Here is a 280,264-nt window from a genome sequence, read left to right as displayed (position 1 = left end):
TTATAGGGGGGACTTCCCCTAATAGTTAATAACCTATGATTTAGTTAATTTTCCATACATCTTTGAATGACTGTGTTGATTCCTGGATATGCCTAGGTTTCCCCCAGAAACTCTGAATTGTTAGTGCTGTCCTAGTACAAGCCACTGGAATCACCCAGACTGAAGAAAATATTCAGTCAAATAAATAATAATAAAAGCACTGGGTTTGGTCATGGTATCAGATGCTTGACTGTCCCCTAAAAAATTACTTCACACAGGCCTCTGGGTTGTACGCGTGGGAAAACCTGCTTCCAGAACTAACAGCACTGAGGCCAAGGGCATGGCATCTGTCCTAGGATTTTGGCAGTGTCCAGCAGATATTGTTAACAGATTAGTGTGTTCCTGCTGGCTTATTCCTCAGATCAGAATCTGAGCCTTTTTCCACTAAAGGTGACAGTGTCTGTGCTTGTTTGGCGAGCTATGCCAATGGCACATTAAAATCTTTTCTCTATTATCTCCCTACATTTATTCAATTACCAATAGATAATTTGTCTCCTGGTGACCTTTCTCCTAAAGACCATTTTCACTTTATTGCACTTTATTCTTTTTCTTTTTTTTTTTTAACTTTGGGCTATGGGAGTAAGGGTGGAATAGCATCAGACCATTCATTTCTCTGCTTATCTACTAGCAAGAAAGAATAAAATAGGGATGAAAAATTATATTCCTGTTCTTTCATACATACATTCTCTTTGCATAACACCACTCCTACTACAGTAGCACTTTGAAGAATTCATCATTTTGAATTGTGGGAATATACTATGAGCAAAATAAAAGAAACCAGTAGTACAAACCAAAATTGATGACTTTTAAAAAAGAATGTTTTAAATGGCTTCTCCAAGAAGGGCTAAGCATTTATTTTCATTTACAGGTAGCAAGCACTTTGAGTTCTAATTATTCACCATTATTATAAAGGCTTTCTAAAATAAGACATAATAGTTTAAAATAGCAGTTTAAGGAGCTGCTTGATACATTGAAATGAAAAGTGAGAGTATGAAAAATACATTTCATTACTTCCAGCTGCCTCAGTGTCTTGGGGCACTATATTTACAGGGAGAAATATTAAAAATAAAGTAACCTGCAGAGCAATTTTATGGTGGACTTTTTCCCTTGGTGAGTATAGTCATTTGACAAGAACTTTTTCCATGTATTTGCATGCTGTAATGCTCTACATTTGAAAATCATTTAGTGAGGGAAATGAAGAATTACAAGAAAGAGCTGAGTCCCAGCAGACCTTAGAGAATCAGAGTGCAGAAGAGGAAGCAATTATTTACTTGCAATAAGTGAGGAATGCAATCTGCAATGTTAAGATTGGATTCCTGCATTCATGGGCAACCAATATAACATCTCTGATATGACATTGCCACAATTACAGCTCTGCCTTATTTGAACCATAATGAAGTTGCAGACTGAGTAGCTTAAAAGGTAGAAGAACCTGTGATACCCCTGGACCTCTGGCAACAGACCAAACCAAAAATTGCTATTTCTGCATTGTTGGGTCATTGCAATTGTTTTCTCAGCTGCATGGCATTACTTATGGCCTTGAAAGCCAAAGATTCAACTTTCACACAGAATTGTTGGTTTTTTTCCTGCACAAAACAATGCTGCAACTCTTGTTGCCTTTTTCACAGTAGTCATCATAGCAGTTCTTAGGAGGCGGGAGATCTCCTTGTCATATTCCCTGGAATTACAGTGCCATTGAATTACGGACTTTTTCCAAGTGCATTTGTAACAGCGAGTCCCATAGATGGGAGATCTTTTCATACTGCTGTAATGTTGTGGTTCTTCTAGGTCTTCTGCTCTGTAAACCAACCCAGTTCCTAAGGACACCAGGTCTTTGTGAGCAGCAAAAACAGACCACAAGCAAGTCAGCTCGACTTTTATTTTGAGCTTTATAAATTTGATGAGGAGATATTTTTGTTCACTGTAAACTCTTTGACCAAAGCCCCAAGAAATAAATATTTACATTTTTTCTGATATTATTGTGTTTTCCTGTTGTATTCTTGGCTCCCTGTCAGGTGCTATTCAGACAGACATGAAAAAAGGTTGGGTCCACCGGTTCTCCTAGATTTATTTTGTACAGTTCTACTCCTGCTTAAAGACACTATGAAGCAAATGCTCTTTCACTAACTATTCATTAAACATATATCTCCATCTGAGACAAAATTGTCCTGCTGGAGGAAATGGCATGCTTATAGAATTAAAGCAATTTCTGATATGTCTCCTCCTCTCTCTCAAAATCAATGTCAGAAAATAAGCCAAAACAAGGAAACACTGGAAGGAAAATAATTGATAGAAATTGTGTTTCTGGCAACTTGGAGTGAATGAGAATGAAAAATTATTTTTGCTGCTAGAGGAGGTCACTTTGGGCTTACAGTTTAGATCTTTTTGAAAGGCCAAAACCTCACAAAATTAGAAGAAAGCCTCGGAGTGTGATCAAGGTTCCAGTTACCTGGAACCTGGAACCATGAAAATACAGCACAACAAAAACATTTAACAGAACAGATGCAAGAACAACAGTATTTACTTGAAAATGAACTAGCAGAAATCAACTACATGGCAATCAGAGAAATATGAATAGCGCATTTTCAAGCTTAATTGATTACTAAAAGCTAAAACTTGGCACCAGACTTGAGCACAGGAGGCAGAAAAAAACAATTCCATCATTTTACTGCATAATTTTCCGCCCTATAAATTCCATAACATTTTGTATCTGAGCCACACAAATAGTGTGGATAATGTACTTTTAGCATCTTTGATAAAGAGAAAGAAAACATAGGTATTAACAGTGTTCAATTATTTTTTTTCACTGCTGGTATTGACTAACAATGTCATAATTTAAATAAATTCTATTTTTATTATGAGGAATCATGTTTTGCTCAAGACAATGCTGCTTCAATGCTCTTTCTTCTTCAACTGCTGTTCCAGTCACTTATTAATGATTTCCAGTTCTTCAACTCTATGTATATATTAATGTCACTAAAGCAACCATTTAACAGCTTCTTAGAAATGTCATTACAAAATCATTTTAGAAATAAGTAAAGCAACTGCTATAAGATAAAAATAGTGAACTTGTGCCCTAACTTCTAATTTTCTATTTGTAGATATTTAAAGGCAATCTAGGGAAAATTTAGGAAGATGAGCCTTTGATTTTACTCAATTGTTAAAGCAAACAAGGCTGCAGTAATTCCCCAGGATTTGTATTTCAGTTTAACTTAAACAAGTGAAGTTTTCTGTTCTTAGTTATTATTTAGGAGTCTGACACATCTCTGAAAAATCTCTTTCTCATCTCCATGGACAAATATTACTTGGCAATTATTTTTACCAATCCTTTCTGTAACTATTTTTTTGGTGGTGAAAATCCCAGTGAATTATGGCAGTGTGAGTCTAATATGTCTCCTCCTCTCTCTCAAAATCAATGGCAGAAAAGAAGCCAAAACAATAAGGAAACACTGGAAGGAAAATAATTGATAGAAATGCTGTTTCTGGCAACTTGGAGTGAATGAGAATGAAAAATTATTTTTGCTGCTAGAGGAGGTCACTTTGGGCTTACAGTAAAATGCTGAAAAGCATTTTACTTCTAGCACTATCAAAACTGTCTATCTTTGGTTAAATTTAATTTTATTTTTCCCTGGAGAATTGCTGTGTCTCTCCCCTGAAAGGCTATGAAGCTTATGTCTCAGAAGCATGCATAAAGACCTTTCAGACATGATAGATCTACAGAAGTAAGAGTTAGTAAAATAATGATCCATGTATTCTGGGTCACCTTACAGATTGAGATGTACTCCCAAGAACCTGAGCCCATCCTATATTAAATAAAATATAATTTCTTTTTAATTTATAGACAATTGTCCAGACAGAAATTATAACAGATTTGTATGCAGCTGAAACTGAGCAAAATATCTGTTATTTTATTATTTACCCTTATGCATTTATCATAACAATTTGGTGTCCTTTCTGCTTTGTAACAGATACCTCAACCTTCTGATCACCCTTGCTATGTGAATGGCTTCCTTCCGCCTTTTCCGTTATTTCCCAAGAGGACCTGCTCGAAAGGAACAATGCAGATAAGCACGGTGTAAATTGTTCAGGCTCCTTCTGTCTGAGATACCTTTCCAACAATAAGTTCAGTATCATCACTTCCTGACAGCCCACCCTTGCAGGCTCACATGCAGAAGAGAAGCACCTACATGCACACTCAGGCTACAAAAGCCCATGGTTAGGGCTGTGACTCTGCCTGATCATCATCTGGAGAACTCTGACCTGAGAAAACCCCACTACCTCCACTCAGACAAAACAGTGTCCAAGAGCTGGAAAGGTTCTGCAGAAGTCCTAGACCAAGAATTACGATACCTAGCTGGCTCCAGGCTGATCTCACTGACAAGTGTGAGCATGGGCCAGCTGGCCCAAGGATTATCATTCTCGCTCAAATGCATTAGAAAAGCACAACCACAGAATGTTGCAAATTACACTGAAAATTAATTACAGTAATCCAGGGCAATGCTTATCCATTTGTGGTCTCTTTGACAATCATAGATTGTAGATATCTATCTGGATACTTACTTAAACTATATGATCATCCCTCTGTTCTCACTGTTATTAAATCAGATCAAGCATCAGATATTTTTTTTAAAGCTACATGACGAAGCAAGTGTTTTGAATGGAAGCTATAAACTTGTGATAGTGAGAAATTATATAACTGAATGGGAACAATGTCAATTTGCAGTTTGGAATTGGATTGAAAAACTGTGCAGAATATGTATTTATATCTTTTATAAAACAAATTTATTTTTATTAGATAGCAATAGGTACTAGAAGAAAACATTTGGAATATTTACAAAACACAGAGAAAATTCCTAGCAGTTTGATTATTCCCTTTTCTTGAATGGAGAAAAGAGAGGCAAAAATATATACTTGCCATACCTTTTCTAGAAACTGAACCAAGTGAAATACTTGTACCTTCTTGAAAATTGAGACTGCTTACTCCTTAGCAGATTGCAAGCTACTATCATGGATAAAAGGCATGATGCACTTGAACATCCAGATAACAGGTGGCATGGCAAGACTTCAGGAAGACGAATATCCAGGAGGCATCTAGCAAAAAAATTGAGAGCAGAGTGTGTAATTTTATTTGGTTATACAGCCAGTGCATTCAATTTGAGGGCTGGGTAAATAACAAAACAACTATGCCCTATCAAAATTAAATGCTTTAATTCTCTCTACCTTACATAACTTTTACATTTCCATAATTCTTTTTGTGTCTGTGTAATTTTTCAATTCATTTTCATGTGAAAAAAGGAAAATCAGACCTTTTTTTTCTGTTCAGTTGGATGTGGTAATACTTAGTTTATACTCTGCCTTAATGACACTTATTCTGTCACAAAGTTAAACAGAAAATTTAGCTAAAATCATTATTTGAATTTTATTCTTAGAGAATTTCAATGGGGAAAAGCTTCCTGGAAATTACTTCACAATGTCACCCATCTTCTCACATACAACATGCAATGGGTTTAGTTATGAAAACTACTGCAGCAAGATTTTATCTTGGTCCCATTAAAGGCACTGTTTTTCTACCAATTCCAAAGAAATTGCTCCAAAAATGGTGTGACAAGTAAATAGTACTACTTCATTGTACTGGGTTATGGTGGCTGGCAGCCTGGGTTGTGCTCTGATACAGTGGCACTGAGTCTTTCATACAGTGCAAGCAGAGCTAATCCTGAAAGCCACATGAGATGTGACTGTGAGGACCGAACAGCCTGTGCACTTGGCATTGCTTCTAACCTATTTTTTCACACTTTATTTCTCACTGAGAAAACAAACAAGCAAGCAAACAAGAATTTTCAGTCCATAACATAATAAAAAGCTTGTACAAGCTCAAGCAGCAAGATAAGGTGATTATTTTGCCCTTCAGTTCAAGTGTCAGCTTGTTTTCAGCTGCTGTCAAACACTTTGTCAGACCAGATGTCTGTCATATCTGTTACATGGCAAAATGTTTCACTACATAGAAAACAAGATGCATGATTTTCTCACACTTATCTTTGAAATCTCCAACGACGTTTTCATTATAGTTGTGTTTGCTTACAGCCACTGCAGTTCACTTTTAAGTTCCTCTTGAAATCCTTCTTATAATCTTTTTTTCTCATGCTCCTGTGAGCACGTGTTAAAGTTGTCTTCAAGGGTAACAAAACCTTAGGCCACAATTATTTTTTTATGCTCACTTTCTTTCCTTTTTGCTAAATAAACTTACTCCAAAGTTCTTTATTCTGATTTACACCAATATTAATATTATACAACAACATTATTATTATTATTACACTAATTATATATTATACACTCATGCTACAAAGAAGACATGTTCTTATTATTCACTTTTTGTTTATTTCTTTACTTCCCAGGATACCTAACTCTAGGAACTTGATTAAATAAAACAGTGAATGCAAGTGTTCCTGTTGCCTCAACAGGAACAGCATTTGCTTTGCAAAGGACTCCTTTACTCCAGAAATAGTTTTTTTTCCAGATTCTCCTTTCCTTCTCTAATTTTTTCCCTGCTTCCTCATGGTCACATGAAGCATAATATAATGTCTTTTGCAGTCCATTATTTTGAAGGTAGTTTTGGACCAAGCTACTCCTACTTTCAACTCTGACCTTTACAGTGGCACTGTAAATATACCTCTGAAAATGATTAAAATTTTGTTTAGGCAACTATGCAGTATTTTTCCTGTAGTGATTGTCAGCTATAGAATTTTGTACAAGTCTGTTCTAATAAAATATACAGTTTATATTGGATTTTAAAGTATTTCTAGAAATGCAACTGTATTTTTCAAGCTACAGACTCAATACTTTCTATTAACCCATGGAAAGTAATGGCATCAAGCTGAGACAATTCCATGCTAGGCTGGAGTGTACATGGCTGAGTGAGCAGAGTCCTGCCCTCAGCTAGTTTGCAGTGAATGAAGGGAAAAGGAGTGTTTTATGCCTTCTCTTCCATCAGTGGAATTTAATGGGAAATGTATGCCTCAGCCAGGGGCCAAGCAGGCAGCCAAACATCATATTGGCCATAGCCAAGATGAGCCCTTCATTTGGCTACAGAGATAAAATTCTGCAGCACATTGGAACAGCTGTGCCACAGCTTTTTGTGGATTGCTCAACACAATAGCAAAGGTTCTTGTGTTAGAAAACTGAGACAAACCAAACAAATGCAAAAACTATTAATACCATTGCCATTCTTTATCAGTTGTCACTTTGACAGTGAAGGCAGCCATCACTTGAAACACTTTTTACAGACTGGGTTGGTTGGTTGGTTGGGGCATTTTTCCTTATGGTACAGTTTAAAGGACATCTGATGGACATATCCATTACTTTTATAGGAAAATATACATACTTGTGAAATGTGATGACTGCAGAGAGGTTTTCTTTGAGGTAAGATTAATGCAGTGCAGACGGTCAGAATAAGTTCCATCAAAACAGTAGAGACCTTTGGCCAGCTCTTCAACTCTATAGGTAAATCTCATCCTAGATGCAGAGTCCAGTTACTTCATTAATTTGGGTACTGATTCAGTTTCCAGAGCCCCAGAGGCACGTTTAAACACTAGTGAATTCAAAAAAGAACAGTCATTATCAAAACTCCTGCTACAGTATTTCTCCTAGGCCAAAGAACAAGCCAAATAATTTCATTAAATCTACTGCTACAGGTTTTCCCTGACATATTCCTACAATAAGAGCCTTCTGGGGTTTTTCAGTTAATTTGAAAACAATGGAAAGAATACTTAAAAAGAATGAAATAAATTTTTGCATTTAAGTAATCAATTATTAAAATTAATAAGTTATCCATTGTATGTTTTTATGGCTAAGTTCTTAACTGATCTGCAGTTTAAATAAGCCAACTCAGAATGGTAGGGTTTATTCCAAGCATGGCACCTAAACTGAACAGAAGTAGGACTTTTGCTGTAAGCTCAGCCTTTCAGAAAGAATTGCTTTCATGGGGATTCTATTTCCTCTGTTGACCTTATATGGGTCTACAGGGCCTTTTTGTTTGGATGAAGTGTGTTTGAATTCCTCATTTTGAAATACCCACAGAAAGGTTAGCTAAACAGCTTTAAACTCTGACAGCAAGAAGGTACAAACAAGTCAAACGAATGCTAAATGGCATAAACAGAAGATGATGATTGGGTCATGACAGTGACCTTACTACATCGCATTTTCTGAAAGAGAAATTAATATATAATATAATATAATAAATATAATAAAATAAATATAATATAATAAATATAATATAATATAATAAATATTATCTAATATATAATATAATATATAATATAAATATTATTACGTAATATCTATATCATATAATCTAAATATATAAGGAATATAATTTAATCAGTATATATTTTAATGATCTATTAGTTGCAGCAATAGTAATTGCATGCAAAAAAGTTGCTGTTATATTGAAAGCAATTTCATTAAAATGTAATGTGTTTTATTTTTATTGGCAGGCAAATATGAAACATTAAGAATGGAGCTATTTTAATTTGAAGTAGAGAAGGCTTCTTATTTCACCTTACTTTAAATAATCAGTCTTGTTTGTTACTAAGGTAAGAAACAAGTCTGTACAGACTTAAATAAATTTTCACTAAAGAAAATTAAAAGAGTCATATGAAAATTACTTATGTGAACTGTAGTTCTTATATGATGTTGTACTTGCAAAATGGCTCATCATAATTTTCAAGAGTAAAAACTGAATTTTTATGAAATGTTTTTGTTCCTACAGAAAAAAAAAAAGGAAGAAAAATATTTTTCTCAGATATCTAACAAATATCTACTGGTTACCATAAATATGAAGAAAATTATACACAAAATTATACACAAAGCATAATATGCATTATCTATCTTCCTTCTAAAGCACAGGAAAGTCTGGGTCACGTGTAAAGCTGATGCACCATTTGACCAACATAGTTAATATCTTGGCCCTAAATATAACTAAATATTTCATATTCTAGGAATAACTTAGAGTTAACTAAATGTCAGTATAATTTGAAATTAAGTCAGCTGTATGTGGCACTAGTAGTATCTTATGCAGTTCCATTCCTTAAGTATAACATTAAAAACATACATAGCAGCACTATTATGTTTAGTGATATTGCATTCATGAAATCTTTGATGGTCACTGTATTATAAAAAAGGAGAATATTTTAAGACATGTTATGTTTGTCAAATTAAAGTTTCAGCTTCTTTTTAGAAACAAAAGAAATTAGAGAGAAAACGTGAAAATTTGATTAAATTATGCATCCAAGAAAATAATTCTTTATTTTAGTTTTAATTATCTTTTAAAAAAGAAAACTGTATGCATTTATTGCTATAAAATTAATAACACTTTATATATCTACCTTTTCAGAGCAGTAAGGACAAATTTAAATTTCATTTTCATTTGTTCTCAACTTTGAATACAGTATATTATACAGTAAAAATGAGTGTTTTCAGTAACACTACTTTTCAGAATCAACAGTAAATTTTACAAGAAGACTTAATAGAGTTATAGGAAAAAATTTTCCTGCTCCACAGACCAGTATTTTATAGAACAGAAAAAGACTTAATTTCTGTGGGTCCATGAAGGACAAAAGCTACCCTATAGTCCTGTGCTGAGCAGTATATCAATAACTACATAGTCATTAAAAGAAGGAGAAATTAATCTTGGAAGCAAGCAAGGTGCTCAGTACTCACTGCTCAAATTTCACATTATTACATATGTAGACTTTTTAGGTGCCTGTCAGCCACAGTCCAGTTTCTCAGACTAAATCACATTCCCATGATTCCTGTATGCCTTGAAATGAGGTCCCTGAGGAAGGGATTTATAGCAGGATATAAGCAATTAGGAAATTAGAGGTATAATGGTTTACCCTAGAGCCTTATGAGGGGATGTGAGGGAGGCATTTCTCCTCATATCTAACATCCTGTATCTGAAAGCTGAAGACCTCAGTTATTTTTAAAAACCAAAAAACAACCTGAGGCACTTTCAGTTCTTCTTTTCAAAACACAGCAAGGACATTTCACATTAACAGCTGAGCCTGGGATGTAAATGTCATTGAGATGTATAAAACTTGTACATAATTCTTACTCCAGCTTAAGTTCCTTTTTCACAGATGTGTCCCCACACATCGACTCAAAGGTCTGGTTTTGGTCTTTTAATGCAAAAGAAGTATTGTAAATGATAATGCAAACACAAAATTTCGTGGATCCTGCGATGATTTAATCAGGACATCATCATTAAGTTAGGCAGCTCAGTCAAGAATGGAGATCTTTCTCAGCTTTCCAAGACAAAGATCTGTTGGGAGGAGGAGAGAGAATTTCAAGATGGAAATCATGAATCCTGTTAGACAGGTAAGTATTGCATAAGTCCCTCAACAGCTCAATCACCAAATGTTATTCTCTTTCTCTTTAGGCCATTAAATTTCTCACTAATTAGAATTTGTAATGAAGGAGTCCAAGAGGGGATTTGTCCAGAGCTGAATATTTAATGAAAAAATCAACATAGAATCAGATAATTGATCTTAATGCTTACCCCTGCACTGATGATTTAGTTTTGAAAGACAAATCCAAATTTCTTCTAACATTGAACTTTTTTGTGCAGCTTTAGTGTTTCTTTCTTATATAGCAGCTGTAAATCTCTCACACTGAACACAAAAGAGCTGTGCATTGCAAAGAGATACTGAAACAAAGAAGCCATTGAAGACAAGGCAAAACGGAATGAACTTAGAAAAAAAATGCAAGTACTGAAAGGCTTTATTTGTAGTTTCTCAAGTTCCTATGACATCTCTCTATTTTAATCATACAATTTACATGGTGATTGAGTTATTTGATTGATTTTAGTGACTACCTTTGTCAAAGCTTTGGTGAAAGGCTCAGTTCTTTCCAGGGAACTTCTTTATGCATACTAAAATTTTGTGATTGAGAAATGGGATTTTTTAGAGGTAGTGTTAAGGTTTTATGGGCATTTTGGCCATGTTTTAAGGTGTAGGTAAAACATCTCTACAATCCTTCATCTGCCTACCCCTAAATTACAGTCACAGTGATTTGAAACAGTATTTCTGCACCTCACTGAATGTGCATAAAAACTAGTAGTGGCAGTATTATTTTTAACAGTAAAATTTCAAAATTGAGTCAGACTGGAAGAGCCAAATGTTTATCCAGCTCAGTTAGCAAAAGCTGTGAAGCTGCCATATTATGGTTTCAAAAGACAACTAATTATGGTTAAGTAAAGCAACTCTAAATAGAGTTTCATTGTTACCCAGCCTAAAATAAGACTGGCTCAGTTATCCCTGTCTGTGCCATGTGTACATTGTCACATCAAATTGTAGAGCTGTCTGTTTCTCTAAACAAGCCTGACTTACACTGCAAACTAAGCTACATGCATAGAAGTTTTGGGTTCAGTCTTGATCATTGGATGCCTAATCAGGAAGCTCTGACATTACACTTGTGGAAGGTTTCAGAAACCATTGAAAGAATTAGTGCATCCAGTTCTGAGGTCCTCAATTTCAAAAGGACACTGGTAAGTTTAACTTGATTCAGAAGAGCATTCTGTTGTCTGCTGACTGATATGTCCCATAAATGCTAATTAAGTTTCATTTATTTAATTTACCATAAAATATTTAGGTGATAAGTTGGACACAGTGAGCCAGTGTATACAAGGGAAGATAGCTGATAGAAGTTCATTGTACTTAAATAAAGACACAGATAGTATAAAGGTATAAAACAGAAGGAAGCTAAACTTGGCCAATCTACTTTAGAAATAAAATGCAGACAGTTAGACAATCACAGCAAGGTCAGGTGTCAGTGAAACAACACACTATCCATCAGTATCAGGTGTTCAGTCAAGTCTAATTTCTACCAGGAGACATAGACCCTTTAATACCATGGGCTTGATGTTCTCAGCACGTATAAATGTTGCAAGGCAGACCAGGGAAAGGGATGGAGAGAAGCTTGACAAGACATCCAGCCCTGCAGGCAGACCTAATGGGGAGACAGAAGCCTATTTCCCCATGACATGTTTTTAAAGGTTGTAACAATGAAGATTTTGGAAAGAAAGCAGCTTCCCAGGAGCCTTTCTTGAGCAGTAGAGCCATACAGTGCCTTCAATGAAGGAAAAAGTGTAAATTTTAAACAACAAATTGTATATGTTTAATATAAATGTGTGAGGAAGACAGTGTATGATAAGTATCTTATTAGGTGTGTAATACCAACTGGTAGTTCATGGACAAGTTATGGACAAGACATCCCATTTAAAGGCTGCTGCCTTCTCCAGTCATCATTTCAGCTTTTTTGAAGTTATCAGTGTATTGTAAGCATGGTTTTAGAGCCCTGTTCTCCTTTCTGTTCCTTTGCCTTTGATAACCTCTGTGAACTGCCATCAGAACATTGCTAATCCTGATACATTGGGAAGCAGTACAAAGGAGAGAGAGAGAGAGAGAGAGAGAGAAAGGAAGGAAGGAAGAGAAAAAGCAAGGGACTTGCCTCCCCTTCCCTCTGTCACTCTTCTTTCCACATGTTCAGGCACAGAGTTAAATACCATTTGCGAAAGCAGATGTCCTCTTTAATGAGACAGCTGAATAAGGCTTTGGAAAATTTGCAAACATTGATAACTGGCTGGTTTTGAATGGCAAAAGAGCCTCACCATTGTCGTTGAGTTATTAGTGGATGTACGAGCATTTTGTATTTATTCCAAACCAAATACAGACTTAATTCTTTCATTCTATCAAACTTGCAGACACCTGTTGGAAATTAGTAATATATGCATGTACTGCACTTGGTTTTAGAGAGTGTAATGTTCTATTTAAAGGTGTCATCAGTACAGTTCTTTAAAAAAAAATTAAATTGAACAATAAATTTATTGCGTTTTGGTTTTGGTACTACTTTCTCCTAATTCCTACAGCAGTTCCTGAGTGGTACTGCTTTTGCAGTCTTTACAGATGTGAAGGTAGCAGTTTTGTTTTTAAAAGATTATTAACCACTTAATGAAGTGTAACTTTAAAAAGAATATCCAGTACTGTGGAACACAACATTCTGACTGTGAAGAAAGTGGGAAATAATTTGTGATACCTGTATGCAGTAGACTGACTACTGCAGTGGGAATAGCCTCAGCTGTGCAGCCTGTTACACACAGCACAATTACTTAGGATCCGTTTGGCATGAGCGTGGGCAGTGTTGTGAAAATGAGCTGTAGAAATGCAGTTCATAAACCACAGAGAAACTAGAACCCCTGACAGCTGCACTATTCAAAAGATTGGTTTTGGTGGTTTTTTTTTTTAAGAAACCCACAACTACATTGCTTGGCTTCAACACACACTGCACTTGAGATTCCTGTGTACTAATGAGAATCTCTAATCAGGAAGTATATTTTCAATTAGGTACTTGTAGTTCCAGCTGTACTAGGTACTTACAATCACTACAGAAACCATTATCTTCATAGCAGAAATACACATATCTCTGGAACAACCCCTGTAGGTATTATGAAGTTTATACTCCTAAGGGACTAATGATTTAAAAAATATGAGCCATTCTTTCAGATGAGGCGGAGTACCTACTCTATGGGAGTAGCAGTACCACTGTATTTGGGTATAGGAAATAAGCACAGCATCTAAATTATACCTATGTTTTGAGAACATGCCTATGATAATATCAGACAGGAGTCCTAAACTGGTTTTGATATGTGCCTTAAGTCCCACAAAAATTCTTGAGTCTTTTTTTGTATCATCATTTACTGCAGCCACACACAAAATGGAGCAGATCCACTGAGACTCTGGGATTCCTAATCCTGTTAAAAGCAGAGGGAAACTTCATGTCAGAAACTTAATCTCTGTCTAATCTCTTGTGTAGGAAGTGATCTCTATTCCAACAGCATGCAAAATGAGCAAAACAATGAAAACTTTCACTTACTCTTGATGAATACTTGGAAGAATTTTTTTTTTTATTTCATTGCCTGTAGTGCAGCTGGTGAGGGGAGCTGGCCCTCAGGCTCAATTCATTTATCACTGCCCCTTACTCTAGCTAGTATCTTGTTTATCTGATACTGAATAATGCTCACACACAATTGTGTACACAGTGACATGGGAGATATGCCATGAGGACTGACCTGTCTCTTGAAGGAAAACTGACCTGATTCAGAAGCAGCCTTGTCTGAACGTCATTTATGGAGATGCTAGCTACAATGGCTGTGTTGCCATTACTTCCAGGAGGTCAGATTTAAGATTGTATTTTGATCAGCAAGTGAGCAATAATTACTCTCTGTGGGACTGAGAAAGCAAAACAATCCTCATCCAGGTGCTTAACTCCTATTAGGAAAGTGTGGCATACCCTGGCATGACTCTCTGTACGCGTCACTGAAGCATGCATGACATTTACACTGTCAATAGCTAAAAGGAGAGAAGTTAGTCAGTCCCTAAAGTCCCATTTCCACTGATTATTAAGAACTCCCAAAGAGATTTCTTAAAAGCTGGGTCAGTTCTCCAGAGGGGGTCATTCTATGGAGCTCTCAAATTCTTTATTTTTATTATACTGAAAAAGTCCTGCCAATTATGTGCAGCAAAACACTCATTCAATTAACAATCTGTGTCATCTGAAAGTATTTAGAGATAACTTCAGCCTTTCTGTACCATGGCATATTTTTCACCTAAACTGCAACCTTGTTCTTTTACACTCATGTAATTTATTTACAGCATGAAACAAGATACCCATTAGCAGTCACATTTGATTTTTAAATTCAATTTTTAAGACAATTTAGGATGTAATTCATGAATAAGAGCTAAATTAAGAGCCAGGGACTCTAATTTTGTCTTTCACTATGAAGTTTTCTGTGACTCCTGACTCAGTAACAGTCAGCTTCCAGCTGTCCTATTTACAAATAATCTCTCTATTGACAAAACAGTCTGTCACTAGCTATTTAATGCATTGTGATGATGATCTATATGGTTTTAGAAAACATTGCTGCTGTGTGCCCCTCTGGGAAAGTGACTGTTGTGGACTATAGTTCAGTCCTTATTACACAGAGTGCCTTGTCCCATTAATATAGTGCTGTTGCATGAATAAAAAAATATCATCCAGTCCTTACAAAGAAGTAGACCTCCTGTGGTTGTATCCTGAAAAGTAGAAGTTTCCCCATTAAGAAATCTTCAGATTAGCTTTACCATAATTTTTTCCATAACATTTCAGTACATAGTTTAAGGTTTTTTCACTCATACAACTAGGGAGCAGATTTTCACTGGGCAGAAGATTGACTCTCTTCTTCAACTGCAGTACTGAACAAAGCCAGAAAACTTTTTTTTCCCCAGTCTCTGAAATTTTCAAACATCTATTTTGTATGACATCTTAGAATAATGTCTTCTTTCTGTGCTATAACATTACATTATTGAATGATGGTAATTATTTATCTGCCACAATAATTTTTCTCCTGTGGTACTACTGCTTCACTGGCTTGTTTTCCTGTGGGTGAGTAACTAATCCAAGCATTTAATTTGGCAAATCTTCCTGAATTTCATATTGTTCCAAGGTGTAGGCCAAGATCTTCACAACAAACTTCCTGACCGCTAAAATAGTTGTGGACTCTAATTTAAGCAGTGCAGTTTATCAGTATTCTGGATAGAATCTGAGCCTCTATGTACCCCTGGAGCATTGCCCTTGAGGTATCATACTGCTTTGTCAAGGTGCTCTTGATAAGTACAGAGTAGTGATTTTATGCTTGTGCTCTTCTACTGTCGTGGAGGGAAGTATCACAGAATTGTTGGAAGGACAGTTCACACTGCTATGCCTCATTATTATAATCCCAGATCCCCAGAGACTGTTCTGTCAAAGGGAAATGTCCAATTTCAATAATTCTCTTTTGTTGATCAAATTATTGTCCTTTCTAATTTTTGTCTGCTCTGAGCTGTTTTGCTAAGACTAATTTCCAGAAATTTATCTCTATAAAAATAATAGCTACCTATTAAGGCAAAATATAATCCATGCCAATCTGAGCAAAGTCTCTACATAATACTCATGTTTTTCTGCTGACATACCAGAGGCATGCTGTCACCTAGTGAAATTGAGTGTATTTCACTGACAGGAGTCTTAATATGTGCAGAGCTGGAGGTGATGAACAGTCACCTTGTCCAAGCCCATTTAGGCTATGCAATATTGACAGCTGCTATGGAGCTTGTCCTGTTGTACTCCTAGGGAGCTATTTTTGACTGCTGTGAATATTGGGTATGAATTGGAATGTCACAAGATACATCAAAGCCTAAATTTATCCTCCATTTTTCTGAAAATCTCAGACTAAATGTTGGCATAGGTCTTACCCTCTGTCAGTGAGAAAATTTAAGAATTCCATTACTGTAGAAATAAATTAGAATAATACAACTACAAATATCTTTGTTACTCTAATGTTACACATTGGTCAGAGGTTAATAATGCTGTTTCTCTCTTCTAAATTGCTTTACTTGAACACAAGCCCTGTCATATCAGAGTCTGGTAGTGAAGAAAATTGTAAGATTATTAGCAAGATTGTAAAATAGACATTGGTGAAGAAGGAAATAACCAGTAGCTTGCATAACAAAAGTGGAGCTTTGGGGTAGGTTGTGAAACCCAGTAAACTTGATAGACCACTTATGTAAAACAACAACAACAACAAAATTTTAAAAAGTCATTTCTAATTACAACAACAGATCCAGACCTTGAAACCCCCATCCCTTCCAACTCAAACAACTCTATGATTCTAAACTCCATTGTTTAAAATTGTTTGTTTAAGGCATGACACAGCAATATGCTGGATTCTAAAATGTATCTAACCTGCTGATGTTTTTCATATTACAGCTCTGTCCCAAGGCCATTAAAAGAAAGTTTCCCATTTCTTTTTATATCTATCATGAATATATATTTTTGCAGTTTAAATCTCTTTGGTTCATTGTGCCAAAAATGTTAGTAAAGCATATCCTCTATGCAATATTACATACATAAACAGGTAGAATTTTAGTATTGATTCAGTTCTGTACCACTCTGTTAGGTCACTGCCACGGTACCAAATTAGATTTTTCTGTTGCATTGGTCATACTCACTACCTTTTACTGCTTGTGCTCTAACAAGGGCATTTATAGAATAATAGAATGGTTTGTGTTGGAAGTTCCTCCTAACATCTAATCTAAACCTACCCTCTGTTGGTTTAAATCTACCCTCTGTCTTTGGTCCTATCATATGTTGCACCAGATTTTGCAGCTGTCAGCAGAAGTTGTACATTTAGATCTAGGGTCAGCTAGGAGCTTGTGATCCCATGGTGTGGCACAGGTCAGACCATGAAAACTGGAGTTCAGCACTTTGTATTACATTGAAATCATACAAGTCATAACAGAATTTCAAATCAGCACCTTGCTCATTACCATACCTGTACAACTGAGGGTGTACCATGTGTTGCCATGAGCCCTGTTAAGAGTGGCACACTTTGAATTAAGGAGCTCATTTCAGGGTTCCTGCTCTGAATGTATGTTCTTGGAAGAAGCTGATGGCAAACAGGATGGGAGCACAGTTCCCACCCTTCAGGAATTCACCAGAACCCAGGAGAGTCGAAAGTACATTTCTATTTTTACAATACATGCTCTTTAAGAAATTCTGAGAGTGAACTCAGTGGGGTACACTCCTTGCTGCACTCTGCTGCATTTGCTGTGCTAAGTCTCAGTGACACATTTTGTTCCCTACAGAAGTGAACCAGCATCTTTAGTCCTGGTGCAGTAATTTTGTCTGGTAGCTGAGAAAACTCCTTAATCAGTTCAGGACAGCTGAAACAGAAATGCACATATGACACAGCACATGGACACACACACAGGAGATCCCTAGCAGTCTGCTGTTCAAGCTCTCAAACATTTCTCCTGGTTTTCTCCCAAATCCCTTAGAAGGGGACTAGCAGCTTTAGGGTCAGGATCATGCACTAGATATTTTGCAGGCAGGATCAGGAGGAAAACTTTCTATGATGAAATGGCTCTAGTTTTTTCTTTGAATGTACACTAAATTTCATGAAGTTTTGGAGCTTTTGGGGAAAACTAACCAGAATTTGCAAATCAAGTAGATGTCATCTTCCAGCAGCTGGAACTTCTGAAGGGTCCATCTCATCAAACACGAGTACACAGTGCATGCTCAGACATGAGCTATATTAAGACTGCAAGAGCATTACAAAGCTCTTAGGTATTTGACACAGCTTTTAATGTGCAGGGGGATGAGCAGCACTTGTCTCTATTCAGCAAGGCCTCAGTGTGTCAGCTGGCCTAGTTACATTGTCTTTAGGGGAATTTGACTTACAGTGCTGCCTTTGTCTGTTCTGTTCATTAAAAACAACATAGAAAGCTCTCAGGGCATAACAGCCTGTGATGCAAATATGAAACATCAGATTTGTGTGGCCCAAATGCTCTGGGAGATCTCTGAGACTCTCTGAGACTTTCATTTTAGGAGCCAAAATTTTAAACAGATTCCTTTCTCACGGATTTACACCACACTACATTCCATATCAGTAATACAAGCAGTTGGCACACGACCTGCAAATGTACAGCACCAACTCCCTTTTAATACACCACACACCTGTACCACTTTTAAACTATTTCCATTTCAAAAGTAGTGACCATTATGCATAGTGTTCCCTATTTGAACATGGTAACCATGGTAAACATTTTCTCCAGCTCTAATATTAAAGCTATTTTTAAATGAGCTAAGTCTGTAAAGTCAGATATTACTATGAATTTGTTTGCTGTGGTTTAAATACATCTGAACTGAGATGAATATACAGCAAAGCATATCCCAGGTAAATGGTTCCTTGACTTGGGGTCTGAGAGTAAAATGTCTGTCAATCTTCATTTTCAGGACTAGAGGCTTTCTGAATCGGGGTCTTCTTAAAATTTGTTCATTGAAGATGCAAATTCTGCCACGAATTTCATATTTGTTTTGTTGTGTAGCAAATTTAAGTGTATAAATATGACTGTCATGTCTGTACCAAAAAACCCCAAACAAAACCAAAAGAAAGCAAAAAAAAAAACCACCAAACAAAAAGACTCCAGACCAAAAAAAAAAAATAAAATTCTATTACAATTTTATGAATCTACAATCTTTGTCCTAATTCTAGTGAAATGTTGAAAACTACTATTTGGTATTGATTAGGTACAGGTAAGTACGTATGTGCATAATTAATTTTTCATTTATTGAGACTAACATGATCCTTAATGGATTGTTACAACCCTACATGTCTGGCCAGGCTGTTCATTTTACTTCTGCTCACTAGGTTCTAACATGAATTCTTATTTCCTTCCACGGCCACCAGTTGATCTATAGAATTGATATATGTCCTTTAATTTGAAACTGGAATTGCAGATGTCTACAAATGGCTTTGTCATTCCCCTTGCTCTCTTAAGGAGATGTACTGCATAAAATGGCAACTGAGACCTACCAAGTGACCTACCTTTGTAGTCCTTTCCATCAGACTTTTGAGTGTTTTGTTCATTTTCATTCATAAAAGGTCAAGGGGTCTAAACCTGTCAAAATTGTTTTCTCTTACTTGACAAATTCATAGCTGAAGCATTTTGCTAAAGGGTACAAGTTTTTCGTGTACATTGAAAACTTTCAGCTCTAATTTGAAGTCAGTAAATCATGAGAAAATATCAAGGATGTAAATGATAGCAAGGTCATTACTCATTTTCCATATGAAGCAATTAAGAAATATGACAATCAAGAGGGCAAACAGTCTGTATGAAGATGTAAACTTGGTTGGCTGTAGAATAAAATTAAAGACTTCAGTACCTTCACTGCTGAACTATTCCTAGACATGCATATCATACTTTTCATGCTGAAAAGTATTTTTTTACCTGGCAGTGCTTTCTGTTAGAGACTGGAACACTCCTTGTGGATATTGACATTTTACACATTTGGTAGATAAGATTACCAAGTTTAGGTGTCCCTGAACATGCTACATCAGGTAACTTGTAAGGTCTCTGGGGAGACATGGCAGCCCAGGGATCGCTCTGCAACATCAAAACTGGGGGGAAAAATGTGGGGTTTTTCCCCCAAAATGTGGATTTTGTAATTTCTGGGTCTGTGCAACTTCATAAAACAAATTTATGGACCAAGAAGACTCTTGAACAACTGTGGGAGACAACGTGAGGCTGAATTAGTAACCCTTTGGTACCTTTTTTTTTACCCAGAGAAGTTTAATTTCACTCTGTTTTGGGAAAATTGTTAAAACACATTCTTCATCCCACAACACATAAATTTATGAGTGAAGAAAAAAAGTTACACCAGTGTCAAGGTTTTAAAGGAGGAAACCTGATTAAAATAAAGGTATCTTATTAATTTAAAAGCTGGGGAAAGCCAATAGATGCACAAATCTGTTTATAATCATATTATGTGATTCTTGTGTCAATTGCAGGAAAAAATAAACAGACAAGGGATTTGAGTTTCAAGTGGGTTCAGTGATGGTTTCTAATTATCCTTTGCTATGGATCTCTGCTGCTTTTACAGGTTTCTTTCTTATGTCTGAAGGTACCATCTCTTTACAAAGAAGCTTGATGCCTGCTAAGATCCAGTGCATTAAAAAAATATGCTGCTGATTTCTCCATTTGAGTTTGAATCTACATCACTGAGTAGTCTCAAGTCATTGTTAATTGTAATGATTCACAGCTCTGCTGTAAAGACTGCACAAAGTTAAAGAGCAAGTATTTAGCAAGGAAGCATACAGACTCCACACCAAGGAGAAAATACCAATGCAAAAGCATTAAATGTACAAAAATCACAACTATGAAAATAACCTGTGGTTGTCTACAAAGAGGAAATGACAAAGTGTTTATGAGCAATGAAAAGATCCTAAAGGTTTCTTCATTTTAAAGTGGAACTAGAGAAGTGCAGACAGAAATTCAAAGTTAATTCAGTACCTGATTAAAATGTTGGTAAGGGATGGGCAGGAAAGCAACACCCAATTCAACCATAAAACCGAACTAATTTTTCTCTAAGAATAGCTGTAAAGGCATCTGGCAACATTGGAGCAAGAGTTCAAGATCTACAAACATTCAGGCAAAGAACAGGAAAAGGTGCCCACGTGTCAGTCACCTGGCATGTAAAATCAGAGCATACCTTCAAAACACACTGCTATGGCAGTGCATTGTGTGCATGATACTAAACACTTTTGAATGCATTTCTTACTGAGAAACAGCACATCATGTTATCTGAACTGCTTAAGGCAAGTCAGACTTCATATTTGTATTTCAAACTAGACTCTCTACTTGACATTTTTGTGTTTGAGCTGTTTAGAATTTGGAATGCATTACAGAATACTGAGATAAAAAGCTTAAGGTTTGCTGTCAAAATTAATTGCTTCTGTGTATCTGCTTCTGCTTGACTCTTAAACGAACTAAAAATAATTTGGCTATCCAGCTTAAATGAAAAGATGTAAGATTATCTATCCAATAACATGTGACTACATCTTCATTTTGAAAAACATGTAAAAGTCACATTTATTTTTGGCCCAGGTTACCCTGCTGTTTTAACAGGCAAAATAATAGTTTCATGTATGAAACAAGGTAGGAGTTTCACACTTTAGTTGTAAAACCACTCTTCTGATTTGCCTGAGAGTTTAAATAATGCTATTTTAAGCATTTAAAGTCCTAATGCAATGGTGGTATGTACAGTGAGAAGTACTTTTCAGTTTGTTAAAAAAGGTTTTCTGCAACATTGCTTAAAGTGTTTGTAATATCTCATCCATGCATTTAACTGGCCTTTTTTGGTGGCTTTTCATTGTGGTTTTGCTTGTTTTTGTTTGGTGATGTTTTTATAAATAAACACAAATTAAAGAATTGCCAAACTGATGCAGGCAACTCTACCTAGATTGTAGAATATGATTTTTCCTTGTCAGTCAACAAGGTATTTTGAAAACTTCTAACCATTTTAGCATTTAAACAAAGTAAACAACTCTTTCAGTAGGGACATTATGCAAAAGATCATCAAAAGTGAAGTTGCTTTGTGGTGAGAGCTACACAGACAGTAGAGTCTGTTACCAAATAGGTTTAAATTCCTACCAATTACCTTGATTCTACACTTATACAAATACTCACAGGTGTGAGATCAACATAAGCATAAATCATTTGAAGAACTGAAAGCTAGCATTTGCAAAATTGTTATGTAGATCTTATTTTGTGGAGTTTTTAAAATGGAAGATATGAGATGTCACTTTTTCTTATTGTGCTAAAAGATCAGTGATGTACATGGAAGTACAAAGTCTCAAGAAAGAGTTTTTTAAATTTGTCTAAAAGTGCTTCAGACATTTGTTGAATAAATAAAAGAAGATTATACTAGTTTAGGGCCATCAAGACCTATGTTGTCTAGACAACAAGCTTAAATTGAAAGACAAAAATTGGGAAATAATTAAGCTCCAAATCTGCAAACACATTTTCGCATGCCTAATATTACTAATGGACCAGTCCACTGGTTCATTTGCCTACACAAAATTAAATACATGATTGTTTTAAGGAATTGATCATAGGTCTGCAATATTAGATAGTTGTTTTGATTCATAGATTTAATTTATAATGTAATACTTCACTATGCATCATTTTCCGCTGACAAACTAGAGATCTCCAGTGCCAAAAACTGATCTTTCTTAATTTCATTTATTGGCTAAAAAATAATATTCTTTCAGACCAATTAAAAATTTGACAACTAATTCTCCAGCAAAATATGTGAGTTTCAAATTTCATAAATAGAGAGGCACAGCAGTCTTTTAATATGTACTTTTGGAAAGGTATTGAAAAACATTGAACATATTAAAGGTGTGACCTTCTATGATGTCTTCATATGATTTACCCAGAGAGGATTTCAATCAGTCTTTAATAATATTTTCCATAATGTTAACTGCGTCAAGATGTCAGGTCAGGACTAGGCATTGCTCCTGATTCCAGAAAGTACTGTGCCACTAAAGTGCACAGTAATTTAATTGATGACAGAACTGATATGGCTGTCGTACAAAATGATAAACACTAGTAAATGTTCTACCAACCATATTCCCCTAGACAGCACTCTCTGCAGCAAATAATTTTGCCATTAATTAATTCAAAGACATTTCAGAAGCTGATTGAAAAAGCAGCTTTTAAACATCTTTAAATTTCAATTAATCTTTCTGTATCTTCGCTTATTTTTATTTTATTGTGTTCTCTCACACAATTTTCACATTCATGTCTTTAATTCCTCTCTCAGGTTTCCCACTATTCACTGGTTTTATTGGCTCTTTTTTCCACCCAGTGTTTTCTTTCCTTACGTTCTATGTTTCATAACATCCCTGTTTTAGATTTATTTGGAATGTGGCAATGACTGTGCACATTATTCACTTCTAAACTCCTCCCCTCACACCATCCCAATCTTTCTCCAGAGCCCAGAAAACAGCAGCTCTGTCTCCCCTTAAAAAAAAGTAGTGTTAAAAACACAATCTTCTTCAAGAGCTCTGCCTACCACAGCTAACCTGTCATCCTCTTTGGGACCAGTTTTGGGTATCCGCCTCTGTGATTTAACTCTAAGACAATAAAACCCTGAGGCATCTCTACTGACACCAGTTCAGTGCTGTAATATCCCAAAACAGACTCCTGAACTAGAAATTTAGGGGTTTTCCCCAAAGGGCTTCTTGCTTCTCCTAGAACCTGTATGTCGTCATGTAGGAATGATGAACTTTATGCTCCTGGCTAGGGGGGAAGCGATGCACTTCCATTGGGATGCTGAGTTCAGTGAACAGGACAACTCTGCACAGCAGGCAGGATCCAAGATGCAATACCTAATGAGAGGCAATGTTTGTGTCGCCCTCGGGCACGCCCTTGAGGCCAAAAGCCATCCAGTGCTTGTGACCAAATTGGAGAAACCTCCAGGTCCACAAAGTGCATCTTAGCTCACATGATGAGGTACTCTTGCCCTGGATATTGTAAATTCTTCTGTACTTCACATAAGCCCTCTTACTTGGTACATAAGGTCCTTCAGTTCCTACCCCATGAAGCTTCTCCCATTACTCACCTTGGACACTTCACTAAAAGGTTTTCACCGCAGTCCTGTGGTAATAACTGCAACACTGCTGACAGAAGCATTGCAGGTTGAGCCTGGCAAGGTAAAAAAGTGCCACCACCTGCAACCAAGAGACAAGGAGTCACATCAGTTATATTTCTGCCAATGGCACAGTCTGTCCTATACCAGTTAATAACTGTCTTTGTCTGTCATTCTCCTCTTTACCTATACTCTCCTTTTCTGGATGCTTACTTGGCTGTTTTCAAGAGTGATACAGTACAACTGCGTGTGCTTAGATCTGAGTACCATAGAAAGAGTGAAGTTGTGGGAAGTCTTAGCTGGGACGCCAAACCATGCAACCTCCTGAGTATTAATTCAGGAGCTGCAGCTGCACTCAGTCTCTTGCTCTAGCCTGAGTTATCAGAGGTGTGCTGTGCCTGGCAATACATTTTTTCCTTACCTTCCTAGCTTGTCATTCTGGCCTGACCTCAGGTGTTTCTTCACTACAGACTTGCCCCTTCATCACTGGGCTGTTAGCTGAATCTGATTATTGAACCCTTTCTGTCCTCTTTTCTTGGTGTACTGTGAGAGAGGCTTCAGCCTGAGGGTAAGGGCCCTGCTTTTCCAGCCTGGCTGTCACTATTGGCTCCTGGCTTGCACTTCCTAATAGAGCAGCCTGCTCTGTTTCCTGACAAAACCCTTTTTCCCACTCTTTGGTGCACTGAGACAGGCATTATTTTGTCTGTACAGGCAGTGACATCTTTAAATCTGTCCCACTATTCATATGCTCCATCCATCCTTTGAAGCATGAGCACCCAAGTACAAGGCAGGAGGTAGATGTATAAAGCCATCAATCATCCTGCCTGCTGTACCTGGAAGGCCTCAGGCAGGTATTCCCAATCCCACACATATTCAGGTGTCAGATTCTCATAGCTATCCAATATCTGTAATCCGGGTACTTGGCTGTGTGCAGGAATGGTTTTTTGTCTCACACTGAAGTTCAGACCAGAGACTCAGTCCTCTTGCAGGTGCTTTGCAATGTTGAGGACAGTGGCTGGGTCACTTCAATCGAAGCATGAACTACTCCAAGGACAGAATTTATTGTTATGCTTGCTACAGGATGGCATTTTGGGCTCCTTAACAACAAGCCAATCCCGCTGTATCTTCAGCATCATGATTTATTGAAGTCTCTGGCCACCTGGGAGTGGCTGACTCTCTGAGGTCATCAGGAACAGTTTCACCAGGAGCAGATGTAAGAAATTATCACATGCAATAACTAGTTTTGCTTTGACCAGTACTGTTAGAGGAAATAGACCCAGGATCCACAAAGAAAAAAATAAATGTGGCATCAGAGATTGAGCAATAATGTTGCCAGGTGAATTATTTCAGCACATATTATTAAAGAAATTACTGTTTCAAACTTTCCTTTAATTTTTAGGTTTATGACATTGAAATTTGGAAATACATGGAAATTAGTCAGTTTTAAGAAGTCCTAAAAAACCATTTTCCATCTTTCATTTGTGCAGACTGTTTCTGGCATATTCTTACTCTAGTTTCTAATATATTCTTCAGTATTTTAAATTGAACTGAAGGCGAAGTAAAAAAGAAACCTATTATTCACTTAGCTACTACCATTAGCATAAGAGCTATTATATCTCACTACTTCCAATGGATATATAAAATACAGTTCCTGATACGACTGAAACCTTTGATCCTTTGACAGAGAATGGAGCTATTATTTACATAAATGTAACAGTTCAGAAAGCAGAATAAAATTGATTTTCTTGCAATGCACATCAGAATTATCAAGGCGTTTTCAAAAGAAAAAAAACAAGAACAGAAATTCAAAGAAAGAAAAACCTTCTCACACAATATTTCCAACTATGCACTAGCAGGTGCATGTATAGATAGATATACACATACATTTCAGAATTGCCTCACTGCATTCATATAGGAAAGGCAAAAACTGCTGCTGGAAACAAGGAAAGAAAAATAATTTCACACTGAGCCGTTTTTTGCAATTCAGTTTACATGAACAAGTGTGAGGCAAAATATATTAACTTGGCATTCATTTATTCCCTCCATCTTTATGTTTCATCTTTATTATGTTATCATAATAAACTGAAAGAGAAATAAGCTCCTTTTTAAACTAGTGATTACAAGAGCTTGCCAGTGAATGTGATATTGCATGAGTTGTGGCAATCTGTGTCCTAGCGCTTTATGCACTTGCCAATGGGGCACGACAGCCTCAGAAAGGGCTGCAAGAAAAGCAGGGTATCATGCTAAGAAAATAAATTACCATTTGTAAATGGAGACACAACCACAAGGGCCAGCAACCTAGGGATTGCTAAATTATGAACCTGTGCCTGAAAATTCAAACACTAAAATGCAGCTGCCAGGTATAATGTACAGGAACATTTCACTCACTCTCAATCTTCTATTGCAAAGCACGTCTCCTTATGTCAAGCATGCATGTACATAGCTTGCCTGATTAAAGATGTATTTAATTACCTTCTGAAATTGTATCAAGGAGAAATATAAAATTACAGAGAAACACTTGAAGAGCTGTAGAATTTCAGAAACTAACCATTTAACAAAGAAAAGCATTGATTTGTAAGTGTGCCATTTATAACTTCAAATACATTTTAAAGGTTGTCTGTTCTTGAAGTAATAACTCTGGGGTTTTTTTAGGCAACAGCTGTATTACTCCTGTTGTCAGGTATAACAAACTTGCTTTTGGCATAAACAAATTAGCTTTATTTTGTTTTACTTTGTATTTGGTTAAAAATAGAGACAGTACTTGACAATTGCTTGAGTCAATACTGACAAGTGTAAAAAAAGATTTATTTGTCTTTCTGAAGTGATGAATACTTCACATGTAGGTATAAGATGAAACTGAGTGCTTTTCGGCTATAGTAAAGCATCTGGAGTTGAAAGGGTTGTGCAGTTATATAGCCAGTATTAATTAATTAATGTTTTTTATTGTGGGATCCAATGTTGCATTTCAGCTAGGGACATCTTACAGTCACTCTTATATTCTAAAGGCAAAAGTTACTTACTGAATTGAAATGATAAATTCTGTATTATATGTATTTCCCTCACAATCTGAAGTGCAAACCCAGCCATGCTTTGTCTTCTATTGACACACTGTAAAAATTCTCTGTTTTGCCTTCCACTCCCCAGACTTCCCTAGTTAATTTCACATGTCAAGAAAGAAATAACAGAAAAGAGCACTGACTTTTAATTGTAATACTTCAAAATTATAAGCCCTAAGCTTTGAAGGTCCTTAAAAATTCTGAAAAATGCTAAAGACTAAAGATATTTCTGGAGAAATGTATGTCTTCACCATGTAAATTCATTCAAGCAGAAAAAATTAGCACCATCAGGGAACCTGGGGTTTTAAATGTACACCAAGAGGTAAAATGAATTGTCTTAATTACTTACAACTGTAACATAGTTGACATGCTAGGTCAGAGAAAAGGTCAGTCTAATGAAAGATGCTGTTTTCAGCAGTGGTCATAACAGATGTTTAAAAACACCAGGGTAAGAAACTGCAAGCTTTCATGAATCTTCCCTATGACACCTTTCCAGGTGCCCTGGCTATTACTGGTGCACTGTGCTGAGGAGTATGTTAAATATAAATCTACTCTCCAGATTAGAATCCAAGGTATAAACTTACTGCTCTTCTTGGAGAAGTGGCATTCCTTGCTTTGGGAAAAAAGGATGCCTCCTTCTACTCTTAGTCCACCAAGGCTCTGGGGTATTTTTTACTGATATTATATATTAGTATTTTGGTGGTAATAAGGAGCTTCATTACTCATGGTCTGAACAGATGCAAGTTTTCTTTGGTATACCAAGAGAAGACCAAAAGCCTACTGAGAAGGAGGGCACATTTGCACAAGATCAATGCCAAAATATCTGCATTTGCATGACTCCCTGATGTCTTGGACTGTGAACAGTGACTGTGGCTTGGCTGTAAAATGCCAAGATGCACTTTTCTGTTTGATTTAAAGAGAAATTCTGAATTTCCTATCTCTGTGGAAATCTTTGAAGGCACGTTGGAGGATGGGGCCTGGGGCTGTTGAGAGGAGAGAATTTTCTTACTGAAATACAAGGGCATAAAGCCAAAGACCTCTGGGATGTATCAGCAAAGTTCAATCATTTGATCAGGTGATTAGCACCAGAAAAAAGATGGCATTGTGTTTTAAACTGTTTGTTTACAGAGGAAAATTTTCACTAATGCTCTTCCTAGACAACAAAAATAGACAGCTTGCCCAAGGAAAACTAGAAATCTGTGGCAAAATCTGAAAAGTAGTTAAGATTTTTATGTCAAGTTTCTGCGTTTAATAGCAAACAGTCCTCTATGTCTTATTCAATGTAATTGAAGTATTCTTTAAGAACTGACCAACTGAAATCCTCTAAAATATTAAAAATATTATTTTGTTTACAGTTAATGAAATGCCCTTCATACTGAATTATTCAATCATCATCAAGAAATTGGTTAAAATGTAGTTTCATCTAGCCATGAAATTTCAGATTATATGGAAAGTGACAATATTTTCACTCCTCTATACTTTCCTTTTCCAAACTACCAAACATGCAGCACCATGGGAGAAGCACCATGGGAGAAGCAGAGAGCCCTTATGTAGGAGGTGCAAATAGCCAAAAGATATTGGTTTGGTGATGAGCACTTACTTTGGAGTGGAGGACAGCAAAGAACACAGGTTGTGAATTCTTAACCTTTTGTGATGCAGCTTTGTCTGGGGGAGCAAAGCAGCAGCTCCTTGCTTGGGGCAGAGCCAGACTTGAGTCCAAAGCCAGCAAAGTCCATCTGTCATATCTGCAACAGATTGGCCAAGTTTGTAGCACAGATTTAGACCATGGGCTACATCTGTGAAGAAACACAGAATTACAGTAATTTTCACTGGTTTAAAATTGCAACTTTCTTAAATAGAGGCACACCATTATTTTTTTCAGTGTGGGAAAAATAAATACAGATGTAATCACTGGAAAAGCTGCAAAAGTGGAATTATACTGGAATATTATTCCCACCTTTAGCTTCTTGGCTATATAATCATTTTGATTTTTACTCAATTTCTGCCCTAGTAAATCTCACCATTTATTCATTTGTAATGACAAATTTTAAAAGAGGAATAGTGACACTACTAGTCCCTCTCTTAGGACCAGTTTCAGAATAAACAGTAGAACTCTGTGGAGAAGAGCAATGTGGTTGAAATTTTATAAAAGAGCAATTGATAAGTCAGCTCACAGCACTAAATGCTTCACTGAGGAGCCAAGGGAGTTTGCCTATTTCTCTTCCATTTCAGTTTCTAGAGGAAAGGTTACTCTTGCCTCCCTAAATCAGGAGCTTTAGGAAAACCTCATAGCAGTCTTGAAGTCATACCTCCACCCTAGAAAGCAGCAGCTTCAAGTCAGACTGGCATTAGCTGAAGTACCCTAAAAAGCCAATTTTTTCTAATTTTAGGTAACCCCTCACTCAGTCTAAAGCCCAATGCACTGAGTGATACTGACAACAGGATTTCAGAATTAATCACCTTGTGTTCCAACATCTCTGTATGACAAAGTGCCTCTTTGAATCTACTCTAAGTCCTAAGCTATGTTGGAATGATGAACATCTTCAATGATCAGCTATGAAATTATTAAGGATGGTTTATCTGAATATAATTTTAAGCAAATTCTGAGAAGATAGCTTTAAATATTCAATTTTCTTTTTCCACTGCAACACATGTACATTAATTTATGTTATTTTTAATTCTATAAAATTATTCTCTTATACCATATATTGATAATATAATTGATTCAGTAAAATTCTATATCATTACTTGTTTATTCACAAATGTGAAAAGGATTACTTCATTTTTATTAAAGTCATTGTGAATTTGTGATATCCACTATTTGTGAATATTATTACTTTTCCTCATATTTTTCCTGGCATTTTCCTTTCATTTCTTAATTTTTCACATAATTGGTGCTTCTCTTTATTCAGAAAGCTATTTCCACAACTGAACCCACCATACACATGCAGTCCAAATCTCATATTTTATGTGTTTATTCCAGCAAATACTCCACAAAGCACTATGACTTGTCTTACATATTTTAATTTCTTCTGTTATTTTAAGAAATATGCTTCAACAATATTGTTATTAAGATTTTTCTTAGCCTATTCTTATAACACCTGAAATATCATACAAATATGTTTCCATCTCACATCCGTATAATTTTCAGCCTCCAGTTCCCCATTTCTATCTGTTCATGGCAATTAATTTCCTACATCTGATTTACTGTCAATCATTTCTGCTTAACTCCTTCATTCTAGATGGCATTCCTGGGCACCTGTAACACTCTTCTTTCTTATGATTACTAATGAAGTCTAGACTTCTCTAAAGGAGAAGATGATAAAATGGGAGAAATTATATTCAAGCTCTGTTAGCAGCTGCAGAAAGGTACTACAACCAGTGGACTGAAAGAATAACCACATTTTTTTCTCTGCATTTATCAGCCTTATTTCTCTCCAGATTGTTTCTTTTTTTGCATCTGTTCTACCCCATGGGATCACCTGCTCGTCTCTCCTTCCTTATGAGTCTATATTCTATTTCTGTACTTACTTGCCACATCCTTCAGTATTGTAAGGTTATTTTGCTACTCTATTTGTCACTAGCAGACTTTTTCAGAGAATCATAGGATGGTTTGGGTTGGACAGGCTCTAAATATCATCTAGTTTAAGGATACCCAGTTTCAGCATGTTGTACATCCCAGCATCTTATGACTTTCCTGTGCCCTTTCATTTCTGTTGATGCCTCAGTACTAGCCACTGTTTTCCATTTTTTATACCTAGCCCCTCTCCAAAAGAATTTATGAAAATCCTCTTTGTTAACAGGCTTTTTGGGCTGAAGGCCATGGCTGAAACTCTCAGCTTTGGTCAACAAAAGGAACATTAACCATCCATCAGCTGTGAGCAGAGATTTCTCTCAGCAATGAGTCCACTGTCAAAAAATGCAGACTCTACAAAACCTAACCAAGCTCTGCCATCATAGACACTGTCACTTTATTCACTTTGGAAAAAAATAAGCTCTATCCACATCCAGGAGAGGATTCAAATACGCTATTTTTTAAAACGTGAGGTGTTGGGGTTTTTCCCCTCAAGGCAGGATTTTCCCTTTATTTAAGCTGTTGACTATCATACCCCACTAAGTCTATGATCAAAGCTAGGAATTCTGTTTACTGTCACATGAACCACACAGAGCTTGACAGAGACTTTGTCGAAATCTGACAGGCTCTGCAATGGAAAGCATTACACACTGTGAACAGAGAAATCTACCATAGCACTAGGGAACAAGAGAAATAAAAAAACATACAAGGCTTCAACTGAATTGTATAAACCAGGCCACTCTTACCATTAGACTGTTTCAGCTTTGATTTCAGCATGATTGTTGTTTGTGGAATGCAGCTGGGGGATGCACCTCACCTTCAGCTCACCTGTGGTGACTTCCATCTGTAAGTGTGCTCCAGCTGACATTGCAAAATGAAATCACTAAACCTTATATTCAAATTATAAGATTAAAGTTTCAAATTTTATCTACCTTTCTATCTACCTGTATGTAGCTCTATATCTATAAAGGCAAAAAACTTAACTACTTAATAAAATTTTAATATGCATCTTTCTTAATAGCACATGCCATTATAAACTTTACTGAAAATGCAGAAGAAGCAAAATGAAGACAATTCTTTTATTGCTCTTAACACACTGTTATGCAAGACATTATTTGGTCGATAAATCTCCAATCTGTTGAAATTAATATTGTTCTGAAAACTTATGTAGCCCCTAGTCTTTGAATTCAGCTGAAGTATTGAACAATGCTCTACAAGAAACAATGATGATTGGGGGGGAAAAGGGAAGAAAGGAAAAAACCCACATTATTTTTTTTCCTCATTGTACTCCATGCATTTTATTAATAATTTCAGCAGAAACAGGATTATATTGGAGGGAAAACGTTTTGTCCTTGTTTTCAGGTACAAAAGGCGTCACAAATCTGAAGAGTTATTGCACTAACATTTTATCTGACATTATGCAGTGCCATTTATATCTTATCTTATGCCAGAAGCCATTCCAAACAGTTCCAAGGGTGCTTTCCCAGGGCAGCCCTATTAGCCCATACAAGCACAGCTGTACCAACCCTCGTGGTTCTACATTTTCATGTGGAGTGACAGAGTGCTTTGTAAGCTTGCTGTCTCAGGTGCACTGAGTTGAGGTCCTTTTCTCCAGGGAAAATGCATAAAACAATGAACATGTTCTGAGGGCAAAGTCCTCTCAGGATTTTGGAGACAGCTAGAGGAAAAAGAAGCAGCTGCACCACAGCAATCACAAAGCATTTCTCAGAGTGTGTGATTACAGCTTTCCAAATGTGTCAGAGAAATAGTCAAGGTCATCAATAGAAATGCAAGGAAGAAGTACAATGGCAAAGGAAAAATGTGCTTGGTGTCATCAAAGGGATTTAGGTGAAGCTCATGGGAGAGCACAATGGAGAAGATACAGGAAGCTGGGCTGACAAAGAGAAAGATGTGCTCACCAATAAACTAGAAGGATAAAAGGACTGGAGTTCTACTGAGGAATAGGCATAAGACCATAGTGTTAAAATTAAAGCTAACAGAAAATGGATAAACCTCTGATAGAGAAAGGAAATCCTAAAGACCTCCATCTATTCAAATGTCACACTGGGGAGAGTGGAGGCAACAGGAGTGATGCTTCTCTATCACATGCAGACTCCAGAATAAAACCAGAGGTATCTTCATAGAGGACAAAACTAAATTTATTGATGAAAAGCTAGTACTGTGTTAAGACAGAATATTATAACTAAGAGGCCTCAATTATTAGTGATTTAATTATAACTACATGTAGAAAATATAAGATAATCTGCCTCTAATAATCTGCCACAGGTGAGCAGCAGAAGCATGGAAAGCAGACAACAATAGCAGCTACTACTACAAATTTTCATAGGTTTTGGCTTTCTTAAAAGCAGTAACAAAATTCTAACTTCTTTAATGTTGGATTTCCTAAATGAGAATATTTATCAGATTTTCAGTACAAGGCCAGCCTGCTCAGATAACATCTAATTACAATCTTGAAATCTCTCATCAGAGATGAGAGCTATAAAGTAAATGAGGAAAAAAAAAACCCACCCCAAAAAATATCATCCCGGACTTTCACTAGACACAGACTTTTTCATGTTTTAACTCTGATTTATATGAATAGCAAGAGAACAATCAATGTTAGGATATGAATCTTGTAGAACTAATTGTTAACAGTAATGTTAAAGATTTTATCACAAGATTATGAGCAACAATAAATGGCTTTTGTTGCTTGTTATATATTAATATGCAGCTGAACTATTTAAGAATTTCATATGGTCATTACAACTACACTCCATTTCCATGAACACTCTCACAGGTATTTAAACTGAAAAAAGACAGCACAAAGAATATAACAGATTAATATTTCTTAGTTTATGAGAATGTTATTACTCAATCTTAAGAATTATCTTCTTGAAATATTTAGTATATCTTGCAAATCAGCATAATACAAACTATCCTCCAAAATCTGTCTCTGCAAAAAGCACTTTCATTTCAGTTCAGGTTTACTCTAAGTGGTACAGATTTGAAAAGATGCTGAGTATGAAGACAGAGAATGTCACTCCTTTTCTTGAAAGAGTCCTATCACCAGTTAAGATTGCAAGCAAATATTACAAGTTTTACATCCTTTCACAAATGCCTTCCCCAATATCCACCCAGCTGTTAAAGCTTTTTCCTGAGGATTTGTGCCTTTTGATATTTCAATCACACTTCAAGAACTGAAACTCTTATATCTCCCATACTAAAATTCTTGCATCTTTAGAGGCATCTATGTAACAGACTGGATTTGTACAGAGAGAGAATTAGCAGCTGGATTTTTTTCTGGTGAGACAAGTGCATTTAGAGGTTGAGATCAGAGATTTGATTCACAGCTAGCTGATTTAGCTAGGTTTCCAGTCCAGAAATAAGAAAGATAGATATTGGCTGCCTACCAGCTTAAAAATCCATGAATGGACGGTCATTGGGGTGGGCCATAAATACAGGTGGCTGTCCTTTCAGCAATTTGGAAGAATATTTGTGCTGATGTGAAGGAGGCAGAAAGTCACTTTGCTCCATTCTGCAGTGAGTCAGTGTGACTTCCAGTCACTTCTAGGCCTGCCTGGCACCATCTAGCTATTTACATAAATAAAGAGACAAAACATACATACGTAAGCCCTTAAATACATACATGCATTTTCTGATATTCATTCAACTGGTTGGCTTTGTTAAGTTGGTATTCTAAATGTTAATGAAGTACAAGCCTTCCAACACACAAAACACATTTTGTATAAGACCCAGAGATGACAGCATGATTTAGTGGCCATCACTGTGCCTTTCTTTAACTACAAATAATATTGACTGTCTTTAGTTTAATCTTGCAGTCACATATAATTCTGTTAATGCTGAGAGTCAGATGACCATATTACTCCTGAAAAAATAAATGTACACTCACCCTAATAAGATTTATTCTTTGGCTTGTTCTGGCATAATCAGTGTGGTGGTTTTACTGCCTCAGAAAAGCTCTGTGTTGCAAATTCTGTGCAGATGACCACTGCCAGTGGCATTCAGCCTGTTCTCACAGCCTGTTTGGAGTAAATGTCCTGGAATGCATCGGGTATAGTGTCTACTGGCACTGCCTCTCTCTCTTTTCACACCCAACAACAAGACAGGGGTCACAGTGGGACAGTAGTGATGCCTTAAATTACTTAAATTCAAAGTATATGTGATTCAAGATAAGCCTTCTATTTTACTGCATAAGACAGGGGAATTAAAGCACAATCTTTAATTATTCAAATTACAGTTATTTGATTAAAATTACAATTGCTCCATAAGTGTACCAATAAGAATGGAAGTGAACATAATGGAAAGTAGCTTGAACAAAAAACCCCTGCACATATGAAGAGACAATAAAAAATGGTTACAATTAAAATCAAATTAAAACATAATTGAATTTCAGGAAGTCTTAATATGACTTATTACAAGAACTTTGTTTGACATTGGAACATGTTTTCATTCAACAGTCAGCATCCATAAAGAACATAGCTATTTACGTTCATATGAGTTAAAGAAAAGAATCACACTGCTATTTTTAAAATTAGTTAAACTAAGTAGAAAGTTTTATTTTGTGTTTTTTCCTTCAGAAGTGGCAGGGCAAAAAACTGGCAGAGGCTTCATGATTTTCAGAGGTGTGTTTAGCTCCAGGGGATGTCTTTGTAAAATATCAACCACTGTGAATGTGATAAACCCCAGATAAGGATTTACATTAAGAAAGGGCAGGAACAGAGAACATGCATATAGATAAAAACAAGCTATAATGTACCTGTGCTAAAAGATCTTTTAATTCACAATTAATTTCTTTTATTCCTTACCATCAGAAAAAATGCATACTTATTTGAAGAGCAGCATAATTTCTTTTAAAGGTCATACAATATTTTTTCAAACACAAATGATTGGAAATCTAGAGTTTTGCTATTTAAAGGAACTATTGCTTTCTCCCTTTCCCACAAAATTTTTCATCATCACCTGGGTATAACTTCAAGATTACATTTGTACCTTCTTGTTTTGCAGGAGAAAATATGTCAGGAAGAAGACATGCTGTGTCCTTTCTCTTCATATGTAAATTTGCTGTAATTCCATAATTTACCGACATTACATCTGGTTAACAACAAAAACTACCTTCCCACAGAACATCTGACCAGAGAGAGGTACACTAGGGAGTGGAGGAAAAAAAAAAAAAGAAAAAAAAAGAAAAAAGAAACAAATAAAGAAAGAAAAAAAAGCACGCAAAAACCTCCCTGCCAGAAAAGATGAAGAAATTGTATTTCTGCTATGTGTAATTCAAAGTATGCCAACATGCACGATCCATTTAGAAGACAGTATTCTGGATGCTAAACATCCTTACATATGATATTAAAATGTAAAATATATACAGAATTGATGTTTAAATAAGTGAGTTAATTCAAGGTGAAAATACCTTATTGAAAACTAAGATGCACATATAAAGAAGCCTAATTTGGCAAACAGATTAATTAAGAACACCTGCTATAAAGAATAGTTTTTTCAGGTTTTGTTAAAACACGACCACTGTGGTGGAGTTGGGAAGAAAAATAAAACTGGACAGAAAGATGGAAATTTGAGAAGCTCAACCACCAGTAAACTGTGAGGAAAGATGTACAAGAATATTCTAAACCAAGGCAATGAAATACTGGTTTCTTTACTGTGAAGGTTTATTATGGGTGGCATTGTAACATTGTTATGGTGATAACTATCACTACTGACAGATGAACTCCTAAACTCAGAGCAATTGGTGATTTTATTCTGCGGCACTTGGCAAAACAAAACCACAAGTATTACATAATAAATGCAAATCCTTTTCTTCTCAAGTGCCAAAATAGCAATGATTACATAATGAAGAAAGTACAAGGATGTGTCACAGTAAATCTTAGAGCTTGTATAGTCTGTAAGGTAATAAAATAAAATATTTTAAGGAAACAAACAGATTTTGTGATAAAAGTAACTGTCCCATGTGAACTATCTGAAATGTGAAATCTGATCTGACACAACATTTTGAGCCAAGAATGTGTTAGCTCTTGGGTGAAAATGTGTTATTTTTCCTTTTCCAAGTTAAAAAGTTAAACCTTCATCTAAAGATTACCTAGAATCATAAGAATACAAAAAGTCATAGGCGTAATGCATCTGTTCACAAGCATGATTCTGTTGTTCTCTAAAGACAATAAATACAGTTACTCGTGCTTACTAGCATTTCCAGAATCATTAATTCTGCACCATTTGGGGGTATCTTCCACTTCCTGTCTTCTTAAATGATTTTAAAGGTGATTTAATTTGGATCTTGGTTACTCATATTCAAAACTGAGTCTCAAAATTTTCAGGCATTACCCTCCCCATGGTAATGCAGTTTTTTCCTACTTCACATTTTTCCCATATTGAGACACTGGTCTCAAGCGCTGAGGAGCAAGGTACCTAGCTTATGTCCAAAAGAAGCCTCAGAGGAATGCTGCCTGCCTGTCTTTTCTCCATCTTTTATAGCTCTCACACAGCATGGGGAAGACAGACATTTAGTTCTGTTTTCTGGATAGTGAAGTTCAAACTGAAATACTTTTTTACAGCAGGATACTGAAGTTCAAATACCACTCAGACTATGTTCCAGTTAACTCAGTACTTTTAGGTCTCTCCTAATACATAGTGAAAACAAAACCCTTCATTTCCTAATGTAGTAAGGCATCAATAGAAAGATTTTCAGTTGGATTTCATAGTTAATATCAGTTCACAATAAATAATACATGACTGTCTTTTAAATAGATTCTTATCCCCTTGTGCCATGCTTCAAGTTTGACTCACATAACAGAAAACCCCTTAGAATATCCTCAGTGCAACTGGTGCAAATAAGCAACTCTTTAATGAGGAGATTTTACTAGTTATTTCTGCTAGTCAGCAGGTTTATTTCAAGCACAGTTTGATTGCATGAAGAATAAAAGTGGTTCTGACCGTGGATAAAGATTTTTAATTCATGTCTATAGCTTAATTTTGGTATCCTCACTAGCACTAAGCTATTCTTCATCCTGCTAATAGTGTCACTGAAGATGACAGTGACAATTTACCTTTACTTGTGAACATGAAGATATGAACATTCATATCTTCATGTTCACAAGTAAAGGTAAAACTGACTCAACAGAAAAGTTCATAAAGAGAGAATGATCTATTTACTCCATACCCTGAAAAATATATGAACCTGTTCAAAAATAGCTGTTACTAATTGAAAGGGGAAAGTAGATTGTATTTTATAATACCAACTGTCCTGTTGTTTTTTAACTCTGAAATACTAATTTTACAATTATGCAAGATAAAACAAGTTCCAGTCTTTCATTATGTATTGACAGAAACTACAAAAATGTTATAGGAGGTACAATAGTCTATCAAAGTTGATTCCCAAAAGCTTTAGAAAAACCCTAAGGCTATGGAGACGAATTGCAGATATAGATGAGAAAATACAACCCAGATTACTTCTGAGATCTATTTTTTTAAGCCCCAGGAAAAGACACATTATTCTATAAGCAATTTTTCAAACTAATTTCCAATGAATAAAAAAGTGAAACTAAATGAAATTGCCTGTATTTTTTCACATTAGAAAAACCTCACCAAACTTAGAAAGGACATAAAATCTCACCAAACTTAGAAAGGACATAAAATGTCAGCAGTAGAATCAAACTATCTGAATATCATGAAGATAATTTGATGTTAGGATATGATTCAGCGTACTTAGCTAACTATAAGGTATTGCTCAATTAGTACATCTTCATAATGCATATTGTATTGAAGATTTTAGTTTTTAATGAAGTTGCTTTAAATAAAATATTAATTCCTCAGGGAATCATATTTTTATATTACAATTTAGTTTTAAATTAAAATCAAATAATTACCAAATAAAATAATGTCTTGATAAAAATTCTTGAAATGTAAGTTCTTTTATACAATTATTCATATATTTATGTGTTTCTATTTCTAGACTTTAAAATATAATTTCAGCCCCACAAATTAAATATGCAAAAGCAGTATTTAATCACTAAGTCAACCAGTCAACATTTTTCCAGCATTCAGAGAGATTATATTATTTTTTTCACATTTTTTTGTTTTCTCATAATATTCTTCCCAGATGTCAGTCAGTTCCTAAATATATTCATAGCATTTTGTCTTATTTGATCTGTCAATGATTCCTCCCTTATTGTGAAATGAAAAAAGAATTTTTTCACTCTTTGAATTTCATCATATTTCATTGGACAGTACACCAGATACTTTCAAGACTGTGAAATAATTATTGTTCAGGTTTAGCTCCTAGATACACAGGAAGTGAATCCTTTGTCACTGCATTTTATCAGCCTCAAGACAGTGCCTCTTTCAGACTTTCTCACAAACCATCAGCTTTAGACATCTGAAAGATTTATGGGTCCATACCTGAGAAAATTTTCTTCCTCTACCCCAAGGTGTGCAGGGTCTTCAGTCAAGATTCAACTCTTGTCCAAATAATCGCAGTGTTGTTTACCAGTACTTTATGGCTTTGAGTACAGAAAGCTGTGTTTTTTCCTTGTTCCAGTAGGGTTGGGAGAAGTTTCTGCTCCAAACAACCCTTGAAAAAGCTCTGTTATGAAATAAATCATGCTGCCTCATATGTTCTCCACAGAGAATGACAATTATTCACAAATTGGATCTCTGGCTGTGTTTTACAAGACTTTCAGTCGTGTTCACAACCTCTTAATTATGCCCTTGGAGATATTGTCTTCAGTTCTCCTCTCCTTATCAAACTCAAATTTTTCACATGATGTGTCACTCTTATCCCCTCAAATGTTGATTTTTATAACTAATTTTTTTCCCATTTCCTCATCTGATGTTTTTGTGTACAGCTGTTGTGAAAACCATGCCTCTTTGCAGCAGCTATTACTGGGGAGGAGAGTGTTTGTCTTGCATTGGCTTTCTTAGCAGAACCTGAAAGCTTGTCTAGGGTGCTGGGACAGTCATCTGCAGTTCACAGCTTTTTCCACGACATGAATCCACACTGGACTATCAGGACGTGCTAATCGCAGCTACTCTGGTCAGCCAGTTGAGAGTTCGTAACAAGCAACTGAGAGAGCAGCAGCTTCTTGAACCACCTCTGACTGCTGGACCCTTTGAAGCCATTTTTCAGCAGTCAGCTCAGCTGTTCAGTTTTACATTGGCCCTACAATATACCAAAAACTTTGCATGGCCAGACACAAATTTTAGTGGAGTGCAGGAAGCACATGTCTGGTCACAGCACAAATTTCTGATCCCCAACAACCACATGTTATTTTGCGAGGCTTAAATTCAACCTAAATCTGCCTAAACTTCATTTTCTATTACCATTATGCGATCACTTACTAACTTACTTAATTTTTTGTCTAACATTTTAATTCAACTATAGGTTTGCTTTTGATTAATGTAATTAACTAGAAAAGATTACCAAAAAAAAGTACAGGCTTCCTATTTATCTCTCTCACTTGGGCCAGTTAAATAAAAGTTGTCACACAACAGCAACAGTGTCATTCTGATCAGTAAGGCTCAGCCTCAGTTGGTGTCTTGTGAGACCAACGCCCTGGACTCATTCAGAAAATCCAGAGATAAAGCACTTGGCTGTGGTGAACAAACTTGTGTTTGGGTTCAACTCCTTCAATAGGCAGAGGAATGAATGGTAAAGCAGCTCTCAAAATGATGCTATTACTCTTTTCTACAGTAATTATTTCTGTGCATTAAAAAAACCCTAAGGAACTATTGCAAAGTAGATCTTCCCTTTGTTTCTTTTCATTAGGTTTGCTTTGGAATAAAAACTTGTTTTCTTGTGTCTCATTTTGGACAGGCTCTGAACTAGAAACATTTCCTTATCATGCAAGCAATTCACTCTATGTCTGTACATTCGTCTGCAGTGCAAAAAGGTTATGACTTCTAGCTCAAAGAAAGCCACTGAAACAACATTTCAGTTGTAGTGAATGAAGATTGTTTCATTAAAATTAAATCTTTGGCACAGGTGAATGAGGCAAAATATAATTGACAGAGGACGTTCAGAAATGCATTATAGTTTATCTACGCACAACTAAACCAAAGATTCTTTTTGCAATTTTAACACAAGTTGAACCCAAACACAAGAAAAGTTTTATCCTTTTCTTTTAACCAAACGTAGAGGAAGGATATAATATTGGTTTTCATAATGAAATCAATGCAAATCTGGTTAGAGGGGAAATTAATAAAATTAAGCAGTAATGGGAGAGGTGAAGTAATGGACATTTCCCTTTAGCTTTATATGAACATTTATTTCAAAACCAGATTAGTTACATTGACACATGTATCCACTGACAGATAAATTCTGGACATAATACATAAATTGCATTATCAGGTTGGACATCGCCTTCCTAAACCTAATCACAAGAAGTTAGACTACTTATTTTCTTATGTTGCTGGGTCTATAACTGCACTGGGATCATCTTTTTCCAGTGAACCACTATTGAAGCTTACATATTTTATAGCAACAAGGACAGCCAGATAATCTCCCCTGTGTGTGTTCGCATGTATCTATTGATGGGAGAAACTATTCCATACCTGCTGTAATTTTTCAGAAATGTACTGCATTGTTGCTAGCATCTGTTTTTTATGCAAGTAAATATTGAAATTTTCTATGCTACTCTCTCCAGTTTGTTTGTCAGTGTATTCTTACTCTGAATGGCCTCTTCTAATGAATCTTGTAAATGTTCTTGGCAGCTAACTGGAAAATGTTAATCAAGGGTTTCACTTAACAAGGAGCTGCAAATTATCCAACTTGTTAAGTTTTCCGATAGCCATCTTTCGAATTTAATTATTGACACTATTTTTCACCCACCACTCAAGGACAATGATTTGACTATTTTATAAATTGCATTATCAAGGATTTTGCATCACTTTAATAAATAATAATTCTGCTAAATTCTTACAGAACATCACTCTTGTGAGCTATTAACAAGATCTAAATGGTTATCATTTCAATACATCTGATAAGTATCATAAGTCTTAATACAGAAAAATTATGTGAAGAGCGAAAACCCCCATGGGCCTTGCTGCAGCCATGGTTATGTTGGTAATATATACAGAAACAAAAAGTGTCTTACTACACTTCTAGCTGTTTAAGCAAGTACTGCCTGTATGACAGGTAATAATTATTTTGTAAAATCATCACAGCAGGAAAGTACAGATCTCCCACAGGCTAGAGGCAGATGCCGGAATTCTGGGGCAAGATGGGAGTTAAGGCACTCCCATATCTTCACTGAATTTCTTCAACTAGCTTACCCCTTTGGTATGCTGTTTTCAGTATTATTTTGATGTCATTTGGTGTTACTGTAGTTAGTGAGCTGTCTAGCTTGGATATTGCTAAATCATCTGGGGCGTGGTTCAAGCACAGTGTCGCCAACGTTGTGACACCTGATTCCAGTTCCCTGATTAGTCTGAAAAATGACTAAGCATTAATCTTTTGTTGATTGTTGAGTGTGTACGCTCTGATTATTCAGAGCTTCTCTTCCTAAAAAAGAGACATAATATCCTTGGAAATTCCCGTGACACCAAAGAAGTTAACCAGAAACTGAAAAACCTGAAGGCTCTACTTCTGACATAGGACAGGTCAGTAATTTATGGAAAATGTGGGGTTTAGTGAAGCAGAATTTACATTTTATTGGAGGCAAACTACTATTGAGCAGTCTCTCTTATAATTTTTTTCATTTGTATCTCAATGTAGCTGCAATGAACTTAATTTAGTTTTCTTTCTTCTTATTGTCTAGGAATATAATTATCCCTCAGAGAAAAGCTTTCAACCAAACCACATAAAAGCACTTCTGCTGCAACACTGGTGTCTATGAACCATTGTTTGAGCATGTTAATGTGCTGCTGTAGCAACAGATAAGGATAGAACTGTGTGGTCAGAGAGGCCAGCGTTGTTTATAAAGGCTCTTTGGGGACTAAGAAACAATCTATTCACTAATATAAATCATGAGCTGTTAAAGTGAAAAATAAAATCTCCTTTGCAGGAATGAAGAAATCACCAGACATCAATGGAATTACATTTGGGGAACTTATGTATTATTCAGTAGACAATAGAAAATGTAGTAATTGATTTTGGAAAGGATAAGATTTGTCCAGATAAAACTTTCAAAGCCAGCTAGAGTCTTTTTCACCCCATTAGTTTCCCCAGCAGCTAAGTCATGGCCAGAAAAAACCCACTAAATTGAAGATAAGTAAAAAAATAAACAGACCCTGACTAGGGATTGAGACATTCATAACAGTGCTGGTGCAGTGTTTTAAATGTTTTTCTACCAAAAACCAAACTTCCTTTCTATTTTTAAGTATTCTGTTTAATCACAATTACCACAGACATTTCAGACAAAGCCAATTTGACTTGACTTTCTTGGATGTTCAGAAGATACTTTTCCCCACAGAGAGTATCTGTAGATTATTTGTTTTTCTTTAGAAAGGGAAGATTTCCAAAAGAAATCTCAGTGTTTCTTTAATTAAAAAAATCTTCTATAATAAAAATAAAATCTTCTCTCTAAAAGGGAGTAGTTTTCTGCAGGGTTTAATTGGACAATATTAGATATTAACACTCACTTTTCTAGGCAAGTCTATTAAATTTAGTATTTTTCTGTCATATTAAAGAGAATACAAGACTGAAATCCACTGTTAAATAAAGTATAGAAAAGTAAATAAAAACCCCCAAAATATAGTAAAGAAAAATCTAAGAGAAATTGACATCTACCTCTCTTTTTACATATAAGTATTGTAGACTATTGTACTTGAGCTATGGCAAAGTGATTTCTTAATCCATTACTAGATACTAGAAAAGCAGTTATTTTCTCCTATGATTTCTCTTTTTATTACCAAATATTTGTTTTTCATTCCAAATATATTTAGTGGACAAGAAACTATGCAGGCATAGAGATAACTACACGTAACTGAAACATGCGTTTCTGTCAACAGGGAAATAGAGACACTGAAGTAAGGATGTACAAAGATGTAAAGGATTTACAAAGATGTAAAATAGCCTAAATCACAGAATCATCAAGATTCAAATAGACTTTCAAGATCACCTAAGTCAGCCTTCAGCCTAGGACCACCATAATCAACCCTAAACCATATCCCCAAGTACCACATCCAGATGCTTCTTGAATGCTTTCAGAGACAGTGACTCCTTTACCTCCCTGGGCAATTTATTCCAGTGCCTAACCATGCTTTCAGCGACAAAAAAATTCCAAATATCTATTTTCAACTTCCGCTGGTGCAACTTAATGTCATTTCCTCTCATCCTTTCACAGGAGACTTGGCAGAAGAGACTGAAGCCCACCTCTATACAGCCTCCTTTCAGGAAAGAAGCAACATAGAGGCTGTAGAGAAGTAGAATTGCAGAGAGCAACAAGGTTTCCCGAGCCCCCTTTCCTCCAGATTAGGCAACCAAAGTTCCCTCAGTCACTCCTCACAGGACAAGTTTTTCTAGACCCTTCACTACCTTTCTTGTCCTTGTCTGGACATGCTCCAGCACCTCAATGACTGTCCTGTAGTCAAGGGTCCAGAACAGAACATAGGATTCAAGGTGGGATCTCACCAGTGCCGAGTACAGGGACAGTCTGGTCCTGCTGGCCACACTAATTCTGCATGTAGGCCACATAGACACTGGCCTGCTTGGTCACCTGAGCACACTGCTGGCTCTTATCCAGCTGGTTGCACACCAGCACCCTGAGTCCCCATTCCTTGCCCTTGCCAAAGCTGATGTGGATTCTACCTTTGCTGCCATCTTCCAGCCCTCAAGTGTCCTTCCAGATTTCTGCCAGTATTCTGGCTTCTCAGAATGAAGTTTTGAAAATGAAGAATTGAGATTTTTTTTTTCCTTGTATTTTGTGACAAAAAGATACAGATATTTATGACATTTAATTTTTCTCTAACTTTGTGAGAGTGGCTTTTGTGAAGTTTCTGTGAGATTTATCTTGAAACTTTGGCTTGAAGGCCAATTCTCTTACCCCGTTTGAAACTACATAACCAATGCATAGATAAAGGTTTTGTGAATGAAATGGATAGTCTTAAAGGGAGGATTAGATATGAACAGAGTGTTATGCATTTGACTAAGGACTATTTAACATTTGTTGGTCCAACTACTTCTTGTGTTACAGAACAGGTCAGTTTCCCAATGCGTCATTGCCTTTTTGACCTTTCTCATGTACTGTAAAACAGTTTTGACACAAGAAACTGTTTAATTCTAGATGATTTTATGCAATATATTCATAATAATCAGTACATAAATTTTTATAACTTTTCACTGTTCTCATTACATGCCTTTTCTATTTTATGCAGGGGCGGACAGAAAATATTGATCATGAAACTGGAAAGTCAAACGACAAGGTTCTAGAAAAATCTGAGGGAAAGTTTTTTGGGTTTTTTTTTGCTGCTAACATTTTAAAAACTGTTGTTTCCTGCTTGGTGTGTGTTACTGTATGTTCTCTGTACTTGAATCAAGATATAATGGCGATTTCACCAGTAACAATAAGTATCCCATTGGAATTGGGACTGTGTTATGTAACTAGCTCCATCTTACAAAGGAAGGGAATATACCCAACTTATAATTCCAGAAACACTTGGATAAATTTAGTTATTTAAATAATGTAGAAATATTGCAATCTGCCATATAAATAATTTTCAAAAGAATTGCACTTGTGAACAATCAATGAGTTTGTCCATGAAATGCAGAAATAGCTGCAGAGCATTGCATACTGTGAAGTAAGTAGTGCTGTCTTTTGAACACCATATATAATAAAAAAAGATTTAGCCTCAGGCTGGTACTGCACAATCATTATAGCTCTTACATTATACACATACTTTAATTATGCTAATATGGTTATTCTGTCCATTGAACCCATATATTAAATTCAGATTATTAAAGTCATTAGCACCATAAAAAACCCCAGATAAAACTATGGGTTGACTATGAAGAAGCATAAAACATAATGTTTACTTTCCCAAATGTTGACCTGCTAAGTGTTTTTGATGTATAAAAACAGTCTAAGTATTATATATGCTTTTAAAAATTTCAAGTTCTTAAAGATTTGTGAAAGAAGACGAAATCATTTTCCCGTTAATTTTCAAACCTTAACTTTGGATGTGAATGTGCTAAATTACAGCCTCTTGCAGGTCTCTTCCTTCTTACTCTCTCAGTTGTCACTTTATCTCTCATTATGCTTCAAATGTACTAGTTTTGCCATAGAGGCAAATCTTTTCAGCAGGGAAGAAAAATGAACAGAGAAACAAGACCACACTGAACATGAATACATAGCAGAAATCAATCAATCCCAACCCACTGTCTTGGAAACACTACTTTTTGTTTCTGTTTTCACCAGCTTTTCTTAACTTCTTCAGAAGTACACTAATTACAGTAGTGGATTTTTTTTTTTATATTGGGCATGGAAAGTTGTGATTTTATGTTAGATTTTTGAACTGCAGGGCAATATGGAGTTACAAGAAAATTATACCTTTTGTTTCATAGCATTTAGAGGACAGAACTGGTAAGAAAGTCAAAGACAAAAGAAAAGAGAGAAAACAAGCCAACAGTAATTGCTCCTGACAACCATAGGGAGGCTGCTGTTAATAGATGTGATTTTTCAGCCCATCTCTAATTGTCATTCAGACTGAATGAATGATCACTTTTTTCTCTTTCAAACTAAATAAATATATATCCTCAATAATTGGCATTCATTATAAATGTTACATTGCCATACAACATTTATGTTTTATGGCTTTATTTTAGAGATTGTCTAAGAAACAGAAGACTGTGTCAATGGACAATCATCTAGACAAGTAATACAAATTTGAAGCATTTTGTCACTCCCATTGAGAGAGAGTTCTCATGCCTCTGCCTCCTGTTTATAGTGTTACCAGATATCAGTAGTGTTCCAGCCTATCCTCTCAAGCATGATTGTTCTTTTTAAGGCAGCATCTTATGGCATTTTTCAAATTTTTGTTATTATGGCTCTTGACGTGTCTAGTGAACTGTTCTGCGAATCCTCACTATTTTCTTGCATTGAAGTCAGCCTTTGGCATATCACTGATATAAAGATATTCAAAGGAACAGTATGCGAGTAAGGACAAGGTTAAGGATACTAATAAATGCTCATGATTAATCTGCTTTTCTACTCTGTTTCTCTCAAAATCATTTTTCTTAGCAAAGCGATGAATGAAGCCAGTGAAATGGCATTCCCTGAGATCTCTGTCTGCCTCCTTAAACCAACACCCTCTCTGGCCTTTTATTGTCTATTTCACTGACCTTAAAATAGCCTTGGAATATCAGATGGCCCTTGCAAAGATGAGCCATATGGACCTTATTCTCCCTGGCTGCTTTGGTGGTGGAGCTACAACACTGACTGCACTTCTCCAGCAGTCACCCCTCAAGAAGCAGAGACCAGCCTCTCTGCAGTGAGGGTGCAAGTCTCCAGTTCATCAAGTTTTGGTAGTGACCCTTGAAAACTCTTACAGGAGATAAAAGACTGAGATTGTATAAATATTTATACCATTGTCTTAAAAAACCCTCTCAGCAACAGATATATAATACTTTTAAGACAAAATATTTTCAACAAAACCATAGAGGTTACACCTACCCTGAAATTTGTAATATGAGATGCATATCCTGTATCCTTATGTAAATTGACCTCTTGGTCTTAACAACATTTACAGGAGAAGTATGACAGTTTCCAGCTTGAACCTATCAGATCCTCAGTTGATTTAAATTATGAAGCTCCATCCAGATCAAGACAGGGCTGTCATATAAATTTGCAGCTAGTGAAGATCTGGAAGGGCAAAACAACTCAGCAGAATGCAAGTACCAAAGACAACAAAAGATCTGGATCACACTGGGATGTGACAACATCAGTCAAGGTTATTTGCAAGTTCACCAATTTCAAAAAACTTTGTAGTATGCAGAAAAACAAGAATAAAGAGCCTGGCTACCCTCATGCCTTGTAAGTTGTGTATGTGTAGGCTGGTCCAGGTATGCAAGCCAGCTCTCTCAGCATTTCCCTGTGAAAGTGACAAAAGAATTCACTTTAGTCTCTCTTCTTTCAGTCAATAGGCATTATAGTACTGCTGTCTCCTCTGCTTTTCTGCTCTGGAATGCTGATTTGGTAGAGTTCATGTTAGAGGACAGAACTGGTAAGTTACACAGCACAACAAAAAGTTACATTTATTCTGATACTGTCTCCTTTTGTCCCCCATCATTTACAGTCTTTCAGAGATTTTCATAGATAATACTGTGCTCATTCAACTTAGGCATTTTTCTCAAGAGAATACTTTTTATCATCTATGTAATTAGAATTTAAACAAACTAAGGTCAAAAAATCTGACAAAGACCACAGAGAGAAAAATAGAAACAATTCTATGCAGTTTCAAGCAAACCAAAATAAAATATTTTGTATCAGTTATGAGGTTTGTTTTATCTGTTAAGTTTTTAGAACTGAAGTAAAAATTCAATGAAGAAAAACCTCAAATTAAGAAAATTAAGACATTTTGAGTCTGCTAGATGTTTTTTGGCTTCATCAAAATTGTTCAGCTATACATTGTAAATGATAAAATGTTCCAGTGAACCTGAATCTTTCAAATTATTTCATGGCAATTTTTTTTCCAACAGAAGGCAAGAGAAAGATTATGCCCTAGTCTAAAATCAACTTCTATTTATTCTTAGCTTTCTAGACACTCAAGATACAGACCATATCATTCTTTCCACATACACCAGATGTGAAAAACTGCATGTGGAAAATGAACCAAAAAAACTTCTCAGGTTTTCTATGTAGTTGTGTAATTTCACTCTTCAAACATGTTTTTGTGAGGCTCATTTGAGCAGTGTAGTGTTAGAAGTAAAGCAGTGATGGATCAGAAGGTACAGAAAAAGGAAGGAGGCCAAGCTTGGGTGAGAGCCGGCAGTCACATGTTCAGACAGAGCTCCATAAAATTTTAATGCTTCATATCGTGTGCAAGACACTAATTTGCACACATATTTTTATATGATCATTTATATAGAATATTTTAAAATGTTCAAGTTGGAAAAGACCTCTAAGATCATTGAGTCCAACCATTAACCTAACACTGCCAAATGCACCACTAAACCACAGCTCTAAGTACCACATGCACTTATCTTTTAAATACCACTACAGATGTGAGCCTAACCCACTCCTCAAGGCTATTTTTAAACTGTCCTTACTGATATTTATAGCTGATTCTTCCACTTACTTGTGCAAAGTGACACTGTGTTTCAATGAAATACTCCTCTGTACTAAGTGGTAGGAACAAATGATTTCTCAGACACTTGATCACTGTGTGCATGCAGGTATTTGAATGTGTTCAAATTTACATTAAACTTTTCATTTATCACTGCTGAATAGGAAAAGTGGTTAGCAGCTTAGGTATGGTAAAGACAGCCGTTTAGAAGGTTATTGAAATGAAATATAGCATACTAAAATATTTGAACCCTTTCAGTTATTTACCTATGTGCAAGGCTCCTTTAGGATCAATAATGTTTGAGAAAGCTGCCTTCTGTTCCAGATACTGTTTGAATATAAGTGGATGCTCACCTCAATTTTGTTTATAACCAGCAGATGACAACTGCAGAAGAGATAAATATTTTACAATCTAGACTTTTGGTTGTTTGGGGATGGGAGGCCAGGGGTGGGGATGTTTGCATATGTGAAACCTGTGTTTACCTTCCTACTGCAAACAAGGTGCAAGTAAGCTGCTTTGATAAATGCACATCTTCATTACAAACATCAAATGACCCTTCTGTCTATGTCAGTGACAATAAGCAGGCTTTTGCAACAAGCCTGTGAGAATGAAAGCAACTTAAAGATGCCCTTGTAAAGAAAAAGATAAACTTTTAATGGGGGAGGGCCATAAAAGTTCCATTTTAGTGTGTAATCAACAACTTCAAATTCATTACTGACTTTTCTCAAGATTAGAAAGGTGGAACAATATCGTAAATTTAAGACTGAAAACAGCTTTCACAGAAGCATTGCAGTTTATTCTATTGATAGCAATCCCAATTCATCTTCTCTGAATTTTAATGCAGCTCAGGTTCTGGAAAGAGGATGTGTAGCAGTAATATAATTTTATTAATCAGCCTGTGTTTGGGTTGATAAGCTTATAATTTGCCTGTGAGCAATCAGAGCTACATGTAGGGCCATTCAATTTTTCAACTAAATCAGGCTACGTGACGAAAGCAGTTGTTTCAAAAGGCAAACTGACAGGGAGAGGATGAGAACAAATGAAACTTCCATCATGGTTTTTCAGTTTCGTAGAACCCCCCCACCCCCTTCCTCAGGCTACAGAAGGTCAGCAGGAACCCACAGCCTTACTTCTTGCTTGTTTATGACTCTCTCTCTGCTCTAACCCCCTAGCTGCCACTGCTGCTCAATCAGATTGCAACCCCTCAGAAAGCTGAAAGCAATCCAAACAAGTACTTTCCTTTTCTATTACATAATCTTCTCAGAAATAAAAAGCTTACTTATATTTTACTGGCCTGAACCCCATGGACCAAACCCCCACCATGGATCCCAGATCATGCATAGATCAAGTTCTAATTTCTAGTGTCAAATCAAAGGCAATTCCGTTCTTTTATATCCTTTAAAGTTCTGATATTTCCTGACTTTTACTCCCCATGCAGCTCAGCTCTCGGCATAAATGAAAATTCCACTTTAAAGAGCATAGAATTGGCAGACTGGCATGTAGATGAAGTTACAGATCTCAAGGACACTTTCAAGTTGCAAGAGGTGAATGAACACCCAGTAGATTATGAGTCAGAAAATGTCAGAATAATCATATGAGGATACTCCTATGGCTTACTTGACCTTTTTTTCTTTTTTTTTAGGAAGAAACCTTCAACTTTCCTTGCAGTTGTTTTCTTCCCCTTATTCAGAAATTAAAAACATGTTCTTAAAGCCAAGAAAGCAATAGTAATCTGCTCATGCTGTTAATATTTTATACCTTGATAGTGGAACGAGTGCCAAAAAAAGATTGAATTTTCAAATGACAATATATGTACTTCAAGATATTTATAATTAACTCTTGTGGAGCTCTTTAAAAGTAGAGACCAAAGTAAAATAAAAGTTTTATCTAGGGAGGGATAGACAGGGAATAACTATTCTTCTCTGAAATACTTTTTTCTCTGACTGATTAATGCACAATAGCAAAACAAACAGATATCTTCAGAAAATTTTGTCTCAGGGATACTGAGCTGAAGCATATTGACTCAAACTATTTCTGAGATAAATATGTTGTTCTTCTCTTTTTGGCAAAAAGGTGGACTAACAACAGCCTTTAGTTCTGGTGAGGCTGTTGTGAGCTGATTGCTCAGGTTCCTTGCTTCCCTGCTAGCCCCACAGCCAGTCTGAAAATGCCTGCAGAGTGCAGATATTCATTTGTCATCAGCTACCTCAAAATCAGGCAAATTCACTCCACATGCATCCTTCAGCAGGGGCTTCTTTGAGTGTTTCTTCTGCAATCCTAGAGCTGGCTGACTAGCAAAGTCTCCTCCTGCCTGGTCCTTCACCTGTAAGCTTAAGTGAGGTTCTACTAGTTTAGAAAGCATTGATCAGTTTAGTTTTCATCCTACGGGAGAAAATATTCTCCTATGGGAAACTCCAGAATATGACTGCAATTTGACTACTGAGGGAGAAAATGAGGCATCTTTAAAGACTGAAATTATCCTATAGGGCGAATAAAAAAGATTCAGTAAAAAGACCATTTTACTATCAAAAAATTATTCCAGATATGTGAATTTGAGTACTTCCTGTATATTAGTGAGGAATATTATAAACACTTGCTCTCACTTCCTAGGATAAACTTCATGAATGTTATATAATATCTGTGATTAACATATGTATGAAAATACTATGTAAACAGAAAAAAAAATATGTTTTGCCATGGCCTATAGAAATAAGCAGCCCTTTTGCCTAAAAAAAACCCCAAATTATTTACTCACAGAAAATCCTGCAATCCTTATCCAAGTGCCGAGTAACTCCATGAAGATGTTGCCTAAAGGCCCCTGTGAAAGCCACCTCAGCCACAAGGGGATCAGGACACAGATGCCTTCTACCCAGGCTCCAGTCCACAGCCCCAAGGTCCACTTCCTTCAGCATGACTGAATTGCCCAAATTCCCTGGCCATATTTTGCCACAGCTTTTGAGTACATCCTCTGTCATCACAAAAGTTGACATGGAATGGCAAAGGTTCATGTCCTTGGGATTAGATTACTGCACCCATGGGCTGCAGTCAACATCCCATTCCTGCCGACTTCCCAGCAGTTTCCCTAGATACCTAACACAAAGTGCATGTAGAACATGACTATATACACTTCAGGAAAGCCTTCTTATCACTCAGATGTCCAATCTTGACAGAGAAATAGCTTCTGCCTTCAAGGAGGCTGTGTAGAACAGGTAGATCCTCTTTAGGATTCCTGGCAGGGAGCCATGATATGAGACAATGAAGCATGTCACTTCCCATGTCCGCTCCCAGTAAGATGCTGGCCTGACATTGCTAATAAGGAATAGTTACCAAACATCCTGATCTACCCAAGAACCCACCAGGATGACAGTCAGCAATAGCCCTTTTCCAATACAGATCTTCCTTACTGACAGCCCTCTATGTGGTACCTACCAGCTTTGTCCTCTTTGGGTGTCTTCATTAATCCCATGGTGTGCCTGATCTAACAGAGAAGCAGAAAAAATGCCACTGAATCACTAATTTTACAACAGAACTTTGTTTTCTTCTGTTTAAAATCAGTAACAAAATGTGTATTAATATTTGTGAAAAAAGAATTATGTCTTAAAATATTACCCTGGGGTTCATGAGAAGCAAAATAAAAATAGGAGCCACAATTACAGTATTTTTCCAGCCTATTAACATCCAACTCCAACCCTTTTTTTTTGTTTTTGCAATTCTACATTATCTTTTCTAGATATACTCTTCAGTCTTCCCTTTACAAGACAGATGTCACAATTTTAAATGAAAATATTAGAATTTTAGAGTGAAAAATATTTTTTAACAATAACATCAAAATTGCTTCCTGTTCTACTTTCTTGTGAGCTGTAGACTGTATTTATCATTAACAAACATTTTGCGGAAAGACTGGATTAATCTCTTGATTTTTATTTTTTTTTTTCTTTCTTGGTCTTCTTAAATGTCAATTAATTATCATTCATCAACTCTTATTAGGAATAACTAATTCAATTTGTATTAATTATTCTTCTCAAATATGTATTTTCAAAAATCTGTAATTACAAGTGAAAACTTTGAAATATTAAGATAAAGACTTACAAATAATAGGCTTTACATATGACTTTTCCTGAAGTGTTTGTCTTTTTTGTTCTTTAATATGTGACTGTAAATTTTAACAGTAGAAGATAATAACCTTTCAGAGAACAGACAGACCTCACCACCGCACTGGATCAAACATTAAACTTGTGTGGTTAAAAATATAGGAACTGATGTTTTCTCATTGATATTCACTTTGCTTATTTTTTCTGTGTCTCGCTAGAGGGCTTTAAAATAAAAACTTAAACAAATAGTCTGCCTGCGGTGGAAAAAAGGGGAAAAACAAATGGACAAATCAGGCAAAGAAGGATGCTCTTTCCTCTCCCTTGGCCAGAAAGCAGGCTGTTTTCTCTCACCAGCAGGTCAGGAGAAAGACTGTTGTATAACACAGGAAGTCATCAAACAGCCAGGGGTACCCAGCACTGACTCCAAGTCCACTGCCTGCGTCTGCACCATCAGAAGTGGAAGGAAGACGTGTCATCACACAGCCAGTGGTGGTCAGGGCCAGACAGGGGTAGATGCACACAAGACGTGTAAATAAATGGTGCTTTCTGCAAAGGCACACGTGACAAATTAAAGCTGAGGATTTACTGCTGGGCTTCTTCTCTTTGAAAGGATCAATAAAAAAAGGAATCTTGATTACATTCTATCAACATGAAGGAAGTGAAGTAACAAAATGTAAGAAGGCTTTCACAAGGAAGTGCATGGAGCTTTTTAACTATATTGCTTATATTTAGCCTTAGATAATTTCCTTAAATACATACAATTAAATGCTGCTCTTCCCCACCTGTCTACTCATTTGCTTTTTGGATGCAATGCAAATAAGAGGAATTTTGAAACAGTTTCACAGGAACAAAGCAAGAGGCTTTATATTTTATAATCACAATGGTCCCCCAGCTCCAAAATGACAGCATGGGAGAAAGAATAAAAGTGTCTACCAAGCGTGTAAGAACCATGTTCTTAGCTAGCAACTTAGTGATTATCAGGAGGACTGAGATTAAACAGCAAGGAGAAAGCATGGTACATGGTACTGTAAAGGGAATTCAAAGGGAAGGAATGACAAGATCAGAGGAAGGAGTCATAAATTCTTTTGACATCTTCAAAGCAAGCAGAGTTGAGAGGAAGAGATGTATGTAAAAAGTTTTTATTTTACTGCACTGTATTAATTTTCACAGCCTTTTCCAGTTATGCCCTACTTATTTTCTGTCTGTAAATGCATTACCAGCCTGAAAATCCTAGTTACTGTGGGAATTGCAGAAATCTCGATTACTACAGAAACTTGTTAAAATTACTTTTCTACACACACATCTATGATACCGAGACACTTTAGTCCCCAGGCTGAGCAAAAGCCTGAGGTTGGAAATAGTGCAGATCACAGTGTTTGCAGGACTTAGACCATTTGCATGCACATCTATTATTGTGTTTATAATGAACATCAATTCACTTTCATATATTTTTCTTTCTCCAATATAGTAAGTGTGATATTCAAGATATGAGGTCAGTCAGCAAAAAAGAAGATAGGTGCTTTTTTTTCCCACTCTCTTGAAGGAGGAAGGAGGGTTTGGGAAAAATAATGACCATGCTTCCATTCCCTGCTTCTGGCTTCTGTTCAGATTGTTACTTACATTCTAAACAAGAGATGCCAAATGGAGGTTTTCCTGGCAAGTACAAGAAGAGAGATGTATTCTACATTATTTAAATGCTGTTGAATAAAGAATGCATGATCTATGCTGAAGTAGATAGAATGATACAGGTCAGACTCCCTCATGTGGCTGTCCATGACTGTACAGAAAATCTTTCTTCCCTAATGACTCAGACCTGTCTGTGCTGCTGTCCAGTTTTCTGGCAGAAATACCCCAGGGGACAGAACTGAGAGAAGAGATATTTAACTCTACGTTTTCATATCAAATGTCTGTATATTTGTCTGTAAGTGCAGGAATGAAACCCAACAGCTTCCTGATGGTAAAATAGATAAAGAAGAATTAAAGGGAGAAAACCAGAGATTAGTCATGCATTTGTTTCCAAAATTAGTTATAGATACATCTATATAGAGTGTATAGAAATATATAGGTGTGTGTACATATATGCCTATATTAAATATGTACAATCATCTGGGCAGTTGTTTAGAACAAGATTCAATAAATGTTAGGATTTTAGAAGAGGACTCCAGTATAAATTTCCCAGAGGAAATTTGAATACTAGTAATAAATCTAGTGGAATAGGCTGCATTACTCTTATGTTTCTTAAACAATGTACAAGAAAAATACATGAGCATTCATGATTAAAACATCTTGTGCAGTGAGTACAGAATAAGAAAGTAAATGTAATTCTTCATATTTTGTTTACCTACAGATGGTGGCTAATTTTGTTCAAATGTCAGTGGTGCTTCAAACTGTGTTTGGCAGTGGGTAAATATTTGACTCAGCCTGACACTAACAGCCTGAGTCCTAAGGACTAGGAGAGCATGCTCACCCCTGTTTGATGAGATATAGAGTGCTCTGATTTTGGTCTTTGCTCCAATGGCAGAAATGCACAAGTTGGCATGCATTCATGTGTAAGTCATGCCACCCGACAAACACAATTGCAGAGCAAGAGGTGTGCATTGTTTTTACTCTAAAGTTCAAAATCTTTTATATCTGAAGACTTAATAGCTTTTTTTTTTTTTTTGCACTGACTATGTACCATGATAAGACTACAATTACTTCCATCTCTTTTGTATTGAGAAAAACAAAAGTACTTTTATTGCCATTCCTGACTTCAGTGCTGAATCAATTACACTGTACAGAATCATGGAGTCATTTATGTTGGAAAAGACCTCTAAAATCATGAAGTCAGTTGATAAATGCCACTGCCAAGTCCACCACTAAGCCATGGCTCTAAGTGACTTATTTACACATTATAAAAATCTCCAGGGATAGTGACTCCACAGCTTTCCTGGGCAGCCTGTTCCAATGCTTCTTTTTTTTGGTGAAGAAAATTTCCAAATATCCAATTTAAATCTTCCCTGGCCCAACTTGAGGCCATGTCCCCTTATGCTATCATTTGCTACTTGGGAGAAGAAACTGCTCCTGCCCTGGGTACAGCCTCCTTTCAGGCAGTTGGAGAGAGCCAAGCCATAAGGTCTCCTTTGAGATTCCTTTCCTCCAGACTGAACAATCCCGGCTCTCAGCTGCTCCTTATAAAACCTGTGCTCCAGAGCCTTCACCAGCCCTGTTGCCCTTCTCTGAACATGCCTCAGCACCCCAATGTCCTTCTTTGAATGAGAGGCCCCAAACCGTATTTCTTATCTGTGCAATTCAAAGCCAAACTAAAAAAAAAAGTGGTAGAGTTACAGCATATCGGTTTTGCTTTCTTGTAGATAATATCATCTATATGACTGAGTCCAAACTGAGGACAAGAAACAAATCATTTTGTCAGACTTTATGTGCAATGATTATTTAATTTGCCTTAATTTTTTTTTCTAGTTAATATGTCCATAAATAGGAACTAAATTTACTTTTCTGTTCTTGCAATCAGTGGTTTTAGACTTGTTTTTCTACTGGAGGCAAAAAGGACTGTGTGTTAAGAAACACAGCTACCTCTGGCTTATTTTAAGAGGTTAAGATGGTTAATTTTATCAATTAATGTGTACCAATCAATTAAGCTGTGTTACTGCTTTTTTCACATTACACAAGTATAACAAATATTTGAACTTCCAAGGCTTTGGCAGTACTGGTCAAACAAATTAAGTACACCATAAACTTCCAAAAATTAAATGTTGACTTCTTTATCAGTAACAGAATGTGCAACATTTAAGAACCAAAGAAAGTATTAAAAAGGGCAATGTACTCTGGATAGTAAAGAGCCTTCAAATTATAAAATTATAATTAGTGTATATATATATAAACTTTGCACTGACTTTACAAACATGACATAATGGATCAAATGATAGCAGAATGCGATGATGGATGAATGGGTTAAATATGACAAGGCTACCATATGTCTTTAATTCATTTTGTTAACAGCTTGTCATGATGTTACTTAGCAAATGGCAATTTTAAAAAAATATGGTACATAATTGCCAAAATATTTCTTTTATTGGATTTTCTAGTGAGCATTTAGAATTGCAGTCTTAGCATCACTTTATGAAGAGGAAGAAATAGGTTTGAAAAGAAGAGTATACTGCACAGCTAAATGAGACACTTCGATAAAAACAGAGAAATAAGTTTTGATAGTAACTATACAAGTGAAATGTGCACATGACATCCCCTCCCTATCTTTCTTTTAATAGCTGCAGCAGCATGGCTTTTTCAGGTACACTAAGCATATGGGTTTCTCTCTCCCAGATGTTTACAAGAATACAAGCCCATTTTCTTTTATGTTTAGAATAGGAACACACTGAAAACAGTTTGAAAATCATGTTTAACTCACTCTTCTAATAATATAAAAGATATGTGATTTGTCAGACTTCATGAATGGTAACTTACTCTGTATGGAAGAGCAAGACAATCCATTTTCAGATGCTTCTAATTTCTCTTCAGTCTCCAAATTTCTTCTGAGAGACAAAGCAGGGACTGCTAAAAATTGCTACAGAATGATCTGGAAAGAGATCAGACATTATGCTAAGGACTTCTTACCACCTCTTACAACTGCTGAACTGCAGAAGCCATAGGAAATCCTGATGGAAAAGCAGCAAAAGAAATATAAAATATTTCACTGTTTTGAACAAACATCACCAGTAGTCAGGCCAGATAATCAGATTGGTCATTTCCAAGAATGTTACAGGACAGTTTTTCAGATGTCCTTTCTCTCATCCCTTTCCTGCAAAGTGCATTTTCCCTGGCCATGTCAAAGCTAGGGACTGTCAGTGAGAAGCACTGCTGGGCAGCTGCCCAGTGCTGAGAGCCAGACCTATGGCTCGGGCTTGGGAACCTGGCAATTATCTCAAAGTGAATTTTATGTACAATTAGGAACGTTAAATCATGGAACACTTTTCACATAAGCCTTTTCCTTGGAATACTGGGATACCTCTCAGATCAACAGAAAGCAGATGACTACAGCACCCCTTTTAGGATCAGAAGGGTGTCTACATGTTGCTCACAACAAACACTTTCAGTGGCCTTTGTGAAGGTTTGGTCACAATTTTTCTAACATTCAGAGGATACCCACATGAAGAACCAACACATAGTTTCACTTGTACAAAACTATATTTCAGGAGAAATACATGTGTGATCAAATATGCAGGTGAGGGGAAGGAATAATTTTTTGAGAGGAAAATCTTTAGTTGTAATTCACTTGAAAACTTTTACATAATTTAAAAAATGCCACATCAAAATAAACACACTGTGATTAGTTTATGCCCCAAGTTATAGTACAGCAGGGAATATATTTTCCCCTACTGTAACTTGTGCTTTGGAGGAAAACTGCTTCTTTTACTTTCTTGATCTTCCTGTTCCTCTCTCTATCTCCCCATGTACAAATCCTGTAAGTGTTGGTGTCTTAATGCAAGGGTTTAGTCTGCACAAAAATCCCTTTTTTGGCTCCCTCCGGTTACATTTCTCAGCATGTTCCATGCAGGATGCAGAGCACACTGGAGACTGAGGGCCAATTACATCTGCTCCCTCTCCTCTCACTTCTCAGGTGGTTTGTCAGCACATGCTTGTCCCATTTCCCCTAAATGGGAATTTAGGGGAAATTTCCTCCACTCTCTATATAGCTACACCCTTTGTGTACATTTCCTGTAACACACAACATTGCGCACCTTTTCATACTTCTATCTGATAATTGTATCTAATGAAAAGGTGAGGAGGGTTGCAAATTACAGGAAATTTATTGAAAGCTCATGACTATTCAAAATAATCCCCTCCAAAAAGCACAACACCCCACTCCCAGCGTCTTGACACTGAGAACAAAACCAATTTCTCAACATAATATCTGCTGCTCTTTCTGTGCTCTGTCCATCTATAATTTATCAGCAGCATGAGACCCTCAAGCCATATAAATCTCTCATAAATTCTCCAGCAAGAGGAGAATCTGAGATATAGATTTGATTCTGGTGAGACTTGTCACCATTCATTTTTCCTTTTATGAATACTTTGGGAAAGCATTGTGGACTTTACTCTTTTTTTGTTGTTTTTCTATTTTGGTCTGACTAGAAATAAATGAGCTCCAGGTAACGGTCTCACTGGGCATAATGCCCAAAATTCTAGGTATAGATCAGTAAAAATATTCTTGCTTTTTAGGACTTCAAAACAGTTTCATCGTCAAGAAAATCTAGAGAATCTCTTGGGTTTGAGGAGTACAATGCCAAAACAAGCTGCAGAAAAGTTTTGTCAAGTGCAGATTTATACCTGAAAATGCCTGAATTTCCTCATATAAAGTATACAGCTCCACTAGATACAGATTAGCTCAATTTCAGATACTCGATGATAACAAGGAAAAGCATAAATACATAAACTATACAGAGAGAGGGAGAGAGAACCCAAATGAGTCTTTTACAGAAATAGCATCATAACTGCCTCAATTATCATATAAAGACAGAAAGCAGAACTCAAGAAATAGAAGCTGTCATGAAACATTTATCTCTGAATAACTAAAGAATCTAGAAGAGAAAAGTGAAATTAGAAGGAAAAAGTGAAACTGAATGCATTACAATAATTGATTTATGCAAAATGTTGATTAATGTTTTTTAAGACTTTATGGTAAGAATGTTCCACGAGAATTCAGAGCTGTCACTCCGTGCAAATAAGCCAGTAAAGGATAACAGACTTGAAGAGAACAGCCTTCATCAATTAAAAGGTAAAATTATTAATTTTAAACTTTGTGGCTAGTTTTGATGAATAATAAATAACTCAATACATCCTGCAGTGGCTGTGGATTATTACATCCACCTTATTTACTTTTCAATAGTTTCACCAGTAACAACATATTTATTTAGTCATTAGTGAGAGCAGACATTTTGAATGAGAAGTATTTTTCTGCATGTGTTTCTTCATTGCTTTCTTCACTGCTTCTGGAGATTTGTTTGTAGCTAGGTGCCCAGATGCAGATAAAATTTGGCATTATTTTATATTTTTTGACATCACAGTAGTTAATTATTGCAACATAACAAATAAATTCTCATGAAAAGTCACAGAAAAAGCTCTCTTCTCCTCTTATAAATACATTTAATTTGTTCTAATGTAATCGTATTTACTAATGTGAATTGACCTCTGATAAATATGCCACATTCTTTTTAAACATTTGTGCAGAAATTTACATCAAGGTCCCACGAAATGCACTCATATTCCTACTATATCTACAATATTACCTGAATTATGGAAACATGGTACAGTTTGGAGTGTTTTCCTAACATCCTCCTCACGTAACACACATCAATTAAGACACCACTTTTTTCTATGGCAAACATAACACATTGCATTTTTTCCTTTCAGTCATTCTTCAGAATGTCAGTGTGTTTTTATTTAGAAAGGTATTTCCCCAATGTAACAGCACAAAATATTGAGTGTGTATCAGCCACTAGAGCATGTAATTTGTGGGGCCTATAAGATTCCTTATTATCCCAAACAGCAAAGACTAGAGAGAGGGTTTATTCACTAAGGTCAACAGAAATCTTAATTTATTCTATGTGAGAATTACAGACATCAGTATTTTCATAAAATCACGGAATGGTTTGCATTGGAAGGGACCACAAGGATTATCTCCTTCCAACTCCCCCGCTATGGGCAGGGACAGCTTCCACTAGACCAGATTGCTCAAGCCCCATCCAACTTGGCCTCGAACACTTCCAGGGATGGGGCATCCATCACTTCTCAGGGCAACGCATTCCAGTGCCTCACCACCCTCACAGGAAAGGTTTTATTCCTAATATCTAATTTAAACTAAGCCTCCTTCATCTTAAGGCTGTCCCCCTCTTATCCTATCAGTCCATGCCCTGGTGAAAAGTCCCTCTCCAGCTCTTTCAGCCTCCTTTAGGTAATAGAAGGCTGCTGTAAGGTCTCCTAGAGCCTTCTCTTCTCCAGACTGAACAACTCCAAGTCTCAACCTTCAACTCAGGTGCTGCAGCCCTTGGATAATCCTTATGATTTTGATATAATGAAGTTTCAATCAGTTCTAATATTGTTCAGTTTCTTCACAGTAGTGAGTTAAATTCGAATGAATGATATCAGCCTCTTAAAGAGATCACTGCTTTTGAGCAACAAGATTAATATGTTCCAAGACTTCAGATCCATTTGATTTAAATATTTTTATTTACATTGTGTGCCTAGCTAACATGAAATAGGAAAACACTTCCTCTAATGATAAACAATGTATTTAAAGTATACAGAATGAGTGACATTAGTCAACTAAATTGACAATGAAGAACCATCAGAAGAAACTTTATAAAACTTTAACACTGGTTCTGGCCTGAAAAACCCTTTAAAACCAGAACTACTCTTGATTAGGAAGATTTGTACATAGATGAGGCTGAAGAGAATTGTCCTTTAGTCTAAAATAAAAAATACTTGCATAATTTGGACAATTCTGTTAATTTTTTTCTCAGTTGTAAAATGAGAACAACAGTATTTGAATATTGTAGAGAGTTCTCACTGAGCTTGAAGTACTTGAATACAATGCTGTGTGTGTTGTAAGCAAGCCTGTCTGCACCTCAAAGACCAGCTCCATATGAGACATAACTTGAGCACGGTCTAATGATCCTGTTCATGGGCAGGATGGAGCAAGAATTTACTCTGAGCTAGGTCATCTGGATTTTTGGTTCATTTGATAAAATTTTATCAGTAATATATATTTCCTAACTGTGAATCTCTTGACAGATTGTAAAACTACTTTGAAGTAAGGGGAAAGACAAAAGTTATTTGACTCTTAACTAAGCTTTATAATATCCCCATGAGATATTTATTACTGAGGAATTGAAAGTGTGCTGCTCATCTTCATGTTAACTGGTACTGTAGATGCTCTGAACCTTGAAAGTAAGATCATGTCTTTTGATGCCTGAAGTTGCTATGATGATTTTGGCCATAGCGTCTCTCTGAGACACACACAGAGTTACTAGCAGAAACAAAAACCCACACACACCAAAAAAAAACTCCACATACTCCAGGTTCACCCTTACCTTTGTGTTTTAATATGAAAATTTACCTTTTCTTTATTCACCAGCTTTGCATTTAAGCATTCTTTTAACATATCCACTGAAAATACATGCTGAGCTGTAGAGTGAGAACATTACATCTCAAGAGCTCTGGAATGTTAGAAACTGAGTTGTCCTAGCACTTCTTAATGGCTTTAGAACGTTGCTCTGCACTTTCCTGTCCCTGCTGGAAACTGCCAGATTCTGTTCCTGGGAGCAAGGTGGAAGCCAAAGCAGTGTCTGCCAGCTGGTTCACAAAGATGCTGCAGTGTCAGCACATTACAGAGCCAAAAGGCCAGATGGTGAGAGACCTGACCATAACTGGAGTAGATTCCTATTCTCATTGCTGCAACCACCCACAGCTGTAGCTGGGGCAAGCCAGCTCATTTCTGTCCATCTTTCCAAGTGCAACTGATCAATCCTTTACTACTACTCGGAAGTAAAAAGGAATGAAGAACTAATAAACTTTATGAAGTAAAATCTGTGTTTTGCCTTAGCACTGCGGGATCCAGCATGTATTGATCCCACTCAAACAATATTTCAGTTTGTTGTTTACAACACTATTCTTTTTTATATTCTCTATTTCCTTTCCAAAGCAGCTGTTTGCAGCCCACTTCTAATGAGCTTGGTATCCACCTGTTTCTCATTGAAGCTGATAATAAAACTTTGCTCTGGATGAGAGGGTAGGGAAAGAGGCAATTACAGCCTTTTCCTATGTGAAATTCAGTTTTATCCCCCATACAGTGTTCTGCATACTCACCATAACAACAGATACAAATTGCATCTACAGCCAGCTCCACCAACAGGACTGCATGAGCTGTGATAATAGCAAAAAATGGAGACAACTAACAGTATAAACATGGAAAAACTGTCTTTTCCTCACTATGCCTTTCTCCTCTGCTGAAAATGATCTGCAAGAAATGTTTTCACTTTAAAACACCTTACATTTTTTCTTCTGACACACTTAAGCCTCTGGAACTGCATAAGTGTTATTATGATAGCCTATTCTCTGAGAAGTCCACAGCAGCCTTGAGGATTGCATCAACCCACTGCTACAAGATCAGAAGGCAGCTCCCTTGCACTGAGCTCAGACAACTTCCTTCACAGGCAACATGTCTCATACTGCCTTTTGTAAATTTGTTCAACTCCCCCTTAAAAACAAATAACCTTTTTGACTTTTACGTCACTTCTTTGGAGCTGCAACCTCACCCTCTGATGCTAAGAAACCTTCTGCAGTTTTCAGCTCTCACATAATTATGCTTATTTACTTTGATGCAGTCTTTGTTCCTGAGCTTACATAGCTGTTTGCCTTCATGATGTTTATGCATTTGCAGCAGTTACAGAAGCAATGACACCTCCCTTATACTTCTGCAAACTCAGTTTTCTATTGCTTTAAATTTCACCCTGTAGGAGAGGCTGATTATTTTGTTTTCTTTTATCTTAAGAAATGAATGGTACAGGGTAATTATTCATTCTATAATTAATAGATGCTGTAGTCCCTGATCTTGAGTGGAGATACTTCACATGTGGTATGTCTTAGGGTCATATTTAATTTTTCTTAGCCTACATCAAATTGTTGTTTCACAGATGCATTGGGAAAGTCAGGCTTTTTTTCTTAGTGTTGAGGTAATTAATAAATTTAAATAAATTGTGTTTATTTTTTTACCTCTTAAATATATTGTCATACTTTATCTTATATTCTGTGAAATTCTATCCCATCAACATTCTTTTACACATAATTCTCCTAAGGTGTTTTCTGGTACCTCTGTATATATAATATAGGAATATAATTTCAGCAGTATAATGCACCCAAAAATAGAAAAAAAAAACCTGAAAAGTGAAGGCTTAAAAAATCCCAAAAGTGGGAGTTAAAACTGATGCCTTTCTTCAAACAACTGCACTATTAGCACAACCTGTAGCTGGTTCCATACCTGCATATCTAACACTCATCCCTTCTTCTTCCATCTAAATTAAGATATTTTAAAATATCAAGTACTGTACTCTTAAAAAAGCCACAGATCACTTTCTCATTGAAAAATCAAAAACTGCCAGATGGTTCTATTATAATCTTTATTTGATACACAGTCAGTGCAACATTTTAAGGCATTTCCAATTTACTGCTTGTGAGATTGACAAAGTAATCAGAAGTCGATTACTTTATTCTTAATATTTCAGTCTATCCATTAGGTTTCACTGCATGGGATGGACTTCAATACACATGAGAAACTGGTTAAAAAAATTATCTCATGCTTTGGCAAAACAGCATAGAAATTTTTTTATTTATACTTCTTAATTCTTTTCGGTCACCCATTACCCACTAAACTGTCACACACGGTTGTTTTTTTTCCCCAGAGATCTCTTAATTACAAAATTACAGCAAAAAGGTTAAAAGACATTCCAGATCTTTGCTGCTTGTTTTTTGTGCTTAGGATGTGAAATTTCTCCATCTAATATTACATACTGTAGTTTTTATCCAGCACACACAGGTGTCCCATTATGTTTAGCATAAATTAAATCAGATTTGCTCAAGAGAGATGCAAAAGAGCTAACATTAAAGGGCTGTTTTATATTCAGAGAAGAATGAAGTCATTTAAATAAACAATGTTTGCTCCTAGAACTATAATAGAAACATTTATATTTACTAGTTTCTGGATGAAGTGAAATATAGTTTCCAATGCCTCAAACACAGAAATCAATTTCAAAAGGCAGAAATAACAACCCCTTCAAGTTAAAGAGAGTCAAAGATCTTAAAACAAAAGGATTTTTACATGCAGATACAAGAGATCTGTGAGGAGCATAAGGTCAAAATAAAGGTTAGAAATATGTTTCTGGAAAAAAGAAGCTGCAAACTCTTTGTAGGCTCTGTGGCACACTAAGCCTTCCCAGAGTCCCTCTCCTACTCTCTGCCAAGCCAGCAGCAATGCAATTTTGAAATTTAATATTTCTATTTAAATATAATGGGGGAAAAAAAGGTCCAATTCTTTTCTGAACTTTCAGAGTAGAGGGCGTAGCTTTAGTTCACAAATCCACTGATCTGAGACATATCACTTCTGCATGACAATAAGTGTGATCTTGGTTAATCTAATTGTTGGAAACACAGCATTCCAAAGAATTCCAATACATCACATAAAGAAAACTTATAACCATAGAAAAACCTAACCCACTTATATGCCCTTATGTTCCTGTCCCTGTAGAATACTGCATCAAAAATCCCCAAAACAAAAATTCTGAGAAGCATTATTGTTATAAGTAGAGGCCTGGACTGTAGCATTTTTATGGTTTTTTTTCTAATAAAACCCCCAGCCCTCCTTGCTCCATACCATTTTTGTCATTAAGGAACAATTACATAAAGTCATGAGTGATAATTTAAATGATGGACATTTATGAAAGGATTTCTCCTTTCTTAGATCAATAGATAGGAATATAATCCCATTATTAAAAACTAGAAACAAAACCAAAAAAACCTTTACCACAAAACTGGAGTACATCTGATTTTGAAATACACGTACCTTGAAATGTAGTCTTTCTGAAGATAATCTGAAAAACAACTAAAATAAAGTTCTTGATTACATATCAGAAAATTAATTTAATTTTTGGCTGTTTCGGCCAATATTTTTAACATATATTATTAACCATAAGAATATATTAATCAGAAATCCTGACATCCATGGTAGTATAGATTTATTTTCTTCAAGGAAATGCCTGCAAAAACATTACAAAGAAGGCTATCAAAACTAAAACCTGCTGGGTGACTGCTTTGGGTTTATGTATTAGCTACAGACAAGGTTTAAATCAAAAAATAGCAGTGTAAAGACAGATTTTTTTTTCATGTTCACAATGCACACAGGCATAAAGTTCTTCTGGCATAAGAACAGGTTCTAACTAATGTTCAAACTCTAATTAACCCCCAGGCTACCCAGCTCACTAGCACTAGGTAAAACCTAAGAATTACAACACTGATGTCATGGAAAAAATTATGCTATCAGAAATTCAAGTATATTGGAGATTTTCCTACAGAGTTAAATGACTATTAAGTGTTTAAATAATGCTATTATTTTAAAAGTTGCCATAGATGAAAGAAATTATAAGAAAATAATAACCTTAAATGAGTGAATCAACAATAATTGGTTTTGTGTTTAAGGATGTATGCTTTGACAGAAATGTCAAGGCATAAATCAAAGTGCTGAATCTCTCACACAGTCAGCAGAATTTTAGGAATAAGTTCATCAAGCTCCAAAAATTAACTTCTATCACAGAAAGACTGCAGAGCTTTGAAGGTGGTGCAGTAAGCTGGTTGGATGGGTATCATGGCAACTCCTTTAGTGTCTGAAAAATCTGTTGTTGCAGAACAACCCGAGCCTGTATACAGGGTGCTAAGATACTAAACTAAAATAGCAACAGTCTTTTGTCTAGCATGCACCTGTAAACATGGATTGAAATTGCTTCAGGAGAAAGTTAGAAATACCTTCCTCAGCAAAGCAGCCCAGAGCCCTAGAAACACCAAACTCCAGGAATGTGAACTTCTTGGGCAATCATGACATTTCTTTGTCCACAGTCAGATCCACCGAACACAAAATATTGAATATCCCTTAATAACCCTTTGACACTTCTATCAAGTGTGTCTGTTCTGGTGGCACTTCTTTGCTGTTTTCACAGCTTAGCTCTCCTTACAGGGTGACAGAGCTGTTTTGGTTTCTGCTCCCTCAAGGTCAGCAGCATCTTTTCCCTCCACAATTCAAAATCTCCTTGAGGTAGAAAGCAAAATATACTAAAACAGTTTCCTTTCCCCCTAATCTTTCTTTAGTTGTACCTTTCCAGAGATGTTTAAAACTAAGTGCATTTGAATCCTTAAATTAAAAAACAAACAACAACAAAACCACTAAATCACAAAAAAAAAACTTAACTAAAAAAAATGTCTCAGGAATTTTATCTATAGAAATTTCATACAGTGAAGTACTAGTCATCCATCCATTAAATTATCTTAAATAAATTGTCTTTCTCAATAGAGAAGGTGGGAAAATTGGCATGAATCCCTGCCAATAGCCCCATAAAACCTTTTCTTGTCTTCCACTCCATGGTGAAACAAAATATTTCTGGTTAAGAGAAGATCACTGCAGTGACTTTTTTCTTTGAAGCTTCACTAACAAGAATACTGGTGAAATGAGGCTGTATATAGCTTCAAACTATCTGAATTTAAAATCCTACTCTTTAAAATAAAAAAAATTTCTTGAGTGATTTAGAGCTGCCATTTTTCCCTCTTTACCATCTCCAGCAGAACTAAGCAAGAACAGAATTTGTGTTTTGCACAGGGATACAATCATGCTTTTTAAAATTGAGAAATGTACCTAGAAGATGAAAAACACATAAGAAATATTGCAATATTTTAAAGATAGAAGGACCAGCTAAAGCTACATAACAGGGAAAACCAAAAGCAAAACCAAAAAAAGTGAAACAGAGCCAAGCACATTGTCCCTCCTGAACTGAAAAGGCCATAAACCACAAGAAAAAAAACAAGACCTGAGGCGACCTGATGCAGAATGTAAAAAAAAGTCAGGGTTCTTGGAACAGGAAAATAACTTAAAGGCAGTTATCTCACACTGATTTTGTGTTTTTCCGTATCTTAGTGTTTCTTCAAAGTGAAACTGATTTGTAAGCATTTAGCAGAATTTATGAGACTTGCTTATATTTTAGAAACTTTGCTTCCAACTTATATGCATAGGGAATGAAGCGGAAGGGGAAGGAGAGGCAAGGAAATCAGCTGAACCTTTCCAGGCAATTAGTTATGCATCAGATACGTTGTTTGCTGCAGCTGCACAACTGCACTTCTTTCTTTTTTCTTTTTTTTTCTTTTTCTTTTTTTTTTTATGATTTGGGATTCAAATCAGCTCATAAATATTGAAATTATAAGCTTAAGGAAATGGCACTATTTGATGCATGACCTATTTCTAAGAATTATTCTAACAGAGAAATCATGGCTGAAGTGTCACCATTTCAGTGTGCTATTCTATTGACACTTTGCTGCCCCTTTCAGTAAAGGGCCTGTGTACAGATTATGGGGCTACTGTGCACTTTTGTCTAGATCTTACTGCTATACGGTTCCTGGAAGTTCATTTGGTGGGATTTTCATTTCATTTTCATTGTTAGCTGTTGTAGTGCTAAAGGACCTAGCACCAGTCTGCTTCACAGACCACTTCTACAGAATCTACAGCACTTGTTTCTATACTGTTTAAAAGTATTTTAGGATTTCTACCATCCTTGTTAGCTCTAGCTATGTAACTCAGTCTTCCTCCTGCAGTTCACTTTTCTTTTTACTTCTACACTTCTTGAACACAGGTTTTCTGCACAGCATAATTGATATTCTGCTTTCTGAGAGCAGGCTGTCCCCAGGCTGCAGTGACTATAGCTTTAGAAGGAAACCAAAATATTTCAGCAGTTTTCATCCAAAGCATAGCAAGGGAGTGGGAGTTGTACAGAGGTAAGACACAGATTCCCTCTAGACCTTGACTGTAAGTTGTGGTGCTTTGAGTCCTCATGTGTATGACTGCAGCAATAACAATCATCAAAATGACTCTTCTATATCCTGACAACTTCTGAAATTATTTTTTTTTAATTTTGGGCGGGAAGAAATCTCATACAATGATTTCAATACAATCAAAACAAAAATTCATTTTTTCTCTTAAAAAAAGCTGGAATGCAGGATTGAGTAGTCTTCTTTATGACAGTGCAATCTAAAAGTCAAATCTCTTCTCCATCTTACACCCCCAGGATTGCTTTCCATTATACAGAGGAAAAAAAAATGGATTTGGATTTCCATCTCTTTTACAAAAGCCATTTTTCATGCTATGAAATCTTGCATACACTTATTATTCTCTACCAAAACCTGCACTAATCATTAATATCCATAGTAACCATAAATAATCATTAAAACCAAAATTCAGATAGACACATTCTAAGCTGTTTGGTTGGGTTTTTTTGTAACATGCAAGCATTCCACATGCTTTTGCTGAGCCCCTTGCCAATTAGATTCACAGTTTTATGGTATTCATAGGTAATTCCCTATTGTTTGATGAGAACAATTTACTTTTTTTTAAGCTACCAAGTTATCACACAGCTGATGTTAAAGTCATAATTTCCTGTTACAAGGTCCTTCCCTAACACTTCTATAAGCTTCTGGCATTCAAGGCCATGGTCCCCTATGCACTACATTGGAGTGTGGGTCAGACTACAACTGAAAGGTACAACTGATCTCTACATTTCCATCACCTGCATTTAAAAATCCTTAATTTCTTATGTCTCCTATTTCAGATCCCTTCTGCCTCCTGACTGAGCATACTCTTTTTTTCATTTTTTTTTTTCCAGAGCATATAAGAAGAACTGTTGAGGTTTCCTTCTAAGGGATGAAGCTTCTAAGCTATCAATGTTTTAAAACTCTCACCACTCTTGAGCATCCAGTTCTCAGGCACATCCATTCTTCTCATTGATCTTTGAGTATCTTTTGCCCTGTGCTGTCACCTGCCTCAAAGAATCCTGCTTAGAGAGATGTGTCACAAATTGTAACATAGGTGAATAGCAGAATCTGTTTAAGTATGCCATTATTTCCCCAACATATCTTTGCTCTACAAGGACTTACTTTTCTCACTATGTTAAAAGTTTGACTGTTTCAACTACCTCCTTTGATCACACTTGCTCTTTAACAAGTGTTTTATTTTCTTACTCTTGATAGATGCTATCAGCATTGCATGGCAGCAGATGTGAAGGGCTTGTTAAAATACATCCTTTACCATATTTTGGAAAAAAATTGTTTTTAATATATTACAACTCATAGCAAATATGACAGTTACAAAAATTGTAACTTATCTAAAAGCAATTCAGTACATTTTTTTCTGTCCCAACAGTATTGAATATTAACATCCTGTTAATCAACTTACTTTAATTAGTTAGAAATCTGTCTCTGTAACTCAGCTGTCATATATGATCATAAAAGTCAGTTGCATTAAGATATATCATCACGTGGTAACTTGTTCCCTGCAGTACTTTGTTGGAAGTTTATTTGGAATCTAATAATTACAGGAAAACCGACTACTGAAATTCTGAGTAGAACAGGTAACCAACCAAGCCCTGCTTACTGTGTTCAAATCACTTCCAGCAGCAGGCTGTTTTCCTCAATCTAGCATCTAAATCTAAATTAGGCGTAGCCCAGACTGACTCAGTACTCATAAGGCTCAGACCTGGTAGCATTAGGAGATGGTCCCATTACAATCCAACAAGGAACGAATACAGCTTACACTGGTATCAGCTATGTTGGAAGCATTGGAGACTTCAGCAGTTTCAGTTTTGCCTGTGCTGTTTTTTTCTCTAATAACATCTGATACATTTCTAAAAACCACATTATGTAAGCACAGAGGGGAGAATTTGCAAAGACAAGGAAGAAAAAGGAGCATGTCTAAGAATGATCTTCACACTGCAGGGCGGTATTTTTAGATTTTGGAAGTTTGAACATTTCAGAAATCAATGTTTAGTTAGTCAGGCATGCATAAAAGTTAAGAACTAAAATAAACCATCTGGCCATAGGAATTAGACAAAGGAATAAAAACAATTAAATGAACACACAATTTTGTAATCAAACATAGCTATAGTACTGAATCTTTCAGCTCAGAATAAATTCCTAGTTACTGACTACTGCATTTACTACTAAATGCATTCCTGTTACTAGAAGATTTCCTAGAGATGTAAAGGATAAGATACTTTAAACCAAGACATTTTATATTTGCTATGGGCAAAAACAGAGGAGAATTCTGAAGAAAGCTGGGTTGAGAATGACCTAGCTGCACTATTAAGGTTGAGATCTCGGAATCAGAAGATGGGAACACAGATTGAGACAGAACAGCTGCATAGGCAATATTCTTGTAATTAACAAAAGGAAGTAGGCAGAAGAACCAAAAATATGACCAGTGTAACTAATACCCTTCATTTAGAAACACAAGAAAGGATACATATTTAAAAACATGGATTTAGAATGTCTTAGGCTGAGGGCCTAAATACGAGACCAGATCAAACCAGTCTTACCACTTAGAAAACATCACTTAGTTTCAGTAAGACTTTGTTTGTCTTCCCTTAAGATTCACAGCTTTTTACATGTGCTAAACATTGACTTCCTATTGCAATGAATGAAGCTCAAATATATTCTATTTGTAATTTTAGTCTAGCAACTGACATGATCATTTCACCAAGGAACGGTTCTGAGACTAAAAGTTTACACTAAAGAGTACATTAAAAAAAATACATTAAAAAGTGTTCTTGTCTGAAGTGTTTTTGTGTGGTACAGCCTACAGCTTTGAAAATAAAGACTGTAGAGCTGGACCAGTGGACCATGTGGAATACTTCACACAAATGAGCAAGTGGATATACATCTGTCTGAAAGACAGGGAGAAAAGCACCAAAGTTAACAGAACTTTTCTCCTTACAAGTCACTCAGACTGGAACCATGCAAGCTAGTTTATTCAGAGATTGAAGACCATATAGGTTGCAGAACTTTTTTCTTTTCTTTCAACAGCCTCTTTTCCTGTATCCACAAAAAAACCCCACTTTAATCTAAACTTAACGAAGCTACCGTGATAAAGAAAGATTTTAGGCAACTTCACAGACTTAAGAGGACAGCGGAAGCAATGATAATGGTTACAGAAAAACAAAGATGGGTATTTACCATGCATTCATCCTCAAGTAAAAGGATAAAATAATAAAATGGCTTCTTCTACAGTCATCTGGTACCTGAGATATACTTAATGCTCAAGGAAGAGAAGCATGTTCTAAGATTTAAAAAAATATGAAATAGTTAGGCAATTGTTTTCATATGTATGCTGGAAAGCATTAGGACTTTACAAAAGGTTACTGTATATGTGTGTGCATATATATATATATATATATATATATATATATATATATATATAATTTTACTTTTAATATCTGTGTGCTTTCAGGCTTGCATGTCTGCTTCATAAACTTTTGAAAATGGCTCATAACAGCAATAATACCAAAAAGATTTATCATTACTGCAGCTCCTCCCTGCTTTGGGAGAATGTCTACTACCCTCAGTCTTGCCTCAGGCCACTAAATAATAACCAAAAAATTACCAGAAAATTCACTGCAAGCTGTTGCTTCATTATTAAAGCAAGATATTGTTAAAAACAAGCAAACAAACTAACAAAAAAGGTGGAATTTTCATAAATTACTTGCATAAAAATAACAGACAAAAATTTATTTCTTTTCAATGCAAATGTTGTACTTGTAGCTCAATTCATATGCTACAAAGACAAAATAACTTAAAACATAAGGGACAATATTAAAACAAAGTTTGAAGCTTGGGAAAAGAAATATCAGTTGGAAAAAGCTTTCTAAATAACCAGGGATCCCATTATGGATGAAATAAACAGCGGGCAGCCTGCTAATGGACATCCATGGTTTCTAGGTCTTAGAAAAGTACCATCTTGCAGAGTCCCTTTCCAGTTTTTCCCTTCAGCTGCCCTTTAATTCACTGTGTCACAAATTCCCACTGTGTATTTCACAAAGAGATGGTGTTTGGACTCCGCTCTCCCCTGATACCTAAGCAAGGTCATCTGAGACAGCTGGAAACATGCAGGTCTGCACTACTGATCTGTCTGACTCCCATGCAGATTTCCTGGCTGTCTTGAGCATCCTGAATGACCCCAAGTTTTAGGGGTTTAGGACTCCAAACTGTGCCAAGGGTGTCCAGTTCCTCAGTGAGGCAAGAGGCCCCCAGAGCAAATCAGACATCTGGGCAGCTGAATAGCAGGCTGGTCTGTACTGACACCAGGTGATGAAAGACGAGATGTTGTGAGATGGCTGTTCCCAGCACTGTCAGTGTTGGGACGTTCTCCTGACACATTCCCATGTGTCAGGAGCACTTCTGAAATGGCTGTTTGACCATTCCAAGCACAACACAAGTGTGTCCATGTTTCTAAATTTATTATAACCACTTCTAATCAAATATTCTTAATCACAGAAAATATACAAAGATCAGTTGAAAAACAGTCTAAGAGGCGAGCATATGAGCACTTTGATACAAAGAGAAACCTGCTGTAGATAATAATCTCAAGTGCAACTTTGCAAATTAGGTAAACCATTGAAGTCTAAGCTGTAAATTATACACTGTCTCTGAGTAAATGGAAGCCAGGTAAAGATAAGAAAGTTGGCTGCCCAAAATTAACACAGGAACATTTTGTTATAAAGGTTGCAGAAAAGAAAATTAAAGACATGAAATATGAGATTTTTCCATAGCATTTCATGATGGCCTAGCTCCCTGCTCTCCTGAATTCTGCATGAGTTTTTCTGCTTCCTTGGTGTAAACAGTGTGCTCAGAGCTATTAATTTTTTAGGGGTCACAGAGTTGTTTCAAACTAAATGTAATGTGAGTTAAAATACTAATGATTTGTAATTGTATTACTGCATTAGAATTGTTCAGTAACAAAATAAACAATTTTGTGACCTCCTTCTCATTAAGTTCTTAGCTTGAAACACAAAGAATTTAGTACTGTCAGCATAATAATCTCAGCATCATTAAGGATAACTGCACTAAATGATTCACAGCAGAATTATAGGGCCTAAACATCTACTGATATCATACACTGCTACTTTCTTCATGTCCACGTGTATTTATAAACCTACCATAAGGAAGAAAAAATTAATTTACTAGAATATTCACAATATACATACAAAGATAGCATTGGTTTCCTACTCATACTTAATTTGATGAAAATGCTTCTGAAAATATGGTAGCTAAGGAATGCTACCCTTGCATAAAAATTTCCCAGAAATAGTTTATTAGACAAATTACCATATTCATCTGAGATGTTTTCCCAAGAATACCCAACCATGTAAGAAATTGTTCTAATGTGTTCTGTAGTTTATGAATGAGCTCTCTCTATATAGCATCACACTTCACAATTAAAGCTATTACTGTAAAATGCAGGAAATTGCATTCATGGTTAATTGCATAATTCATTAACTCAGGCAAAGTGTGAGCTTGGTAAATATGTAAAACTTTTCAATCAACTCAAGTAGAATGAAAGAGGAAAACACATTATTGCTGAAGCTTTATATAGCAAATAAATGTTGAGTTGAATGCATTTGGTTTTACATACTCATTTAGTATTAAAAAGGAATAATTCATGAGCACAAAAAAACAAGTGGGAACTACCTTAATATTTTGGGGTTTTTTTCTTGTGGTTGAGACAGAAAGATTCAAAGATTTCAACTAGTTATTCAATCTAATGTGATTTTCTTGACTTACAAATCATCTAACTGAAAATGGTGATAGCACTGTGCACTTATTTACATTTTTATTACCTTGGATAGGACCAAAGGGTGAAATAAGAAGAGATACTATCTTTGAGGTATAAATATCTTTGAAAGTCCAGAATTCAATATTAAATGAAATTTAGAAGTCTGAGCCCCTAAATTGTTCTTCTGTAACAACCCTGGTTTCTGTTCCATTTAAAGACATCTTATACACAAACACAGAAAAAGAAATATTTATTAAAAAGGGAGTTAATATATTGCCAAAATTAATTTTTATCTTTTTTGTCATGACCTATTTTAACAATCTCTTCATGTTCTTTCCCACCTTGGTCATTCCAGCATTATGGCATATGCTTTTGACTATTAATATAGGGCTTACTGGTACTATTTGACCATGCTTACAATTTTTATAATACATGCTGTTCTCCCATCTATTCTTCTAGAAGGAAACTGAATAACATTACTATAATTTAGAGAAAGATTTTGAATCCAAGCAAAAGGAACATTTTCAGAGTATCTTCATATTTTCTTCCCATTTTTGTCTTCCTTGCTCATTCACTTTTGGATTTACCAGGAATGCACTAGTAGCCAATCTTGCTCTTTTGATATATATCTTCATCTAGTCATATAACATGCTGATGGATATCAATGCCTTAAGAGTAGTGTGCTAACCTCTTTGAAACAGATTCTTGCTTCAGATGAAGATTGAAACACTCTAGCAATAACGTAGGAACCAAAGAACTTGCCTCTTGGTTTTATATCTAGATCAATACTTGATTCCTAGAAGGGTTGCTGAAGCCTATTGCCTTAAATATTGAACTACAGACTGAGGTAATTAAACATGGAGTGAAGAGCTTTCTTTGAGAATGAATCCCATCATCTCTGCAGCAAATAATGATCTAGAAAATAAAGGACACTAAAGCTAAATGTAGAGTTTCTGGTAATCTATAACTCAGATCTGTTGAGCAACTTTGTTATTTGGAACAATGTTTTGAAAACATTATCACTAATGAGCACAGCTGTGTTTTGCAGCAGATTGTTCTCTGTCAATGCATTACACATAAAAACCTCCTACATGGAGTCACTGTTAGAGTACAGATTTTACAGCTAAAAAGAATTTTCTTTCTCTTCATCCAGCAAGACTAAGGAATTCACACAGAAAAACACTGACAGCTATAAATTAATATGCCATAGTTAATAGTTACTTGCAGTACTTCTACATATTATCTGTACATGTATATTTATTTGCACTGTGCTTGATATTTAAAAAGGAATTCAAGCTCTGCAAAAGAACATAGGAGATTCCAGGCAATTGTTAGGCAATTGTTGGGCAATTGTTTGGCAATTGCTGGGCCACACCATAAAAGTGAATTACAAGTCATGTTATCTGTGACATGGCACAGATAAGAGCTGCCACATAAGGAACACAGTAGTGGTTTTTACTGCTAATAGTTGCAAGAATGTGTTCTATTGATGGTGCAATATTCTGTAGCAGATGTGAAATCTTCAGTATCAACAAATTAGTTGAAGACTTTCTTATCTAACGATATCCCAGTCTAACAAAATAAAATTCTGATTGATATCAGTATTGCACAGCAACCAGCAGAATAGTTGATTTTACAAAATGTCCTAATCAACTGTCAGCTTTTCAATTACATTGTAACCTTAGCACAATCTCTCTCAGGTGAAATCTGAGCATTTGATAAAAATAGTAGCAGAATATCTGGTACAATAAAAAAAAATGCAAAATACTAGAAGAATTACTTTTGCTATACAAGGAGTTCATGCACTGGATATAATTCACCAGGGAAAAACTGTCTGCACATCTTTGGAACAGGAACGCTGAGGGGGCTTTGTGTATTCTCTCAGGGAGACATGAAACAAAGGAATGATCCAGACGGTAATTGAAACCTGAACTCTGCTTCACTAACTTTGAAATGCATATTACTTTTCATGCCCCTATATTTGTTAAAGACTAAAGTCACTCAAACTCCACCTAAAATATGAAATGACACCACTTGCAACTTTAACTTTTCCCGTCCATCAAAAAAAAAAAAATCTGTCATAAAAGGTATTTTCTTTAAAAAGTAAAATGTATTTTTCAACAATCATACCTCGATTGTTGCAAAAAAAAAAAACCACACTAATGCTTTTCAGCATCCATTAATAAAATGACATGCATCTAAAAATTCGGAAAAATGGATATAAAAACATTTAATAGTCCAAGTAAAGAGTCATATAAAATGGATTATCTCAAATATCTACAGAGTGGTTCAATATATTGCAGAAACTGGGGTTCTCCTTCTTTTCATTCAGTCTGAACCCAAGGTTCTGTCATGGAATATCCTTGCTCTGCTTGGAATTTGCTTACCTGGACTTCCAGTGTTAAGATTTGCAGTGATTTTTCTAGCTGACATTTGAGCACTGAAGGTCATCCCATGGTCTTTTCTTGCTGCAGTCAGAGCAGCTACTTTCCATATGAAGCTGTACTCAGCTTGGGTTACAACAAGTTTGCTGTTTTTTCATGCATCCTTATAATTTATTTAATGGCCACCTGACCAGTACCACAGAAAACGTAAATGAAAATTGTCCTAATGTAAAGATTTTTCAGTCTAAAATTGTTAGTGCAGTCCCAATAGAGAATTATTCTCTAAATAATGCAACAGCCTGAGAGAGACTACCAACTGTTTGATGAGCCTTAGGTATTCTACAGAAAATGTTGTTAATTGTAGGCCATCTAATCAGAAGTTAAGAGTTAACACTGGTCTTTCTTCTTGAAGGTGTTCTTCCAGAGAGAAAGGATTACCAATCTTGGGCTTCACTCGTAACAATACAGACCATATTCAGGCGCAGGAGAAACAAGGTATTGGAAATTCCATTTAAGGCATAAGGAAAAGGTGAGATGTTGAGAAGTGAGAGAGGAAACAGTAGTGGCTATGATGAAGACAACTGACAAAAAACAGAGAAAAACTGACAGAGAAATAGCCAGTAAAGTGAAAAATAATTTATTGAATACATGTGCTTAGAGAGAAAGAGCTCACTGTACACTAAATGGAAGACTAAATTAAATCAAAAGCTTGATGTGACTTCAGATCGAAGTATGCACAATAATTGTTGTATTAAACACATAGTCTAAAACGCAATCTATGAGTTTACATTGATTTTAATATTCCAAAATGTTATCAAGCTTAATAATTCCTTAAAAACATTCTTTATTTTAGCATTCTCTCTGATTCATATGGCATAGCACTGCATATATCCCTAACCTCCCTCACATAAAGCCAGCAATGTAAATAAGCTGAATACAATCCACAGATGGATGAACATCTGAAGCTAATGTACTTGAAAGAGATCAACAGTTTGGAAAGCAGACCTGTGTCATTTACTGGGTCATCAAATGGTAACCTTTCCAATGAAATGCAAATAAGTTGCTATTTCAAATGCATTTTATCCAACTGAAGCAAGGACTAAAGTTCACTGTGTTAATTGCTCAAATTCTGAAAACATTTATGAAGTCAAAGTTCATCATGTAAATGACAAGGCCTGCAATTTTTCCTTAACAGGACATAATGACTTTACTTCTGGAGGTTCCTTCACAAATAAAAACCTCATCCTAGATACTAAGTGTGGTATTTTATGTCCTATGAATATACAATTAATTCCTTCAAAAATTAATTTTTCAGTGGAACTTGGTGTTATCCTCTACTTAGCCTCTTTATATTGAATGATTAGCACACAGATTTTAAAACTGTATTTATTAACCATATTTGTTTTTAATAACTTAGTGTGGTGATAATTTATTATCCTCTAATTCTTACCCATTTTTTAAGCTGGAAATTAAATAATAACATTTTTTGTACATTACCTATTAGACAACAGAAGATTCTTTAAAGGTTAACCATCTCATTGTTAAAAGAGGGTAAAAACAAAAAATGTGGACAATAAACTCCATGCAGAAGTAAACTTGAACAGCCTGTATTTTCAAATTAAGAGATTACATGCAAAAACATATATAAAATATAAAAGAGACACCCTACTTACACACACTTTCAAAATACTTAGAATGTTTAAAAAGTTCTGGACCACATATCTGGTAGATATTTCTACCTGACATTTAATTTCAGGCAATTTTCCTAGTATTATTTGATCATGACTTGTTTTCCCTTACAAGGTGAAGAGTAGGACCCTTGCCATCCTTGCATTTTATTCTACCATCGCAAATTCTGCATTTCCCAAATACATATTGTGTACTCCTAACCATTAAATAAATTGGCTTATTACTGCACCAGTGGACATCGCAATGCTTAAACCCATGTAAATGACACTGTAACTGTTCCATAGCAACTCTTCCATAGTAACTAGTGTACTTCAGATGGAAAACAGCAGGGGAAATCTGGAAAAGAAACTGAAAAACAGTTAATCAACTTTCTACTGTTATGGTGTATTTCTGCAAAGCGTGCCTTTTGTCCCTGGTTCAGCATGAAGGTTCTTCCCTCATCTGTTTAATTACCTTGTCAGAAAACTCATTCTGGAGCGGAAAGGTGCTGCAGTACGAGTACGGTCCTGTCTGCTTTCTAGAGCAGTGGCATCACCAAGTTTGCTAGTTAGTGTTGTCATGGCTCCATTTCCATATCTATACTTTGCAATAAGAAGGAATTTACTCCTTTTTTGCAAATGGTTTCATGGAAGACAGCTAAAACAGTTTGCCTGGCTATTGTATCCCTCCAAGAGCTAGAAGGGGAATGGGAAGGCAAATGAAGGAGAAAGAAATGAACATTGGAAGAGGCCCATCTTTTACTGTGAAGAGAATCTGCAGTAGGTGTCCCACACTGCAGCCTGCTGATAGTGATAAACATTTTAGTTTAAGGGCATACTCCATTGCCATTAACTTGCCAATCCTGAACAGAAATCAAGTTGGGGCAACTCAGAGCAGAAGGGAAAAATGCCAGTTCAAGCATCTGGACAAACAGGCTTCTGGTTTACTGTCTGGGGTCCAAAAACCAAAGCTCTTGAAACACTTATTTGATGTAATACAACATTCCCAACAGCATCTAAAGTTAAATATTTCCCGGCATGTAAATGCCTTGCTGGTAGAAGACAAGTAGGAATCTACTGACAGAAACTTAGGCACTGAAAGAGCATCTGAATATTAAACATAGCAGCTACATGGACATTATAGAACTATCAGAAATAGCTGGAAGTTGGAAGCAAACATGAGGAGATCCAGTTAACAAAAAAGTCCTCTTCAGAAATTTGCCTTCAAAGCTGATCATAATTAGAGCTCATCATCATCTCATCATGAACCTCTTTTTAACATCAGATCCACACCGTTGTTAGCAGCTTTGCACAATATTTTCTAAAAGATGCAGTAATGGAGTTGCAAAAACTGAGAACAAACCAGCATTTACAGACCCTTTTACCTGTTCACTCTAGAGGCTTGTGATGAGGCTTGCAAGATAATTTCAAGGCAATTAAGACAATTTAAAGAGGAATGCAAAAAAACTCCCAGAAAAAGAAATGAGAAAAGGACATTGGTTTACTTCACTGAAAATTACTTTGAGAAAAACTTTTAGAATCTTGTATTTGGAAGAGATTCATCCATGCCTAATTTTTAATCTGCAGAATTTGATTAAATTTTATACACGTAAAATGAGGTCTAGAAGGGGAGATAGCAATACAGATCTTATGGAGGATCTGTACAGAACATTCTCTTAACTAATCTATGTAAGTCATGTCAACTTTCTTTAGTTAAAGTAAACAGTATAAATGTTTATAGTACAACTGTAAGAGTAATAACAATTAGATTTATTCTACACTCCAAGAGCCTTGGACAAAACAGCACAGCAGATTTACATATTCTTTATTACCTTTTAGTGATATCCACTCAAAAAGAAAAGGAGCCTCTGAGTTGAAAGAGAATGTAAATTACAATGCAAATTTAAGGGGAAGGATGAAAATTAGAAACAGTTAGAACTGATACACAATGTTATTTGCCCTCCTGAGTCTTCCTGCTAGGCTTCCATGAAGATGTGATTGACACAAATAATTGACAGTGACATTCTGTTTACCATTACTTTATGGTTTTTCTTATCTACAAAATGAAGTTAGCTGGAAAATGTAATTTTAGAACTCACACAAAAAATCACAGGAGTTGTGCATACAAATAATAAATATTAATATTTAAGGTTATTGAATTCTTAGTCTGCTTGTCCATGTGGTGAACAAACCCAAGTATTTCAGGGTGCTTTGGCAGTACCCTGAAGAAATTTTAGTCTAGCTGTATGTCATTGCACATCTTTATCAAGCAGGTAACTTACATTAAATATCTTCAATAAAGAATTATTACAAAAAGATGACTAATTTAAGAATTATCTGGTTTCTTCCATGCAATAAAATACATATGCATGGATATCTCTATGACTGCATATATGCTGCTAATGAGAGACTGTTAATGTCACACACAGTATGATACAATGACTGTGATTTCCTCACAGATATTTCTTTTAACGGCAACTCTTTCAAGACTGACCAGAAACAACTTAAAAAACTCACCCCTCTGCAGTTTTTACAGCACATTAACCACATTTTGAAAAAGTTACCTGAAGTCCAGAATGCCAAATGATTGCTAGGGGGCTTCACTGAAGTAAAATGGTGTTAAATGGAAGCATCAGAGCTTACACTGTAAACTCTGTACATTGCAAGCTTGTAAAAAGTGAGCCAAGAACAAGCACTGGTGCTGTTCTCAGACATGTCTAATATCAAGCAATAATGAGCACAGATCTACTAAGATATTTTTATTTTATCTGTCTAGAAGCAGATGAGATAATCAAATGCTGTTCATTAAAGATAATATCCTAAACCAGAAGAAAGAATCTTTTAGGAAAGGGGTATCAAGCAAAATATAAGATAGTCAAAAGACACTTTTCTTTTCCAAATCCTGTGAGTTTTATAAAAATGTTCTGGACAATTCTGGGACACATATATTTTTCTGGCCATGTCAGTATCAGTAAAATCAAGATTTGGTCTTTTCTACAGATATTTCTGAAAATACAGATATTTCTGATATTTCTATTCACTTTCTAACCTAAACATCAGAGTACCAAAGTACCAATAATATGAGGCCCAGTACTAAATCTCACATAGGTTTCCCATCAAAGTTCAGCTGCTTTATTAGTGAGTTTCCTTGTTAATATTCTCTATTTAGAGAACCACCCATGAGATAAAGTTGGCTTTCTGAAACACACAGAATTACTTTGCCACACAGAAAGAGAGAATGTGTGAACTATTTTCTCAAGTTCTTTCTCAGAGTGTAATTAAGCTGGTCCTTAATATGATTATTTAATTGATGATCAATAATGAAAACCGACTTGATGGAATAAAATTGGAAATGAAAGGCTAAATGTTCACAATGAAATGTTACTTCTGCTTTCTGTGCTTCAACTGTCTGATATATCATGCAGACTCTTCTGAAAAGAGTCAGATTACATTAAGTATTAGCCTCACCTTTATTCTGTTGTACAACCTTTCAAGTTCTTGCATTTGATCACATAGGTCATGATGGCTACTGAAAAACTAGAGAGAAACATGTTTTGTCATCTTGTGCTCTAAAAGATTTTGAGTCAGAGACCTCATGCATCGGCAAAACAAACATTTCATGGAATAAACATCAAACATAAGAATGCAATTCAGAAAGTCTGTTCCACATTAAGTACATAACATACACAAGATTATATATAAGCTTGTTCTGTGTTCTCTGGTTTAAATTAAAATTTCTAAAATATAAAGTACCAAGTTATGTGAAAACATTCAGAACATTCAGAATGTTGACTGCAACTTAGTTCCAGCAGCTAAAATTTGATGAAAATATTGTAATTATTTCATAAGGGCCATGTGACTACAAAGTGAAATAATTAGAAAAGGGTTTCTTAATACAGCTCCCAGCTTTTCTGAATTCCTTTTAGGTTAACTTCTAAACGTATATGGACTGTATGGTTTACTCACATTACTGTAACTTAAGCTGCCATAATTGTTTCTTCTCTGCATTACATATCAGTGCATCCACCCCAATTTATTTGACTTTTCCTGTAATGGCATAAATATGTATTTAGCAAAGTACTGCTCTCCTGGTACCCCCATCACTGCCTTCCCATCCCTTGCCTCCCGCCACTGCCAATAATTTGGATAATGGCCAGCACAAAATAATAAATCTGACACATTATTGGAGTACCCCTCCCTGTCTTGACAGGATTAATCTGAAAACTGGTTATTATTTACAGGAACACAGTAAGAACATGATCCAGTTTGCAAGGAATTAATGGATGTCTTTTTACCTTAATTTATAAGCTGTAATAGAAGCTTCTAGAAGAAGTCATCTAGAAGATTTCCCAAGGGACAGGAAATTCAGGAGCAAATGAAAATAATTATGTAACTGTTTTCTAAGACCACCTTTTTTGTGCTTGGTAGATTTTGGTCACTGGGCTCTTGCCTTTTTTCTGAGCTTTCTAAACTTGAAGTATGAATTTCTGGATTGCTTCGTATGTTTTCTAATTAGAGAAAAAAAATATTTAACCTTTATTGAAAAATGCATGTCCAGGTTCAGTACAACGTAGAATAGTGAGTACAACTGTAGTCTTATTTTCCACTAACATAATTTAACTGTAATTGAAAACAACCATAACTAAATTTAATAGTTGTGTAATTGACTTCTGAAGGAATGTTCACCTCAATTGTTCCTTGAAGAATTTGGTTTAGCAGTACGTGGAACTCAGAACCTCCTACTCTCATCACAATTACTATCTAAATAGAGTAAATTGCTGAGATATTAATCTGAAAAAGGACATGCAAATATGTTCATTTTCCTCCACTGTATTTCAACTAAAATGATATGATCCAATAATTTACAGCTGGTCTGGTTTAAAGTAAGATCCGAAGGTCTGACACAAATACTGAGATAAAGGATCATCACTTATTTTCGAAGGTAGGAGCTGCACTTTCCTTGTCAAAGTAGTTAACAACACAAATGTCAGAATTCAATGTCATCTTGATGTTTCAGTCAGAAAAAATGATGAGTACTTTAAAAAACTGAATAGTTGGTAGTTTTTTAACATATTCATATGCAAAATGAGGTAGAGTTTCAAATAACAGAAATGCGAGAAACAAATATTGACATAGATACAAAACTGCAGATTTATGTCTGGTCATGAAGAAAAGCTTGAAGCATACTGCTGGTTAATGATGGTTAGCATGCAATTTGATAGTGGCGTGAAAATTTATGCCAAATATTAGCTAATCTGTACCTGAACTATCATGATAAATTGTGTTTAACTTTATAGTGACATATTATTTACCTTCACTCCTTTATTTTATTACGCCACCTTATTTCATGGCAGTAACTTTGGCTTGTCATTACACCCAAAATGTATCTGGACAAAGTGGTAGAATGCAGCTTGCTAAACATCTGAAACCTGGCTCCACATATTCACTAAAAGCACTGAAAGAAGTCTTAGTACCCAAAGTCATCAGAAAGGTAGAAAAGCCTGGAAATAGAAGATTTTTTTTTAAAGTACCAATATTCAGTGTGTGGAACCTGTTGCTTAGGAGAATAATAAGCAATTGTGCATCTTTAATCACCACACTCAGATTGGCCTCCCAGGAAAAATCAGGAAAACCAGATCACAGTTTAAGCAGTAAAAGGAATCTGATAAAAGAAGAGCTGAAAACCTCCCTTCCCTTTTCACAGAACAACAAATACTATTTGAAAACAAATTTACCATTCAATAACTCTTTCTACATCAAAGTTTCCTTTCTTTTCTGTGTTTTGTAATTTGCTGATTGGTTACTGTTGCAGACTGAAAACAGAAGTCTTTGTTTGAATGGGAGATGTGATGAAATGCTCAACAAAAATGCCAGGATAGTCTGTGAAAGATCTTTGAAGTACCTTTCAGAGAAGTTTTATGTCACAGATATATTACTTCCATAAAATTCTCGTATATATTTATATCTGAAAACTAATATAGAAATTAAATTTTAAGACAGACATAAAATTACTGCCTTAATAATATAAAATGGATATCTAATATTCAGAATATCTGTGGTAACATTTTCTCACTTAGAATCTCCCAATGTCTAGACAAATAGTGCATCATAGTTAGAGAGTATTTCCAGAGCTCTCATGGATTGAAACTGCTGTCCTCTGGTTAAGCAACTTCCCAGGATTTGGGCTGAGATTGAGAAATTAATCCCTCTGAAAATGCTATTTCTCTTATTTTAGCAAACAAGTAATTTATACTCGTTAACTGCAACTCACTATAACAATGTCTTCAATAGGTCTTTGTAATAGAATCTGTGTTGGTCATGAATTAGCTGCTATGCTGAATTTCATTTTTTGAACACAGATAGTCTATCTTGGTAAATTATAGGCATTATAAAAATATTAATTTAGAACTCAATTATTTTCCTCTGATAAGTTCACTCTTATATTCTATGATGCTAGGTGCCTCCCAAGAAGTCATGGCAGATATAAAATAAAGGTCCTCCACCCATTAATATTTTCTCAACCAATGTCCTACATATCACTGGAAAAGTAAAAGAGAGGCCAACTGCATACTTGCTGTCTGGAACTAACATAATGTGGTTAAGCAGACAAATAAGTAGTATTTCTGTTTTCTGTGAATAACAAAAAACCCCACTTCTAGTATTAATATTACTCATGATAATACCTCATGACTATTTGTCCAATTTTTCAAATGGATAGTTCTGTCTTCATTTATAACTCCTAAATATGATTCAACACAGAATGTGGCAAGAATTTTCTTTACAGCACTACAGAGAAAAACCTTAGTAAAGTTTTTCCTATGATCCTTCATATCCTAGGTATGAATGCAGTTTTCAAAACTATTTTAAAGGAACAGAAAAAAAACTGCAACAAATTGTGTAGAAAGAAAATATAGCTGTGCAAAATTATGGTGATTCACATTTTATAATATAAGGGAAAATACTCCAAGTTTCATTTCATCTTCCTGAGACCAAAGACATTTTTCTGTTTCCTGACAGAATAAATCAGTGTAAAACTGAGAAATGGGCCCTTCTAATCAACCCACAAGTGCCAGACTGAAGATCAGTTGTGAAGACGCAGTGGTCAAGTGAGGTTTTCAGAGAAAAGTTTTTTGTCTACTATGTGTTGTGCTGTTTTAGTCTACACAGGTGGCTCCCTGGATGGTAGTAAGAGCCCTAGCATTATTATGCCTGCATTTCAAATAGTTTTATTTCCTTTGAAAAATTTGTCCTTGTAACTTAATGTAAAGATTTGATGTTATAAGACATAACAGTAATGGGAATTTGCATTCATATTCTCAACATCCTTTAATTAGCATCAATGTTGAGATGTCATTTGATAAATATTTCTGGTTTTCTGTCAAAATGATGACAAATACAGCTGGATTTGTTAGAAGGAAAGACATCTTTCTGAAACAGGCATTGCAGATATCTTTTCATATGCAGAATTGGCACAAAGAGACAGATGCCACCACCCTAAAGCATGCGTGGGTGGCCAGCTTTCTGCAGCAAGGTCTCCACAGCCAAGCAGAAGAGAATAACTGTTATACCACATCAGCTGAGCAGGCAGCATCCCTATGACCTGGAAATAAGAAATTTGCCTGCGCACTATAATGATTAATGCAAGGACAGGAACTCCTAACCTAATTTTCACTACATCCCTACATTGTTTTTTTATTGTACACCTGACTGTAGAGTGGGAAAAGAATCAATGTAAAGAAAACATAGGAAATGAGTGGTGGTTGTTTTTCTTCTTTCTTTCTTTGAGCTTTGTCTGTGTTTGGTGGTGTAGAGAGAGGAAGAGAAGAGATAATGAAGGATTTTTATTTCCTTTCCTTGATACAGAATGAGACACCTTGTAGATCCAAATTTCCCAGACATCAATTTCTGTGTGATGAAGTTGTTAACTGCAGAAATGTTAGCTAGAAGGTAAGGAGATTGGGGCATACCTTGTTCTACTTATTCAAGGCTGAGAGTCCCTTGGAAATATTATCTGTTAACTTCAACTTTACAGCATGTTATCATCAGCTTCAGAGCAACCATGAAGTATATATATTTACCCCTTCAGCACCTGCACTGCTGAGTTCATTTTAGTGAAACAGAAAATCCAGTTTCCAGGACATCTGAAGAAATATCCCAAAATGCCTGAAGTGCTAAAAACCAAAAAATTGGTGCAGAAAATATCCATTCTGGCATGTTAGTCACTTTTGATCACTACCCACAGGCAAATGCTAGTGAACTAAACTGTCAGAGCCACTGCTTTCTGCTCACTCTCCAGAAAGGACAGTCCTGTTTAGGATACAAAGCAGACACCTTCATTTGCAAGTGCTGAAATTGGACAATTCAACTTTGTTGCTGAGATTGAACCTTGCTGTACATTTACATATTTAGGAGATATTGAGTCCTACCTTTTCCACACAGCAGTGATAGACAGTAAAAAACATACAGTGTTACTGCAACATATCTGTTGATACGTTAATGCAACATCTATTCATTCTTATATTAACTAAAACAATGAGGGCTCTGTGTTGTTCATTCTTTATAGACCCTCCCACTGTAGTCTACTGACAGTCAAAGTCCCCACTGGAGTCGTTGTAAAGACATCATGGATCAGTGATATAGTCTCTGTCTTGGTATCAAAAGTAAATATAAACTCTCTGAGGAAGAGAATGCTAATATTTAATCTGAGAGTGATTGAAAAGTCTTGTTGCTGTAAAAGAAACCATAACTGCTGACAGCACCAAGAGCCAAGGGGGTGACTCTAGTTTGATGCAGAGAAAAATTATAAGTGACTCAAAAATACAGTACATAAAAGTGGTCTGAGTATGTACATTTTTTCACAAATGAATCCACTGCTATTTTGTGAGAAGCATTTTATGTTTTGTCCCTGCCATTTGTGTTCTTGCACCACTATTTTTCTTTGCTCTGTGGCAACCCAGTGTTTGCCGCAACCACTAAACTCTTACCAGAGAAGAACAGCCATTATGGCCATAATAATTAAAGATTTCCTTCTCCTGCCTCCTAAGTTTTAAGGAAAATCTCTTAGAGGGAAAAACATGCTCAAATGCATTCTATATCTTTCCCTCCCCTTCATACTAGCCCACAGAAATGAGTTCTCACATACATGGTACAACTCCTCTCTGAGGTTATATAGGCCAGAGCCAGCTGCCAGATTATGAAGGTGGCAGAAGCACCTTCAGCATCAAGCCCTCTTGAGCAAATAACCACATTTCATTCTTTGCCCTGGAGCTCAGTTTCCTCTATGCTGTGCTGCTACATCCAAATACAAGTGTTGTGCTGGCTCGTCATGAAAGAGTTCCCACATACAACAAAAACTGTAAACAACTTAAATTTGCCTCTAGCACCTAAAAATATAAAATCAGACTTGCATTTCAAAGCTCAGAGTTCAAATCAGTCAGGGGGAAAAAAAATTTCTCCCCATTCTCAAACCATTTCAGAACATTGTCCTAGAACAATACTACTTTTAAAATAAATTAATTTTGTAGCTAGAAAAAAAGCCTTGCAAGATTTTTCATAGACTTTTTAAAACTCCAGGTGAAATGCTGCTTTCTAAAAATAGTTTTCTGAAAGGTGGAGAGAACAGGAGCAGAAAATGTGCAACATACTTTGGGAACTTCAAAGTTTGAAATTACAGTGTCTCAAAACTTGCACATAGGAGCTAGTTCAATTGAATTAATGGTCACTATAGTCTTTACTGATGTTAACAAAGAATCACAGAATATCTTAGGACCTAAAGCACCATGGTAAAAATAGATAAATGATAGACTGAAGCATTGCAGATTGTGAAACAGATTGACTGTGCTGAGATATGATACAAGGTTCAATTTATCACAGAAACGGCTTTCAGGAGACCAGCAGTGGCAGACCATACTTATATTTTGTACCACTTACCAAAATGTATTACTATTCTAAAATGCAGGGAGAGGAAGGAAATCTGAATCCTATGTAATGACTCACTTTGGTTGGGATTATTTAATGAGGAAAATCTGCTGGCACCTCTTTCTCAGGAAAGGACTTTGAAAGAGATACCTAAGGACAGACTAACAGTTTTTTGTTTAAAATATTTAGTAATCAAAGCACAGCATATACAAGTATGATACACACAAAAATGTCCAGAGGACCCTTCAGTTGCTGCTTAGTAATGCTTTTGAAAAAAGACTGAATTTTGCTTAGCTTACACATGTATAATTCCAGGAATCTCATTGAACACCCTTAATATGATTTTACAATATTACTCTTCACTGTTCAATGCTTGTTTCTCAACCATATATATATGTGTTTCTGAATCTAAATAGCTGCTTGCAGCTCATTTGATAATAATAGAACATGGGACACTGATGTTTATATGGCTTGTCTGTACACGAAAATAGTGCAAAGCTTAGTTATTTGAAATGGAAGCATCTTACTCTTAATTTGATTTACCTTGAAAGTATTCCTGTACACATCTCTGACTTATTCCAGGTGCAGATAGGGTCTTGGCGTTATATGCAAAGGCAATTTTTCTCATGAAAGGACTGCACAATTAATTAGGTCTTGGAATATTTCCATCAGCTGGAAGTTGTATGTTTTCTTATCTCTGTGGTAAGGATGAATAATTTCAAGTGCAGATGAACAACTCAGTGAATTTCACGCAGCAAATTGCAAGTAGCAGCAGAACCACATCTGAGGGATTTTTAGCTTCTAGCACTTGTTTGACCTCATTGTGCCTTTGAAGTACATTTACCTGTAAAATGGCAGCTGGAGGCTGAGGAAGTTGAAAGCTCTTATAACAGATTCCAGGGTTCTTAAGTGTCCTATATAGCAAAGCCCTCTTTCTCTCATTAAAGTGCAGATGTCCACCTGGATTCCTTTCAGTAACATGTTCCTCCTGTGTATCCCACAAATGGAAGTTGTACCTAAACCACAACACCTCTTTTAAGATGTGTGAATAGAGTGCTCTGTAAAACATCAGATGTCTGAAGGCTTCTAAAAGACTTTACAAACAAGAAGCACATACTTTAGAAAAATCATTTTTCCTACAGAAGATGCCTGAAAAGGAAACATGAGGACTGGGACATTTTGATCACCTTCAATGAAAATAAATATCCCCTAAGTCTAATCACCCTCAAAGTTTAGTTAGAAAATAATAAAATACAAACAATAAAAGAATAGTGGTACGGCTATTTCACACTAATATTGAAACTTTTACTTACTATATAAAACCCTCATGATTTCCAGTGTATAAATTGTCAGCATTCCTCTCTGCTAGTTGTCTACCAGTCTGCTGTTGAACATTCCATCCCTACACTTCAATAGTTTTGGATTTCCTCAGACAAAATCAGCTGGGCAAGTCTTCAAAATTTAAATAAGCATTTTATACTAACAGAGATTATTTTCCCCAAAATGTTTGAGGAAATGCATATAAACGCTCTTTTACATATCAATATGAGACAGTCAGATAAGCAGAGAGGACCAAGACTCCATTTATTATATAAAGTAAATGGATCTTCACAGCACTAGGCTACCAGCCTCTATTCTCAGGAAACTGACTACTCTTACTTCCATTACTGAAAATTTACATTGTTTCATTAGGCTATTTTTTTGATTTATATAATTTTTATATGAGTGCACAAAAATCCAGAACACTGCTAGAAAATGGAATAATGGAATTCAAAGACAGTAAAAGGCAAATAAAAAAAAAATAATAATACCTCACATTACTTCATCTCTTTCTTAGCTTCATTAGGTCTTTAAATACATGTAAATCTAGATACCTTGGAAAATAATACACAAAGCAGAAAGCAATTTCCCTCAGACCCAGAAAATTTTAGAAAACTGTTGAAACAATGTATTTGGTGACACAGTAGCACTGAATGCTTTCACATCCATTAATGACATTTCCTTCTTTAAAAAAAATTAAATCATTAATTGTTAGTCCTGAAATTGCACATGTATAGAAGACAGAAGGATTTGGTAGAAAAATTTGTCGGTGAACATTAGAGACAGGCTATTCTCTCCGTAAGGAGCTATATTCTTCTACTGAAGTTACCAGGACAGAAATATCTGCCACAAAATATTAATTAGTATAGGAAACTTGTACTCTTTCCACCAGCTGGGAATGGTAAAATATACTGATGTACCACTCTAGCTGCAGCCAAGCATGTGGTGACTGTGTGCTCTGAACCTGTACCACCATAATATGTCCATTTTCTTAATCATAGGAACTAATAGAAATCTGTTCTTATTTTCCATTTTCCAATATACCAAATGTACTGAAATGTATTTTGGGTAGAGCCTAAGGCAGTTAACCCTCAGAGTTTATTTTAATCCAAATACTGTTTTACTCTCCCAATAAATTCGGCCAATGCCATCCTTAATAATCATCCCAGAGATTTCAGGGTAATGTTGAACAGGGAAGGATGTGACTGACAGTTGTCCAGAAACACTTTCAAGGACAGTATTTACTAACCTTAGTCCAAAGTCTACTTGGCTTTCCCGAAATATCCAAAGGCCACACCCTGTCATTAATGCCAACCAAAAATATTGTCATTATGATTTCCACTAACATAACTGAATAATGTTTAAGCTAAACTTGAAATAATTGTTTGCTATTGTTCCTTTTGATAGTGTGAGAAAAAATGTGCAGATTGCCATGACTTTTTCACCCACTTTGTGGTACCAGACACCTCATCAGCAGTTCCCTGATCAAGGGCATCTTCTATCTCTCACTTGGCAACTCTTATCTGCATGGGTTGCTGGTATGCCAGCAATAGCCACATCACATTAACAGGGGCTGCAGCTCATCAGAACTGGGTCTGAAGAAGAGCAGAGATGGTGCTAATGACAAGTTCAGCTACACACCTTTGGGCTGTGGCTGGTGTTGCAGACTGAACACTAATTTTAATGTGCTGGGTTTGCCCTACAGGACTTCAAGCACATTTTCCCCTGAAGAGATGAGATTTATGCAGCCAATCACCTTTCCCTGATGCAAAAACAAGCCACGGGTTGTGTGGCTGATCAAGAGACTAGGTTTGAAAGCACAATGCTAGTGTAAGCACTACTGCTACAGCAGGTAAAACTTAGTGTTTCTTCATCGTCATTACAAAAGCAACTAATCTAGTAAAAGAGCAATCCAAATCAGACCTGAAACTGTGCTGTGAAAAGCACTGTCTTACCAGACGACCAACAGGGGGGATGGGAAACCCATAGAAAATAGCAACTAAAACACCAATATCAATAACTCTAAATAAAAAGTTCCTCTCCTCTCGTTGCAGTAGGGAAGAAGGTTCTCTTATTATTTTCAGCACAATGTGTTTTCTTCTTTATTTCTTTTAGGGAGTACATGCAGGTCTTTGCAAAACAATAGCTTCTAATTTAAATACATACCACTTAGTACCAAGTAACTACTGGACAAGATGCTTCTTGCTAACAGTCTGGATATCAGATTTTCAATAAGAAAAGCTGTCAGGAGAAGATCCTTCACCATCTAAGTGTATTAACTGACTAAATGGAAAAGAGCAGCATCTCTGAAAACAAGCTAACATGTGGAGCAAATTAATATGTCTTGGAAAACAGCTTTGGTTAAAAGGATTTTCAACAGAATTCTCTACTTTTAAAGTATCAGATCTAAGTAAACTATAGAGATTCATTCTCCCACTTAAAAACAGAGGGTATTTTGCTCATGGGGACTTTAATTTTTGACTGAGCCTTTCTAACTATTTTGGCATCATTGAAAGAGCCTTACAATGGGAAAAAGATTTTTTTCCTTCTCAAAGTACAGTGAGAATATATACATGAGTGATCACGATGTTTTTAATTAGAAATCCTTTTTATTATACAATAAGGCAGTGATACAAGGCAAGGACCTTGAGGAAGGACTCACTCAAATCCATACTTCAGTTAGCATCAATATTAAATAGGGCTTAATGTGCAGCTGTTTCTTTCAGCTTTAATTTAATTTTATTTTGGTTAGAACAGACACTCTACAGTTGTAACCCCAAAATGCCATCTTTAATTATTCTCTGTTCATATTTTTTCCATTGTGGATGCCCAATTTCAACTCAGCACCTTTGCAGTTCCAGAGAAGCCACAGCATACACCACCCCCCTCTCCTTTTTCTCCCTCTTGTTTTGCCCAGTCCCAGAATTCAGGGCAGCTTTGGAATGAGCTGACATGCAAAACAGTAATTATCCCTCAGTGTGCATGAGGAATTAAGACATCAGTGGAAGACTGGAAATCTAGCATTAATTTAACTATCAATTTGTGCCCATGCACAAGACCCAGCTGTAGCACATGAAGAATATGCTGTGCATTATGATATCCATTAGTGTTTTAGTTGTGTTGATTGACAGCCAAGCCTTTTGTGATTCAGTTGATGTTTGGTGTGCATATATAAAAATTATTACTTTGACATTTTTATTAATTGATTTAATGTTATTTAAAATGTTGGTTTGTAAAAAAGAAAATAAAAGAAAGGCAAAAAAAAAGCAGAAAAGGCAAAGTCTTCTCAGTAAAATCTTTTGTGTGTCATTCAAAGTGACATATGTGTGGGGCTGGGTGGTGGAGGGCTTTTTTAACATTTTCTAATTACTCTATTCTTTCCTGAGTGACTGTATGTTTCAATTTCCTTCAAATAATCAAACCATTTATTTTACTGCTCTTAGGTTTTTCTGGCTCATGGTAACTGTTGACAATTGACTTGCTTGAGACATCAGCCCCAAGGTACCTTATAACAAGACACTAAGTGAAGCCACAGATAGCAGGAGGAACACTCACTGCTGTGAATACTGAAGTTGGTTAGTGATTGATGCGAATAATACTTCAATATTCTAAAAGAAGAAAGGTCCAAATAGCTCTGCTAAAAAAGTGAGCTGCATTTCAACAGCCTCCAACCTTACACAAAAACACATATGCAATTATTACATTGTCTGAGCAGTTTCTGGGATGGTGTATTCAGAGTCCTTGTGATAAGCCACAATGAAGAATTATAATCAGATATATGAATCAGTCTTATTCAAGAGTTTCTTTTCTCCAACAAAAGAAAACCCAGCACGACATTTTCATGCTAAATCCAGACTGCTCTAGATTCCTAAATAACTAAAATTTTTAAAACAAAGGGAGTTTTCAAATTAGAAGAGAAGCAAACCTTAGTCCTATCCTCAAAAGTGTATCTACTCTATGCCAGTGGGATAAGGGGTTTATCCCAGATATTTTACCACTGAGCAGGTAGACAAAATGTCATAGCAGTGTGACAGCATACACCTTCTCCATAGTTATAGGTATCAATTAAAATCACTTGAAAATACGTAAACTGTTCAGCCAAGACACATTTAACTGCACATCCTTTAGCCACCAATTCTAATTCGTTTGCTAATGAGTACAGGTTGGTAATGTTTTTGGGGGTTTTTTGTGGAGAAAAAGAAATCAAGGGAAATTAATGTAGCACATGGCTTGCAGTGGTAGTCAAGTAAAGAAGATGGAATTTCATCACATTAGTTTGACAGTCACAGATACCTTTGATTTTTCTGGTTTGTGTATCATCAAATATGTCTTTATGGTACTTTTCTGGAAACTTTAAATTCTTGTGCAGAGTTATATACTCTGCACAAATCAGAGTTATATACCTATAAAAATGTTTTGGGGTTTTTTGATTGTTTTCTTTTTTTCTTCTTTTTTTAAATATTTCTGTGGCTTATTATTCTATTGCTGACTTCCTCATTTACAAAACTGCAGATTTTGCAGTTTGCTTGCTCTGTCTCCTGTGTTAGCATTATCTAAAAATGATTTGATATCACAAGAGTTTTGTTTGGATTGTTTCCTTTGTTTTAATTTATGAAATAAGACCTGCTGATACAGCATTACATTATTTTAGTATTAATGCATATATTGGCCTTTTAGTTGATATTTTATGAGCTTCATAAGGAAAAAAAGAAATAAAATAAAAATTATCTATTTAGCTACCACACAGACACAAGGAAGCATTAACACATAGCTAGGACTTTACATGAAATAAATTAAATAAATTAGAAAAATAAAATACAGCATCACCATTGTTATGTAATTGCTAACAAGTTTTTCTTTAAGAGGTTGGGGTTTAAGGAAATAGGCCATAATAATGAAAATGGAAGTGCTTACCCTGCAGCAGTCAAAGAAAGAAGCAATGTCCTGAAGGCACCTTATGCATTTTCAGGTATTTCCTTAACAGTAATAGCTAGAAGAAACAAAATCATATATAAGGTTCAATACATGTTTTTTAGAAAGCCTGCATTCAGTAGATCTGATTCCAAGTAAATCCTGTATCTGCAGCTAAGGACATGGTTTCCTACCAGGGAAATTCTTGATCATATATATGGCATATCATAAATACAATAACAGTTCAGGGCCATTTCCTGAGAAGACTGAAAAGAGCTCATTCATCAATAAACGTATGACTTCGGTGCTGTAGTGTAATTAAGAGTGACTGTTAAGCCTAGGTCAGGACTTCTTAAAACTTTGTAGCTGTTACAGAAGGCAGCAGAGACTGTGTTTTTTTAGGCAGGAAACTTAAAAACAGAGGCGGCGTGGTTCATCTCCTACACAGAGAAAACTTCCCTCCCTATTCATTGTCAGTTGAAGTAGCAACATTTCAATCCTTACTACACAGCAACTTCTTCAAACTCTTAGTCTGCAGAAAATTAATACCTGAGAACACTGTGATTTTTTTATGTATGCATATAAAACACAAGATGCTGTAGTGATGAAGAACATATAAATGACTGCGTATATAAATTTGCTATGTGTCCTGCATGTCCTAATAGTTAGCAATACTCATATTTTTCCAGAAAAAGCAAGCTGTTTTACTCATGGCTATGTGGTTACGTGTCTAGATTTTGATCAGGCTATACCTAACTGATTAAATCCAGATAGTTTCAGCCTAAATTAACTGAAAGATATGTAATTACACGTACCACCCAAGACAACTGATATCAGCTAACAACTGGTTAACCTGAGGCCTTGGAAAAGGCCTTGAAGGGCACAGTGAGAAGGAAAAAATCTCCAACCTAATTTCTAGTTCATGGGCTAACAGGGATTTAGGGAGATGTCCTCTTCTAAGAGGATCTTTACTATTTCCATTACTTCCTCTCTTTCAAAGTGTCTTGTTTTCCCTGGTCAGCCCAAGGTTAATACTGAAGTGTTAGAAACAGCATGTAGCAAGTGCTAAAACCAGTGGCAGAGCAGAAATGTCAAGGCAGTTGTTTCATCTAACTGAGAACATTAAAACTTCCTTCTTGAAAGGAAAGGCCTTATTTCCGTGGGAGGGTTACAACTAGCGAGCATACCAGACAGCACAGTGACGGCATATGGAGCATTTTAGTTCCGGGTCATTGGGCTCAAATCTGACCTAGCTTTTAGTAGCCAGTAGTAATTACCATCTGCTGACTATTAGTGGCTATATGAATTAGACCTCTGTCCAAATCCTAGTAAAATTATTCCCTTTCACAGAGAGAGAGTATTCCAGATTTGTTTGGCACGCCTCCACCTTTTTGTCCCCTTGCAGGATCTCAAGAAATCATCCTCTTTTCCACAGAATTGCACCCTACAGGAAGTTTTTGGGGTTATTACAAATTATGTGTGCAGTGGAGCTCGTTGTGTGGTTCCTGTTGTGCAAAAAAAGGGAAATGCTCATGCTCCAGGGCTGCCAGTCTGGCCACCATTTGTAAAGTCAGAAATGTTAAAGCTGAAAAGGAGAATGAAAACCATCTCATCTAACCTGCATTTCATGTTGTATACGGCAAACAAGAATCAAATGAGATCTACGCTCTTGAATACTGTTCTGAGCTACAGCACTCCTGAACTGTACTCTTTTACTCCACTCATCCAAGATATTATACTTTTCTAGGTAAGTTGATAAACAAAATAATGTTACCATTGACAACCTGCACCTCCTTTTGAATCTGAATTTCTTCAGGTGCAGATTTCAACTAGGTCATTTGCTATTGAGAACCAAATACCATCAGAGATGTCTTTATAAGATAAGTAGTGCATGCCATGATCAACTCCACTGAATTTCTAGCTTCTAAACTCAAGTATCTTTCTAAGTTCAAAGCTTCCCTGTGTTCTTCGGAAAGAATTTTAACAATACAAAGAAAATTTTCAACTTTTGTTCTGAAGACAGATGGGATTTATATTGCTATAATCAGAGAAAACAGTCTTCTGCTTACTTTATTCTTCCTGCTTTTCTTTTTAGGGCTCTTATGTCCGTACCTTAGCATCAGTGAATTAGAAATTATTTCACATCTTTAAAGCCTTTATTTTATTGTAATTCATGTTGCAAGGCATGCAACAGTCTTAATTCATGATACCTTAATTTTTATTTAGCCTCCTTAATATTCACCAAATGAGGTTCCTGTATGAAGAAATCCAAATATATAGACTCTCTTTGTTACTTTTCATCCTTTTTCTGTCACATGAATCCTTATGGGATTATGGCTTTTCCAAAGAAAAAGTGGCTTTTCAGTGGCAATAGACATCTGGATGGTTAGTGCTAGTCCCTTCTTTTGCTCACTGTCCTCCTAGGAAAAAAATACCTCTGCTTATTTTAAAATACTAACTTCAAAATGACAGGGGGAAAAAAAATCTTTTTGTGAAAGTTTTCTCCTTCCCCTTAATTCTTCATCTCTACAACTGGCAACTAAACTGCAGCAAAAATTTCTGCCTTAGTGCTTTCTTTCCATTCTATATAGTTATGAGCTATCTACAGGATATTGCAGAGTCTCTTTTAAAACTGATGCTACTGAACTCCAGAAACAGCTAACAGCCCAAACCTTTTCTATGTGGCCCAAAAGCAGACTTTGCCTCTGTGGCGGCTCTCAGCAGTGGAGGCTCTGTTGTGAAAAGTTCTCCTTCAGCACCAGGGGAGTGAAGGGAAGTCTTGGAAATTCAAGTGACCAGAACTGTCAGCCCTCTAGAGCAAAGATTAACAATTACCAGTTCCAGGTCCTGCTAGTTCCCCCAGCCCACCCTACAGATGCATGCAGAGACAACAAATATTTCTGTGTCTATTCTGGGACCACCATATCATTAAAGGCAGAGCAACTTGTGCTGGCCTGTCTTCTCCTTCAGTTTTTTTCATCCCTTACAGACGCTTCCCTCATCAAGTCTCTGGGTGTCTCCTACCTAGTGCATCACCAAGAAGACAGGTCCATCCACCATACATTTTCTCCACCCTCTCTCTCCAATTCTTCATCATGGAAAGGCACAACTGTAGTTTGGTATCAAAAACATCTTTCTTCTTTCCTAGATTAAGCATTATTTTTTCATGGTCTTCTAGTTCCACAAGCAGCTGAGAGTCTTAATATCATCACAATAATTTTCCTCATCTTTATGTCCCTACTGAAGCCATTGATGATCTCTTAATCAATGTAATTTGTGCCATGGCTTTCAGTCATCAACATGATTTTTACCATGCTCTTCAGACTCCTATCAAGCCCTCTGTGCAATCTATGTTTTCATTGCTTCAACAAAACACTATGCACACTTTCTGTCCTTTTGCCCTCTACTGAATGTCTTGTTTGCTGTTCTTAGTGTCAGGAATGTTGAATTCATAAATATTTTTTTTAAAAGGAGAAACATTCTATGCCCTATGAATGTTGATGATGAGTGCTCCCAAAAAATGCTTTTGTGCTCTTCTAAGTGATACCTTTTAACCATCAAATATCTACACACATATTAAATTACCTCTGTGCTTGCTTTCATGTTAGTTTGGAGACAAGGTTGCTTTGAAATGTTTTAAAAGACATGCTTTTATGTGTTGCAGCATTAAAAATGCAATGCTTTACCTTTAAAGAATGAGGAGCTTTCTGAAAACTGTCTAGGGGCTTTGGGGGTGTTTGTGTTTATGGCAATTGTTCCTGTCAATGTGTAATGACAGCTAAGTATTTTCTCTAGTGACTTTCACAACCAGAATCAATCAGGTAGCAGCATGAATACACAGCAGTACATACTCAGACAAAAATTGATTTACGGGGTCATTACTTTTCTCACTAACTTAAGAGAGCAGCTCCTGTTACTGACACCAGGAGATGCTTGACATTCAACTGCTCATAAAATAATAAGACAAAGAAACAAAACTGAATCTTTCAAACTGATCCTAGCAGCAAGTGGAAAATTACATTTAAAGCTACACTAATCTAACAATTCAAGATTCTGGGGTGACCCTGATAAAACAGCACAACTAATCTCTCTGGAGCATGTACTGTAGAATTAAACTTTCAATGGTCTACAATTACCATGAAATTACTTCACATTTATGTGTACCTGAAAAAAATCTTTAGGAATAAAAAACCAATTCCTTAGGGCAAACATACTAACTATGCATTGCGTATATAAAATAGCAAATTCCATTAAAATTTAGATAGATAGATAGATAGATAGATAGATATCTAGCTATATAATATAATACCATGCATTGTTTAATTTTGTCTTAGTTTTTTATATAATTCAGGACAGAATTCCTTCTGATAGATATAGATATAAATAGAAATATCAATGCTATGTCAACTCTGCATTCTAAGACTTTTTTAAAGCCAAAATGTTTAAGTGATATTTTACTGTTCAACAATGCTCACACCGCTTAATACCTGTCATCACCACTCTCAGACTACTAAGTTTTGCATGTTCTACCACAAAATCTATGTTCTATACTTCAGCTTGAAAGGGGAGTCTGTCTCCTGGACATCAAAGGCTGACACTTCAGAGCTTTTATCCTACTGCCTGTGCTCTGCCTGACACAGTTGAATAGACATTGCACTGAGAGCTCACCTGAATCAGCTTTAACATTGCAGTTCTGCAAGAGTGATGTTCCTTTCTTCTGCTAGCCCAAACCCAGTACGTCTTCCCCAGCTCTGACTTTGCTTTTAGGTTAACTCTGTTCAGAACTTGCCACTGCTCTCAGATAGATGCAATGGAAATTGTAGGGCCACATCAATGTGGCACATTCCCTCTTTCCACTTTAACTTGGTGCTTAGTGATGTCACATGATAGGTAACGAGCATAATGTAGTCTGAATGCTCAGCTCCATTCTTGGCTGTGCAGTAAAATTTAAAATTATTTTTAAGGAAATTCATGCATTCCTTCTTCACAAATGAGTTGTTTCAGGACTAGAATGACTTTTCTGAACGAGCTGTATTTATGGTACAAACAACAAAGCACTAGTAAGATAAGGGACCCTTTGTCTGGCATCTTTCTCACCAGTGACACAGCACAAGTATGCTGGGAAAATCAGCAAGGTAGGATAGTCTGCCCAATATTTACCTTCTTTAGTTTTCTGGATGAGCCCAGGGACTTGAAAAAATTTTAATTTTTTGTAAAACAGAAGTACAAAAAGTAGCACAATATATTTATGTTTAAATTTTCCTCTGAAACTTCAAGTTTAAGGAAGCACCACTACTATATATAGTTCAATTTTGTCTCAACCGAGAAGATTGCTTCACTGAAGAAGCTGAAGGTTTCTTTCATAGTTACTTTCATGTCAGGACCTTTTCCTTTGCTGCTCTCCATCTTCACCTCCTGCTTTATCCTACCTCTATTTTTTCCCTGGGTTCAGATAGCATCTTTATAAGCCGTGTTTTCCTTTCAAGAATTCTCCTTTAGCTCAGTTGCGTTTACTAAAAGAGTTTTTTAATCATTTTGTGGGCATTAAAATAACTAAGATTTATCTGTGTTAGAGGCTGCATGAGTTTTTTCTCTGTATTAGAATAGCACTGTGGTGGAAAGGTTAATGCAAAAGCACAGAAAACCAGAGTTTGAGTTCCATTTTTCTGGTAGCAGAGTAGCCATTGTGGACTTGCAGAGAGCATACATCGGTCTGTTTGGAAGAAAGGCTGGCAGGGTTCCTTAAGAGGCTGTCCTGAAGGCAGAGGAATCCAGGAAGGCTGGATATTCTTCAATAAAATCTTTAAGGCGCAGGAGAAGGGTGTCCCCATGAGAAGGACATCCCCCAGCTGAAAGATGAGTTGACAGGCAAGAAGACTGGACTGGCTGGAATTCAGGGAAAAAAGAGGAGAGTTTATGTCCTTTGGAAGAAAAGGTAGGTAACTTGGAATATCAAGGATGTTTGTGAGGCTATACAGGTTAAAAATTTAAAAGGGCCAAAGATAATCTAGAAATTTATCTGGCTACTGCTGTGAAAGACAACAAAAAATGTTTCCATGAATACATGAGTAACAAAAAGAAGGCTCAGGAGAATCTCCATCCTTTACTGGATGCCAAGGGGACATAGTGGCAGAAGATGAGAAAAAGGCTGACGTACTTAATGCTTTCTTTTCTTCAGTCTTCAATAGCAAAGCTAGTTTTTCCTTGGGTACCCAGTCCCCCCAGATGGAAGACAGTCTATGTGTCACTATTAATAGAGAATGGCAGAATAAAGAAACATAATTATTTTGTTATTTATCACTTATATTATCTCTATAAATAAAATCTTTCATCAAGAACCAACCCACTAATGTGCTAGAGTCTGTACAAACACAACGTAGGAAAACAGTCTCAGGCACAAAGACTCCAAAACCAGATAGACAATAGATAATAGATGGGTACTGTGAAAAATAATGGACATTTCAAAGAAACAGAACTTTCTGTTTTCTGGTTAGACAAAGAAATGATTCCTGGATTAGATAGAAATGGAATTCTACTGACCAGGATTAACAATCATCCGTCTATACCAGGAACCTATTTTGTTCAAGGTTTTCTGTGAGCAGAGGGGAATTTTAAGGATTTTAATGAAGAAGCTCTGTGGCTATTTATCACGCATCTCCAGTGTAGGAGATACATCATAGGTCAAGGTTTAAGGGTAGCTTTTAAAAAATTTACAAGTGGAGAGTAAAGGCTGTTGCTATGATATGGTTAACAATGATGAAAGAGAAAGCTGTTGTTTGCACTGAATGCTTCTGCTGCAAGGAAAACATAATTTTCTTTGTGACTCTATTTTATGTCATGAGGTAGAAAGTTTCTGCATAAGAAAATCTATCTCCTTGCTGTGTATCATTGCTATTTCCAGAACTAAACAAGAGCATTTCTTAACTCAGCTAAATGTTCTTGCTACAGCACTGTGTTTAAAATTACATATATTGCATGTTACCAATTCATTAAAAAAATTTCCATTTTCAATGTGGGTAATTTTCAGAGAACAGACACTTTTTCCAGTTTAAAGTATAAAGCCCATTATTTTATTGTTTTCAAATTCTTAGTTCCCTGGTTTTGATACCTATTAAGGAAAATGCTGTGTCTCTTCTTTGAGACTCCTCCTTCCCTCTTCACCATACACAACCTTTAAAAAGAGTTAATCAGTGTAACAAGAAAAAGGCACACAGTTCCACTTTTGAGCCCCTGCCTCCTCCCCCTTAGACAATATTACCATTATCAATTAGCACTTTGACAATTAGCCAAGCACAAAGCCTGCACCTCCTGTAGCAGGTGATTCAGAGCTTTCAATTAAATCTTTCTATTTCCCACGGCTCAGCACTGAATTATTAAAACACTTAGGGAACTCTAAAGGCAGGTGGTTAGAATTTAAAATATGAATTAGATACAGTAAAAAAGCAGATAGAAAACTTAGGCAAGCAGTAAAATACCCTTATATATACAGCTGTACATCCTGTGAGACAGCATTAAGGGAGAAGTAGCCTTCAAGTTAGGATAGCCTGGATCTTGTTTATGTATTTGCCACACAAAATCTCATCGCTACACTTAGAGAGCTTTCAGGTAGTTCATGAATTCCTGCCTGATTAGTTGTTGGTATGTATTCAAAGTAGGTACTGATTTTTTCTAATTTAGCACACAGCTGTTTCTGCGAGGCCTCTTTGCCACAAACCTATTTCCTGCTATCATGGTAGAGACAGCTTCAATCCCTGAGCCTTCAAGTCCTTGTAAGACAGCAAGACTTTTGCTGTTTTAAATGTAGGACATAAATGATTACTTGGGAAAGCAGACCACTGAACTGTAGCTTTTAGATTTGAGCCAATTTGTGCTTAATGCAGGGAATTCACACAACACCCTTTCTTTTTACAGATAAGAGACTGCAGGGGATCCACAGGAAAACTACACAGAAATGGCCAATCTTACCAGGACAGAGCTGAGCTCATTCCTTTTGTCGTGGGAGCTCTCGTGACACTGCTGGAAACCTAAGGAAGGCAGAGCTGCTGGATGGATAATCAGCAAGATGAAGAAAACATCCCCAGAACTTGTGTCACAGTGTGCTTGTTCCAATGCCATTCAAAAGCGGTTCTTGAAGGCAAGAAGCACGGGTAAGGAAGGATTGTTGCTGTTTTGCAAAAGCCCCGTGCACTGCTGCAGCCTTGGAGCGGAGCGGCTCGAGAGCCGCTCAGCAGAACGGGGCCCGCGGGGCTGGGGTGAGGTGGCAGCGTGCCCAGGTGGGCAGGAAGGCCAGGGGCATCTGCTGCTGTCCACCAGCACTCCCAGCTCCTTTTCTGCTGGGCAGCTTTCCAGCCTCTCTTTTCCAAGCCTGTAGTACGGCTTGGCTTTTTGGTGACCCAAGGGCAGGACCTGCTGCTACTGGCATTGTTGAACCTCATATGACTGCTCATTGATTCAGCCTGTCCAGATCCCTTTGTTATGCACTTTATTCCCTCCCTACATCTAGTAATTTCCCATTATTGTCCTGAAATGTAAACCCCAATACAATAGATGAAATATGAAAAATGGAAACAAGGGGTATCTTGATTTTAAAAATAAAAAAAAAATCCCTGTTTACTCTGCATTGTCAATTTCCTGCACATTTACCTACTTCAGCTACAAGAAAGAAATATGCTGCCTTATAATTTCAATTTTTCATGTACTCTGCATGTGTTCTGTAACTTAACACCCCTTTCTTCTCCTCAATCTTCTGCCATAGGCATGAGTTTGTAACCAATTCCTTAATGAAAAATGTGAAAAATAATGGGGAAAAAAACCAAAAAAGGATCAGTAAAGAGAAATGTGGGCCCTGACATGTTTCTGGATCCCATTTTCCTTTTCTTTTCTTTAAAGGATATTTCAGATCCCCAGACAAACATATCTAAAAGCTGTAGACTTCCTTCCTGCCATTTACTGATAATCTTTCTTCCTAGTGCAGATGGATCCTGATAGAGGGAATAAATATCTGTTACCCAGATAAAAAAGAACAAGACAACAAAATATAAATCATCAAGTGCCGAAGAAGCTGTTCAAATAGTATGAAACAGCAACGTTTGCTGCTGTACTCCTCCCATTTCTGCTAGACTGATAATTTAAGCATAGAGCTCTTCCCTCCAGAATGAAATGGGGAAAAAAAATCCCAAAACCATCTTTTTTTGAGTTGGTAACGTCTTGCAAAGCTGCACCAAAAACATTGCCTATGTAGGAAGAGACCTCTATCTTTCCAGGCACATCTACTGGGTCCTCAGAAATATGACAAGTGGTTCTTGATATTTGTCTCTTGCTGCTAATCCTGGTAAGGATGTATTCAACATCAATCTAAAGTTAAACTTAATGACTGCTAGGAAGTGGCTGAATCAAATGCACTTTAGGAGCTCAGGCATCCCTCCTTCTCAGACCACTACAGTTAAGGCCTATGTACTCTCAAACCCAGGAGGTTCTCCTATCCCAGCCAGACAGATGCAGTGGCTGCTCTTCCCATGGGCAGGTCTGGCCAAGCAGCAAGATGCAGGCACTCTCAGTGCTCTAACTTTCTCATATGGCTAACACAGTGCCTTTTCCAGCACACACATAAAAACCAGTCTTACAGATATGTAAGCACAGATAGCCAAGATATCACCTCTCCAGCTTCACTCTCACATTCAAAAGGCTGCCACTTTTTCTATGGATAATAAAGGTTTAAATTCCTTTCAATCACAAAATTAAAGAATTATAGAATGTTTTGTGTTGGAAGGGACCTTAAAGATCATCTAGGTCCAAACACCTCTTGTCATGGGCAGGGACAACTTCCACTAGGAACAGGTTGCTCAAAGCACCATCCAACCTGGCGTTCTCTGGGCTACTTGTTCTGGTGACTCATCACCCTCATAGTAAAGAATTTCTTCCTAATATCTAGTCTAAACCTACCCTGTGTCAGTTTAAAACCATTTCCCCTTGTCCTATCACTACATGCCCTTGTAGAGTCCCTCTCTAGCTTTCATGTAACCCCCTATCCCTGCTTAACCACTGAGCCCCTTCCCTGGTCACTAACTCAGAGCTTGGGATTTTCCAGGTGCAGGTTACCTCTACTCACCCACCCAGCTGGGGATGAAACTCCCTAGCAAATGACACACAAATACACACACAGGGGCAGGGCTGGCCTTCACTGGGTATCCTGGTTTAACCCCAGCCAGCAGCCCAGCTCCACACAGCCACTCACTCTTTCACCAGCGGGATCAGGAAGAGAATTGGAAGGGTAAAAGGGAGAAAATTCATGGGCTGAGATTAAGACAGTTTAATAGAGAAAGCAAAAGCTGCACACAAGCAAAACAAAACAAGGAATGAATTCACTGCTTCCCATGGGCAGGCAGGTGTTCAGCAACCCCCAGGAGAACAGGGCCCCATCACATTTAATGAGAAGACAAATTATCACTCCAAATACCCTCCCATTCCTCCTTCTTCCCCCCTCTTTCCACCCTGAGTGTGATGTCATTTGATCTGAAATATCCCTGTGGTCATTCTGGATCACCTGTTCTGGCTGTGTCTCCTCCCAGCCTTACATGCACCCCCACTTCCTCACCAGCATGGCCATACAAGAAGCAGAAAAGGCCCTGGGTCTGTCTAAGCCCTGCTCAGCAGTAACAAAACCAAAGCATCTCTGATATCAATTCTGCTCAGCACAAATCCAAACCATACCCTCACACCAGCCACTGTGAATAAAATTAACTCTACCCCAGCCAAAACCAGCACACATAGGTACACAAAGACACACAAAAAGGCGCACAAAGTGTAAAGGCACCTGTGGTCGCTCTTCCAGTTTCTATCACTTGGATATCTTAAGTGTTTCTTACACATGGAAGTATTGAGAGTGAAAAATAATAGGACAATAGCAAGAAAGGCCCTCAGTGACCAAGTGTTTGGCTCAGCCTGGTGAGCATGCTGCTTGTCTTACTGGCAGGAGACTAGCTTCTTTTATCCACCTGTTCTCCATAACTCTGTGCTGGGTCATCTCTCATCAGCCTTAAACCTTCTCTAAGTCTTCTCTCAACTTAAACAGTTACACCTAGGTGTGTTTGGCTTTGCAAGAGTGAACTCTCCAAAGTGTCTCCAGTGCTTCTCTAAAATTGTGTGTGGACTGTGGAAGTCTCTCATATCACTTCCACTTAACTAGTTGTGAAATCTTGTCCTTTCTCAAGGTCCTAGAAGCAATTTTGTGAATCTCTTGTTCTGTTATTCATGCTCAGCAGTTTCTCATGTCACGTCCAGCAGTTTCCTGTGGTTCAGTCAGCCAGCCAATTCACATGCCAGGACTGCACACCTTAACAATTATTATTTGACAAGGGGCATATCTCTAGCATATGTTTAACTGTATGCCTAAGTTTCACTGGCTTCCTCAGTGGCTACTTTTTACCTACAAAAGACACAAATACTATTTGCATATGTTGTCTTTGAAGAATCATTGCAATATGATTGCTATCAATCATAACTCCACAAAATCACCTATGTCCCGTTATCTCTCTTCATGTAGGGGCACAACTATTTTATCAATCTTATGAAGAACACCCACAGATATAGCTTCTAATAAATCATAACGATTGCTGTATTCTTATGTCTGAAAATATCCAACCTAAAAATCTCATAAGACTGCATCTAAGATATTAACAAAATTTTCATACTTCACATGGAAGTTTAGATTTACTCGAAGGCAAAAATGTACATAGATAGATAGATAGATAGATTATGTATGTATTTAGTTTAGTCAGCATTTTTCATAGCAGGCATAATTTTTCCCAACAGTTTCCTAAGGGATATTTTAAATTATGTAGTAATGCAAAAGCAGCCTTGGACTACAAATGTACTGTAAGCTGATAGGAAGATACTATTATCTTCTCTTACAGAGGAATTCCAGTTAGAGTTTTGGCAACTTAAAATTTACATTTTTTGAGACAGACACCTTCATACTACAATCTGGAAATAACTTTACTGCAATGTGCAACACATTTACTTGCCTTCATCAGTAGTATTCAGCAGCATGTTCTTTATTTTTCTATGGTCTTTGGTTTGTTTTAAATATGATCAAGAATACTGAACTCCTTCAATTGCTTCTTGCAGGAGCCATCTGGTGTGTGGGCATAAGGAAAGAATAAACATACACAAGGGCATACACAGTCTGCAGCAGTATGAGCAACTTCCAGTGACAACCCACTTGTTTTCCTCAGCAAAGATGGGGCAAGACAGGACTTAATCAAGAAGGACATCTAGCTTGTATGATATTTGGGTAAAAAACAGATCTTAAAATCTGCATATCTTTACACTAATTGCAAGATTGCTATAGATTTAGCAGTCTATAAAGGCAAAATTTTTCAGTGAGAAAATCAAACTGTCTAAACACAGAGGCAAAACCACCAACAAAAAATGTTTCCTCTCTCACAGAATATTGGAGCTGCAAACTTGCTGCAGTTAGTTATGGATTTTCGCACTGCTGGAGCAGCTTGAATTGAAATCGCTTACATACCAACCGAGATAGGAAATTTGTGAGTAATTTTAAAAATCCTCCTCCTTATGTAAACACTGCATATGGTAAAGATGAAATAAGTGACCTAGTGAAGTGAAAGTTTGCCCTCTGGCTCTGGCCTATGCACTCAGCTGTCTGAATAATAGACTGTCTGCCTGGAAAGATTTGCCTTTTTCTAATGGTTCAGACATGCAGTTCAGAATTCACATAAGGAGGAGACAGAGTTTAATTCTCTGCAGCCCATTTTTGTTAAGGATAATTGCCGGGATGGCATAACACCTGTAGGAAAAGTGTGTATTTCTCACTAGGAAGGTAGTTACTCTGCTGTATACTGCACATAAGGATGGAAAATGTTCTTAAAAGTCTATATTGTGAAACCTTAACTGTAGAAGTCATTCCAATTTAAACAAAGTCAAGCATAATTAAGTATAATACTTTCTATAATTTAGATCAATATGCTTTTTATAATAAGTGGGTTTTTTTAGCTGAAGAAGAGCCTACATTGCCTGGTGATAACATTCAAGGATATTACAAATTCAGTTATCCAGCTGGTGGAACAGATAATGTCTTTATATTTTTCTGGGTGATTTTGCAATAAGAAAGCATTAAAGCTAAAAATGCCTATGCCTTTGCTCAGATGACAACAAGACAAGACTTCCTGAACATTTAGACAAACAAATAAATATTTCTTGCATTATTAATTTCTTCCATGTACAAATGGCTTTATTTTCTTTTTAAAAAAAAAGAACAATTAAATGACTATGAAATAATTCAGTAGGATTATGTACTCTTTTTAAATAATAATTTTGGATATCTACCTAACAACACTAAAGATCAGTTTTCTGTGCATGTGAACTGCTGAATGAGGAAGGAAAAAGAAATTTAAAGGAGAAGTCTAGCAGTGGTTAAAAATGCAGTTCACATATGAATGATAATGAAGTAGCAGATGCAAAGGCTTAGGTAAATTTGAACCAGACAGAAATGATGATTGGAGATTGTCATGTAAGGCATATATACAAAGACAATGACAATTTTTATATGCAGGCTCTCAAGCATGTAAGAAATCTAAATAGGTGTTTGGGGGTAACATTGCTCCAAGCAGCATGTGAACTACTTGTTCTCCCTGATTTTCTGTCAGTGTAGTGTACAAAGAGAAAAGGCAGGATAAACTGAAACACTATTTCAGACCTTGTTGGAAAATTTGACATCTTAATTGATTAAATACTTTCTCTCTCACACGTGTGGGATACACGCACAGAGATGCTGTCCCTAAGCACAGGCAATGTAAGCTCTTTTCTGGAGTTGCATCCTGGGAGGTACGTAGCTGTGGCTCTGCTATACATACTGAAGTGCCAGAAATTTTAGACAGCAAAGACTGTGATGTAAGCAAAGACTGTGTGATGTAGTTCCACTTGCTACTCCAAAATTCAACCTGCAGTTGCTTTGTCTTGCAACACCTAGCTAATCCTGGTTTATCTCATCTGCTTTGGCATGCCAAAATGATGTCTGCCTGTTGAGAAGTACAGAGATTGTTCAGCAGTCACTCACAGAACTGATATACCATTTGATCTACTTGTCTAACAGGCTGCAAAGAAAGAAAGAGAGGAGGTTGTTTGTATTGGTTTTAAATACTCTAAAGTGGTGGCATTCTCCTCCTTCTGAGGAGAACCCAAAGAGAGCACACATCAGCCAAAGGCAGCTCTGCTTACATCCTTGAAATTTTCTTTTTCTCTGAACCTTAAGACACTTCAACTTTAAACCTAATTATGGTGCATTATACAAATCTAATAACGTTTCTCAGATAATGGAAGTAATGTTCATCCTGGATTGACATCTACCAAGTTTTTACTCCTTAACGTAGAAGATAGGTCAAAGAGGAAGCCAGGTATGAGTATTCATCTGCTTGGATATTACTCATTTCAGTCAGCATAATGGCTTTGCATTTCTTTTGCATTTTCTTTTAAAAAGCAGAGAGCTGAAGATGAGCTTCCACTTCTCATTAGTCAACATGGCAATTGCTATATTATTTCTCAGCATCATCCACTGCTAAAAATCAGCTTTTGTAGACTAAAAAGCATTTGCACTGAAATTGTTTGAAGAGCACTCACATCCACAGCAGTTGGAGTGTCTTTGGCTGTAAAGAGAAGAAATGTTATGCATTCAGTATTCAGGAAAAGTGGCTTAGACACAAATTGAAACAAAACAGTACTTTCATGAAGCACCATGCTATTGAATACTTTCCTGGTCACGCCTTCTCGTACACAGACTTTAAGAGCCTTGGAGCATGAGGTTATATTGCATTTATATGACCACCGTTATTTAAAGTATAACACTGACCTCTAGTGCAAAAATGTTGCATGGCAGGGCCCAGAAATGGCTTTGGTACCTTATTTTATTTTTTAAAATACTGAAGTAAAAGTTATTGCCAGTCAAATTTCTGCAAACTAAATTTACTCCATGAACTTTTATGCTATATTTGCTCATACTGATGTTAATTTCTCAAGTCTTGGTCAGTCAAAAAAAGATAAACACTTATGACATAGATGAGGAACAAACTGTAAAGGAAGAAATGCACAACTTTTGTTTAGTTCTGATGTGCTCTTAAAGAAAAAGGGACCCACCATGCTGTCCTGACAGGCAGTGTTGTACCAGGGTCACTGATCTCAGATGTCTCTTATTCAAACGAAAAGGAGAAAGCTAAATAGAAATTTGCGTAGATAAACAAGAGAATGAAAATATTGCCTTGGGAGTCAAAAAAATAGAGAAGGTTACCTGAAGAATTGTTGAGCAAAGCAAAAGAGAAAATAAGATATTTGAAAAGGAAAAGGGAGAACAACTACATGATATCTGAAGAAGATAAGAAAATTAAGAGAATGACCACATAATCTGATATTAATACAGGGGAAAACCCCTTAAATAACAAGTCTGACAATATTGGGGGGTGGGGGGAAGAAGAAGAAATAAATGTGGGAAATTACATTAAATAAATTGTGCTATTTCAATTTTTTTTCATACCAAAAAATAGGACCCTAAGCTTTTATAATCAATTGTTCAAAATTCACATTTTATTCAATAATGCTACTTAAAAGGATGGAAGAAAGTTAATTGTATCTCAATTTCAGACCCAGCAGAAATTTCAGAATGATCTGCCACCAGCATTACAAAAACCAAAACTGTGCTGCTGAGTCTGAATAGGAAGCATTTGCTCAGTTTTATTTAATCATTCTGTTAGAATAAGGAAAGCAGAGAATGACAACACTGTCCTATTATTTGCTGTAAAAATGTCATGAAAGAAACAAGAATGAAGATGATAATGCTGAGACATTTTAATAGTGGGACAGCAGAGGATTAAATGTTTTGATCACATTTGTTCAGCTCCTGTTGGCTAAATATCAGTTTTATTTGAGATGAATCAAGTACAACCTTGGGTGAAGGTGCAAAATAGATCTCGTCCTGTTACACTGAAATGAATACTATAGCTGCCTTCTCTCACTTGTGATTTTAGTGTCACTTCACACTGTGGCCACTTTGCCAAGGAAGACAGTCCTACATGAAGTGACTTGCTCATGCTAGAAACATTTGCATTTTTTTGCAGTATCTCTGACTGTCTACAGCTGTCAGTTTTTATTGCTGAAGAACTTTTTGGATCCTTATGGCTCAAGAAAGAAGGAGACAGGCTATCTATCTAGAAAAAGAAAATTAGAACTTTTCTATTTCTTTTAAGGAACTCTAATATGGAGAACATGATAACCTACTGTGTTGCATGTGTGCAGTAGATCCAAAGACTTCAGGACATTTGTGTGTGAATACACTGTGTAATATGTGCACAGTAAAGCCAACATTTTCCAGAACTATGGTGCTGACTCTGTGTCTGTATGCCAAGGAAATTTTCAGACTTTCCAAAGTCACAATTGCTCTGTCAGCTACTATATAGTAACTCCAAAAGGACTGAATCACCATCAGGAATTGTGAGGAAATGAATTCCTTTGAATTGTTTTGAACAGTTTTGAATTCTGTTATATTTATTATTCAGTAGTGGAGTAAAATCCTTCAAACCTGGAAGCAAGACAGGAGAGTCTGATTTATCTCTCATTTGCCACTGTCTTTTTGACCACCTTATATCTTAAAGCAAAACAGCCTATAAGACCTGCATGAAAATGGTGGTGACTTTATGGGGAGCAAAAAGGTTGGCTTCCTTCTCCTGAGCCAGTCTCAAGTGAGGATTCTTCTTCCAAACATCAAGAAATGCCAGGGAAATGCAGCAAAAAAAGCCCAAGGGACAAACAAAAAATTACTCAGTGACATCTGGAGGTTTGTAGTCAAAAAAATATTAGAAATACTTAATTTAGAGAGGAAATTAACAAGAGAAGAGAGAAGTATATCAATAACATAGCAAAAAGGAATCACATACTTACCCATCATCTCAGAGTACAAATGGGCTGTCACAAATGCAAACCCAAATTAACAAGCACAGCCTTAAAAATCACAGATAAATACAATCAAGCAGATTTTTGACTGAAAGGATCATATTACACTCTTACAAGTTTGCCACTGGAGTTATTAAAATGCTGTGTCTCAAGCCAAACCGAAACCAGATCTTGTGTTTTCAATGGAGCAAGAGCTAGTAAATCACAGTTCCAGGAGGCCTGTGACACATGCTTACCCCTATGGACAGCAGATCCTGCCCACACATGGTTGCCAGCTGGGCAGGAACCTCTCACCTCAGCCAGAATTTTCACCTCAAAAGAAATTTTAAATTAAACCACAAGTGTCCTCTCCCTGAATTCACCACTGTGTCTGCTCATGACTTATTAAAACTATGCTCAGCAGGAGCCATGAAACCTTGCATGGGCCCCTCAGTTTTTTCTGAGTTTGAAGCTTTCACTTTTTTTTTTTTTTGCTTTTATAACTGATTTTTTTAAAGCTTTCACTTTTTGAGTCCTGTTATGCCGGAACTTACTTTTACTTAAAGGTAGACTCTCCCATCAAGTATGATGTTGGTTAATGATTAAGGCTACATATTTGACTGCCTTAAAACCACAAAAAAGCTGGTCTTATCATTTTCTGTCTCTATTGTGATCCTAGAATGCAGCCACAATCTCTTCTTTCCATTTCTATGGTCACATTTTTACATATAGTTTGATTTCTCGGCTGACTGTGCAAGATTTCTCTGCCTGGCACAAGTCCATTCTCTAAATCTTCTTCATCTCCTGTTGCAGTTACAGCCTCAAGTCCTGTCATCACCTCATTGTGGACTCAGGGGCAAGTTACTGTACTCAGTCTCCTCCTTCATCATCATCCTGGTATTGCCAGTATCTCCACAGATTGTTCACCTCCTAACTCAAATAAAACATTATCTTCAAGTCTTTAAAAAAAAATCTGAAGAGCTGCTCTTTTTTCTTCTTTAAATACAATTAGTACCAGCTTTATTTTTCTTACTTCTTGTGTACCTCTCATCCTCACATACTCTTTGAAGTTATCTTCCATTTTTGGATAGTCTTCATCTTCTTAGATACTCGCTGATCTTCCTCTTCCCATCCAGTATTTTCTTATAACACTTGTCTGATTCACTACACTTTCAAAGGTTTGTGGGGAATGTGCACCCTGAAGCCTCCTATGCTCAGAAGCCACGCTGGGTGTCACTGGGACTCTCTGTACCTGCAGTCAAAAATTGGCTGGAATGATCTGGAGGGAATTAAAACACACTTTATCAAGGTTTTTCCACATTTCTGAGCAGTCAATAAAGAGAGGCTTTTGAAGGAATTAGTTCTTGACAGAAGATTAGCTGGTTTTATGGGCTTTGATGCAACAGCAGGTCCATGTCCTACAAACTCCTATGTAAACTCCGCCTCCCATCAAGAAGCTGAAGAGTGTGCAATAGTGCCAGTTGTGGGTGAATTGCCAGTATCACATTTGTTTGTCTAAGGCACAAAATATTTTTCAAAGAGTATAATTTTGCCCACGGTTCTTCTGCATGACTCGGAGCAACCTGCACCTGGCTGATTTGCATTATTCAAGGGCAACATGAAAGGTGGTTTGCATATGAGGCAGCAATACACTTTGTCTGACTTGAAGCTGGAGCTGTTCTCGTAGGGAAAAAAATTTCTTGGATATGGAGGGGCAACTGCATTTTGTAGTTCATGTTCCATGTTTGGTCTTGGCCTACAGTTACGAGCCAAGTCTTTAAATACTGTACCAAGTCTCAGAGATATTATTTTTTCTTCTCTATGCTTATGCGAGGATTACAGGTCTTCAGATGCTTCAGACGCCTGGTTCTTCCAATTGCAGTCTGTTTCTGCAACAATTTCCTTTTTTTCAGGGCTGTTTTACAGACCAATAACTTAAAGTAATTGTCTCTAAATTCAACCAGTCATTGAAAATGGTTGTCTGCATAGTGTCACCACTGTATGCTCTAATAAAGTCTTTTAAAGGATTTCCAGTACAAGGAGTTCAGCTGGGACCTTGGATTTGCAGCACAGAAGTATGTAAAATACACAGCATACTATATTCACCTTCTTTTCCAGCCTCCCCACAAAGAGGTCACAGGCACAGTAGATTTATATTTTATACGCTGCAATGGAACAGAGAATACAGACATTTGTAGTACACACCGAGAATGTATAAATGATACAACTGAACTCTGTATGAACAACCCAGATCTAAAAGTGGTAGGTAGATGAGTCTGCTTTCACAGCATTTGTGCACAACAGCTAAAAAACCCGGATTTTTTGTTTTCTTGACCATGATTTTCTAATGCTTCCTGTTCTAAGAAATTACTTCAGTACACCTGCACTGTCATAACTTTGGAGGTACAGCATCATAAAATTAAAGGTAATCACACAAAGATTTTTAGTAATTTTTAAGGCTACAAAGAAGGAACTAGTTTTCCGTAATGGGTAGTTAACAACAGAAGTCTGGCAATATATAATTCAATTTACATTGAATTAAAAGCAGATCTAATTTATATTGATCAGAAGCAGATTAAACTAGCTCCCTTTGCAGTAACTAAAGAGTATGCTTAAACTTTCACTATTTCATTTCACATTTTAATTTTTATAGGGCTTTTAAACACAAATCCCTATGGGAGATATTTAATTTTGGAATATATTTTAGATAACTTGCACTCAGGTTCTTTTGAAAAATTGAAAATTTTAAAGTGGAATTGAAAAATTGAAAATTAATATCTCTTCCAATAGAAAGAAAATAGGTTCACCTTCTACTCATACTTATAAACCCCAGTGAGGAATCATCCCCATTAACAGTTTGCAGAGTGAAGTGAGGTGAGGCAACCCTTCAGACTTTGTGCTTTCAGTCCCATATCCACAGCACTTCACAGGCCAGTGAAAGAAATTTGCTAATTTATTGCAATCTCAATCTGTCACATGAAAAAAAAAAAAACCTGCTATTTCACAGATAGCACAAGACTGAAAAGGCATGCAGAGATGGGTAACGAAATTAAGAATGACGTTGTTTTTCATTAACAATTTTGCACCTCACACCTCAGTACTCCTTGACATAACACTATATATGTACAATGCACCAACCAATGGTGTGAGGTACATCAACCTGCAATCAGAAAAACATTAAGAACATAGTTTAAAGATTGGTTTGAATCATCATTGGAAGTTTATCTGAAAAAAAGGTTTTAAGGTGTACCTTAAAATCTACATCAATTTAAAACCAGGCACACCCCTGTTTTAAGAACACGTTCATTTGTGATTTTACATTTGTGGTAGGGCTACAAATCTTTTGTTCCTTCAGCAACTAAAGCTGCTGTGATCAGAACCTGACAGTAGCTAGAAGTAATAAATATTATATGGCACATAGCTGAGGAACCTCATTCAACAGAGGTACCAAAACCACATTAATAATTTTATCATTGTAGATTTATTATGATTAGCTCAGATAAAAAACCATTATGGAAGATTTCTTATATTACTTTTCTCTGTGGTCCAGTTGTTACACTTGAAGCGATATCAAAGAATTTAAAAGATGTTTTTTAAAAAACCTCATATTTCTAAATGGCTGCTGAAAGCCCATGGGCATTTATCCTAGGGCTATCTTAAATCAATGTGCTCTTGACTGCAGAATTCAGGAGATATGATGTGTATACAGAAAGCCAGAAAAGAATGGAGTTGTGGAAGAATAAAGATGGAATGATCTGAATAATGCCTCTGGTAACCAATAATTCTGACACGCCTGGTTTTGCTTTCTGGTGTCATCTAACCATAAAGAGAATGGAGTACATCTCATTTCACTTAATAGGAGCAGATGGATGCAGTACTACAGCATCATCTACAACAAGTAATTGTATTACCATCTCATTGACATACAGTCTACATTACTTCTCTTTTGTTTGGCATGCACATATTTTACAAAAATGCCCCAAAGATGCAGCAGTGGTACATTAAGAGCTACTACAGGGAAAGATGAGGCATTCCCACCTGTTCCATCTTTTATGGTCCTCAATCTCACAAAGCCTTTGGGCTGTCATCCCAAACCCCTGCAGAACAAACAAATGTTTCAGTGTGGCAAAGCTGAGAACATGCTTGGGTGCCCTAGTAATTTGCTCTGCTCCATTTGTTTTTAACTCAAATCACAGAAGGTCACTCTCAAAGTTAAAAATGTGACAAATCTCTTCCCAAAAAAATAAAATTGAGCAAAAACCACAGAAAGAATCAACATTTTCTTTGCTTTTTAAAGTATTTACTTCAGTATTCACAGAAGCAATACTTGTAAACATGTCCCTTTCCTTCATTAAGAACTTTTATTGGGGTGTATTTTAAAATTATCTAAAGCAACTCAGGTCATAATAAAAGCACACATAGCTCAAAACTGTGAATTTCCTCTGAGCTGTAAACATAGTATCAATGTTTTACTTCTCCAAACTCAAAGAAAAAAGGAGCAGCTGTCTCAAAGACAGAGAGGAATTCAGCCCCCAGTCCTATATGACACCATGAGTCAATGCAAAAGTCTGAAATGGAGGGTCTCAACTGCATCCAGAGCAGGCTGCTAAACCATGAAATGACCCGATGGCCTCTTTCCCTCCTTGAAAAATTAAATACCTCTTTCCGTTTTTCCTGCTTCTCATCACAACCACCTACCTCTGCTCATCTGGCCAGGAAGAATATAAAGAGGGTGTAATTGCTACCCCTGCCTGTTTGGGACTGCTGAAGGGCTGGCTGCTGGTTACCTTTAATCACTAACAGAAGCACGATTCTTCGAGACAGGAGTGTGTGACACACACACCACAGCTTCTCACTTCCCTTACACAGCTATGTTTTGTTTCCTTCTTAGTGATGGAGACTTCACTAAGAAAGATGTGCTCAAAAGAAGTCATCCTTTCAAAAGTCCTTCCAAATAAGAAAAAAGATTAAATGAAAAACATAGATCATGAAGAAATCTGTTAAATCTTTTCAGAGAACAACTGAACAGGAAATAAGTGTTGGGTTGCACAGGGGAACAAAAAAGTCACACACGTGATATGAGCACTTTCTGTTCTTTGCAGTGAATAGGAAAGGACCTGTAATCATGATAATTAGAGGTTTAACCAAAAGCACATGCAAATGGAGAGGAGGAAGGCGGCAATTCAGTGTTATTGAATCAAATGTGAAGTCTGCTTGTTTCCATTACCCTTTTCCACTAAAATCTTTTGTATGTACTTAAACATATGCATGTGATATACATGCAGAGGGTATCTAAAAATATTTACAATTATCTGGACATTTTAGGAAACTGTTAAATTTTTTAATTACCTTTCTCTCTCAAAAATCATATTCTGACTGTGTCTCAGGTGTTTAGTCATCCAGACTGCCAAACACCAATAAAATTAATAAGTCATCAGTATGGAAGCTTCTTAATTATTTGTCTTATCACAAAAATTTCTAATAAATATATATTGTCACTTTTTTTTGGACTTGGAGGTACATAAGGGAATGATTTAATAGGCATAACAAACAGAGATGTTCCCTTTATATCACCTAGAGACCATAAGGAAATCAGTTTCATTCTACTTTTAAGAAAAAGAATGCATTTCAATTAGTTTGTGGATACCATCATTATTTTACTAATGTTTAAATTGAAGTTATACCATACTAAATTATTACAACACCTCTTTTAGGGTATACTTCTGCATCACTGGTATCAGTTTCACTGGAACATAGCTCAGACCACCCACTGCTCAAATAAAACCTTTGCCTGAAGTGTTGGCCAAAAGGGACTGCACAGAGCTGTGACTGATAGATAAACTGTTTACACGAGATCAAAGTGTTAGCAAGGTCAGGAGAATGTTACAAAATACACACTCCTGTCAGAAGTAAGTAATTGAGATCAATTTATTAATCACAGGATGCTGCACGGCCAAGGATAAGGGAGGAATGTGAACATGGGGATCAGAGGAGAGGTCATGAGCAGTGCTTGTGGAGGGCTGCAGTGAAGGTGGTTTGGGTCACATGCACAGGAGGTTTAGGTCAGCACCTTCTGATCACTGGAGAGGGAAATCACACAACACTGCACTGACCAAAAGAGCACTGCTTTCTGCCAGGCATGCAGACACTGACACCTCAGTAGAACATCAACCCAAGCAGCATCCTCATGATAAGAAAACTTGCCAAGCCTAAGTGAAAATTGTGGTAATCTCTTAAAAACAGAAGAGCAAGACTGAAGCTTTCCAGCTAGCATCATGGTAGCACCAGTGTCCTGTTAGACCATAAAAATACTACCCACAAAGGACACCAACAGCTTTTACAGTGCTTAAAAGTCAACAAGCTCTAAAATTAAAGAAAGGAGGGACCCTTTAATGCCTGTATTTTCCATAGAGAAGACAACATCAATTAACTTAGCAAATCTTATAAAATTCCAAGTTTGCTATTGCATATTAAAAATATATATCTGTATGTGTAACAGTGCATTGCTACTGCTTTGAGGGAAGCAGAGCCACTCAGTTGGGGGGAGACACTGACTAATCACCCTAAAACAGAAGCTGTTGAAGTGTTAAACTAGCTTTTAGCCCCAGCAGTTCCTTCTGCTATCTGGTTATTACAGTTCAATAACTCATTTGCTCAAGCTGAAAACCAACTAGGAGGTGAAAAAAGAGCAAGAGTTGTTTTCTTCATGCAGAAGAATAGAATAGTAGGATAAAAATGGGGTGAAGCTGATGCGGTCTGCTACTTCTGAAATGTTAGGTATATACTAACCAGAACCAACAGCTAAGTAATTGCAGATAGAATTGCATTTTAAAATTTAACTTCTTCTCTAGTATTGGACATATTTAAGGTAGATTTAAATGATTAATAAAAACACCATATAACTCATAAGCATTTTCATCCCCTGGGTAAATTCTATCCAAATGTAGTCTCAAATGAAAAACCAAAAATAAGCTTAAAATAAATTACCTTCTTTACTTTCTCCTACCTAAGAGACACAAAGTGAGATTGAAACCAGAACTGAAATACTTGATGTGTATCAAATTATTTCAGTACAGACATTCACTGCTTTATTTCTAATCCATCACCATCATATTTTCAAAGACATAAAAAACCCTAGGTAAATATGAGAAACACTTTTTGATTTGGAGGAGGGGGAGAGGGGTTAATCTGAAATTATGTTTTTATCTTATTTGCAACAGCCCTTCTATCCCTTTCATGCTTGCAGCAGCTGATCACAATATTTAGTAATTCTTAACCCAGCCAACACTGCTAGCTCATCTTCATGCTGTCGTCTAGTGTAAAAGCCATTGAGCCACTGGCTGCTGGCTCCCCTTTCCTGAAATGCCCTCAGTAAACTGCTTTCCCCACAGAAAACAATTAGACATGAACAGCAGGGCATCCAGGCCATTTGGAGCTTGTCCAATACAGCCGCACACGGAGAAGTGGGAAGTCACTATTCATTTTAATGCTGGCTGCTTCAGAGATGACAACAAAGTATTTATTATCTGAAAGCTGTCAGCATATGTAAGGAAGAGAAATAGGAAGCTGCAGCTCTGTATGGTTTTGTAAGCCACAGTCACTGCTAGGGAAGTAATATATTCCTAAATTGTTTAAGGAGTGCATGCAGTTTAAGGCTGAAGTGATTGTTTATGCATTTGTAATAGCATTACACACAGGATTATGAGTTAAGTGGTTAACAGATGGAGGGACCAAATTTCCAAGTCCTTTTGTTACAATTACCTAGGTTATTCTTCAGTAGCCAAAGAGATGTTTATAAAAAGAAAATTACATACCTCAGGCCAAGGTTTATAAACTTGTACTTCAGTCTACTATCCTGTTTACAAACACACAAGAAAAACATTAAGAGACTGCACACCTGAAGATGCCTGCAAATGTGTTTTCACGTTTATTCATAAACTCACTCTTTTGCACTGATTCAATGGTAAAATTCATATTACTTCCACTGAGAACAAAAGGGAAACCAGCGTTGCTATCATGGAGTGACCTAAATCCCACTGAAAGCCTCCACATTAATGCAGTGTATTTATCTATTTTGAAATGAATCATTTACAGATGGCTTTTCCTCTAACTTCATGGATGATTTCTGGGAGAGTCCCACTGATCTAATTTGTGTCTACAGAATGAGTAGTAAAGTTGTGCCATTGTCTAGATCAGACTTAATGTGCAAAACCCACATCACCACAAAACAATTTATGCAAGACTGGTTATCTCCCTGACCAACTCCATTTTATAAGACAATAAATATCTGCTATCAAAAGAACATCAAAAAGTGTGTATTTGGAAGACATTATTTCTTGGAATTTGACTTTAAGTCAGTTGTGGGTCTTTTCTTCATCTATTTATTGTGTTATACAGCTCATAGTGTTGAGATGTTTACCTGCTCAGGCAATACTGCAGGTGTAACGGAAATATTTCCTGCCACTGTGCTACACAAGGTGAAGGTGATAGGAAGACTTGTATTTGCTTTTAGGGTAGCACATCAAAGGAGCAATTCCTGTTACCAGAGCACACAAGTAGGGAGATTTTCAGAGTGTTTCATTACAGAAGTTACTTGACTGCAATGCAAAGGTAAACATTGACTTAGTTTTATATTCTGAGGGTAATCTGCAGCTGAAATAAGAGCAATAAGTACTGGTGTATCAATACTTTTTCTTTATGGCAGGCCTGTGACTGTGGTCATCAACACCTTCCAGAGGAAAATAATCTCAAATAGATCTCAATCATCCTGTTTACAAATATGATTCATTAAAAAAAAAATCATATTATTTTCACTTTGCCTAGGAGTAAGGCCAAAACCCAAAATCCATTTCTGAAAAGGATTTCCCTTTAATGAGTGGTAGTGTAGGATGCTTTGAGACATCAAAGGAGAGAAGATACTAGAAGGACTGGAGAGCACTTCACTAGGATAGCAAGGGCATTGTCTAAGAAGGCAGCAACAGTGCAACAAGGTTTATCTGTGCTGGTGTTCTCAATTCTTTATAAATGAAGAACACTCTTGAACAGCTTAATCCTTGTTTATATCATTCTTTTCTCCTGACAAGACTTTTCTCTGCATATCCGAACAGAACATCCAGCCAAGAACATTAGATGTGTTCATTTGCTCATCTCATGCTACAGAAGAAAATCAATTGTCTTCACACCCTGACCCTATAGGAGCATGAGCCAAGGTTGCTCCTTTGTGCGTTGGTGTAAACAGATGTTTAACTCAGTAACTGATGTCCTTGAGTCTTGTAATTCATTTGCCTTTTCCTGTGGGGATGTGATTCATAATACCCTCTCTCTCTTCCTTTCATATTTATCCAAATACATCAGCAGAAGGAGCCCTACAGGCTGCTGGCCAGCAGAGTTGTGTACCCCTTCCTGTAGTCATTAGAGTCCAAAGGACTAGGTGGAAATGACAATAAAATGAAGGTTTGTCCACTTGATATCTCACCAGCGGAAAAGGGAGCAATTACTTTTAAGCAGGAATGTGGGGACAAAAATTTCTCTTCATGCTGGGCACCAAACCCACAATGTAATCCTAAAGAGAAAAGAGTTTATTTAGATGCTGGACTAACATGCAGAAAGCAAAAGACAACTCATCCTATCTACTAATTTAGATGATAGCAAATTGCAGTTAATTAGTGCAAATTCATTATCCCAAAACATTGAAGAAAATTAAGATGAGATACAATCACAAATCCCTCTAGAAATTAAAATTCCTTACCTTGGAGCATAGCACTCTGGTAAGTGGCCTAAACCACAAAAGTCAACATTGTTTTACTTTATTTTGGCAAAGGATTTTGAGTGAACTTGCAAATTCCCTACTTGGATTGAGCTGCACAGCCCTTCGGATCCTTACCATATGGCCCTTCAAATCCCTTCCCTCCCTGGGACATGACTTTCTCCTTCTTTCTTCCAAATACACTGCTGAAGGTGTTGATTTATATAACTGCTAGGGGTTTGTACCTTTTAGCCCCATTTCCTGACAGGTTTCTGGGGCCCTAGAATGGTATATGGGTATATGAGTTTTCATTTGTGCCAGATGCAGAAAGGCAGCAAGAAACTGAGGTGATGCTCCACAGCTAAAACCACGTGAAGTTTCTCGCCATTTTCTGCTTTGAATGGTCCCCTCCCTGTGCAGCAGGAAAAGAGGCTGCATCAATCCCATTCACTTCTTGCATCCACCATAATAAAGGCACTGCTCTGCTTCTTTCTCTCCCAACCCCCTGCAAGGATAGCCAGTAAACAAAGGCGAGTTTGAATGAGAAGTCCAAACCATTGCAAGGGCGTAATGACAACTTCTCACCTTCCCATTAATGACGGAGAACTTCAAACAACCCTTCCCACCTCAGCCTTGTTCCTCCACATCACTGATACCCCAAGATCATTCCAGTGCCCTGTCCACATACAGCCAATAGCACTTGTATAAAAACTTATTTAAGGAATTGTAAGGGAATGGGATACAGGAGGAGAAGAGTTCCTTCCAACAAAAGGAAGATTATTGTCTCAGTTGAGTATGTATTTCACTTTGAGTCTACTTAATACATTTCTAAGTGCCTTCTGCAAATGACTTGCCATCTTTTTTCCTTTAGGACTTAAAGATTATATTAAATTTCAGAGATGCCTTATATTAACTTTGATCTGTGTGTTAAAAATAAGTAGATAAATGGTGCTAAAGTCTTTTCATTCCGGAAGGATGTTGGGTGATAAACTGCAAGGGTCAAATTCTGACCTGCACAACTCCAGAGCAGAACTTCATTACTTAAGCTGTACAGAGAGCTAAAAAGACCTGATTTCCTAGTGGTCCCAAGAGACATAATGATTGATAGGCAGATAAATAAGGAAGTAGATTTATAAGAAATATGGACTATCTTTGAATTTAGAGGAAATGAGAAAAGCAGAAGGACCTTTTGCAGTCCAAGTTAAGTGCAGGCTTAAGAATAAAAGTCATAACATTAATAAATCTTCAGATTAAATAAATATTTAAGACAGGAGAAAAGAAAATTGCTAAATCATAAAGTGCTCTAAATTCAGATTAGAAAAGACTGCTTTTCAGATAAAAATATGTCTTCCTTGAAAACGATACGCAAGTGAAATTGGAGGAAAGACAGACTAGCTTCCAGTAAGAAAAATGTTTTTGCTTGTAGAGATATAAATGGATAAACTGCATTTTGGGAAAAAGGCAGAGTGAACTGATAGGCTGAAACATAGAAAATTAGAAATATTCCTAAAATTTTGCCTGGTAGGAAATAAAATGTTTGAAATCCAACAACCCCCAAACCTACATGACCGCTTTTATTTACATTTATTTACATTTCTCAACATACAAACAAAAAATATTTTCCCTTCTGATAGGAGCTTTAAAGACAAATGTGCAGTGGTAGAAAGCACAGGAGGCATCTCTGTCCAGCATTTGTCAAAGAAAATTCTAAAAAAAAGCTGGTGGTGATTTATTTTGCAGTAGATATGAAAAATATGGAATCCAGTGGAAGGTTTTGTTGCATTTCTTACTTCCATAGATGTCACAACAACTACTTTATCCCATTTTTGTATATGTGTCTATCTATTCTGAGACATGGTATGCCTTCTGAGGGGACAGCAAAAAATTCAAAATTCCACATCATCTTGGGTTAAATCCATCACATAAAATAGTAAAAGCTAATAGCATTTCAGGAAAAAAAAAGTTGTATCTTTGTTATTTGCATTTTTTGCAGCATATAATGAAGTTATTTCAAATCACTTTGGTTGTGGGAACAAATTTTCTTACAATTTTTAATTAATGACTTGATACCATCTCTTTTTTTGAGTCACATACAGGTATTTTGGATAGGGTTGTAGGATGAAGGACCTTGGAAAAACACAGATTGGCTGGATATGGCCATTAGGCCCTCCTATGGTATGCAGCAAGCAATAGTTACTGAAGAAGTCTGATGCTTATTAATAGCAATCATCAGCTCTATAAATCAGACTAGACGTTACCTATGTTGACCACGTGATCCCAAATGAATGACACATGGTCCTGGCACAGGCCATGAGAAGAGTGCTATAGTCTGTAAATTTCATAAAAATGGAAAAAGGTAAAAGGCACTAAACCCATTCTGAACAGAACAAAAAAAGAAAAAAAAAGTGATAATAAAGTTTGTTTCAAAACTGGAAAGGTTTGCTATTCATCCACCAATCTAAGCCAAATACAGTTAGGTGATATATTGTGATCAGTAGAAAAATGTGAAAAATAACAACATGACTGACATTTAAAGAAACCTCAGTGAAATGTTTTTACCTCTATAAATGTCCCTGAAGCTTTTGTGGAGTGCCTGGCCACAACCACCATTTCTACCTCCATTTTGCATTAAATGTGCACTTGGTGCAGAATTGAAAAGCCATCACCGCAAATGTCCTCCCCTTCCTTCTTCTCCCAGCTTTTACTGCTGAGCATGATGTCTTATAGTAGGGAATATCCCTTTGGTCAACTGGGATCAGCTGTTCCAGCTGCGTCCCCTCTCAGCTCCTGGTACACGCCCAGCCTCCTCACTGGCTGGGTGGGGCGAGGAGCAGAAAAGGCATTGACTCTGTGCAAGTCCTGCTTAGCAGTAACAAAAACATCCCTGTGTCATCAATACTGTTTCCACAACAAATCCAAAAGACAGCTACTCTGAAGAAAATTAACTCCATTGTAGCTAAACCCACCACAAACCTCTTCACATTTTTCTTAGCCTTGGTTTTGTCCCGCCATGCACATATTCTTTACAACAGAAAAGGACCAGTTTAAGAAAGCAAGGTCTGCTATTTTCCATTTCCTCCTGTATTTATTAAATTTCACCCCTAGATTAATTTTCCATTTCTTTATTTGGCCTTTTTATTTTTCCTTACAAAAACCTGCTGAAAGATTATCTTTTAAATGCTGTTCTTTATGTAATCTTTGCTTCTTCTTAGTGACTGTCTGGTGACTGGAGACTCTGCGTATCAGGGCCTTTATCTTACAAACAAGATAGTGAGACTGGCCATTTACAATTTGCACTTCTGTGCAGGCAGAGGCATGCTAGAAAATGAAATAATAGTTGGTGAGCTACTTTTGCACTGAAATATATTTGAGACATGCAGGGATAGAATGGAAATTTCTGCACTTTAATAAAATAAGAGAAGTCAGCTAACGAACATAAAACTCACTCATACTCAGTCAATCCAACATATCCTCTTCAAAGCACTCACAATTTATTTCAGAGACCATAAGGGAATAATCAAAAGAAACAATGCCACAAACTATGCCATGCTAGCCACTAAGATTTAGCTGAAATGAGTATAAACAAAGTCTCTCCCTTCTTCACGCCCAATTAAAGAACAGTTAATTATGATTGTCTAGAAGAGACAATTTCTCTCAAAAGAAATTTCCAGTGGGAAAGATGAAACCAACTTTTAAAAAGCATCTTGATAAATGATTTTCTGGGTGGGAATTCAGTTCAGTGAAGAAATATGACAAAATACAAAACAGACAAGATGTGAATGTAGGCTGGGGTAACTGTAGGTCTCTTTCAGAACTCTTCTGTTCATGCCAGGGATACATTTCAAAATGCAATCCTGATGTTATTCTACCATAAATTTTGCTACAAGCTCATGTCTGATTTCCACTGTGTTTCTTACACTTTGAATAAATGAAGTGGGAAACAGAACAACAAATTCTGAAGTATTCCTCAGGTGACTTGTATCATAACACAGTATTTAATGAAGTGCCATAACAGGCAACTGTACTCCTCCTTTTTGGAAGGACATCAAGCACAGAGGATGTTGGCAATAGCATACATTTTTCATTTGAACACTACTTCCAGAGACTTTTTTTTCTTTCACTTGAAACAATCAATCTCACTTAGGATGCAAACAGCTGTTCTTCATTCAACAACTTTAGACAGAATAAGGGATTTTAAAGGACACATTTGGGGTATTTTCTGTATTCATATGCAAACTTCTATGAAGATCATGACCAAAAGTAAAAATAAAAAAAAAAAATAAAGGTCTTCCCTTATGCACAGAAGCAATAACACCACTGTATTTTATCACCACATTTCAGTTTTTCTGTCCTTCCTCAGTCATTGTACACTGTAGTCAAATGGTGTTTTCAGATTCAGGAGTTCCTTATGAAGGCACATTGTGACAATGTCAAATTGTTTTTAGCAACTGAAGCTTAGAGATTCAAAACCTTTTTTTCTCCAACTTGCACTTGCAATGTCATTGGTTTTAAGATTTTAAATAAAAGCAGTGAATTTGTGGCTTCTCAGAAGACAGGATATATGCTGTTCTCAAGGAAAGAAAGAGAGTCAACTGCACATCCGTAACCTTACTTCTGACAAATGTCTTTGCTACCGGTTGACTTTGGTTAAGTAGTCTCAGTATAAAGTAAACAAATTTAATCCAATTTATATTTCTAAGTGGTTTTTTTTTCCATTGTTTCCAGTGAGATACACAATCCAACAAACAATCCAAGGTTTTTTGGGTAAAAACCATCAACTGCATGGATCGCCAACTGTCTTTTCAAGGGGAGAACTAACCATCTTCTCTGCCTGTCTCTTTAGGAAAGGAGATCCTCAGGCCAAGGAACTTTTACAAAGGCAGACCCAACAGCCTTTCATTCCAAGTTCTGCTAAACCAACACTGAGAAAGACTTGGAATCAATGCTTCTAAAATAAATTAAAGAGAAAAAAAATAAAAGTCTGATTTTTATTCATACAGCTATTCTAATTTGAATCAATATTTTCTCAAGGCTTCCTGAAAAAAAAGTATTTTGAAAAATTCTCAGCAGAACTTTCATTGTGGCTATACATAAATGTAACACTAACATGCCCTTTGCAATAGAGAATTGGAGACAGATTTTGTGGAAACGACACTGAGAGCTGCCCCTCCCTGCTTGCGTCTCTCCCTCTCTCACAATTAATAGGCATGATGGTGGGTTACCACACACTAAATTCATTTAGCCCTCACTAAATTTCCCAAATGTTAAAATCTTCCTTTATAGCATTAAAAATAAAGCCAACAAAAAACAACTCATTCCAATGAGATCATGAATCAGCCCATACTTTAAACAGTTGTAAACTAAAATTAACACTAACGTAATTTTATGACCTACAGGATAAACTGACTAAGAAAATTCAGGATTTATCTGCTCTAAAATACACATTTTAAAAAGTATTATGTCAATGGTGCAGCAATCTCAAGGAAGTTTCACATTAATTGGATAGAGTTACTACTGTAATTACCTAGAAATATTCCAAAGACGTTTTATTCAATATCTTCATGATAACTCTGCCTTTGCTGACATAATAACAATAAGAATTTTCAAGCAATTAATTAAAGGTCAAGAGGTAATATTTTCAGCTCTCGCTATATAGCATAGTCAAGGCTCTGGATTTTAGTAATTAAAACTGTTTGTCTCATGACCATCAGAAGAAACAGCAACAATGTAAGAAAGGCAAGCATATTAGTAAAGATGTCTCAAAGAAGTCAGCTTTTGTCCATGCAGCTCTTCAGAACATCAATTCCGTACAGGTATCTCAATAATTGTCAACACCTGCTATATGTTAATATTCGACAAGAGAATTATTACTGAAGATAATTACTCAAGGTTGCAGATGTGACTCATCATTGTATCCTATCTATTGTAATAGAAGTGTTTTCATCTTCACTAGCTACAGTACTTTCTATTACAAAAGTCTATTTCTATTACTATTAAATTAATTGAACATATTGCAAATGTTTTGCACATATTTGAGCAGAGTTTCATAACTGAAAGGCACCTTTGGGTATTGCTCTCTCTCCATTAGACAACACTCTGTATGATATGGCTCCTGATATTTGAGAGATGGGACTATCATCCCTGGGAAACTATTCTGTCTCTAACACTAAAGAGGTCTCCTGACACTCAGCTTTAATATTGTACGTTCAGATTCATTTTTTCACTCCCACATATATTCTTGTAACATGTTCTAAACAATCTGATTCTACTCCATGAATGACATGCCATATTCAAGCCCAAATGTCTTTTTCATCTTTCCTTTTTTGCTATAACTTCCTTTCATTGTATTTCATTGTGTAGACACTTACCTGACATGTCCCTAGAAAACATTACTGTGGAAGGAGAGAAAGGTCATTGAACATGCTCTGAAAGATTTTATATTCCTAATGATTATGAGCATTCCTTGTATTTCAGATGTTGCTATCATACAGTAAACACCCTCTAACATACATGCATAGATTCAAGGATCCTGTCCAGTAGTTGTAACAATACAGGAAGAATTACTACAACTGATGGACATTGAAGACATTCATACACACAAAAACCCTGTCGTCTGTCATATCACTTAATCTTGCTTTATATGAGATTTGATAGGTTACAAATAAAAACCAGGGAAAACAATTTCAGAAATGGGATCCAAATAGAGAGACTCAAGCCTTGCTAATGTTTCCTTTTGCCATCCACCCGATACCACTGCACCGTAAATATTTTTTGCCACTGCCATAGCTTGTTTTCTTTGTGAACTCAGAATGAAAAATCAGGGGAAAGGAGAACATTTTCTAACTTTCAAAATGCATTTTCCTTTGTTATTTTTGTTTTAATCAGACCTCATTCATCCCAATTCTATGAAAAAATATTAAGCAGCTGCTTATTATTTTGATTAATTGAATTAAAATCAAGCAGAGTAACATTAAAATGTTGTCCCAAGTATACAGTTTAGAGCAGAAAAACTTGATAGTGCTAGAGGGGAAAAAAAAACCTCAACCTGTAAGAGCTATAGCCCAGTGTTACTCCCTCTCACAAATGGGTAGTTATTCTAGATATACGTGATTAGGAACCAAAGCAAGACATTTCTTAGGTTGTCTTCAGTTCTCTGTTTGAAAAATTCACTAACCAATGCAATTAGTCATCTAACTGTTCCCTAGGTAGGTGAAAGCAATACATCATAAAGCATTTTTAAAGAATATGAAGGATGCGTTGAAAAAATAATATATCAGTAACAATGCTGACTTCAGAGACCTTTTTCTTTAATGTAATGTAGTTGTATCTGTGATAGCTTAATATTTTGCTTTTTCAGGCACTTTGTCCTGGCTCCTCTTTTTTTTTGACTGACTAATTAATAACTGAATCACAATCAGCAATGATAAAACAGAAATCAGAGCAAGTCCTTTGGTAAGGCTCTGCCAATCTGTACAATCAGGTATGTTAACATGATATAAACCATTCCTCCTATTATTCATTTGGACCCAACTTCAGACCTGAAGTCAAAGCAAAATTCTCCTCTGGTTACTGGCCAGGTCTATTTTAAGATTGAATACTTTCCTGAAAATGCATAACATATCAGGTCTCTAAACTCCGAGATCTGTACATTTTGGCAGAACATAACCATTTAATTATACAAGTTCCAGTGATCTTCAGCAGTGACCACTCTCTGTGGTGGTGCAGCACACACACAGCCTGTGAGGTCAACAACAATTTCCTCTGTTAGAACAAACTGGGTGTGCCACTTGCACCCCGACAGCATAGCAAAAGTGCAAAACTGATTCTCCAGGTGGATTCATCCAATGAATTTAATTTTTACAGTGGTTCAAAAGCAATCTGCTTTAAATGAAAAAGTAACGCTGCAATATTGTGTTAAGGACATGATTTGGCTCTCACCCATGCTTAGGTCAACTCGCGATTTCATGGGTCTCACAGCAAGGCAATATTACTCAAATAAGTTGTAGACTATAACAAAAGGCCAGCAAAGAACAGAAAATCTGCTGTGTGTGCACTTACCTTGCTTTACTCACTTTAGCTTGACCTCCACAGCTTGTATGTAAGGCAACCATTTTAACTGCTTTCACTGGTGACTTTTACTCTTTTTAACCTTTTTCTCTCTTTTGTTTGTTTAGGGTTTTTTTAAGGACACAAGGAAAGCTTCTCACAAACATCCCTTACCTTCCCTCTTATCTGAGTGTGATATTGATCACAGGATTTGGTCTGCCACAGACTTAAATTCTCCAAGAGCCTGTCAGCCATGCAGACCAGTACATTCTATGAAAATAACACTTTACGTTGAAATTAACATTAAAAAATAATACTCAGCACATCAGAAGCTCTTTATGTAGTTGAGAAGAAAACTTCATTATATGCTCCAGAAAAAGTAATTTAAATCCAGTGACTTTGCCACAGTCAAAAAAGTTTGTGTCAAATAGGAAGCAGAACAAGTATCATCTTCACCCTGATGGGAATGTTGCCAGTAAATGCACTGTAACTAGATCTCAAAGCTGGAACTGCACATAAGGACAAGCCACACTGCTTTTCTCAATTTCAAAAATAAAAATAAATTATTTTTTCATTATTTTCTTATTGTTAGGTTAGTTATAAGGCATACTTCCCCTATAAGGGAGGAGTTCACTGCATATGTCATTTTTCATTACATCAGGAAAAACCTCCTAGGACTTGTAAATAGCTGTGTTTTTAATAGCATCTGATAGGACCACGAGGCACTGACTAGGATCATGGCCAGTGAGAAGATAGAACCCACATGGTCCATTTATCAGCAAGATAATCATTAAGAACACTTTCTGCATTTTCACCACTCTGAAGTATATGAGATCTACAAAGGAATAACCAATCAGAGAAGTAAAATCAAACTTTGTATTTAAAGTTATGGCAAGTACTCTCTTCTAGCTTTTACATATTCCATGTGAAAAAATCCCAGCAATGCTGTGCTCAAAAGCAATACTTTGACATGACCATAAAGAATCACCTTCCACAGGGTTTTGGAAATACACCATAACGTGTTGCCCCCAGTCCAACCTCTTCTCCATCCACTCCTGCTGTACTATTTAATACAGGACAGCAGGATTTATAAGGGGCCTGTATGAATCAACAACAACAAATGAAACCTTTCCAAAAAGTAATGATCTTGGCTCAACCCTGTGGTTATTAAAGTAATCCTGAGGGGAATAAGAAAGCCAAATTTAGAGAAAATGAAGACTTTAGCAAACAGAGAGAGAGAGATAATATTATGGGGAGATGAGAACAGAAAAGTGGAAAATAAGATAGCATGGAAACTTGCATTTGCTCTCAGCCTCAGACTTTCCCAGTTCCTTTTGATTAACCATGCCAAGGAGACAATGCTTCTGCTGCTGCTTGCTTTCCTTTCAGAAATTCAAGCACTGGAATTCCACCCAGCTGATAAATTATGTAACATCAAGAATACACTTTTTTTTTTTTTTTAACTTTAGTAATATCTCTGCCTGAACTTTGCAGTAAAAAAACCATGGAGAAAATGTTTGTAGTTAATTTCTTGATCAAACAATCTGAAAAATGAGCCAAAAAGACAGTGGAGCAGCATTATAAAAAACCAGAAATTATTAAGTTTTTTAACTTCACCCACATCAGCTATCTAAAAACAAAAACATATATATATGAGTAATAACAGGGCTGTTAAAACAAGCAAAGAGACCTATACAGACATTCACTTTTTATTTTTATAAAAAAGGTCAGATTTATTAGTGCCAATGTATGTTCATAGAAGGAAACAAAAACTAAGCTAATTTGAGTAGCAACTTACATCAAAGGATATCAAAATAATATTTCTTGTAAGTGAAACATAATACTTCATTTAAACTTGATTCTTGCAAACTAGAAGTCCTTGTTATCTGTCTATGAAGCCTTTAAAGAAAAGTTGCTACAGTCAAACAGGGTCCTGATAGAACTTGGCACATAAAGAAACAAATCCATATTCACCCATACAATACTTCTCACTCTCCTGGAGCACTCATTCATACAATACTTACATAATGCATATACATTATGACTAGAGCCATGTATGGCCTAAAGCACATAGAATATCTCAGTTCTAAATGTAACATATCTCTACATCAAAAGCAGGTCTCTGTATTTACAGCAGATGATCTCTCTCTGTATGGGGCTTTTGCTTGAAGATCCTTTTGTTAGTGTATGCTAAGATGCTTGAGTTGTCAAATTATTTATCAGATTAGGAGCGTATCTACAGGAAGATCTGTCTGATTGTGTGCGAGGTTTCTAAGGCAATAATAGTAGTTGTTCCACAGGAATAGCACTGCCATTGCAACCCACTTTCCATCAGAGCAGTAAAGCCTTCCCTCTCAAGATGCAGCCAGGTATAGTGAGACATTCATGATCTGCAAACTGTTGGCTCAAAAGTCTAAAACTTCTTGTTGTTTTTTTTTTTTTTAATGTTTATGGAATAGCACCATAGGAATTCACACTTGCTATCAAAAAAATCCTGGGTCTGTTGTTTTGTTTTTTCCACCATTGTGGATAGTCTTACTCTTAGGAAAAAAAAAAAAAAAACTAACAAAAACCTCTTTGGGAAACTTCTCTTTTGGACACTACTGCAGCTTCATTTCTGAGTAACTGAATCAGGCAAACAGCTCATTCACAAAAAGGTCCAAAGAAATAAAGCTTAGCAGCTTTATTTGTACTGCTGAAATTAACTGCTGAAAAAGAATTCAGTAGGAGCTTCAGATGATCCTTGACCATTTCTCTTTCTCGTGGATACAGATTTTGATTCAGGACAGGTTTTCATTTCAGTCTCTTTCTATATTCAGTGCAAAATAAGAGCACATCATCAGAGATAGCTTACTTAACCAGTAAACCAAACATTTTCAGATGCTTACACCATTAAAATTCCATCAGATAGTGAGTGGTCACTAGTGATGACTGATGTAACAGTTCAGACTTCTCAGTCATTAGTAAAACAAAACACTCTATAGATCAGTTATGTTCAGAAGTAGGACTTTTCCAGTTTCAAAACACTGATAACCTGATATGACAGGTGAATTTGTAAAAAATACAGAGCAATGCAGGAAGGCCTTCCCATTTAAAATCTTCTTTCAAGTCATTGTACATACCATATGCAGGATTCAAAGTCAAAGCAACTAGGTAGAAGGAGAGTTTTTTGAGTGTGTGACCTAAAAGAGCTTCTTTTCCTTCTAGACACCATACAATTGTCAGAAGGAGGAATGATCTAGAGGGTCACTTCCCCTGAATGAAACTGATTGAATCCACACGTAGTTCTAGCACATACTGGACCATGAACAAAAGCTTTTCTATTCTCCCTGCATGTCAAGTCCTTTAACAAGCTCTGCAGAGACAGTCACGTATGAAGCCTGCACATCACCATCTTGACTATTCCACTGGGGTAGGTGATTCTCTTCTTTTATTTCAGTCCCTGGTATCATAAGTCAGCATTTCAACTGAACTTATATTAATCATTTGTGCTAATAATGTCAGTTTAAAAAAAAAAATTACATGTCTTCCTTTTCACTGTGCGTTCTTTCTCACTCTTCTTTTCCGGCATAGAGGTTCTTGTGTTATTTTTTGGTGTGCACACTATCTGGATATTTTATACTTCTGTATCGTATATGAAATCCTTTCTTGTTGATTGTATCATCAGTGTGAAAGTGAAGTAAAAGAGATTCTCCTGCTGAATAAATTTCTTCTGGTGGCTGAAATAAATTAATAAAAAGAAAAAGAGTTATCTGTCCACTCTGTATTCATACACTATTTTTCTCCTTATGAATATTTCTCTTTTCCTGCTACACCTCATCCTGTAATTCCACTGTGTCAATGAATGCCATCTGACATCATCAGGCAGAACAGTTCTATCTCATTGTGCTCTCAGTTATAGGCTAGAGGCAGACTGAGGAAATAACCTAACTCCTAGTTTTTTCTCTAGTTCTGCTGCAGAAAGAAAGTGACAGGGCAGGACCATATACAATATTTTAAATTTAGATAAACAACAGAGGCCAATACCTATTTTCTATCTTATTCTTAACAGCCCTTATGATGTCCTGTTTTATTACTGAAGCACATTGATCAGAAGTATCAGCTAAACTACCAAATTCTCCTTCAAAATTTGAGAAGGTGGTAATATGTACTAACATACATATTTTTCCCACTCCAGTTTGGATCGTTTTGCTTTTTATTTTCAATAGCTTTTCTATTTAATTGTATTTATCCTATGTGGCATCTGAAGCCATTCATTTACATCTTATCAGAACCAAACCACCACCAATGCTCAACCATTCCACCCCAATCCCCCAAAAGAAGACAATAATTCAGCCCATTTTCTTGTTCACTGCCCTTCTACTTGTAAAATAAGATAACTTCCAAAGAAAAATATTGTTTTGTGTAAATTAGTAGATTTTAGACTCAGTTATAGCATTTCCCTTAAAATACATTCCCTACAGCTCAAGGCCTTTTGTGCATCATTAATTAGTGTTCAAAAATGCACTAAATGGATTTAAGCCAGTTTACAGGTAATTTGTCTGAATTACTAAGATGTTTGATCCAGCTCAGAGGCTGAAAAAAGTGACACAAAATTACTTAAGAACTCCTGTCATCTTATGTAGTCTTTGAAGATTTTTATCTAGCCAAAGAGTATATGTACAAAAGTGTGCTTGCACTAGCACACATATAAAGAATTGATGAGGACTTGTGGGATCATTGCATCAGTTTTCCCAAGGCAGGCAGCCAGCAGACCCACGCAAGTCTAAAATGAGAAATAGGATACAGCATTTTCAGGGTGTCACTGGCCAATTTTCTTCTATGTCTTACAGTTAAAATGTGCCAGAATGCATATAGGATTTCATAGATTTCTTAAGGCCCATATTAATCACCCAAGTTAGGAGCACTTTTTTTTTCCTAAAATCAGATTTAAAAGTTGATGACCATACTATAAATACTTCCCAGCTGCCCCTCCTACTTTAAAATGTGGCTTATTTCCAATTCAAAGAACTTTAATGTAATAATTTTCAACACTGGTGATTTCCCTCTATATAAGGAAAAAACTGATAACTTTTCTTTGTGTGCTGATAAACGTGCCAATGCAAGCTACTTAAAGCTTAACATAATACTACAATACTTTGGTCAAAAAATAGGTAAGAGTATTAATTGATGAAAATATTTCAAGTGTGTGATTAAAATATGAGGCAGATAATCTAGTACCTTTACTATAAGGTGTAGTAACTGAATCTCATGACCCTTACCTTCCTCTGCCCTGCCTTTCTTATTCTTTTTTGTAGAAATAAAAAAAAAAAAGTCTCTACCTATTTACTTACCCCAGATCCACAAAATCGACCAAGTCTCACTGCTGTCTTATCATGACCATCAAAAAGCTCCACGTAATCATAGCCACAGTCTGCCTCTTCCTCGACCTCGAAAGTCTGGAACATTAACTCGACGCGAGCGCCGCGCTCGGCCACCAGCAGCCAGTCGCAGTCTGCCTGAACCGGGTAGTTGTTATCACCAAACTGAGCATGTGAGTACAGGTCCTTGGGCTTGAGTTCAGCTTTCAAACGACCACCACACTCTAAATGGAGGGAAAAAAAGATGAAGAAACTTATTCAGTGCAAATTTGTAGGTTTTTTTTCATAGATGCCCAGTCTCATTCAGGCCGAGTGCATTTTTATGTCACAAGCAGGTTAATCAAACAAGCTGAGAAAGAAGTACCACACAGTATGAATAGAACTCCATCATTCTGAGTTTTCTTATATAAATTTTCTTTTACAACTAGAGACATGTGAACATAGTTCATAATTTTCAAGTGAAAGACAAAGACAGGGAAGACCAAAGGAATGTGGCTTAAGCAGTATGACATCTTTTGGTAGGCACTGGAAAGGTTCCTGTGGCCAGCAAGTCAGTTGCTGTAAGGTACCCACATTTCAGTAGTGATGCTTCCACAGGAGTTAATGACACCATGTGCGAGTGACAGAGGAAGATCAGCTCCAGCACACTTGTAGTCAGTGATTGAATCAAGGCTCTTTTGTTTCACGGTAGTGTCAGCTTTAACCATAACTGGCAATTGGAGAGCCAGCTCAATACTAAACACCACTGCAAAGCTTGCTTGTCTGCTGTGTAGTTCATGAGCAGGCCTTTCTCTCTAACAGAGCAGGCCAGGAGAAAGCTGCTGCTACCAGAGAAAAGGCTTGTAGCTGAGAGCCTGTTCTTGAGGTAAGCCTTTGGCAGGAGATCTGTGCCTTTTGTCACAACCATTATTTTAGCATAAATCTCTATTTGTAAGCAGTTGATAAATTGGATGTGGGGCTTTAGAGCTTGTTTATAACTGCTCAGAGTTCAGAATTTAAATATGAATTAGCTTTGGTGCATAGGTGAATAAGGTGTAAAACAAATATGTAAAAGTGTTATTAGAACCCAATGAAGAACAGATGAAAATTGTTTCCAAAATGCATAATATTTGCAAAAGGTGGGTGCAGGTTTTATTACTTTACATGTATGAAGATTTCAGTGCAAACAGAATAATTTTGGTTTGGTTTCTCATCAAGAACAATTCATCTCTTGCAGCACTTGATAAAAACATCAAGTGCAAATGAGCTTGAACAAAATACTGAGAATCACAAGTTTAGATTTAATTTTTGTAAATAAACAGATAATTTTACCTGCATTTAAAAATATCTACATATTATTGAAACAAAGAGCAAGATTCCAATCTTTCAAAGTTTTGATGAACAGACACTTTGAATTTTACTTCATGGACGCCACCCACCCTAAACATAATCAATTGCACTATTATATTGTGAGAAGCCACATTTCAGCTAAGAGTTAATAATGGTAATGACCAAATCCTTACTTCTTAAAAAGAGTGGGTCTTTTTCTTAAGCAATAAATGAAGCAATAAAACCAGGAAACATAATTTATAAGTAATCCATTATGCATTATCAGTTCAACCCATTATGCATTATCAGTTCAATCTCAGAAATTTCAATTTTTTTGTTCTTAAAGAACAAATAAGAGCACATGATAAAACATCAGCAAGAAAGATCATTCAAACAGTTATTTCCCATCGATATTCTAATTTACTGGGTTTTCTCCCTATTCTGAATTTCATTTGGTTTTTTTGGGTTTTTTTTTTTGGGGGGGGGTGTTTGTTGAGTGGAGAGGGGGTTGTTTTGGGTTTATTTTTTGTTTGTCTGGACTCCTGCCAACATTAGGAACATCTCACTGCCTCAGACACCAAACAGCTGCAAACAAGAAAACATTTAATGAACTGTCTGCATTCTTTCCCTCTGCTTGCTGCAGAGGACAGGAGCTTAAAGGAAAGTTGTAGACATCCAACCACATAAAATGGCAATTCCTGCTCCCCTCCCTTTCTCTCACAGATTATAGACTCATAATTTAGAACAGAAATTACAAGCCAAATTTTAAATTTCTTAAGAATTAAGCTGTAGTTTCAGAAGCCTACATCCAGCCTGCACAATGAGCTTCTGCACTGGGACACGTGGGACAGGCAGAGGATAGAGCAGAGCCACGCAGCACTGCTTGCTCTGCCTTGGTACCAGAGCCATTGTGGTTTCCATTGTGCAGGCACAGCTGCCCTGCTGTAGGCAGGGTGTTTGCTTCTGACTGTAAGGAATTATGTCCAACTTCTAAAACCATGGTGATCTTGTAGCTGCAGTGAAAAATTCTTTCTAGACCATCTAAGGCACAAAAACCCTCTCATGTTTCATGACCTTTCTGGGGACTTTTAGGCTTCTTACAAACATAAGAACAAATCAAGCAGTAGTTTCCTGTTTAACAGGCCAGACAATTGGGAAACGCTGAAACCCACACCATCTGAACTAATGAAACAAGATTATAAACTTGATTCAGCACTCCCATACTGAATTATTACAGCTACTTTGGAAGGAACACAGGCCTCTAAACTGAGTGACATCTGAGATATCCAAATGTGTTTGATATCCTCCCAGCACTGATAGATACGAATAGGACCTACAGTAGGTCTGCAACCTCCTAAAGCAGTGGCGGCAGGCCAGGCACCATAAATGAAGCTGTCCAGAAGAGAACTAGATGCCTGAGTTAGGGCAGACAGATCACTCCCTGAGCAATGATGTTTAATGTTCTATCAGGAGCATTTTTATGAATTCCTCTTGAATGGGTTATGCCTTTTCTGAGAGGGGAAAATATGACAGCATCTCCTTCTAAAACTGTGTTGCACTTTCAAAACAGCATTTTATAAGTTTTGCTCCACCCAAGGAAGCCTTTCTATCCAGTTGGGGTTTTTTTAAGCTTTACTGTATTTGCTGCAACATTTTTACCCTGTTTTCTGAAATATTAAATGGAAATTTGGAAATCAGATAGCGCTTCAAGCCAAAAAGGGAAAGGGAAATCATCGTTGACAGCATCCACTGGAATAATAAGGGGCCACTAAGTCATAAAGATGCCAGGAATGCAGCAGCAGAGACAGCTCTGGGCAGAGAATTCAGCTAGTCATTCGCTGCTGTGGTGTTAGATCAGTCCTTTCAGTGAGTGAGCTCTGCCAACATGTTAAAAGTGACGGGAGCAGCTTCCTCAGCTCTCCCTGTCTGTCTGCAAAGGTATACAGGATCAAACACAACCTTGTCTACTTCCATTGCACACCATAAATCATTTTTTCCTAGAAAAGATGAACTAAAGGATACAATCCTCTGCCCATACTCTTGTTAGGCATCTGTTCATTCACACGTGCCCAGAGCACAGGGGTGAGATTCTCACAGAATTCTCACGGAGAGTCTGTGTTTGGCTCAAGGCTGGAGGAGCAGACTGTGAGACCTGAGCTGTCCCTCATTGAAACACCACCTCCAAGCACAGGCCAGAGATGAGGGTTCATCTCAGGGAGCAGTCCGTGCAACAGCAGCTAAAATAAATGTCCTCTCTTAAGGTAACTTTGTATTTTTTTAATAGCATTCTTAAAAACTGATTTTATTTTTCTTGGTTTCTCAGAAGAACACATGCTTGTCCATGCTATAGATGTTTTCATATTTAAGATACATAAAAAACTAAGCAAGTCATTAAAAAACTTGAAATCTTTAGAATTTAGGAAGTATACATCTGAATTTTGTTCACATTCTGACTGCTCCAGTTCTGCAAACTGAAAGTGAGGACAATAAATGAGACAGAAGTTCTACAACACCTGATCTAGCAAGAGTCCTGACCTTTAACTATATACCCTGAGGTTATTAAAAATGCCTATTGAATTTTTTATCTCAGGGAAAATGTTACTGTAGTAGGGAACACAAAACATTACATGCTTGTAAAACAGGATTTTCCACAAGAAAAACAAACTGAATTACAGGTAGCTAAACTTTTCACTTTCAAGGCTCAGATCACAAAGATTTCATATACTGTTGTTTACTGTCTTTCTCTGGAAGGAAAATTAAATTACCAAAGATTTTGAATTATTTGGAACAAATCAGAAGGAAAAAAAGACAAAATGACAGCATTGATATATATGAGGATTTTTTAGCTGAGCATTACACATCAACTTGATGGATGCTTTGGGTAAGATCATATTACATTAACCTATTAACCTTGTAATATTACAATAATATTATTATATTATTATTTATTATTAAATTTTATTACAATGGAATAAAATTCATTATCTTGATAATTTTATTATAACTATTACCTGTCCTTAAAATTTATCTTCTAGTATATATATATTTATCAAATATTTTATGAATTATTTATTGACTGGATAAATAAGAATGAAATCTGGAAAGTAAATACAGACATTGCAATTGAAGATTAAAATAAAGGTCAAAAAAACCCCAAATCCCCTTGTTTTACTGCAGGCACTGGATGTTCAGAGCTTCAGCACTAGAGGCCACTGTAAGCCAAGCAATGTCAGGGGACAAATCTATACACTGAAAATGTCCCAAAAACTCTATAAATGCAATTACAAACCACTGTTTCCAACTTCAGTGACTTCTGCCAAACAAGAAAATTGAATGGTAAATATGAAGAACATTATACTCTAAAGGTCCTAAGAAAGTCTTTAATGTTTTTTTTTTCTTATTTTTCTTTGGTTTGTCTTTCATTTTAAGCACTACAGGAAAGAAATATCTGTTTACATGAAAACCAGATTTTTGTTTAAATTACAAGAGGAAAATAATGAAGGTGCATCACATGTCCCAGTTAAGTGTTGTTATTACAAATACAGTGAAAAGATATTCAATCTTTTATATCTCAAGTCATGAATCCTGAGGAACCTCATTTCTTATTTGACTCTGTTTCAACACCCTTTAAATTCTCACCTATGAGAGAGAGAGACAGGGAGAAAGGAATATCTAAAATATTAGAGAATACTTTCTGTCATCTCAGACTTTTCCTACTGGGCTCAAGGCTTCATTAGATACAGTTGTTACATCTGTGAACTCACTCTATTCCTACAAAAAGAAAAAAAAAATCTGCCTATCTACCACTAAAGAGCAGTGGATAAGTTATTAGTAAAAAGCACACCCTGGTCTCTGACCTGTAGAGTGAGTTGCTTGGAAGCCTTTTCTTTGAACTGAAGCATCAGAAATGAAGCGGAGGAACATTTTGTTTCCAGTAGCAATGAGAGGATCTGGTATTTTGTTGCCACATAAGCGTCCCAGGATTGGCGATTTTTCACTTTCACCATCAAACACTTCCAAGTGGTCATAAGCACATTCTTGATGTTGTTCTATTTCAAATTCATTGAATGTCTAGGGGAAAGAAAAGTAAAATTACCCATTGTGGGACTGTATTTACATGGTACATATGTCCATATGTTATAGAATACAAGGATACAGTTAAAATGACATTTTAACTTTTAACATTACTGCTTCTACAAGCCTGTAGATTTGAGTAACATATTGATTTTATTGAAATTTTATTGGAATAAAAGTTAGGAACTTCAAGGGTCCATCATCCTTCATACAGAAAGGCATTAGCATCTTTATATCAGCTGCTATCTGTAAGAGAATATTAAATCTACAATACTGCTGCCTTTCTGCTGAATTTGCACTGATTTTAGGATTATTCCAAATTTCACAGAGCATTCAAAACAGCAAAAAGTCAGAAGTTACTGTTCTTTGCATTGTTGAGGATTGATTGAAACATCTGCAAAGCATAATGGCTCTCCCCCTGCCCTTTTCTAAAAACTGTCTCACATTGCAACTAAAGCCTCTGAGAATGACTTTTCCACATGAAGGTTTATGCATGAAGTTATATTTTCTAATCTAGTATATAGAAATCTAATTTTTTTATTCTTACAACTTAATGATGTCTCAGGCTTCACCCTTCATGCTAAGGTCACATTTTTTGCTAGAAAAAGCATTGTGAAAAACAACAAAACTGTGTTAAACGTTTGTCAGAACAAACTTCAGGCATTTCCAAAAAGTGTATGCCATGCCTGACAGAAACTGTTAACACATATACAACTAATACCGGCATTTCAGATTTGGAAAACTGTCTTCCAAGACTAGAATGATACAAACAAACTTATTTCAAGGGGACATCTATGGTTTTTCAGATAAGACTTTTTGACCAGGGCTGAATTTCAACAACCCTGAAGCTTAGTATGGTAATTTCTCCCCATGTAAACACTGTGAAGGCAATATACATCTTTATGAATTTTGTGCAGAGTAAGCCATAATTTAAGGTGGAATTCAAAATCAATTTTGTCAACAAAACAGCATAAAACCACCAAGTACACATGCTTTCATGAGTAGTCATGTAGCTGACTGTTTATAAAAAAAACACCCAGAAGGCCTCAAACAAAACCCCATAACCCAAACAGAATAGGATTAAGAAACAATAATTAAAAGGAATAGAACTGGACTATCAAATGCTGAGCAAATATCACAATTAAGTCTTCTCTCTGGTACACAAAACAAATCTGACCTACCAAATCACTTGTGGAACCCTGAAAGTGTGAAATGCAATGGTAATTTACATTAAAAGCTGACCTAAAGAACTAACACAAAGGTGTTTTTTTTTTCCCAGAGAACTTCAACATTCAGAATAACACTTATTTTATGTAAAGAGCTGTGTGATACAATGGATACAGGTTCATTTCACAGTGAAAATTTGGGGTTTACATTAAGGGACTGAAATGCAGAGGCAATGAAAACAGCTGTACAGCAATCACTCCTGCTGCTCTTAAATTGTGGTCAGCCATCCTACTTTTATGATGCCAACTATGTGTTGTCATTTATACCAAAATAAAATCTGATGGATTAAGAAAACCCCAGAAAGCTGAGAGACTAAGTCTCAGTAAGGGAGTTAGTTAAACACAGTGTTGAGTCAAGCCAACTTGGAATTAATGGGAGCAATAGGCATGATCCAAGAGCAGCTTGCAGAAATTCTTTTTTTTAAGAGGAAAATTAGATCTGTTTTGTTCACTTCTCACCAGCATGAAAAAGCCCCCAACAAAACCAACCCTCTCCAGGAAGCATATCTCATTATGAACTATAAGGCACACCTATTATTTTTAGTATTTGACTTCTCACTGGGATTCCCAAGCCTGCAGAAGCACAGTACATGTTATATTGGGTCCCTCAAACATGACCAGGAAAAGTCCTAAATCTGTTGTGGGTATAGCAATCTATTCCAGCAATTCCAAAGAGAATGCAAGGAACTTGGTTTTTAAAGGAAAATCAGATCTTAAAGCGCATAGTCCTTTAAAATCTCAAAATGTCTGACATTTTAAAATACCCAAAGACAGCCTCAGTTTTTTTAAAGGTCAGACAGTTCCTTGCAGGTTTGAAAGAGGAGAACTGACACAAATTTCCTTTAAACATAACTGAATAGTTGCTGCCAACAGAGTTCACAGATGATCTAATAAAGCTGGTAGTATAATTAAATCACACCCTCTCTTCCTGGGACAAATACTTTTGAATTCCTACCCCACCATGACTATTTTAACTCCATGTGATTTGTCTCCTTAGTGGGAGTGGTGCTCAGAAATGTTACATACAGCTTCTGACCATCCAGTTCTTTCTATCTACACCACTAAACCGAGTAGATATGTTGGTGGCACTCATGGACAGCTGCCTGGATGGGACACTTAAGTCTGTCTCTTATAAACATCCGGCTGATTAGCTCATGTTAGTCACTCTCTCTGCTATGTACATTTTCAAAGCCATCTTTATCTACATGTTTCATTTAAAAGTTCTGAAGTGCATACCCTTTTTTTTTTTTTCATAGGCTTCTTAATTGCATCAAATACTTGAATTCAGCCCATTCAGGAAGACACTTTTCAACGATTAGCAGAGTGAGGGCAATCACAATAAAAGAGGAGTTTCTCTCCACACACCCCTCTCAAAAAGAAAGCACAGCCTCACAATTCTTGTGGTTTGTTACCATGAAGTAACCAATTCACTTCTTCAGTTTGAACAAGAAAACCATGAAAATTAAACTTAAACACAGTGTAAAAGAAAAAAAAATAATCATCCAATGTGGAATTATGGTATTAATAATATTGATATGGGACCTTGCTGTTCTGCACAGCTTAAAAATATTGTACACACAGAATTTAGTAAATGACCCTACTGGTTTGCACAGAAGAGCAGATCTCAGACTCTAAAACATGGAGGTATTGTTGAAAATTCTATCTAGTAAAATTCTGTCTATTTTTCCAGTTCCACTGGCAAAAGCCAATTAAAAAAAAAAAAAAAAACCCAAACCTTTTCTTTGTAAAGTAGACCATGGAATATTTTGCTGAAGATATCTAAATGTTGGAATTTTCCCTGCTGTGGGTATTAGTAATGGAAAAGCTTTTACAGTAACGTGCCTATACCTGGCTGCTTTAGTTTATTCAGCCAGTATGAAGAATACTTGCTCAGAAGTAGCAGTAGGAAGGCTGCCTGAATTAGAAAGCTATTTTTTCACCCTTGGAATGGACAGAGCATGCACACCACTCATTCTCCACCATTTGCTCTAGTACAGTTCAACTGTTTTACTTTTGGCAAACAGGGATGAATACACAATCCCACATCAGCACCAGTAACAGGAGTGGTTTAAACCCAGGCAGCAGCCAAGCCCCACACAGCTGCTTGCTCACTGCCCCACCAGTAGGACTGGAGAGAGAATTGGAAGTGTGAAAGAGAGAAAACTGAGATAAAGACATTGTAATAGGGAAAGCAAAAGCTGCACACACAAGTAAAGCAAAACAAGGAATGAATTCACTGGTTCCCATGGGCAGGCAGGTGTTTGGCCATCACATGGGTCCCACCATCACTCCAAATACCAACCCCTTCCTCCTTCTTCCCCTGGTTTGATATCCTGAGCATGATGTCATATAGTCTGGAATATCCCTGTGGTCAGTTTGGGCCACCTGTCCTGGCTGTGTCTCCCCCCAACCTCCTCCCCCAACTTCCTCGCCATCAGAAAAAGCCTTGGTTCTGTGTAAGCCCTGCTTAGCATTAATAAAAACATCTCTATTATCATCATTGTTCAGCACAAATCCAAAACACAGACCTATACAGCCACTGTGAATAAAATTAATTCTACCCCAGCCAAAACCAGGACAAGGGGTTAGGGTTTGCTAAGCTCAGCAGCTATGAGACTGGAATACACTTTTCATCCCTGCATGAGTACTGGCTATTGCTTCTACCTCTGAAACAGAGGCATCTCTCTCCTTAACTTTATTTGCTCCAAAACAGTTGAAAAATCAATTTATGAATGTTAAATATATGTAAGGCCAGCTTTTGTTGTGGCTGTCCTGCAAGTAATCTGTTGAAGAAATGCTGGGACTGAGCTCAAAGCAAAAATGCTATTGGCTGGACCGTGCCTTTGGCCTCATGCAGAGGCCACATAACCTCAGTAAACCTGCAAAGCTATCTAAACTCTGTTAGGCCTGTCTTTGGACACCAGCACTGTCCTCAGCCAGCTGGACACCAAATTCACAAATCTACTCCAGGCTGCTCTTCTACTTATGTTAAAATTTGAAACCACTTTTAAATGAGAAATCCAGATTCTCAGGGGTTTTGTATCTTTTTTCCTCCTCAAAAAAAACAGAACAGGAAAAGGTGTGTGTAGAGGACTGTTCATAACTCAAAATTTTGCTTTTTCTATATATTGGAATTTGTGTAAATGGCTTCTGCCATATTTGCCAAAACTTTGCACAAGTTTTATGAGTTGCAACAATGATATAGTAAAGTCTGACAGGAGGAAAGCCTTCCTCCTGCCTTCACTGTACAGAGTATTTCCAATCACCATAAACTTAAATCACAACTCTATGTCATTGAGTAGTCCCTGTTGGCCAGAAACGGACAGTATTCAGCAAGTTTTTACAACAGTTTACCTCTGGGATGCAAACTGACAGTAAAGTTTAGTAACAGTTTCATATCATTGAGCAGTCATTTGAGAAGCTGATTTGATGGAAGGAAAGCTGAAAAGCAAGGGAAGGCAGAGACTCACCAGTTTGACCCTCTGCCCAGGGGTGGCACTGATTTCCCACGTGCACTCCTTCCTGCTGGGATACTTGTCAGGCCAGTTGGGACTCGTGATGATGCCATTGGGACTGTGGATCTTCTGTTCACACTCAGCTGTGCCAATAGGGATAGCATCAGTTAGTCTGGGGGTCAGCATTCAGAACTAGTCCAAAAAGTACTATTTTTTGTCAGGGCAGCCGCTAAGTGGAAAGGATCTTAAGGAAGACAGGTAAGCATGCTTTTCAGAGTGCTCAGGAATGTGCTTCCCCTCAGGCATGTGCTTTAGAGCATTAACCCAGCATCTTTCTTTGTGGATTGTTGTGAAACATACGCTGTTGTTTACAATGGATGGCTTTTTTTCAGAAAAAGCCTTATACAGGAATAAACATAAGATAAATATTTAAAGTTAATGAAGTAGTTTCCCATTCCCCCCATCCTACATATAACTAAGTGTGTAAATCCATACGAAAATCTCACTAGTACAACTTCAAAAGAAATTTCTCAAACAATTTATTTTATTCTCTTCTTGGTAATTTTTACTGCAGCTACAGAGCAATCAATTTGACTTGTAAACCACAGTTTCTAGGTAAACATATACACAATGTGAGAACAGCTAAGACTAAACTGTGAGTATGTACAAAGAACATCTTAATCACTGACTTTGCAACTAAACCATTAGCACCCAGAACTAAAAGAAGGTATTTGTGTATTTACTTTTAACAATCTCAATTTGCTTTCTAAATATCAGAGAATTATTTGAAAAAACTTTTAGAGTAGGCAAATAGCATTCCAAAACCAGTAAAAATGCAAATGATTCACTAAGGGCATATCTTTATTCTCAGATTAAATCCATGCTAGAAAACACTGAGACATTACAGCAGCTCTCATGATATTGCACACTTGAGGTTCATTTGCAGAGAATTTAAATTCTACTTAAGTCCCAAAGCCTATTGTTTTCTTGAAGGTAGCCACCCCTCAAGAGAGAGCCAAGTGGAAGAAAGATGCATAGGGCTCTGACTGGAACTTAGATTGTCTAAATATGTTGCCTAAAACAAACCCAGAAAGAGTAGATATGGTTTCAGCCTGGCTGTGAGGAAACTAACTGCTACTGATAGTGGCTAATCATAACTTTACCAGGCTTCTCTCCAGAAACCCTACCCCTGTGTTTAATACAGCCTTAGATGAATACTTCAGCAGAGCTTTAAATATTCTACACTTCACAGAATTATTGAAAGTAGCACTCTGTGCCAATGATCCCAAGTTTTCCAAACTTCATTCCTGTGGACAAATGCTGGGGATGGAGGGGATGGGAAAAGGGAGAGACGCCCAAATGTCTAAAATCCCATTACCAAGAACTCTTTTTTCCTTTCATTTGTTTGAAAGGAGAGCTGCAAAAAGCTTTCTGCAAGACAGTTGTGTAACCAACCACTCCACTGCCTTCCTGCTCACCTTCCTTGCAGTCATGTTTATTTTCGTGTAGCACAAACCCGTTCCGGCACTGGCAGACGTAGCTTCCTACTGTGTTGATGCACTCGTGCTGGCAGCCACCGTTGTCCTTCGAGCACTCATCCTTGTCTACAAAATACACAACAAGCTCGGGTGAGCACACCTGAGCTCCCAGCAGACCTTGCTACCAAGAGGAGCACAGAGCCTAAGGCCAGAGCAGGATAAGTTACAGCACAGTCATTCTTCCCAGTAAGGCACTTTTGTGATGCCTTGGTTTAGGTCACTCTTTGCTCAGCCTGCAGCCTTGCACTGTGGCCCAAAGAGTCTGTCTCATCTTTCTAGGAATTGAGCATTAGTTCCTAAGGGAGAAGAACACTAGTAAAACAAATAAGCTAGAACAAAGGAGGTAAGAGATTTACCAGCTTTTTTTTCTTTCAAGTGGTCTAGCTGGTAAAAGTTTCATAAATATCCAGTCTTAGTAAATAATGGTAGTGTAGTTTATGGACAACACAAATTATTCTAGCTTTGTGCAAAGTCCATAATTTAACAGTGCTATCTTGATAGCAACACCTAGATCAAAAAAAGACTTCAATTTCTACACATTAAACATGTAAGAAGAGAAAGATTTCACAAAGTTTTCTAATAAGTTGGGCTTTTTTTCCCAGCAGAGGGACAGTGTGCTTTATTTTTAATGAATCTGGACATTATAGACCATCACAAAAAGAAAAACATTTCATTGAAAGAAAAAAAAAAGAATTTGGCATTAGTTAGTTCAAGAGCTACAATGTAGCACGCAGCTCTGTTTATTAACATATAATCCTTCAAAAGAGCTTTTAGTGTGTTAGAAATAAAGCAGAGAGTAGTGGAGGAAATATGACCTGCATTAAACAGCTACAAATTCATTGCATGGAAAAAAGCCAAACTAGATTAACAGGCTGTCATTGTAGCAAGAGGCCTCTGCTGCCACACTTCTATGTCATTCAGCTGTTCTTGCTTTAGGTGAGGCTGGTCCCTTTAAAAGAGGCAGACTGCTCCTGACATGTATATACACATACATGCATATATGTGTGCACATGTATATAACTATAAATGTACACACACACATATGTATACATTCTTAGATATAAAAATATATGTATATATATGTGTGTGTGTGTTTATGTACATACATAAACAAACACATATTAAACCTCCCCTGTATTTTACTAAATGTGCCATTTCAACATGCAAAAGAAAGGAGGAAAAAGAGCAAAGGAATTTTGGTCATCCCAGAGGTCTGGTTTTTGTGGGTTGGAATGCAGACCATTTACCCCCTTCAGTCTTATTTACCTTGGAAAGCAATAGTTAACATTATCTCCAAACAAGGCAATGTGATATTTCACACTTCAGCAGGTACAGCAAAAATTTCTATAGACTGAAAGCCACCATGGATAATTTAAGTCTCTTTTCATTGTCTTACTCATGCATTTTTTCCCTGCCCTTACTGATGCACAACAAAGGAAGTTTGCATGGCAATTGCATTCAGGTCATCTTCCTCTGCCAAAATATATTCAGCACTGGACCTGTTGACTTGCAGGTCTTTCCATAAAAATCAGCTTCTACTTATTATACAAGATGATAATGTGCATTTATAGGTAAATTCTGCAAGTCAAACCCAAGTATTCACTGCATTTTGCACTGTAACTCTCAAATCTGTTTGCACTGAAAGTTTTTGGAAGCTTTCTGCTAATGTGAACAGATCTGAAGGTTAAGAAACAATTGAAAACATAGGTACCTCTTGGAACTATACATTCAAAGAGATACTACTTGTCATTTTGATGATGAAAGGAAGCACAGAAGTTTCACAATACACTATTTATGCACCTTGCAAAGTGAGTCCCTAACTGAGGTAGCAAATCTATGCAATTCCAAACCAAAGTAATAATTTTGCAAAAACAAGCACTATCATAAATTAATTCCACGTTGCAAGTGAAGAACAGTAGCAAGCAACTGAGAAATTAGAACTATTATGAACAAAAGTCTTCAATAATTCCCTCCTAAGCACTAGTTTGTAATTTTCCCTCAGAATAAGAAAATTAAAGGAAGGCAAGCTCAAAATGCATTCAAGTTAGGCTTTCAAGTACAGAGTAGGTACACAAATTCTAAATAAATAAAAGTCCTGTTCATTTTCATCATCCACCAAACTCTATGAAAACACTGAAAAGTATATGAATATTGGATATTCTTATATTCTGTAAAATCATCTCTTAAGAGAAAAGTGCATAAGCAAATGGTCCCATGTTGGATGTCCTCAGAAATAAAATAATGGACAGAAGGTAGAAAGGAGAAATTTTGAAACACATTTGAACTATAATAATTACTTGTACATAGTTAATCAAGGATGCAACTGTTGAACAAGCCTTCCTCACACTTCATAATTGAGAACAGACTTTCTGTCAAATTGATTGCCCAGTTTAAAAATTTGTGAAGAAAAAAAAAAAAAAACAATTAGTCTGTATTAGTTACAAGAACAAATGTTTTGCCATATAAAAACAAAGCCATTTGTTATGCTGACAGATGGAAAAAAGTACCCCCAATTTTAAACAGATACTTTCTTTCTTCTCTCATTTCAGTACTTCAGAAGAAGGAAAGATCCATTCTCAAGAAAATAATAGATTGAATCATTCTGAGGACAAACGGTCGTACCTCTGAGACCCTCAAAGGCCACCAGTCTGTGAGTAATACGTACTCGCCTGAAGGGACCTGTACCAAGTCCTTGCAAGATTCAAAAACAAAAATTTTCTCTTTGCAGACAGCTTTCTTGTCTGTGGAAAAAAATGTACCAGAATGGCACCAGAGATGAGTTTTTGTTGCAGGCTAGAAACATTCTAGCTTTCTCTTTTTCAACTGCTCAATGAGTCACCACCCAAGAAAAGATGTCCCAACAAATCTCATTTCTACATTATATCAAAACTCATGTATATTTTGAATGTTTATACAAAGAATCAATCATGTTTATTTAAAACACTGAAGTCTGAAACTTATGATAAATGGAAGCAGTTTAATGACAAACTATGACTAATCCTTAGGTCATTTTTTCAGAAAGATCACAGAAAATAAAAGGCTATTTAAATATATATTATATATTTTATATATAAAATTTATTTATAAATTTATATTATATATACTATTGTTATCTTTTTGAAATAATTTAACACTTTCTTCTAGTCTTACAGACCCAGTAGTGGGTGCTGAATCCTGCAGGGACTTACTCCTAGGTCTTGGTCTTCTAACACAAGTGGGAGACAGAGGAAGATAGATGGAAAACAGAGGGAGAAGAATAAAAAAACTAATTATTGGAACTTTTTTCTTTAGAAGCCTAATATCCAATTCCAATAAGTTTTAATAAAAGCTTTTTAAAAATAATATATAGTCACCCCCTAGTTTCCTCTCTTTATTGGAGAAACTTGATTATAAATCTATAATAGAGTCTCTGTAGTTCAGCTAGATCCCTGCAGAGACTCCTAACTGAGCTTTCTTCAGAACTGTCCCATCAAATGTAAATGTCACAGATAGCTGAAAAAAAAAAATTCTCACTTTCCAGTAGCACCTGTCTGGCTGTTAACGCTATTTTACAGCCAAAAATATAATTACATGTTGTCTTGTATCAACATAAATACCTTCCTAATGCCGGTCATCTGTTGCCCTATGTCACTGTTTGCTTTCACAGTTTATCACAGCAGGTTTCAACCACCCAAAAACTGCTTTCTGTCGTCTGAGCTGGAGCTGGGCCATGCTTTCTCATCTCTGGCTGTGGTGCAGAATTCACCACCAAAAGAGTTGCTGAAGAAAAGAGTAGTTCTTTGGCTATGCTTGAGAAACATTTTTCAGTTCCTAATCCTCACACTAATTTAACTTATCCACCTTTCTCTCTTGCTGAGCATTGCACATGCCTTTACTGGTGAATATAGTGCAAGATGCAGTGTTTTACTCATTACATTTTTTTCATTATTTATGTCTTTAAATGCTTACACATCCATTGTGATTCAATTAATAAAATTGGTAAATGCGTGCAATCAAGTGTCAAAGTATTTCTACCCAGATATCATTCTAAAATTATTGTATTCTAAAAAACAATATACATATAAACAGGCAAAAAATCCCCAGCATTTCATCAGCTGAAAAATTATGTAATCAACTCCCAAAAGTCAAAATACTTGAAGTCTCAAATCTGTTCTTCATTGACAGATTAGTAGCATATTATGCCCATATTAAGGAATTCAGAGATAAGAAAGTAGCAGTGTTTTCTGACAGTCCTAAGATGTCTGATTAATTATTTGGAGGTATATTCTTTTTAGATACTTTAAGTTCAGAAATTTGATTTTTCTCAAGCATTACAAAATTTGTTTTAATCAGAAAACTGTCAAACAGGGAAAGCCAGATGACATAGAAGAATGGAATCTGCTAGAAATTAGAACAAATGGAAGATAGTTGAGAAAGAATAAAAGTAAAATACTCATATTATATTCAGATATTTGAACTCATATGAAATGCTGGCAGGAATGCATTATGAAGCACTCAGTAAATTTACATACTTACAGATTCAAAGGCTTTTTATAGCAAACTATATTTTTTTAAGGGATTAGATATATACTATATCTAGGACACATCACACATTTCTATTAATTAAAAACCACATTAGTTCAAACTTATCCCTGACTAAAGAATTTATTCTGTGATCTATGGCATCATAAACATTTCTTTTTGCAATTACCTTGTGAGGGAAAGATAAGGACATTTCATTCAGAACTGAAATATACAAGGGAAACAACTTCTGAAGAATTACAACATGGTGCTTTGTAATCCATGACCTTTAGTCTAGTCTTTCTCCAAGGTACAGCATTGGTGGAACCCACTCATTTAAAGTCACTTGAGCAAAATAAATAAATAAATAAATATGTGAAGATGAACTATTACTTTAACGAAAACCAAAATTTAACTGACTACAGATGTATAAATGATCAGGATGTCTAGGAAACACAATTTCTGAACCGTGGAGCTTATATAAATTACTACACTATTACTGCCAGTCTTATCTGAAATATCTGTAAGATCTTAAAAAGATTTAACAAACTTCATTTGCAGTCTTTAGACCTTGAACATGTCAATATATAGTCCTGTAAAAGTCAATGCAACAGTTCCTGCTGGCACAACTAGACCAATACAAAATGACAAGTTGTGTGCTTCTAGAAGGAAGCTCTGTTGGATGCAAATATATATTTACTACAAATAACGAGCAAACCTTGAATGCTTCTTGCTAAATAATAAATTTAAAAGTAAAGAGTGTTACTATGGGTAAAGATGGATCTTTGGAACATTATGACCAAAGGAATGTGATTACTAGGAAAGAGTTATACTTAAAAGAGATAAAATGTTTGTTATGTCTTTGTATGGGACAAAATACCTCTTTCCATCTTTCATTGTTGCTTAATAAAAGCATCAAAACAGTAATAATAAGAAAATACTGAAAGTCTAAACTGTTGGTATATAAATATCTTGGTAGATATTTTTTCACTTTCCAAACCACATCCCTTACATATTATACAGATTCTTATTAGCATATTTATACATATTATAATCATTAGCTATTAGCAGTAACCAATTAAATACAATTTCATTTCAGTTTTGATAAAATATTTTAAGCAAATAATAGCTAATAATGGTAGCATACTTTACTACATGGTAAGTGCAATCAGGATTCTCCAGATTCAGATTTTTCATTGCTATTAAAAATCTGGGGCACAATTCAACTCCCAAATTCTTCTGTTTGACATCTGGTTTAGGGAGGTGGGCAGATGGGACTGGTGTTTTTTGTTATTTTACACAAGGTAAGTTACCTATCCCTATGTATGTGTGTAAATACACAGGGAAAACACAAAGCAAACTTTTGCAACAAACACCAAGTGGTCTCCTGCCAGAGCTAGATTTCTATATTCCACTCTCAGTGGGTAATTGCAGAGGCCACTGTTGAACAAATATTTCCTCACATCTGAAGCTTCACTCATGTGTAACTTTATTCAACAGTATAAGTCCTCATATGATATAAACCTCCACTGCTCTGATCTCCCTCAGTAAATTACACTCATAAATAAAAAGACACAGGTTTTTTTCTGCAAGATCAAGCTCTTAAACCCTGTTCTTCTGCAAAACATTAAGAAGTGCAAAGTTTGGCACAGATGTAGCCATAATGTTAAACAAATGTTGTACCACAAAGTGGTAATTTCCCAACAAATGGAATATATTAAGAGACTTGAGTGGAAAAAAATACAAGAGTACACAGTGTGCAATTCATATCACTTTACAACTGGGATTTGAAAAAAATAGCAACAAAACTTGGGATAAAAGAAATCTAATAAAAATGTAAAAATACAGTAAATTTTCTTTTGTCCTCTGTATCTCACAAAGTTTTCTTGCTTCTGCTGTTATTTAAGTACATAAAGATATGTTCCGTATATTTTCTACAGACATTACAATTCTGAATGGTATTTTAAGACAGGAGCGTGGTTTATGTTTATGCAAATAAAACTATTTCAAAGCTACCAGGAAAACCATGAGCAAAGAAACCACTCATTTTCATACCAAAGTCGTGGTCACTCTACCTAGCCAGTGAACACCTAGAGACACTTACAGGTACACAAGGGTACTGTTCCATACCTGAGAAGAAGTGTGCCTTGAAGCCTTTTTTTGAGACAGTGTTGTCAGACCGGAACTCAATGCGCATGTTGTTGTACTGAGAGGTGATGACTTCAGGCACTTCTGTACCGCAGAATTTACCGTGGAGCTTGGAATCAGAAGAAAGGCCACTGCGAATCTCCACGTAATCGTACTTGCAAACCTGACAAAAGAAAGAAAGAAAAAATATTTGGCTAATCAAAATAAAAGCATGAAGCTGTTTACAAATGCCAGAATTCTGATTGGTATATACATTGCTGCTGAATAATAAATGACTAATATCCTTCTTCACTGCCTCCCAATTCTGAAAGCATTTGTAAATTCTTACATTTGTTGATTATAGGTAAGCATGCTTTAAGGTCACTAACACATAGCTATACTATGAATTATGTTCCAACTCATATTTTTATAGATGCTGACCTGTGTTTAATATCTAAATTTCAAGATGCTTAGAAGCATTTCCACTTTATTTAAAAAGCCAATATTCCACTGACAGTAAACTAAAATCTAGAAATGTTCATCTAAAAATTATACCTATCTTTGTGCTATAAACCACATACCCCAAACCCACAAACGTTCTACTGCATGCATCTCAAAGATTTTTTTAAAATATTAATTTTCACCTATAAACTTATGAGGTAAGTTTTCATCATTACATATTTAAGACATATTCATTTATTTCCAAATATGTAACTTTCCACTATTAAAACCATGCAACTCTCACCAACAGTAGCATAGCTATAATTTGGAACAGGATTCATGCCATTTTCATTAAAAGGTTAAAAATAAAGTCATGCAATAAAAAAGCCTTATGCAAGGCCTAGTTCTAATGATAATACTTTCAATGCATAATCCCTTGGTCAACTTAAAGCCATCCAGCCAAAAACTTCTAAGCTTCTTAGGCTCAACTATCAATCGTTTAATCAAAAATGTACCAGTTGTCTGCAATTAATAGCTTAAACGAGAACATTGGCCAGCAGGATTCATACAGAGCTCATATTGATCCATTAAATCCAAGCTGTATCTGAAAAATTGCAATTTCTAGTCAAAAAAAGTGTCAGGGGACCTGGAAGGGAACAACAGAAAAGGATGTTTTGGCCTTTGTTGTTCTCTCTCTATGAAAAGTTGTCATAATTTCCATTTGGTTTTAATATAATACACTGAAGATGTAGATAAAACTTTTATTGTTACAGGAAGGATTTTCACATGTGGAAGAGTTGAAAATTGACTAATTCAGTTGAAACTCTTTCTGTACAGTATAGAGAACACAAAGATTCATAAAACTTGAGTTATTGCCACATGTTCATCTATACTAACTGTAAGACATATTTCTGATAGTGCATGTGATTTTCAAATATAGCTCACTACATTGATAAATCCCAATAATTCCAGCAATATTATAGTGGTGAGTTTTTATGGTTGCCTAGGTTTAGATCAGAAATCAAATATAATTTCAGATAGATCTAACATCCTTCCTACTACACTGCACTGAAAAAAAATTACAAGTTAAACTGCACAATGTGAATGTAAAATATTAATTGGTAATAGTGTAAAAGACATATTAAACTTGGTCGTAAATGGAGGACCTACAGCAAATAAAATAAATTTACAAAGAAATCCTCTGATAACAAATGAAAAAAAGAGTACTTGATAAATGTGTACATTTAACGTCTGCACTTATACAATATATCAGAATTTTCCAGATATTATATGTTTCTTCTGATTTTCACAGGATCTATCCTCAGTGCTACTATTTAACAGTATGAAGCCAAGATTTAGTAGCACATGAGATGATCAAACGCCAGTTCTGATCGTTGAAACACATTTAGAATTTTTCTGTCTGCTTATGTTGAATGTCTTTTATGACCTTAGAGAAGTGATTTAACTTCATTACATGCCAGATGTTTTCCTTGCAAATCTTGCCCATGTACCAAGAAAGCACAAGAAAAAGGTTTTTATTACTTGTTCAAATGGTAATTAAATTTTAATTCCTTGGGACTTTTAAGCTTTTATTACTTCTCTTGCACTTCTAGTCATAATGATTACAGGACATGAATGCAACGTATATATCATTGAAAATCAGAATTTCATGGACTTGAGAACCCACTCCAAAAATTATAGGGGAATAAAAATCTGACATTGCTGCCTCTGAAAATAATATTGAGGTATTTTGGAGGAGGCATGGCTGGTTTGGTTCTTAGTTACAAATCAAACTCCGGCTTTTGTCCCTTCCAATACCTCTGCCCAAAAGGCAGGCCATCTTTATACTACATTGCTACAAATTTATTTAGAAATAAATAGAAATGTCAGAAGTAACATCCTGGGATTTGTGTTCTTAATGCCATGTAAAGAATGTGCATATAAACTCAGTGGTTACAGCATGTTATGACTGGAGTGTGATGAGAGAATTCAATGATATGAGAGAGAATTGCCTACAAAGCAGAACAAAAGCTGAAAAGGATGTTGAAACCCACATTGTAGTGCTTCTCATCCAAAAAGCACTGCAACACCCACTTTGTTTAAAGCTGTAAGAGGCATCCTTTAGCACATGGAGGGCTGTGCCCTGTTCCTCCTCCCACCTGGGCACAAGATCCCCCATGCCTCTGGGGGTTGCCCAGCTCAAAAACTGCTGCTGTTCTATTGGGAGTTATTTCTGGTACTGCTCATTTCAAAGTATTCCCCCAGTAAGATACTTGTGATTTAAATGCTCCCTCACTCCATCACTAACCACAGCTTATGTGTATTCTTTGTAGTCAGTCTGTAAAGATGATTTGGTTTCTCCAGATTTTCTTCTCTTGAATTCTTTCCAATATGCTTCAGCCCCATTTGCTCTGTTTTATTTTGTTGATAAAAAAGTCAGCTGAGACTCAGCAGAGAACTTTTTTTTTTTAAATTTCTTGTAATACATATACATTTAGATGATAGGTAAAAGAGAGCTATTCTTTCCATGTTTGTTTTGAAGGAATCCAGAAACAGTCCCAAAACGAAAACAAGAATATCCATGCTTATTGTCAGCATATGAAAGGTCAGCAAGGGTTCTATAAGACAGTATCTATTTTCAAATGCTTGTGAAACCACTTAGAGTATAACAGATTGTGCAGCTCTTTGTTCATGGTTACTTACTTCATTCCCTTCTAACTCAAAAAACTCAAACTTCATTGAAATTCGGTATTGCGTTGGGGCAACCACCTGCCACACGCAGTTTTTGTTTGGAGGATACTCTTTTGGCCACCCTGGTGTGGTTATAGTCCCATTTAACTTTGTCAGGAGTCCTCCACAAGCAGCTGTAAAATTAAAAGAGAACATCATTTCTTGACTGACAGTGTGTTTTACTATAAACAGAAGCACACGGAGAAGAATCAGTCCTCTCATTACTTATATGCTGCAATGCCCAGACAGACTAATCAGAATCTTGCTTTATCATGCTTGGTGCAAACAAAGGGAAAGAGACAGCCTCTATCTTGAACAGCTTACAGGTTTGTGGGCCAAGATAAGTTTCAGGACTACACAAGGCGTTATCATATTCATTCTTTTCCCCTCCCTCCAGAGACTCTGGTTATTCTCTAACAGCCTTTCCCATGCAAGTCCTCTGACCTCACTGCCCTCCCCAAGACCTTGACCACCCCTCTTCTGACAGAGGGATTTTTAAGATGTGCTTCTCTCCTTGATTATTGATGGAGAATCAGCCCTACCTGTCCCCACACTGTATATACCTCCCATAGCCTACTAGATAGGGGAACTTCTTTGGAAGAGCAGTTACGTACACTTCAGTCACAATTACTTTTGCTGAATCATGGATGTTCAATTAAAAGAGAAAATGCCTCTTATTTCCAAGTATACGCCAAATAATCACCTCCATAAAACAGAAAAATACTGTGCTGCGTTCTTGAATGCAGTTCAACTAGCAAAGGATAAACTCATTAATCTTTTCCATCTGTGCAATTTCTTTTTTTTTTTAAGGAAAGTAAAGGGATTTAGAGAAGCTCTCAATCACACTCTGCTACATTGATAACCATTACAGCACTGTGACAGCACTGGAAATCATCCACAAATCTCTTTCCAAAGAGCTGAAGGAGAGAGCTCTACTCAACTGCTCTCTGCTAACACTGAATGCTTTAAAAACTGGCTATTGCAGTCTAGCCGATGATCTCACATACTGCATCTACTCCATCTAACACAGCTGGGAGAATTCACCAGTTACTATGTCAAGGCTCATTTTGTCAACTCCAACACACATCAGTGTTTCTCCTGGTCCCTAGTTTTCCATGCAGCACACTTCTTGGTATACATATAAAAGTAATCTGATGGGAATGGGTGGACTAAGACCCTGGGTCACACCTCAGCGTATCAAAAAAGACCAGACATAAGTTTAGAGACTGCACCCAGATGACACAAGCTGTCCCCTCAAATGATCCAATCTGGGTCAGAGAAACTACTGCCAGATTTCAATTGCTGCTTCTGAACATTGCTCTATTGATCTTTGAGGCAAGGGTGGGAAATGTGGAAATAGTGAAAAAACAAAATCTTGACCCTTTCTAATATGCTGCCATTGGTAGAGACTTGGATTAGAAGATCATAAAGTAAATTTCTGTGCATGTCAACACTGCAGTGAAGTATAAGGCAAAGTTTCTGACTACAGGCTTCTACTCATATGTGAATTAATACAGCAAGCTCACCTCTCAGAGGCCCAAACTTACACAGTAATTTTGATTAAGCAGTTCCAAGTACTATCTAAGTACAGTGAGTGCCACCTCAACTGTAACAAACACATACACTTCTAGGGATAGCTCAGGGTTTTTGCTCTACACTGCACGGCAGCGCTTAGAGTGACTTCTTTTGACAGAGTTGCTTTACTGTTTGAGTGCCAGCAGCGTATCTCTTTTCTATTTTTCAGAGGCAGAGAGAAGAGTCTTCTGAAAGACTTCTCTAATATTCTGACTTGAGTCAGCAAGCAGACAAAGCTCAATTCCTTATGTAAATTTGGGCTGATCATCAAAAAGCCCAGAGATCAAACCTCTGTCTTCATGGCCCCTCCTTTGATTAAACTCATTTTCTTATTGTCTACCTGTGCAGACATCCAAATAAATTGTTTTTCCAATGTTCTCTTTACTAAAGGTTGGGGAGGGAGGAAAAACAACCAAAAAAACCCCAACCAACTTCATGAGACCCACAATCTAACATGCCTTTAATCTAGGACTTGCACAAGCTCACACAAACATACAACAAACAAAAAAACCCAAACCAGTCCCACAGATCCAAAACCAAAATAACAAGAAAGAATTGCAAAGAAACTAGGCAAAACTACTCCAAACTGTGAATAATAATGAATTAAAGCCAGGAAATTAGGAAAAAGAGAGACCAGTGAATTGCATGAGAAGAAAACCAGGACTCCAAGCACCCCAATTTTCAAAATCCATTCACTAGTCATACAGATGAGCTAAGAATAAATTTGTGCTATCCTTTGGTTTATGGGTGTCTATGAATAAAAATCAAACAATAGTTGGTGCGTAATGATCAAGAGCTTATGGTTCTTTCCTTTGATATGAAATATTCCTAGAATGCAAAATCTTATCTCAGTTCAGTACTATATTTACACAGACTTCTGTTTATCTCTTTCTTTTTTCTCCAAATGATTATGTGAACATGCTTTGCTCAGCCTGAAAAGTAAGAAAAGCCCACAGTGTGACTAGGAGAGGGGAGGATTCCTCTGAGCTTCGAGCTAAAATAGAGGACCTTGCTCTTCAAGACCTGCCAGCTTCCCAGGCACATCCCAGTCAGAGGTGGTCAGAGGGCTTGTTAAACACTCTGATTCTGAGAAACTCTGCTGGTAATTGTCCCCTTGAGAGACTTTGCTTTAGTGAGTATGAATAGTGTAACAAGTGCTATGAAGTCCTACTTTGCACCATTCCTGATTGACAAACAGCAAAATCTGCAAAATTAAATTGCTGACAGACAGAGGACAAACATGGCTCTGGCATCACTACTAAAAGGACAGCACTGGTTTTCTGGGTTGGATTCCAGAGATCTCATGCTGCTCAGACAGAGCCTAAGAAATGTGTAGCATTTCAGTCAGGCCATGGCACTCCGAGAGCTTTAAGAGCCTATAAGACACCAGTACACTGTACCTTCACAACTCTTCTTGTCAGGACCAAGTTCATAGCCAGGGTCGCAGGCGCACTGGTAACTGCCCAGGGTATTTACACAGCGCTGCTCACAGCCACCATTGTCAGGTTTGGCACATTCATCTTCCTCTGCCAAGACAGGCAAGAATGCAAAAATATGTTAAATAATAACCTTCCTCAGCTGTAACTTCTGGATCAATAGTAACCCAGAAAGCTGTATGCATGCCATTATAAGATGCACTACATAAACCACTGTGGTTGCTGACTAGAGGATTTTCAAACGCTAAGGAGACCTGCAATGGAGAAAATAAAAATCTTTCCTTTGTGGAGTGTGGTTTTGTTTTTGGTTGTGTTTTTTTTTTTATTTATTTTATTTTAACAATATCCACTAACAGCTGCAGAACTAATTTATAAGCACTTTTTGTGCAGCATACAGTAATTCAGGCAGCTATAATCTAAAGATTGTACTAAGTATTGAAGGAAACATTGAAAATCCACAGTAGGGTCACTTGAAGGGCACTTTATCTCCCTCAGAATCAATCTGTACATTATCCTGAATTCATACTCAAAAACAGATTAACAGAATCCTCAAATCCTAGGTTTTTATTCTACTGATATTAAAAAGAACAAGATGAATCAGGGCTGGGGGAGGGAAAGGAATTGTGTGTTCTCTCTACTAACTCTGAAATATACCCATGAGATTCATTACTGAAATATTCTTCAGATGCTGGAATATTGTTTTCTTACACCAGGACAAGTAATTTCTCAGGGAAAAAAATAAGAGCTCCTACTCTCATGCCTATAGCCTTCAAAGTTATAATTGTCTACAATGAAAGCTATCAGTTACAATTAGAAAAGCCATGGTTTCTTTAAAAAAGAGCAAAAGGTTTTCCTCGTGGCATGACCTGTATTCCAGGTGTCATCATGGCCACAACACTGCCAGTGGCTTTAACTGTGCCACCGGCAGCACCGTGTGCAAATCACAAACTTTCCATGCATCAAATGCTTCAGGCATTCATGCAACTGTATTTCACCCTCCTTCTCCCCAAAAAACACGCATAGCTGAAGGAAAACTATAAGGTTATTGCTCAATATGATTTTTGATGTGATTTTTTTGGTTTTCTTCCCTCCTTACAGAGAGTAATAAATTGATAAAGAAGACTAATCCAGAAAACAGATTAGAAAAAAACTGACAAGACTTAGGCAAAGAAAAGAAAAAAAAACTTGAAAAGGAAAAAAAAAAGCCATTTGCAATTACACTGTTTATATTTGATAACACAATGTAAAAAAATGTGCCATTTTAAAAAAATTAGATATGTTTCAGAACTAAGTTGATTAACTGAACCTGAAGACAGTAGAAAGTTGTGCTGAATATGTTCATTCTTTGGACACATTTTACTAGGAGATTCAAAAATCTCTGTTGTTTTGTTTTGAATAAATTGTATGCCCAGGAAAAATTATTCTATTCAGTCTAGTAGTAAAAAAAGATTGAGAAATATTTTTCATGGCCCTTCATAATTTTCTAGTCCAAGAAGAAGTGATAAGCTGTTCATAACTCCCAAAATACGTTTTAACACTTACCTTTAAAAAAGTTAGCTGCAAACCCTGCTTTGTTAACAGTTCCATCAGAAACAAACTTCATCCACAGGGTATTAGAGGTAGATCTAATGTCTTCTGGCTTGTCATATCCACAAAAGTGACCAATCAAAGGACTGTTCTCATTTGTTCCATCTCGGATTTCCAAGTAGTCATATGCACAGTTGTCATGTCTTTCAATCTGTAAAACATAATTTTCAAAATGACCTACCTGAACTTGACACTTGATACATCAGTCAGATAATAAAAAGAATTTAAATTTTTCAAAGTTCAGGTCTCTGTTTAGGGTTCCAGCAGCAGAAAGATGAATGAACATCACTGAATGGATTTTAACTATACTTGTTTTCTACACAAAAAAAAAAAATAAAAATAAAGAAAGAAATGTTACTAAGGACACAACAACCTAACTGGGAAAAAACTAAAAAAGACATGCTCACCTCTAAGCTTTCTAGTGTTCTGTTAACTTCTATTCTCATCTCAAGTCCTCTTTTCTCATGTACACTCAACTAAAGAAGATTAATGGCTCAGTAACTAAACAGGTCAGAAATATTCACCATTTTAGCATATTAAAAAGCTCAATTTTCAACAATATGATAAGATTTTTAGAATCTCCCTTGATCCTCAAGGCAGAGCAAAATTTTGCATTTGTCACTGTTCACAGATGTTGCAGGATAAAGGTAAAAAATTGTGGTGCATAAGGAATTTGATGCATCTGAAAAATTAGATCCAAACACATCTAAAATGATCAGCTCTTAAGTAGTCTTAAGACTACTTAAAAATTAGTTTATTAAAAAAAAAAATTATTTTTGTCCTCTGTCAGAACAGAGAACAAAAATAAACTAATTTTTCTGCGGCTGATGGGTCCAGTTTCTCTTGCACAATTCCTGATTTCAGGTGTCCTCTTTTGATTTTCTGGGCCTATGAGTGAATCTTCATTGTACTGAAACCAGACCAACTGAAAAGTTCCCTTTCCATTTAAACTTTCTGCTGGATGACATTCAAACACAGACTAATATGAGTGAGTGGGCATGTTTGCATGTCTGCTTGAGTAGTGAGGCTTGTGCTTTTTACATAATGGTATTTGCAGAGTTGATCAGAATGGGAATTGCACCAGAGAGGAAAGCAGTAGCAGCCCAAATATGACCTTGTCCAAAAGCTAGTTAATTTATGATACCTGTCTCTATTGAGAGTGTGTCCTTCTCAACAGAATTAAAAACCCGCTTGAGCTGGGTCATTTTACTGCTGGAATACTTCACATCGCTCAGTCTTATTTATAAAAGAATTAACTAGATCCAAGTATTCAAAAATAATTCCTAAAAGAACACTCTTGTTCAAGGACCTGGCTGAATTGGGAGAGGCAAGTTTAGGGATGGAGAGGATGGGGAGGGTGACAGGATCACAGTCAGGTAGAAGGGTTGGAGAAAGCCTCAAATCTAATTCAGCATATCCACGTTCCATTAAATCAATAAAGAAGTCTAAACTAAACCCAGAAAAATCTACATTTGATCTCCAGAGAGTTTTTCTTGCACCAAAACTTCACAGTAAGCAGAAGTATCAACTGGTTCTCTGCTCTACTTGTGCATGACGACCAACGTGAAGCTCAGGAATCACCACAGACTAAGGAGCTTCCACTTAGCACATTAAGATTTCTGATATAGAAGGGAAAACTGGGGGGAAGGAACTATTTGATTTTGTGCCATTTTAGTGGCATGAAAATATGGCACTTACACACATTTCTCTGTCTTCTTTCCAACTTCCCAGTTCTCCAGACATTAACATTCATAATTTTCTCCCACCCACTCCTCAGTCACAAACCATATTGCCATTTACTGCAACTGTCTAGATTTTTGGTCAGGAATTGCTTTGGGACAGTTTGGGAATGAGTGAGGAAAGCCAGGAAGATTTGGGATGCAACCACCTATTGCTGATTTTAGTGGCAATTGTATACAACTAATGCAGTGCATGAGCACTGGTAAGTTTTTGACAATACCAATTCCAAATTTTCATTCATCTAAAGAATAAATTAATGACATCATATTCCAATTTGAAAAAAAAAAAAATCTGCCTTGTTATCTCAGTAAAAATCAAGAGATGAACTGGTACAAAGCTCACCAATATCAGTGAAAGAATTGTGCATTTTCCCCACACATCTGTGGTCATTTCAGTACTCAAGACATTTAATTAACATCAGTTTTTTCCATGTTTCCATTTTTTATGGGCAATATGGAAATTATGATTATCCACCAGCCCAGTGTGGCTCTGAGTTACATGCGCCAAATTTCCATTTAGGTGAATTAGTAATTTCTTTTCTGAGGATCACGTTATTTTGGGCAGAAGAGAACAGCTAAAATACATTTAATTTAGGGGTAAGTTTCTAAACTTTCTATGTCTATAAGAATCAACCAACTTGCAAAGTGCTATTGAGTCAAAAAAACCCATTTGAAACATGGCTGTTCTACCATATCCACTAATATTTAGTTCACTACTAGTGCAAGTGATGCCAGTACTATCAATATTAAGGGATTAAAGTGTTACACCTATATGTTACCTAACAGATAAGGATTGTGGTTTTGAGAAATAACTGGTACTTGGTAATCAATGAAAAAAAAAAATTATAAAATGTGGAGTTTTTCTCTGAACCTTAGTTTTTAAGATTACCTGGTACTATCATCTGGGAACACTACCATACAAAGGTCTATCACACTTGCAATAGTCTCTTATTCCTCCTGTATTTTCTGTCTTTCTTATTCTTCCTACTTCCTATTTGTTCATTGAGGAAAACCTCTTCCAGTTAATGAAAGGACCCCTGGTGAGTTTGGCTGTAACAGGACTGGTCCCATAAGTCTTGTTTACTGGAGCACTAAAATGTCACAAGATATTTACATTATATTACATGTTGATGAAAAGAAAGATGCAGAATATTAGTAATTTTTAAAAAGAAATCATATCTAAATTTTTTTTACAGAAAAGTGCATTTCCTATAGGAAACTGAAGGATAACCTCAGCTCCTGAAGGCCTTGGAGGAAACCTAGAATTTAAATGGCATCAGAGAACTAAGTTGAGAAAATGTCAGAAAAATTACTAAAACAGGCACAGAAGAGCAGGAAAACACTAGGAAATCTCCCAGAGAAATGGCAAACCAGAGACATTCTCTACATCCCTACTCAAAAAAGAAAAGGCCTCATAGATACTTTCAAGTTTAGAAAAACAACAACAAATCAACCAAACAAAAAAACCCACAGAAATACCGACATAAAAACAAACAAATACACATCCAGAGTACCTTTGTCTTATAGCACTCTTCCAACAGAAAAAAATGAAAAATAAAAGAAAAAAAATGGAGAGATAAGGATATGAAGAGCAAATCTGGGAGTAATTCTCTTGCAGTAAAAATCTTTATTTGTTGCCATTGTTAATTTTTTTCACAACATCAAACTGCAATACAGGTAAACATATCTGCCTCGGGTTTTAGACATCAGTCATAAAAGGTGGAATACATGCCTAGTAAAATCAGAAGTTCAGATAAATTTTATTCCCTGATTTATGTAAAAATGATTTAAATTATTGCTATCTGCACAGAGTTTAACAAGGTCACTCAAACGAGGAAGATTAATATGAATCTGCTCTACAAACCCTTGGGATTTTTTAAGCTGGTGAGACTGTGTGCCAAAAAAAGGTCTTAAATAAAAAAGCAAATAAACTTAGGAAAAAAACCTTCTAATTTTCAAAGAACAATATTATAAAGGTGACTGTAACAATGAAAAAGATGGAGTTCCCAGTCCCAACATCTCTACTTTCACACAGACAGTGGAAATTATAGCAGCCAAATAAGAAAGTGTAATCCTGCACTCAGTGGAAAATGTGTTGCCCACAGCAGGCAAAACAAGATGACTCATTGATACAGTTTGAAATTCTCAGTTTCCCTAGTGCTTTCATTTCAGAATGGAGGTTATTTATACAGTTTTTTTTCCTAGTATTACATAGGGATAATGAGAATTCCTCTTACTTAACTGTACCTTTCAGAAGACAGAGAAGTAATTTTCTCACAAACACACTGCAATAACTCTCTGGCCTGACATTTACTTTTTTCTATCTCAGCTGGCACCAAGAACAGTGATTTTTAAGCAACTTTTTGTTTTACTGGGCAGTGCACCAAAGATTCAGTCCAGAGAGGGACTCCATACCAAAAACCAGAACACCTACCTTCAAGAGCTGGGAGCAGAAATACAAATCAGTGGTGAAGGTCCAGGCACTGCAGAGCAGTTCCCAAAGTAACTCCCATCCTCAGCAGGGAGCCCAGTGGGTGAGCCAGTAAGAGATGCCACAAAGACAGATATAGCAGTCTTGTGCCTGTCTGGGGTGTCTAATTTGGTGCTCAAGGGCATCTTGCCACTGTGGAATTACAGCTCAGACTCTCCCTGGAGAAGTATTTCAAGTCCCTACTGTTGGAATTTTTTTTTTCTTTCCATAACATATGAAGTATAAGCCCCAACTTGAGACTGTCCTCTGACTACATTTCTGCTCAATTTCCTCTTTCTTCTTATGAGGTGTTAGTCCACATGTCTCACCTCTAGAGAGTGCCATAATACTAAACAGTCTGGAGGAAAAACTGGACATTTCTTCCGGAGGCATTAATCTCTTGTCTACTAAAACGTTCTCTTGTTTGTTGGTCCTTTGGTTCTGGTTATTTCCTGAATGGTGAGGCATAAGCATGCCATCTTCACACTCGTAAATAGTCCCTAACTTGGTGATTAGAAAAAGTTCCTGAAAGATAGGGAGAGATGTTTGATTCTCCCAGTAATGATACTGAACTGCGGTCAGTTCAAGCACATGCAGACCACTGCTGATCAACTGCATCCAAACCAAATATTGCAGCGAATCTCTTTTGCAGAGAAATAGGACCATTTCCTTTGTCATCACGTTAATAAATGCTGAGCACCAATGGCAGACTAGAAAAGCTCCATATCTAGTCAGTAAATTATATAAAAGGTACTCAAAACATTAATTTTCAACAGGTCTTAAATAAAGAGACTAACACACTATGGTAAGTGAACTTGAGCCAGATCATGCAGCTCAGAAGACCAGGGGAAGCTGATCTTGTCTGCATTAGAACTGACATTAATTCAGGATTTAAAAAAACGAGAAATTAAGTAGAATCTATGAAAATATTAAAACTTTGATATTTTACATTCATAATTGCTGATAAATTCCCAGTCCCTTAGTGTCTCATACTCAAATCTTTCTACCAGTCACTGCAAAAATGTGCCATAACCCTGAAGTTTGTCTGCAAGACTAAAGCGTCAGGTTGGAAATTACAGCTCTGTTTCCTATACCTGTATTAAGATCTATGTACAACATAAAGGCAAAAATTCTAGATTTTTAAAAAACATTCTTCATGCCCTTATTGCTGAAGTATATTCAAATAAAACAAATTAACTCAAAGTATACTGCTAAATTTATCCACGGAGTTCAAGGTGGTGTATTGTGTAGGAATAAAACAGACATTAAATACCACTTTTTATTTTTATGTAATAGTCTACCACAGTTTAAAAATGCTATACACAGTGTGATGTATACTAAAAACATACACCTATGACGACTTACCACATCTCTTTTCTTTCCTCACTAAATATAGGTTTTTGATCTGAATATCAGTTTTATGTTTGTTTCCTTTTCAAAGCAGAAGCCAAAGAAACAGTGGTTTTTTCTCCAGTCACACATTCATTTTTGACAATAAGATTTAGCAAAAATCAAAGGTCCTGGTTATTTAACAGAATATTGATGTAACCTTGCTGAGCTATATTATGCACTTGGTAAAATGTGACTATCTTCAGTAATTTTAATATTCTAATTCAAATATTAGAGATAACATAAAAAACCTATCATTTTGATAATTTCTGGGGAAGAGAAACTTTCATAGATTATGGAGTTAATTATTCATAGGGAACTCTTAAATTCATTCACAGGTTTAATAAATATTTCTTTAAATTTCACTATCACTCAGCCACTAGATGCTTGTCTGAGATTAGTTAAAAGGCTTTACCTCAAATGCTTGAAAGGTTAATCCTACATTGTAGTTTTCTGACACTGTTATTTTCCACACACATTCCTTCATTGGTCTGTAGTCATCAGGATAATTGGGAGACTGGATCTGGCCTTCATTTTTGTGGATTTCACCTCCACAAATAGCTGATAAAAGCATAACATTTTACTGTCAATAATGACATTTTCTATAATTTCCCCATGCCCAAAGTGACATTATATGCTCCCATTTTCAAAACTAATAATAAAATTGTTCTGGACAATACTTAAACCAAGAATAAATTATTGAAAACACAATTGATTTAAACCATTATATGTACTTTAGCTAGCAAATATAACTTAGCATTTCTAATAGCTCTAAACATGTCTACAGTGTTGAGGATGAATTTGTAATTATGGATAATCTGAATCTATACATTTTACAGAATATATTTAAAGGGTCAAAATAATTAAATTTTTGTTCACCCTTGAAGTATACTTCATAAACATTCTTAATTGATATTTACTAACCTTTAGAAAGAGACAAATGAAAGCAAAATCTCATATTTTATAATGATCTATGCATTTTAACCAGCAGTTTATCACTTCAAGCTTCCATTCAGTTTGAAGAAACAGCTAATATAAATTAAAAAATATTTTCATGAAAAGTACAGGTTCTATTTTAAACAGGTGAGTGTTGACTTGCTAATACACCCAATGTGCATGGGTGCCTTTGTTAACTATTCCCAGAGTATATGGAAAATATAAGACAGATTTTTCTGAAGGATCAACAGAAAGTACACACAGAAATCTTTGCAAACACTAAGCACAAGAACATGCATACTTAGTAAATAAAGACCGGTAAAAATCTTTATGATTATTATCAGTGATTTCCCCTGAAAAAGAGCTCAGCTGAAATTCAGTCATGGGAGGAGTTTCAAAATGCCCTGTCTAGTAATTTAGCACCTACTATCTCTTGGTGATAAAATACTGATTTCATATGTTAGTTTTGGTGGGGATGATTAATTTTAAAAGGTATCTGGTTAATATTATTTTTTCCCAATAACCAAATTATTTTTAATGCTATAAGAGGCTTACCTTCATAAACTGCTGCAAAACCCTTCCCAACCCAGTTGCTGCTGCTGCGGAACTCAATCCACATCCTGCTGTCGGTGGATGTGAGCACTTCTGGCAGTTTGTCACCACAAAACCTGCCTAAAAACATGCAACCAGTAACTGCATTTTCTGCCGCCTCTGAAGCCAAATGCTGCAAACATTTATACAAGTGTTTAACATTATAGGCAGAAGTAGCAGAACCAAGTCAGTGGAACTATTCATACGCTTATGGTTAAGCACATCTGTTTCTGCAGATCAGGACCTAACACACAAAGATTTTATTATAAAGCTTTCAGAACTTTTTATTGCAGTCAGGCTCACAAGTCTAAGCATAAAACCTTAGGGGAATTAATGAAAAAAAATATTGTTAGAGGTTGTTTATGTACATACAAACGCATGCATTTTGGAAGGGGAAAGTGAGTACTAATCTTAAGAAGGGAACAAATGCAGGTCACAGTAATACAGCTCATTGTGTCTAAGGGCCAAAGAGATTTAAAAAGCAACATCTAAGTGACCTATTCTACATTACCCTCTTAAAGTCTGCCTAGATAGGTAAAGCTTCTGTTTTTCTAGTTGATAGAGAACACAAGAAGGGGATAATTACTGTCTGGTCTTAACTGTTTCCTCTTTATTTACTGCTCAAGGCCAAAAAAATAGGTATTCCTCTTAGAGAGCTGTCCTCTGTATCTGGGCAGTAGCATTATGGGAGGTGAAATCTTCCCACCAACCTTCTAAATTAAAAAAGGATGACTGCATTGCAACCCAGGCTTAAGTCTCTATTGCTTTGCATTTCTCTGGTCTGCAAGAGCAGGGAAGGACACACAAGGAACAAAGAGAAGTGATCTGTCCCAAATCTTAAAGGTACAAGCACAGAGCTCATAAGAACAGCTCTACAGCAGGTGCATGTTCTCATCACATGACCTATGAATTTCCCATCATATGCTCTACAGATTTGTCTGTAAACTTCCTCCCTATTTCTGTGGGAAAAAAAAAAAAAAAAACAACCTATGGCAGCTTCATAATTCAATATCCATAAGCAAAGCAAAATCTTGCACGTTTTGTAGTTGTCATCTTTCCACCCTTGCAGCTGAATAATGGCAAGCTGCAGCAAAAGGAAGGCTTGAGGCTTGAAGTCAAGGCCATTTAGATGTTGTTTTTTTTTTCCCATCCCCAAGTTTAGATCCATTCCAGACACCTGAAACCCAAGAAGTTTGTAGTGGGTTCAACAGCAGGTCCACTGAGCCCAATGAGTGTGGTGCAGTGGACGGTGCAGCGTTTAACAGTTGCATACCAAGCAGAGAGGATTTTCTCCAGTAGCCATCTCTTACTTCAATATAGTCGTACCAACAGAGACTGCTCTTGTAAAGGTCCATGGTGGTAAAGTTTAAAACGATCTGCAATCAGATGAGAAGCCTAAATAAATCACGTGTGGTAAATAAGAGAAAAACAATCTCGACAACATTCTGAAGAACTGAAGCCAGAGAGGTCACCTGTAATGGAATTCCAACTATTCAGACATCTAATTATCCTCTCCTCAATTATTTCTTTGACTAAGTACAAATTTACTGGGAACATGAAAACTTTATTTTATTTAATCTTATATATTTGCAAAAATTCAAGACAATCTACTCACATTTAATTGCTCAAGGAGTTTTTCACTGAAGTAAAAATCTGAGAATACTAATTAGGTAAAATATTAGAGTAACATAATTTTAAGTATGTTACTTGATAATTCTACTGCCAATTCCTCTTCCATTACATTTTGGATATAACTAGCACTGACTATAATCAGCTGCAAATAAAAAAAAAATTAAATAATTGTTTTAGTTTGGTTTGTGCTTCTCCAACTATTGCTTTGACAAGACATTTTACTTTCAGACACATAAACGTTGAAAATGTTGGACAGTAATGCTGAAAGAAAGTTCACTAATAAAAAAGAGTATACAGTCCTTTAATGATTCATAATGAAACTATAACAAAGCTTTTTATACAGAAATCTGAAATCTGCACATTTCTAGAACTTGTGAACTTGGACTCCAAGTGTTATTGAGACTATCTGTAAACATATTTTCATTTTTTCAATACTTACTATAAGGACTACCCTTATACTAAATTACATTATCCCTGTTTTAGAAATATTTATCCTAAACTGCCATAAACTTACACTTTTAACACAGGAATAGGATTTTTCCTGATCACACACTGACACAATAGCTACTGTTCAAACCTTGACTGACTGGGATAGTCTTAGCATCATGTCCTGCAATTACAGGAATAAATCCAAATAAGCAGATTAAAAGTTATTAATATTTTGTATTATGAAATTATTTCAAATGAATACCTTTTTATTGGATTTAGGTATACTTGGAAAAACAATTCATGTTCTTCAGAATCAGTTCCTCAGTGTACATAAATAAATATTTCAAACTAATTTAAATTCTTCTCTATTCACATTTGAGCATAGAATTGCTATTATCTTAGCTTTGATCCTAGAAACTCGCAATTGAACCCTGCCATTATAAAACAAACACAAATTGCTGCACAGGAGCAGGTACCTAACACTTCAAAAATACATCTCCATGGCAGCCTATGGAGCAGCTGTCAGTTGAAAGGAGAGGAATTTACCCTTAGTCCAGATGTAAGGAAAAAATTTTAACACCATAACTGGAAAAATGAACCCAGACATTTAAGTCATAAAATGGATTAGTTCTATCTCAAACTTCTCAGTTTCATGCACCCTTTCATGGATATTTAACCCACAGGACATTCTGGCTTTATTACTCAGGCAGTCCTTCGGGAAGATGTACTGAAGAAATAAATGCACAAATATTGCCAGAATTCCAAAACCACCTATTTACCATGAGAAATATGAAGAGCTAGCTAAAAGTAAAAACATTCATATGCTTTACTCTGCTTCAGTTTTTTAATACATTTCCAAATTCTATTTGAATCTACTCCAGAGGGTGGCAGGGAGATCATTCTCTCATTCACAGAGAACTTCTCTGTCCTTAGCAGAATTTTTCTTCCTCAACTCTTCCTTCAAATAAAGAGACCACACCAACTTACAAAACTTTTGTTCTCCTCAAATCATCCACTTGGCAGTTCAGATTCCCTCTAAACTCCTATCTTCTTATTTCTCAGAAGTAGCTATCTCTGTTTGTATTTAGCCATACTGCTTGGAAAGCCTGCTGCCCTCATCATTCTGGTCCTTTCCCAGCCATGCCAACTTTACCCCCCCATCTGTGCAGTCAGAGGGGTTCAAAAGGGGGAGCCCTTTTTCTTTGCCCTGATGAGATGCAGATAGCTGCTTACACTAACCCAGCTGGCTCTGCTGGAAGCAAGCTACAGAAGCCACAAGCTATACCTCCTCCACTGCTTCAGCTCCTTAGAGCCTGGAGGTCTCTCACCAGTCTAACCACAAGTTTCCGTTTTTTCCACGACACAGCTGAAACATCAGATTTCTTCTCTGGTTTTTGTTTGGAAATTCACCTTTTTCCAAACCTTAATTGCCAGGACAGGGGTGGGAAATGTATGGTTTCACTTAGCTGTGATCACGTCAATGTCTCAAAGTGCTGCTATCTAAATTCAAATGGTTAAAATTTAATGAGCCTCCTCAATGGCCTCTGCTTTTGCAAGTACATGAAATAACCTTCAGAGCCTTTTCTCACTCTGACATGCCAAGGTATTTGATGATGCAGCAATTTCTTAACACTGACCAGAATTCAATAGTTGTACATAGGCAGAACCCCCAGACTGTCACAGCATGATTTCTGGTCATGAACCAAACAAGTTTGAATATATTTAAGATTCCAATTTGCTATTCTGCGAAGTACTAAATAGAGCTACAGACAAGGCAGAGCTTGTTCAAGGGGACAGGATGGCTGAGAGGCTTCCCAGGAAAAACAATCAATGGGTATTTATCAGCACAATTAAAGAATTATTGATTACACAGCAGATTTGATTGTGCAACTGCAGCTTCCAAGAGAATATACCATACCTCCTACTGCCTGAGATAAGAAAGCATAAAATATACAACAAATACCAGTAATACAAATCAAGGTTTTTGCAGGTGGCATTTTTTTACCCATATCAATCAAGGATTTTCCTGGCCTATTTTATCTTTCATGTAAAACATTAAGGAAACTGAAAAGTAATGTAACCTATTGAAAAAGGCAGATTCAAATAAAACACTGGCACAGCTGCAACTCTCCCTATGCCAATAAAATTTCTACACACCAGAAGGCAGGATTCTCCCTGGCTGGGAGCATATAGCATCAATAACACCATCCTCCAAGATTTTCTGTGTATAGATATACTGAGTACAGCTTTTACAGCTACAGTTCACCATGTAGTCTTTAGTCTCAAAAGTAAAAGGTAAAGGAGTAAATTGGGAGAGGAGCCAGTCCTCTCATGTTGCTGACTTCAACACAGGGGCTTTCCCCCATTAAAATTTTGTCCAGTATAATGCAGTCTCAGTGGTGGTCACAAACTCAAGACTATTTTTTTTTTTTGTTATATTACAAACATATTAATATTACAGTGGTGCCTATAGATAGGCTTACACAAAGTTGGAGTATGCTATAAATACTTAAACATCAACTCAGATGTTAGAATTTTTTCAAGAGCAAATAATTGTAGATGAACACACTTTTTTATTGTTTTTTTTAATGGAACTGGAAAAAAACTTAAGCCATTTTTGTTGATATCACAGTCATGTCTAAAATGCAACACAAATAATGGGGACATAAATTAACTATCTAGAATAATTTTCATCTTTTGCACAAACATTGTCTTATTCATCTCTTTATTTTTTTCCCCTGACAACCTGCTGAGCCACCCTTTTCCTCCTAGCAGAGAGTGTTTAGTTTTCCTCCTGTCTCTGGCTCTTGTCCAGAGGAGGGCAAACACTCTCCAAATGACTTTTCTTTCATTCCCCACAGTAGCAAATGCCCTTACAGCTTCTCAGGAGCTATTAGAACAACAAGAGTATATATTCTTGCTGTCTACCAGGATCCTGACCTGAAAGAAACATGGAACAAAGTAATAAAATCAGGAGAAAAGAATGTCCAATTCATACATAGTGGGAGATTTCTGAGACAAATTACTGAACTATCTGGGGGCAAGTGCTGGGTCTTCCTATTTGAACTTGCCAGTACTGAATCTGTTAGATTCTATATTTCAGTCTTTGGATTTTGTATTTTAGTCTTTAGTACTTGACTGCTTGATACTAGCCACTGCTTCACGTAAGGAAACTCACATCCTTTTTTCTGCATATTTTGTCTCAGATGAAGCTTTTTATCACTCCCTCTATCCTTATATGTTTTGAAGCAGCCCAATATTTGAGCCAATAAATTAAAATGAGATTTAGCTAGCACATTTAGAAGGTGTACACAAGAAGGACAGGTTTTACTTTCACTAGGATGGCACACTGGGCACACTTCTCTCTCCAAACTACTCTCACTGAGCCCACTTTTTCCCATAACATTGATCCCCAGAAAGTAAAACACTAGAACCAATACCAAGGAACACCTACAATGACATATTCTTTACTCATGTTATTGTCGTTTCATTTTAGAAACATCTTAATGAACACTAAGAACTTAACCACAGCCCAGCTAACAGCCCCATACAGCTCAGTCTGCTTGTCCCAGCCCATGCTGGAAAACAGACCATTCAGGAGTCTGAATCACCTCTCCTACTCTTATACTGAACCATAAATTGAACTGGGAGCCAGTTTTAAAGGGAGTTCATGCTGCCAGCATACAGCAGATTGAAATTATGTCTTTATTTCACAAGTACATCCATTGGATTGATGATATGGTTCTGATACCACAAATCAAAATAAAGTCAACTGTACATAGTCCATGGTTCCATTTTTTATGACACACCATTATTTTCAATTAATATGCATCTTTTAAACTTAAACAAAAAGCTAAATAATCACAACATTTTACTTTGAAAATAGTATCTGTGTCTAGCTAAAGAAACATTAAAATACCTTCTCTCCCGGGGTCACAGAGATTCTCCATATGCAGTGTGTGTAGGAAGGATAACCATTTGGAAACCCAGGAGAAGAAAAGTTGCCTGTAGATTCCTGCAGTGTTTCTCCACAGGCTGAAAGAAACAATTACAGTAGAAACATAAAATTTAATGCGCCTAACAGAGAAAAATGCATCTTTCCAATATCTACTCACAATACATTTAACTCACTGCAGATGCAGAATGGAAAATAAACTAGTTAGTTTACAATTTATTAAAAGCCATGATTTTAAACCAGTCTGACATTCATCCCCTTTTATGCAGGATGTTTTTATTCCATGAACTATTTCATTTGTGTGTTGTCTGCTGACATAACCAAAATTATGGCAGACTTAAAAATATCATTGCTGTCAATCAACTGCAATATTATACATAGAACTCTTTTGGTAATTAAACAAAAAAGTTAGACATCCTTTAAGAACTAAAAGAAATGCTAGCACACATGACTTGCATCACACTGAAATGTTTTCAGTGGTTTCACTTAAATTATTTCTTTACCCACATGAAAAACTGATCTGACCTAAACTCAATTATTTATGTTGGTATAGAAAACTAAATCCTATATTTGACAAAGTCTCTTAGCAAGAGTGATTTGTAGACATATGAGTAATAAAAGCAAAGCAAATTTAAAGTCTTAAAATACCAAAGGCTTTTATATTCTTTATTACTGAAGCTTTTAGCAAACTTCTCTCACCTGTCAATCACGCTGCTAGATCCTGGCTAATAAATCATCATCACACTAAAATATAACACTGGAAATTACTGCCACTATCCACCATTAAAACTGATTTTGGTAGGATGTTGCACCTTAGTCAGTCATCTTTTTTGACCTTAATCAAATTTTTTCACCCCGATTTTGCAGGTGTGATACAAGACATGAATTTGCTATTATCTCATGACTAACAGTGTAATCAGATCTGCAGTGCTTTCAAATTACCACTGCCAGCAGGTGTCATCAAAATATCAATGAATTATAAATGTTCTGGAAAATCTTTAAATAAAAGAGGACAAAGGAAAGGATTGCCTGTGACAAAGACAGACAACACAGATGTAAAGCTGTTTTGTTAGAATGTATCTAAGATGTCATTGGACAACTACACTATTGTATCAAGTGTAAATTATTTTCAAGGCATCAAATATGCTCTCTGACACTCAAATGGTTATCATGATGAGAAGAGAAAGGAAAGAGTGGCATGGCTCCCAAGAAGTGTAACAGCGGAAGCCACCACCACTGTGCCCTTTAGGAATTAAACATGAAAAAAAAAAAAATTCCTCCCTTCATTTAAAAAATGTGGTTTTATCTTTTAAAAATTGCAGGCAGCTGCAGAAAGCGACATTTCTGCACAACGCAAAATGTTCAATGAACTTTCAATGAAAAGGCTATATCTGTTATTAACCACAATTTATTTTTAGTACAACAATGAATGCAAAGTTATTTAAGCTGCAGAGTCCTGTACTAGATTACTCCAGAGCTGGTGAGCAGTGCCATAGCTTACAGTACATAAGTAAAGCACTTCAGAAAAAGCCAACAGTGAAATTGTTGGAGTAGAGGACAGTAGGGCCTTAAGATGAGACATCCACAAGAATCCAAGTATTCCTCTCACCCCTTTTAGAGCCCTCTGTTATTCTTCCTCTTATTCATGGTTTCATTAAGTCTATGTTGGAACATTCCATGCTCCATATACAGAAGATAGGCATAGACCTAAAACAATGGCTTTTAAGCTGCAAAAGACATCATGTAACACCTTTTTCCCCCAGGAATTACAGAATAAAGCCATTTAATATGAAAATTTACCTCCTATCCTTATTAAATTCTTGGGAGCTCTCTATCAAATTAGAACTATTTTCAGAAATATCTCTAAATTTAACAGAAGCATAAGAAAACTTGTAAGTAGACAGCTTCTACTAAGAATTAACACAATCAGAATTTACGAAATACATTGGGCTTCATGTGTTTTGCCATATTTATCTTTTAATTGTAAATTCTTGATTACTCAAGGGAGCTATAACAGGAACAGCTTATACCAATCAATAGTTGAATTAATTTTCTGTGGGATCTGAGCTCTAGGCTGTTTTCCAAAGCCGTAGTAGACAGGGCGATATTTGGGAATTTCTTGTTGAAAAGCACATTTCTAGGCAACGGGAAACAGTTAAAGTTCTATCACTAGAGAATGCAAAGTTTTCTTAGTATTTGGACTGTAGTAACAGCAGTAGTCATGACTAGGCTTATAAGACAGAATATTACAATTTTTTTTTTTACTTTTTAATGGTCCATGAGTAATGAAATCCACTTTGGGAAAGAAATGTGGAAGTAAAACGAGTGGTAAGGGCCACTTCTTTAAATTTCATTTCATACTTATTTTAGTGTATTCCAAGTCAGAAGATATCAATTACAACTTCAAGCTTATATGCTTTAAATAGCAATGCTTTACAATGTTTTAAAAAGCATTTGTACATTTTTATTCCTTTGTTAATCATTAACATTTGCCAAGGTTTTCTCTGATGCTTTTTCCCTCCTTTCAAACATCATGCCTTATATAAATTTTACTAGGCTAGACCACTTGCAGAGATGCCACTTTAGCTTTCCCCACACACATACTCTAGCCATAAAAGCCACTCTCCTCTGCTTTTCAGCTTGAGAAGGTTAGACATCTAATAAGACTTTCCATGATTAGGAGAGGGAAACTATTTTTGCTTCTCCTTGTAAAGATTAGCACTGGGTGTAGGCAGCAGTAGATTATGTGCTTATACAAAGCAATTCCCACCAGTGTACTCTGCAGCAGTGTTTAATTACCCAGCCTGTGTATGACACCTCTCTGGGCTGGCCTACACACACAGTCATGTCCCATCAAGGATTACTGTGAAATCTGCAAATGATGAAGCCCAGATCCTCCAGGACACTTAGGGAACCAAGTCTCATTCCCTTGTACATAGCACTAGCAAATGCATAATATCACTTATGGCTAATTTGAGTTTACCCTTTTTTTAAAGTTCTTTAACACTTAGACACAGGTCTGTACAACTATACATATATGGCATATAAAGCTGCCACAGAGCCCTAAAAGTATCTACTGCTGATGATGTTCTTGTCAAATCAAAAACTTAAATCAGTTTACTGCAACTCAGGGTCTTACTATTGACTTGGTTCCTTTTTATAAGGAATTTATAGGACACTTGTTAGGCAACTGCCTTAATCTAAAACCCCTAATTCTCCTTCTACAGAAAACAAAGGCTGACTTTTGAAGGTGAACATTGTTTTCAAATCTAATAGGGATGGCAGCAAGTTAAGCCTGAGGAACAGTGAGAACAGCACAAAAAAGAGACAGGCTTCAGCCTTCGTCTGCTCCTTTCCACACATACTGTCACAGACTCAGGCAAGCTGTAAATTTGCTCAACTTCATCCATCCACCTTCTCTTCCTCTAAATAGATTTCTCCCACCAGTCTGAGACTTTCCTGTCCACTATGCAGTCCCACTCTACACACTTTTTTTTCTTCTTTTGGCATATAGTATCCGTCTCTATAATTTTCCTTTCTTATTCTTCTCCTCCTATTAAGCTACATATAAACAACTATAATTTCTATATAAAACTATAGAGGCAGACCTGTGTTAAAATTTTAACAGCTAGAAGAAAACACATTTTATCACGCAACTGGACTATCTTAATACATCCAACCTTGAAATTCAAGTTTTATTCTCAAATACCAAGACGCTCAAAATTCAAAATCAGATTAGCAGAGAAAGGATTTCAACTTAGTTGTTTTCTTTCCCCTTATTATTCCATCACATCACAATATAATTCAGTTTCAAAATGTAACAGATCCCTATCAGAAATTATGTTTTTGTTTTACAAAAATCCTAAGGAAAAGTTAAAAACAAACCTAAATTTCTGTTGCTACATTTTAGAGACCTGGCACTTACCCTGCTGCTGAAAGGCAGGTTATCAAATCTCACTCTGGCTTCACCAGTCTCAAAACTGTTTCTTGGTCAGTACGTGCCTTCCTGAATAATCACCCTGACTGTCCTGACTATCTAAAACAGCCTGGAAGGCTCAGCTTCTTCCCTGCTGTGAGGATCACCTGTATTTTCCACCAACCCCGAGCTCAACTTCATGTTCAGGGGCTCCAGAAAAGGACTTGGGCCTGCAACTGTTTGCAGAAATAGTCAGAACTTCAAACAAAACACATACAATACTATAAAATCCTTTATCGTAGAAGTGCGGGTCTCTGGAAAATGCTGATTAAGTAATTGTTTTCTGTATTTTCATTGCATTGTATTTAAGGCAGCACAAATGAATGCATGAAACAATGTAGATATTAAGGACTGAAATATTCATGGCTGTTTGATTATAAGCAGGCATCAGGATTAATATCTATTGTCTGAAATAGGAAATAAAACTTACCTCCAATACCAACACAGTGTCATGGATTTTACTACTATGAACTACAATGATCACTTGATTCTTTGCATAAAACCAAAACTTTGTCTGTCTGAATTTTCAGTTTCACTATTTGCTTGAGAATTTATTAGAAGTACTGCACAATTTTCAGAGATTTGCTTTCTTTATTGGATTCAGTCTGGGTTGTGTTATTCAGCTATGCAGCTTCTATTAAAAATATTAACAAAAAAAATAACATTTTAAATAGCAAGCTATTTAATATTTGTAGAAAAAACTTCTGCCTTTTTCTCTCTCTTAAAACTCACTTTCTTTTATGGCATGGCTCATCTAATCAAGGCTGGAAAGCCAATATGTTTTATCCCAAATTTTGCAAAGCTGGATGCCAAAAAAGGAGCATAATCCTTCAACTACCATTCATTTTCATTGTTCATGTGACCCATGTTCACTGGTGCTGCAAAAATAATCTTACTTTTCAAGTACAAACCGCTACTGAACAACCACAGTGGTGTTACAATACTGTGAAATGAACTTTCAACAAGACTTTCATGACACTGAAAGAAATTATAACTCTCCGTACCTTTTCGTAACATATATGAAAAGGATATTTTCTCTGAACAACTGCTTGAACATTAGCTCTAAATGTACATTGCCTCTTTTACAGTTTTGAAACTGCATATTAGAGTATTATATACATACTAAATTGACTAGTTTATAATTTCTTTCCTTTTTTTTTCTTAAGTCAATATGATCATGAGATGCTACCTATATGCCCAGCAGTTTTACTTTTATATATTTTCCTCCAAAACTTGTCTTTTATAAAATATATATGTATTCTTTTTATTCATGAAGTGGTTGCTCTCTGTATGTTTTCATTAGAAATACTGCTGCCAAGTGTGTCATTATTAAAGTACTTTCTGTATCGAAAGGAAAGAGCAGAAATTGTTCCCAAAGGAACAGTTGTTAAAGAAAAGGTGTTTAAGTGGTTTCTGCTCTGGCAGGCCCAGAATCTCTGTGCCTGTTCTCAGTATATACAAGAGTATGATTCAAGATGCTTACAGCACAAGGGAAAAGCACATTTCAGCTGTACAGTGGACACCAAATGCACATCAGAATCCCTAGATCTTCAGTAGATCTCAGTGCCGCTGCTACCAACTTGAAGCAACTCCATTACTTGAACAGATTGTTTTCTTTAGTGCTTTTGTGTTGATCAGTTAGTTAAAAGTGGCAATGTATCTAAGTTAAAACAGTTCCTGAGATGTCATTCATACCCATGAGCAGTATGGCTGTAAACCTAAGTGGCACAGAGCTGGGATGTCCAGCCTCCCACAAGGATCTTGCTGGTAAATTCTGAGTGAGAGATGGCACTTCTGAACTTTGGTTGACACCAAAGGTTTACAGTGGTAGCAGCAGTAATTAGAGCAAGGAGATTAAAACATTTTCCTTTGAGATCTCCACCATTCTGGCAGCACTTAGTGGAGAAAGAGCATTAGAGAACATGAACCATAGGGTTGACTCTGGGTTACTCCAGGCTTGCCACTGATGTCTCTGAGACAGACAGCAACTCAACAACACTATTTTGAGATAAAAATTAATATGCATTCAAATTATAGGATGACAGAATTAGGTGGAAGATATTTAGATTTTAAAAGTATCTGTTAAAACTATAGAAATTTTGTAGAAAGATCTAAGCATCTCATCCACAAAAGAGTTTACAATTTGGTTGTCCTCTCTTCTTTCATTGACACATTTTAAAAAAACATAATGGATTCACAGCCAAGTACAATAATTCATTTTGCTCCCTCTGCACTCAGCTCGAATTCAAATAAAAGACTCCAGCCAGTATGCAAACTAGAAATGATATTAAACATATTTTTCTAGTTGTTGAACAGCTAAGGAAAGCAGATTGAAATGTCATGTTGTTTCATACAGTTCATCTGTCCTTAGGTGCTTTGCATTCCAGTGACCTTGTCCATAAGGTTTTTTTTTAGGATTCGATTCCTCAGCAGCCTATGTCAGTTGCCAACACAGAAAGAGAATACTGAGCAGCTGACTCAAAAAGTTTATCATTCCTCTTGAACAACAATTCAAACAGTTGCTAGTATGTGGTTTTTGTTTGTTTGTGGTGCAATACCTGGACATCTATACAGCTTTCTTGCCTGTGCAATATCTCCTTTACTTAGCCGGGTACGCTGGCCAATGGCAGGTCGTATACCATTGTCATCACGGGAAGGGAGAATGGTATCCAGAAACATGCCCCTAAAAAAAATAAAAATAAAAATAGACCCCAAAAACCCCTATCAGGTTTCTCTCATAAAACTGTCTGAGTTCCATGAATGTAGACTTGTTTTGTAAATCTGGTTTTTACATTTGGTATAAATAAGAGGGTAAGATACCGAACTTTAAAGAGACAACATGCCATAAAATTCCTCAGGATGGCAAACTTTATGCAAAGTTACCAGAAAAGAATCTTCTCTCAGTACATTAATTAACATATCAGGTTCTATATTTCTGCTAAAAAAGAGGAAGAATATCTACATCCTTGTGCATTAAGACTACACAAAGACACTGCCATTAAGCTATTGATATATTGGAAAAAACCATAAAATTTCATTAAAATACATAAGTTAATCTCTAGCAAAAAATTCTTAATCACAAAGCTCCTGTTTCTAACAAAGATTTTATAAGAAATCCTATAGTCTGACTTACATGTAAGAGCAGGTAAAGTCAAATACACTTGCCAATCATGATTCTGTCAAGTGTTGTAAGACATTTAACTCCATGCTAGCTGCTGACATTTGCAAAACAGAAATGCTTACTTGGCAGCCTTTACTTGCCTCACAATAAAATATATCAACTTACCATATGTGATTTTAGTGACATTAACCTTAAATGACAAGACATCACAGAGAAGCACACTTGTTCCAAATGTGCAGTTTATTCAAAATTTCCCAGATTTTAAATATGGTCTAAAACATTTTGCGATTCTCAAATTTTAATAGAGTAAGATACAAAACTACATTGTATTATCATATTGCAGAATTTAAAAGCCTTCAAACCCCATAAAATAGCAGTTACCAGAAGAATACGTTTGTATAGTCTCTTTTTATTTAATTTTTTATAATCACCTGTGTACCTGTAGGGGTTTTATTGAAAAGTAAAACTAGTACTTTCAGACATAATATAGGTCCAAAAATTAATGAATGGCAAGGATCCTTGTAGTTAGGAATACTATTTATAAACACATATTGGTTTTTAAATTATAATTGATGAAGCATTTTGAGCATTGCAGATACATTGCTCTCTTTATTCAGTTGGATTTTTTGAGGCATCACTAGAAATTTTGTAAAGACAGAATAATCTCAGGATGTTAACCTAAACACTGAAATAAACTACATATGGCATTTTTTATTTTCTAGAACAAAGGCACATTACTCTTTAGAAAGTGATTACATCTGTAAATTATAATACTATTTTCCCTTCAATTTCAGCACAACGTCAAACTGATGCTTTTCATACATGGAAAAACTTGGAAAACAATCCTCTCCTGAATGCCTTAGCACTTTAGAAAAGGAACATACTGTAAGTTTAAGTACAGCATGAACAAAATCATTGTGCATGACAAGAACTTTATGATGTTTTGTGATTCCTACTACTTATCTGGGTGAGCAAAGTCCAACAAACAGCTGGTAATATGCCTCACTGGGCATCACTCACGCTTGCAGGATGAATTAGTGCAAATCAATACCCAACCTCAGGGCTCTGCTGGCTATTTTTAGACAGTATGAAGTAACAAGCCCTTGTACCTTGGGGCAGGGCATGCCTATTCATGGCACTATCACTTTTTGCCAGCTTGGAAAGTGGTGAAATCAGGGCCAATAAATCAAATTACCTCGATGTTGTCATTGCCCTAGGACTTGGGGGGGGTTCTGTCTTGTTCAATTACTCTATTTTATACAGGTTCTTATAATCTCTTCCTTAAGGTAATGGTATGTGTAACTGGATTAAGCAATATGACTAACAGCTACCTCATGTGGCTCATTCCCATGCTCTTCCAGGGGTGAATTATGTGTATGCTGAGTAATAGAGCCTTTGGTTGAATTTTTATATAATAATAGAATTTATATTGAGAGAACAAGCCAAACAAATTTGCAAAGGCTGGTGAGGTTTTACTGGCCCTCAGTTTATATTGAAGTGTCAGATTGTCTAGTTTTTTTTCCTTAAAATGCACGAATTGGAAAAATATTTTAAAAAAACCAAACCAAACTAACACCAACAAAAAAAAAAAGAAAAAAAACCCACAAAAAAAACACCAAAAAAAACCCCACAAAAAAAAAAACCCACACATAAAAAAAAACCAAACCAAACCAACAAAAAATATCCCACCCAAGCATATATATTTCCAAACTAAAACTTTTTGTTGGGTATTTTTGTGAGGTTTCTTTTAATTTTACATTACTCTGGTATTTTTGGAGAATAATTAGCTGATGAAATGTAAAAGGAGACTGGATGAATGCCTCCTTCACTTCTTCTCCAGGGTAGGGCTGACCTGTGGGACCAGCTCGTTGTACAGCTCCCCACAACCCTGCACCCTTTCAGAGAGAGCCCAATGAGTTACTAAGGAGCTGAGAAAGGATCAGCCTGCAACAGGACAGAGCAAAACCAGCAGACGTCTTTACTATAAGTTTTTGATGACAGTAACAATCTGTGCAAATATAGAGAGGAGGCTGCAGCCTCTGTTATAAAGGCTTGACTGAAGTCCTTCGCAAAAGGACTTGGCTGTGGCTTGTGTGGTAAATGTCCAAATAACCTGTGCTCTACCTGCATAACCATAGTTATGAAACTCTATGCATCAAAGGAGATTTATTTTTCTTTTAGAAAACAGATCACGTTACACATAACATTCCTAGCCGTTTCACTCATTTGATTTTTCTAAATTCAAATTTTTGTGAACACAAAAAGAAAGTGAGTATCATATAAAATGATGTTTCCAGTTTATCTTGTCTGAAAATCTAAAGAACCAAGGCAAGATCAAAAGGCTCCTTTGAAACTGAACAGAAGAGAAATGCATTTTCAAATATAATTAAATTATTTTGACTTAAAATAAACAAGCTGTGCTTTGACTGCTGTAGGAATATTATACCGCAAGAGACATTTTAAGGGATTTAAAAATACTTCAAAAAGCATAGTTTTTAGCATTCACAGACAGGAAGAGAATTAAAAGTCAAAAGGTATAACCTGAGACTCCAACCTTGAGAAGGTGTTCCTGGCATAGTGCATAATGCTGTCAAAGTCATATGGTTCCCCCAGGGAGTTCACCTCTCCAGGCTCCATCTTCAAAAAGTTATATTCCTGACCTACAAATGATTGATAATTATAGATTCTTTAATATCTTTTTCAGTAAAGATAAAAACCAAACACAAAAAGAAAACCACAAAGATCCTAACCTAATTACTCACTGACATTCACGAATCTTTGCAATTTGGGAGGAAGTGTGTGATTTTATTAAGCCCTCTTAACTGATAGGGCAGACATCTTCTGAAACACATCAAATTTGTATATTTGGATTTAGAAAGACTAGTTTCATGCAACTAACACATTAAGGCCCCACACATCATGATGTGCTTCACATACAGTCCATACAAATTCCTGGTTTGATTCCAATTCCTAAAAGAAATCATTTTGACAGCAATGGATCCAGAAGAACTGACCTCATTCATTAGGCTGGATAATAAGTGTCTAACTGGATACTAAATCCAGCACTAAACTACTGGATACTGGAGACTCGGCTTCAACAAAGTCTGAAGTTTTCTCTGTGAAGCTTCATGCAATGCAGACACTACAAAGTCACATTTTCAAGATTCAGCTGTTGCAAATTAACAAAAGCAGAGCAGGAGAAAAGGAATTATACTTAGTTCTTAATTCCATACCCTAAGTTCTTTGACCTAATCAGTACATCAGCAATACAAAGCACCCCTTACTCCAGTTCATATTCCCACTGGAGTCTTGCAAAAAGACCCTGCAGTGACATTAACATTTTAACCAACATAAGCTGCATAATATAACAAAAACCAAATGTGTCAGTGGTTAAGGCTTCCTGATCCCATTTAGTGATCCTCAAGCTCATGCCACAACACAAGAAGCAGTTTCAGTCAGAAACCAGAGACACAACTGGAAGGGAGAGCATACTGCTGAGGATGGTGGTCCAGCTATCTTCTCATCACAGTAAAAGAAAAGAGGAGGATCTCTTATGGCATCTGCACAAGTCAATATTACATTGAGACAAGGCTCAAACATGCCTGCCATTTCAGGACTTTAGAGACTTAAGGGAGTGTGTATCAGCTGCCAGTCTCCTTCCAAGTCCTAGATGAAGTGGCAAAGATGCATCATATCACAAATATTTGAAAATATTTTCTAAAAAAACAGAAAAATACTCCAAGCTATCATTGCACAAGCAAGGGCACAAACAGTTAGGGTGGCAAAAAGCTGACAGTCACAGTTTAAAGTTCTCAAGTTCCTCAGATGCTTTATCTCAACAACAAGGTCACTGACTAAATCTGCATGTTCTGTAGAGAGTGAGGTGAACAAAGTGTAAACTGCAGGACGTGTGCCTGTCTGCCACAAATTCAGTGTCCTTCACCTTCCCCCCCAGGCCAAAGCCTCTTGAGCAGCAACAGACATATTTCTACGTGTCATTCACTAAAGACTACAAGAGAAATGCCTTTCCTCAAGCACAGAAATATGACTTTTAAAGAGCCTTAAGAGCAGTGGCTTCTTTCAAAGTTTATGAGCATAATTGTTATTTTGCTCCTTCTAGCATTCTATTTTAATGGCTTGCTACTTGGCCAGACCTTTGGAAAATATTATACTATAATTTCAGTATTTTATGAATCAATTTGAGATCAGTCAAGGTAAGAAGAATAGCAGGTATAATTGCTATTTCAGCTATTCAGCACTCAGTTCCAACAGAGTGGAGCAGATGAAGGAAACACCAAAAACAAACACATGAGTTTTTCTTTCAAAAATACTTGTCAGAATATCTCACCAGGTTGGATGTTCTCTCTAATAATGGTGACATGGTCATCACGGTCTGGTCGTGTATGTTCATGCCAAAAACCTATCACATGACCCAACTCATGGACAACTATGCCAAATTTATCACAGTTTTTGCCAATAGATATAGCCTGAGGACCATTTCCCCTTCGACCCACGTAAGAACAGCATCTGTAATTGAAATACAAACACAGATGAAAGTTTTTATATATATGTCTACAAACCACATAGCAAATTCAGTTAAAACTTGAGCAAACAGTATATAAAGATTCAACAGTTAAACGCACAATGTAATTTCAGATGTCTCACAAAGTAGATTTTCTACACAAACAGTTGATTATTCAAAATACACGAGTGGGGCTTTTTTATATTATTCAAGGTCTTAAAAGATGTTAACATTGATCAACAATTCTCATTATCATGACAGTCTATTCAGTCATTCTACAGAATGACACAGGAACTTGCTTTCAGCAAAGAATGAAAATAAGCAATGGTCTGATGGCAACGTGCACCCTCATCTCCTTGTGGGTCATGGATAGAAATGTTAATAATGACAGGTCGCAGAATAAGCCCATGATACTGCACTTTCAGTCACAGCTTGAGTCCAATCCATTTACCACAATCCTTCAAACCCAACCATGCAACCAATTTTAACCTAGTTTTCCATTCACCTATAATCCTGCAAAATCACCTTGAATAGACAACACATTTAAACACATTTGTTTAAGTCCTGGAATTTAATTTGTAGTTAAAAACATTTATGATCTTAATACAACACATGATTGCGGAGCAAGGGATTGATGAGAACAGAGTTAGGATAAGCACATATAATTGTGAAAACGCAGAAAGAATCCTTTTGTTTAAAAGAGTTTAAACATTTCTGCAGAGCCTTCATGTTTGCCACTGTGTGGAAACTCTACAGAGAAAAATTGTAATGTAGAAATTAATGAACATTAATGATTACTTATGGCTTAAAACAAATCAATAGGCTATTGAGACTTAAAATCGTAGACTATTTTCAATAGTTTTAACATGCCTATTTTGTTGACTTCATATACATTACATGCTTCTGCTAGAAAACACATATTTGGTTACCAAAAATTTTCTCTATATTGAATAAAATTTCTCTATATATTGAATATAGTTTTTTTTCCAGAGTGACACTGGAGACGAACAGATATAAAGGAAAAATGGAGAAATTATTATAATTAGTACCTTCTGTGACATCTTCTGCTTTGGTTTTATTGACACCATTGACAACACAGGCAAAATAATAAAACAAAATTTTAACTACTGTTTCTCTTCCCGTCCTTCTTACTTCTTTTGGACCAAATGAAATTCTAACTTTTTAAGACTGTGTTTTAGATCACCTCTGAAAGCTTTTAGTGGTATTTCATAAATCAGGTAGATTTTTAGGTGTCTGATAAAATAATTTGACATTTTACTCTTACAGTATGAAAAAGAAAAACAGCATTCTCAAATGTGTTTAATGACGTAGGGCACCTCATCTAACAGATCTTAAAGAAGGCTTTTTTTCAGAAGAAAAAAATTAATTGCAATCTTTAACATAATATTCCTCTAGGTTGTCTAACACTGTACATCTAAACCCCAACATATTGGGAATTATTTTTTTAATGCTAACCTGCTCCTAAAAAGTAAGCAGCCAGAGGGTGAGAGTTCCCTTACACTGGTTACTTGACAGATTTCAAGTACTCCCTAGAAAATATAAAGACATTTATTTAGTGTTTCTTTACATGCCAAGGAAAACAGAATTAACACCAAGTCTTAAAATAACAGCAGCAGTTCACACTTACAAAGGGTCATTAGGATTTGTTAGGTTCAATGTCTTGTCAAGAACACCAGATACATCCAATTAGGCTACAACAATTTACTGCAACAATTGCACTGAGACAAAGAATAAGAAAAACTAAAATTTAAAAAAAATCTATGAAGTACATTAACTTGTAATATTATGGGTTTGACTCCAGGTGTGTTTGACAAAAAAAAAAAAAAAACAAGACCTCTCTGCTGTATGAGCACTTGTCACACCCCTTAAATTGAATCAACTGGCAGGTTTTAAAGCTCATCTCTTTAATCTTTATTGCACCAGACAGCATTCGGAGACAGTAACTATTTATGAATCTCTAATTCTATTTAATCAGTCTAGCTGATCAATGATAGTGAGCAATGAGAAACAAATGACATGGAGAAAGTGAAATGAATGGAACAATAAGTGCTTTTAATTCTTTTAAGTAATATTATTTCATAACTACTGTCAAAAATACTCGATACAAAGGAAGAGAGAAGCAGGTAGGGTCAATGTTGTCTTTTTTTAAAAAAGCCGCACCCTTGAAAATGTGACAATACAAAAATCATAGACCACGACATCAGCTTGCCATGACACAGACTGTATGAAGGTGTGAGTGAATTTCCTAAGCATACTAGGATTGTGTATAACCACCTGTATGTTACACAAAGCAAGAAAAAGAGGTTCACAAAATTTCCAAACAGAATCTCACTCAGGAAGCAGAGTGTTTTTCTTGGTGAAAACACCTCTTTCAGTCACAGATATAACTCCATCTACACAAAGGAGATACTGGCTATTTCCTGGCTTGATGAATTTGCGTTTTGTCAGGAATCGAGATACAACCGTGGTTACTAAATGTTCTGAGTCACTGCCCTAAAAGGGCTCCTTGTGATGGCAGAAGTGTCTCCTGCATCTTCATCTGATCATTGGAGATGGCCACCCCAATACTACAGCCAGCATTCCTCAGCTAACAGCTGCCTATCCCAATGTTTTTATATAAATCACCCCTCACCGTTTGTGTCAGCACACCATGCTCTAGACTGTAGCAACCTGTGCCTTGATCACACCCTGCCTGCACACAGGAGCCACACCACAGCCAGCAGGGAAGCCGTGCCAGCTGCCAGGGTTATTTAACTCCTGAGAGCATGAGTCAGCCCTCCCCCACGCACAGATTATTTAGCACAACTCTGATTTCTTCTCATTTTATAAGAGTGAGAGCCTTTTATAACATGTTCTTCAGCTGAAGTATGCTACAAAGGTGCACCTCAGACAATGAATTTACCTGTTTCATCAACTTTAAAACTTGCCTGCAATGCCTTTTTAACACACTGGCAAGTTCAAAGAGGTTAAAATATTCATCTATTCACTCTACAATGTTTGGAGAAGCATATGAAAGAGATTTTATTTTCCTGTATCTCAAATGGATCTGTCAAATACTTAAACAAGAGGATACAGTAGCGATTGCAATAAGTCATCTGAATTTTATGTTTAAAATTGTTTAATGGAGAACAAATTAAGAACAAAGGCATGCTGATCTACCAGAACAAAATGAATAATTGTTCCTTTCTTTTTTGTTCTACTATGCAAAAAGAAGTTTGATCTTCTACTCAATAATATTTATTAACACATAGTGACTAGATGCCATCCCAATATGCTGACCCTTTTTTGGCTTTGCATGCAGAGAAGTGCACTGACTGAGTCTTTGGGCCCTTCCAATTTGATAGGAAGAAACACAAGGATAGAGAAGCAGAAGTGAGCAAAGAGTGTTTTGAATCTGTTACCCATCAGAGTTTTATTTGCCTTAATCAACTAGATGCATAAATACTTGCTGTAACTGGTATAAATGCCAGTGTACACTGCCTGATAGTATAATCACAAACACTAGTATCTTAATACAATATTCTTATTTTCACATCTGCAGCTTATGGATACAAATGACAATCACTAATTAGAAAATTTCAAAGTAGTGAGTTAGTGATTCAACTATATTATTAAACCATATTTTAATACTTAACTGTTATCAAACTCAGGTTAAATAAACCAGACATGATAAAAAACAATTTCAGCTTATGACTTCAGCAGATTAAATTATTCTCATGGGAAGAAGGGATGTGGCTGTAAAGTTTTGACATTTTTTTCGAACTGTCCATAAGCAAACCAGAGAAGTTGCTATCAAGTGGGATATAAAGCTGATTGGAATATTACATGAAGTTGGACAGAGAAGACACATTTTAAGCTTGCAGTCATAGAAAGCACTGCTAAATGCCATGAAGACAAGCAACTTTAGGAAATTATACAAGAGATCTGGAGGAAATACAGAATTACTTGACATCTTGAGATGTGCAAAACCTGGTAAAGACTGAAAGCAATGAAGGGGTATCTGTGTTGTGGAAAGAGCTCTGGCTCTTTTTTGGAATAACATCCCAACAAACCATGTGCTGAGCATGGCAGCTGTTGAGAAACAGGGAGGCACTGTGCTTAGGTACCTAAGAGGACAGGGAGGCTACAAGTACTCTTGCACTGGCTCAGCAGAAGTGACAACTCATGTGGACAAATATGCCCTAGTTTTGGGGCTAGCAATTTCAAGAATGATATGGACTAGCTAAAAAGAATCTCAATGAGCAGTGTGATTAAAGGCCTAGAAAACACTATTCACCAGGAAAGATTAAATGAATTGGTGTTTTCTAGCCCACAAGAATATAGAGCAGAGGGGGATTTAGTAACAGTATCAAACTATAAAAGAGATTTCTTCAAAAAGTAAAAGGAATTTATTTTCTATGAGCATAGGGAAAAAAGTTAAAGCCCTTTAATTGCAATAAGAAATACCTTGTTTAGCTATGACAAAACATGCTGCCCGAAATTCCTACAATTCTTATATTAAGGATGCAGAAGCAACACAATTCCTAAAAGGCTGTGAAATACTCATTTCTGCAGGTTTTTAGAACCAAGTTAGATAAGCATATATCAGCAATGATATAGAAATAACTCTTTCTGTCTTAAGAATACATTAGACATCTTTCTGAGATCCCTTGCAATCCCTATGGGTCCATGATAATCAAAACTTATCTCTTGTTCCTTGCTGATATGGAAGCTCTCAACTTTAAGGAAGTCATGTATCTCTTATAACCAGCTGCTATATTTCAAATATGCTTTTTTAATCACTGCCCTTCTGGGATGATCTTCCCATGAACTGTTTCAAGATGTGATGCATTACACTCCAAAATATCCTTATTGTTTACAAAGGCTCAGCAACACTTCACTTGCTAGTGTGCTAATGCTGTCATATGAGACTTTTGTAGATACTGCCACCTGAATTTCCACATATATGACTATCCACTTTGTTTCATTTAATGTGTTATGTTTTGACTGTGTGCTCTTTGGGGCAGGGTTTATCATTTAGCTTTTAATTTCAACAGCGCTAAGTACAATAAAGTCTCCACCATCTGTGAATGTTAGCTGCCATGGTAGTACAAACAATACTGACACAATGTGCTAACAAACCAACACAGCAGGGTGCCATGGGAAAGAACTGAAGATCAGTTTCAATGCGACTGGCCATGCAGCAGAAAGTGTTTGCAGTTGGTTTGGTGTCACTTCAGTCTGGGCTCTTTCCGTGGAAAATCCTGCGTCAGCACTGGATGCTGGTGGGTAGTGCACAGTTCCTGCTCACCCAGAGAACGCAAGTCCCTATTATCTGGGTCTTCCTGAAACAACTTGTGGTCCCACAGAAAAATCATTCAGCCATCCCTTCTGTTTGGCCTGGCTTCATTTCATCAATGATAGACTTTTCATAGCCACACTCTTCTTTGGTTTTATTTTAAACTTGTTACAGCCCTGGTAAATCATTTGTATTTTGCAAAGTACCCTTCAATTGAACAACATTAATGACAAAGAGCAATACAGACTTTGGGGGTGGATGCTGAGTATATTCCAAACTTCTGGTTAAAACTGGTTATAATCCTGCCTTCTCCTGAAGTGATTTCATCTCATGAAACATCAAGCAGCCTAGGGAACAGTTCTTTGTCGGAGAGATTTTTTTGTCATTTGGCTTTGAGCATTTTGAAGTTGTAGGATTTACATTTGGCAGATACCCCCATAGATCTCTTTCTAAACTGCCTGAAAACACTTACACTTTTTACACTCTTCTGTTTAAATTGCTTTTTGACTCTGTGAGTGCAAGGGAGCCATTGTGATTATTCTCTGCTTTCCATTTTTCTTCCAGCTGTGTGTCAGTATCCCTGAATCTTACTTAATGGGTGAATCCTATCTCAGGGATGTCTTTAACTAAAATAATGCCCATGATGGCTCAGAACAAAAGTCCATTTCATTTGGCACTGTTTCTAAGGGGGGGTCTACAGCAAACCTACAGTGCCACAAGAACATGACAGGAAACCACAGAATAAGCTCTCCTGCTGCAAGGATATGAGGCTAAGAGACTTTCAGGGGCAAAGGCATTGCATTTTCATACCTTCAAAAGTAGCCTAGGAGTAGATTTTATTATGCTATCCTATACCTTAAGGAAAATACACTGGTGCTTCAAACAGATAATTCTACATGTAATTTCAGAGGCTATAAATTAAATACATCCAGGATCATTCCTACAATACAAGTAGGTCCCAAAAACCTTTTTTCACTACCCTATCATATTATGATTCAAAAGTAGACATGCAAAGGGCTCAATGATCAGGAAGGCAGTAAGATAGAAAGCTGTTCACTGCAGAGCCTACAACTCAAACAGGAGGTGACTGTCAGAAGTACAGAATTTCCACAAGCAGTGTGCGCTCTTCTTGGGAAATGAGCACCGTGCGCTCACTAAGCACCATATAAAATTAAGAATGCTGAGTGGAATAAATAGCAAATATAGCTGACAGAGGCATTTGTGAGCAGTAATATCTGTTAGATGGAACACGGTGATTAATGGAAAGCTGCACTCCTGAGCAATAAAACCTGTTCTGTTCACTTTTACACATCAGTGAGCCAGAAGAAGGAATCTGCAAAATGGCCATAAATTTGGTGACTAAACAAATCTGGGCAAGGGTAGTCTAGCAATACAAGAGTTAAAATTACAACAAACAACAATTTAACTGGAAAAGGGATGTGGGGTAGATGTCCATATTTAATTCAGCAGTAAACATGTGACATGGAGAAAGCTAAAAATGATAAACCTGAAACACCTTTAGTACAACACACATGAATATTGGAAGTATGACAGAAAGCAAAAAAAGTCTTATATCTATACGTGTATATATTAAGATAAATTTATCTAGAAATAGACCAAAGAGGTGCAACTTTACAAAGGTACAACACATACTTGTTTCAATGAACTTAAAAGCCAGGCAGAACATGTGCATCACTGAAATGCAGTAAGTACTGATTTTCCTGTGAAGTTCATACTCCCTTATGGGTGCAAAGCTGACAGACGTGGCTGAGAGCCAAAGGCTGAGAGCAGCACTGTGTGCTCCCACAGGTGCACACTTACCCACAGGGTCTGTAGGTGAAGACAATGTAGCTCTCCTCGTCGCTGCGCTCGATGAAGGTGACGCAGGTGTACTTCTCCCAGTGCCGCATGGCCTGCTTGAACATGGCGCGCTGCGTGCCTGCAACAGCAATCGCAGCAGATGAAAGCACAGCGTTCTTCTGACTGCACCTTCCTTCTTACAACCAACACCAGGAATATGGGCCTGGAAGTAGTTACTGAATCACAAAGCCCTGTGTGTCCCTGTACTCCCATGTATGGCAAGATTCCAGCTAAAGGGATGCTCAGGCCATCAGTTCGTCATAACAGATGTGCCTGCAAGGGGGCTAACACTGCCTGACACACCCCAGTAAATATAAAATCTGCAATAAAGATCACGACATTACACCAGAGGAAGACAGCAGAAGATATACAGCGTTGCTTATGTGCCTGCACCAGCACAACATTCACTAAGCAATTTCCCAGATGAAACTATCAAGTGAACCACACTGGGGGAAGAAAAAAAAAAACTACAGGAAGGAAAAGAACAAGCACAATTGATTAACTTTACATCACAGCTATATATCTAGTAGAAAGAAAAAAAAAATTAAAATGCTAGAGCTTTAAAGTCTGGACACCAGTTTAATCTAAGCCATGCAAACAAGCATACTGCTAAAAACATTTGATTAAAATAAGGATGTCGTAAACAGGGACCAGTCTCCCCTTCAATGAAAAGAGATTTTCTTTTCATCAAAATCTCTCAGAAACCAAATGATCCAACAAAAGTGGGAAATTCAGAATTTGGTAAAAGTAGACCTAGATATTTTATTTTAAAATGAGAAATACATTCAGAAAGGGTCAGAACTATCCCCTAGATACACAATCATCCAGGCCAACTCTCCAGAACACAACTTCAGAGAGCAGAGCAATGTAATTTCATTGTGTGACAAAAGACAAGGTTTAGTGACCTGGAGGCAACATGTGAGAATATATCTGTATTGCTTCTGAGCTGAAAATCTACAAACAGTATTATTTGGCAAGAATGTGCTAGCAGAAATACACTCACCTTGCAAGTTAAAACATAGGATAATTAAACGAAAAGAAAATCTAACCTTGTTAAAACTTACAGACAACAAAACCTAAAACTCTGTAGAAATAACAAGTTGAAATCACATCAGATTCTAATAAATAAAGGTTATTCCATCCCATCTTGCCCTTTTCTTTTATCTTTAAGACATTTTTTCTACACTTTAGAATTTATCTTTCATTATGAAAAAGGCAATATCTTTAATATGGTCCTTTCATTTCATTTACTACAGTTATTTCAGAAGACAGTAATCCTAAAGCAAAGGTCATATCTGGCACAGTACTATGTAAATACCCAAACTGAAAGCCTGACTGTAGCTGTCAGTTTGAAAGGAATCACTCTGGCTTCTCCATATACAATGTGTGAGCATTTGCATATTTCTTTTAGATTCCTGTATTATCATATACAATAAATAAGATGCTATTTAATATATTTTCCATTATCTTTTTGCTTTCCTTGCTCTGCTTTTGTTTTAAATTATCTCTTACATCCACATTGATATTGATCTATTTACATTTTTCAAGGATAACTAATGTTTTAACTTTTTTTACAGTTTTCTGCTAAGAATTTTTTATGTAGGGCAGCCAGTCTTTCTTTTGTTATGTACAGTGTCTGTGTGTACCCATCTGAAAACCAAACTGAGGAATGACAAAACACATTTGAGTCAGTTTGTTAAGTGAAATCAGTTTAGAGGAATACATGTCACACCAGTTAAATCAAAGATATTCTTGTGCTAAACATACTGTATTAAAAAAAATTCCTTGACATTCCATTACTTAGGCTCATGCAAACACATGTGCAACAAGAAATATTAGGTAAAGAAATAGAGCTTTCCCTCTCTAAAATGTTGCTATACATTTTTTATTATGTAGCTTGCCTTTGAAAATAATTAAGTATGACTAATATTTTCAGGCCTGTTCCAAAAAAACCCTTCTACTCACTTCCATAGCATGTCTTCACTTTTAAAAATTAAAAAAAAAAAAAGGCAATTTTTAAAAATTATTTTTCCTCTTTTCATGAAAAGCACAAAGCTTACCAGTGAAATTTCCACCTATTACATATGGAATGACACCACCTGGCCATATTCTTTCTGTTCGTGATGTAGCAGCTCTGGGAAATCGGTTTTTCTCATTTTTCCCTGACAATTTTGCAGTAGGTCTTCCTTTAGATGTATTATTTTGCTCAAAACCTGCAATGGTAATTAAAACACTAAATGAGATCACACACACATGAAAAAGGGGAGCAATTCTTTTCTAGCCAGTCAAACTCAGATTTCTTTATACCCTTTCAAAGTAGGACATGGCTGTTATGTGACAGTCTATTATTACATAGTTTTCTGAGAAAGACATGAAGTCTGAATCTTCATTTTTTTTAATATATCTAGAGTAACAATCTTGCACATATGTTTATCAACTGGAATGTGCATTGCGTAAGTGCAACTACATTTTCTCACTAAATAAAAATACTTAAGAAATAACACTCCCTGTGGTTTTGGTGGTGTCTTTTGCATTTAATTTTCTCTGGTTTTTGTTTTGGCCTGTTTTTTTTTTTTTTTTAATAAATTAGGATTTTTCCAGCAAAGGAGTCAGACTTTGGACAGACTCAAACTAATCAAGACATTCACTATCCCGTTTATTTTTATTGTATGATCTGGATAAAGCAAGCACAATGACTATCTCTAGAGCACTGGACAGTAAGAAATCATACATTTTTCATAAACTAACATTTGGAACCCCATGGGTAGGTTTTACTCTTGGCTGGAATTTCTTTACAAGAGAAAAAAAGTGTCTACCATTTTCAGGGATACTACCACCATTCACCCCATTACAGGAAAATCTTTCTAAATCAGCTGAAACCTGCTGTGAGAACAGAAAAGGAAAAGGGTAGTTAGACAAGGACTTGGACACCAGAACAGGTGCTGAACAATTTATAAGTTAGTTTATAGATCTGGCCAATTGATCAAAATGGATCCCTCAAAAATTAGTTAACAAATTGTACTCAGTGCCGTTGAAGCCTTTTGTCTCATTCCTGGTGGAAGATTACATTTTCCCTCTGTGAGAATCCCCTGTGGTACCAGCTGCACTTAAGTGTTAATGACCATGTCAGAATCAGGGAGGATTCCAGGGCAGAGTCATGGTAAGGAATGTTGGCGTAGCCCCAAGGCTGAGAGAGCAGCAATAGGAAGACAAGGAAGAAGCTACAGCACAAGGCAGTGAGGAAGCTCTGATACTTGGGAAGAAAAGCCTGCCTTTGTGACAACCGACATGCAACTTGAATTGTACCACGAATTATACAGAAAATCACAGGGTTTAAAAAAATACAACCAAAAACAGGTAAAGCAAATGACTCATCTTTGTAATTAAATGGGCATGTAAATGAGAATTACACAACAAATTACACACAAAGTGTCTACAGTATAGGCAGACACTTGACCAAAAACTATTTTTACACTTAGTATTCAGTCATTACTGAACCACATCACACGTTTGTTTAGATGTGTTGACATTACAAATTATTTTTTTTGGTGCTCTTTAGAGGTCTAAGCAAGAAATTTATTCTGAACTGTACCCAAAAGATGACAAGAATTTATGCAACACTAAAATTTTAATTCTCCTTTAAAGAGTAAAGATTATATATCAAAGCACCTCTGCAAAGGCAGTTACCGTGCTCTGATTAACACAATGTGGTGCAATTACAATGGAGTTGCACATAATTTCCTTTTTGAAGTGAGGTTTCACACAACATTAAAGTCATGTCTTCTTGCATCAAATATAGAGCGTAAACTCAGACAGAGTAAGGGGGGATTCCACTTCTATGTGCTGCTCAACTAACATTCATACTGACAAGAGTATGATTAATATAGAAATATGCTTGTTCAGCACAACACACCACAAATGCTTCACAGCATGAATCATCAGGATACCCCACCTGGAGCCAGAAAAAAGTAGGAAACAAACTAAATTAGCAGCTTTGCAGAATAGTTTACTTGCAGTGAAAAGACACTGTATTAAGCCCACAACTGTGAACACAGTCATAAAACAAAGTTAAGGAATTTTTAATATAACATTTAAAACTATGTGGTTTAGCTTTCAGATTTCATGCTGGAAGAAGAACTCTAAGAAAATGGCAAAAAGAGCTAATCTCCTCATTACTATTTTTTGCGCTAATAATTTTGTAATTTGTTTATGCCGATAGTAACACAGAAAGGCTTTAAAGTGTTAAAGTACTATCATCATTAATGTTCATGATACACTATCACATCAGGCAACTTGCTAATTTAAACAGTGAAAATACCAGAGCCAAATCTTCTTATCCTCTCTATAAGCTGATAGAGGGCACTGCGTTTTTTTGACATTCCATGCTCTCCAAAGCCACCTTTAAAAAGAAGGAAAAAAAAGAAAGGCATTTTCAAAAGTTAAAACTGTGGAATTTTACACATACAGCAACCATATTTGCCTAGAGAGGCATCCTAAAGGAAGCTTCATATTCTTTGATAATTTCCATAAAAACATTTCAAGTACACTTGACAATGCAATAAAAACACATGATGAGCTGAATTTTTTTCTAATATGCATTCCATGAATGTAAGCCAACATGTCTTTGTTATTCAGGCAAGTCATGACAATTACATCATCTAATTATTATTTGGAGCTTTTTTCTTCCTGGTGACCTTGACATCCTCAGAGCCATATTGACTGGCAGTTAAAAGGGTTACTCTCAAAGAAATTTCCTGAATGCATTCCAAAATTTTCTCATTTCAAGGGAGGGGAAGCAGAAAAACCAAACAGCCAAAGTTTCATCAGAAAACAAACAAACAAACCAACCCAGCAAAACTTAATATGGTTGATTTTGCCATTAAATATTTGTTTTTCTTTGCTAGCATGCAAATAGAGATGTCAGTGTACTTTTAAAGCCTTGAAACATCTCATGCTAGTGTATATTGCACTAAGACCTGGCAGGTATATATGTATATATGTCTATGTGATTACAGCAGTCAATGAAAGCCTAAGATAGGAAGTTTATTTATACAGTAGTTTATTTTACCATTTACCATGCCATTTACAGAAATAAAACACATTTTTGGGTTTACTGCATCTGGGTTTGCTACATACCCCTTTCACACATGAACCTTTTGTAGCTACAAGCAGCTTTTCAAACACTGACTACATTACATGAGTCAATTAAACAATTCAGAATTGTTCTGAAAGTTTTGTGATTTTACAGGTTTGCAGTAAGTTGTATTTTACAAGTCACTGCTTGTTATAGGACAAGAGAGTTTGTAAACTACTTGAACAACTGAAAAAGTAAAAATATAGAAAAATCCAGACCATTGATACCTCCAACACCACTAAAAAGGCCTTTCCCAAATTTCTATAAAAATTTACAATATCTATGCAGAAATTTTTTTTTAAACAGCAACTTCAATTAATATTACAGATGAGAAAATTCCATATAAGGCAAGTGAGTGTGTGGCTGCTCAGTGAATAACAATGTGCCTAATTATTTGCATTATGCTGTCACATAGTTGCTGGCTCCCTTGAGAAAAATTTTCCAAATTTTTAAAAACATTTTAAATAGATGAGGTAATAGATCAACATATTCCTTTCCAACAAGTTACAGAGTAACTATAACATAAAGTGCAGAGGATAGAACATTGATCATCATTACTGTAATTGTCTCTCATGTTCACATTAATCTTATAAAATAGGGCTTATAGCTAAGCATTCCAAATAAATATTTTAAAAATCATTATAAGCACCAGCTGTAAAACAACAGAAAACCCCTGAAGAATCCATTAGCTACTTAAGTTTTATACTATATTTTTAGGGGGAAAAGAAACCACAAAACACTCTTCTGTCTTATTGCAGTCTGTGTATTTCATTTAGTGAAAAAAAAACCAAAGAAAAAGTCTCTCTCTTAACTAAGCTGTCTCTATGCTGTCTAACATGCAGCCTTGCCAAACCATATAGACTAAAAAAGTTTTAATTCCTATTTGCTGCATCTTCTCATAATTCAGGCAGGATAAGGAGGGCACTTTTGGCAGTTTGGACTTCTAAAACTATACACATAAATGTTATCAGCTTTACTGGGGTCTTTTTTCTGTTTACAGTGATTATGCATTCTACAAAATGACATTGTACAAAATGAAAAATAAAATGACAGAGCCATACTCCAAGAAGCTCACAAATCCAGGCAGATAATCCTCATGAAAAGGAGCAGTCACATAATGTGAATCACAGCCCGTGAGCCTCAGGATTTTAATTAGAGTTGCAATAACTGTGACTCCGCCACTTCATCTTGATGGTTTACAACCAAGTATCAAATCCTTCCACCTGATGTCACCTTTAGTCTGTGACAATCTACAACAGAAAGTGCTCAGAAATCATTTACAATTCATTGCCATCGTGTCTGTAACTAAGACTAAATTTTGTTTTCTAGATCACAGATATATAGCATTGCTTTTATTCCTTTTCTAGTTGCTACCTGATACTAATGAGCTAGTTGGCCATTTGCTCTTTTGGAATTAGGGGAGATGAGCACACAATTCCTAGTTTACACATCAAGAATGTTGTAAATTTAGAAAAATTAATTGCATATGTGAAGTGTACAATTGACTTCTCTAATGCTTTTTGGAAAGATCAAGAATGTTGAGGGTTCACTGAGAGCAGTTATGAAGTCATTAACTTAGAAGAGTTTGTTCTCCAAAGTTTAGTCCCACTGATCATCACAATTTCATTGACTCTTGTTGTGCAATAAAGGTAGAAAAACTGGTGCAAATGCATTAACAATACTTAAGAGGGTGGTTCAATATCCTGAATAGGGTACCATCCACAAGAAAAAATAACCTGCGTGTCACAAAACACATGAGAAAGAAAACTAAATATGGTTTTAAAAACGCTTAGAAATGCATAATTTTGTGTGAAAATTAAAAAATAATAGTAGCTTTGCAGTTAAGAAAAAGTAGAAAAGCAAAAAGAAGCAGGAGTCAGCAAGCCAAAGAAATCACTTGACTGGATCCACTTTAAGGGGAAATGACCAATGTTGTCCTACATTTTTTCAACAAAATTAGTGCCCGAGTTATCTTCAAAGGCAATTAAAACTATTTGTTTGCAGCAGAGGAGAGCAGAAAGACCACTAATTCCATTCATATTTTCAGATCCAATCCAGATCTAGATATGATCAAAAGTTTCCCTGTTTTGGAAAAACAAATGGATGTAAAAGGAGATAAAATAAATTTTCAAGTTGTCATAAAAATACTCTAATCACAGCATCTACCTAGAATGAATAAAAATATTTTTAAATATATCAATATTGAAAGCTTAAATTCAAAATTGCTTCTTTGGTCTGAAAACTTTTTTCCACATATCAGGAATAAGTTATGGTAGCTCAGTTTAGGCACACATAAAACATGCTTAACAGAAAACAAATTTCACTAATAAAATTTGACATTTTCTAGTGATATTTTTTTCCAGACTTTTTCTCAGTAAGTTGGCTTTTTTTGTATCATAACCTGAAAGTTTACAAATTCTCAGTTTTCAATTTACAAATCACAGCCTGAAAGCATAAATATTTTTAGACATTAGACAGACATCCATTTAGGCATGGATTATGTTTTCTCTCTTGCAAACAGACATTTACACATTAAAAAAATCTCTTTATCTATCTGTCTGAATACCCAGCTGCCTCTGTTAATCAGATTGCAGCTTCTGGTGCTAATGCATTGTATGTTAACAATAGCACAGAAACGTGCATTAACATGTCAAATAAATAGTTGGTTTTTTAGACAAGGCATATCTAGCAAGGATGACTAACACATTCTAGTGTTTCCTCTAGGTCTGGGTACAGAACTGGATGAAACAGTAAAGAAAAAAAAGCAAAAAGAGGGGTTGCAATGTGAGGCTTCCAATTTTGCCTCCAGGATACCACATACGTTCTCCATAGTGTGTTTGGGCTCTACTATCAGGAACTTTCAGTGATGAAATCAAAGCTTTGTACAATTTCCTTTCCCACATGACCACCTGCAGAGTAGACTCTAATCTTCCTACCAGTTTCTGCTCCTCAATTCAACAAGACATTTTTAAACAGAAATGCTGGAATAAAATTAAATGTTTTGCTTCTCTTTTCCCTAATGTGAATCTATAGCTTTTGTTTAATAACTTTTCTAAGTGTAAACTAATGTTATCCAAGACATTATACTGACTTTCCACATTTAAAACACAGACTGCCTTCTGCACAGATTTAACTTACAGGAAAAATAAATTAAAACAAGTTTGAAATAGCATACCTGTGTTATGGCCAAGTCTTTCGTTGGAGTGCTGCGTGAGGTCAATCGTCCTGTCAATTTGAAAGATTTTTAAGTCTTCATCATCTAAGGCAATATCTCCCCAAAAGACAGCTTTAAATAAAAAAGAGCTTAATTTAATTAAAGAATTATTTGGACAATAAAGCCAATCTGAATAATATAACGCCATGATTACAACCTTTGGGCAAGTATATGACAAACATATATTTACATCATATATATTTCCTTACTGATCAATATTTTTATATGAAGAAAGAAACAAAACTACCCAGTAAAATTCCAAATTTTTTTCCCAAGTCTTAGTCTATTTGGTTTCTTTGTACATTACCTAAATGCAGTAACTTAAATCTAGAGCCATTCCATTAATACTTTTGTAGCACGTAGTTTTCTCTATGTAAATAGAACAAAGCAGAAAAAACCCTGGGATGTGAATATTTAAACTATAAAGTAAAATAGATACATTTCTGAGAAAACAGAACCTTTATGTTTCCTAACACCTTTCAAAAAATAGTGATTATTTGAAGGAGTTTTTATTATGTTTCAGTTGCTTTCTATATTACGTTTTGCTCAGATAATTAAACCTGTTTTCTGTTAAAAAATAAAGGGTTTTTCTTTTCTCAGTTTATTTTCCTCCCAGTTTATTTCTATGCTTTCCTTTTATAATTAATCTCACAATTAGGATGCTTTCAAATTCTTTACTTTTCAAAGCTCCAATCTCTTTTTAACCTTGCTTTGGCCTTTTTGGTGGATTTCCTCTTCTCTCTTTGCTTTTTCTTTTAGTTTTTTTTCTTTTTCACAGGTAACTCATCTTCCCTAAGCTGCCTCTACAACTCAGTGGATCATGATACAATCCCACTTCCAGAAATTCGGGATCTCCACCTATTTTTGCTGAGATTTTATCCTGAGATCTCCCTGCCAATTTAAACTTAGCATTAAAGCTGAAAACATCCATATTCTCCATTGCTGGGAATGAAGTCAACAGAGCAAGTACCAATTAACAGGAGCTGAAAGTGGTTTTTTTATCATCTTTATCCAAATTCTTCCTTTTCCTGTTCCCTCAGAGTCACAAAATCCCTGGATTCAATCTCAGTGTCATCTTCAACTCCATTCCTTCTTTCCCCCATTGAGGGAGACCTCAATAACTGCTTGGTTGTTTGTCACACAGCTCTACAGCAAACTTTCTTCACTTCCACACAAGTAAACCCTAGTCCAAAGTCCAGCTGTTACCAAAGCAATCTCTCCGATCTTCCTCCATTCAAATTGATCCTAAACATCATTGTTAATTGTATTCTTTTACTGTTAATTGCATTCTTCTTCATCTGTTTCTTGTATTACACTTCATCTGTTTCTTATATTGCACTTTAAAGACCATTCTTCAAAGTAGTTATATGTTGCTGCAAAAGTTACCCATTTCTCAGAATATGATGCTCACATTCATTGGTGTTGAATTAAACCCACTTTATAAAAGAATTTTTACTTAAAAGATAGGTATTTTTAAATAACTCCAAGATATTGTATTGCCTCCTCCAACTTATGTGATTTTTCCTGAACAAAAGGCTATGATCAGAAATTATGCTGAATATGCCTTTAGCTTGCCTTGTAAAATACCTTTAAAACACCACCAGATCATCTACACAGTGTTAATAATGAAATTATTAGTGAAATTAAAAATGAACCTTTTCAATTCAAAACACAACCAACATTTTATATCTCCTCTAAATATTAATATATCCACTAACTTTTTTTTTCACAAGATAACAGTTCTTGGAAACCACAAGCACTTGAGACAATTACTGAAACTGTTCAGTCTAGCACATTGTGGAATACTGTCCTCCCAAGGATCACTGTTCTCATGCTCACGTTGGACACACTGGGGACATTATTCCTCTAGCTAACCTCTTCTCACCAGGGATGGTTTTACCATCACATCCATCAAGACACAAAGCCAGTGACACGTCAAGATGTTTGTGTATCTTTTCCCTTAAGCTCTAGGAAAAAAAATCTCGAATTATCAGGGTTTTGAACAGTGAAAGAAGAAAGTCAGTAGTCTCCATCTGGTTGAGCTAAATATTATTTACTTCTATAAGCATCTTCAGGAGTTTTCTCTTGAATGCCATTCATAATAGGGACCTCTGTATAAGCACAAAGACAGATTAAAAACTTGAACAACCAGAACAAAGTTGTAAAATGAAGAAACTATTACATTTCTGTCCATAGAGACACAAGGTGCCCTAGCAGAAGTCACACAGACTGCCCACACAAAACTCAGTGAAGTGCTAAAGCTTAGCAGCAAGGCCATTTTTCTTTCCTGGTGATATTGAGAGTTAATAGGAAGATTCCAAATTAACAATGAATGATGCAAAAGAGAGCCCACAGACAAATGCATCACCAGAAATCACTTTGGTTTCTGTAATTCTGATGTATGAATAGGAAAACCCAAGGCAAATCCAACTTCCTACTGACAACAGAGTGCGAAAAAACTGGAAAATGTCTGCCCTAGTGATCTATCACCTAGTCCTGGTGATGCATTTTTATCACTTTTGCCACTTCATTGTGGTAACATTCACTTAAAGATGAAAATACAGACAGAAATACTAATCTGTGTGAATTTGTCTGACATAAAGGTATGGAACTGGTATGTACACATGTAAAATACACTGTTAGGCAGTGTGTAGCAACTTTGTTGCCTTAAAAGGAAAAGAAAGCTACTTTTGTTAAACATCTGGAGCATTACCTAGTTTTTGATTAGCAACCAAGGACCAGGTTGAGTTTACCAATAATATAACCACAGTAATATAATACTAAGTCCTGATACAAGTGTCACATAAGCATAAACAAGTAAAGTATGTGACTAATAGCAGCCATACTCTCTGGCATACTAAAGAAATATGAGTAACCACTAACATTAGAAATAGATAAGATTATTTTATTAAAATACAATGGAAAGTTTGGAACTTTCTTCAAACCACTGGCTCATTTTACTCAAGGCAATTCTGTTTTGCAGAACGCAATAAACATGCCAAACACAGAAACCTTGATAAAATGATCTCATTTGACTTTAGCAACAATTTAATAAGTGTTACTTTATTTCTACTGAACTACATCTCTGATCTTCTGAATTAATTTAACTTTACCTAGCAAAAGAAACAACAGTTAACTGGATGTTCTTTAATTTCAATGTAGTCCAAGCAATCATCAACTGAGACAAAAAGGGAGCTGATAACTGTTCTCTAAAATTTCACCTTTTTTCCAATTAAAGGCCTGCACTGAATATTAATTCTGCCCCTTCAAAGCCTAAAGCACAATCCCAACAGAATTATCAAACAGGTTTAAAAATTATTCCCCATAACTATTAAAAGTATCCTTTAATTTTTGGGAATGCCAGTTTAAGTGTCAAAATATTGTAACAAGAGAAGACCACAGTTTTATCTCCTGCCTTAAAGTTTTTATGGCCTGAAACCATCTGAAGAAGTCACTCCATATACTTCATCATGTCACAAACCAATGTTAACATTACAGAAAGCTAGCAAAGGATTGTTTGGGTATGCAAGGCATGATGTTAAAGGCTTTGCTAAGAGCATTAGGATTAAGAGCTTTAGTAACTCCCTCTAAGGAACTTCTGACAGACTTGATCAGTTCAGCTGTTCACTCATTTTTCACACATATTTAATTCATATGTTTCATCTGGAAAATTAAGAATCTGATAATCAATTGACTAGGCAAGGAAACAAAATTAAAACAAATGGATAGAAAAACTTTTAAAGTGATCCAAACAGAACTCAATGTACCTCTACTGTGTCATATTATCTCTTATCCTACCTATTTATTCAGTGATCACAAAGACTTCATATTAGAGATAGCTTTTTTGTTTATTTTGAAAAATGCAAGACTGCCAATGAACTTAAGAAATATCTGTTGAATATCTGAGACAGTATTAATTGCAGAGAAAAAGTATTTCAAATATATTTTATTATATAAAGGTTCTTAAGAAAAAACAAAATGGACCTTTTTGTCCAATACTTGATAAAGACAATACTCTATCATACCAGATTTCATGCCAGGTAGTTTTTGGTTTCTATGTTCATATGTTTTATATGGCCACAACATGATGCACTTAAACAAATTCAACAGAGAAAATACACACATCTGTTTCTAAAAGGTAGACAAAACCTGGTTATGCAGCAAAGGGATGTTTTTCTGTAACAGTGGAGAAGGATTTTTGTACAGCTGTTAAAATAGAGAAGACACTTAACCAGCAGATGCAGTTCTGCTTCCACACAACTCAAAAGCTCTCAGTTAAACAGCCCCTTCTAAAAGGTCTTATAAAGACAAAACACTGCCACGAAATCAGCCAAGTTTGCAACCTGTAGCCAATTAGCTCACAAGCACAAAACAAACAGGAAAATAAGTAGGCTGTATAATTTTCAAAAAAGATATTTGAACTATTTTATGTTTATAGATGTACACACATGGTATGAGTCAACGAGCATATACAGTGACAATAAAAACATCTTTCACAACTTTCAAGATGTCTGGAAGAAAGAAATTATTTGCTAAATACAAAGGGCTGCAATACATAGTAGTATGGCTTATTCTAGGATTTGAAACATCAATTAACATGTAAGTCTGCAAAATATAGAAAGGAGTATGTTCTTATAATTGCAATAACAAAATTATCTACTTCAACCTTCATCATAATTCCTCCTACAATTTTGCTTTTTAAAACTCAAATCATAAGCAGCCATTTTTTAATAAAATATATTCCTGCTAGCATTCATACCAATATTAGTAACAATATAAAATGCAAGTAAGTTGGGATTGCTAGTGTTTGTCTCTAAAGAAAACCAACTTGACCCTGAGGTAGATCAGGAGCACTCAGCTACCCAGCAGAGACCAACACCACCCAGAAACCATTCCCAGGACCTGATTTGGTCTGATGACTCCTCAGGCTAGAAACATGTTCAACTGAGACGTTCCCAAACCGAGATGTAAACTGTGACCTTGTCCTGTGAACAGACACAGAATTTTGACAGGGGGATTACTCCTATACTGAGAAGATACCAATGAAAGGATTAAGGCAATACTAGAAGACATTTCAAAAGCAAAGCCTCAAAATTTGGTATGCTACTAGGAGGGCAATGCACATAAAGTTTGTGCTTCTCCCCATTGCAGAAGCTACTAAGAATGGACAACAAAAAACATTAAATAAATAGGAAACTACAAGGCATAACAAGGAAATCTGAAGAGCTCCTTTAACATCCTTAAAGGTGATAGGCCCAACACAAAGCAAAGCTTGCCCAGTAATTCATGCAGTAGGAGGTGCCAGAAAGCATGCTGGACAGCTTCCGGGCAGATATTCATCTAAATCCACATGCATAGCAGTTCTAATTAGCAGACTCTTCTGTAGCTGAGTCATTGAGCGCTTCCCTGTAACAACACAGCTATGAGCACTATGTTCTAGCTTGGTGAGTCACTCTATTCCATACAATCCGTTCACAACTTACATAACTGCCTCTAAATCTGAACAGAAAATGGAAAGATTAAAGCTAACTAAGTAAAGACAATTTTACCTCATTACAAGGACAGCAACATACAATACTGTAACTAACCTTATTCTGTATTACCAGTGTCTTCAAATTATTTCAGTCTTTCCAAGACTCTCAGGTGCAATACACTTTTTTTTAGAAATTATCAAACTGAGAACAATACAGGGCAAATAAACAGCAAAAGATCTTGTGTATAACTATGAGCATAACACTGTACACCATACACTGAACTCTTTTTATCATTGTTCATCACAAGTACTACCTTCAGTTGTAACTGTGCAATAAATTCCCATGTTGCCATACAGAGCCCGCAAAACTTTCAAAGAAAGTTAATTTAATCAAGTGTTAAATAATTATCCAAATCAATTTGCCTTTTTATTGGACAAAAATATGACAGAAAAGGGAAGTTAAGCAAAACAGCCTGAAATAGAAGACCAAAGTAGCCTATTTTCAAAGACAAATCAAAATTTAGCTATTTCATGATTTTCAGCATGCTTTCCAAATCTGCACAACTCTAAGCAATTGTCACAGAAATAACAGATGTATACTGAAATAGCTAATATACTTGAAAAAGCTCACACAGGCACACCTGAAAAGGGACATAACACCTCTGATAGGCTGCTCCCATGTTTCCACATAAATTATATAAAATAGCAAGTTCATCAACACTCATAACAATTCTATATTTCAAACTCATAATCAGAAAATCTTCCCTAAGCAATGTATCATTTCCACTTCTATCAAAAAAGAAAATAATGATGACTGAATACTTTAAACATCTCCAGACTGTACACCAGTTAGAAATTCATTCCTCCATACTTTTGAATGTGACATCCCTTGACAACAGCTCACATGGACACACAAAGCTATCCAGAAATCAGCTAGCTTTTATGTGGTAGTGATGTAGCCTCAGAACTCATTTTAATGCAATTCACTTCTTTTATGACACTATTTCCATGTTGACAGCATTACCTGCAACTCACCAATGTCTCATGTCATCCACCCCTAGAAAACTTCCCAGTGTTCCCCATGCACACTTTTGGCTTCCTTCCTTCCTTCAACCATGTGTTCACATTTATAGGGAAGATATTGGCAAGGCGACATCCCTATTGGGATATTCAGGTACAATATACTTTTCTTAGAAATCATTAAAACAAGACAGGACAACTAACAGGGAACTAACTCCCTATTGCTGCTCCCAAGTTACACTTATGGAGCCCCATCTGAGGTATGCAGCATTTCCCCATAGCCACCCCACACTATTTCCAGGAAGGGACTACCAACTGACCTGACTAGGGCAGAAAAACAACCAGGAAGGACCTCATTGGGAACACAAAACTGTAGAGCCAAAGGCAGGAGAAGAGAAATTGCTGGAAAGCCACTGACCATCCTATAGAGTCAACTCATTCCAGACAGCCTTTCCAGGAGCACGGCAGTCACATCACAGGGCAGGTGTGCCATGGGGTGAGAGGCACACAGCACTGCAGCACGCCCTGATTTTTTCAAAGCAGGAAACACCTGATATAGAGCAATACTCGTGAGGAAAATGGAATAACTGTGACACCCTTTATCCAAGTAGAACATTCACTTGTAGAGCTTGATCTTTTTGAAAGGGCACACTAATTTACTAAATATGCATCTTCATTGCACAGCTAAGTCTCAATTTACAGATGTCCTTTTACTCGGAGTTAATTCCAGTTTTTATTTTGTTCTTAATTTCAAAATAGTGATTTTTTTCAATTCCAATTTCCTTCTGCTTTGTTTTTAGTGACAATTTTCATATTTCTTTAAAATCAGTAAAATAAAAATAAAAACTTCAAAAAAGCAGACAATTCTGACAGAAGTTGCAATCTTAGGTAAAAGGACATATTTTACTCCTAAACTTACTACAGTGTGTTTTGAGGACAGGCTCTTCAATATTGCAACAGCTACTCTGTGAAAGGTTCTGTTCTTGGTTAAGCTGCTCAACCTGGCAAGCTTCCTGGCTGTCAGAAACTATGTTCTTTTTTTGTGGATGATCATCATCAACACCACACACACTTTGTAGCTGGTAAAATAGATTCCTCATATAATGGGTTAACCACTAAACTGGACACAGAGGACACTGCTCAGCAAACAGTAAAGGTGCCTGCACTGTTGGCAAAACAAGCAGCTACACAGAGAACTTTCTTCAGCACTCATAACTGCCTCAGGCCAGATAGTGGCAAAACGAAGCTACAGAGAAATCACCTCAAGGAGACCCACTTATCCATCCTACTATTAATATGTCTTATTATAGTTTTCTACTATTTCAAGTTTTTAGTAAGCAGAAACAGTTTGGAGCATAATAAAAAATAAATTAAAACACAAGGCTTTCTTCAGAGCAGATATTAACCACTTTGAAAGGAAAGCCATAGCAAGAAATCAGTGACTCTTGGGAAGATCCATGAGTGCCAAAAATATAGGGCAATCACAGATAATGTTTGTTACCACAGCAAAGGCTGAACTGCTTTATGTGACACCACATACAAGAAATCATTTCTGCCACTGAACAGCAGAGTGGAGAAAACAATTCTCCATCTTCTGGGAAAGTTGCTCATCACTCTTAGCAGAAATCATTGCAGCAATATTAGCTGAACTTCTATTTGGTGATAACTGACTGTGATTTTTGGCATAGGAAAAGAAGGTTGACAGGTCATGAGGGGTTTTTTTGCTGTTCCCAGTCACTGACTTCTCCTGCTATAGCTAGCCTTATTAAGGAGGCTAGAAAAATACACCAGGGGGCAAATTCAGATCTATATTATCACAACAGTCATAATTACCCCAGATCGTCCTTGTGACCACTAAGATTCTATAATAGTCACCTTCATGTTACTTTGAAACTCCATTACCCTGGATAGCCTTAGGGTCAAGATCTACAAAATTAATTATATGGCTATGCTTTCTTACAATAGGAAAAAAAAAAGCCTCTAAGAGGCAAAATTATCACTCTCAAAGTGAAATCTTCTTTTAAAATATTGACAACTCAAACACTTAAGACTGGAAAGAAAAAACTAATTTCTGCTGAAATTAAGACCAGATCTTAATTATTTCAGTTACTTAGAGAATAGAGAAATTGATAACTTGAAAAATAAGCCACATATAGATGAATGGAGAAAAGTACTTGATGGAAAGAAAGTTGTCAGTCTGCGTGTGCCACCTACATGAAACAGCTGTTAGGGCTGAGACAGACACAGCAGCTGCTACAAGGCCTCCTCAAAGATTCAAGTCTTAGACATTTTCATTCAAACACCAAGAAAACAGAGTATCAGCACCAAACCAAGTGAATTACAAGCTAACAGATAATGCATGGCACAAGTCAAAAAGATTAGTTTAAGTAGCTAAAAAGATAGAGGTAAAATCTTTTATATGCTTTTCCAATCTGCAGACTTCAAAAAAGAAAAAAGGTACTTTCCAAATCATTCCATGGAATGAATTGGAAGGATTTGAGATAATAAAATCCCTTTCAAAGATGAAGAACAAAATTAATAAAACATTTATACATAAATAGACTACTGCTGGTATGGGGCAAATCAGATTTACCATCCCAACCTTTCAGTGACACTAAGTTACAAAATTATGTTAAAAATTACGGTTTCTGATAAAATGAAGGATTAAATGTATATACACTACAGGAGAGTAGTAGTTTCTTGTCATACACCTTTGTAAGCATATTTCCCTGGATTCTTTCTTCTTCCACAACATCCGGGCACGTCAGATATGAATGGTTCCCCCAAGAGAATCCTGGTACAAGAACAGCAGAATCATGGCCAAAGCCAGCAGAGCACAAGCACTGCACAGCAACCCTGAGGGGGAAGCAGCAGCAGCAGTCTGGAGAGAGGAAACATAATTTTAAAAAAATCTAAAAAAGGAATAACTACTCAGATAAGCTATCTGGATCTGGCAATACCAGTCTTCAAGAAATTCCACAACCATAACATCTTTCCTCTAGTGTTACAGGTTGTTACTATGGAGTAGAATGGATAAGGAACTCAGTAATTAGGGAGAGAACTCCCGTAGTAATTTTGTTCTGCTATGACAATAAGAAGCCACAGCAACACTTTCTTTATAACTTGTCATTAGAACATAAGCACATCACAATAATGTTACAATAAAGCAGCCCTGATATATGTGGAACTCCTCCCCTTCTGTACCTTTTCCCCATCTATGAGAACTGAAAATAATGTTCATTTTCTCACAGACATAAAATCCCAAGTAGGCTAAAGCAGTACCTCGAAACCAGAAAATCCTGAATAATCATTAAATGCAACCAAAGATTTATACAGAAAGCCAAATGGCACAGAAAGGAAAGTGCATATCTAAGGGATTATCTGGCATTCAGGATCAAGGTTGTCATCATACCACATGAAATAAATATTGCTCCATTTGCATCATCTTATATTTAAACATGGAGAATTATTTAACCGTATGTAAATAAACCCCTATTATAGTTTCAGAAGTGATTTTCATTATCAGCTGCAGCTTCCTGTTTCCATCATTTTTGTCATGAACCTCACTTAAGTCACTCCATCTCATATTTTAGCACATCATTCTGTGACTTGGCTCTGTGAAAAAGACAAGGAAAGAGACTAAATAGCTCTTAATGTTGTTTTTTTTGGCAGTGATCCAGTGCTTAAAACAGTCAGTTCTGGGTATTGGACCAAGGCAATTCTACATTGCTGTCTTCATTTTCAGTAGCTGTCTCCTACCACATTTATTTCTTACCAGAGTACAAATTTTAGACAATAAAGCTAAAAAGTTGAAGCCTGATTCTTTAACTCTGTATCATCCAATTCATGTAATCGTTTAAAATAGAAATGATGAGTCTCATGCATCACAACTATTTTCCTTGCTTGCTTCTGAATACTGTTTCCTCCCTCTCCCTCCCCCCACATTTGTAATTTAAGTGGTTGGGTTTTATTTTCCCATGGAGACTCGGTACAGCTGCTGATTATTTTTTGGACACAGCAAGTAAAAGAGAAAGTGAAAAATTAGCCTCAGAGTTAGTGAAATGACAGTAAATGTACAGTGGAAAAGTATTGATGTTGTCCAACACCTCATACCAAGTTATTAAGTAGAATTTAATATTTGATACATCTGATTCTTCCATAGCTTATTATTTTGAGCAATTTTAGCCATGAGAACACTTGAGACAGAATTTATTCCATCCTTGTAATATTTTGTCTCTTGATGGAAACAATGAAACCTCATTTCATCTATGCATTTATTTGTTTGCTCTTGAAAAGCACTATCCAACATAACTGCTAAAAGCTTTTTTAAATCCTTGTTTCTAACCAGTAAAGAGTATTAGCCTTTTGCAAGTACTGTGCTGCAAGCCAGCAGAATCCCCGCCCCATTCTGAAGAGAATTATGGCACTGAGTCCACACTTACTCATTTCCTAGTTTTTGGCATGGTGGTAATTCAAGAGTCATCCACAGAACTCAAGCGGGGGAGGCAGGGGAGAGGACAATAAAAAAATACACAACTTCAGCTTTCTCCTGTGCCTATAATTTATTTGCAAGACTGTATTTATCCCCAGATTTGTGAGGCTGCAACCACTATTGCCACCCCCAGGCTGCCACAAATTGATTAGGTTAATTGTGCAAATTTGCAGTGGGATTTTCATAAGGACTTACAGTTTCTTACTTGTTTGCAGCTGATTATCAGGCTGATGCATCACAAGCAAAATAAGATTAAAATCAATCCTATGGTGAGAAACACCTGAGTCCCGTGAATTTAAGTACAGACCATTCTGTGGTGTAAAATGGTAGCTATGTGAAGGTTCAAGAATTTCACAAATTTTAAAAGAAAGCAAAAGTTATATCTTGGTGAGGCTTTCTATTTCCATAAGTCAGCCTCATGCTGATCCTCATTGTATAGGGCATTAAAGCTTGCATGTCAAACTGAAACACCGAAGGGCCAATTCAAATAACAGATCCTGACTTGTTCTCCATGTCAATTATTCTTCTCTTCTTGCCTTCATTAAGCCATTGCAGCTCCTTATGTACTGCTCACCACCAGATTTCTTCTGCTCCTTTCTAATAGCAGCCCATATGTTAGCAGGAACAGCGTACCAGGGTCCATTTGCCATCCCACTCGCCGACACTGCTTCTCCTCTTTCAGCTACAACAGCCTTAATTGCAGCTGCTGTTTGCATGAACACAGAGAAGGGAGATACTAAGTATTTAATTTTTTTTTAAATGGATTTGTTTCTTAATTAATAAAGATGTTGCTGCCTAAATTATTCTCAGAGTATTTTCAGATGTCTTTCAGTACAATTCAGCAGCTGAAACAAAGTACATGAGCCAAACATGATGTTTCTAGCCAGCTCACCCTGGGCTAGCATGGTCTGCTGGCTATGAGAGCTGTGTCTTTTGACAGCAACACAGTGGTGACCTTAAATAACCTCTTAATATATCTCTGAAAATAGGAATTACACAAGATGCTGAAAATACTAAGCTTCTTTCAAGCTCAGAGAAAACACAAATATTTAATATAGCTAACATTCAGAGCAAATATGCCAAATTAAATATTAACCTTTTCAGAGGACTGCTGTTTAGCCTATGGCATTAAGGGTCTAATATTTCAAATTTCCTTGACTAGTAACATTTTAGAAATGGAGAACTGTAGTAGATTCTTTAACACCCAGGTGATCTTCCTTCTTTATTCTTTTATACTTTCATTGCAAACAATTCAGAAATAAATATGAATATGTAGAAAACCAAAGAAAAGCACTTGACCAAGTAAAGAGCAGTCAGAAAACATGCTACTGCATCACTTAGCTCTTAGGCAGACCACATGTATTATTACTGTGTTTAAAAACCACTTTCATTTAACTCTTGGACTCTTCTTTTAACTCTGCAGACAAATCCTATATTATCAAAAGGCATACTCCTGTAAATATTTGAGAGACGGGTGTTCCACACGTGGGAGGAAAAAAAAGCCAGGCATACAAAACATGCTTTCTTCTACCAGCTATCTCTTCTTATATGAATTCTGCTCTGTAAATCGTAATCCTCCACATCCACGTTTCTCACGTACAAATTGTGTCAGTACACATACTTGTGTTTCCCCAAGTTAATACAAGAGTAACTGAAAATAGCATTCCTAATAAAGAACAAAACAGGAGGATTTGTTGAGCCTGTGCTCTAAAGCAGAGCTCTTTATGGCATTGGTCTTTGAATATGAGAGTGCTCAAACAATACAGAGCATTTTGGGACAGATAAAATTTCAGGTAAATGATCCTGGGTAATTCCCTGTGTGTGGAAATGAATACTTTAAATTTTCTGTTAGGAGCTAAAATATCCACAGACTGTCATTTTATAAAAACTGATCTGTTGGAAGCTCTTTTAGGAAGACAAGAGCTCAGATTGTGGATTGGTAGCATGAATACTGTTTCTGTTATTAGAGAGCTGTACTATCACAGCCCTCTTGTGAAAATCATAAGTTATTCAGTTACTAGATATTCCCAAAAACTCAGATCCCAAAAAGAAAAAAAAATTATCATAACATGACTACTACTGGTATAAATACATTCATGTGGACAAATCATACAAATGGCATATAAAAACTAATCTATAAAAGTGTCAAGTAGAAGCACCTTCCCTACTGTGAAAATGAGTGACATTTATGATTTATAAATTGTTCTTGTACTAGTTCTGAAAGTACATTTCTTTCTATATCTGAACAAGAAAAAAGAACTATATTTAAAGAGAGTCAGCTTTTTAGTACAATCAGTAGAAATATATCACCAGAATCTTTTAGAAACGTCATGCTCATTTTCAACTGAAGGACTGACATATTAATCTTAGAACTAACAAATACCAAAAAAAAAGATATAAGGCAGAATGGGGATAAACAGAAAATGGTCATGTAATCTACAAGACACAGTTGAAAAAAGAAAAATCCTGTACTAACAGGACTTAATTGTTCTTTTCATGGCAGACAAAAGTAAGAAGCATAGCTTTGGGTTGTGCATATACCATAAAACTGTCTTTGTGGCATCCCAAATGCTTTTAACTTTGAGGAATGCGTTAGAAAATCATGAATGCACAAGGGACAATTCAGAGAGCATAAAGTGACCTGACACAAAGGTTGAGAACAGAAGACATCTTCATGTGCTAAAATGACTTCATCTGTTTTCATAAAACATGGGAGGAACATCTGTCAGGACAGGAAAGCATTCTGCAACTTAAGGCATCAGAGCTGAAATTGGCAGGAGGGATTTAGGGTTGGATTTTTTTTCTGAATGCTTGTTTGGCATTGACAAAGGGTACTTCACGTTTCTGTGACCTAGAGAAAGCAAGCTAGAACCTTAGAGCTCAAGACTGCATAGAAAGGATTGCAAGGTTCCTATAAATCTTGAGAAAATATAGTAAATTAAAAATCTATGTATTATGGATCTTAGGAGATTAAAAGGAAAACTTAGAAAATGCATATCAGTGCTACTCCACCTGCAACAGTTCATTTGGAAGAAAACACCAAAAAGCTTCCGAGTTACTAAAACAAATATTTCTGTTCCCAGTTCTACGCCTGAGTTACTTGATTGATCCCACCTATTTTTGTCAATCTGTGATATCTCAAGAGGCATTTATTGGATTTGCACTGAAATAAGTTATCTTGATAAAATAAGGCAAACACCTCAAGGAAATAAGGTACTCTGCTAACTCCACAGTGATCTTTCAGTTCTAACAAAAAATCTGAAAGGCAAAATGCAGCAGCCATTGCTGGTTCCCTAGCCTGTGCTGAACAAGAGCACTGCTAACTACTGCTGAGCTGATCATGACAGCCAACCCATCCCCACCTGGCAGGGTTTGCACAGCATCTCACTCTCCTGAAGCATTGCACTGCTTGCTCTTTAAAGAGCACCCATAGCTCCCAGTCCCAGCAAAGCTTCATGTGCCACCACAAAAACATCATCTGCCTGACTATTGTCACTAGATCAACAAATACGGTATTTTCAAGTTTGGAATTTAGTATCAGTTCCAGTATGGGAGTATGAAAATAACCTTTCTTTCTAATAATTACATTGCTTTCCATTTGGTAAATGGATTTTTCCCATTCTCCATGTTTCAAAAATAGAACTAAAATCAAAGTCACTATTTTTGGTTAATCTGTCATATTGAAATTTTCTTTTATTTAAATTGCAAAACATAAACAATGAGTGAGTAGAAGTAGAAATTATAAAATACTATAACCTAGTTTATGAACAATACATATTTTATTCTCCTTTCCATGTTACTCTCAATTTCCCTGTATAATAGTGTCCAAAATAAAAGTTCAACCATATATTCTACCAAATTTTTCATGGAATACCCAGAAGTTCACTGTTTTAATGACATAGTACTTAGAAATACAAAAAAGATTTCACTTTGAAATTCACTTTCTGTTAACAGAAATATGCAGCTGGTTGGGCTACTAAACTCAGATCCCTGCTGGCACACCAACTATTGCAAGAACCTTCCCATAACTTACCGAGAACCACTTTGAAAACAGTACATTTCTTTCACTGTTTCTACTGAAAACTTTTTCTGTGAGTCTTTCAATTTGAAGCTGACCTTTCTTACTTGGCTTTAGATCTATTTTTTAAAAAATAAGTTTGCGCTACCACTCAATTTTCATAAACCAATATCACAAATACAAATGTAGAGACCATTCCTGCTCTAAGCATTTAAAATACATCAAGCCAAAGAGTAAAATTTTGTGACAGTATCACTGGAATTCCTACCATAAATAAAATTCTGTACGAGCATTTAACTGATAGCATCCTTCAATACTAGTAATACTAATAACAATATAAAAAAATATTGAAGTCTTACTGTACAGCAAGATGCAGACAGCTTAAAATTACTAGCAAAGAAATGAAGATAAGTGGACTTTTAGAGAAAAGTTGACTCCAGCTGGCATCATGCCTATCAGCAAAACTTTACACTCAAAGATAAAAATAATTACTCTAATACTAAATGCTGAAAAAGTCAGCATTTAACATGGGTCTACAGTAACTGTGTACAATGAGAGAGACAAGTCCTAAATGCAGAGTGACCTGGACCTCTAGCTAAACTGAAATCACAATTGTCCAAACCAAGAGCTAACAGCTAACCTGGGCACATTTTAGAAAACTCATACATTCAGAACAGGTGCACACAGGTGCACGTACCTGTGAAGAATATAGATCACATTATAGGAAGCAGATGTATCCCAGAAAACACAAATTCCCCAAAAGGATTGTGAGTTTACATGGCATACAGCCTAAAAATCAACAGCTTGGTTTAACAGCAGCCAAGAAGCAGAGCATGCCTTGACTGACATGAGGCCACCCTTTCGGTGTTCATAGCTCTGTCCACCTCATCAAGGAAATATTAGGCACGTGGATCAAACAGAACCTGCTCGGTATCTTATCAAGTTGGCAAGCAATGGAAAACAACAAGGGAGAGAGCTGGGAAAAAGGCCAGAGTTCACTGGGGATGCAGCTGTACAGAAACAAGAGAAATTGCTAATGGCCCACTTATCAATGCAACATGGAATTAGCAGAATGGTGAACAACCAGGCAAACATGAGTTTCAGGGCAACATTGTGGCCCAAGAACTGTAAGCTATTTTAGCAGACAAATGGTATAAAAGAACAGTAGATATTTCACCTGGCAAACAAACTTAGTAGGCCATTAGCAGGACAGTTCAGCTTTCATGTATGCTCTCTCAACAGAATACAGACAGGCTGGAACAGGTTCATAAGGGATAAGGGCAAATGATTTTTCAAGGTATAATGAGAGACCTGAGGAAGTCATTATATATAAAATGTAACAGAAAAAAATGTTAAATTATTTTATCACATTAAAATAGTAAAAAGAAGCTTATTCACTGTGTGACTTCTTAGTTTCACTGACAAATGGCAAAGAAAACAGAAGCTGATAATGGGACAGATCAAACTGGACAGAACACACTGTTATGGAATAAGGCATGCTGGAGCTGGGAAGGCATTTACAGTGTGGCAATGATCATTAACTTTATTAATCATACTCCACTAATTTTTATCTGTAGCTCATCCACACTCTAAAAAAAGTGAGTTGCAAATACACCCTTTGCCACCTTAAGATAATAGAAAGCAAGGGACTAGACAGAATTGGAATAGGCAGTCAAAAGTATAACTGCTTGATGTGATGGTTACAATAAGTGAATTACCAATTCAAAATGCTCATTTTATGGTTACTGAACTCCAATCCCCGAGTATAAAGGTAAGAGAAACAACTGTCATTGCCCTACAGATCCCACAGAAAAGTAAAGCCTCTCCTTGGAGGCAGGACAGACACAGTATCTGGAAAAGAGACAATGAAAAAACAAAATCACTCTTATATGAGTTTATCAGAAGTAGCAGCCAACAAAAGTTAAGTAGTTTCTTAAACAAAGATGATAACATCAAGTTCCAGAACTGCAAATTATCTCAATTTCAAGAAAGCTGTATGTAAAACATATCTGGTATAAGCAATAAAAATAACAGAGAGCTCTAATAAGCTTCATCTCTGAAGACCGTGAAAAATTATTTATCTCTTTCACAGGATAAATTTCACACCATTGTTTTTCTTTTAAAGTCAAAAATACACTTTCCAGTGCTTTCAGAAAACCTGCTCTCTACCGTCCATACCTTATAAGTAAACTTCCTGTAGAACGGTATAATATTTAACAAACGTAGAAAATTCATCCCAGCAGTCACAAAAGGCAGTTTTCATATGATGCTTTAATTGACACACACATACTGACATAACATTTTCCTTCTCACTGCTCTGTGAGAGGTCAGTACAAACACATTAACAAGACAGTCTGTGTTTCATGGGTCTGGCTTCTTTTGGCTGTCCTTGATGCCTGATGTTTTGCAGAAGAACTTCACTTCAAAAACTTTTCAGGGTATTTGTGGCAAGCAGATAGTGAGTGAGCATTCTACAGCTGACAACAAAAGCTGCGGCCACCAAGACGTGGCTGTGCCACTTCAGACCACCCTTTGGTACCAGCTGGAGTAATTTTGCATGTTACAATCAGCATGCTTCCCAGCTCTTTCTACTTTGGATCTACAAAATACCCTAAAAAACCTATATAAATTCTGAATTGAAATGACAGGACAAATTCTTAACATCTGGTTTGAGTTGGTTCAGATGCCTTGACAGAAATATACATTATTTTTCTGAATGGCGCAGGAAATGACAGTAAAGATTCACAGTAATCTCATGATCCTTGAGTTTAAGGTAATTAGAAAAAAAAGACACATAACAAGATTTGACTTGTGGTAAAGTTATCTGAAAAGCAAAAATCATGATGGACAGATAAATGAACAGTTCTGATCTTGTGTTTTTCCTATCATCCTATTTGATCTGGCAAAGTCATCTGTCAGTGAAGCAAAAGCAGTTTTCAGGAATGGAATCTTTGGTATTTTCCACTGGGGCAAAACTAAACTTCTGAGGCAATTCTGTATTATGATAATCAATGAGGTGAAATTTAACATGGAGCACTGTACAAACGATATTAACAACGCACCAGTGAAGAAGGTATTTACTGAAATTGCAACTCCCAGAAGCACCCTCATCTTCAGCAGAGAATTACTAAAACAAAGCAAAAATCTCATGTCTACACTTGGCAGGAAAAAGAGAAAAAATGAGCCTTTGGTCTGATTAGCTTGAAAGAGAAGGTAGCTTAGGTTTGGAGGGGAAAAAAAAAAGAAAATCCTTATCAGAAATTTGTGTCACCATAAAAAAAAACATCAGACAAAAGAAAAAATGTTGAACAAGTTTCAAAACATAACAAATACTTAGGGATAGGTAGCTACTGGAGATAAATGCTTCATTTATTACCAATAAATATCAGCTAGGGTACATTAGTGTGCAGCCATGTACACATCTTTTCCAACACTTGCCTCCTACACTCCTTGCTTCTGTAACAATCAAAAGCACACTGTTGTCACATGTAGGTATGCTGTGCCATGGAATATTATGATTTTTACATTCTTCAGGATAATGTAAAGGCAGTTTGATTTCACAATAAGATGTTCTGGGGTTTGTTTTTTTTCCCCCTCTGAGTACATGGAATTTCTTCCCTGCTATGGAAACATTTTGAAAATTGTACTTCACTTGGTTTGGGACAAAATAACATTTTGTTCTAACCTTACATAATATCTTCTTTGTAGATGTATAACAAGATTTTACTTGCGGTAAAATGTCCTAAAAAGCAAAACACTCTTGTCTGGTGAGACTTATAGTGAAGTGTAATTCAGATGTACCAAGGAGTTGGTTTGATGTACTTTGCAGTATAGTTTCAATCTGTCAGCAGATCAGATACTTAAAAGGAGCATATCCTGCAACTAGTTAAATGGTAACAAATTTTTAGCATTTTGTATACTGACTTCTGTTCTATTATTTCTGTCCTCTCTTTAATTATAGGGAAAGATTACATCTTAAAAATCAATACCTGAGTTAAAATATGAAAGTTAAATTTTGGTACATGCTATGCAAACACAGAAAAAAGACTAGTTCACACGAATTATGCTTTAAGGTATCAGAATAAATTTTTTTAATCTTCTACATTTGGACATTTTTTATGGGTCTTTTCCCATTTTTCCACTCACCAGACAGGGTACAGCCAACAAGAACAGTATTTTTTACCTCTTCCCTACAGAAGTCTTTTCAGCAGCACCTATGGCTAGAACAAATTTAATTTTTCTCCCCTGCCCGCTTGCATATTTCTGCACACAATTTCAATAAAACTAACTCTTAGTAGGAAACATGAATGAAGAAGAGTGTGTGACATTTACAGCTAAAGTGGCAGGATGCAGACTACCAGGAAAAGATAACTAAAGTCCATGGTGAGCACTTAATAAACGTAAGCCAGTTTGGCAGAACTCGACACTGTGCTGCAGTCGGGAAACTAGATAACAAAAGGTTGGCAATGTGCATTCTGCTCTTTAATAGAAAAGATAGTATCAGATAAGCTGACAGCCAAATATTCACATCGTGTCTTTCCTCACAATAACATGGACAGGAATACCCGGCAATACTAAAATTTAATGGTATTTTGTTTGGAAGAAAAATTAATCTGAACTGTATGTTCAGATGACCTTTCATTTAGAGAAAACTGAATTTAAAAACTACTCTTTCTGAAAAGAAAGCGATAGTGTAACTCATTAAAACAATCGTCTGTAAAGATGATAAGTATCTAGCCATTGTTATACATTTCACCACTATAAAATGTAAGACTATCTCACTAGTAAAACTCATAAGAGTTTTCTGCCAAAAGACCTTAACTAATGAATTCAAGAAACAGATATATCTAACACTAAGGCTGTTTTGCAAATACAGCAGTCTTCATGGTAATGCTTAGTTTTCCTTGTACCTAAACTTCATTGACAGTGCACACTTGAAACAAACCCTTTGGAGGAGCTGAAACTCTTCCATCTCTCCCATGATATTTCACATAAATTAATCCCTTAAAAGAAAGGTAAAATAAAGTACTGCACTGTGCTTTCTGTTTTGGGGCCTTGTATTATGATGTACTATGATTAGGGGAAAAAAACCTCTACAGCAAAAGAATCTCAATTTAGACATAACAGATATACAGACATTTTCATTCTTTTCTATTGTAGCATTATTTTTGAAAACTAAATAATTTGCAACATCGAGGATTGTGTCATAATGTGCTTCTATTATGTATAGTTACAAAACAGATAATTATTTTAAAGTAATTTCCTGGCTATTGCCTTAAAAAGTGGAAGTCAATTTCTAGCAGGGCCAGCAACAAGGACCATGCACCCATCATCACAGGTTTCAGCCTGAAATTACAGCAGACTTTTGTCAGCTGAGATGCAGGAAGTTACCTTGCAATAGAGGAAGGCCTTATCCCAGAGAGGGAGATGGCTCATGGAGCCGAGTCCTACCTCCTACGTCAGTCAGGAGAGCCATGGCTCCATTTATCCCACTCTTTGCTCCCACTCTGGAGGTGGGATCTGTGCCACATATTTGTGCCCCCAAAGGAGGGAAAGAGACTATGGTTTAATGGAGATAGCCTGGCCAGGCTGTCTGCTTCTCCAAGTTTCCCAGCAATTGTGAGAACCTTTTCTCCCAGGAGGCATTCTGAGAGGCTGATGGGGCTCAGGATAGGAGGAAGGACTTCACTAACTTGCTTCACTCAAAATCATTTTGTTCTGTCAGTTCCCAGCATAATGTAGTCTAGTGCTTTTGTGGCAGCCTGGGACCCTCGCCCTGGAACAGCCACGTTCAGACACTGATTTGGCAGGCTGAAACCAGTTTCCAAGAAAAAAATCAACTGAAGGGAAATTGGGTGTCTAAACTGAACTGTTTAAATTCAACTAAATCTGAATAAAATTGGATGGGAATTACAAAAAAAAAAAAAGTGGGTTTTTAGCTTCAGGGCCTTTTCCCCTCCAAATTTCAAAGATTTGCAATGTAATAGCTTTTCTCTATCCCATCCTCCAGCAACAGTCAAAATAATCTTAAAATACCAAAGACAATATCAAATCTACAGCTGTGTGTAGTAATACTCTCCAATTATAAAATTATGGCAGTTGTAGGAATTTGCATTTGAGGATTGTGGCCCCCATTCTTTAACTCTGCAATAAGGCAGAGAGGGTAAAACGGACAAATGCCAAAACACAGACTAGGACAGGTGACAGTTCAAGAGAGATCTCTTCAGCATCAAAGACCAACCTTGTTCTGAAATCAGTAGCTAAAATCCAGTCTAAAACCTGTCATGATTAGCAGACATTACTGCTTAACTATGAGAAAGCTTACATGATGTGCATTTGTGAAGCTCAGCCTGCACTAACCAATACACATGTTAACACTATAAATAATTGGGAGGTTTTTTGGCATGTTCAGCAGAATCTTCATCACAACAGCTTAGAATTGCCATGTAGGGCACTTCATGCTCTGCTTCACTCCCTAACACCTATAAAGATAAGAAAAAACAGAGCTACAGTGAGAAATTTATTATTTACACCTTTTGTGTATCTAGCCTGGAACCACAGTGTAATTAATATTTTACCAAGGAGAATTTTTGTACAGAAGTCTGAGGAAATGGGGTGGGTTCGTTCCTACTTACTTGATTATATCTACTTGATAGCTTGAAAAATTTTCTAAGCAAAGTCAAAAAAAAAAAAATTTGCAATTTATTTAAGCCACGAATATAAGCACAATTCCTGTCCTTGGCTTGCTCTCTTCTAAATGCTAACTATGAAGTATAGTTGGTGATTTACACAGTGTTTGTAGACTCATACAGATTTTGCAGATTTGTCTTTGTTGCCCAGAGCAATACTTGTGTTCCAAGTAATTGGTGAATGGAAGAACAGACAGGCAGGCATATAGCTATGAAAGCCCAGAGGACTGAAAGCAGTAACATCCAACTGACACGTAGCTTTTCCTCAACTTTCACTATGTCCTAACATTTTTGTGCAAACTTTTTTTTCTACACAATTTTGATTTTGTGCCTCAGTTTGGTGCTTCCATCAACTCTTTATTCTGAAACTTTGGAAGTGAATACTCTGTTTCTTGAATTATTTGAAAATATTAAAATACATACTTGATCAGTTATACAAATTATCATCTTTCTTGAATCCAAAATAAAATTGAAACCAAGGAAAACAGTAGTCACTACCTATTACACAAAAATAGTATTAAGTGTGGATCAAAAGCTAACTTCCAAAAAGCAACATCAAAAGCAACTATATAGAAAAGCAAGTTTCATAGAAAAGTTAATGTCCATGTTATGTAAGGCTGGCATGGATACACTGAGGAAGCCTTTTTTCCAAATTTACTGTTATTTGCTACACAATAGTTATTTTCCTACACAATACGGTTATTTGCAATATCTGAGCACTCACTAACCACAAATGAATAATATACAGTTTTGCCTATTACTTGCTTTCTATGGTTTAGTAAAGCAGGTTTTAGAACTACCATACTGCTGTTACTTCTCCTGAATAAAAAGTGGCCTATCCCACAAGTCCACCTCACCAGCCACACCACCTTACAGACTTTAACATGCTATCAGCTGTTTCAAAGAGCTCTTTGCTTCCCATCTGCTTCTCAGGATGAGTTGCACTACTTTTTTTTGAAAAGTCTTGGGTTATCTCTTCTTTAAAATAAAACATTGGCTATTTTCATGAAAAGAAGTGCTTGTTTACCTTCTTTGTAAGCAAGAAAGTGTTTAGCTTTTCCCATATGTTTACTTTTGCTATGAGGACAAAGCTAGTGTTAGAGCCAGAAGAAATACATAATACAAAGGAATGCAAGTGAGGAATAAATTTGTAATGTTTTCTTTAAGAGCATTATTTGTTTCTAAAATAGAATATATTTATTCTTTATAAGCGAGTGTGATTTTGAAACACATCAGCCAGGCCTCACTCCCACTGACTTAAGAATACCCTCTGAAAGTCTCTAAGTTGAATGCTAAACCACTCAACAGAAAGTAGATGAAAAAAGGGAACATTCAGGTATGCCTCAGAAGATCTATTTGAACATCTCCTCTCCATTTGTGTGAATTCCAGTAACTGGATAAATTTCAAAGTACCCATCTAGTTTTACAATAGTTTATCTCAACCATTAATGAAAGACTTGACTCTCAAACTGGACATTTTACAGACCAGGAAATCTTTGGAAAGAGTGCCCCAACACCATTTCTATATCTTGTAGCCCATTCTTCAATGTAAAAATATCAAGGCAAATCAAACATGCAAAAACAGGGAAAAGTGAAAACTAGTGGGAAAAAAAAAGGGGTCACCATGCCTGCAAAGTGAAGAAACATCCAGTGCACAGATAATGTGCTTCCAAACTGTTGTCCTTTACAAGGAAAACTGAGACCAAAAAAAAGTATCTGTCCATGTAGAATAAAATCAAATACCAGTTATGTGAATTCACTAGGTAAACAGGCAGTTGCATAAACAACTTTAATTAAATAGAATATCTGATCACTTACTTGGGAAGTTCAGCTATTCCCTCCAAATCCAAGAGTATCCAAAGTGTAGCTCACTGGATCATACACATCTATACTCACTTTTCCAGCAAGAAGAAAGATAAAAACAGGTATTTCAGGCCCAGGCCATGCACCCATGCCTAATGCAGACATCTAACATAGGCCCAGTGACTGACTGATAATGCCACATCTCTCTTCAACTCATCACAGCAGGATGAGAGATGACCAGATTAAACTAAACACCTGACTTTTACAAGGCTGGCCTTAAGGGAGATAAATTCTGTCTTGATTGTTAATAATGCTTTACCACATTTCCTCCCCAGCATTTTTCATATGCAACAGAGAAAATGGATGCAGTGTTGTGCCTTATTTGTTCTTGCAGCATGATTACATTCTCCAGTGAAGGCACAAGTGGCAATGTAACTGATCTTCAGGCAAGTGTGGCATGCGTGCAAATCAGAAAACACAAGCTATATATACAGGAGCAGGTGATTTTTAAAATTAAGATATAAAACACCCTAAAATACTGGGTTTGAGTTCAAAAAATATCACTGCATTAAGTTCCTATAAAACAATTCTGCACATTTCAAGATACAAGTTACCTCTGTTTTGTCTATTTAAATGATGTTTCTAGGATTTGAAATGTTAACCTAACAGTGTACTTAAACTCAGGAGACAAATCAATAGCTTCATTTATTATTACTACACAGCAGCCTGAAAATTCAAGCATGCTTGCCAAAATTATGTCTTAATCTCCATCAAAAGATTAAGACATAATTTGCACAGGGGACTATGTAATTACCACTTACTTAGGTAATTAGTAATTTTGGCAAAAAAGTTCCACATGGGATAGAATCTTCCCTGTAGATTCTTAGACTAATTATACAAAAGTTAAAGACCAAACAATTACAAACTTGAAAAAATACTAAGTATAAAAAAGTACCACAGTTAATTTAACTACTTTTATTCTGATTTCTGTAACTGCTGTAAAGCAAAGTTCAGTGTAGTTTCTATTTTAAGCCCATATCTTGATTTAATTCTGAAATTAATTAAGCCATATAGAAAACTCTGTACATTAGAAAAGTTTGTTCTAAGAGCCTGTCAAGACTTTTACCAATTATTCCAGTGGTTTCAGAGACATGAAGAAATAGTGCTCTCTTGGTCTTACATTGATTGGTAAGTAAAAAGGGGATCAAAGCAAATAAATATGAGCATGGGGCATGTCATTATCCATTCTCCCTGTCATTCCCTCACTGTTTCAAATTGCTCCAACTTGCTGTTTTCCTGACAAAATTTAAGCATGCCCCTAAGTGTTCACTCTAGAGACCACTTCCAAGCAAAACTGCAAACGTTCAGATCCCACCAGCTCAGCTCCTGAGAGGCTGCCTGGTCTCCCCTGACACGCCCCAGGGCAGGCAATGCATGCCCACATACATCCTTCATCTCTTCCATAAAACCCATCACTTCAGTAGAACACAGCACAGCCCATGCCCTATTTTCATACTTTGAGCCAAAAAGACTACACAAATCATCAGTTTGTCCCCAAAACAACATTGGGACTCATTATGAAGCTGAAAGATGATAAAAACTGCATTTTCTTCAGTTCTCAAGACTTCTAAAAAAGGGTCTGAACAGCAGCATTATGCCAAAGTTTAAGCAAGGCTTCAGAGACAAGAGTATTTTTTATGAGACTTAATAGACTCCTTTGATATCTCTGGGTACTAGACCGTATTTTTCCAAAAAATGTGCTATATGTTTTCAAAGGAACACTGCTCAGCATTTAGAAAAGTCATTGAGGTCCTTGGACAAAAAGCAAGATCACATGTAATTTATGATATCACACCAACTCTTAATTGCCAACACTTCAATTACTTTAATTTAGAGAATAACTTAACCTACCCACTAAATTACAATTTGCCTAATTATAAGGAAGAATCATTCACTATCCCACTAATGGAAAACAGATTTTTAAATGACACGTTGTAGATAAGACCATTTCATTTACCTGGAAACTATCTCCAGGAATGAAGTACTTCAAGCCAGAACATAAAACACTGGTTGTTGGTCTCTTTTTTTTCTCTCCAGAAAGGTATTCTGCAATTAAGTGCAAAGGCCAGAAGCTAAAATGCTTAATCCTCTTACAATTTAGGAATCCATTTTATTAAGAACAATGAAGATATCACATTTTTTTCTTAAGCATATCAGGTAGGAAAAACCTAGTGCTTAACAAACAACAGAGTTCAATAAAACTACATTTAGAGCTAAAAGAAGTAAAATGAAACTTCTTTACACAGTGCCTTAAGGCAATAGTCTTAAAAACATTTACTTAATCAGCACTCTTAAACAAACTTACTTAACTGTATTTCTCCATTACCATCTACTGTGAGAATCCTTAACTCGATAATATTGTAAATCCCTGAAAAGAAAGAACCAAGTTGAAAGGCAAATAGACCAGTGCATAACTGACAAAGGGACTAACATTTAATGAAAAGTAACCCCAAAATCAGGAAAGCTAGGTATAATCTCTAGTCCCTCAAAACAACAAGGCATCCTCGCTGCTCCAGGAACAAGAGAATTAAAATAAAGACATGAGTTAGCCAAAACACAAAGAACAAAAATCCAAAGGAAAACAACAAAAAAGCTCTGAAAGTTTCCATCATTTCAAACTCAGTGTTGATAAGGGTCAAGAAGAAAATCCTTACTTTTAGGAATGTTTGTTTGATCTGTTCCTTGAAAAAATGACAGCTATGGAATGAATCAAGTAACTGCTGTGAAAAAATCATCTGTTCTGCAAAAGGCAACTTCTCTGCCAGCTGGTATTTAGGAGACAATTATATGTGAAGAAAAACAAAACATAATTTACAGAATACATTTATCCAAATTCACGAAAAGGTAAAATGTATTTATTTTCCTGAGTGTAAACAATTTCTCCTGTAAGACACACAATTGCCATCAGCTGATGGCAATTCTAAATCTGAAAAATATTCTTAGAAATCACATGTATGGATTATCAGTATCAAAATCCATCATGTGTATCCATGAGAAAAAATTCACCCACTAGCCTATTTACCAATTCTTTCAAACATACTCCTCAGTGAATGCCTAATTTGAGTGGTATACAGATGTGACACAGAAAGGGCCAGATCCTTCTGAGATGCACCTTCAGTGACATTTGAAAGACAGACAATTTTAAAACCATTTCTAATTTCATATTTTAATATTCATCCTTTAATTTAGTTGCACTGGTCCCTGAGCAATTTGAACTAATGGGTGGCATTCCTGACTACAGCAGGAAGTTTGAAACTATATGAGCTTTAAAGTCCCTTCTAACCCAAGATATTCTAAGATTCTATGATTAGTAGTTACCTCCAACCCACTTAACAATAACAACTTTGTCTAGTTTGTTCTTAAAAAAAAAAAAAGCCAGAAAAACGCAACCAAGGAAAAAAAAATTAAGGATTACAAGGGTGACATTTACACATATTAATATAAACTGATTTTATTTTTATCCTCTAAATATACAAATAGATTGAGCTCTATGTATAGCTATAAAGCACAAATTTCACACCTACAAAGTCAAATTAAAATTTGGTCATGTAAATATTTACTTTACATTCCCACTAACTGCAAAATTTATTCCATACGCTGTTAATCAGTGGTTCCAAAACAAAGATGACTTCAAGCTTGATTTGAGAAACACAATGCAGAGAGGGATGTGTAATCTCTCTTCGAACCAAACCCTGCACATCCAACTAAAGTAGTGAGATAAATTGTGTTCCTGCAAATATTTAGTTACAAGAACATCCAATGGAACTGGCCAAGGATGTCAACAGAAGCTTTATTTATTGACTTTTGCTAAGTGCCCACAAGACAAAAATCGCTTATCTTCATTGATAACACTTAGAAAGTCAAAGGAACCCGACCACGCCTACCACTTCAATTTAAAAGCACTCACCAAACCCACCTTTGCTGCTTTGATAATTTGACTACAGCTGCAGAGCAAGTGAGAGAAGGGCCACAAGCACAAGCTTAGCAAACATACAACTACGAGCTTCACTTAAAGTGGTTAGGAACAGAGACTTTTGCAACATCTTATCTCACTAGGCCTTTATTCACAGCAAAAACTTCTGTTTTGTCAGCTAAACTGGATCAAAAAGTGTTTGACAAACAAAAGTCTTCACTGTAAAAATTAAGGGGCTTATTGAAAGCACCCATGTAATCAAAAGAAGTAGACTTCTTTCTCATACCTACAGAATAACAGATTTAACTTAAAGCACATACTTAGAGTTTTTACAATGAGTTGCTTTAGTAATTAAATATTTCAGCTGCTTTCTCCAATCTTCCTTTGAGTGTGTATAACTAATTCAGCCTCATTAACATTTCACACACTCTGCCTTATTCAGATTTTCTCTCATTCCACACATGGAAGCACTGCTGATAGAAATCAAACACCTAAACAGAAGCTCAGATCCATGTTTAGTCAGCATGCTTTCAAAATATCTCAATTCTGAAATCCACTCTTTACAAAGCATTTAATTCGATCCAAAACCAAACTAATTTAAATTTCAGTAGAATCACTATCTATGTTATCTTCTTCTCTACTCTGCCAAATCAGGTCACCTCAACCGTAGCATTCAGTTAGTCTTTCTCTTGGCTTATCCCCCCTCCCCCAAAAAACCTCTGTATGTCCTAAATGGTAAGCAGGTATATAACCAGATATTATAAAGCTCAGCTGAGAATTGCATCTCACAAATGACACCAAAGATTTTTCAATATGTGTTTTATGGCTCATATAGTCTAAAATCTAAAAAACTCATAAAACTAAATGCTTGTGGTAAATTTGATATCTAAAAAATGCAAATCTTCATACATACTTGGTAAGAGACACTTTTTAATTCAGCTGGGTAGACAAAAATAAACATTTCTTCATAAATCCTACTTCAGAAAAATCTTCCCCATCAGAAAATAAGCTCTGTATGATGTCACTGTGATTTAACTATAATGACCTAGTGCTTCACATTAGGGAAAAAACAATAAATTACCAAACTATGGAAGCTAAAATAACATTTGATTATGTACTACTTCTTCTCTCATCTAAAGCCAGCAAGTGGCAACCAGTTTATTATCATTGCCATCAACTTTTAAGATGCTTTGTCTTCCCACCATCCTCTACAGAGCCCTTCAGTACATAAATGCACAAAGAGGGATTCAGCACTTGGCACCACTGACAGGTAAGGAGGAGGTGGGCTGGCAATCTCCTCTTTCATGCCAGATCTATCCTTGCTTGTTCTATCAAGGTAAAGCTAACAAACCTATCTCAATCCATAATTTCCTACTGTGTTTTCAATAAAGCATTAAGGAAAAGAAACTTCATAGAAGACGCTTCAATTGTATCTGAGAACATTGTTTTAGCAACTGATTAGACTAATTAATGCTGTTTACACACAGGTTTGCTGGAGTTCTTTGCTTTAAGAATGTTTTCTGTTGATTTAACTTGGAAACATTACCACGAGGTGCTCTTAAATTGAAGAAACAATGTCTAAAGAAGGCAATGCCTTGTTTAAACTGATCTCTAAGCTTCAGAGATTTAATCACTACACTTTTCTTGTGTACACAAGGCCTTTGTGTTACAGCAGCCCCTTGAAAAGGGGCTTCGAGGATACTGAGAGAAGCTTGATGGACCAGGAATCCAAAACGAGCTGCAGATTAGGTACACAAGCCTTTGTTTGATTACTCCCTCCTAAGCAGCTTGCTTCATGCTAACAGCTCTTAGGATAGTTGTATTTGCATGACAAGGAAGATGAGATTTTTAACTAGTCTGTGTGTAGAAGAAGTGGATACCTATTACACCACTACACTAGCCAAGGCTAGACAGGCTAATATTTTTTTCCAAAATCTATGCAGCACCACATGAATACACACACAGAAAATGAAAATGAAGGCATTACTCAGAAAATAATTTACATTTAGCAAAAGGGATTTACCACAGTCTATGCCTAAGCAAAACAAAAGAATATCTCTGTGAAAGGAAACTTCACACACAAGCAATCTGCATAATGAACTTTCCTCCAGTAGCGCTTGCCTTTTTCCATAGAATAGAAGCCTGTGTGGATGACAGTGTACATGCCTCTTACAGTGCCTTGGGAGAAAACCATAATTCAGTCAGGCAGGGCCCCACCTCACTTCCTCTGCTGACAGGTGCTTGACAGTCCTTGTGCCCAGGGCATGCAGCTGTGGCTTCCCCTCTCCTCCTGCAACACTTAACACTATTCTCACCAGCTGCTGGATAACCCAGGGCAGCTTGTAGAGACCTCTACACACACCTCCTTTTTAAGATTCTTAGGCATTTGAATCTCACCGTGGTTTGCTTTCAGGATGCTCTATAACCTCCTTTCCAGTTCTTTTAATAGCTTCTTCAGATTTTACACTTGTGTAAAATATGAGAGATGGGTTTGTTAATCTATTGTTTTTCCCCTTACTGTTCTATTCACTTGCTTGACTTTTCACATCCAGATCAATAAAGATAAAAGGAAGACTTTTCTCTCCCTTTTTTCCTATACCTTCCTGTTTTCTCACAGATTTTTTTTCTCATGCTTTTAAATTTTCCCCTTTCACCTCACCTTCCTTGGTAATCAATAAAAGACATCTAGAATGCCTAACAGCAGAGGGGAAGCTCCTTTCTTCATACAGGAGACAGAACACCGATTTGAGTGTAAAGACACACATAAAATGCAGTTTAGCACCTGCACAAGTTAATGGGCACAAATGCCAATTCTTCTTGCTATATCAGATCATGACAATTATTATGAGAGTACATTGGTGCCTTAATTGCCTCCAATTTCCAGTAGCAAGACAGCTTCTAGTACAGAGCCATACTTGATCTGGGTCTAGAGGAAAATTGAACATTTAAAAAAACCTAGGCAAAAGTCCCACATTTTTCTTCTAAACTATTAAACCATTAAGTATGTGAACTGTTTTCTGTGTCATGGCTGCCTCATTTGTCTTCATTTCCAGAATGGAGTTGCATCAGAAGAAGGGAACGTGTAGCCAACTCAAAAATTAAGATATCTGGGACAATGGACAGCGTTATCAAAGGATTTAACAATTTTTTCCAGGTTTTCCTACTTTGGCAGTTATCCTACATCAACTGAGAGAGGTCAGAGATACCATTCCACCAATACATTCCTGGTGTGACTGGGAAATCATCTTGTTTTCTGCAACTACCCCTTCCACATGAGGAAATCAACAAACTTCTGCATTAAATATTTTTAAAAGCTAGTAGAGGATTCCTCACCTCCTGTGTGATTTCCACATGGGCAAACTACAGTTCTTTTGGTGGAGGTAAAAATCCCAGTTCATTTTTGGCTCTTCCCTGAACTCCACACCCACCTCTGGTGTCAGCTGTGGTTGTGGGCGTTCAGTTTGATCCAGGGTTTGGCACTGATCTTCTACATCTCTTCAGTACTAGCATATTTGGGTATTTTCCATCACCTTATTATTGCTCTGAAATACTCATTTAGCTTTTAACATGAGCAAATGTTCATTTCATTTACTGCCAGAGTAAAAAACTCAAGAATCTGGACTACTATTTAAATATTTGACCTGATCACTTCCCACAGATGGGCAAGGTGCTCTACAGACAAACAGCACATCATGCCTTCAACAGGCCAAGGGGATAAACAGTAAGATTTTCTTGCTTTCACAATTGATTTAATATATGTAGCATTTTTTTTTCTTTTGTGACAATATTTTGTGTCTTTTGTGTAGTTAAAAAGGGTTTTCTTGATTGTGAAAAGCTGGTTGTCAAGCTAAGGAAGACTGGGAGGAGGGGGTTCTGAGAAACTAGGAGGAAAATAAATGAGCAACTCACAGTGATTTCAAGAATATTGGATAAATATCCCACTTATGGAAGGACGTAAAGGAAAGTATCCAAACCCTACACTGCAACTTGCATAATGCATCTTTCTAAAGAGATAAACATACAAAAGCAGAAAACCACAGCATTTGTGAGCTGCATTTACTTCATTAAACCAATGGAAAAACTATTAGCATCAGTTTCATGGAAACACACTGTTACTGAGAAACTTGTCTGTCTTTTCCTTTTTGTTTTGCAGCCAATACACCTGCCCACAAGACCAACATGACTTATAAAACAGCTCTATTCACTCACTATTTCACTGACCTGAGCATCTTAGAAAGCATCACTCTGTATTTTCAGACAGCAGTGGAACTGGGAACTTCTGGAATAAAGTATACAGGAACTGACATCTTTCATGGAAGTTTTGTTTTCCACCTAGAACTAGTGTTGGAATACTGCCACAAGAATGGTAAATATCATTTGAGCTTATGAGGCCAAATCCTAACAGAGTCCCTGGAAGAAATATTCTAGCCAGAATTTCCATTTTTGTCAACAGCAACATATTGGTTTATGCACTGAGTCACCAAAGATGATCATCAGGCCAAACATCCATCTATACAAATATAGAATTTGCAAGAGATCATTTTTCCAGATGGAGTGCAAGACACATTTCATTTGAAGCTCTCAGGTGCTATAGAAACAAAACCATTTTTTAAAGGTCCTATTTTTATCCCTGTAATGGCATGCATAAAGTAGAATAAATAACTAGGATAAGATTGTAGACAATGTACTCCACATCAAAAAACAGAGCCACTGGAAAGCTGTTCTTCTCCCTTTGAGCCTTCAAAGCTCATCTCAGCAATCATCTCCTCAAAATTGTTCTTTCATCCACTACATTGAATTTCTTAGACTCAAGTCAGACCTAACTGTGAAGTTATAAGTAGCAGCTGTCTGACCACAAAGTTAGTTGAAATGACCAAAAGAAAGCCCAAACGACTCCACTGACACACATTACCACCCGCCTCACAATGTATTTTGACTCACTATGTACACCTATAGTGATTTACACTGCAATCCAGTGACACCCAGTATGTTACAAACAGTGATGCTGACCACCATAAATTTTTATACTATGTCAGAACAAAAGTATTTAGGACAATTCCTTACTTACAAGTTAAAAAAAAAAAAGAACCATTTCTGGCTGTTTAGAAACCAGTAGTAAAATTTCTCCCAAGCTTTTAAGCTAAGACTAAAAGTGAAGTAGTAAATGGACATCTGGCCAGAGCTTCTGCCTCACTACCACACCATTCTACCACATTGCTTGTATTATTTCACCCCATACAAGCCAGTCAGCCTTTATACAAGTGCCTTCCTCAAAAACATCTTCCTGACTCACAAATAGTTCTTCAGGATCCTGACTCTTCAGGAGCTCCAAAACCCTATCACTTCCATAGACTCTCCAAAAAACAAGAAAGAGAAAATAATCTTTTTTGTTCCACTTCTTCTTCCCTGCCACCATCATGGGAAAGGTACCCCATGACAATTTCCCTACCTGCTAGCAGTTCCTCATGACCATGCAGGCAACAGATCATCCACCAGGCCCTTAGGGATAGTGACATCAGCAGGAAGGAGTTTTTAAGGACTTAACAGGCAGTAATAGTAAGCACCTGCCTGCATTAATCTGTTTATTGCAGAACCAACTGTGAGAAAACCAGGTCATGTCTGAATACAGAAGATTATGTAGTAGGGCTATCTAACAGATTCTTGTGACTAAGGGCACATCAAGTCTTGCCAAGTTTAATTTAAACCCTCAGGGCTTAAAGCAGGGAACAAGCTTCCCCTGTGATAAAGGATGAATCAATTCTCCCCTTCTGTTTTTGGAAAGAATAACAGAGGCAGCTTCCCAGGCAGACTCCAAATACCAGGTGCCTTCTTACACTCTAAAGTGGACAGAAGACAGAAAGTATCCTTAGCCAGCAAGGTGCACTAGAGAGAGAAAAACAGGAGATTGCACTGGCTCAGAGGCTCACAGCAGCAGCCATCAGGTCTGCAAACTCTGTTGAGTGCTGATGCAGTGCTCCCAGTTGTGGTCCTGGTTCATCCAGCAGCTATCCCAAGGTACAGTGGGAAAGAAAAAACCACCTGCCTTCAACTGTCAGAGCTAGTAGGAAACACTAAAAGCTGACTTAGGAAGATTTGGGGGTGAGGAATGAAAGATGAATCAGTGCAGCATTTCTCCTCCTGGTTTTGTCCACCAGGATCACATCACTGTGCCTGAAAACACCATGAAAACTGATTTGCCAACATGCATTAGTAAATTCACTCTTTATTTAAGTTCAGATGTTCTAGGCTCCCTCAACTTCCTCTCCAGTACAGGCAGCTGAATATTACATTCTCATTTCAGTGGTCAACGGAAAACACTTCTATCGATGGTTATTTTTGAAAGTGAAAGCAAGATAAAATTTAAACAAAAAAAAAAAAAAACTGTCAAACACACTTCTGCTGTACATATCTCTAGTTTACCCAATAGTTCTGAGACAGCAAAAAGTACTAGTGGAATATATAGAATAGTTGTTTGAATGAAACCGAGAGCTTGTGTAGAAGGCATGCTTCAGTAAATGGATAAAGATTTTTATTAAACCACTTTTTTGTTCAATAATCTTTTTCACTGTTAAAGTTATTAAAAAGCTTTTACATGATAAGTTGTCAGCATTCTATAGGAAAAAAAAGCCCTGCTAACTCAATAGGAGTCTGTCATAAATGTCAGTGCTAGGTTGACACAGGACTATTGCCTTTTTTTTCCCTACCATTAATTAAATTCTCAGTATGACAAAATGTACATTGCAAGAGCAAGTGAAAAAAAAATACAAGGAAAGCACTGAATGAATCAATTAATTATGCATGTATTCACTACTCAGGTCTTTTTTCTTCTGTTACTTTCCCTTCTAAACCTTCTGATTAAGCTTTACATTAAGTCAGACAAGCTGTCTCCTACAAGTAACGAATATAGGGGTTTGGCTATAATGATATGCCTTTTGGTTCACCAGCACTACACAACTACAATTACATTTTCACCAGCTAGATGATGAAGGAAATTTCGATTGTGCTTTCTGTAAAAAAAAAAAAAATCCATGGATAAGAGGTGAAAAACACTGTGAAATGGCAAACACATTTGAAAGTGAAATACGTAAGTAAGCAGACAGTCATATATAAGTGTGATTTTTTTTTTTTTAATATAACATTGAGTGCTGGTTAGCAGCTTAATCACTTGAGAGCAAATGATTATTCAGCATCAATAACCCCTATTATGAGTTGTGAATTTTTTTAATGTTAAAAGTGCTTAAATAACAGAACAAGTATAAGTTACTGGGGAAAAACTTAACACAAGCTTTTTAATAAATCTAATTTCACATGAATTTATACACTTTTTCTGTAACTAAGAAGACTTCAATTTGAAAAGTTCATTAGATAAAAAAAAAATTTTCCTTAGGCCTTGCAACGTATTTAATTTCACCGATTTGTTGGTTTCAGGTTTAAGTAGTGTATACAGCTCCAGGATAAATCTCTAGACACCTGTGAGGGAGGAAGAACAAAGGAATACTCAAAGCCTCAGGATTTGCCATATTCTCCCTTTTAGCAATGAGATAAAATCCTGGAAGATTCTGCCAGAGATGCAGAATAGCACCTGCATCCAACCTCATACCCTCAGAAAAATCAGTGATGTTTTCACTTATTTGCAATTGTTGCTGCTGAACTGGGGCCTGAAGAAGAAACTGCAGCATAAAAGAGCAGATGGAAACCCCAGAAGAGCAGATGAAGAGCTGCCAAGAGTGACTGAGGTGAAACAGAGCCAAATATTTTTTTATCAACTCCTAAAAGAAGACGTTTTTGGTAGTGAGATCAGAAGCTGAGCAATCACACCAAATTATGCTCCAACCTGAGATGGAAGTTTTAGTTTTGTTCTTCTAGCCAGTATAAACAATAAAAGAAAAGAAAAAACATAATGGGAACTTTTCTAAATATATTGAACAAAACCAGAGACAACCTTATAACTTGCAAGCCTTAGAAGGGAAGTCCACTGGAAAACAAAATAATACTGGATAGATAGGAGATGCTACACAGCAATTCTGTTTCACAAAGGTGAATGTGGTTTGTAAGAAGAAAGTTATTTTTTTGTTATTGCTTCTCAGGGTGTTTTTTGTGCTGATGGAAGGCAAAGGTCAGACCTACACTAAAGAAACTTTACCTGATTATTCAGAAGTCAGGGTTCAAGCTTTTATTTGTTGCTGTTTCCATTAATAAAACTGTATCTTGGGCAAACTGAAAGGTGATGCCTGGTTCCAGACTACTGGTGCACAACAGCCTGACTCCATGAGGTGCACTCCTGGGAAGGATGTCTGTGATGGGCTGAGAGGGCAATAAAAGCTTTCAGAGACTGTTCAGGAATGAATGTGTCTAACTAGAAAAGAAACAAACAAAATTGATCCATCCAAATTTTCAGTCACCAAAAGCAAATTTAAAAGATTGTGTTCCAGCAATATCCCTCTAAAAGAGGAGGAGACAGAAATCCTGAAATTCATTAAATACCTCTGTTAAGCATTTTAACAGACAAACCTAAAAAGGCTCTGTACATAGACAAGAGCCTTTTAATAATTTTTTTAAAAATTAAATAAAATATTTATTGTTTGTCAACTACATATTATCCTGAACGGAAAAGGAAGAGGACCAATGTGGAAAAAAAAAGTCTTTGAAACTGAGGAGCTGTAACACTCAAATTTGAACATAAAACTGTCTGGAAAAGTGATTAAACCTTAAAGGACCCGTATGCTTTAGAATATGCCATTTGTACCACAACCTGTCCCTGACATGCAAAAAGAGGAAGCAACTGTGTGTGGAACCATTTAACTGGGCTATAATGAATTCTAGCTTTTCTAGGAATTACCCAGCAACTGCACAGCAAAGGCATCATTTCATTTTCCCTCTGCCAGGGAGGGAGAAGAGAGTTTTCCCTCTGCCATCCAGCTTCTCACCCTCCTACAGCTCATCCCAGCCTGTTACTCAGTCCACACCTCTTTTCCATGCTCAAGCTTTAAGAGGCCGAGCAACAGGAACTGCTTTCCACACTGCCAAACCTTCAGAGTTGCCACGAAGCCTCAGATTTATTGTGATTTCTTCTTACTCCATCTTTACCTCTTTATATCAGGGAACTGGAGTCCCCAGAGAGTGGTATTTTCATGGGGCACTGGCAGCAGGCAGCACAGGCATGTTGCTTGCTGCTGCTGAAAGCCAAGACACACAGCTAGATCTGAGAGCAAGACCCTAAATGACAGATATGATACAGAAGCAGCCAGCTGTTTCACTGGTTACCTTGCTTCACACAATGCAGCTGGAAGTGTTTTTTGCAGAATCAGAGCTGGAAGGGACTCACAAAGGCCAAGTCCAACTCCTGGTGCGGCACAGGAACACCCTAAGAACCACACCACGTATCTGAGACCACTGTCCAGGCCTGGTGCTCTGACCACTTCCCTGTACCAGTGCCCACCCTCCCTCTGGGTGAGAAAGCTTTTCCTAAACCGACCTAAACCTATTCTGACACAAGTTCAAGCCATTGCCTCGGGTTCTGTCAGTGGTGACCAAGAGAAGAGACCTGCCTGGCCTTCCCCTCACAAGGAAGCCGTAACTGCAGTGAGGCCTCCCCTCCGTCTCCTCTTCTCCACACTGAACAGACCAATCGAGCTTGGAACATTGAAACAGAGTATTCAGGCGACCAAGTAATTTATGTCCTTTCTACCTGTATGAACATTTTCACCAGTACTTGCAGTTCATCCTGGAATGGCTTGTCTTGTAATAACACGAGCTCCTATACCACAGACATTTCTGCACATAGAGTAAATGGTTTGAAACAAAGACATATTTTGTTTCCAGGAAAAAATGTGCATATTGCATAGATCAGTAAGCTTTTAAAGCAAGTCATCTTCAAATACCAAGTGTCCCCCCTATAGATTTTACTTCTCTAAATTTAATTTTAGTGTGTTGTGTAAACCAGTGAAGTGGCTGGCAAACGCTTCCATAAAATTTTACATAGAACACATAATGACAGCAAGTTCATATTTTTCATTTACATTACCAAATTACACTAAACCTTCACAATTAAAACCCAAGTTCATGCACTTCTTCGAGTTACAGTTGATCTATCAAACTGTTTCTGTGTCAACATAAACTGCAGCTAGATGTGCCAGCAGCCTCAGTTTAACTGACCTTATAGAGCTGACTGAAAGTGAAGTCTTGCTTTGTAACCACATTACATTGATTTTGACAGCACAAATGAAGCAGACATTTTATAACCAAGACTGGCTAATGTTTTAGTACAATAAGTATCGCAAGTCTAAGCTGATGATCTAAAAAAATTCAAACTGCCACAGCTACCTAAGTACATAAGAATTTAAACAAAACGTCGTTTATATAAGCAACAACTGGAATAAGAATTTTAGAATTATCCAGTTTCTTGCTATTCTTCTAGCTTTGCTGTTGAACAGAAACTTGACAGATCTAGTCAGGGCAAACTTTAAAAATCTCCTTCAGGCAGTCCTCTTTGGGAATATTTTTAGCTCAGTTTATACCTACAAGCAAGGCACTGGCAAGCTTTCCTCACAGTCACACCACTGGGTGCACCAACACTGCATTTTATTACTAGCTATATCCACACCAAATCAATCTATAGGCCAGTCTACATAAAGAAGCACTACTCCCTCTCAAACTGGCAGTACCCTTTGTCTACTAAAGACCTACTTTCTGCCACATTAGTGTCAGCAAAACATCAGGAAGAAACTCTGTGCAAACTTTATCTCAAAGAACTCTTTGAGGAAAAAAAAAAAAGGTAAAACACAAGAAACTCGGGAAAGCAAAGCTCCCTGGGGTAAATTATTAATGTGATATAAAATCCTTAGACAAATGTTACATAGTGAATAGAGATATTAAACAGCTAAATAATATGATGATATGCAATAGTGGTAAAACATAAATACACTTGAGTCCTTAAAAGATAAACCTTCAATACTGGATCTACATCCTTACTTCAGAAGTCAGGATGAAAATAATATTAATAGTTGAGCCAATTTCTGTCCTTTTAGAAGGATAATAGCAGAATTTGCTAGCTTATATTTTTTTCTCAGAAAGAACATCTACATTTAACTATAGGAATTGATTTAGACCACAGAAGGTGAGAGGAATTCCTCTCGCACAAAAATACAAATACAGTGACTTAAAATAAATACAGAATCTAAAGAATTTGGAAATATGTATTTACATTGCCTTCTGCACCTTTACTGTTCTCTCTCCTTGGAGCTCAAAAAATCCTCTTATGAAGCAGAGTGGGGTTTGTTTGTTTTTTTTAAATAACCCGAAATTCTTAACTACAGACACTGAGATACACTCATGTTAACAATACAAATCAATGTTTCTCCACTGTGTTAGTTGAAATCTTACATTTTCTGTCATGAGTGCAAAGGATGAGGAACTTTTGGTGGCATCTTAGCAGTGACTCTCTGAAAACTGTGGGCAGGCACAGAAGTCTCTCCTTCTTCCTCTGAGTCAGGAGGAGATAGGGAAAGGACATCTGTGAGAGAACTCTTAGGTGCAACAGAATGAACAAGGTTTTATTGCTGCTCAGGGAGGGGAAGCAATGGGAGAAAATGAGGTCTCCCGACCTTTCAGCTTTCAAAATCATGACCTTAATATCAATCAACTGCCATAAAAAAGGGAATTCTCTGCTTTCCTCCTGTAGCCAACAGATAGAAAAGTCCATCCACTATGCCTCCACCAGTGCCAAGTCTCAGAATGCAAAGGTGTCAAGGCTGGGAGCACTGATTGTCAGCCAAGGGCTTTAAAAAGAAATGTTAGAAAGCATTTAGCCGCCTATACAAAGGGGTCTGAAGACAGACTACAGGATGGGTTGGCATGGTGGGCATAATCCAGCCCTTCTGCTGCCTTGGGAAAAAAAACAGGGACCTCAGCATCAAGCTTGTATGGCACAATTGCATCCCCACAGATGAAGCTGACAGCTGTTTCAGTGGCAGAAGCGTGGCTTCACATCACCCTCTGTGCTGGTACACCATGAAAGTCATGCAGAGTAAATTCAGGAAAACCTGAACAAGGAACACACAGTAAAAACTATGAGACAAACCAGCAAGCGAAAAAAACAAGGCAAAACAAAACAAACGAAACAAACCAGAACCCAATCAATATTTTCTGGTTGAAATACACCAGTAGCATTAACTATTTTTTGTACTTTTTTCTGAGTATGCCCAACATTTCCATCTGGACAGCTGCTTGTCACCCTTGAAAGATGACACATACAGAACACTAACTATGGTAAGCATTTCCCTGCTCCAGAGAATTAAGAATATTTTTCTTCTTGGATGCAAAACAAGACAAAATTTATTAAACACTGTCCCATATATCTTCTGTTATAGAGAAAGGCTATTGGGAAATGGTGTATATTTCGCCAAGTTTCCTTTGAGTCAGCTGCAAGGTTCTTACTTGCCAAATGTAGTTAAAATAGAAAGTAGAGAAACTGACAGTAACAATTGAATCAAAAGTTTGGTGCTGCAGTTTTAATTAAAATCAGAGCTAAGAGAAGATAATGAAAGTTTTGGGGGCTAATATGCATGTAAAAGAAACATACCAAAGACCAGAAATAATTTTTTTTTAAATTCTGTAAACTCCTCTCTATGCATAGAAGATGCATCATCTACCACACCTAATAACATGTCTGAAATTTGTTTTATTCTATGTACAAAAATTTTTACTACCTTATTTTTATATATACTTTTTGGAATAAAAGTAATAAAATGACTTTGGCACATAAACACAAGTTGATGTGCTAAAACTGTGTAGGGAAAAAAACCAGAAAATTAGTTGAATGCATGTCTAAAAGCCTCTTATTTTACATGTTTCTGGTAGATTTTACAAGGCATGCTACACTGTTTTCATTGTAGTAAAATCATTTACCAAATATGAAAATCCTAACATACTTACTTGCAGTTCTTTAACATCCTATGGAAGCTTAAATTAATAAAAAGTCAATGCACTCTTGGTCTCTATCACAAAAAGAATTTTTCAAGATATACAGAAGGACACCTGAAGCATTACAGTATTCCTGGACTTCCTAAAATTCACTCCACCAGCCCCAAGGAACTATAGCAAGTACCCTCCAGACTCAGGGGGGAGCTGCAGGATTTATTCCAGAGCATGGTGTGGCATCCAGCCAAAGGAGTAATTTAGCAGAGTTTTTGGCCAAGCAGGAAAGTGTTCCATTTCTTCTGCCATTCATTGAGACCCACGAGGAAACTGAGACAGGAAGTCAGGCTTCCAGATAATAGGAGTGTTCCTAATGATGTCCTTTGGCTCGCAGCACAGAACAGTTCCTCTATGCTCCCCCTTGCTACAACATCTTCTCTCCATATAATTTCCTACTGTAAAGGGGGAACGACAACAGAAGCTTTTAAAATTAGTTTTTCTTTGCACCCAAATCAAAGAGCCTGGTTAAACTACGTGGATTATCTGCCTCTTACTGTGTATTAACAACAACTCTTTGTTTGCTTTAAAACAGCTGATTATGCTTTGGAATTCACTTTAAAAAGATTCTCCCATTGCAATGGCTGCATATATGTGTATATATATATATATATATATATATGAAAACAAAACAAAAAACAAAAAAACCCAGTTACACCATAATTACCCAGCTACCTCTTGACTCCACTGGATTGTTGAAAAAAATATACCTCCAGTAAAGTTCGGTAAAAAAAATACAATTTTTCTTCAGCCTTAAATTCTGACTTCATTAAGGTCATTGCCACCATACCATTCATCTCATTAGAAGTAACAAGAGATCCTAAGAGGAAGAACAGCCTGAGTGAAGAGTTCAGCCTTATAGGTTGCAGCACATAAATCATTTAGTACTCATACATAAATGTGCCAGACACAAAAGTCACATAAAAATGAAAATACTAATTTATCATAAAGGGAAAGAAACCCCAAAACACAGCACCTTCACTGACTGCTGTGGGTCCCTGCCCAGAGCACAGCTCCCTGCTGTACAGTCCACATCACGGCCCATCCACCACAACCCAGGGTCTGTAAGACATCATTGTTGCACGGTTCTTCCACATCCCACCTGCTGGATCTGCTGTATCCCACAGCAGGACGCTATGCTAGTCCAAAGAGATGAAATTCAAAGTTTACAAGGATGGCAGCTACTTTTTCTTACACCAATCTCACTGAAAGAAAAAGTGTAACAAACTCCCTGACCCAAAATCTTTATAAGCCAAGGCATTTTACCAGGTACTGAACAATCCACAGCAGTGTCCAAAAGCAAAACCAGAAGAACTGTACAAGAACAATTAATCCATATTTAACTGAACAACAGTTTGGAACAAAATACCACCAGGAATTTCAATATGTGTAATATTAATTAAAAGTCACTACTTTAGCAGCAGGTAAACTACAGAGAGCAGTTTGATCTGCAGAAAAAAAGCCCTCACAGAAATTTCAGCTCGAAATCCTCTGTGGCTGCAGAAGGCTCAGTACAGGATAATTTACCTATCATTAGCATCTCAGTTTTACCAGATTACCTGGCTTTGCCTGGCAAATAACCCATTCTCTATGATTTCTCTAAACACCTCTCCAGCCTTAAACACAGATACCTGTGAGTCCTCATGCAACAAGCAGGGAGGGAAACTAAATCCAGAAGTGATGCCAAAGAGAGCAGAAAGGAAAGATGCAGTGTGTGCCCTGGGGAACAAGGAATCCCTGTAGCTCCATTAGTGCAGGAGCAAATCTTGCACATTGTCCTTTCCAATGGACAGCCAGCTGTACAAAGGGCTTATTTCCATATCAGCATAAAAGGAATCACAATTGAGGAATCACACAAAGAATGGGAATGTTAACTTTTCTCATTAGCAGTTGCAAGTGCATCCAAAATCTCATCTAGGTCTTTGCTAATTTTGGTGACACATCATCTGCTTGTTGGAAGAACATTTCTCCATTGATAAAACCTAGGATACTTTAGGTCAATGAAGACAAGCCAGATTATGTGAGCAGAGACCAAGGGTCAAATAATTTTTTTCTTCTATAAGATTATGTAGTTAGAATTAAGGATTACTATTTTTTTTTCCTTGTGGCTGTTATTTAGTCTGACCTTGTTCATAATTAGGAAAGACAAACAAAATATTTGGAAAGACTTGATTATAAGCGTGAGTAATTCAGGAAATTATTCAATTTCTTACACAAACCTGAACTTAGAATGTCTAGATCAATAAATCAGTAAAAAAACATTATATGTGATGGAATGCCATACCACAGACCAAATAAATCTAAGACATGTTATTAAATATCTCAAAAAAATAGCCAAGAAAAATTAATTTTGTTCAAGTTGATACAGATTGTCATGACTTTATCTGGCTCTCCACTTTTTTGATTTAAAGCACCACAGAATAGCTTGCATTTCTCCCTAAAACTTTAGCTTTAGCTAAAAGTTCTGCATATATCCATAAACACATTACTGATCTAGGAGGCATCTTTGTGTTTGGCTCTCTTCCATAATGCAAAAGGAAGCGTATGTTATAAATTCTCTTTACTCATGCTTCACTTGTGTAGACACACTGACTGTGATCCATCAGCACTACAATTCATATTTAATTCAGCTTCTTTCAAATTAAAGGTATTATGAATGAAAACATCCAAAAGGATTGGACTAGGTTTCTGTATTTTCACCTGAATTTTATGTGTGAAAAGATTTCATCCTCAAGAATGCAAATAAAAAAACTGGGGGAAAAAAAACAGGAAACTCCTCTCCTACTCTCCCTGCTCTCTATTGCTCCTGCAATTTAGTGATCAAAGGATCAAAAAACTTTATAAAATGAATCTTTTCATGAAGGGGAAAGATTTTTCTCCTTACTTCTTTCCTTTACCAAGTAACTCCAGAAAACTCCATAAGTAAAGCCAAGAACTTTCTTCAACTAGAATCCTCAGTCAAATCTAGACTCATTTATCACCTGCAGTTCTCACTCTGGCCATGATTTAAGTTCAACACTCTGAAGAAACAACATCAGAAAGAAAACAGAAGTTTCCAAAACACAAAAGTAACAAACTATGAGGTTAAACGCAAGATTTGCACAGAGTTAGGCTATGTTGTAAGGTTACTTATTTCTATACAAGCAATCTAGAGCTTTTCCAATCCATCCAAACTACACACAGCTGTGGGAAAAAAAATACTTTCTGCTCCCTTCTTATTTTGCCATTAACTAATTCTTCAATTTAATAAATAAATGGGAACATTAGTACACCTATTCCTCCTAGTTTTCCAAGATCTCTTTATCTCCTAGCAGCCTCTGCATTAAAAAAAATGTGTTAATTTGGGGATATTGCAAATCACTGAAAGATTTCAGTGCTTTGATTGTGATTGAAGACTTCAGGGCTTGTCAAATTTCACCTAATGGTACGTGATTGACACCAGTTTCACATGCCTGCTGTATTTTGTAACAAATGGCTTCTTATCTTTGACTTTACATTTCTTGAAATTATACAGATAAGGAACTGTATATGCAACTGCAACCATCATGTTTATCAGCATCTTGAGCCATTTATTAGATTGCCCAATTAATAGAGTATTCAGCTATGACAAGAAGAAACCTATCTCTAAAGGTTGAGAAATTGTTGCAGTAATCAAAATCCAGTCTTATCCTGCAGCTTCTTTTAAAGGGAAAAAAAGAGAAAATCAGATGCTCTTCAAGCTGCTGGATTTTTTCACACCCCAGTCCAGCAAGAAAGAACCTGTAATCACAAGGTCACTGAATGCAAGATTTCATGATACTCTTGTGTTAGTGATGACAACTACAGAAACTGGGGCAAAAATCCAACTGCCTTCATTGATGTGCCTGCAAAGCATGTGAGCACATGCATATAAGTAAGCCATAGCCCAAGTACACAGAAGTTAATTAGTCAGCTCTGCTTATTACTTATGCACCTATAAACATTATCTCTAAAGTAGCTGGAAACACACACACTGAGTCCAATGGCCTCTAGGTCAGATTTACACACAAGTTACCTTGGCATTTATAAGTGTGGGAAAAGCAAAAAGAAGAAAAGCAGCCACACAATCTGTACACATGACTTCAAAGAGCCTCTAGAGATAGTTCTACAGGTATCTATATTTCAGTGGTAGCTCCTTAGGTAGTCAGGTGAGTGTGCGCATACATGTGGTTTACAGAAAAATGTGTACAAGTGCTCCACTGGACCCAAACAGGCTATAAACATAGCTAAATGCAGTTTTATTCTTGTATGCCTGCATACATTCATTTTCATCAGCTACAGTTGGTCAATGAGTTTTCAGTGATATTGAGCTTTGAAATTCATTCACATCCCAAAATAGCTAAATTGCATTTATCTTTTAGGCATGCTACAAGACATGAGTTTTTGAAATAGCACTTAGGGAGGGCTGAGGAACAAAGGAACTGCAACACTGGATCATATCCAAGGTCCTGTCTTTGACAGCAGTCACCACCAGCTGCTTCACAGAAAGAAACAAGAATTTGCAGTAGGTAGACAGGCATAATCTTGCCACATATTGGGGTTCATCCCTGTTTCAAGCTACTAAATACTGGCTTAAACTCTGAAGACTGAGGTATATATCCACTTGAAAATCACTATTGCTACCATTACTAAATATCAGCCCTCCAGATACCCCTGCTACCTATGTAAATGTCATATCATATATCCAAATACTGACTCCATGGAATCCTTTAGCAGATTTCAATAGAAAAAATAGTTGTATGAAATCCCCACGTCTCCTAGTCTCTGTTTTGAATTTTCCACATCAGAATTAAACAGACTAACAGAAGTAGAAGCAAATATCTTCTATTTTATAATTCTGTATACTTTCTGAAATTGTTCATGTTTATCATGTTCTTTCTCTTTCATTTTCCTCTTTGATAACTTGAATATCTTTTTACCCTGTTTTCATGAAACAATTTTTCCAATAATGCAACCTTGAGTGAATTAAACACCCATGCAAGCCTGGTTCCTTAGCAATGTACAGGCTGAATTACTGTCTTTTATCTAAGGGTTTATTGTGGGTTTTTCTTTCACAATTTCCTTTCCAAGTATAAAAAATTAATATCTGTAAGTTATCAGAAGATAATGCAATTATGGCATATCAGCAACAACAGAAAAAGGATTCCACAACTCAGTCCTGAATCACTAGTCTTGAAGAGTTCCATAGTTAAAGACTGAGTAGTTTATATTATGACAAAAGGATGGGCTGATGGACATATCAAAGATGCTGGTACTAAAATGAAGGTCATAAAAAATGGGTAACATGCCTTCAACATGGTGCTGGCAATTTTTCATGGAAACATACTATGCTCTTCATTAGAAAAGGGCTAAGCATGCTGCCTGAACACAAGATATCTAATTTATCCATTTGTCTATACATTTACACAAGGGATGAAGGACAGAAGCATAAGTATGGAAACAGTTGTAAACTAGTGTGGGATAACTCACCTACAAATAAAGCTGAAGTAAGAGCACAATTTTAAGAGTAATGTTGAGTAAGGGAAAAAAGCAAGTACAAGTGAAAAAGAAGATGTATGCTAATTTGTTATAAATTTAAGGACATTTTACCAGATGGAGAAATTGGGCAGTTCATCGTCATGTTCTCACACCCGCAGAGTTGTTCTCAAACTACTCCTTATGAAAGCAAATATAATTCACTCTGCAAGTAAACTGTTTAAATAAATCTTGATATTATATAAGAACCATCTGAAATTCTTTTCTTTGCTTATCTGAATACATCATCTGGAAACATCAGAAATTCTGCCTTTTGACCACTCTGGACAATCATTGAGCCCTAAGCAAAATTCTTATCCACTTTTGGGAAAGTGGAAAGGTGTTGAAGGTCTTTAGTGCTACAATGCTCATGACAGCAAGAATGCACCTAAATAGCACCTATTAAAACATCAGACACCAATAAAATGGATTTATTTTTGTTTGATAATGATTAAACTTGTTATTAGGAATATATTTAACTGCTGCTACCAGCATGAGAACAATGTTATTCATCTGTGCAACTATTTTGATACAACTCCCTGGCTGATGTTGTTGTCCCCTCACTTCCTACAAGAGCTGATACTTGAGTTCCACTGTACAATTTACAATAACCAAGAATCACAATGTGACAGGAGAGGTACTGGCACCTTTCAAATGAAGCAATGTGTCTCTGTCATTCAGTTTCTGTAGAAAAAGACTTGAAATTCACAAGGACAGCAAGACAGAGAATTTCCAAAGCCAGATTTAAATGCACTGAAAATGAATTTTGAAATAAAAATACATCCTTTGCAATTTTGTGCCCTGATTTTGCTGCTTATTTCCTGATCAGGCGTCACTTATGACCATCAAAATGAAGGAAAAAGTTTCAAAATCAATTCTAGTCAATTATTGATGGACCTTTTTATCATTAGAGTATATATAGCAAAGAAACTGGTTTAATAAACACTGCATATCCTATTAGGCATCGTATTTCACACAACTCAAGAAAAAAATAGGAGTTATTTTAGAATAATATTGATTTTTAGGCACTTTGGTCTTGAGAATCTCTGTTTTGTAATATTGAAGAGAAAACCCACAAACCTACATTTTGGAGCATTATTGCGCTTTAAGAGCTATCTGATTGTGCTCAAATATTTTCAAACACCTGATACTTATTGTCACTCAATATTTGCACTTGCAGGCCATTACTCAGACATAACTCCCCCCAAAAAGCCAAAAGTAAAAAAGCCATCTGAGAGTGTCTGTCTGAGTGGGAGCTGCCTCTGCAGCAGCCTGCAGGAGCAGTCACTCACATGGGTCGCACACCGGCACTCTGCGTATGTCCCCAGCACAGCCTCCACCTTCACACTTCCCTGCTCAACCTGTGCTGCTATTTATACAACCTCTGCACTTCAAGTGCTTAGAGTACTCCTGCTCCTGTTGGTCAGCAAGGGACTGTCTGCACATCAAATCTTGATATTTAGGTACAGGAGCCCAACAGAGAAAGAAGGTTCACGTATGCTTTCTGCATAAACATTTGTAGCTGAATATTTCAGGATTGGCTGTACAGTGCCTAACAGATCATTGCAGCCCACTGAGCATCCAGCACGAGGCCTCTGAGAACATGCTGGTCACACACAGCCCACTCATCTTTCTCCTCCTCCTCGTTTCCAGCTGTGCTCACAGGTGCCCAGTTTCTCTGCTGCAGAACTATCAAAGCACTAGAGGACAATCTTACAGAAAGCCTGATGATGAGCTAGAAGTTCTATTTGGAGGGAATAACTGATAATTGTAAGCAAGAGAATAACACATTGAGGGAAGAAAACAGGGAGGAGTAGAAGACCAGTCAGGCAGCATAAGGAAAAGCTGAAAAACAAGCGAAAAGTGCATTCAGTGGAGGGGGAATCCAGAAGCAAGAAAACTTGCCATAGTAACAATGAAAGAAATTATAAGAAAAGAAGTAGAAGATACACAGCAGACACAAAGAATGAATATGCATTAAAACACATTAACAGATTGGCCATTATTTCTCAGCCAAGAAAAATATCCTGACAAGACAGAACTAAAAATACACAAAGATTTCTCTAGTCACACTTTCAGTTCTGTTACTCTGAAGAGATGTAGTAGGGAGGTGGGGAGAGCTTGCTTCTGGTTAAGAATGGGGGGTATGGACTGCATCCAATAATGACTGAAACAAGGAGGTTAGAAAGGTCCTAAAGAGGCTGAGAAAACTCTGAAAAACCCCATGAAATGCTGCTCATCCAACTGAAAGCTTTGAAAGGCCAAAACTTAGTTTTGCTCTGTAACACTGCTCTCAGAATTTATCTTTTCGACAGATACATTTAAAAACAAAAAAATAAATACTAGAATATTTTTCTTAAGTTGAAAGCCAGACTATAAAAAGCTATTTCAGTTTAAGCATAAATACATCTTGTCTAAACAAAGACTAGAGATTTCTTCTATTGTTCATTCACTGTTATAAAATTTAGACTACTATAATGCATCCAGAAAGGGAAAAAAGAAGTCTTCCTCTTCAGAAGGTCCACTGGGCTTGTGAAAACCAGAAGTTGACTCTCCAATCTTACAGCTCTTCCATTTTACAGACCATCTGTCACCACTATGCACCACAGACAGGACTTTCTCTCCAAAAAGAAGTGAATGAAATTATGTAGTAAGCCTATCAACCCTATTGTCCAGAGGGGTAATCAGAATGACATAATGCAGATATCCAGGTGTGGTGAATGTTTCAGAGTTTGCCTTGGGGACTCGATTCCAAGCTCAATTAGATTTGTCAATTAGACTTGTTTTGCAGTGATGTAATACTGCTCCTTGCAGGTCGACACACCGGATATATATTCAGAAACAGACACCTATGGAAAGTGGTCTGGACATGAAATTGAGCCTTTGGTGTGGAAGGACATTCACAAAGACAGAACATAAAACATATTCATTTAATGTAGTTTTCCCAGAGTTTCATATTGAGTTAATCTTTTCAATGAAGCTGAGGAGGAAAAGAACTTTATGTTCTCACAAATCTCCTTCAAAGGTGTTGAGATACCACATTTAAGGACATAAAAGATAAAGTAATGGTGGAGAATTCTGGGGGGAAAAATATTTAAAAACTAAATTTGTCAGTAGTCTTATTTGCCCTATAAGTTTATCCACAGCACGATGGAAACCAGTTAGGAAGACTATTCAGGAAAGCTTGTTTCTCTTTCAGCTGCCTACACTATGCATTTACTACATGAACAGTCACAGTTCTGTCAATCTGGCAAGTGATATTAGCAGCACAACCTCTATATTAGTACAAACTGCACAATATAGCTTTAAGAGTCTACTACATGACTGAACTATAAATACAAAAGATCTTGATTACCTAAATCATACAACAGATTCAAAATACAGAATCAGAGGCTCTAAGAATTCTCCTATTACCAGAATGCACAATTAGAATGCTTACAACTGAACACACATCCCAGAGCACAAGAGGGAAACTAACATAAAAATGCAGCAGTATAGAAAGCTGCTGCTACAACATCAGGAAGCAATAGTTAGATTGCAGTTACAGATGACAATGCATAATAATTGTAAGCAACATTAACCATCAATCTTTCCTGTTCAGCTATTTTACAAATAAAATATATTATTAGGTTGGATGCTTCAGTGATGTGGGAAATAGTAACTTCCCTGCTACATACAGTCCAGACTTCTTTATTATTATTTATAAAAGTGCAAAGTAAACAAACTAGTTCCTTAGATTCTTGCAGGAGGGAGAAATGAACATGTAAGGACAGTCTGTCTTAATTTTCTCTAATTCTCAACCAGGCAGGCATGCATGCATACAGACTTTGTTCTTAGTCAAATAAGTGCATGCTAACCAAGTTTCAAGGTATAAAACTGTAAATTTAATTGCTTGTTTACAATATTTTTTTGATATTTTTATCTAGCTTCACTGAGGGAAAAAAAGAGCAATTCATGCATCATTTGAAAGCAAAGAAAATTCCAATTAACTGAGTTTTGGCAGGGGGAATAATCCAAACTAACTCCACTGAAAACTGTAAAATTTTCAATGACATTTTCTTTGGGAGAGCTTCTCCTGGTACAAGACAAAATTTCTAGTGTAAAAAAAACCCCAAAAAACAGGCCCAGAAAAGGGAATAATAATAGCCCAAGGGACTCAACTTCAAGCTTATTTCCAAAACCTTTAACATTTGTTTTAGGAAGTGAAATACCTCACAGAAGAAATGCTAAAAGACTTATCTGAGGACAGTCAGCTGTCCAGAGGCTGAAACAGACCTCAGCACTGTAGCTATACAACAGAATGAAGATTTCTTGCCTAATCTCCCACAGTTCATGGTATTTTAATTGGAAGACCACACCAGAGTACACCCACTTTTTTTGCTTTGCTTTGTTTCAGGAAAACAAAGTTGTTGAGAAGACAAAACAAAAGCCTTCAAAAAACCTTGAATATCAACTAAGTGCAGGCTATGAACAAGTATCACAGGATGGGAAATTATTTTTCTAGCCATCTCACTCTCTGTGTTTCTCAGCAGATATCCTGAATAAGTCATAAACTGTCGTAAGAATGGGAAAAAAAAATAAAAACTTCAGGAATCCACAAATAAATGCAGGTGCATGCTGCAATCTGAAAAGTCTGATGATGCCCCTTGAAATCTAACTCAGCATTTTCTTCTTTGGAATGATATCTGATTATACAAATGCTGATCTAGGCCCTTAGAGTATGGCGTTCCCAGTTTCACATCTTCTGGCAAATTAGATCTTGAAGATGAACTAAGAATGCCTTACACTTGAACTCACAACGGTAAACACTGAGGGCAATATCCTGCAGAGAGACACAAGGAAGCATCCGAGACATCAGAAGCACAGAAACTGTGTTACATCACATCCCGCTGTTACAGTGTGCCAGGATTCTTGTTGTAAGGAGGAGTAGCGTGACCCAAAATTCACACACAGGTTAAAGGTCCGCATTCAAACCTACGGGAAACCACACAGCTCATCAAGTTCTTCTGCACAATGTCAACAGCTTCCTTCCAATGGCTGTCTCCCCAACAGCATCATAACATTTCTCCAGGCCCTTCTTTTCCCTGAAGCTCCAGGGCTCTCAATGTGCTGGCTTTTCTGAGACTGTACTTTGGGGTTGCCGCATAAAATAACTGCTGGTTTATTTTGCAACATCAGCTCCAGAAACACCTCCTAGTTCTACAGGGCATCTGACAGACATCTGTTATCTGTAGATTTTTCAAAAAGCTGAAAATATTGTAAGAAAATGTACTTTTCAGCCTCTATAGCATCCTGCACTGTGCTGCTCCTGGGAGTTTTAAGTCAAAGCAACAGTGTGATTCCTTGTGAAAAAGTTAAAACACACATATAGCACCCATAAAAAAACCCCACAGAATACTCATAAATAACCCCTCAGAGGCTTTCACATTGTGTTTCTGGTAAATTCCTTCAGTTTTTTCACAATAAAACAGGGAGAAAGGAACCTACCAAGAGAACATTTATTCAATGGAATAGGCATCTATAAGGATATACAGAATTATAACTTCATCTAGCTATGGATCTCATGCCTCATGTGCAGAGCTTTCTCTCACAAGAGTGCAATCGTAGTCTGTGCAGTAAAAAACTAAGCCACAAACACTACTCACTGGAGAAAATTTGAATGCAAATAACTTCTAAAATACAGGTGAAACAATCTTGCATCAGCATATTTGGGGGTAGGTCAAATTATTCTAACATGTCTAAGATTTGCATGGGTATCACTGAAGTTTTTGAACTAGGTAAAACCATAAATGACTTTGGATGTTTGCTAAGCTGCAGAAACTCACTTCTATCTGGTTCCTAACAGAAAGCACTGACCCAACTGACCAGCCTGAACAGCTTGGAAAAAAAAAAAAACAACCACTTTTACAGGCTCAGCTGCAAGCCCTCAAGATGCAGTAAAAGCAGGTGTTAATTATATCTACAAAGCTTGCATACCTTGAGTGTTATCTCAGCAAGAATGCCCTTATTTTATCCCGTTACCTTGCGCACAGAGTGACACACAAATTTGAGTGTGAACGTCTCACACCCCTGAGGTGAAGCCTGGCTTTGTCCTTCATTAGGGTCTCACTGTGGAACCCATCCTAATGGCAGAGATCAGTAAATTTACTCCTGGGAGCCCAAAACCCACCCCAGATGATAAGAGCTGACCTGGGGAGAACACACACTTGGGCTGTGCTGCTAAAAGAGGTTGAGCACCCACCGCTCCCAGCATCTTTGATCAGGCACTTTACAGGCTGAGATTAATGGAACCTTCAAGGAAGGTCTAGCAGGAAAAGTAAATTGGGAAATACTCTTAGAGGATCAGTTTCATTGATATATAGCGCTTTCAATTTTTTACTAAAAATGATGGGTACATGGTACACACTCAGTGTGCAGCATTGAGGCACATTTTTATTTCTGAAGAACTACCACACACTAAGAAGCAAACAAAAAAATATAGTTTTTTTTACTGGATAGACATCCTCAAAGTGGCAGCTTTTAAGACTAAGAGGAACTACACAGAGGTAACTCTTCACACACCTACCTATCTCTTGTCCCTGTAGTACCTAAGCTCCCTATACTTGTGAAGCAGCACAAGTAAGAACTTCAATAAAATGTTTCCATGGGCCAAATTTTCCAAACAAATACTTCTTTCTCTAGGCAAAACAAAGTGATGGCAGAGAATTGGCAATGCAGATCAAATTGCAGTCTCCTACTGTTGTCTTTCTCTCATGCATAACCTCAAAACACTTAGTATCATGAATTATAATTGCTAATTATTCCCACTATGAAACAAGAATCCCACAGCAAACTGAGAGTAAATAGGCATTTCTCATTATATGAAATGATGCATATGAATCTTCTTAAATAATTACAGACCAGAAGAAAAGAGTTTAGGTTAACAATGACCAGTTACTTATTTGTGAGTGTTAATTGAGGAAAAAAATAATGTTTTGATTGCAGTTGCTTCTGTTCTTTTTGAACTTGAACATTCTTCAGTAGTACGCAAGTCAGACCTAACAATTCACACTTAAGAACAAAATATTTTTGTGATTAGAAAAACAGAGCGTCTGCATATTTGGCATATATGTACACCACATTCTCTTCAATAAATTAAAGAAAACCACACAGATATAGAGAACACAACCTTTGGCTGAACTAGTTTTCAGAATACAAAATAACTAATTAATGTAAAGGAGGCTGCTAGAAAACTTGAGCACTTGTTCAACAATAAAACTGTTGGGAATGGACAAACCACTGTTGTTGATAAAAAAGCATCACTGAGATACACATGCCTACTGAAATACCAGTGAACCCGGTTCCTGAGGCCAGTTCTTGTTACTGATAACTTTAACGGGTGAAGAATTGTATCTGGCATTAGAGAGGCTGCAGTCCTAAATCAGTAGGATAAACGTTCTAGAAAACCACTGTACAAAGAGAGAAGAAGCTGTACCCCAGCTCTTCCCGCACAGTGTGGAAAGGGATCTGTCAGGCACCGAGCCCGCACAGGGCACACGCTGTGGAACACCAGCCCGCAGCAGCACCAGGCGGGCTCTGGGAGCGGGACGCGTGGGCTGAAACCCCGGCAGACAGTCACCGCCCCCGCGCAGCCCTCCCGCTCGGGAGCCGCACTCATCGCATCCACATCCCTGGGGCGGCCGGCGCCGAGAGCTCGCCCCGGCCCAAGGCAAGGGGTGCCCGGCCGAGGAGCGACAGGTTGGGCTGGAACAAGGCGAGAGGCAGGCGGAGGCGGCACCCGCTCCGGCCGCGGGGGCGGGCAGGGCCCCGGGAGAAGCCGCCACCCTCCGGCGGAGCCCGGCCCGGCCGCTCCGTGTTGCCGGCTGGTGCTGCGGGGCGCAGTCCCGCCTCTGACACCTTCGAGCCCTGCCGAAATGCTCTCTGCAACTTCCGCGGCTCCGGCGGCGCCCTGACCCGAGGGCTCCTCGGCCGCACGACGCCCCCGGGGCCGCGGAGCGGTGGCGGCCGGTCCAGCCCTGCCCGCCGCCGCGCCTCTCCCCAGCCCAGCCGGAGACCGTAGGGAAGTAAGTGGGAAGTCCCAGAAAAGCAGGTCCTGGGTACCGTGCCCTGCTGAGGCGACTGGATGCAGGGCTCCGGCTGCGCTCGCCGCCGCTGCCCCGGGAGGGAGCAGGTGAGCCCGGGACTCCCCCCACACGCACCCCGCGTAAATAAAGCCGAGACAAAGTCACCATCTGGGGAGGGGGCGGGGAGCTGCATTAGACGGGGAAGTCACTTACCAGCTTTGCAAGGATCCTTATAATCTATCGCCTCGGCTTTATCCTCTTCAGTGAAATCGTAAGTGTAGTCATAATCAAGGCCAGAGCAGGAAGAAGGCTTCCCGCAGACAGTCCACCCGGCCAGCCACAGTGCCATCCTCCAGCAAAGCATCTTCATCCTCCCTCGGGCGGAGAGGTGGCGAGCAGGGCGAGGGTGAGCTAGGCGGCCGGCTCTGCTGTCCACGCCGGCTTGGTAAAGGAGGGTAAGGGATGGAGAAACCATAGGTTTTGGGGGAGGTTGGTATTTTTTTCCTTCTCCACCTGGAGGCTCTTCCAAGAGACGGTGCTCCCTAGGTAGCCCCAGTCAGACGGGTGCGACACAGAGTGAGGAGCATGAGCGCCGCTGCCCCCCCTGCCCCCTCGCCGGGGAAAAGTCGCTGGGTGTGTGGGTGGGCGCAGGGGGTGGACTCAGTCCGGGAGATCCTGTCTGTCAGGGCTTCCCCTCGCCTCTGTCAAAACCCAGCCAAACTTCCCGCGGAGGAGGAGGCGGCGGCTGCTGCTGCCCGCGTCCCGCTCCGCGCCCGGCCCGCGCCCCGCTGCGCGCCCGCCGACCGCCGCGCCGCCGACCCCGGTCCCGCTGATGCTGCCAGAAGATGGATCCGGGCTGCACATCAGCAAACTACCTCGGGGAGAGGGGAAAAAAAAAAAAGGGAAAAAAAAAGGAGGAAGGGAAGAAAAGGGAGCGGGGAGGAGGGAGAGGGAGGTGGGGTGCACTACAGCAAACCGCGGAGCTCTACTGATGGGAGGCAGCAGCTATACTGGAAGGAGCAAAGTGTCAGAGTTTCGCCCCCCTCTGCACAAACACTCTAAGCTCTGTCTCTGTCCTGTCCCCCCTCCTCCGTCCCCCTTTAACTTACGAAAACCTTACAGGCAACTAACACACAGTCGTCAGCATCCTGCTTACTTATTCATACAGTCAGGGTCAGGATCCGGGCTGCTTCTGATCTGCTCCCTTGATAGTGTGTCTTATGGAAACACACGCGCATTCACTATACGCCTCTATCTCCATATAGCTTTCTCTCTAGATAAGCAGTGCATGGCATTTAAACAACAACAACAAAAGGATCGAGATCAGATAAAACAATGCACAGATCGACACCCGGCAGCCAAAAAAGCGCGAGAAAATGGGTGCTGAGGAGGACGATGAGAAGAATTAACTACAATTTAGGAGACAGGAAAATAAATCAGTGTCTGTATATTTCCCCCTCTGCTGCTGCTGCTTTGCAGTGTTAGCCCCATGAGCTGAAGGGTGGGGGTTAAGGAGCGAGGGGGAGGGGGAAAGAGAAAAGTTTAAGAGCCCACAGTTTGTTTAAAACAGAAGAAGGCATTATAAAAGGTCCACTGGTCTCCAGAAGTTCAGCCAAGCAGCTGGGAGCCGGTTCCAAAATGAAAGTAAGAACAAACAAACAAACAGAAAAAAAAAATAATCAAGGCAAACAAAAAGTAAAATTGCAGCATGCAGCAGCAGCGCAGAGATCTTGCAGTCGGGCTTTCCTGCTCTCACGTGGATCTCCAGGAAAGTGGTGGAGGTTTATTTTCCAAGCGAAGTTTCCGCGGGAGCCACCGCCCCGCTCCGCGGTGTCCTGCCTCGCCTGGCCCGGCCCCGCCGCGCTTCAGCGCCGAGGCGCCCCGAGCTGCCGCCGGCTGCGCGGGGCCGGGTTTTGTTTTAAAGCCCGAGAAGGGATCAGCGCGCAAAGCCTCATTTCAGCCGATCAACCTGGAGAGGGAGGGGGAGGAGGGGCAGAGATACGTGCTGCTGGAATAAAATAAGATCAAACGGGGAAACAAATATATATACATGTATAGGTAGCTAAAGATCTCCCTGCCTGCCTCCTCCCCTCCCCCGAGACGGGCAGCTCCGATCCTGCAGGAACGCCTGAAACTGTTTCAGACCAAGGTGAGACTTTTCCGTAGCGAACTCTACTCCTCCTCCTTTTAGGAGTTTCCATGGAAAAGGGCGGGGGGGACGACGAGGGGCGGGTAGAGGGGTGTTTCTTCTGCTCCCATTTCGCCGGGGTGTCACATTTAACACGGACTTTTGAAAGAGCTGCCGCGAAGAAGTGGCTGCGTCTTTCTCTCACGTCCAAGCCCGCACAGGCTCGCTCTCCCCGCAGCACTTCCCGGTAGCCTTCCCTCTGTGGCAGGGGTGGAAATCCGGAGACAGTCCCTTCCCCCGGCTGTGCCAGGAGCGCAGGCAGCGCCGGCGGCGCGCCCCGGCCCCGCGGGCCGCTCCAGGTGCGGCGGGGGCGGGGGGCACGCCGACAGCGCTTACCAAAACTCCGGGTGGGCACACTGTGCTATCGCAGCTATCGAGAGAGGGAGGGAAGGGAAACAACTTCCTATCGCCGCTGTCAAGTCTCAGCTGCCCCCAAAATACGGGGGTCGGGTGGGGGCAAGGTGCAAAGCCTCCTTTGGAATGACGAAACCTGTGGTGCCTACCCAGACTCTCTGTTTCTGCCCCTGCCGTCCGGCGAATGAAGGGTTCGTGCTGCTATAGATAGGCACTCTCGGCAGGTCATAACATTAAAACTGGAAAGGTCGGTTAAGACAGAGCTAATAGGTGTTTAACAATATTAAGAAGTCTGGCACCGAGTAGCGTCAGTGTCTTTGAAGCATCCATGTGCTTCCTTGTATTTTTGGCATGCAGGTTGTGTCTACATTGCTCCTAACTCAGTCTTTGTGCTGCAAACTTGAAAGCCAAGGAATGGGTAGCTGCCATTGAAAAGGTACAGCCTTCACTAGGCAATCTTTGTCCCAGAAGTTGTTTGCTGTGTTTCATAAAGCCCCCAAAAAGCATCACCTACCAGATGAAAGAAAAGCCTGAGAAACTTGTGGCCTGCTCTTTTCCTCTTTTTCTCAATATACTTTCTATGACTGACCGTCTCAGACACTTGGAACTGACTCCAAGGAAGTTATCAGAGACACTTTCTGTCAGTCCCTCAGAGCAGTGTCAGGGCTGATGACTACCTCTGTTTGCAGTGTCATGCTTTTGTCGGCTGTGTTTTGCTAAAGAAACCAGCCCAATCCAATCTGAAATATGGTTTCTGTTATTTTTTAAGCCCACAAAGGAGGCAGCTTATTTTGCAGTATTACTAATTGCATGCTCATTTGAAAAAGTGGATCCCCTAACCTTGTTTTGTTACTTTGCTTCATAGTAACACCTTTTAAAATATAAAATATATTATATAAAATACACACCTTTTAAAAGTTAATTTTCTTTCCTGTGCCTTTGCACCTCCACCCTAAAAAAAGAACAATCTCTGTCTAGCAAGCACATGTTTGTCAACAGAGCTTTAGAAACACTGGTTTTGCTGATTGCTTTACAGCCCAAGAAGAGGAATGTGCAACATGCAATCCTCAGCATGCCAGTCTCCCAAGTGATGAGATTATTAGAGCCTCTGCAGCGGGAGATTAACTCTCCCAGCAAGGTAGGCACTGACGTCACCTTCAGCCTCAATCTGCCCCCGACCTCAGCATCCCCAGCACAGGCAGAGCAGCACCAAGCACTCACAGCCCTGAGGACAGCTGGCCTTGCAGAGCCCTGACTAAAGCAGGAAACAAACCCAGAAATGCTAGATGGGAGTCATGCAGAAATCTGGACACATGAGTGCTGTAACAAATGTGTGTATATGTCAGGGTAAAAGCTGTTTTCTGCTTGTAACCCAGAGCAGCTACACATTGGAATTACTCTTTAAAATATGCATTGCAGCTCTGCAGAAACTATTCAACATTGCTTAGGTATTAATATTCCCATCAGTCACAATAGTAAAAAGCTTTCTTTATATTAAAAGAATTTTTTCCTAGTAACCAAACTGTTCCACATTAAAAAAAAACTTTTTCCCTAAGTAACCTGTTAATTATTCAACCTATTCCTTTCATGATGCAAATTTTTGAAACATTTTAAGTAAAAAATATTTTTTCCTTATCACACATTCATGTCTACCATTCCAAAAAGCTCACAACTCTGATAATCCATCTGACAACACAGTCAATCAAAAATCCATCCTACAGCCGTTTCCAAAGAAACGAATACATAGCCAGGAAGACAGAATGCTTAAGCTGGAAGGAAACCAACCAAAGGAACACAACAACAGCAACAACAAAGCCATTTTCCCTTCTCTTTTAAATTTCCTGATTTGTGGGTATATTACAAGGACAGAGATAATGGTAAATGTAGTTATGTTAAAAGTGGTGATGATATTTCTATATCTATTTGTTTATTGTTATTTTTTTCTAATCGAGAGAGCTGGGGGCTTTTCAGCTCTTCCTACACAAAAAAGAAACAACCAAAACCAAAAAAACTTTAAAAAAAAGGACAAGTATGTACGAAAGACAAACACAATCACAGAACTAAAAAAAACCACATATGAAACATCATTGCTCACACCTCCTCCTCATTCTTTGGCTATCTGTCTGCTGCTTAGGCCTCCATCTAGTGTGGAGTTTTAGGTGGGTGGACACAATGGGCTTATTCACAAACATCAAGCTCAGCACATGCCTAAGGCTTTGAAGGCTGAAGACCGTGGTGGGTCAGCTCCTTGGGACCAGGACTCATGGGACTTTTCAGGAGGCTAAAACAGAGAAGCTGTGCAGAAGCTGGTTACCTTCCTGCCTTATCTCCTGATAAACATATTCACTCTGAGGTACCTAGAGGACTTCTGAGACAGCTGTAGTTATGTTTAAGTATTTTCCCACTCTCCAAGTGGTCATTCCGTAGGGAAATACTGAAGCTGAAAGCACATTGTGACAAATCAAGTGTCTACAGTAACAAACATGCACATACACAATCATAACACTACACTGAGTGAACCATGTAAACTAAAATTAAACTTTTGAAGTTAAAAATCAAGCACTCATGATCAGAACAGCAGAGAAACCATACTTCTCCCTTCTCCCCTACATGTACTCATATATTATGAAAGTTGCTCACTGCATGTTCACATGTAACTTTTTCCTACAAACCTCTGTGCTTAATTAACAAAATGCCCTTCAATGTTATGTTTTCTGTTTTACTTTAGAAAGCATGCCCCATGCTTTATTCATTACGCATTTATTCAGATCCTATTCTGCATACAGAGTTATTAATTTCCTCATGAGCATTTTATGGAGCTTGTTGCTACAGTATTCATGGGCTTCAAAAATATTAACTATTTTAGTTTTATACTACACCTCTCAGATGAGGGGATATTGTGACAGGATATGAATATTACATTTGAGAAACAGTTACAGATTACCTGGTTTGATATCTTGTAGACCTGTCAGGACTTGGTTCTATAGAAAAACTTATTTCTTCAAGGCCTGGTTCCCACTGCTTTCAGTTATAGTAATTTTAGTCAGTGACTACCTCTAATGAAATCCTGGAGTCTTCAAGCATCTGAAAATGAGAAGCAAATTATCAAGAAGTGTAATTTAAAAGCCTTGAACCAGCTCTATCAAGGAACTCTGTGGCAGAGACAAGAGCTAAGACACGAGCTTTAAACTGCTCAGCTCTCAAGACTTTTGACACCGCTTGTCTTCCCATAATTCTTTTTCTTCAATGCTTCCTTCAGTTTGTAGAATAAACACAGCCAGACTCCTGCCAGAAACAGCCCCATCATTAATAATACCCACATAATTCATCCATTGCTTTGAATCTTCTGCTCCTCAACACATTACCTGTTAGCATGAATATGTCATGCTGTGTTTGGCCCAGCATTTGAAAAGATGTTTCTCTGTTCACCACTGCATTTCACAGCAGAAGAGAGAATGCTGGGATCTCTTCCAAACTCTGGGAGAGGGTGTTTTTAAATAGCACGCTCCCATCTGCTTGCTTCCCATTCCATGCTTTGCCTTATTTTTGCTTTTTATTTCAAACCTGTCTTCATTCTCTCTTCAGTCTTGGCTGATCCCACTTTTGTTTTTCTTATCTAGTTAATGCTAGTGTTTGATTCTCATCCCAGTTCCAGCTGCCCTAGTTGCACTTTTCTTTAATCTCATTCTGGGACTTCTCAGTCTCCGATTCATCTTTAGCTAGGCAGAGTTCTTTTGTTGTTGTTTTGCTGTTGTTTTGTTTTCATTCCCTTTACCTAGTTGATCTTTCTGTACTGTCTTCTCACCTGATTTAACTTTTAGTTATGTTGACATCCACCCTCCTTGTCTATTCTTTACTCCAGGTGTGCACCACAAAGCTGGTCTTGCTCCTTGACCATATTTCCCAGTTGCAGAGGGAAAGTCCTCACTCCAGTCCTTACATTGCTGTTGAGGCAGTTTTTTCTTGTTTGCTACCTTCCATCTAACTGTTCACTCTGTTACTTCTCAGGACAGTTTCCTCACACAAAGAATTTTGTTGTCCCAAAATACGTCTATCATTCCCACTGCTGATGTCTCCTGATCACACCCCATATTTTTTTCAGGAGCTTTGTGCTGGCTCTACCATGCTGCAAAATGAGTTCTTCCTCCCATTTATTCAAGTGAGACAACCTTCCCCTCCCCATCCCACAGGTATGGCTGAGGTGGATTAAGCATCTGGAATTACAGCTTCTCCTCAATTAAGTTACAGGTCCAAGCAAGGCACTGCTCAAAATGATCACGTGCAGGCGGCACAATCGGGTAGGGGAGCTGTTAAAACTGCATCTATTCAAGGCTGGCTGTGGTCATGTGTAAGTCCATACCAATGTTAACAGGGAAAAAAAGGATATATCTCTTTACATAAGGATGGATATTCTCCTTCTTTCTATTCTGCTCAATATTTAACTTTTACATTTCCTGCAGGCTGAGCATACTGAAGCTTCCAAAAATACTGCTGTGATTTTCTATTAGGATCAAACTCATCTATTTCCATGTTTCATTTTCAAATACCTTGATAATTTAGGCTAACATTCTGAAAGAAAGATTGATGAAGAAATTAAAAGTGAAAATCAGCTCATAGCTGACACTAGCATGGAAAATATCATGTCAAATCTTCACAATTAAGCAAAGGTGTATAAGCAACTTAAAAAATATCTACCAGCAGAGATTGTCAAGAAAATTTAATATTAGATAGCAAACCAGACTGTGTTTATAACATGATTTGTTTTACATTCTCTCCATTTTTAATCCTCTAAAAGCTGCAGTGAGCAAAACCACATTGATAGCACATACTGATGTTAAAACAAGTAATCAAGCAACAACAACAAAACCACTGGTGCACTACTTAAATGAGAAACTGTTCTGTGTTTGCTCAGCATCCCTGATCCTCATCAAGCAATAAATCAATTTGCAGTAGCTGTGGACAGCTATTTAAACACAGGGCCAGAAGAGCTTAATTGTTAAAGCAATGTTCAAAGATAGGAGGTTAGTATAAGAGGTCATATTAAATATTCACTTGTCTGAAAACAGCTGAATTCCAAGTATTAGGAGGCATCCTGACCTTCTCTTAATTAAAAAAACAAAGTCTATGAGTTTTGAGCTTAGCAGAGCTTAGCCTGCAGTTCTTCAGAAGATAGATAGAGGTTGCCAGATGAAAAACTGGCATCTAAATGTTTGCTAACTTGATTTTGTTTGGTTTACTTTATTGTCTAACATAAAATAAACAAACAAACAAAAACCAAACAAAAAACAAAACAAAAAAAACCCCACAACACCCCACCCCCAAAAAACCAACACCCCCCCAGCCCCTGAAAACAATAGCTAAAAGCTGTTTGGTTTGAAGTTTGCAGTTTATGTTTACAAGTTGATAAATCATTGCGGATCCAATTCCCAGCTTTGTTAGATGCTGCTCCTTGTCAAAGTTGACAGCAAATTTGCGTTTGATTTGTATCAGAGCTGATCGGGGTCACTTATCAGTCATCACTCTAGACACTGGTAACTGATGAATAGTTTCTTTGGCAATTCTATGATAATCTAAGTGTAATAAAATATAAAAATGATAGTACTACTCCCAGACCTGTTCTTCTATGAACAAATGTTGCTGTTAGAAGTGACGTTTGTTATTAGACTGACTAGGTGTACAGGGTTAATCTTACCCTCCAGTGTTCAGCATACTGTCACATACCTGGGAGTCAGTGGGTGATTTTCGACAGAAGAAAGCCTCTAATGAGCCTGATCTTGAGTGACTGCTGAGCATTTTGATCTTCCATTCATTTCTGGAAGATGAAGCAGCTCAGCACCTTGACGAACAGGAGTCACTGTTTTGAGCCATGAGCCACTCAGATGAAAAACCTCTGGTTTAGTTTGCATTGTAATTTATCATTTATAACATCTCTGGCAGTTACGGCAGAAAACATGTAACAGTGACACTGGAGGTAAGGAATCCAAGCAAACAGAGGAACCTTGCCCTAATTGGGTGTCTATGTAGACACAAGTATTCTTCTAACTCTGGCTCACTGAAGATAAATAAGGTCTATCAACCAGCATGAAACTATGATACAAGCACTATCAATGACAGAAATATTGTCCTGTAGTTATCAGCATTGTTTTAGCTGTGGCAATACTTATAAAATTCTCTAAACAGAAGAGAACTTTTATCTTTTTTAACAATGTCTAACATATATTTCTCATTACTACAGGTAGTAAAATACCCAGTGAATTTTATGGTACAGCTATTGGGAAAAAAAAAAAAAGCTCATATACCTAAGGTGTCTAACTTGCCATCTTCTTCTTATCTTCAGTATCATAAGATCATAAATGTCTATGGCAAAACTAATTTAATTTCATACACATTATCCAGCCCTATCCAAAATTATTTGCACTCTGCTTATTGTCAATTCTCCTTTACTACAATAGATCATTTTCCAGCAAGAGCTTCTTTTGAAAGAAGGCACTGATGCACCATGCAGCAATAATTAATAGCCTCGTCTGGAGAATTCAGGGATTATATTGTATTCTAAAGCTGAATGCTCTTTCACTTACTACGGTGATAGTTTTGTGCAGGCACAATCAATATTTGCTGTAAATAATATATATTTCACCATAATTGCACACATATATGTGGAATACACATATGTTTTACAATTTCAGCTTAACTTGCAGCCATTTTAGTATCATTTTCCTTCAGCATGATTACAGTACTAAGCTCTTGCAGTTCATTTTTTGCCCCCCCACCCCCACCTCGAAGCTATATAATTTGCAATACTAGAGATGTCACAGATGACTGACTAGAGATAGCTATTGTCAATTGGGGGCACATATCTATGAATACTCAATATAAAGCACCCAAACTAAAGTCTGAGACCAAAGCACTTCCAAAATTAATTCCAGAATCTGGAACCAGCATTTACATAAAATTTTTATCTTTCCAAGGAAAGGGTGAAAGAGGTCCAGGCACCACTTGTGCATGCACAGTTCTGTGTTGCATTTAACAGAATCCATTCTCACTGCAAGAGCAGTGAGGATTTGCTGAAGAGTCAGATTTATTATACATTCTCCAGACATCTAAGTTTGTGTTTCCCATGTGCTGGCAGGAATGCCCTTGTCAAATTAGTCACTGAAGCCCTTACTTTATGAGTACAGGCTTAAAACATTGAATACATGAACAATTCAGAATCCTCGAGTACACAGCATAAGAATCAAGGCGTACATTTGTATTCCCATTTATTATTATGTAGAACTGCACAACAGGTAAGATTTATTTTTTTAAGTATGTGTGTGCGTGTGTATTTTATTTGTTAAAGAATTGCACTTACCATATAAAAACTGCACTTAATTTCCAACATCTAAAAAACTCCCTACCTTCATATACCATAGCCAAATTTGTATCTGCATGGATCCTCTTTTTCATTGAGTGACATGAGTAGCAGTTTGCAGGACAGACATTGCAGAAAAACTGCACAAAATGCTAGCAGTGAAAACAGTCAGAAATATTCCTGGTTTAAGACTAATTTACATTAAAGCAAGAGATCATGACTTCTAAATTATTCAAGCAGCCTTCATTTTGTGGGAAACTCCCTACTACTACTTTTCCTCCTACTTAAACCTGTTTTCTTCTCTCTGTTTTATGTTCCTGTAACCTGTCACAAATATGCCAAAACCCATTACTTTGTCACTCAGCTCTCTATAGAAATTGATACTGTCGGTTTATTTTAATCTTTATAAGTATTTATTTCTTTGGTGTCAAATGTCAAACTATTGAATATTTTTAATATTTGTGTTTCATTTGATTTTAATACAGCTGCTTGATGTATTTGTAACAAGTTCTCTACTCCTGTCCGAGTTCCATTCACTTTACTGAACAGATCAGTTTGCCAAGTGTCTCCATCAGTAAATTTGAGTCTTTGGTTATTATCACTTGTTTATGTTCCTTTCTGTAACTTCCATCGTCAGTGTCACCACAGGAACAGAGTATCTGTTTGTTGGGGAAATAAAGAAATTGGAGTATATCTGAGTTTGGCTTAAAAAGCAGTGGCAAACCAGATGAGGAAGCTCTCCTCTGAAACCCAATCTGTGATTATATTTTGGTATCAGAACCATAACAAGGAATCATGTTGAAGTAGGCTACACTAGTTCTTCAGACAGCGTACACATAATTGAGTTAATCAGGTAGTTAGCCAGAGAAGTGATAAAATGCCACAAGCAAGGATTCTGTGTGAAAGAACAGACTAGCACTTATAAATAAAATTTATTATTAATTTTCAGCTGAGCATAATACAGAAAACACTCCCTGACCAAGTCTGCTGTTAATGTCCAGGTTAAGGTCTGCAACAAAAATAATCTCACCTGTCCCAGAGATAGGCCTTTCTTACAGATTACCCACCACATGCAGTTAATAGTAAGTAGATGGATCATGTTCCCAGACCCAACCCTCCTGTCCTGGGCAAAGCTCGGATTTAGCAAGGAACCAGGACCACCCGGAGAGAGGGCAGCGCACGGCCCGACACCGTCCCGACAATGCGCGTGTTTTCCCAAGAATCCCAAGCTTGCAAGCGATGGCATTGGAGGTGAGGTGCAGACGTGTGGTGGCATCCCTGCCCTGGGAGCAAGCAGTGATTTTTTGGCATCCTGCGACCCCTAGTGAGAGCCGGGCCGCCCCTGCCCCCGCCCCGGGCCGCCAGCGCCGCCGGGCTCCCGCCAGGCACCGGCTATTTCCAGGTCGCGGGCAAAACATCTCCCCAGGGATTTCCGTTTCCCCCGTAAACTGGCTGAAAGCTGCTCTGAAAACATCATAACGCCTTGCCTTTGCTTGCTTCGAAACAATGCGCTGATTGTGTGGCAACTTCACAGAAAGCTGCTGTAAACTCTCAAGGTAGTGGCGGGAGAGGCGAGAGACAGGACTCATCTTCTACATGCCATCCCAGGAAAGAAAGAAGGAGAAAACTGCCGGCTCCACTTCTACCTAATTATCCGCATGTAAGGCCTAAGCCTTTGCAAATAGCAACGATCAGTAGGGAAATGTATTTGTTTGCCCGCTGGTGCTAGGAAAACATTGGCGAGAAGTTAATCTCACAGCGTGCAAATTTGCAAGCTAAGCTTTATGCTCTTGTCATCATGCTCAGATCCCCCAGAACAATGGAGTTTAAAACAATGATTGGTTCTGTTCTAAACACATACATGAATGAAAAGCTGAAAATGTAAACATGCAATTATTGAAGAGGAAAGGGTATTTCTCAACTTGGTTCTGTTCCTTCAGCTAAGATCAAGTTGGATCAGAATGTGTGCTTGAACATACATTCAGTAATCAAATGTGTAAATATCAAACTTTGTTCTGTACAGAGACATACTGTACACACATTTGTAGCGCCACAGCTACAGTAGGAAAGGGGGGAGTCTGCTGTTTCAGTTCCTACAATTAACAATAAAGCATGCAAACAATTTTACCTAATGCTAAAAATAAACATGCCAGAACTTTAATAGTGTGATTATCCAATAGAAATTATAATACACATAATATCACTTTTTCGTGGGAAGATCTTGACTGTCTTACTGGAGAAGTACTGTTATCTGTCAGATTAAGAGATTCCAGGATATGAAATGCACCTGGTTTTCAAAGACACATATTAATCTCTTGTGATATATTCATTTCTAAAGAAGCAGTAGAGGCCAGAATGAGGGGGGTTTATTCAGTGTTTTACATCAAAATAATTATGGCTTGCCTTTGATGAATAGAATCATCTTCTGATTCTTAGCTTTCTAAAACCCACTAAGCTCAAATTCAAGCCTTCTAGTCAGTCTTCCCAGAAGTTTTCATCTGCTTACAACCAAAACTAAAAGTTAAAGATCTTCAGCAACCCAGATTTAAAAGCCTACTTTGAACTCACTCAAACGATTTTCTTTCAGAGTTGAAATTTTCGCGGTTTGCATAATGGGAGCATGAATAATATGAATGTTAGACAAGCCTACAACTGCCATCTCCTATTTTTCCGAAGTTTCTTTTACATGGTTTAGTGCCTCCTATCCATTGCTCACTTTGCTAAATCACCACTTTAAGCAACATACTGTCAAGCCTATGTATTGCCTCTGAGAAAATTACTAGTGTGGAGAATTCATTGTTAGTTATACTTCTTTTATGTAGTCAAAACACCTTTCTATTATATACTTCAAAGGAAAGAAAGGAGTTCACCTTTCTGCAGCAGCGTGGTGAATATCACAGCTTGCATAACCCATAATAGTACATCAATGAACAAATAGTCAGTAAAAGAGTTGTGTCTCTTCTACAAAATCTCTCCTCAAATCTGCTGGGCTAATTTTTCTTTAACTTTGCCCCACATATGGGCAACCTACTACACAGGAGCTTTTGCAGAACGGTTTGGCTGAGCAGAGAGGCTGCAAACCCTCTAAATACCAATATAATCCTGCTGTGTCACACTGAGAGGGGAGGGCAAACAGTCTATCAGAAACAGTAAACCTGATTCTGTCCAGCAATGCACATCAGGCTGGTGGCTTGGTTCAAGGCTATTGGCTCCTTCACTGCTGCACAAATCAATTTGTTTAAAAATATTTTTATGTAATTGAAGGTGTACATTACTTAAATTGTATCATTTTTAAAGCATATAGTTTATGTTCAGATTTGTGTATCTTATTTACTGAACACTGATCTAAGCAGAAAATAAAGATCTATTTTTTTTCTGAATCCTTATAAAAACTTTCTGTAAGTCATTTGTTCTTTAACCAAAGAATTCTGGAAATTCTCACAAAGAATGCAAATTGTAAGTTGATATTTACATACATTCTCTGTAGGTGTCAGCATTGCTTTATATTGTTATAGAGAACTGTATTTTTTTCTTCTCAAAGAAAGAAGACATGCAGACTTGTCATTTTCCACATAAAAACGAACTTTTGCACTGCCAGTTTTTCTGCCACGTAAGTCAGACTAAAAGATTCACTACGAAAATAAAGGTACAGCAAAAACCTACATTGTTTTCCTATACACTCATTCGAAGTTTTAAAACTTTTTTATTTTAGTTATTTTTCAAACAAATATCAACTGTATAGATGCAAACACAAAGTTCATATAAGCTTTGCAAATGTTTCTCAAATGTTGGTTAAATAAATGCTAAACAAATTGTGAGTCTACCTTCTTTACACAGATGGTAAAGTGGACCCAAAAACGTTCTTTTGATTTTCTAGTGGAATTCTCAGAAAGCCACTATAAGGCAAGTATTATTTAATACTTTCATTCATAAACTCATCACACAAAAGAAAATCTACTGCTGAGATCTGCTGATAATACATCATTGAGATGAATTATCCATGCAGAAGAGAATTGTACTACCATACTAGAAGTGAATGACCTTGGAGACCAAAGTAATAGTAATTGGATGAAAATGAATTGTATGAAGTACAAGGTCATAAATAAAGCATAACAACAAGCATTGTTTCTGGGATCTCAGGCATAAAGAGTGATTGAAGAATGATATTAATTAAATAGTCAAACAAAATTATTATCAACCTCCTGTACCCATGAAAGAGAAACACAATCCAAGCATTTATGAGGGAAGGTATTTTCAATTTAAAAAAAGAAACATCGATTACATTATTATAAGCTCAATGAACATTACTTGAAATGATGCATATATTCCATTATTTTTAGAAAAGGAATGGAGAGCCTTTTTTTCCAGGAGACTATTAAGAGAGCACTTCAGAATTATTTGAAGGGATGTGTTAGGTTCCTGTAAGAGTAGTGGGAAACAAATTACTACATAAGAAAAAATCAACACAAGAAAAAAGGTCTACAAACTGCTCAAGAATGACATTAAATCTGGTAAAGAGAGTCTGACACCACTGCTCAGAAAGAATAATAAAGGAAGAAATCCCAGCTACTTTTCAAAGAGAGTTCAAAAGAGAACATATGACCTGTCTGCTTGGTCTAAGAATGTGGTAGAATCTGTGTCCCAGGGAGGCCTGAGTAGTAGCCCAATATTTCATTTACATTACAGGTTTGAACCTGCTGCTGTACTTTTATCTATTGATAAATCAAGTGCTACTAACTGCCATTGATTGTGGGCAGTCTCAGTTTGTCTAAGTGAAATGGAACAGATGAGAATTTGTGGGTTTTTTGCAGTGATAGTCTCAGAACCTATTTTTACTGGATTTATCCTTCTTCACTACAACTGAAAAGCACCTTGATTAGATGGTGCTTGATTCTCAGCACTGGCTGGCTCACAACCAATGTTTTTGAGTTAGGGAATTTAATTTAGATGAGGTTTTCACATTGGGCATTTACTTAAGTGCAGGTTTTACCTATATATTTCCATAACACACGCCCTTTAGAAAATGTTGCTTCTAAAGATTTGTTTACATATAACTTTTTGTCTTCTCTGGCCCCCTCCCACCATGTCCCTAATAAATTTGTCCATAAAACTGTAGAGCTACACTGACTTATTTTTAGGTCATCTCAAAAGTACTTAGAAGCTCCTATTAATGGCACAGTAGAATGCTGAGTTCTCTATAACTCTGTGGCTGCAGAATCTTGTCTCTATCACAGATTTGCCCTTGGGCTGCAGAGTAAACAAAGAGAGTATTTATAGCCCTTCTTATACAAAGAGATTTGATCATTCAGAAAGAAGGCAGTGAATTGCACAGAACTTTCTATATCCCCAGGCTAAGTACTAATATTAGTGTTAAGGAAAAGCTGATGTCACCTGATCTGTCACAGTATCTGCGTTTATACATCTCTGGGTAACAATGGGACAAAAAGGTTAATTATTATTTTTGAATTAATTTATTTCAACACAGTCCCATTGTCATGACAGATTTAGAAATACTGGCCTCCACCTGAATGACATCAGATTGCTATAGTTGATACAGGATATAGGAAAAATCAAAGTAACACTTCTCAGAGTTCATCCAAAGAAAGTTTTAAGGAAACAGATGGCTCTGACCATTTGGAAATGGCCCATAGCTATTATTCTTAATAAGAGAATTTGGAGATGAGGCAGAAATGCTCCCCCCCACACCTTTTTTTTTTCCAGGCTGTAATTTTCTAACATAAGATTCAGAAGACTACTGGAAGATTCACAGCTTTTTGTACATAAGCAGGAAATCAACAGAATAAGCTCTATGACTTAACTGGCCTTCTCTAAGTCATTCTCTACCCTCTAAATCCAATATCCTTGTTTTGGAGAAGTTTAAGATTTAAGCTACATCTTACAATGTGGCACGCAGCAGAGCTTTGCTTTGTTGAGAATACCCCTGGCTGGAAGCCTCCCTTACTCAGCTGGATTGACTCCTCTGTGGCTCGGGCTGCTTGTGCTGCAGTGTCAGAGATATTGCTCTGTCCCCCCGTGCTGAGTACACACACTGCCACACTCACAGTCACAGCCACATCTGGACCCTCCTCAACCCTGGGATATTCTCAGAGAGCTCAGTCTTTATTATCCCCAACTAAGGTTAATTGCTGTAGATGAAAAGTAAAAACATCCAATACAAGTTTATGATTTTGTGTAGCTTCTATGATGAATAACTACTTCAAAAGCAAGATAACATGCTATGGCTTTAAAATATATTAGAATCCAGCAGAACTATCAAATTGATCTCACTTTTTGTTACCTTTTCCTTTATTGTTTGCTGTCAATCCAAAATCCAAATCCTTACTAAAATTTTTGGAAGTGTTTAAACATTCAAATCCTTAAAACAAACTGCTAAAAATGCAGAGTAATGACAAATTGGATAAATGCTCATGTGCAAGGAAATATCTTTAGATTACCAATGTGTTGCCATGTAGATTACATTTTGTCATGTAATTAGTGAAGAGTTAATGGGAGTATTTGCTAAATAATCAATCACTTAGAAAATAAGAATAAAATTTTGGGAACCTCAGGCTGATTTTCCATTGTAAAACAACAAAGTGGTTTTCAGTTCAGTGACTTCAAAGCATGAAGACTAGAAACCAATAATATTGTAGGAAGGTGGAAATTCTCTTATGAGCTATGACATAAAGACCCTGTTTGTATTGCTGAAAGGGACAGAGTTTGAAGATGTCAGAGATAAGGAGGAAAAAAAAATTTGTTCTTATGATACTATGATTTGAAGAAAAATCATATTCACATTTTAGTAGTAATTCATCTGGGCAGACTGGAGCTTGCAGTGCAACTTTTAAGTGCAATGTGGATCCCACTCTTCATTGATTAGACCCTTCATGATAAAACCTAGTTACACAGGAACAGAGGCCAACTGGATTACTTCTACTTTGTTCTAGAATGAGGAAAAATTAATTCTGACCACATCATTGTAGCAGTGGCTAAAAGCAGGTGTTGAAATGGACAGGGTAATAATCACAGTGAGATACATTGAGAACAGACCAGATGCAAATTGAATTCTTGAAAGCTGGTGCACCACTTTAATTTTGGCTGTGATTTTAAAATAATCCCTTACAATGAAACGAAAACAGATTATTTCAAAACATTGTAAAAGAAAACAAGTCCTTCAGAGAGTTTGAAGCTACTCTAGTAGGATATAGATGTGAGTATCAAAGATAAATGCCCATTGTTATAATCAATTAGGAAACCTGAAATTAATATGTTTGGTAGTTTGCACTATTTCATATCCTTATATACCAAAGACTAACTTACTCCTAGTGACTTTTTCTAGTTTTCTATTTAACAGTTGACTAAATGTTAGATATGTGCATACAGATAACTGCTATTAATACTTCAAGTAGCTATAATGAATGTAGAATATGGTGTATACTGAAAGCACAAGATACATTTATATGACTACCTTGCAAAACAGCTGTTAATGATTGCACATTACGTTTTCCCTTAAGCGCAAGAAGAAGCAATCACAGGATTCAACACTTTTTTTCATATTGATAGTACAGAATGTGGACACATGCCCTCAGATTTCTCAGGAAATTAGGTGTTTTGCTTTTTCTCTCCCAAGACAGTACCTCACAGGATCTTTTTAGCAAAGACAGTGGCAGAAACTCATTCTCCAGGGCAACACACAGTTTCCTCAGCTACAAGACCATCCTTTCTTTCCTTGACATCCCAACTCATTTGGAACACATATCCCAACTTCCTCAACAAAACTGAGATGAGTCTTGCAAACAACAGACTCTTTCACTGTGTTGTGCTGATTCATTCCAAGCACTGTTCATCCTGCACACTGAATGAGGCATTCCTGTGGGAAAACAAAGGATGAGATCATGTAATTAAAGACTATCTCATAATGTACACAGGGATTGAACTATAATGGCCTCAACAGTCTTAATTCTGTTTCTTAACTCTTGAGTGATTAAGAGGTTTTTGTTTTCTAAATCAATAGTTATGAGCAAAGACATTTTAAAATAACCAAAACCTCCAAACAAAAAAAAAAAATATCCCCATGGAACCATAGTAACTACTGCTTTATGGCATGCAAGGAGAATTATCAGTGGATCCAACTGGAGTGAAAAACAACACAGCTCCTTTTGTTGAACATTCTATTCTCAATCTGCCTATCCATTAATGTTCATGTTTTCCAAAGATATTTCTATTTTAATGTAATTCTGGCAGATTAAATTATTTTCAAATCCTGATTCCCACCAGGTCACTTCCTCACTCCAGAAGGATGCTGATGAGTGTCTTCATATTCCCCAGGTCTACCTGATAAACACAGAGATCCTACAGACCTTGTTCTCTGTCATTTCTCTTCTGAGTGCTCTGTCAGATTGGACACAGAATGGTCATTCCATTCCCCTCCCACAGCACAAGTCTCTGGTACATGTATAGCTCATTTGGAAGGTAAAAGCCTGAAACTCAAGCATTTATTAGTCTTTGACCATTCCTGAGAGCTGGATCTTCTGCAAGACCTGAGAGCCATCCCACAGCAAGAGACGATTTTGAAAAAACATCCCTCCTCCCTGAAATTCTAGATCTGGAAAGCACTTTGTTTTGAAGCTGCAGAGAAACAGATTTCAGATGCTCACGTTTTCTTTCTCGGCACACCAGTGCTGCCAGGCAGCTGCACAGGCAGCGCTGCTCTGCAGGAGCAGGAGCCCAGGGCAACCCCAGCACAGGCCCAGCCCCACAGCACACCAACACAGCAGAAGAGGTCCTGGGCACAGGGCCCATCGGGCACTCCAGCAGGGAGCAGGTGGAGACAAGGCTTGAGTGAAGGCTGCAGCAGGAAACTGAGGGGATAGAACTAAGCAACTACCTGCAATGCAAGTTCAAGGTCCAGCAAGGGATGGACAGGCAGACAGATAGACCCAACACAGCTCTATAAGGGACTGAAGTCTCAGGTCTGAGCTTTATGGAGCTCCAGGGCCTCTAGGCAGAGGGTGTGTGGGTGGGGATCCCAGGTGAGCATGCTATGGGACCCTAATGCCAGTTAGTGCACTCAGGGCATGAGAAATGTTATGTTCGGTGCTGTGGTTAAAACTAGGAATAGAAGGGCCTTCAGTGCCTCAGCATGTTCAGTTGTTTGCAGGCTCCAGAGGAGGGTGTGAGCTTCTATGAATAATTCCTATTTGTTCTTTTTTTTTTTTCCCCATATTCATTTGGGGCTTTGTGGTTAGTATCACTTATTTAAAGGATTTACTCTTCCTCTCTTTCTTTAGTTGTATTTTGACTTATATTGGCTTCATTTGTTTGAAGCCATATCCTTCCTTGCTCTGTTCTTTTTGTCTCCTTTGTTCATATTGTATGTTTGTTGAAATATAAACTTCTGGGGACTGCAGTACTGAACAAGTTCCTCAACTCTAGTTGAACTCATTAATGTTGGGAACAAGAGTGAATGGAGCGAAAAGTCTGTAAAACCTTTTGTTCCTCTCTCATGGAGTTTTTTCCATCACATATGCTTGGAGCTCCAGTTCCAAGAACAATTTCTAAGTTTTTCTAGGGTGAAGAACAAGTGGTGAGTAGCACAGCAACACAATAAATCAGTGTGGTACTGATGGTGAAAAAATGTTCCATAATCACTTGAACCTTAGGGCATCTTAGAGTGCTCTTTCATGAGTTTTGCCAGAGCACCTGTTTTTTAAGATTTCACACGAGAAAGCACCATCCTATACTGGATAATTTCTGACACAAAAGGTAGCAGGTCACAGTCTCAGTTGTGTTCTCGTTCCTTTTCCTTGTTTAGGAACCAAAAGCTGTTGGCAGAGCAGACAGAAAACTCTCAGTGTGGAAGAACTTCATTGGGCTTATAGATGCCATGCAACACTGGACTTCAGACCCTCTGAGCATTCAGAGCAGTACAGAATCATTGCTGGAATCAGTTACACCAAAAAAAAACTATGTTTACCTGTTATAACAAGAAATTGCACCAATATCATCTTAGAGCAATGGGTGTAGCACCAGGGTGCTCTGCTGACTTCACCCCTGCTGTTATCACTGATCTGTCCCTGTACAGTCAGATGCAGACAGTCATGAACTAGTTCACTCACTCTCTGACAAGCACTGCACTAGATTTTATTGTCCCAAAATTCTTCAGAGATTCAGAAGCTGACCCTCTCAACCTCTCTGTGAAGCACATCCAAGCAGGATTTACAAGCTTAGATACGGTTCCCTGCTAACATGGTCTAAATGCTTTACGGACCATGGAGTGAACAAAGTGGTGTCATGACTTATGTGCTTGTACTTGGACAGCTATCCAAGTGCTAGAAAATCCAACCTTAATTCAGATGTTAAAACAAGCTGTTAGAGATGCAGGATTTGACTGCTTACATAAAATAAATTATGCTGGTTAGATAAGTATGCTTATCATTGCGTTTTTATGTCTTCATTATTCCAGTGAACTGTTTCCAATCTAGTGACATATTTATATATATTTTCACTGAAGCCCAAGATACAGAGCAAAGCACTCTGGGCTTTCTAAGTGAGAAGATGATCAAAATTCATAAATATGCATTTAGTAATTCATTTGGCCAGTGCTAAACAGAACCCTTTATACAGACTTTTCAAAAACATTCAGCATGTGAGGTGAGTTCATTAATATGGTGTAACAGATTTGGAGCAGCCAAGATTTGGCCTAGAGCAAGAATGAACAGCTTCATCTCTGCTGGTTTTGCTAAAAGATTCCGCTGATAATACAAAGTAGGACTAAAATGCCTGAAGAACTGCTGTTTTTCTGGTGCAGAGGCTGTTCTTGGGAGAATTTTGATGTAACTGAACTATAATTCTAGTTAGAAAACACTCACACAAACTCAAATTAAATACAACATTGAAACTGTTCAAACATTTAATTATGCATAAAGCAGAGAACATATTTTAGTGATGTATAAATCAGAATGAAATGGGGTGGAGAGCTTGGCAGAAAGTAAAATTCTTTTAGTGGCAATTCCAGAGGAGGGCCATAAATATGACCAGAGGAAGGGAGCACACACCTCTCCTGTGAAGAAAAGCTGAGAGAGATGGAGTTGCTTAACCTGGAGAAGAACAGGCTCATGGAAATTTTGTGACAGATGGTGACTTTTACCAGGGCCTGCAGTGACAACACAAGGGGCAAGAGTTTTAAGCTGAAAGAAGGTATATTTAGATAGTTATAAGCATGACATTTTTTACAGTGGCAATGGTGAGGCACTGGAACAAGTTTCCCAAAGAAGTTCTGGATGCCCCACTCCCAGAAGTGTCCAAGGCAGGTTGGATGGGGTTTTGAGCAACCTGAGATAGTGGAAAGTGTCCCTGTCCGTGGCAGGGGGCATTGAAATGAGAGGATCTTTGAGGGCCCTTCCTACCCCAACCATTCTGTGATTTTCAGATTCAACTCTCTTGATTTATCTTTAAGCATATGAGATTTTATATTATGGTCATGCTTGTTTATAAATACTTTGATAATTGCAAAAACATTTAACATTTAATTCACCACTTCAACTCATCTTATGCATTTAAATTAATTAAACAATTTTCTTTCATATTATAAATATATTTTAAATGAACACAAATTATAAGCTCCTTCTTCTGAGATCAGTGAGTATTTAGCAAATTTTGAAATGTAACTCTGGGACATTGTCGTAGGTTAAGAAGGAAGTAGACATATACAGTGCACATTTGAGTTATAGAAAATTCTAGTATGTAAAAACAGAATAGATGAAATTGTGTCTCAGATATTGAAAGTAGTCTGCCAAATATAAATAGCAACAAACCACTGACTTTTGATTTAAATGTAGTGATTGCTTTGTGCTCAGGTACTGGGTTTGAACTGCTAAGAGAGCTTTAGCAAGACAATAAAAAAGGAGGATTTATACAAATCTTTACCAGTTTTCATGGCTGTGTTTTGATGCAAAATCTATGTTAGAAAAAAACAAACAGCATTATATTCTATTTTACTTGATAAAAGATTTGAAAAAAGCAGTATCCTAGCAACTAGACATCAGAACTTTTCAGTGCAAGCACCTCGACCCTTCACTGTGCCAAGCAATAAAAAGAGAATAATGAAATTCTAAACTTAGAATAAATCCTAACAGCAAACCTGAAAATAAAACAGCTCGACAATACATAGTAGATTTAGGTTTATTTTTTTTCTGGCAGAAGTATATGCTGAGACAACTTCCATAATACAGTTCCTTGATTGATAAGGCCAGAGAGTTTTGCATTCTTGTCCATTTAACTATGGATCTCTAAAACCTTATTGTATAAGGTTTCTTTTGATGACTTTTATTTCATATCCAACAACTATTTTTTTCTGGACTGGTTCCTCCTATTTAACACAAGCTGTGTTGTGGTCCTCTCTCAATCTGCTCCATCCCAAAACAACACAAACTGTCATTAATACATGAGGATACTTGATAAGTATCAGGGAGTACAGATCCCTGGAACATCCAAAGAAGTGCCAGAAGTGGGCCACATGTCACAAACCAATAAACTACAAAGCCATTTTATAAAGCCAGCTGTATAATAGAACTACATTCATTTAATGTCTCTTCCATGCTTTCAAAGCACTTACTGATCTAATCAAATGAAACCCTATCTCTGGCTTTATCATATACTATTGATGCCTGTTTCTAGAAGACCATTAAAATTGCTGTTAGCTCTGAAAACACTACTTTTTTTGGGTCTTGTATGATATGCACTCATTCCGCTTTTATTTTGGGTATTCCTGCCTTGATTTTTTTCTGTAGCCGTAAGAGGGAGAAAAATAAAGTGATTTGGATAAAGAGGCTGACACCAGGGTACATTTCATCTGCACAGTAATCAATAGCAACCAGAGCTTACATGGAAAACATGGAATGAGATTTTTTCCTCTCTTTGGTTTGAGCATGGGTAAAGACATGAACGTACTGACAATCCTCTCTAGCAAATGGCATGTTCAAATGTGTGCATTATTTCCAGTAAATCCAAAACTCCTCAGTGACCTATTGTGTAAAACAGAATAGCGCAGAGGAAGTTAGCTATAAACATGTTGGTCCCTTTGCATGAGAAGGGCACAGGGACTGAGGGGGAGGGCAGGCTGAGGGAGGGAATCTGGGAAGGACAAAGCCCCACTCCGCCACTATTCATGTCAGGCAACATCTTGCAAATGACCATCAGAAGGAAGGAGGGTTCAGCTTCCAGGTAGGTTTCCAGTTCAAAAATCACAGTGATTGCCAGCCAAAACCCCTCTGTTGGGCCTTCTGCTCTACATGCTGGGACTTGGGCAGAGGTTAGCTGGGGAGAAGGCTCACCAGCGCGTCCGGAAATGGCTCTGGCTCTATCTGAGAGCCAAAGGTTACTCGCGGCTCACATGCTCGGTCACACTGACTTGGAAAAAGGCCCCTCTCTCCCAGTAGGATATTGCAACCATCAGGTTATCAGGCAGTTTCCATTCCTCTTTACACAGCTACTCCAATGTGATTTAGAAAGTACCATGTTTACAACAAGAGAAATATAGTACATAAAATTAATGACCTAGGCAAAACTGACGAAGAAAACTGAGAAGATCAAGAAAGTATATGTACTTGGCAATGACTAAAGCAAAAATAAAATATTTACTAGTGCAGGTAATTGAAAGACTTATGCTGTGCAGTGCTGTTTTCTATCTGGAAAGAAGGATGAGATACTTGATCTTTAAGGAAGAATGAACTTTTACAGAGCGGGCTAGTTACTACAGAATATATAGAAAAATGTTATGCAATCTAGAGTTAAATCTTTTTAAATTCCACATAGGACTCCCAGAAGAGAATCTGAGAGGATTTCAACTGATTGTTTTTATTTTCTGAGACTTTTTAATAACTTGAGTCAACGTCAGAATACTGGAGCAGTACCAATATTCTTCTGCTGTTATTCAAAAGGTCATGCAAGATGAGCTAGGGAACAGAAGGACAAATGGCCTGACGTCAATCCTAACACACAGAACTGAAACAGATAAGATGCTTCATTTTTATAAGGTATTATTCATACTGTAACAGAGCTATAGGATCATTCCTTCCATCAGCCTGGTATCTTCCCAGAAGATCTCCATTTCAGAATGCCTGGCAGCCCCAGGCTTAAGGCCATTGCTTGGAAGGTGAGAAAACTCTCTTACCAGGCTGAGAGAGGAATGTGGGCTCTTTTCATGTACCCCAAGTAGGCATGCTAGCACTCAGACATACAGGAGAACCACCTCTTTCTTGAGCATCTCAAGCCAGCTTTCTTATGTGTGCAGTCAAAACAATTTGGATGTGTCAGAAAATTTCATTATAACTGAAAATATTTCCCATATTTATGCTATATTAATATTATCCAATTTATGAGTTTGGATATAAGAATAACAACTGATAATACCTATTTCAGAAAACCCTGCCCTAAAATTGATCAGCAAAGGTTCTTGCAATCACTATGTGCTTTCTTATTCAAAGTAATTTCTAAGAAAATTTTAATATGAAAACTTCTGAGTCCTTCCACATCCAAACTGCACAGTTGGTCTGCTCATCTCACCTTCAGACAGCTGTGGTTTTGTTTAGTTACAGCACATCCTGCTTCCACACTCACCAGCCATGGAAGAAAGCATAAATAAATCCATTTATTAGCGTGTCTGCAAATGTGTACACACACAGGTACACTACACACACCAGCACCATTTCCTTCTGGCACCTTATTCTTTACATTCCTTAGCAAAGGACAAGCAAAGATAAGCAACGTAAGTACAGGTGCTTGGCAATCTAATTTAAGTAATTGTTTTTTTCTTGAATTACACAAATTACATTACAGCTTTTCAATCTCATGTTACAGTAATACTATATTGAAATATATTGCAAATTAAATTACTGCCATTTATTTAATTCAAGAAGTTCCATACTGGCAGAGCACATAACAGAAGTGATCCAGGCTCAAAACCCAATTATAGAAGATGTTTAGAAAATTGTAAATTACTTAAATATTTTTAAGTAATTTTAAGTAATTCTATCATGTTTCTTGTCCGGTTCACTTTAAAGAATCACTTAATTACTCTGAAAAAAAGTAAAAAGCAAATTTTCTAGAAAATAAAATCCCAGTAGCGATGATAGCTGTGTCATCTCAAAATAAACTACATTTAATATTGACCAGTAATTAATGTTATAGAGGTGAAACAGCCCAGAGGTCCAGATCCACAGTATTTGCATTAATTCTATACAGAGTTATGTCACAAGACTGAAACTCAGGCTTAGCTTTTGAGCTGAACTAGGTGTTTAAATTAATTTTCATAAACCTCTAGG

The 280,264-nt window shown here is 36.9% G+C and overlaps 1 protein-coding gene and 1 long non-coding RNA gene across 26 annotated transcripts; both read right to left on the bottom strand.

The window, feature by feature from the left end:
- Nucleotides 1-52,401: 52,401 nt before the first annotated feature.
- On the bottom strand, nt 52,402-62,445 carry LOC135299991 (uncharacterized). Its single transcript, XR_010361847.1, has 3 exons — nt 62,176-62,445; nt 57,525-57,636; nt 52,402-52,450 (listed from the first exon to the last, which is right to left on the bottom strand). It is a non-coding gene; the product is annotated as an uncharacterized LOC135299991 (long non-coding RNA).
- A 68,650-nt stretch (nt 62,446-131,095) lies between these two features.
- TLL1 (tolloid like 1) lies at nt 131,096-260,557 on the bottom strand. Of its 25 annotated transcripts, none has more exons than XM_064417636.1 (24): nt 233,931-233,995; nt 226,874-226,936; nt 226,526-226,614; nt 224,524-224,600; nt 200,975-201,085; nt 196,984-197,064; nt 194,726-194,878; nt 192,627-192,744; nt 185,333-185,511; nt 183,526-183,644; nt 180,422-180,546; nt 173,852-173,967; nt 169,145-169,247; nt 167,836-167,952; nt 166,760-166,905; nt 160,702-160,897; nt 159,124-159,249; nt 156,122-156,282; nt 152,981-153,161; nt 146,291-146,416; nt 144,828-144,955; nt 139,915-140,128; nt 134,723-134,973; nt 131,764-133,108 (listed from the first exon to the last, which is right to left on the bottom strand). In XM_064417636.1, the coding sequence occupies exons 10-24, from the start codon at nt 183,582-183,584 to the stop codon at nt 132,974-132,976; spliced, it is 2,184 nt and encodes a 727-aa protein (XP_064273706.1). In that variant the 5' UTR covers nt 183,585-183,644; nt 185,333-185,511; nt 192,627-192,744; nt 194,726-194,878; nt 196,984-197,064; nt 200,975-201,085; nt 224,524-224,600; nt 226,526-226,614; nt 226,874-226,936; nt 233,931-233,995; the 3' UTR covers nt 131,764-132,973. The 25 variants fall into 25 exon arrangements, with proteins under 25 accessions (XP_064273683.1, XP_064273706.1, XP_064273687.1 ...); XM_064417617.1 differs by having other exon boundaries at nt 183,539-183,644; XM_064417619.1 differs by lacking the exon at nt 226,874-226,936 and having other exon boundaries at nt 183,539-183,644; nt 233,931-234,016.
- Nucleotides 260,558-280,264: the final 19,707 nt, after the last annotated feature.

Source organism: Passer domesticus, chromosome 4 (assembly GCF_036417665.1).
Source record: "Passer domesticus isolate bPasDom1 chromosome 4, bPasDom1.hap1, whole genome shotgun sequence".
Taxonomy (NCBI): domain Eukaryota; kingdom Metazoa; phylum Chordata; class Aves; order Passeriformes; family Passeridae; genus Passer; species Passer domesticus.
Note: the sequence above shows the minus strand (reverse complement) of the source record. Positions and strands in the feature narration are given on the sequence as shown.

Coding starts and splice junctions, on each gene's coding strand:
- TLL1 (XM_064417611.1), bottom strand. CDS start 255,523: ATGGTTTCTCCATCCCTTACCCTCCTTTACCAAGCCGGCGTGGACAGC. Junction 160,898..166,759: donor TAACCTTTCAAGCATTTGAG/GTAAAGCCTTTT, acceptor TATGTTTTACAG/ATTGAAAGACATGACAACTG. Junction 159,250..160,701: donor TGCAGCTAACTTTTTTAAAG/GTAAGTGTTAAA, acceptor CTGTCTTGGCAG/AGGAAGATGAATGTGCCAAA.